Below are 245,370 nucleotides of genomic sequence, written 5' to 3'. Positions count from 1 at the left end.
CCATTCTCATATCTGTCCAATAAATGCTTTATATAGCTTTGGCCAGCAGCAAGTGAGATTAGCTTAGCACAAAGACTGGAAACGAGGGGAAAACAGCTAGCCTGGCTTTGTCCGAAGATAACAAAATCCACCTACCAGCAGCTCTAAGGCTCACTAATGAACATCATTATATCTTGTTTTTTTAATCCGTACAAAAATTAAAGTGTAAAAATAACAAGTTGCAGTTTTATGGGGGGTTAGGTGCCATACTAAGTCTGGATGGGGAACAGTAACTTCTTGGAGTGTCTAGCGAGATTTAGTGTGTCCAGATTTGTTACCTTTGGACAGAGCAAGGCTAGCTGATTTCCCCCATCTCCAGTCTTTGTGCTAAGCCAACTGACTGCCGGCCAAAGCCCTTTAGACCATGTTTACACCTGGCATTAACATCCATCTTGGGTGATCCGAACACTGTGTCAATCAGGCGTCTCCAAAGTGTCCAGCTGACCACTTGTGTTCGGATTTCATTACTGCCTACGTCACTTCCGTCTTCGTAAATGGCCAAATTACGATAGGAGTCATCTAGTTTTATTTGGACTGAATCTTCTGCCCAAATTGAGATTAGGCATCTGATTTCACTTGCACCCCAACCATGTACATCACTGCTACTCATTTTTTTTCAAGCGTTGGTGTGGCGTGTTGTCACCAAAACGACCACCACATCCCGTATTGATGACACGTCCCTGTCAGGGACGCATCAGGATGCATTAGTGTTTACACTACAAAAGATATGTGGTCAAGTTTGTTCATGACCATCTTGGTAAATAGTCTTGCTGGTCATTTACACTTGTATTTAGCGCTATCCACTTGTGATCCAATCACCTACATTTATGTTAGTGCCAGGTGTAAATGGAGTCATAGTTACTGGACAGATATGTTAAAGCTAACTTTGGCTATGTAGTAATAGCAAAAACTTACATTAGGCATCTTTAACCCTGCCTTTATATCTGATCAAACAGAATTGAGAGCTGTAGTAATATTTTCTTATTTTTCGGGTACCCTAATATCACTGCCTACTCCGCCAGATCTGCTATGTTTTAATCTGCTGGTTTCCAACAACAGGACTTCAAACCATGCAGTGTGAAACTCTTCTTTTTACTCTTGGCCAACATTTTTGTGAATAAAACTTGCTGAAAAAGAGAGGAATAGGTAACCTTATATAGAAATGTAAGAACGCCGATAATGCTGATGATCACATCTCAGAAACATGCACATTCTCATGAATAGGTGGTATTAATCAAGTTTAAATTATCTATTTATGATAGGTTTGTGTAGTCAAGAGAGTTCAACTTGAAAGACTCATATAAGAAAACCTCAGTAAAGAAGTAGGATTTAGGATAAGAATACCAAAATGTTCTTTCATCAGGTCCATTGCATCTCACACTATTAGAATCACCATTCTTAAGATTTCACATTCTTTGTGTCATATTTACCTTTCCATATTTGTAGAACCTAACTTTACCACATACCTACCACCTATAGAGTCCCGACACTGGACTTCCCATCCCCAGAAGTCTGCCCCTTCAATCCCAGAGGATCCTCAACCCCATCCAGTCCTTGGGTGCCCTGAATGCTCGCCAAACAGAGATAACACATTCCTCCTGTCCTTTGCCAAGTATAACAACATCAGAAACCAAGCACAGGTGCCCCTTGATCGAAAAGTCTTGGAGCTCTATAAGAAGTTCAAAGGCCACAACAAGAACCATGGAAAACTCTGCACCACTGCTGAGCGCTCTCCTGCTTCTAGGGCTATGCACTCCACTATTCAGACCAATATTAGGGGACTGAACAGTGGCCTGAGTAGCTCTCCTGCATTTAGGACTATGCTGTCCACCAGTAAAACGTGGCCCAACAGGATTATCCATCCTGAATGTCCCAGCCACCTACTTTGTACTGATAACCCTGCACAGTTTGCCCAAACTATTGACTCTATCAAAGGCCAAAGATGCCATAAGCCCATGCCTGAGTTGGGGAAGAGCCTTTACAAATCTATTTCTCTCCAAGGTTTCTGTTCACCACAGACAGCAAGGTTGGCCACTACAGCGCGTCCAGTGAAGATTTCCAATGCCAGACAACTTGCGACATCCATACCCTCGATCCAGCCTTGCCAGGTAGCAGCATATCAGAGGGTGGTGAAGAAAATTCAGATGAAAGACACCCTGGAGTTGACCTCCTCCCATTTCCGTCACGTGATCCCAATGGCCTCCCAACACAGCTTCTTTACTTTGGATCCCTCTGGGAAGACTCAGTATGGAAGGCTGCAGTTTGACTGGGTGAGGGGACATGAGGAGGACAAGCTGCTGAAAATATATACTAAGGATACTACTCATAAAGTTGTACGTGAAAACAGGGCTTTTGCATCTTAATGGGTCTGCTTAACAACTAGTTGGCTCTTGCAACATTTCAATATGTGGTAATTGGTCGAGCAATAAAATAATCTGCTGTGCATAATTTTTGTCAACAATGTGGTCACATAATAGAGTAATTTAGGTTCAGACTATCTTATTTGAAACCCAGCACCATCTAGGGATGGTGATGGCGCGTCTTGACGTGTCATCTTATAAGCCAATATAGATTATCCTTATGTTACTGTATCAATATTACTGTATCCTTTCTATCAGAGGTGTAGTGCTATTTGTTTAAGTGAAGGAGTGCACCTACGATGCGCTAATGTGTGCACTCGCACAGTTAAGTTGTGCCTCATTTTGAAGGTTATGTAACCACTGTTCTTACGGTGGCATATTTACATACAGTACCTTTGTCAACTATGTGAGCAGTCAAAAACTGACCTCCCAGAGACAGCCCTCTTCAGCCTTCACTCTTCTCAGGTGCGATGCACGTGCAGAGCGATGAACCCTAGAGCCTTTTTTTTTTTTTTTGCTATTTTGATAACTCACAAGGTGTTGTTCTCACTTCATTCCTCGTGACTCTATCCTTACAGACCCAGAGCATAAAATCAGATCACGTTGCTCAGAATTCCTGTATTAATAAACCTCCTTTGCTGTTACCTCCAGTAACTGCCGGTGTCGCCTAATTAATCAGGAATGAAATCTTTGAGATTGCCACTTTAAAGCCTGACTATTTTGGTTCAAGGAGAGTATTCTGTGAGAGAATTCTGAGACCTGTTTAAAAAGACGCCCTTTCAACAGCCTTAGATAAGAATGCAGAAAACGAAACTAGTTGATCGTACTCAATTTGAGCAGCGAAGACAATGAAGCATTTATCACGTGTGATTGCTGGCACAATGGTGGGATATATGGCTTGGAGGAGGTTGATAGGAATGGGCACCTTGCACCTTGCCCTCAGCTAGAGGGCTGAATGAGGGAGGTGATGTGCCACTGACCGGAGGGGGCACAAAAAGGCATGTAGTAGGATGCTACATGTTTGGCTTGCAGGAGCCCTGCCCTCAGTGAGAGGGCTGACAATGAAGAGTGATGTGCCCTTAACTGGGACACTGGTTGTCTCTAAATGGTTCAGGGAATTGGCTGGGGATGGTTGCCACCTTCCCTGTAAAAAAGGAGGCAAAGATATCAGTTGAGAGGTTTGTGTCCAGTGGAGGTTGTGGAGGACTGCGTAATGTCTTGAAGGTGGAAAATAATTTCCGAATGTCAGTGGTATTGTTGATCTTACCGTCGTAAAATGCAGTTTTGGCAGCACTGATGCTGGATGAGAAGGGAAGATAAGGTCAACTTGGGTTGCTGGATTTATGCTACTTTTTCTCAGCAGCTCAGTGATTGGTACACAACTTTCGGACGGTAATGGTCAGAGAGTGGGTTTGGTGGATAGAGGGCACAGGCTAATAAGACGTGAGCACAGTGTAGAGCAGAGAGACTCTTTGGCACCATTGACCAACAGTGAGGAAAATGTGCTTAGAGGAGGTGGAGCGGTGGCGATCACTGAGAAAAAGTGGGTGGGAGACAGAGTGCGGCAGAACAAGACCAGAGGCAGTGGAACAGAGGGCTGTTCCGGGAACCATAGAGGGAATCGAATGAAATAATGGTCAGAGAGGTGCAGAGGTGTGACCGGCGTGATGACTGTCTGTGGCACAGTTTCAAAGGAGAGTGAAGTCAAATTCTTTGCCAGCTTTGTGAGTTGGAGTGCTGCAAACCCGTTTTAGGTCAAATGAGTATATCCGGGACAGGAAGTCCGCAGAGCTCAGATTGTCTAAGTGTCTGTTCATGTTACCTAGGATGAGTAGCGGCAGCCATGTTCAGGAATCGAAGACAATAGTGTGTCTAGCTCAACCACAAACTCACCCATTTGTCCTGGTGGATGTTAAGTGAGAACCAGAGTTTTACTGAAGCAGACACCATAACAGCATGGTTCTCGAAAGAGGTGTTTTTTTTTTGAGGCAACAGCTGAGTGAATTTCCATTTGTTGGAAATTACGAGGCCAGTCCTATTTCCTCACCCAGATAGATGGAAGGTATGGGAGAATGTGTAGTTAGTGGAGAGCACAGCTGGGTTTGACCAAAGTCTCAGTGAGCCAGTAGCTCTAGGGATAGCTGGTTAGCATAGGCAGGAAAAAGATCAGCTTTGTCATCTGCAGACTGGCAGTTCCACAACCCAACAGAGAAGGCACATGTGGGTGAGGAATATTGCAATAATTGGAGATTAGACAACTTTCTTTGCCTTTTGGCATAGTGATATTTTGTTTGTTTACCAGAGACAACAGGAATGGAGTGGAAGCATATACTGTCACTATAGTGCCAAGTACAGAGTTTAAGTGCTCAGGGCAAATAGGGCAGTTTAGCTTGTTGATGGCCTTGCTCGATGCACAGGTATACTCGCTGGTCTTTTCTGCAGAGTTACACACGAGTGTAGGCACTGTACAGCGTCTAAAACTTTTCCACAGTGCTGTTTTTTGGTCTAAGTTAAAGTTCAACAACTAGTGTCTGAGCTGTTATCTGATATATGATTACTAACAACACAAAAACGGGACAGGTATAATCCATGTACCTTTATTGACAATTGTTTGTTGACATCATTGTTTCCAATATGTCATGATGGACACATAAGTGGCAAAATACTTTGTTACTGAGTACTGTAACAAAGAAGCTAAACAGAAACATTATATATTAACTTGTGCAGAAATTAAAGCTGAAAAACAAATATGGCTACTGTTACCTCACATTGTCTCAGGAGGCTTAAATTAAGTATATTATACAAAAAATACAATAACACACTGGCTGTACAGTGGGTTTACTGATACAGAGTGAAGATTTTCAAAGAAAAAATAGACATAGTTCTATGTAAGGCAGATATACAGTTTACTTAGGCAAATATGATACATGTACTGATGTGGCACTTTGATGGAAACTATAGAAAGAAAAGTGACATTTCAGACATGTTTATTTCATTAGGAAAGTTATTAAGGTCAGCAAGCTTGAATCTATCTATCTATCTATCTATCTATCTATCTATCTATCTAACTTTTGGAAACACTTCAATTTTGATATGGGAGTACAGCATTTTACATTACAGCAAATGCCATTGATTTTCGTTCATTTTTTCATTATACAGAAAACATGCAACCTGCTAAAATTTTGAATAGCTCTGGATTAACTGTACAGAAGTGCACTGCATTTACCAAAATATATAATTTCATAATTATTACTTCTATATGTTGTAATTAAGACTTAGCATCTCATAATTACAGGATAAAGATCTTAAATATCGAATCTGTATCTTCACAAGATAAAGATTGTGAAGATACAGATTCCATATTAATGAGTTTTATGATTATTAATTGTCTTATAATCATGAGATTCTATCTCAAGAAAAAATATAAATACAAGATCCATCTCACAATTATTAGTAATCATCTTATAAGTAGGAGATACGAATGTTGTATTTATGATACTAAGTCAAAATTACAAGATTAAGTCATAGTTATGTGACAATGATGCTATAATTTTGAAATACAGAGGTAATAATTATGAGCGAAGGTCTCTAATTTTTGTTTTGTTTGGTGAATGCAATGTGATTCCGCAGAACTACATAGTCCCATCAGCATGAATGAGCCCATAATGGCAATTTAATCAAGCTTTGAGCCAGCATACAGCGCGGGGCAATACAGCTGTAAAATACAGTGACGGTTTAAAGTAATAACCTGCATTATTTTCAGTTAAATAAGGTCTGGTTTGCTACTTTCTTTCTTTAACACAACAGTAATTTGCCCCATAGTAGGTTAAGAGTAGGTCAGCTTCTCTGCCCTTTACCTTTTAAAACAGTCAATTATACTACTGCATAACCACAACTGTAGAATTTACACCTTACTTAAAACTCATAAGCTAACAGTTGATGCCTAGTGTGGCAATGCAAGCCATTCTTTAGCGATATTACATCCATTTGTTGAAGATGCAATATCAGCAAAGCATAAACAGGACAGAACTGTTGCTATACAACAAGCCAACACAACAACACATTTAAAATCAGAGCAGAAAACTGAAAACGGATGCAGGGATTGTTGTATGCTGATAGCTCCAGTGTAAAACAGGTATTCTCCCGTCATTTATTGAAATTGAACATCAAATACTCTCAGTGCAAAGCTGTACAAACTTAACACCACTAGCTTTGCCATAGGTGGAGTAAAACAAAATGCTCCCTACAGCTTATCATCATGCATATCAAATAAATTCTCTTTGTAGAAGAAGTCGCTAGCACACTCTTAAAATGTAGTAAACCTCCATAGCAGAAAATGATGCATTCAACATTAGCTGAATAAAGATTATGCAGAGAAAATACTTTTGTTTTAGGAGGCCAACGTAATAAAACACTATACTATAAACACTAATTACTGCAATGGATGAGGTCTGATCAAATACCTGTGAACAGGAAGGTCAAGAAAGAAAGTCAACAATGACTCTTGGCCACAGAGTTTAGAGTTGATGAATGAATGACTGAATTTACATTTCTATTTACATTTCTCAACTTTCACACCTAAATGAGCCCCATTTCACTGCAGAATTGCCTGCACGGAACCGGAAAATGTGCCCACATGCTTGGAAACTCGTCTTTTGTATCATTAATAGTCAGCTTTTCCAAATGAGAACGCTGCTAAAAGCTAAGATAAGAACTCTGATATAACTTCTCTTTTTTTACCTGCTTGTGGCAAACATTACTGGACACTGATGAAACATCCTCTGGGAAACATATTTGAGAAAGCTGAATTTTAGTGGCACTCCATTTACTGAGACACTGATGCTATATTGAAAAAAGAAAAAAAAAAAAAAAGGCTTTCGCCATGAGGATATCAGCCAGAGAGGGTACTGTAAGTGCTGACGACGGTATTTGAAGGCAATTTTGTGTTTCCCCACTGATAATCCCAGCAAGGCAGTTTCTACGTGGCTCAGGAGATGGTTCCACGAGGCACTGCATGGAAGAGTAGGCTGGAGCCAAGACCAAGAGTGTTGCAGACTGCAGTGATTATGATAATGACAGTCAACTGAGCAGCTTTGTACCAGACTGAGCACAACATTGGTCCAAGTAGTGTTTGAAATCCTCAACAATTTCGTCTGCTGTTGACTGAGCTCACCTGGTGCAAAAAGAAGACACCGCGCCATTTGGTACTTTTCGCTCAAGTCAAATAAGTAACATAAAAAAAGGAATTCAAGTTTTTACTCGACACAAGGCTGTGACTGACTGTACTCAAGTACCCCGGTCACCTCTGTAGCCCTCCCCCTCAGCACAGCAGGATTATCTGGCGTCATTGAGCTGCCTGGCCACCGTCAGGATCTCCTTGGCTCCTTTGCTCAGCAGCAGGTTGGCCAGGTCGACCCCCAGCCGCTCGGCTCCGTCCTGGGCTTCACCCGAGATCTTGCTGGCTGTCACTCCCACTCGCTGGACCCGTTCATCCACCTCTTCTAAACTCTGTCATGCATAAACAAATTAACAATGTAAAGTTTGGGAGGTGGCATTAGGGCCAACACACCAATGAAAAACACACAATTTCCAACTTGTCGCATTTCCCGTCCAGTACCTTTATGTTGGTGATGTCAAACAAGTCATTTTTGAGGTTTTTAATGACGATTTTACCTTGTCAGCAGCAGCGATGCTAGTCTGCATGGTTTCCTTCAGACTGTCTGATCCGTCTAGGCTGTACACTGCCCCCGTCAGGTAGAGCTGGGAAAACACAACAACAAACAGTCATTCAACTTTTATACTTTTATAACTGAAGATGAATCTGTATCCACTATTATTTTTTACCCTGTCTGTTTCATTTTTCCTTGGTTCCAGACCTCTGGAACCAAGAGAAACCAAAATCTCAGACTTCTAGAGGCTATATTGGTACCATTCATCGGAATTCTGATATGCTGGAATGCAGTTATATGAATAACTGTTCTTCCAATTTTGTTTCTGAGATATTATTCATGACAAAAGGGATAAAAAGCAACCCATAGTTGCTACAGTGACTTACGCGTGTGTGTGTGTGTGTGTGTGTGTGTGCGCCTGTTTTTGCGTCTTTCTCTACCAAGCATTCTTACCTGGGAGTCTTTGACTTCGGTGTGTACAGCCACTGGAACGCTGCAACCACCCTCCTACAAATGACAAAATATTAAATTGAATACACTGGGTTCTCCATGATCATACAGTAGGAAAATGATTTGAGGATTGCGTGCTTGTGTGTGTTTGTGTGGTGTACCAGTTGTTTGAGGAAGGCTCTCTCAGCTATGCAGCGCAGCACAGTGTCAGAGTCATGGAGGACACACACCATTTCCAAGATGTCTGCATCTCTGGCCCGTACCTCAACTGCCAGAGCCCCCTGAAAAAGAGACACACATATGGATTTTTAACCCACCCATATGAATGTTTTGTGTTATTATTACCGTAATCAATGATCAATGATCCATCAATTATCCTCCTGTTCTATGTATGAGTCACGTTTTGCATCCCACTGTTCTTACCTGGCCCACAGCGTACATACAGTCTTCAGGCTCCAGGATCTACCAGAGGAAAAAAAAAATCAGACAGTTTGACCTTTAGATGGGAAGAGTCACTCAGAGATAAATCACACAGAGGACTTGATATGATCAGAACTGTACCTGGCTGATCCGGTTCTCCCAGCCCATTCTCTTGAGGCCGGCAGCAGCCAGGATGATGGCAGCAAAGTCCATCTTCTCATCCAGCTTCTTCAGACGTGTGTTCAGGTTGCCACGCTGAAGACTACAGCTAAGGACAGAAATGTTCTGGCGTGGCAACAACTTCCCTCATGAGAATAATTATTCTTAAACCTGGAAATCAAACAGACAAAGCATCTGTTTGATTTCCAGGTTTAAGAATGCAGTAAAGTCAAAAATAACTTCCGTCTTATTTACAGCTATTATCTTTCATACAGTGCCTTCCAAAAGGATACAATATCTTTGAACTCCAAGTGGGGGAATCTCTTCTTCAGCTGAGCAGCGCGGCGGAGTGAACTGGTGCCAATCACACTACACACACACACACACACAGTATGAAGTCAAGCTATCCATAACTCTGATATGAGTGAAAACAAATACAACTTGTTAGATTATCCATTGGACTATACCTGTTTTTTGGCAAAGTGTTAAGAGTTTTCCCGACATTTTTTGGATGTAAAACCACTGCATCATGGGGATTTTCTCTCCTAAAAGCATCAACAAAGCAAAGGACATTGAGTGGTTACGGCTGGTCAAAAGACAACCTCAGTGAGATTACACAACAATTCCTGTAGCGATCTGCAGAATGGACAATAAGCAACATTTGACTTGTACTGAGTGCCAACATGGGCCAATAGGAACTGTTCCAACAAAGGAAGAGCTTATGTCCACAGCCTCACCATCTCCTCTACTCCTCTTCAGTGACAGTGGCTTGTAATAAACAATGAAGGCCTTCTAATATGGTTTTACACTATACTCTCAACCAGACTGGGACTTTGTCATAAGTCATCCTCCCTTTCCTGTCCCTCAAATACTGTGCCTTTACCACCAACATTTACCTTCCAATACAAGGATAAAAGCAAAAATAAGTTTCTTAAAAGGACAAAATGGATGAAAAATCTGTTTAAAATACAGACAACTATATGAATGAAGGTTGAGTTTTTTCATACAGAGCTATGTTTGTATCCAGTGTGTGATTATCTACATCAGTTACTCCATGACGTGATTCACCTGGGAAACGTACAACCTTTTTGAAAAAAGGGAAAATTTGGTCAATAACTGAATACTGTCATTATAGTCTTCTAGCACAAGAATGTGAGGAGAATTAAAATTTCTGTCTGACTTTAAAGGAGAAATTCTGTAGCAGTATTAACCTTGGAGCTAAAACTACGTATATATGTAAATGGTGCCATGTCAGCCTGTGGCAATGTTAGTGGCTTCCGTTTTGCAACGTCCGCCATTTTTGACTATTTGAAAAATCTTAGCAAGTGAGGTGCCCGAGGCTATTGTGAAATTGTTGAAGAGTGAGTAGAGTTACTAATTCTCAGGGTACAGGCTGGAAAAGTAACTTTAAAACTCAGTGGCAGGTGAGGCAATTCACCCGTCAATCCACAACCAACATGACACATCGTAAATGTGTACGGACAGCCTACTGGTGTGGGCGCACTTACTTCAGCACAGCTCCAATGGTGAATCCGGGAGGCAGAGTGGTGGGAAGGTCTTTCAGTGAGTGAACAACCAGATCAACCCTGTGGGACACAGAGGAACACAGTCATGTAGCAAAGATGCTCCTTTTATGTTCCATGGTATAATACAGCCATTCATTGTTGTGCCATGTTTGATATCTTCAAGGCAGCTACAGAACAGAGACACCTTCAACATCTGAGGCTGGAGAGAAATAAAAGCGTTTCCCTCTTTAATCTGAAGCCTGCCATGGATGTTCTTACGGATTTTTTGAGAGGATACTGTAGGTAGGAAAAGTGGCCTGGTGAATAATGATGACTTGGGTTACTGGGGCTTACTGGGGCTGATATCAGTATTTTTTACAAGTCATACAGCAGTCATGGTTGTTATAGTGTTTTTTTCCTTTTTGCTATGACAAAATGCTGAAAATTCGTAACTTTATAATTGTAACTGGCAGCTACAATACAAAAGTATCAGTCTTCTAAAGTCAAACCCTTCCAGTTAAACCCTAACAGTTAGTGTCCGTTGGTGAAACAATGCTGTGAAGACAGTATGGTGTCAGCCAAAGATGACACCGGGCACACTCACTCATTCCTCTCAAGAGCATTCTCCAGCTCTTTGGTGAACAAACTCTTCTCCCCAATCTGCATTAAAAAAAAAAAAAAGAAAAAAAAAAGTGATTTTTTTTTTTGGTTACATTGTTTCTTTACATTCATCTTTTACAATATAGTAACAATAAGACATTTATAAGTTAGATGAATGTACCATATGTATATACTGTATCCCACCAGGTATGAAATCATAGATTATTCTGTTAACTGCAATGAGTAGTGAGTCTGAAGTGTACTTTAAAGCATTTGTGTTTTGGACTTAAAGAGCAGTAAACTTGAATTGTCTGTCTATTGCTGATGTTGCTCTGTTAACGCTCTGAAACGAATAGTCAAGAAATAGACAGTCGATTAACAGAAAATGAACTGGCAACTGTCTTGATAACCCTTTAACAGTTTGAGTCACTTTTCAACCAAAGAAGCCAAGCACTTGCTGGTTCCAGCTTAAATGTGAGTGTTTCATTGGAACATGTCACCTTGGGCTCTGGGACATTGTACTGGCTGTGTTTAACAATTTTCTGACATTTTGTAGACCAAACGTTTAATCCAATAATCAAGAAAATAATTGGCAGATTAATTGATAGTGCAAATAACTGTCAGTTATGGCCCTCAATGTGTGTATACTCATTTAAACAAACTTCACCTTTGACAGAGCTGTGTCAAGGATTTTGTCTCCTGTTGTTGACATGCCAACTGAAAAACAGAAGATAGAATGGTTCAATAATATGATTAACCCCAAAGAATAGTGAAAACAGTTGACAGAAGACAAACTGTTACATGCATCCCGAGTTCTGACACGGCGGACATTCAAGTGAAATAAGGCACATTGGAGGTATAATGCTTAAATTGTTTAAGTGGATCGTTAAGTCATTGATCAGTGTGTGTTAAAGACAAAAAAAACACCTGTGTAAATGCCATGACCATGAGCGCCTCAGTTAGTGTTTTTCCTGTGCAGAAATGGGGGTAATTTTACAGCGATTTTCGACATTTATGAAGTTAAAAAGGCCTCTGTGATTTTACCATGCGCTAAGAAATATGTAACACAGCTAAAGAGTCATACATTACATGCACAATGCATTTTTTTTGTAAGGATCTCTATCAAAAAGTGAAAGTTCTCACCTATTTCCAGGTGGATGTCAGGGTACAGTTCCTTCAACTTGTCCGCCACACTATCAGTCTGGATGCGAGCCAACTGGAATAGAAGAACACAGCAGCATGTGACTTTGGCTGGATGTATTGATACTTGTTTAAATTTAAACACCCATCCAAAGAGTCAATGACCATCAGATCAGTGAGACTTACTGGAGGAGGAACAGTTATCTTAAAAAGACATTGTCACGCAGGAACTACGTTATCTCTGCAAGAAGCGCTCCAGACATCTTGCTGTGCTGGAGGAATGGTGCATTAGATAGCTCAAAATTAACCGACACATTAAGCTCTGCATGAGTTATAACTCACATTCAAATTATAGATAAAAACTAAGTCAAAGTCAAAAATATAAAATGGACATGATCCAAAAGCCATCCGCTCTGAAATGCTTATAAAGTTAGTGAGCATAACTTAGGATTGAATAAAGATAGTTCTTTACCTGGCTTTTGCGGGTTCCGATCCGGATGACCCGACTAACCTTGCCATTCCCATCCTGCAGGGGCAAAAGAGAAGTTTAAATTCACTTTCTGCAGAACCTCTTCCCGATATTATAGCTGATGTCCTTTAGTCACTCCTGCACATTTACAACCACATCTAGATAATGCACTGAGACATTTTTTCTGCTCGCCCTCACCCTGATGTACTTGTAAGGTCCATCCTCCATAATTCAATGTCCGTACTGAGCGTCTGCACTGTAGAGGCTATTGTGTACGCTGTGTGGCTGGGACTGCCTGCAGTGTCTTGGTAAGGAGCTGTGCTGAGGTCATATAGCCTCTAGATAATGAACAGTGGTCTTTTTTACCAGACACCACCCCCTCCTACAGGACCTCCACCCCAAGATATCTCTGGTTCTAAAAGATAAGTGTGCCAATTCACTGAGTCCGTTATAGAAGGCAGGGAGGGGCAGCTAAAGAGGGTCCTGGGTATAAGGTGTGGTCATAAAACATATTGTGTGCGGAAACTTTCCTCCTCTGACACTTTTTATTTTCTGAATGGTCAGGAGCCAGCAGCATAGTTGCCACTGATGAAAATAGAAAAATACTCTGAAATTATGAAAATTTAAAATCACAATTCTCACTAATGTTATAAACGCACACTGAATAGCTGAAATATGAATGTCCATTCAAATATTTCTGTGTATAAAATGAGGTAACATACCTTTAACAATGTGCACTGACATTATCCATAAAAAAAAAAAAAAAACTGTCTACACGTATTATTTCCACGTTAAAAACTGGTGATGAAGAACTGATAATGCTCTATCAAAAATGTCATTGGCCACTTTATTTTGGCGGCTAAGCCTGGCAAGAGAAGGTGGAGGCATGCGACTGGCCGAGGGTTGAACAGGCAGGGATTGGTGACTACAACATTGTTATGATAAATTATTTTATGAAATAAACTATAGAAAGATGTCCTGGGAAATATACCAATGTGAAATAAAAGATCTTTAGAAAACCTGGTTTTAAAAATAGAGGAAGATTCCAATTAATCCCTGCTACTCTGAAAATACTGATAAAATTTCAAACCTAAGATCTGAGTTTTAATAGTTTATTAAGCTATTTTGCAATTTACTTTTTTCATGTATGTAATGTTCTGTAGTTATAAAACGTGATTATTTATGACAATATATCTAATGTCTTTCTTTTCTTCATGTGTTGCTATTATGAGTTTCCACTGACATAAATCCTCTTGTCAAAATAGACCTTTGAAGCTGCATTTTTTAAACAGTTCTGTCTCTTCTGCTTTTCAAGAAACTACACTCAAAAATCTACCACTTTAATAGTACCTAGATAACCGCCAGGTTACTATTTTGTAAAAATGACCAAATATGTTTTTAGAAAAGCTAATAATGGGCACACTTCCATTCGGCATCGGTGAAATAGAACAAATAGCACTTTATTGACTATGTTTGATAACAGCAAAACCTGTTTCCCATGTTACTATTAAATAAGAAACCCTGAAAAAAAGACATTACACACGTTAACGTCAGTCCATAGAACTAACATTAAAGGCTGTAAAAGTGCCTAAAATACCAAGTGTTTCTGCTTGGTTTCTTAGCCGAATGTCAATGTTACTTCATCTCTTCAAAAGTCAACCGCCATTATATTTTTCGAGGAGTCATTAGCTAACATATCTGCCAGGTCATCTACAAAGATTGATAAAACGGTAAAAACTAAAAGCCAACAATTTAGCCTGCTCATTTGCCTTTTCTAGCTCCTATCTGTCAATGTTTTACAGACCGCCCTCCTCTTACTTTTTATTGTCCAATGGAAAAAAGAATACTAAAAACAGACATAAACATTAGCCAGTCACCGCGCTCGAAATGACAGCGCCCCCCCCCCATACGGAAATGGCGCTCGCCATGGCAGCGGGCACTGAGTGCGTGCTTGGAGCATGGTGCAGACCACCGGCTCAATTGGATAAAAACCTACCGGAGAATTGTTCTCCTCCGACATGTCGGTGATCCGCTTCACTCTGTCGATGTTGTTCGAATCAGCAGGGCGTTTTTATAGACAGAGAATCCATTAAAAAAAACCATGAGATCCCTGGAAATAGCCAGAGCAGCTCGCTCATGCAGCGCCCCATGAATGAAAGCGGAAACGCTGGTGTCATTGGACTGGCTAGAGGTCATTTCCGTGTTCCGTGTACCAGTTTCCTCTTGTGGAGAATATGCAAGAAGTCCATGGATTAGGAAGCCACGGTCAAATAGAGGCATCGGTCTAATGTGTGTGTCGCGGGTGGGTCCTTTTTCTGCGTTAGCCGTGTAAAGTCCCAAAATCTTCATTCTATGTGAAGAGAAAGTGCAACAATTTACTGACGACTCCCGAGATCAGAGCCGCTGTTCTATACTTAGATCATCAGGGAGAACATTTTTTAAGTGTCACTGCTGTGACTTTTATTTTAATTCAAATGTGACGTGATGATGTGGCCATGATAAATACTACCGGTATTTTCAACTTTGAACTTGTACGTCAAGTGCCACGGCTAACTGTATCGATGAGAATATAATGCCATAAGAAAAGGTTCAGACAATCTTCGGGGAAGGAGTCAGAGAAATACTGAATACAGCTGGCCCCTTATACTTGTAGCTTTCTTGAATATATTAGGGAATGGACCATTTAAGTGTGTTTAAACCCCCACCTCTCAATGAATAAATAGAGCTGAGAGTGTGGGTCTACATTTTCCATACACAGTCTAAAATGATGACATCTGGTGGCCAAGTTAAGTTATTGCAACACTATGAGTTCTGTGGTATTGTGGTGGAGTATAATCTTCAGCTGAGAATGGCAACTTGTGCCACTATCAGAGTAGACATGTCCAAATTTGCTGTAATAGTTTTCAGTATCAAAAAGGCCACGGGTAGCTTAGCCAGCTACAGGGCCCCAGGGGCAGGCCCCCAAAGTATAGGTCTTTCTCACGGCAGACGATTTGTTTTGTCATAGTAGGAAAAGCACAGGCGTTACTAAAAACAATAACGATGGCTCTGTTCTTTTCAAGTGTTCCAGTAAGCCATGACAGTGTCACGGGTTTTCTATGCATTTTCTTTTAGACTATTACCTAATTTAATTAAAACACAATTTAATTAATAATTGAGATAATGAAGGTCTCAAGACTGACTTTTGTCACGCAGACCCTCTTCAAGACAGGGCCTAACAGTTAGTAAAGCAGAACTCACCTTAAAGCCCTCATGTCCGTTGATATTGTGCTTTAGTGGCACATATTGCCAAACAAACTTTTCGGTTAAGTTAGCACAAACCACTTACATAAGGCTAGAGGGTTTTTTTTTCCCAGTTGGTAATGTACTTTTAATAGGGGCGACTCAAGATCGCATAAAGCTACATATAACAAAATAACATCTGGCAATTCAGGAGACGAATTCTCTCTGACCTAGCAGCTTGTTCATCTTTGGAGTTTATAGAGCAATGAAATACTCAATAGCCCAGAAACTGAGTGGATCTTCGAAGAAGTTTTGATTTTTTTTTTTTAAAAAGAAGCATTTTATTATAATCGCTGAACATACAGTGGCGCTTTAGTCAGTGTGATTAGTGCAACATACTTTTGCATGAAAAACACACACAGGCTTATTATTGTTCTATGTTTTAGACTTTTACTTCTCATGTAACATACTACGTGTAATCCACCTGTTTTAACCAGTGTATTTATTGTTTTGCGTGTATATTATTTTGGTAATAGCAGTGCAGTCCACAAATTCCAGTATATAATAAACCCAAAATAATACATGAATCATCTTACATGTACACTTATTCATTTGGCAGAGACTTTTGTTCAAAGTCATGTAAAAATGAGGTACAATCCAAGCTGCAGTCAATCCAGGAGAAGTCATTTTAAAATTGCACCATGTGAAATATTATGTGAGCAGTGACTTCTACAAAGATGTATTCCAAAAAATAATGACTACGTGATAATCTATACTAAAGTGTACCCACCACCATGGACCCAGTGTTTCCATGTCACACACACACACGCCACATTGCAGTAGACGCATATTAAGTAACTTCATGTGATAAGATTATTAGTGTAGAAAGGCATTAAAAACACTCCGACCAAACAGCACAACGCTACATGATAATGTTTTAGTACATTTTTAGTAAAACGTCTGAAAGTTTAAATGATGTTGTATTAATAATGATCGCTGTCAACGATGATGGGATGCATCAGTGAGGCAGACCCTAAAATATTTCAGTACCTGACATATCAGGATCGCTAATTCGGCAAATACGAAAGAAATGAAAGGGAGACGTAGGGCGCTCGTAAATCGTTGGCACCATCTGGGAAATCTAAACAAGCGGAAGAAACGCCTGTGGAAGTAGCACCAGGAACTTATTTATGCAACAAGGCCAACATTTTGGGGCCCACGTCATTGGTTTCCACGGTGGGCTGATCTAGCGCTGCTCTTCCGGTGGAGACGTGGCTCTGTACTGCTGCCATATTGACGCTAGCTAGCTAACAATCATACAACTGGGAGTCAGCTGCATATTCGCACGTTGCTATTCCAGAGTGATTAGAAAGCCCCCAAAGCAAGAAACGCGAGAGACTGAAGATCGTCGTACCATAGAGAGAGACCAAAATGGTGAGTGACAGTCGAAAATCAGGATATTTTCCTGCCTTTTATCGGGCCTAGCAATTATCATAACATTGGCTAATCGGGCAAGTAGCTAAAGCTAGTTAGGTATCAGTTAGTTAGCTTCTCCAGAAGCGAAATAAGAGGAAATACAGACGTTTCTCTTTGTTGGTTTTAATGCGTCAACGTTATATTTACTTGTAAAAGTTAAGTAAATGAACCATCCTTTCGTCATACAGAGACAAATTTCAGGTGAATAGGCGGCACTGAGTGTGCAGACATTGCTGACGTTAACTAGCTTTACAAGCTAGCGCTACGGTTACCTCCTGTCACTAGCCGGATCCGAGCTAACGTTACCTGCTGTCAGATTGTCCTCAGCCAGACAACACTGGATACCGTGCTTAAAAAAACCGTTACCATATCTGTATTTGTATTATCATTGTGGTTAACCAGGTACGACAGGTTGTTTTTGTCTGGACTATTAACGTTAACCATAGTTGTTGCTTGTGCATATCAAGTTGAGATACATTGCGCTGGGGATCTTTCAATGCCAGCTTCAGCCATTGTCAACGTGGAATGATTGCTGTTCCTTGATTCATTTACTAGCGTGAAATAAATTGTTATTAATAGCGAGTTTACATATATTAAGCTAAATAGTTTTGTTTAAGTTAATTTAGTGTTATGGAAACGTCTCTGTCCACGATGGCTGTCGTTGTCTCTGGCGTGATGAGAACGTTTCACCAAGCATCATTAAAACTTTTGTGATTCAAAGTTTGCATTGCTTCTTTGCTGGCTTAAACACAACTTAAAAACTACCTAACGTCTGTTGAATCGTTACCCACCATTGTTAAATTCGGCGTACATGTTTTGTCTGCCGCAGGAATAATTCGAGTAAAATGTCAATTTATATTTTGAGATTGCCAGCTACTCTCATGACATTCATTACCCGAAGGTAAGCATAGTAGCTGTCTTCATTACTTCACAAGCTGCAGTATTATTGGAATATATATCTATATAGATCTATATATCTGTGTGTGTATGTGTGTATATATATATATTCATGTATGTATGTATGTATATAAAAAAATAAAATGAAATGGGTATATACAGATAGGTGACAAATTAAAGGAAAATCCTGAAAAATTAGTGGAGAAACGGGATAACTGTGCCCCAATCCACAGCGCACGAGGGGTCACTGAGTGGTTTGATGAGTACGAAAACGATGTGAATCATACACCATGGCCTTCACAGTCCCCAGATCTCAATCCAACTGAACACCTATGGGAGATTTTAGACTGACATGTTAGACAGCGCTCTCCACCACCATCATAAAAACACCAATTGAGAGATTATTTTAAGGAAGAATGGTCTTGAGTTCCAGAGACCTGTAGAATCAGTGCCAAGGCGCACTGAGGCTGTTCTGGCGTCTTGTGGTGGCTCAACACCTAACTAAGTTACATTATGCTGGTTTTTCCTTTGATATGTCACCTGTCTGCATGTGGTGACAATATGAAATTAGTCATGATGATGTTTAACTAGGGAAGGTTTACTCTCCCCTGAAGCAAACAACCATTTATTGGATGAATGTTGATTTGAAGTTAAAGTAAAAGGGGGAAATGTCACCTTTTTTGATTGTACATTTTCGTTACATTTGCATATTCAGACTGTGAATGTCCAATGTATTAGTACTAAAGGTCTCTAGGCACAATAACATTCATGTTTTCTCATCACGTACAGGTGCTGTTGGCAGCGGCGGTGTGCACCAAGGCCGGCAAGGCCATTGTATCGCGGCAGTTTGTGGAAATGACCCGGACGCGTATTGAGGGTCTCCTGGCTGCATTCCCCAAACTGATGAACACGGGCAAGCAGCACACCTTTGTGGAAACAGACAGTGTTCGCTATGTGTACCAGCCGCTTGAGAAACTCTACATGGTCCTCATCACCACCAAGAATAGCAACATCCTGGAGGACCTAGAGACACTCAGACTCTTCTCCCGTGTGGTAAGAAAAAATGGAGCTGACTTTCTTTTTCTGTCTATGCCTATACATTAAATCATGTCAATCATCAGGGAAATATAAAGTTGACTTTGTCACATGGCAATGTGTTTAACATGATGAAGAAATGAAAAATTCTATATTAGGAAGGTAACTGCAGGGACTTCAGATGAAAAATAGCTTTAAGCTAACTGGTACAATACAGAAAAGGGTAACATTTATGTTTAATACTGTACATTGTCTCATGAATAAAAACAAATTTTAAATGTAGGTTTATCTTAACTTTTTATAACTCAACATAAAGATCTGTACTTTTTAAGGATGTTCCTAATGACTAATTTCCCTGTTCATTGAACAGAAATATAAATTTGGACTATTCGATTAGGCAGGAGTGGGTGGGGTGGAGGTGATGCTCCCCAAAGTCCGCCGGCCCACCCCTGCAGTGGGATTTCTCCCGGTGGCCAGTCCAACTATGACACATGGTTTGTTGTCAATGTGTTTGTTTGAGAGAGAGAGAGAGAGAGAGACGGAGAGAGAGCAGGACGAAGAGGGGCTGAGTGAATCGTTGCGCTTAGCACAGCTCTACAGTGAACCAGCGGCACAAAACATTATGTTACAGGACTTTTTATGTTGAGAAGTGTAACCCTGCTTGTTTACAACATCCAGGCACCAGCATTGGAAGAGGGCGGCCGCCGTGTGCTGGGGCCTAGTGGTGGGCAGCTGCATAATATCTTAGTTGCCACAATTAACCAGCATTATACATGAATAAAATATCAATAATTAGTTTAACAGGCTAGTATTTCTGGTGCCGACTAGTGAGGGCAGCAGCGTTTAATTGTTTAGCCGACTAATCACGCTCATCCCTAGTACTTTTTCACATGTTGGAGACAGCAGCTGTGACCAGTCCCCAGGTTCACGATGACTCCTTTTGAGTTATTGTATCATGCACTGAACCAACCTCCAACATCTCACTGCATATGATGGCAAATCAGTGGCATGGTGGACTCTAGATATCCAACAGGTTTTACATTTGTAACCTAAAAACCTAAACCATGGATTATAGTCTGCTGCTGTAATTATCCGATTTAAGTGCATAGACACAACCATTTATGAGGAATTTGATTTTTTCCTGATCTTAATAATTGTCACTTTGATCATGACACTCACGCTGTCCTGTAGAGCTTGACAAGTAAAGATAACTGCCCTAACAAAATTTTAAAAAAGAAAAAACAATCTATGTCAGAGGAAATTGTACAACTACACCTTGTAAAACTGTTTAGCTCATTTAGCAAGCAGATTAGTTGTCAGATCAGTCTGTCAACAGTAGATCTGTTGACAGACTGAATTTATGATTTGCATGTATCAGAAAACTATTGAGCACTGCCTTCTTCCTTCATTTTCTGATAAACATCATTGCTGCACAAGTAAATTGACACCTTTTTTATGAGTTTTCAGACTATTTCAATTTAGTTGATAAACAGGGGTAGACAGAAAATTTAAATTGTGTGTAGAATTTGGATGTTTTGATTACTAAACTGATACACCTTAAACTAACAAAGTGTGGGGAAATACTAGCACTGAAATGGAGTCAGGGTTGATGTTTATTTCAGTATCTTTTCACTTTGTCTCAGAATTTAAATTACAATACAAAAAGGAGTAAGGATGTCGCAGTCAAGTTTTTTTGGCTTTGATCCTGATCCAAGTCTTTTTAATATTGGGTGTCTACTGATACTGTGTCCAATCTGATATTTATCTTTATCTTACTAAAATCTTGATTTTAATAGTCTGTGTATCTGACACATCGAAATAACACAGCAGTAGACTACTTAATCTCACACATCTTGTTTTTTATTAGCTTCTTAATCCAAATACCACAGGTCATGGTTCAAAAATCTAAAGTTAATAAAGTTAAATTATTGATGTGATGAAAATGTGAAAGTTGAATGAAAGAATGAAAGTGAGGTGATGTGATCTGCTAGAAAGAAGTCGTCTTACCTCTAAAAATGAGAAGTTTGTTCCTGAGAGTTTTCTAAATTGCTTTGCTGATGATTATTATCGTTAGAGCTTAGTGAGTCTGTGTATTTTTCCAAATTCAATGTCTGAACTCAGAGTCACTCACTGCTGTGCCCAAATAATGTTTCATATTCACACATGTAACTTTTCAATGGCTTGTGTAGTGGATGCTGCACTGTAGAGCCCAGCTGTTTTTAAAGGAGAGGAACTGCAACACTAGGAGGCTGAGGTGGACAAAACACAGCAGAGCACAGTAATGAAAGGATTGGGTATTAATCTGTGTTATTTTAGGCATACCAATCCACTAAATGTGCCCAGACTGGGCCCGATAACGATCTTCAGAATTGGCTCAGGACATCTCTAATTAAATGATAGGCTACAAGAAGTTACCTTATGTTATGTAATGTATGTAATGAGTGGTTGATAAAAGGATCTTCATTACAATGGCTCAGAGCCTGACATCTGTATTAATACAAAGAGCTTCAAACTTCAAGCTCTGCTATTAATACTGTACAGCAGCTGCCATTTCTTTGACATGTTTAAAGTTGTAGGCAAACGGCTTTTCAAAAATAGGTGAATGGGAAAATCGGAAAACTAGCCATGTTGATGAAGTTCAGCAAAAAGAACCATTCCTTAAATGATTTTAAAGTGTTATGTAGTATTTTTTTTATTTAGGTTCACTTAAATCAAGATCAGTCAAGCAGTCAAGCATTTAGCCTAGTCTGAAATCATTTTGCTTTTGCTTTTCTAAAATTTCACATCTCTTGCTCACTGCAGGTGTGCCAAATGTTAAAATATTTGCTCTGGTTCAAGTGGCTGATATTCATTTCTTTTCCTTACCTGTTCAGATCCCAGAATACTGTCGTGTGCTGGAGGAGAGCGAAATATCAGAGCACTGTTTTGACCTGATCTTTGCCTTTGATGAGATTGTGGCATTAGGCTACAGAGAGAACGTCAACCTGGCTCAGATCCGCACCTTCACAGAGATGGACTCCCACGAGGAGAAGGTTTTCCGTGCTGTCAGAGAGGTGAGATCACACTGTTATGACTGGCTTATTTATTGGATAAAATAAGATTTAACAATTACTGCGGGGAAATTGGGTCATTGAAGTGACAAAATAAGGGGATACTATAAAGAAGCAAAAAGAAGATACTGAATTTAGCGAATAGTTAAATACTGTTAGTTTTATGTATTTATTAGGTAGAAATATAATGTAAACTTAAAACACCAGTGAAAATGATGTAGTTCTCTCTGTGTATTATTACCATATACTTTAAATATTGTTTTTTTTAAATACACAGACCCAGGAAAGAGAGGCCAAGGCAGAGATGAGGAGGAAGGCCAAGGAGCTGCAGCAGGCTAGGAGGGACGCTGAGCGTTCTGGCAAGAAGGTGCCAGCTTTCGGCGGCTTTGGCAGCGCTGGCATGACCAGCGTCTCCTCAGGGTCCATCATCACAGACACCATTGTCGAGCCAGAGAAACCCAAGATCACACCTGCTCCAGTCAGGTACAACTCCAAGAAATACACAAATCAACTGCTTTTTGATTTGTACAGTGCTTGTTGCTGTTGTATTTGTTTGCATTACCATGCACATGGACTTTTCTGGCCAAATATTTTAGTTTTGCATAAACTGATGAAGCGTTGTGGGTTTTTGTTTTCAGACCAAGTGGACCCAGTAAGGCTCTGAAACTGGGTGCTAAAGGGAAAGAAGTGGACAACTTTGTTGACAAGCTCAAGTCTGAGGGCGAAACCATCATGCCCACCACAGGAAAGAGAGGCTCAGATGTATCTAAGGTTCTGCCACCACCAGTCAATGTGGAAAGGTACAGACACGACATGGTCTATATGATTAACTGATGTTCATTTTTCTAGTATCATTAGAGGTCAATACTTTCCAATGGTCCAAGTGACCATAGTTGGCCAGGTCAAAAATTCCTTAAATTAAGGGTGCTTCGCTGTTTGCATCCTGTCTGTAATTAAAAAGAAAAAAAAAACATAAGATACTGTAGATTTTATCCAACCATACAAGACTTAGCCCTGTTAAATTATGATCGATTAAGTGCAAAAGTCATGTAGATGTGTATTTTCTCTTCTGACTTTACTAACACTACATGCACTGATCATGATGGGGCTGGGAGAAAAATCTCAAACAACAAGTTGGCCAAATGTGATTGAGAGCTTGAGAGCTGATGAAGCATGATTGGTGACATAGTGCTGTGTAAGTCAAAACCAATAATTATGAGATAAATATTAAGTGGGTGTAGCATGATATGATGAACAGATATTTGAGAGTAATATGCAGCTGAACCTAAATTCAACAAATAAATTGTAAACTTGGCACAAACAAAAAAAAAATATATATATGGAATGTTACTTCATATTCTCTTCTGTAATTGTCCCTTTCCTGTATATACAATGAATTTCAGCAATTTAATACAGCACTTGCACCACATTCGAAAAGATGTGGACTTGAATGCAATAGTAGCTGCATTTAGTCCTACTCAAGTTTTTCATGAGGCAGTGTTAAATTCAGTGAAATAATAAGCATTAATGTTACATTTGATAAGAATAATACGTTTGTTTGACAGAATATGAAGAAGATATTTGGATTCTATATTAAAATCATATTGTATAGATATATATATTTAGTGTTATCTACCTCAAATATGTTTGTCTGATTGCAAAACCAATAAGTGAACCTCCCTCGTCTTGTACTAATTAGCTGCTCATTTCCATTAAGAAATAATTTACCCTTGCTTTTAATATAGAGTTTTGTCTTTCTGTGATGGCCCAAATGCTCTTTTACAGAGCATTTGGGCCATCACAGAAAATTAATCTACTTTGATTAATTTGTGGCATAAAGATTTTGAAAACTACCATCTCTTCAATATGAGTGTATCTGTTTTTGATGTCTCAAACTGGTCTAACCCCGGTGTGAAACGATACTAGGATTTCAAGTATATGCAGTAATTAAGCTGGATATCGGCACCGAGCATCACTCGTTGTGTTTTTTTGTTTCCTTGAATATGAAACTGTGTAAAGTGCACATTATAGGCTAAATTGTAAACACGTTTCCAAGTTATAAAACTGTGGGCCAAGGATTTATTTTTCAAAACGACTAAATATGATGCATCTATATTTTTTAGGCCTACATGTGCAAAACAGTCAAGCAAGAATAATAAAAAACCTGCACCATTTACAAGGGGATCATCATTATGGACATTAAAAACAAAATGCTACAGTTGCGCATGGACTGTCAGTAGCAGATGCTTCAACAGACACACTCTTCAGTTGTCAGTTTGAGCAGAGACAGGGCAGAAACTGACTGTCTGCTCACTCACTACTTCCTCTGCACTGTTAGTGCTGACAAGACATCGGCCTGATACCCGAAGATAGCTGTTAGCTAGTGTTAGCTCCTCGTAGGGACAGACTGAATAACGTAGAATCCACACACTGTTAAGTTGACTTCTACGGCTTTATATCTTGTACCCAGAGATAATGTTGCTTCAACAAACTGAGAGCTCAGATTAGTGTGCAGGTTTTTCCCCCCGTCTGTCCGTCTAGTAGATGCAATCTCCAGAGTCGCTACTAGATACTGATCCTGAGTTACAACAGTCCAGTAAACTACGGCGGGTCCTCATTGATGATGTAACTGTTTACATAACAGTTTATGAAGTGTTGTGAGTGAGGCGGCTAACATAGCCAGCTATCATCTACATTACTTTGTAACCTGGAATAACCTTTTCCTGCAAATTGTAATAACGCGTTTTCCACAAAGTCCACACTTAACACATCATTCAGGCTTTAGTCAACCACTTCCAAAAAGTAACAACTGAACGGAAAATCTTTTTTTTTTTTTTTTTTTTAAACAGTCCTATACAGTATATACATATACACATATATACTGTTTGGGTGTGATTTCTCCCCAGTGTACATCTGCGTGTGGAGGAGAAGATCTCGCTGACTTGTGGTCGTGACGGCGGCCTACAGAACATGGAGGTGCTGGGCATGGTGACGCTCCGAGTCACAGAAGACAGGAACGGACGCATTCGCCTTGTTATCAACAATAATGACAACAAAGGATTGCAGCTGCAAGTAGGTCAACACGTATCACATAGTGACAGTCATTGAAAAAGGGGGGAAATATCATAATAGTGGTGTATTAAAACACCTGCTAATAAAAGAGAATAATAACAAAAGTTAATAAAAGTTAAGGTGACAGTCAGGTTTCTGTCTGTCTTCTCTGCTCAGACACATCCCAATGTGGACAAGAAGTTGTTTACAGCAGATTCAGTGATTGGACTGAAGAATCCAGAGAAGTCCTTCCCTCTCAACAATGATGTTGGTGTGCTGAAGTGGAGACTACAGACCACAGACGAGTCCCTCATACCTCTAACCAGTAAGTTCTAATACACGTGCTTTATCTGGGGGGTCATGGACCAAGGCCATTTTAAAGTGATGCTGCTTCTCTATGTTTATTTCATTAGATAGTCTGAGCCATATGCTATACAGTTAATGTATTGTCACATTTTGACACCTTTACACAGTGGACACATGCATATGAAAAAGTTAGGGTGATAACATCATCATATGCTAACCTTATTAACTTAACATCTGTTTAGAGTCCCTCTATTTGCCCCGATTGTCCTAACCACAATCCAGTATAGTGCCTTTGATACTGGCATAATAAAAGCAGTATTACAGTACACCTGAACAGTGTCCTGCTGCAGTCTCAGCCCAACTTCTCTGCCCCCCTTCTCATCTATCTCACAGTAAACTGCTGGCCTTCAGAGAGTGGTACTGGCTGTGATGTCAACATTGAATATGAGCTGCAGGAGGAGAGCCTCGAGCTCAATGATGTGGTCATCAGCATCCCTGTACCGTAAGTACATTTATGTATGTATACGCTCTGACTGACTTTGGGTCATGGGCTGTTAATGGATTAAAAGTGACTGTTTGTAATTGTAGTAGATATATGGCATCACATGTGTCTTATTAACATGCATGCCAATTTCAAATGTTATGTATTGACCTGTTTCCGCTTTCCTTCTCCTCTGCAGATCTGGGGTGGGAGCTCCTGTGATTGGTGATTTGGATGGAGAGTACAAACATGACAGCAGGCGAAACGTCCTGGAGTGGTGCCTACCTGTCATTGATGCCAACAACAAGACCGGTAGCCTGGAGTTCAGCATCGCCGGACAGCCCAATGATTTCTTTCCTATCAGTGTGTCCTTTGTTTCCAAGCGCAACTACTGCGACATCCAGGTGGGTCACTGAACTGAAATACTACCTTTCATGGGTTTCTGTGTGTGGTTGAAACCTTGCTGGAGTGTCAGTTGTAGTGATGAAGGCAGTGTGTAACTGCGGAGCCACTGAGGCGAGATCACTTAAGTTTGCCACTTAAGATCCTCATTTCTGAACCTGAATCAGTTTTCCTACATTTTCCTGTTGATTGTACGTGTCCATTCTCTGTGTGTGTATTTAGTTCACTATAATTATTACAATAAGTTGACTAATTAGCTGATTTATTTAACTCCAAAATATGTATCGGCCACAAAAACCTAGAATCAGTGGAACTGTACTGTGAATTTCGGACAAGCTTTTTTCCGCTCTTTTTTGACAGTTCATTGACAAAATGATTAATCAAGATAATAGTCGTTAGCTGCAGCTCTATTACCATTTTGCACCTTTGAATTTTGTCTGACACACTCAGAAAGCCTATCAGGTCAGACTGCACCTACATGTTTACCAATGAGCATTTAATGATCAACGACAACCATCAAAGCCTCTTGGACACCCCCCCCCCCCCCCAACAGTGACCTGTGGCTCATTGGAGTTTTGCTGTCTGAATTGACATTCTCAACAATAATAGCAGACAGTTTTATTGCCATTTGGCAGAGAGAGGGAGGCAAAAAAAACACCCTTCGTTTAAACTGTCTTTAGTTGTTGAAGTAAACTACGCTGGTGCTCCTAAATTTTATGAATCTCCAGGAGCCCCAATCCTCTGACAAAAGTGAGAAAATGTGGGTAAAATGTTGACGAATTTTATGTAGAATAAGGTCAAGTCTGCTCAAATGCCCAAAACATGTCCAGTACAGAAGAAAGTATGGAGGGATGTTTTCTTTGACATTGCATGAAAGAAATGTTATGGATAGATACTGTATATAGTGTAGATTCAGTATGTGCAGATAAAAGTAGAACAGTTGTAGTCAGTGCTGATTGTGCTCAGTAACGTTCCTTATGATAAATTACTTACATTCTGGTAATTAACTTTTTTTTCTTCCCCCCCCCTTTTCCCAGGTTACCAAAGTGACTCACGTAGATGGCGACAGCTCCGTTAGATTCTCTTCAGAAACCTCCTTTGTTGTCGACAAATATGAAATCCTGTAAAAATATTCAGAAAACGACAAAATCAAAAAAATCACCAACAAAAAAAGTCCAAATCTATGCTACAGAGAAAGATTGAAGATTTCTTGCCTGCCCACCCTGTATACTATTTCAGAGACTGTGTACATCGACAGGACTACGTCAGCCCTCTGGCTAAGCCTCTTCCTGTGGTGGAGCAGAGCAGCGGTGGTGTATTTATATGTTTGTATGAGAGAGGATCATCTATATATAGAGTTAATTGATCAGGAAAAACCAACAAAACCACACAAAAACAAAACTACACTGATGATGTTGTGTTGGTCAAGCAGAACTGTAAAGAGAACTTCAGACAAAGTAGAGGATGACTGCAGGGGTGAGGCCAGCGTCCATCTCATCATCAGTCTTTCAGTAAAACGCTGCCAGGTGGTAGAGAGGGAGAACAGGGACCTGAGGCCACTGTATCAGTCTCCACTAGAATGAGCGCTGGTAGTTTAGCATCCTCCGCAAACTATCTCCTTCACACTCACATTGCAATTGTTCATCAGTTCTTGAATGGGGCTCTTGCTTTTTCTTTTCAGATTTTCTTATCCATAATAATTGAAGCCTTGTAGCTGTTTCAGTCTTTATAAGCCTGTTAAATCGTTAAACTATTGTGATTTGCTCTATTGGTATCTCACTTCAAATTCTTCTTTTTTTCCCTTTCTGGTGAGAACACTGATTTTTCGGTTTTTGTAGAGAGGTGACACATTGGTTCTTCGCTGCAAAGCATAATATGGCTCTGTGCTAAACATACTGTCTGTGCTGTCTGCGGTTATCAGTAAAATTGTGTCCTTTTATTTTTAACTTTGCAATTTTTTACTGTTTGCTGTATAATTTGTCATTGTTTACCACTAATCTGAATATTGAAATTTGACATTGAAGAGCGGGACTTTGTAAGGGATTCTCAGCTGCAGGGCAAAGTTAACCAGTAAATACATTTGACTTTTGCATCTGTTGAATTTTCTTATGATCTTTTTTTTTGCAACACCATTGCAACCACTCCTCACTTTGTCGAAAGGGAAAACCATGTTTCTGGTCCGTTTAAGTCCAACGATCAGCCCCTAGATATGACAGAATAAAAAGTACTTTGAACATGGCCCAGAAACAACATGCAAGCCCCTAATCTAACATCCCAGAAGGCGTTTTAGATCTGAGATGGCAGCGGAAGTGTGTTGGCATGATACTCGGAATTCATACACACTAGTAGAGCAGGGATCACAGACTGCCGGCCTGATATTCAACCCACTCCCCTTGCATCCAAGGTAAGCATAGAGACTCCTGGAGCCCTCACAGAGAACTCTGCCGACACCCCTGTTCTTCCACCCAGTCATCCTTTACTTACACTCTCACAGTACATCAACATTATTCAAAATATATTTGTCTTTCATGTTCTTGTTTTGTTTTTTTTGTTTGTTTTTTTTTGTACTCCCCAAATCTCAACTTAGCAATGGCTGTGTGGATATGGGGTTGAAAATGGCTATTTTGAGCATTTTTAACTAAATTACTGAAGGGGAATCTTAACATTCCAGTGTACAATTAGAAAAAAAGAATCTTTAAATGGAATAAAATGTATTATTGAAAATGTAAGTCGGCCTTGGGTTTTTTTTGTTGTTGGTATGGACCTAGATAGCTTTTTAATTGGCACCAGGAACTTAGTTGGAAATCATCAATCAAATATGTTGCTATATTATAGTACAGTGGTTTTGGCTCTCTGGCTCTGGGCATCTTATGACTGGTTCCATTAGATGTAGAGTCATTTAGTTCAGTTACTAGCATCTGAAGGAGTTTTAAGAATGACGTGTGTCCCTCTGTTGCTCGCAAGCCAGAGTTTCTTTACATTTTAATGGCATATAGCATTGGATCGAGGGCAAAGGAAAACTACACAGTACATTTAGTGTATGACTAAATGAGCCACCAAGCATACATACTCCTTGTTATTTCTTTAGCTATGCAAAACATGGGTTTCCTGGACTGATCTCCTCGATTGAAATTTGAAATCTTAATTTCGTTGTATCTCACGCACGTGATGACGACTCAGTCACCTTTGAAGCCCGCGGAGTGATTCATCCTGTCCGCACAACCTCATCCAGTAGCATTAGCGAGGAGGGTCACGGAGGCCGCACCAAACGTGGAGCTGGGAGCCACAGGTTGTCCTCCGCGTGCATGACTCACCGTCTGCCCATTGTAGCTTTTAAAGTGCGGGCTCCTTCAGTACGGTGGGGGGCAGCTGCTGACAGCGTGAATTGGTAGTGTAACCAGTGTAACCAAAACGAGAAATTCACAAGAAGACGACTAAGAGTCAACAGCCATGCTAGCAGCTCTGTGAGCTTTTAAGCTGAATGCTAATGTCAGCATGCTAACATGCTGTTGTTTAGCAGGATTAATGCTTTCACCATGTCAGTTTAGCACGTTAGCTCGCTAGAGTTCGCTAATTAGCAGTAAACAAAGTACAGATGGGGCCCATGGCAGGGTTTTTGGTCATAAACCAAAGTATGGAACAAATTACAATTTTGTCCTGATGGCAATGGATCAAAACTGAAGGGTTAAAAAAAAAAAATTTACAATTACAATTCATCATCCACAATCCGGTCGCTCTATTAAAAATAATAAGGATAATAGATAATGAATGTGTTGGGATATACGGCAGTTTGGGTGTTAAAAAAAATCACTCACTTCGTGCCATGTTCGAGAACCATGTGAGGGGACACCTACAAAGTATAAGTGATTTAAAAAAAAAACACACTGGTAAATTTCAGGACACTACATTTGAACATGTTAAAATGACATTAAATTAAAGGTGCATCCAGCCCAAAACGTTAAACCGTGCCTCTGTTGGGCACATTTTATGTGTTTGTGTTTTCAGTAGCTTAGGGTCTAAGGTCAAACCAACACGTCAGGTGTCAACACAGTCCCTCTCTTATTTCTTTAGTCACATTAGGTCTCGCTGTGTTAACTTCATAGAGGGTCAGAGTAATGGTCCCAAATCTCGGTGTAACTTCAGTTTAGTATAATTTTACCATGCAGCGATCATTCTTGCCGCATATGTGATTTAGGTTGAATTTAGGGGAGTATAGAAAATCTTTTTTTCACAGGTGGAAACAGCATCAGAGGAGGAGCTTCGATGTGTAGAAGCTGACTTGATTTTTATTTCATATTTTGTACATACAGATGGATTATGTGACAGAGGAAGTGGAACAGCCCTGAAGATGAGGACAGTCAGATGCTGAGCCGAGACGCTGTGGCCCAACAGATGGGTAAATGCTGGGAGGTGAATAGTTTGGAGGGGGTGAAAGGATGAGTATCTGTGTGTGTGTGTTTGGGGGGGGCTTTTAAAAGGGTCAGAGGGGGCGAGTTCAAGAGAGCTTACCAGCACCCATATTTGGACTGTGGGGTGTTGTTGGAGGAGGAGGGGGGGGTTAATAGCAGCCCTCCAGTCATAAAAAGAGGGTGTGTCTGTTTTACAAATGAATGAGCAAGCTGATAAGCTTTGCAAAGGGTCTCAGAGGAGGAAGAGAGAGAGGGGAGAGCAGGGCAACACTGGAGCAGACACTGTTGTCTTTGGCATGTTAAACACACAGTCTGCACGCAGACACCTCACACTGCCGAGCACACGGGGACTCAGTTTGGGTGTTTTGACTGAATTTGAATCAGAAGATCAACCGATTTCCTGAATGGAGCGTGGAGCTGGTAAAGTTTGGTAGCATCTCGTATTTGTTGCTGGATTCAAGGATTATGCTCAAGAAAGTGCGATTCAAGGTAGGAAAATGTGTGTCACAGCAAAGGTCATCATGTTTTTGTGCATCTATTTGTACTTTTGTGAATAAGCTGTCGTATGCTTGTAATAGACACATCCATCCTATAGAAATCCTGTGTAGAGTTATAATAAGCTTAACTTTAAAGCGTTTTCCTCACATGCTCCGTTCACAGACCTATTATGTGGCACTTTCATAGAAAAAACATCCATCTTGTTGCTCTCAACCTTGACATAACACAGTGATCCAACCAGTATCAGCTTCGTGAATCTTTTCCAGTGGCTATTCTAAACTCTTAATGGCTCTTTCCTGAGGAAACTCCTCTGTCTCACAGGAAGTGATGTGTACTTTTCCAAAATTAAATTTCACAAGTGGCGAAAACATCATAAGTGAACGGACAAATCGATCAGAGAAGTACAACACACAGCACAGACAAAAAAAAAACAGTCTTACATCAAAGATAGGGAAAAAAATTATGATGAAATACACGAAACTCTTACAGATAACTTATCCTATCTATCTGTATCCAATGGAACCATGTAACCACTCTTAATCCACCTGTAATCCACAAGATTTGTGTCTCATCCTTTTAACAAAAACCTACAGTATGTGACTGAACAAAGCTGTGCTGGGCCTCTGTTGGATCTGCATCAGCAGCCCTGCCCGCAGTTCAAAGGGGAAACCTGCTGCCTGCTGCTCAGCCTGCGTGGTCACACTGAGGCGATAATTACGGCACGGGGACAGCAACAAGAGGAGCTGTAGCTACCGGCTCTCACCAGCTTTAAATACCACTCTAAAAGATGTACTGTAGTCACCGATGTGGGCATGAAACAATGGAAGAGACAGCAGCAGCTGTCCTCCTATTATCTGACACGGTACATTAGTTTATTATTATTTCTTCATGGCAAGTGTGACGCATTCACACATTCCCTAATCCCTTTTTTTTTTTTTTTTTGTTAGATTGAGGGCATCTATGTTCATGTGTCTGTATTTTTACTTTACAAACCTTTGAACCCTTTACCTCTTAATCCACCATTGCACCTGTCAAAATAAAAGTCACAAAGTGCTATAGAGACATTCAAAACATCGGGGGGTATACATTAAAGAACACACACATATTCTTAAAACAGATCAAAATCAACAAATTCTCTTAATATTTTTATTTGGCGGTTTCTTTATGTATGCCCCGCTGGCTACACTTGCTTTTTTCTTATTTTCCCTGTGCTTTATTCTGTTGCACTGTTTCTCTCATTGAAGTTGCATTGTATTCTGTGCAGTTAGTGCATTTAGTCTCGAGACTTTACAAAGTAGAAACTGGCTACTAAGTCTAGTCTTGACTTGGGTTTTAGGAACAAAATCTATTGATGGATTCGTTACTGCCTTTGCAGGGGTCACATTGGCGACGTGTAACCCATCCTGTAGCTGTCGGTCATTCATTGCCGGTAACGTGGCAGCCATCATGCTCATGTGATCATATCATGACTGTCACAACTGACAGTATGTAGTTAATGAAGCACTGTAAATTTAGAGTTTAGTCAAATGGTACAGGACAGAGTGGATGGGAGTGAAAGAGATAACATGTTTTCCCATGTCATTTGCTACTAGTCTCACCTGTTACTGCCAGCTGTTCTTGCCATCCACTCAGAGGTGACACTTTTCCCAAGCGGTGTGTCAAAGGGATCCTGAAGCAGAGGGGCAGGTCCCCTAAAAGTGAGAGCGACCGCAGCCAAGTAAACAAAAACAGTGAAAGAAAGAAAGAAGCTTTCCAGAGGAAGTTACAAATGGACAATTCGGATTAAGATCCGGCAGTTCCTCCTGCACAGCAGTGAGTGAGCTTTTTTATCCGGATTAACATAAACTCATGAACATTTACTGGCCTTCACATCTGGAGACTCATGCAGTGGCAGTCAGCGTGCAGAAGTTCCCCGTTAGAGCTATAATACAAATACCGTATCTGTAGCATCACCTAGGTCTACATTTTAAAATGTTTTTGGAGCACCATAAGCATGTTTATGAGACCACTTAAGCATGGTTTATACAGTAAGTCTGTCTATAGATCTTTTGGTATAGCACCGGAGTGTGCCGGGAAAAAAAAGGCAGACTCAGAGAGGATATTGGATGAATTCTGTATCTGTATGTGGAATTTGCTCTCTGTGACCATTCACAGCAGCAGGTCAGCTGACCATCAAACTGTCCTCAGCTGCCTTTTGTTTGGATCTCTCGTCACACTGGTCTGCCACATTCTGTCTGTCACCATCTCCTAAACAACAGCATCTCTTTGACATCCAGATTCATTCAGTTGTTTTTTTTTTTTTCCCCCCTTTGGTTAATGGTTAGATTATTTTGTGCGAATACATTTTTTTCAGTCGTGAAAATTGAAAGTATTCGGTGAGTTTTTCTTTTAGTTGACTTGGAAAAAATCCTTTTGATTTAGGTTTTGGTGTACAAAAATCTTTCCTTTCCCCTCACTTTACTCAAAAAGGAACCACGTGTTGCAGCGGGTATTGAAATACAACAGACACGCAGGGCAAATTTTGAAAAGGTAGCCATCAACAAAGGCACAAGTTGAAGAAGTCTGGGATGGAAACATGTTGGCAGGCTGACATTAGCATTTAGCTCAAAGAGCCACTGTGCCTAAATATAGCCTCACAGAGCTGCTGGCACAGCTTTAGACTCCTAGTGTTGTTACATTTACAATTTAGCTCATTTAGAAATGTAATCGTGTGAAGCACAGAGGAGTTTCTTTATCTGTTGCTTTTTTTTCTTGGCTGCCAAGCCTGCATCTTGATGGTAAAACTGTACATTATTCTTATTTTTTTTCCAACGTTTGTCTGATCTTTACATTTTAAATACCACAAGTTCCAGAATAAAAGAAAAAGAGAGTATTAACTCAGTTAAGTCGCAGCTTCCCTGTTACCTGAAAAACATTCAATCTTTGCTGGAAATCAACTCTCTGGTGGCCCTTTCTCACGGAGTGATCACTGTCGGCATCAAAGCTTAGTTTATTATCATTATGCTATTACACTGAAACCCAGTAGGGGGAAGGAGAAGAAGCAGAGTAGGTATCGTTGCAACACTGATAAATTGAATCTCTTTGCTTCATATCTGTCATGAATAATAATAACCCAAATCGTCATCCTTCACGGTTAATATCTGTCCAGCTGCTGCCACTAATTGACAGCGATGAAGCAGTTTACATCAGCAGCACTAGATGGCACTAGTGTCCTGCTTTTCCCCCGCTCTCCGTCTCACACATTGGCATGAAGAAATGATGCCTGAAGCTAAACTCTCAGTAATCCTTCCGAACACCAGCACTCCCAGACATTTGTCTATATTAAACCGCTGCTGGCCATTGTCAAAAAGAGGAACAAGATTGTAGCGCTGAAAGACGGAGCATGACATGAAGATTGACATGGAAGACATTGTCGGAATACTCAATCACTCAGCAGTGGCGTTGTTCAATAACAGATTTTAAACAGCAGATCTGCAGCTTCCTTCAGTATGGCCCCGGGCTGCGGGGGCAACATGTGGGAGTGTGATCCACCACCCATCGACTAAGAAACATATCCTGGCAAAAAATGATGACCCATTTCCTTCAAATCTTTACAGTACATTCCTCCCCCTCTGCCGGCCCTGAATCGCTTGGTAATTGAATTTCCATCCCGGTCGACAGTATCAGAGGCGTGCAGAGACGTCCAAGCTTTTTGTTCACTGAGTGAGATACTCCAATCATCTCAAAGGATCAAGTCAGCGCCCATCTAGGCCTTTGATGTTCATAATGAGCGCTTCCCTCAGCTCAGCCCTGCAGCATTACTCTGTATGTTTCTATAAAGGCGTTAGGATTTGAATGGATGCGTGGGTGCTGTTGTGGCGCAGGGGGAGGAGGGGAGCCCAGCCAAATGTGCTTTTCATTAAAGATGAAAGGGGAGAGAGCTTTTACCGTCTCAGGCGTCTGTTTATGCTAAGTGTGAGGGTGTGTGTATGTGTGTATACACATGAAAAAGAAATTTACCTTTGACCCCCAGTGATTTGTGGTTACCTGGAGGCACTGCACAGATGAGAGGATGAGGCTCAGTGCCATATTGGCTAGCATTTTTCTATCCAGACAGATGCTAAGAGGGAAATATAAAAGACAATTGAAGGTCTTCCTTGCACTTGTCGCGTCTCTTTGTATATGCACTGCATGCATATTAAATCTGCTCGAGGCAATCTCGAACATATTCAGTTTTCATACCGTTGCTTCTGTAGGCGCAAATCCCATAATAAATGATGTGATGTCTGTACATTTTTCACCAGCCGCACAAGTCTGCAGTGCCTTAAAGCTTCAGTTATAAATATTTCCTGTATTACCAATGGATCGAATGTCTACATGTAATGCGAAAGATGTTGCTCGTAGTGACTCAGGTTGGTTACAGGTACGCTGTGGAGTTTTTGAGCTCTATGGGCGCCATGGAGCCATGTTTTCATCTGTGGGTCCCGGTTTTGTTGGTGTTGGACGGAGGAGGATGCACATGCATGAGCACACAAGCAATGTGATACGGATTCACGCCACTGGTTTCATGCTGGTCTGCTAATCGACAGTCGGTGGTGATAACACACAAAGAAGATTAGCAATATGCCCACAAAGGCAGGGACCAAGAAGAGTGCTGGCTAACAAACCTGGATGTTAACAATGAGGGATTTCAAATATATTAAAAAAAAACTGGCTTTGCAAATGTTGTGTGAGGAATGAAATGCTCTCAACATGTTTCTTATACTTCAAGGATATTTTTTGTTTGTTTACCTATAATATATCAGTATGCGTAAAATGAACGAGAGGCAAAAGTGTTTATACCGGTTTCCAATGGCCACGCTTGAAAGGTGAGTGAAAAGTGTAGAGGGGCGAAATGCAAAGAGCCAAACGAATGCGGATGATAGCGCACACTTTACACTTTTACATAGTCAAGCACTTTGTTCGAAGCACTCTGAGGTCCTTGTTGTTGTTGTTTTAGTAGCTATGGTTCAGTCTCACTGCTCTTATCAACCGTTTTTCCTCTGGGCAGCTTTTTTCAGCAAAATAGGTCGAATAAACCAGATGTAGGTCACTTGGCAAACAGCAGCTAGGACAATAATTCGGCGAATAGACTGTGAACATAGTGTAGCGTCTGGCTGAAAATAATGATTCTTTTTTCAGGTGTTGCTAAGACCAAAAGAGAACTTATAAACAGAGTAAATACTGGGCTCACGTTCATCAGTTCCTGACCTGTATCTAGATTATCTCATGCATCAGCTGCATGATTGGTTGATTGGATAATTGCATGAATAAGCAGGTGTACAGGTGTTCCTAATAAAGTGCTTGGTGAGTGTATGAAGCCAATGGAAAGATGCCACTAGGCAAGAATGGACACTTTGCTGGGGGCTGAGCAAACTGAGGTGAACAAGTGTCAGCCCGAATATAAAATGTTTAAACTTGAGTGAAAAAATTATCCCTTATCCTGGAGGTTTATGAATCTAGCATTACTTCATAAACATACAAAGACAAAAGGAGAAAGATAGTGGGACTGTAGTAAAATAACAGAAAGAACTGGAGTTCCTGGTGAGCTCTTAGAAATGCAAACACACACACGGACATACGCCAACCGCACACGGAGTCGGGTCATGCTAGCTAGCTTACAGCTAACATCTGCACACTGACTGTTTGGTCCGAATCCTAGTCTGAATAGACAATGTCTGCGCAAACTGTGAGGTCGACCTACTCAAGAGGTTGAAAAGATGCTGCATGGCACAAAAGGAATACATAAAACAAATAGAGAGGTGTGGTTGGCTAATTACAAACAGCACAGATTAAAGAAGGAATACAAAACCATGTTACTGGAAGGGGGAGGAGATATAACAGGCATTTTAGCTCAAGAACAGACAGCCACGCATTGTTGTAGCATTACTGAGCAGTTGAAAATGTGGGTAGGTGGTCACGGTGGGAGGCAGAACTCGTTTCCAAAGCGGAGAGTGAGCAAGGAAGGGAGTTTTGAATACAAGACCTCTCAGTAGTGATTAACACTCCCGTCAGCCCACATGGATATATTATAGCCTTTATACACTGTGCAGCTTTAAGTGTCTGCACCAGCTGCCATAACCACATCAGAATTAAATTTGGATAAACAGATTGAACACGTTGTGTCTCAGTCGGTTTTGGATGTTTTCCTCTGTAACAGCTGTGTGACTGAGGCGGACTGACGAGTGTACTTCATATAAATCATACAAATCCCATCCAGCCTTACAGGAATGTTAGGCATGTGCAGTTTGTCATGTTATTTAAAATAAAGCTTTCACAGATCCGGACATGCAGGCATTTGCTGTAAAGCGTATACACACACAAATGCATGCGGCAGTTTCAGCAGGAATTTGGGTTTAGTGTTATCACTGCGGAGAGCCTAGTTAAATCCAAATAACCAGTTTGGTCAGAGAGGGATCCCCAGCTATGCAATGTTGATGTTAGTCTGCAGCGGTTCTGCTCTCCACAGCTGCATAAATTACTGTAGACTGTAGAAACACAACATTACTTTTACTCTTTTAAGCTACATGCATGTGAATCAGTCTCGTCACAGAATGTATGTAAGTGTTATTTCACTTCCGTGCAGGCAAAACTCTTTGCCACAACAAACATAGCTCAGACACTAGTGTACGCTCCACAGCACGTTGTGGGTGTACATGTCCATATTTGTGTGACCTCAATCTTTTTTGTGAGTCTGTCTGGACATTTGTATTCTATTTATGTTGATCCTCTCTCGCACAGAGCCAACAGAGTGGTCAGTGTCACGGCAGGCTGGAGAAATTACAACATCGGAGAGCTACGGTTCAGTGTACCGCATTTCTGTCTCTGGACACCTCCATGCGCTTAGATCTGTAAATGTTCTCTATCAACAACACGTGGGAACAAGAACCAGAATTGATTTTTATGTATGACATGTTGTCAGTTTGCCAAGCCAGGATTTAGCCAGGTCATCATTTACCATAGCTGTTGTGAGAACACAGGTATGCCCTACGTTAAAGGGACAAGCAACATCCTGCCGTGTGTAGTCAGCACTCCTAAAGGAAAAAGCTGATTGAAAGAGGAAGATGATTTCATACAGGGCACCAGGGGTAAGTTAATGAGTTGAGGGGTATGAAAATGAATCATATGCGATGGCCTCACAGTCCATGGCCATGAGATTGGGTGGAGATTTAGGAGTGACGTGTTCTTAAACACGATCATAAAAGCAACAAATAGGGGGATATGTTTTGGAAGCATGCTGTTCATTACTCCAGAAGAGTTCCACATACGAGGAGAATCTACGACAAGGAGCACTGAAACCGTTCAGGAGGCCTGTGGTGGAAAAGCACTGTACTAAGACACTTAAGGGTGGTCTTGCCTTTAACTCATCTGTTGTCGCCGTCCTTTGAAAGCTGTGGCTCTCCAAAACCTTTCATAAACTAAGAAAAACACACAGCTTCATTTTTCAGATAATCCAGTGGGGTTTTAAATAGTTGTTTTAGTTTCAGAAGTAGGGAAATTTTCTCAGTAGAGGAACCGAATCCTTCAGCTTACACGAAATTTGGAGATACAAGTGGACAGTGTGTAAAAGATCAAACTGCTGTGTGTGAAAGTTAATTCTTGACCGTGGTAATACTAGTAGTTAAAAATAATCTCAACTCAATGCCCCCTGACTAGCTTTTTCTTCATGAGCAGCTGGAGTTGGCTCAGCTGGAACTTTGGCTGCTGTAAACCCCATGACGGAAGTTCCACATTTAGGTCACATGATGATGACTGAGCTATCTCAGTTGGCTGACCGAAGACAGAGAAATGCAGTTACTTTTACTTTTTTTTTTTTTTCTTTTATTTGTCTAATCTGGAGAACTGAACCTGGAAATGTTGTTGGTTCTATGTATGAAAAGGCCTTTTGACAAGCAGAGTCATAGTGGTTTTCGAAAAGTACACAACCAAGATTCCTGTGGATTTCTGTGAATATTTCACTCTAAAATACAGTAGTTCACAGAATTAGACTGATCCCTATTAAAAAATGTGTAGGAGGTGCCTCCCGGTGGCCTAGGGGTTTAAGACACTGACAATATATGGTATTTGCAAGGCCTATTTGAGTCCGCCGGTGCCCTCTGATGCATGTTGTCCCTCGCCTATCTCAACACTGTCTATGGCACCAGTATTGTCGCAATATTCTTTGCAAATGTGTTTGATTAATTATTAAACTGTATTTCAGTCTGTACGTGTTTACTCAGATTTGTGAATGCGTGCATAAATCTCTAAATGTATAAGATTTGTATCATACAGAAGCGCACTGTTTTTAAAACATGCAGTCATACAGATTTCTGTAGACCATGTACAGTACTAGATGTGAACATGTTGGAAAATGGGGCTCAGAATAAGTAGCTTCAGTGTGAGAGAACAAATGTCTGTTCTCCAGTGAAAAAGTTTCCCCTTCCCTGTATCCCACTCATGTTCAGCACCTTGTTTATATACGAGTCCAGTTTAAGGTTAACATTTCGGCAGGACTTCATGAACAACACAGGATTTCTTTATCCAGAAGAATGAGTGCCTTGTGTACCCATGTTGGGGCGAGGCTGACCGGAGAGAGAGAGAAGGTACGTGTGCTCAGGCAGTGTGTGTGTATATGCGAGTGTGTACATGTTTTTGTTACCTCTTTGGGACCTTTTCTGGTATAAACACCAACCTTGATGGGACCGGTACTCCTCATGGGGACCAAAGTCTGGACCTCATAAGACAAAATGTCATTTCTGAGGTCCTGGTTAAGGTTAGGGTTAGGGTGTGGGTTAGGCTGTCCACCGTGAATCTGAATCGAGGTCAATGTAATGTCCTAACGGGTAGCTGCGGAAACGTGTGTGTGTGTGTGTGTGTGTGTGTGTGTGTGTGTGTACTTGTACTTGTACTTGTACTTGTATAATATATATACCTTTATGGAGTGAGAACATTTTGGCTGGTCCTCACTTTCTGACACAGCTTCAAAGGGGTGTTTGAGAGTTAAGACTTGGTTTTAGGGATCAGGTTAGAATCAGGTTTAGGTTAGGGTCATGGTAAGGGACTAGGGAATGCATTATGTCAATGTGTGTCCTCACAAAGGTAGTAGTACAAACTGTGTTTGTGCGTGTGTGTGTGTGTGTGTGTGTGTGAGTGAGTTAGAGCGAGAGTGAGTAATGCCAAAGTAGAGAGAGGGAGTGAGTGAAAGACCATGCATGTGAGTCAACAGAGAGTGAGAGGGAGGGGACCAGCAGCCGCCAGACAGTGTGTGTCAGCAGTGTCGGCCACATGGCTTTAGCCAAGTGTGTGTTATGACCGTGACCGACAAGAGTGTGAGTCAAGAAGAGACAGTGAGTGAGAGACCCTCACGACAGAAGAGAGAGAGAGAGCAGACACAGAGAAAGCCACCTCTTTGGATACCGTTTGGTTTTGTCTCTTTTTGTGTTTTTGAATTGTGACACCAGCAGTCCCGTCCCGTTTTTATGAGCAGCAGTGGTGTATTTCTTTAGTCTTGTGCTGTTACTGGACCGTCCCACCACACAGACCCAGCCACACAGTCAGGTAAAGCCGAAGCTTCAAACATTTAAGATTAAAGGGGGAATTGCTGTTTTCAAACTGGCAGCTTGTTTTGAAGACGCGGGGGTTAAGTGTGTCTGTGCGCACATGTGAGTGTGTTCTTTCCTTTTTTGTGGTTAACAAAGTGCAATTAGAAAGAAGCGGAAGACTTGTCTTTTATGTCATGATTTGCAAATTATATTTCTTATATCATCATGTGATTATAATGATTTCCATGCACTCACAGTATAGAAGCTACTGAAAATGTAAGAAAGAACAAAAAAAAACAAACCTTGGTTTCAAACTTAATTATGGACCTGCTGCTCACTGTCTTCATCACAAATCATTCAACAGAAGATGAACTCTTGATTGTCTTTTTCCTGTGTGGGATCTTGGGGACGTTTTCTTCTTTAGAGGCCGAGTGTGTCCTTGGTTTATCTGCAGTGCAGACACAACAATTCAGGCTGAGTTTTTCAGGTGGAGTCTGCTCTCTTTAACGCTTGTGACAGTTAGGCTGGACTGCTCCGGATGTTGCATCACATACAGAGCTGAATAAGCTAGATTTAAAGCTGCACTAATCAGTATTTTCCTATTAACAACTAGCACGTGAACACAATGGAGAATTTAGCAGATAACGCCACAGACATTTTTCTCAGGAGTTGGTGGAGACCAAAGCAGAGGAAAAAAGAGAGGGAATATTGGACTTAGATTCACCAGATGGACAGAAACATGAAATGAACGCTGATGTGCTAATGCTGCGTGTCTGCTGGATGTGTAGGGCAGCTGTTTGTTAATACATTACCAGGACAACTGTACAAGGTGATAATATATCAGTCTTGTTCTTTCAGTTGGTTTTACTTCCTCCATATTACACACAGTTTTATCCAAGTACATTAGTTTGCCTTGAATGTAAATTTTTTTTGCAACACTGCTATCTGCAGATGGCACTATGGATAATGGTAATTGTAAATACTTAAACATAGTCTAACAGTAGAACGAGTAGAGAAGAGTCATTGCGTGAGCAAACTGACATAACATATAATGTCGGTTAAACAGCAGTTATCACTATTAGTTAGTTGGGCTTACTTTAAATAATCCAAAACAAAATCTTACGTTTTGTCAGAAGCACCCCACAAATAATTTTTTTTTAGCCCTAACCAGGAATAAGCACAGCTAAGCACAGATAGACAGCGTTGTTGTACCTAGAGGATAATAAAGGATAAATAAGTTATAGATGGCAAAGAAAAGTGCAAAGCATGGGTCTGTGAGAGGCAGCGCGCTCTCACTGCCACGTTAGTTTCTCCGTCCTCCCACCCTCCTGAAACACAGGCTGCTTTATAGGCCGAGGGGGAGAGAGACCCATACAGGGTTTGGTGTTGTTTGAACCCCCCGACCAAAGCAGAGCTGGGCCACATTTTTTGGGCGCCTGGCAGAGAAAACGCCTGTGCAGAGTTCCCAGACTGCAGCGACTCTCCAGCTAGTGATAATAAATCCTTTGTTATGTGAGCTCATTCTGTTAAGAGCGTAATCAGGCCAGCACAGAGGCACTCTATCTACTCCCCCCTCACCCTCAGCCCACACCCAACATCCATCCAGTCCCATTCCCTTACTGGCTCCCTTGTGTTGGGTCTTAATGCCTCCTCTGCATGTTCTGGGCACTCCACTTGTTCTATTAGCGATACTAGTGACCTTGAATGTGATCAGGCAGTTTATTTATTTTCCTTGAGAGAGCCAGCCTTGGCATATATTTCCACTAGAAGACTGTAATACGCTTATAATTTCAGTGTATCACGGCTGGTTAGTGTAAGACCCTTGGGAAATAAACTAATTTTTAGATGTAAAATTAGCAAATACTGGCATTTGTTGGTTGTACATTTGGAGTTGGAGTCAGAGCATCATTACATGCTGCCAGTTTTCTTCACAGCCCCACAATTACAACATCAGGGTCTTGGTGGTGAATTGTCGGTGGTGTCAAACAGTGTGAGTGGTAATTCACCACCGTCTGTAAAGTGGAGTGGGTGTGTACTAAAGATTATTTCACATGACACTAATTGACTGGTTTGATTAAAAAAACAAAAAAACAAAAGTTAATGCAGTCTTTTACATGATTTCTGTATTTTACTTGACATAGAATAACACCCAACTCATAATAAAGCAGAATTATCCTTTAAAGTGAAGTGGAAAGATTTAGATTGAATTTAGATGGATGTTGGATAGAATCTCTGACTAATCCAGAGAAGTGAGTTTGTAACGGGGGAAGAAGCAGTGAGGATGAGGTTACTGTAGGTCAGATTAGGGTTATACGCTATCCTGATTTACATCTCACTCCACTTTGTTACTCACACAAGCAGCTATGCAATCTACAGTCGGCTGCCTCTCTAACAGCTGCAGCATATGCTCTCTCTCTCTCTCTTCCTCACACACACACACACGTGCAAAAAACAGGCAGCCAATCATGCATGCATGTCATCTGCATAATGGGATATGACCTCTGCAGATTTCTCCCCCTAAATTTTTTTCCTCCCCCATCATTTCCTCCCTTCATTGTGTTTGTGTTTTATCTGCAGCATGCCTTCAGGCCCACGAGTCATCCCAAACCAAAGACATAATTGTTCTCAGACTGCTCACCTCACTTCACTTCACTTTGTTGTCTGACAGCGTTTTCCTCTGTTATACTCACAGACTTAGATTTAAAGACTTTTTGAGATTTTTTTGGTTTATATCACAATTACTTACAGCATCTAACCAACGGAAAGGAATGTGCTGCAGTTGTATACACGCACACTCACACGCATGCAAAAACAAATACACACACATCACAGTGTTCTTCCCAGGGGGTTGCCACGGTAACAAAGGATTTGGCAGAGGCAGCAGTCTGGTAAAGGATGATCTCATGGTATTTGGCTGCTGCTCCTCATCTTCACCTGGCCTATTGGAAAAACACAAACACACATGCGCGCGCGTGCACAAACACACTGTTTGATACAAAAATCCGTAAGCAACCTAGCACCCTAATGCACTGTAGTGTTACCAGGTGTGTCATAAACTAAAAGGAAACTTTAATGATTGCTGCAGGGATATTGCACAAAATAGTGCAAGACAGCCAAGAAAAAAATAGGATGTAACTAGCAAATGAAAGTGTATTGGGCAAATATGGGGTTCAACAACATATTTACTGTAAATATGTAAAAAATGAAAAATGTCTTTGAAAATGAAATATGATTTTATTAGTGCATATAAAATGAAAGCAGCAGCACATATTGAGACAAAGATACTTTAAAAAAATATGCCATAAAATCATTACTATTTAAAAAAAAAAAAAAAAAACACCCAACAGAGGAAAAAGAATTGAACTCATGCATCATATTCCAGTTTTTTTCATTCGCCAACTCACTTTTCTCTGCACTGACAAAAACTCTTCACGTAGTCCAATTTACCGACATGCAGCTTAGCACAACGTTTCATCTCATATCCAAAATGCATTAATGCCACCAAAACGCTTTCTCTTGATCAACTCTTGAGCCAGAAAACTGACATTTGCCTTCCAACAAGAAAACTTTGTCACTCAGAGCACACTGACCTAAAAACAGTAACATCAGGTGGCATTATAATACGTGCCACTGCTGTCTTTGAAGTAGCTTTTATTTATTAATTTATTTGGCATAAGTCAAGATTCATTACAAAAGCACAAAGAATGACATTTCTTTACTGCATAGGATGTGCTAACTTACATGCCACAGAAATGAATCAGAAATTGCACAAAAACAAAGAAAAGTAATTCACTAATTCCAGTAATGTAGTACAAAACTATATATATTCACTATGCATACTTTTATAGGATAGCTAAAGATATAGAGATATAGTTGTGTTGACTAGTCAGCCCGGTCTTCAGCATCTGGCTACAAGTTCTCATCAACATCCAACCTTACGTCCTCTCCTGCAATAAACCTGAGAGAGAATTTTTTTTTTTTTTTGCGTGTCTGATCCATCCCTGACACTCTTCTGCAAATTGTGCTCAACCATCCAGGGTTCACTGTTTTCAAAGAGGGGCATCTGATCTTAAACTCTCCACTTCCATGAGGGGAAGAATTCATCTGTGAGGTTGAGGAATGCAGAGTAAGGTGAAACGCCACAGTGTCCCACACAATAACAAAATGTCCTGGATTTCACCCCGCCTGCATTTTGTTTCAGAGCAACGAAATGTGGTCCATAGTTCAGTCCAAATTGACTGCTGTTGTGCTGACTGTGTAAAGAGTTTTGAAAACACGAATTCAATATTGAGCAATGACAGAGAGTGCTGAATACAGAGAATGTGTGTATTCACTAGTGATATTATGCATGTTTTCCGGAGACTAACCCATAAGGAAGTAAAGTAAGTGTTTCCAGCGGTTGCTGAATGTCCTCATTGTAATGAGGCTGAAGGACAGGACAAAACAAAGAGATACAGAGGACTGTTTGGCTGTCTGTAAGCATGTCTGCTCTTTGGATCAGTTTCCATGACTCAAAGGGATATCCCACACTGCCTCCAGCCTCCATCCATTTCCCTTCCCTCCCCACCCCTGCCTCCACCTACTCCCCGTCACTCCCTTCTTTCATAGTTTGCCACCAACAAAGCTCATTCTTCCATATGTCTAAGCTGGGTGGATTTTGGAAGTATGAAAATATTGTGAAGGAGAGCATCAAACTGCAGAGAGGAGAGAGGGGAGGGTGAGTGACAGTGAACGTATGTGTGTGTGGATGAGTGTTTGACTGTGTGTCATGTTAAAGTTAAAGCTACTCCTTTTCGGCTGCTAACGGGAGAGAAACATGCTGTTGTGTTTGTTCAGGGGCAAACAGGGTGATGTTGGGCTCATTAGTGAACTTGTTCTACCGAGATTCATACAGAAGTGTCTGCACTGAAGTAATGAAGTGAGTGCAGTAAGCTTTTATATTAGTTAGCCAATATACACCAGTCTAACCGGTAGCTGGTTTTAATGTTGTGGCTGATTGGTGTATAAAGCTATTTTAGCCCTTTATTAATGTTGGTCAAGTCAGATCTGGTCCAATCAGTTCAATTTATCTCCGATACAGTTGATTGATTATTTGAGAATTATTGAGTATTGGTTAAGTGTAATGCTCAAATGCCATGTTGTTTACATCCAGAATTTCAGTGATGGGACTAAATGTGTCAAGGACACTAATCATTACATTTTCTGATAATAAAAACTGTCCAGTTATAGAATATTGAACCGTTTTACAAAACAATTACAATTGTATGCAAAGGTTTGGGCACCACTGGGCAAATTATATTTTTTTGATTTTTGAAGTTGAAAGAATTAAATATAGTAAACTCTGTTTGCTGCACAGGTTGTATTTACTTTGTTTTACTTCAAAAATCAACAAAATATGTGATTTCAGTTTACAACTGTATATTACATTACTAACAGTAACTAAATACCAATGAAATGTACCAAATACAGTAGTTCTTAAGTTCAGTACAAACAATTTCCTGACTGGAAATTGACTGGAAATGTGCTGAGAATAAAATTTACCCTCAGACATAAAGTTTGATTGAGTGCAGATAAGGGAATCATCAAATCTATCCAAAAAGTTCTCCAACCTCATCGACCATGTAGGTCGTTGGTCCCTACCCTCTGATACGACCCATAGGAGTCTCTCCTGAAATAGTGCCCTTACAGCAGCAGGCATGCTGGACCTTCATAATTATGATTACAATAATAAACATAGGTTAAGCTTATGGAATGGCTATAGTTTGTTTAGGTTTGGGCACAAAAACTACTTGGTTCAGTTTAGGAAAAGACCATGGTTAGGGTTAGGTTCAGGTTTAACTAAATACGTCCTGAAGGTTAGAGGACCTTTTCTCATCATGGTTACAAACTCAGATAAGGTTGTGGAACGGTCACAAATAAAACAAACAGCGATGACTGTTGGTTTCAAAAGGGAAAAGAACAGCGGTCTACTGTGTCAGAGTCCTGCATTTTGTGGACCCAGCCTCGTGTATAGAGTGACGGGCAACGTCACTCTATACACTATATCCCCCGACTTCCTCCTTTCCCCTCGTCATAATTACTACAGCCGCTAGACTTCGCCTAACAATAAAACGTAACTATGGGTTCTAATAAGCTGCTCGAACAGACGACCTATGGAGGTTTCTACAGGAGGACAGTCTCAGTCTATCCCTTAAGTACTCTCTTCCTTTCTGAGCTTTCTGACTGACTCCAAACCGTCATGGTTTGGTAGCAGAGGTCGATTCGCTTTTATCGACAAACAACTGTGCTATCATGCTAAATGCTATCATGAAACAAATTAATTTTAGAAATTAGTAGCTTTGAACTTTTTGGCTTGTCACCCCTTAATATGAAGCACTGTATAGGTATGGCCCCTCATCACAAGTTATGGCCTGGATAAGGACATACACTGATCAGCCACAGTGGTAACTGGTTTGAATGTTGTGGCTGATCAGTGTACAGTTCAACCATTGAGTTATTTTATGGATATTTTACATTGAGGATTTTTTTCGAAGCTTGAGGATGTGAAGATGAAGCAAGAATTTGACAGGAAACATAAAAATGAAAATTATTTTGTGTAACATTGTTTAGCATCACCTTTTAATCATCATTGACCCCTCAGATTTATCTTGAGAAACCTTGAGGAGTCCTGACCCCTAGGTTGTGAACATTACATCAATGCTAACAGATAATTTTGCATAAAAAACTTCAAATGTTGCATATAATAAAAGTAATAATTTGTAACATGTTAATTTAAGTGATTAACTATTATGTTGGCTAGTCATTAAACAGTTATTAGCAGTTACAGCGAGTTATGATACAACTATAGCTTAATATAATAGTTAATGTAAAAATATAATATACTGTACTATTAATATAATAGTTTCATACTATGGTTAGTGTTTTAGCTTTTTGAGCCATTTGATATTTTCTGTAAAAATAGCATCTACTATACAAGTGTTGCATTTAAACATTAAAAACTGGGTAATATAAATGAGCAGTAATGGCAACCACAAGTGAACAGATAAACACAACAGAAACTGGGAAACTTGCCACGTCCTAACAAATCTTAACAAAGTTTTTTTTTCTTTTTTTTCAATGCAAAAAAAAAAAAGTAACATTCATCGTTTCTTCCAGACTTTTATTTGAGGCTGGGTTGAAATCTAGGCTATAAAACAAAATGTTCTTTCACACCTGGATGGAAATTTCACATTAGAATTTATTCAGGTTTGTGCTTCCTATTTACACCTTTAATGACTAATTATAAAACAAACAGGGATTCAATCTAAAACAACCTCTGATATTAAACACATATCCACTGTTTGATAAAAGCTCAGTACTGCCCCCTGATATGTTGGTCTAACCCTCACGCCCACACACACATGTCCCCTCTGGTGTGTTGTGGTCACGCAGTGTATTGTGAACCTTAGTGTGGGTCCTGTAGTCCAGTATGCAGCAGCAGGCCAGTAGCATTCCCACTCCTCCTCCAGAGGATTACTGCTGTTGAAAGAGCCTCTTTGTACCCGCAAGGCTGGAATGCCTGTCCAGCTCCACATCTTTGGGAAACACTGAGCCAAAAGTCAACGGAACCAATGAGCAATGGAATACCACATTCTCAATCCTCCATCCCACTGGTTTCCCTGTACAGTCCCCCTGCTCAAGAGGTATTGTAGAAGTGACTACTGACATTTACTCTTACTACTGTATTCCAGGTGTTTTCACGTTCATTTTTTGTTTGTGGTGGCTTAATGGCAAATCAGCCCAACCACCATTGAGCCTCTGGTGGTTGGTAATTAGTCACTGGGCAGATCTTGTTTCTATATTTGTCAAAAACTATAGAAAAAAATGGATGTAACATCTGTCAAATGAAACACTGGTCTCTAAAGGGATGCTTTGAAGTCTGGACTTTGGAGCTGATGTGCAACAGGCAAGCTGCAACCAACCACCACAGCTGATTGTGAAAGGCTGAGACAGCTGTCAATCAAGCAGACAGGCTCCAAAACATACTTATATTAAGGCCGTCATATTTATTTAATAGAACAATTATTCTTAAAATTGCTACCAAAACACATATCAGAAAATATTCAATCACTTGTTGGGGCATTGAAGCTGCATAAATCTATATCTTTGCCACTAAGATGTTAGCAAACAGTTGCCTATTTATGTATCCAGTAGACATGAGGCAACATTAGCATTCATTTCGAGTCATGTTTATGTCCAACTGATGGATGTAAGCCCAATGTTCAGACTCATTTTTAGCTTTCCTTTGGTCTTCATCAGCAGCTGAGGCAAATATCTGGCTCTTTACCTGCTAAATGCTTCACTACGTTCACCAGCTTGTCGCTAACTTTGGTTAAAGGCTATTTGGTGCTGGGGCTGAAAAAAAGGTTGGTGAAAGTTGTAGGGGTGAACCAAAACAGAAAAGTTGTGGGATGTACCAAAACCAAAACAATGAACCTAACATACTCAGTAGAGCTGAGGAGAACTGCAGTGTCTGGTGATAGTTTTGGATTCATCACCATAATCTTCCCCTTCACATTACATATAGCCATTTCATTGATTATTCATTGAAAATATTGATCAGTGTAGCTTTAGCATTTTGTACAAAAAAACTACTGACTTTGTACTTTGAGAGTGGTGGAAGTTGAGACTTTTTCAATGGACTTCCATATAAAAATTGTAAATTATTGAGTCCACTCCATTAGCAGTGGACTCAATAATTTAGCGGATCCTGGAAAAGCCTGAATCCCAGTGCATTTATTTATTACCAGCTTTATGGGGCTGAGCAAAGTTTTCATGCAAGGGTTCATATTTCAACTATTCTCTCCTGTTGATATGTGCATTCTGTGACTAACCATCTTGTGAAGCTGGTCATGTTTCTCATCACCTTCATTCTTATCACTATATTATTAGTCCTTGGCTCTGAGCATTTGTTGGCACAGCAGCACACTCTCCATCATTGTTAGTCTTGGACTGTGGCTAAGATTAGTCTCAGTAGATTGATTAGCTTGAAAACAGTGGAATTCAAGGAGCATGTCACGGAAAATCTAGGTTTTGAGTATGAAATACTCACCTTCTGTAGGATTGAAAAATGCACTGGAAAGTTTGTAGCTTGCCTACTCAAAAAGAACATCAGTTTGTTTTCATTATAGGGCTGAGAACTTGATACGCAGAGATGGAGTTATTATCAGCAACACAGCAAGTGGAAAAAGTGGGGGTGGGGTGTGTGTGTGTGTGTGTGTGTGTGTGTGTGTGTGTGTGTGTGTGTGTGTGTGTGTGTGTGTGTGTGTGTGTGAGTGTGTGTGTGTGTGTGTGTGTGTGTCTGTAAATTATATCTTATAACTGTTTCCACTACGACTCTTGAGTAATGAGGCACTCAGAGAAACACTGTGTCATCTCTGCCTGTGGCTCCAGCTTAGTGTCTTAGTAGAGTTGCCGTTTTGCTGTGCTGGATGAAAGTGGTTTGGATGTTGACAACAACTACTCCTCCGTGGAGGCTTTGAGGTGTAATTTCTACTGTCACTGGAGACAATAATCTGATAATGACAAGCCCTGTGATCCTCAGGACCGCTGAGCTGCAGTTTCACACATCTCTGCTGGCAATAATTTCATAGCTTTGATGAAAAACACACACTACAACAGACAGTCACTCAGGTTTTCATGTCCTGCTATTTGCTCTGTCTACCTACAGTATGTATATATAATTTTAACCCGTATTCACCTGTGGAAAGTTGCCTGAGCATCATGCCATTTTTCGGCTTTTTACAACGACACATTTCTACTTTTAGATAGTCAAACAGTCGTCCTGCTCAAGGGCATCTCAATAGTAGTCATTTAGGAAGGTGAGATTTAAATTCATTCAATTGACTCAGTTTTCTCCCATTCATTCCTGGGAGACCTCTAATTTCCTGCCACTCCAGTGTGCACACAGTATTTTTGTATAGAGATATGCATGTGTGTGTTCATACCAAATTGTGTGTGTGGAAGACACAGAGACAGGACAGCTGGTTTGTTTAGCCGCCTGCTGATAATGGCATATCTCCAACGCTCAGTGTTTCATGCCAAAATAAGGAATCTGTGTTTACTCATGCCATTGGGCTATGAGGGATATGCTGGTATCCCCCTGTGCATAGATTTGCATTTTAATGTGTAGTTCTTAGGCTAAGCTTTATCTGTGGAAAAATATTATTTTGCATAGACGTAATCATTCAGAACAAAATGTGATTCATTTTTCACACAAGTAAATATGAATGACCTTTCCATGGTGAAAAGTTCAGCACCGATACGAGTCTGGTTTAAGCATTTATATTGAACCCTGGAGCGTTTTCCTGTTTTATACAGTTTTGATGTCAGTACATAATTCACTGATTGGAACAAGAGTATGCTGACAGACCGTTTTTTTCAGTGCGCTTCCAAACCATATCTCATTAAAAGCTGAGCTTATCCCAAAAAGAAATACTCTTCTCTTCTGATCACCACATTGACACCTGATTTTCTAGCCAGATGAAGCTTGAGACAACTGAATCCGTTCATAAAAGCTCTGAAAATAGTAACTGGTGTCCTCATTCAAACCCAGGCAAATACGGTAACCTTAAAATTTTGCAGTAGTGACTATTGATAGTGGTGGTAGCAAACAGTTATAGAATTATTTTCAAAACTCTCACCAGAACACATATCAAGAAAATATTGAGACACTAAAGATGCATAATTAACTAGTTTTTTGTTTTGGTTCACTCTGGGACAGAGCTCCATCACAACCTGAAACAACTGTTTGACATATAGTGGCCTCAGAAACACGTTCAGGCTAACGTGCAAGCAAAGCCTTTGCTATTTACACATCCAGTGGACACACAGCAACAATAACATTCATTTGGAGTTGTGTTTCTGGCTACCTAATGAATGTCAGTCTTCTTTTAGCTTTGCTTTGGTCTCCACAAGCCCCTGAGAAAAATATCTGGCTTTTTAGAAGCTAAATGCTGCACTGTGTTCACCAGCTAGCTGTTCGCTAACTTTGTCTTTGCATAGTTGCTGGGAATAGTGAACAGTCGGTTTATCAGAGCTTTTAGCTGAAAACAGTTACATACCTGCTGTGGCAGGAAACACGGTTGATGAGAGTTGACCTATGGGCTGAAAATCCAAAACAAAAATCCAAAATAGACCTGTTAGCTTAGCTTAGCATAAAGACTGCAAGCAGGGGACAACAGCTAGTGTGGCTCTGTAACAAAATGCACCCACTAGTGAATTAACACATTATGTTGTTCTTTTAATCAATATGAAAAGTGCAAAAAAACAGGTTATAGTTTTACAGGGGTTACGTTCAGTTAAGCTAAAGAGCCGCTGACTTGTAGCTCCATATTTCTCTGTAAGATATCGGTTAGGTGGATTTTAAAAGATATTGAAGGAGCGCTTTGAATTCAGTTGGAATAGCTTTAACATGCCTATGTAGATGGACAAGATAAGAGGAAGAGTATAATTATGATCAGCAGATGGAGGTAATTTGTCCCAGTACCAGTTCCGCCACTTATCGCAAACATAACTCAAATAGTGAAACTCAAAGTTAGAAGCCTGAGCAGATGTGACAATGGCAAACGCCAGTGGTGTTCATGGTTGAGGTCCGTCCTGTCCTGCAACAAAGGCTAACCCTGACTCTGGCCTGTGTCACCAACAGGAAATGGTCCCTGGCTCAGCTCGCTGTACAGGAAGTCTACATATAGTGACACTCGGACTGCTGGATGAAGCTTCATCTTCTTCCTCTATCTGTCACACACTTCCTTTTGTCTGTTGCCGACACACTCTTTTTATGTCCCCCATTGAGTGTGGGAATGTGTATGACAACAAACGTATTCCCATATTGCGTTGTAATCTACATTTTTGCAACTATGCAAATGTATTACAGTAACCGTTTTTCTTCCTTAGAATCAGTTTGTTTGTTCTCGAACCAACCCTTATTCATTTTATTCTCCTTTTAGTCTGACATGAATTATGTTTTTTTTTCTTTCTGACACATTATTTGTGTCAATAAGCTGTCAAAGCTCACAAAAGAGAAAGTTGTTGCTGTTGTTTTTGTAGCAGTTGTTTCTTGACGCATGCATGCTCGGCCCATAAAGCTTGTAAATGCTATTTTTAGGTTTGAATGCCACCGCTCGCGTGAAGAGCAGTCATGCCTATGCAGTCTGCCACTGTATATTTTATGTTGTAAAAAAATAATGGTGAAAAGTTGGAGGACATTGTTTACCAAACTCCCAAAGATGGACTTCTTCCTGTGTCCCCCACCAAAAAGTTCACTGCTCCAGGGTTTCCAATGTCTTTTAATACTTTTAAGGCAGAATTCTTAAAAAGTAAATTAATTGAAAGTTCCTGTTAAGTTAATTTGTGTGCTGTGCATAGGTTACTGACATCACCTAACAGGAGACATTTTGACTCGCCATTGGAAAGGCACAGGTATTACTAACGGGGCGGCTCAGGTGGAGGAGCGGGTCGTGAACTCACCGGAATGTCAGCGGTTCAATCCCCGGCTCCTCCAGTCACACACCAACCCCAAATTGCCTCCGATGTATTATCGCTGTGTGGATGTGCATATAGAAAAGCGCTGTATGAATGTGTGTGTGAATGGGGGAATGTGGCATGTAGTGTAAAGCGCTTTAAGTGGTTGATAAGACTAGAAAAGCGCTATATAAGTGCAGTCCATTTAATAAATATAACATCCTCAGTGACAGGATGACAGTAGTTCCAAAGTTTCCGTCAACATTTTGCACAAATTTTAAACAAATTTCAAGAAATTAGGCAAATGAAAACATGAGAATCAACATGTGTTTCCATTCACTACTGTTATGTGAATTTCAGGAGCCGGGTGCATTGAGATGAACAGTTGGTGGCGCAATTTCTCCAGTCCAGGGCCATTAAGCCATTGCAGGAGGACAGCATGAAATGGGATGACATAATTGAAAGAATGCCAGTCATAGCTCAAATGAACAAAAAACATGATGGAAATTTGGCATTTATGTTTGCTTCATTTATTCATTTGAGGAAGGTCACAGTCTCCTCATCCATCCACACAGAGCCGATGTTTTCATCTGCCGCTATTTTTCGCCTCTTCAGTGGACATTTAAGCCACACGCTTTGCGTACGGTGCGATTTATTCGCTTAGTGCGTTTCCGTTTTGATTTTATAACTACACCAACTTTTCCACCTCAGCCGAGCATAAAAACTTTTTTTGGCGATATTTCAGTTTTCACTCGTTTTGTTTTTTTTGTAATGCACAAATTTAAAATGCACATAAAAGCAGGTGGCTAGAAACACACTTTAGTGGACCAGCATGCATAATATCAGGACCCTAAAACTGAAGCAGCTACATTTTTTTTTAATCAAAATGCTGTGGTTTGATTCATTGGTTCATGATATACACCTGTGTAAATAGAGTACACAAACGTGTATACACTGTATCTGACATTTTTACTGACCTGCATGTTTCTCTGATATCTGTTCCACATCTGCCCTGTTCTAGCAGAAAGCCTTTTCTTTTTTTTTTCATTTTGAGAAATATTTTGGCTAATGCTTCTTTTCTCCAACCCGACTTGGCAATATTTGCAAATGAATAAATAGCATGCATTGGGTGGAAGAGGTTTTAGGTCTCAGTATGACCAAACCATGAGGGTCTGTGGGTGTTCTAGATGAGAGCAGATGAAGGCTGACTGCTGGGTGTTGTCGGACTATGGTGTCATACTTTATATGATCTTTGTGAACTATTCTGCCTCCTCCTCGCTGCCATAAATCCGCTGAGAGCTGAATGTCAGCCTGTGCATTCCATAAAAGCAGACTTGTATAATTTATGTTAGGGTTTCAGATGTTTTGACTATCTTGTCATTGTTGTTATGATGTTGTATTCAAATCAGTTACGTCATCCCGTCCCATTAGTTTAGAACGCTCAGCTGAGCCGTGTAAATACAGCAGAAAGAAGCACTCATCTCTGAGAATTTTACAGCTTTTTATTTTCTGCCATCGAGAGCAACATTTTAGAATATTTACCTCTTTTGATTTGCAGATTTATATACAGCATATGGTGGGCGGTCTGAAAAAGGAACCTGTAGTGGATCCACCCTTCTTCCCACGGCACAAGTTTACTGCATTTCTGTGGTTTCTTTTAAAAATAGAATGTGTCCTTTGGCTTTGGCCACATTCAGCAGAGAAAACTAAGTATACACTGCAGCATACAGATACACGACTGCCTGAAATGGCAAGAATTTATCTCATAGACTCTTAGTTGGCTGAGTAGAGGACTCTGTGATGTTAATAATGGCCGCTAGATAAACCTGAAACTTGTCTCGGAGAGACTTCATACAGTATGTTTACCTGAATTGTAGCCAACAACTACATACAGCATGCATTCAAACTTGTCCTTCATGTTGTTTCTGATGTTGAAGATATTGAACTTTGCCAAATTTTGGTTCGTGTGTGTCTCTGTGAAAAGAAACCCCGAGGTCGGAGAGCATGCATCATGCAGAATGCCGCACGAGAGGGATCAAGTATGAAAATGATGAGAAGGGGAAATTATGAAAAGAGAGAAAATGAAGTATGATAAACAGACAGAGAGAAATGTAGAGGGATAAAGAAGATGGAAGTCCCTGCAGAAGGAGGATTATCCAGCAGGCTTCATTATCAGAGCTCTGGAGACGAGAGCAGAGCTGTGTGGTGGCAGCTGACTGGACAAGATAGTACCAAGAGAGAAAGTAGGCGCTCTTCCTCTGCGTCTGTCCTACTATTCCTCCTCCGTCATCCTGCCCACTGCTTCCCTCTTCACTGGCTCTCAGTCATGCTATAGTCACTGACACTCCTCTTCAGAGTTTTGAGGCTATGGGCTGCATCCTCTGGCGCTCAGGTTTGAGGCCTTTAGCCCTGGCAAAAATAGCTTGAAAATGGGTCAGCGCATTAGTCATTACTACTAACCAGAACCCTTGTTCTGGATATTAAAACCGGGTCTAGCTAACCTGGAGGTTTCCTTCTTGAGACACTGAACATTTCTCCCCCTTTGCTTGTGATTTTTGCAGTTCAGGGCGCAGAAACAACTTTTCATGATGATCTCCTCATAAGTGCTCAGACATTCTGCTTTGTTTTCTACCCCCCGCGTACATTACACTACTCCCCAACAATGTCGTTCAGAAACCCCTCTATTGTGCATATTGGCTCACTGTAATACTGCCATGGCTTACTGGGGCTGACTGGGACTATGGCATCAGTGATGTTAGTAATGTCACACCTGTGCTTTTCCTACCATGACAAGTCAACAATGTCTGCTGTGAAAAGGCCTTTTAGCTTAGAAAATAATCACTTTCTGTTGTCTTTTACATTGACTGCACGCTACTGAGCTAAGATGGTTGACAGATGTTTGTCAGAATTTGGAGCCTATGAACTCACTTGAGGGCAGACCAAATAAAAACAGGGAAAAGGACGCCCCCCGACATTTAGTTATTTGACATTTTTAAGGTATTTCTGCGGTGTTCAAGGCATCTGAACACATGATCAAAAGGCATCTCGTAAGCAGAATCTCCATCTGTTAAATTCAGAGAGGTGTTGCATCCATGATTGCTCTCAACACATCTTTTTTCATGTGACTCTATTGAATACACCATATATTGATTTTACAAAATGTGAATTGTAATTGTGTTTAGAATGTGTGGCAGAGACACATTTTGTCCCAATCACTGGAAAAAGGGCATAGATTAAGGAATACAATAAGTGTAGCTTTACGTTGTTACAAGTTCAGGTTAAACACATCTGAGTGATACTGTAGCTGCACAGTGAGCATTTTATGAGCAGAACGACACCAAACAACATATATGACCTATATAAAACAAGAGGTGGATGCATGCACTCCTCGGATGGTTAAGAAATGATCCATCCTTTTCTCTGTCTTCACATTCCTGATTATCTTCACATTCTTTTAGATGGCGTCCCGCCTGTTTAAAGGACCGGTTTATTTGTCCCAGAGTAGTGGCCGCTGCTGGAAGAGCGGCTGCACAGCATGGACACACTTCACCCCCAGCGCCTCCCTTTTACTTTTCTTTCCCCTGTTATTCCGCCGTGAAACCAGGCTATACTGTATTTTGAACAGTTCCTGTGACTTTGACTACAAGTTCCTGTTCCACTAGCAGCAGGGTCCAAGGAGGAAGATGTCGAATGGCGGTTGGTCTCAGACAATCAGAGCAAGATACGCCCAGGACTACAAACCTTAAGAGCCAGTTTCATTTGAATCATTTCATGGCCTTCCCATTCAGTGGGTTTCCGTCCTAATTTGGAGATAATGGGCAAAAGAAAATGCAAATGAATGCACGTTTCTATCCACCAGTGTTGTGTGAATATTAGTAGTTGGCTCATCAAGATAAACAGCTGGTAATTGTCTAGTCCAGTGCCAGTAAACCACTGCAGGAGAAGAGAACGCAACAAGATGACGTAATTAAAAGAGCGCCAGTCAAACCCCAAATGGTGAAAAACAATGTGGAAAACATGATGGAAACGTTGCATTTATGTTTGTTTCATGTATTCACTTGAGGAAAGTAACAGTCTCCTCATTGTTCCATGTCTCCATTGCATCTGCCGCAATTTTCCGTCTCTTTACATTTAACAGACATTTAAGTCACATGCTTTCATGATTAATTTGCTGAGTCTGTTTTGCTTTTATCGATACAACTTTTCCACCTCAGCCAAGAGTAAAAATGTGTTTTTGTGACATTTCAAGTTTTTTAAGAATTTCCAGTATTTAAACTCAGGTGTTTTTTTTTTGATGCACAAATTGAAAATACACATTGAAACTAGTGGATGGAAACACACCTACTAACAGGACAAACTTGGGACAAACACTCTTAATAGTAAGGCTCAAATAATCAGAATATGTTGTTGGATTTGTTAAACAAAAATCTCTACATGACGCGTGCCATTTTTCATTGCAGTATTAACGTACACTATATAATGATATAATACATTTTCAGGGAGGTATTTTAGAAATTCAAATAACAAAGTAACAAAGCATTAAAACATACTACTTACATGGATTTAAAAAGGAATTGCATTGGTGGTATTTTAAATACTCAAATGGGCTTATGAAGACATCTCAGTAAAAGTGAGAAATTGTTATTACATTCGATTGATTTGTTCACTGAATAAGATCAGCCTTTCAAAAAAAAACCCTGTCTTCAGCTGCGTTCGATCTCACCTTCTTTTTCTCTTTCCATCATCTATATTATTCATCTCATCTTACATTTTTATTCCAGTTGGCAAACTGTCCAGCTTCCCTCCCTTCCACATTTTGCATTCCGACTAGATGGTGAGCCTCCCTCGCTTTCATAACCCCGTCAAAAAAAGATTCCCTCATGTGTGAGAAGAGATCCGTGCCTGTTCCACACAAAACAATGCCAGCCTTTCTGTCCTGGCATGAGAGGAGAGAGGGAGGGAAAGGAGGAAAGAAACAGAGAGATGGAGACATCTTTGTGTGCCCAGTGAGAGTTAGTGGATCTGGGAGAAAGAAAAGCTGCTGATGCCCCCCCCCCACAGTCTGACAGAACTGGGCTTTGATGTGGTGAGAACAAACACCCATACTCAAAGTAGTTCAAAAGTTTGAGTTCTAGTTTAGAAAACTTGAATTAAACAGCAAAGAGGGAATTCTTTCCAGAATCCAAAGAGAAGCTGTAAATGGCAGGAACTTGCTCCTCTTCATCCTTCAATCCAAAAAGGAACAATGATAAAGAGAATTGCCCAAAACCAAAAACGGAGCATTTTTGGTTGGTTTTTTGTTTATTGATTCTGATTTTTCAAACAAATAACAGATTAATGGTATTTTCGTTTTTAAAGTACAAATGAATTATGGATTAAGCGATGACACAGTATTTATCCTTCCCTCTACTCTAGATTTTGAGAACTCTGAGAACCAGCAGGCTAGCTAACTGGCTCACTTAGAGAGCTACACAGTAGGCTAATGTGGCTACTTTGAGGTCAGAAGGTCAGTCAGGCTAACTGGCTAAGCTGCAGTACCTAATTGTTGTTTAATTTTCAAAAGCAAAACTGTTAGGTTTCATAATATTAACCACCTACTTGCTACTTCTTTTGCTTCTTTGTTTGACTAAACTTACTACTACTAGTACTTACTATTGGCCAATAAAAAGAACCGTTAAGCAATGGTTTCAGCTCTCTGTGTTAGCTCATTTAGCTCTGTATACTACCAATTATAGACATATATACTATATTATATACTTATTAGAAAAATCCTAGGGTGATACCCTATATATTGCTTATTGCCAACAAATCCTGTGAAAAGACCAAACCCAAAAATGAATTGATCGAACAAGCAGGTATTGTATTGTATTGTAGTGTATCGACAGCCTGACACATCTTGTTCTTCTGTGCCACAGAGCTCCATTGTTTTTTTTTGTTTTGTTTTTTTGTCCCTTCCTTATCATGAACATGGGCCTTGTAGTTTAGTCTGAGTCAATCCAACACGCATTACTGTCGTACTTTATTGTATGAGATTGCTAAGAACAAAAGCATATTTCTGCTGCATAAAATAGTTTTTTAAACCTTTATCTCTTTTTTTCCCTGTGGATAGTTTTAGCTCTCCAGGCCTCTAAAGTGATTAAAATTAAACAGCATGACAAGTTAAGAAGAAGAATTCCTCTTTGCTCGAGGGGCTCGCAGTTCTCAGAAATACAAAACTTTTGATGAGTTAAATGTGGTTTGCTTTAAAGGGTCACAAGCTCAAAAGTTGGGGATCCCCTCACTAGAGTGCCAAAAGTCTATCAATCCTCAGCCAACCCTGTCTCCTAGAAATTACCTTTCTGTACTGCTCAACTGCGACAGCAGAAACGTTTTCTGGGAAATGTAATCACCGGCTGGAACATGGTTTTTGAAAAAATGAAGCACTACATTTATTAACAGCATCGGAGGCTCCGGGAGGTGGCTGTGGTGGAGAGCAGGCGTACAAAGCGCATGACCGTCACACCACAGAATCATCTGTGAAAGTCCCGTGTGTGAAGTTAGGGGAAGGCCCGTGGTTTTGGTTAAATGTAAATAAACACATTGTGTGTGAAGTCGCTACGAACTCTTTCTGCTATAAACCAGATCACAATCCTTCCCTGACCTTAACCAAATGCTGTGAGAGACTAAACAGAACCATGAAAAAGTTTAATAATGCTGTAGTCACAACAAGTGGATATTGTCTGTGAACATTTTACTGCTTTGTTCAGTATCATCATTTTTCCGACTTGCAGAATTAACAAACAAAAATGAACAACATAACCTCATTCCATGTATAAAAAACATAATCGGGCAAACGTTTCGCTGTTGCAGTTTAGATGTATAGAAACATAATATCCAGGAGACAGCTGCCTCAGCTGACCTCTGTGACAGACTTGTCTGCTGGGTGAGGAAAAGGGGGCGGGTGAGGCTGAATCCAGAGGGTTTTATAATAATATGGGACGATGTAGTGTTTGACTGCTCTCCTCCAGTCGCAGAGCGGCCCATCCCAGGATGTTCTCACTTTTCCTTCCACCTTACTCTCCATTCCTCAACCCCCACAGAGGAATTGTTTTCCCCATGGAGGTGGAAAGTTTATGACCACCAGCCACATGATCAGATGTGGCTCTTGGACACCTGTTCTTTTCTTGATATTGGTATTCATGGTGACTGGTTCAATCAAGCCTTGTGGTACATTTGCATTGTGCATAACAGCTGAGCTCCACCTTCCTGCTTGAACATGTTCAGCACTATCACATTATTTCTGGCCTTTTTTTTTTATCAAACCATTTCACTCATCACTCTCTCTTCCTCCCTCTTTTTCTTCTCCTTGTCTCTATTGATCACTGCTTACACGTTCGCAAGCATGCACACACACACGCACACACACATACCTCTCTGTTATCCGGGACTTTGCTGCTGCCAGTCAGGAATGTAGGTCTTAGTTTAGAGGAGCAAGCAGCAACAGGTCCACCTCCTGAATGAGAGCTTGTGGAGGATACAGCACCGGTAGCTTGAGACAAAAGACGCAGATCAAGACAAAGAAACGATCTGTGTTTCATGGAAAGAAGCGGCATTGAGGAAATTGAACTGAATTCATTGTGCAGTGTTAGAGGTGTCAAATTCACGCTGCTAGGACTGAGTCAGGAGCCAGGAGCAGCTCTTTGCTATGGAGGCGATGCATTTGCCAGACAACTGGAGAAAGGTAATTTTCACATTTAGAGACAACAAAGGACAGGTCAGCATTAAAAGGTTGGATCAAAGTGTGAAAGACTGCATGAAACCTGAGTGGAAAAACTTCTTTCTTTCCTCTTTCTGGCTCAGAGAAGAGTTTCTTCTTACATGAAAGAGTTTTGCAGATGGAATTCTTAAACATGTATTTTTATTTTCTGGCTGTTTTGTGATTTACTAGTTGAGGCTTGCTTGAGGCTGACTCTGATGAATCTCATTTTGCGGGTCTGTCAGAAGAGCAAATATGATGATACTGCAGCAGTGTTATGTTATCCTGTGGGTAGAGTACATCAGGACCACATTTTCCATCCCTGCTGCACAACATTTTAGGCATGCAAACGACTGCGGGTACACTGGGATTCTCTATCATGCCTGTAATTATGTTGTTTTTTAACCTTTCCATGCACTTTTCTGTGCTTCCACACATCTGCAAGATAACGACTGCAAAAGTATTTCCTCACATACACCCTTGTACAGAATCCACTTAACACATGTACTAATATAGACATGGAATATATTTATAGACAGTTTTTTCTTTGCTAACTTGATGGAAATACCTAAAAATGACTGAGTAAGTAGGGAGGAATTTGTGAGATTTTGGCACTGTGTGTGTGTGTGTGTGCGCGCGCGCGCGCGCTTATGCGTGTGTTTTCATAGAGACTGAGAGACGAGGCAGCGGCCAAGGCGGCGGATTTCCAGCGAATGTGTCAACTAGCAAGAGATTTAAATGCGTTCATGTGCGCGTAATTGTGTGTGGTACTTCCACAGAGTGTGTTGCTAAATGCTGTCTGCCATCTGTTGTGTGTGTGTGTGTGTGTGTGTGTGTGTGTGTGTGTGTGTGTGTGTCTGTAGGCTGACAGTATGAATCACACCTTGACACAGTACTATCTAAGCTGAGTGGGGAGGGGGAATCCCAGTAAATATGGTTCACCTCTCTTAAATTCTTGTGGAAAAAGTGTGAGTTTTAGACATTTTTTTTTTTTTTTTTTTTTAAACCTTTATACTTCATTCAGATGTAACCAGAAACTGACCATGAGAACACAAAACCCACACAGTTTCAATCCTTTAACCATTAATTTCCTGCAGAGATGAAGTCACCCATTACAACATTTGTTACTAATTTTCTGGTTCATGCTGATGTGGTCATTCCCTCCCTCAGGATCTTCATGTGTCGCAGGGAGACGTGGACAGCTCAGTGGACATGGACCGCCTGAACAGGAACATGCCTGAGTGTGGACAGCAAACCCACCAGGTGTTACAGGTGAGTGCCTGCATGTGTGTGTGTGCGTGTGTGTGTGTATTAGGTAGGTCGGGAAAGGAGATGGCGAGTGAGCAAACAGAGAGAAAAGGACTGAGGCAGAAAGACAGAGCCAGAAGCCTTATTGTTCTCAACTTGGCAACCCTCACAGAAAAACCCCGTCATATGTCATCAGTGTGTCAGTCTTGTTGCACGTTTCCAGCATGTATCCATTCACACACACAGTGAGCACTCTCTTCTTCTGATAATTGTATCCATTGATGGTAAATGTCACCCCATCGGCCGCTCTGAAAGATTTTTGGCACTAAAACTCTCCGTGGATGATAAATACAGGGAGGAGAAGAGGCAGAAGGTGAGGTCAGGCAGTACAGCCACGGCAGCATATGTTCCGGACAGCATATGTCAGTATGTTGTAAAGCAGGAATCTTTAGCCAGAGTCAGTAATTAGACAGACCCGTAGATTGGATGTCTTGTTTCCCCCCTGCTGGGTCAGAAAATCCTATCAGGCATAAAGAGGTGGGCTGTGTGTGTGTGTGTGTGTGTGTGTGTGTGTGTGTGTGTGTGTGTGTGTGTGTGTGTGTGTGTGTGTGTGTGTGTGTGTGTGGCAGTTAGACAGGGCAAGAAATGGAACATAAAACAAGATGAGATTAAACTTTAATAAAGAAAAATGTAAACGGAAAAAATGCACAGTACATTAAACCGATAAAAAAATTAAACAAGAGAGGATAAATGTATGATTGAAAATTAAACAAAGATTTGTTAATTGTGACAAAGGATTTATTATTTCTAGCTAAATAATCAACCAGAATTAGCCAATAGAAGGCAAGGTTTAAAGCAAGTATGTACAGTACACTGAAAAATGTGATGGAAGGTAATGGACCTTTTTTTCTGAACAGCTGTACTCACGTGTCTTGCAGGACATGTGTCTCAGTAAAACTCCAAGAGATTATTATGTTAATGTCTTTAACCTGCAGACACACTGGTTGTACTTTTTGTATGCAGTTTTCAAGTATGTGTGTACATGCACGCACATTGTGTACAGTATGTACTGTAAATGTCAGAATGTGTTAGCATTGTCACGTGGAGCTCCTGCTGGGGGAAAGACCACTATCATTTGTATCAGAAAACTTTTGTTTTCAATTATCAATACTCTGTAAACTGTGCCAGCAGGGTCACGGAGGAGAATACACCAGTTCTGCTTTACAAATTGGTTGGTTCAGTTAAAGCAAGAAAGCTTCTAGGAGTGGCTTTTTATCCAGCAATGGGGTCAAGAGGTTTCGCATCTTTCCCCTGTATTTCTTTAATTGATCTGCAATTTTATCTTTCCTGCCTTTTTCAACTTAAGATGTCACTTTTTAAACAGTGGGTCTTGTTGTCAAGGAATGTTACTAATTATGTCTTGAATAATAAAATGAAGGGAAGAAATATAAAACATAAAGTATAAAATAACATAACATAAAATATGAAACAAAGGAATGATGCACAGCCATATGCAGAAGGCAGAAAAAATAAGAGACATACAGTGTTTTCTATGTGTGCAAATTAGGATCCATGCATTGCATTACAGTGCACAGTCTGTCTGTAAAGACTAGAGAAGCAAGCTGTTGATGTGTGCACCACATGGGAGCAGCAGCACACAGCAGATGAGGCCGTAGAAATCCTGCAGCATTGCCCCCCTGGCACCTCCCCTCTCCTCCCATCACTCCCAGTGAGCCTCCCAGTGCCTCTTAGGCAGGCTCTATCTCAGCAATCCTCTTAGTCCTGACCCCACTCCACCGACAGCTCCACCACAATCAGCTAATCCTATTAGGGCACACACGGCAAGCTAACCAGCCAAGAGGTTGAGTCAATGATCGCATACCGTCTGTAAATAAGACATGTGAGGGCTCAAAATTGGGACAAAAAGAGGCAGTCGCAGCTGGTTTTAAAAAGGCAAGTCCATGCCAGTGACATTACAGTTCATTCAAGACTTTCAACACTGTAAAATAAACAGCTTGTTAGTCAGTGCTTGTCAAATCAACATTAATGTAACTGAAAAACTGGTTGCTGTGATGTAAAACCAAATGGCTGTTCGTCAGTGAATGAATCATCAATGAATCGCCAGTGACTCGTCAAACCTATCAAAGCCTAAGGACATAGTGATCTGGATTTCCAGTGATGCTTAATCATGAATGCTGCCGCTTGGAGTGTTGTTGTTGTGACCCTATCTCGATTCAGTGGCTAGATTATAGACAGGGTCCTGGGAGACTGATATATTTATATTTTTGACGTACTTTTAATCAATCAAGCGGGTTTGAAATCAAACGTAAGTCAGTGATTCCCAACCTGGGGATCGGGGGCTCCTGAGGGGACGCAAAATAAATCTGAGCGGTCATGAGATGAGTACAAAGATAGGAAATATGAAAAAAAAGATGTTATTTTACTTTTCTGTAATCTTTTTTTTTCTTTTTCTTTACTCTAGATAGAAATACCGTTTCAGGCCTCTAACAACTATTCAAATAAGAACAATCTAACAAGGGAAAATCAGTCTGTTTGCAACTCATAGACGTATGCAGTCTGTGACAAGGGGTCGTGAACAGACATTGCGTCAATTTAAAGCCTCGTGAGCCAAAAAAGTTGGGAGCCAGAGCTGTAACTTCTGTATCACGGGCCATTTTCTCAGAAGACATTTTGACATGAGAAAAAAAAAAAAAAATCGCAGGTGTACGTAATCAAATGAATGATATCCAAATTCTATTTAGCTGCTTCAGTTGCAGGGTCTTGGTATTGTGCATTTGGAATAATGGATGTAACCCAACAGGAGAACGAATTCATGTTATTATGTCAAAACATAAGGCAAAACTACAGGGGCAGGGAGAAACACGGAGCAGTAGCATGTTTCGCATCATCTGTGTTGGGAGCAGATAGACAGTAAGGTGATAACTGAAAAGCGGCATTGTCTTTACGTGTAGGCATTGCTGTGCTGAAGAGAGCTCATCACAAGTTCGCTCGCTGAACACCCTCCAGGAGCTTCATGTTTCTTAATTGCAGAGTGCGGTTGCTATAGCGACGTCCCTTCCCCCTTGCTGAGCCCACAGCACATGGTGGTGCTTCAGGCAGAGCTACCGGGGGGGGGGGGCAACGACACACACACTTTCCTCAGTGTGTGGAGGAATATGTAAACAGCTAGAGCAGCCAGCTATGGAAATGGCCTCCCATACTTAAGACATTCAGACTCCTTTTCTTATCCTTAAAGTGGAGGATGAACCTCTTTCTGCTGGTCTGCTGCGTTAATGATTCGGTAAAACTCCAGTCAGTGCTGGACAGAAAGACGAGCGTCATTTCTGTGGCTCCTCTGTTCTACTGCATATTCACATTTTTTGTGTCATGCAGAGCCAATTAGTTCAGCTAATGGACAGGAAAGGGCTGCCGACTGGGTCCCATTCATGGTGAGCCATTTATAATGCAGACATAGCCGTGCTAATGGAGACAGAGGATGTGACCACTTGAGGTTTAGAGGTGTAGATCCTCTATCAGATTACATACAGTATGTTGCAATGTCTGCAAAGCTGTGACTGACGTTTTCAATTTTATTGGTCCCAGTCAGTCATTGAGAGCTTATTTTATCGCGCTTGTAGCTATAAATTAGTTGCATATGAGTTTTTAAAAATAGATATTTTGGCGCAAAACACTGGTATCAGAAAAGTGTACTTCAATTTCCTGTGAGTTTCAAGAGGAAAAAAGATTCAACAATAAGTGGTATTAAAATGCAAATAAAAACATACCAAAAAGCGGAATTTTTATAACCACCCTCATTCAGAACAGTCAAAATCCTGTTCTGTGAATATGAGCACATCACATATTCAACAAATGTTTTAATTTTTTGCCTAAAGAAAGGAAAACGACTAATCAGTCAGTCTGAACAGTACATTAACACAAAGGTGTTAAGAAAAAAAACTCCTGTCCAGACCAAAAACTCTGGTACAGGTACTGGTGTAGTTAATGTACATTTATGTTTCTGTGACCTTTTCTTTGACTTCCCCTGCAGAGCACCCCACTGGACCTGATTGAGACCAGAAAAGGGCTGAAGTTCCAGGCAGAGCGCCCCCACCTGGTCAGCCTGGGTAGTGGACGCCTGAGCACTGCCATCACCCTGCTGCCCCTGCCTGAGGGTGAGACAGTTGCTGTGACACCAACAGACCAGTTAGCTTCAGAGAGACGCTCATGCAACAACTGATGTCACTGTTGCATTATTCAGCCAGAAAAAAAATGGTTACTGAGCAGTCATAACTGTCATTAGTTATGACAACACTGGCAAAATTGTTATGACATTTTTTTGATACTTAATGATATTATTGGCTTTTCATTGGCTTTATTACATTATGTTTATTAAATAGTATTTTATGACATTTAGAATAAAATAAACACACTTGTATCTCTGCTGACTTGACCCCGTTATCACCTCTATATCTATCTTTCGTCCTTGTCTGATGGAACCTGCCTTGTTTAAGAACAAGGCAGGTTTCATCTCGTAAATCTGTCTGGTGACCTTTTGACCTTTTGGTCTGCCTGTCTGTATGATTCTCTTTTCTATCTGTCTGTCTGCATGTCTACTGCCCTTCCTGTCTCTGCCTGTGCTCCTGCAGTCTGGTATGCAGGGAGATTCCCCTGCATACCATCAGGGGTTATGTCCAGCCAATGAGAGTGTGTGTGAGTTTATGTGGTTGTTTCACTTTCCTGTGACATTTTCTTGGACCTTGGCCTCTCATCTCGAGGCTCCGTACAGATCAGGTGTGCGTTTGTGTCATTGTTTCCCCCAAATAGCGTCAAAATCATTTTGTAGTTCTAGGCTGAGTTGTTTGGCCTACTGAAGTCAAAATAAAACATCGTTCTCTAACTGTTCCTCTTACTTGCATGGTCCAGGTGAGAGAAGAGAGGAGTTTTATAAAAATCCGAGTTGCCTTCCGTTAGCACTGTGCGCGCAGAGTAATGACCTTAATGAGCAGCAGCCTGTGGTATGACAACGTGGCAGACATTGTTTGCCCTGGGTTTTGGCTCTCAGGGAAATTGTCAACATCATTGTTGCAATACAGAGGTCTGCATACCATGTTTTGTTTTTATATACTACCATTATTATGGAAAGCACCATAACCAATTTCATTATGATTTGTTGTTTGCTTTTTTTAAACTTCATTGTGTCCTACCCACTTCAGAAACCAAACCTAAGCTGTTACCACTACTACTACTAATTATGATTATAACTACACCTGAAAACAGGTATACTGAGGTCCAAGCACGCCACTAATAATGCTTCATTGTTAGTCTTGAACTTCAAGGTCCCCATAATTGACCAGTATAGTACTGATCAATTCCACAATGTACAGTGTCTTCAGGACGTATTCAGACCCCCTTTTGCACATTTAATTGTGTTGATGATTTAACTTCTAAATGGATAAAACAGACATTTATTTTGGACAAACTGGATTCTCTCATGTACAAAAGTATACACACCCTGTGCTGTGACACTCCAAAGTGTGGTCAGGTTCATCCTGTTTGCTTTAATCATCCTTGTGATGTGTCTAGAATTCGATTGGAGTCCACCTGTGGCAAAATGAATTGGTTAAACATAGTTTAGAAAGACACACATCTGTGTTTATAATATAAGGTCCCATAATTCACAGTGCGTGTGAGGGGGGGAAAAAAACCAAGCCATGAAGTCCAAGGAACTCTCTGTAGACCTCAAATTGTAGTGAGGCATAGATCAGGGCAAAAGCATGAAACCATTTGCTACCAGCCAAAGTTCAGAGTTAAACCCTAAAGAACATCTGTGGAGAGACCTGAAGATGGGAGTTCACAGACGCTTCCCATCCCGTCTGACGGAGCTTGAGAGGATCTGACAGGAAGAACGGGATAAAGTGCCCAATTCCAGGTGTGCAAAGCTTGTAGAGACTCATCAAAGAAGACTGGAAGCTGTAATTGCTGCCAAAGAGGCTTCCAAAGAGTACTGAATTATAGGTCTGAATACTTTCGTAAATGAGATATTTCAGTTTTGATTTTAAATAAATTTGCAGAAATTTGTGAAATTCTGCTTTCAGTTTGCCACGATGGGTTATGGAGTGTAGATTGATGGGCACAAATTGCAATTTTATCCATTTAAAATGAAATTTACAACACAAAGTGTGGAAAAAGGGAAGGGGTCTGAATACTTTCTAAAATGACTGTATACTGTATTTGATCTATCAATCTGAGGTTATATTATCAGAGGTGGACCATACTTACTGCACCACATCAAATTTTAGTCTAACTCTTCTTCTTTCCCCCAGGCCGGACCACTCTGGGTCATGGTCCCATGGACATCAACATCCAGGGCCCCGGGGTGACTGCCCAGCACTGCTACATAGAGAACAGGTCAGGGGTCATCACGCTGCACCCCTGTGGGAACCTCTGTGCTGTCGATGGGCTCCAGATCACGCAGCCTGTCCGCCTGTCACAAGGTAGAAATCAGCTCAAACATTTGTCCCATAATTCACTCTGCCGATTTGGAAGGGATTCTCGGTAGCACTTTACCTAACGTGCAGTGTGAATCAGTGCACCCAGATTGTCGGCGACACTGATAACACCATTGCCACTGCTTTGTATGGATTTCCATTTTCTCCACTGTAGAACAAACATTACAGGAAACCAGTGACCATACACTGTCATTTTGCTTGCCTACCAACGTGTATGATCCAGGCTAAGCCAGAGATCAATCCATCAGCTCCCTGCCTGGTCAATGGCAAATGCAGCACAAGAACAAGCAGGTCTGTTGATTAAAATGGACAGTCTGCGCTTTTAAATAGCCATCGAATGAAGAACAGCCTGAGGTTCCTATGTTAATCAGTTAACAGAGCGAGCTTTGCTGTGCTCAGGCATGCACATTCTGAAGAAACCAGAGCCGGAGATGAACTGATTTTCAATCGGCTGCAGCCTGGGCGGCTCTCAAGATTGGATGTATTGGAGAATTTTTGCTAAAATGATCCCCTAGGATTGTCATTTTAAACGTAAAGGATTGTTTTAACAGAAGGTAAGGCCTCCCGTGGAAGTAGGGAAGCTAGAGCTGAAGGTTAACCGGACACCCAGACAGGCTCATCTGTCTGCCAATAGCACAAAACCCACAAAGTACAAAGCTGTTTGGTCGTAGAACTGAAAGGACATCTGTGATTATGGAGTTTTCAGAGAGAAATGTGCTGCACTGAAAGAGGTCAAGAAATTTGATAAAACTTCTGAAGTCAGGGACTATCAAGAAATTTAGCTAAAGTATCCGTTTGCAGACGAATGTATACTCACCTTTGGTTCGTACACTCCTTGCATTAGATGGTGGTTTTCAGACCCGCAGTGGTAGAACCTGGATAGTTCAGCGCTTTACAACATATCTGAGCTGAAGGACAAAAATGAGACTGACTTGACATTTTCACACTTTCAGTAACTGCAGGAAATAACTTTTAATAGTTTTGGATATATCATTCTGAATCATTATTATCACTGGTAGAGTGTAACTTTGATCTACTTGTACTTTACTTGAGTATTTCCATTTTATGTTATTTATACTCACTTATACTCCACTACAGTTCAAGGGGCAAAATTTTTACTTTTTACTCCACTGCAGTTATTTCACATTTAAAGTTACTTGGTAAATTAAGATTAAACATATGATCAGTTTACAAAATATTCATTGCTATAGATTAAACTACCCAACAGCATATAGACTTGACTCCAACATGATGACATCAAGATGCTGCTTTCATGTTAATGAATCAGTAATAATATTTCAATAATATATTTATGATAAATTTCACACTCTCAAAGGGGCCATTCTAAATTATTAGTACTTTTACTTTTGATACTTTGACTACATTGTGCTGATATTTCTGTAATTGTACTCTAGCAAGATTTTGAATACAGAACTTTTACCTGTTGAGTATTTTTACATCGTGGTATTGATACTTTCAGTGAAGTATAACATCTCAATACTTCCACCACTGGCTATTATGACATTTTACTCCGCTATTTCGAAGCTGAGATCTGGAGACATGGTGCCACCTTTTATAATGGAATCCATTGGGGTAAGTAATTCAAGCAATCAGATAACCAGACAGCTTTCAACAAATCCCCAGTTTAGCCAAACTGAGTACAGCAGTTCAAACCTGAACCAGTATGGTTAGCTTAAAATCTGGTACTGGTTGATCGTTTTTATGTTGGCCTTTGTTTTCAATCGAAAGGACTCCATTCCATTGAACAATGTGTCAAGCGAAGTTGCCATATCCCTGTACAGGTAAAATGTGATCATAACTGACTGATGGCCAGAACTATGAAAGTAAGTTGGGAAAAAAAACGGAGCAAACCTTTTGACTGAAATCTTTTCACTAGTCCATCAAAATTAAACAAGTCGAAAAATTCTTCTCCAATAGACAGTGCTTCATTCCCCAATCAGTGTAGGAGTGAGCAGAGATTTCCTAATCCACCAACATCAGAAAAAAAAGTTTGCACAAATATATTATGAATCAGTTGGACAGGTGGCATCCCTGTCTGGTCTGCTGTCCTATGTCATTCAAACGGTCAAGACAGGTGTATTTTCGCATTGTAATCCTGCCCATTGCTGCTTCAACAAATCAGAGAGGAAGTTAAACTGTAAACCTCGCTACTGTTTCAGTTTAGTCATGGAAATTCATAGAAGTTTACATCAGAACCTCAGAGGGAGCACAGTGTGAATGAGAATGAGTTAAAGAGACACTACTCATCATTACTCACTTACAGGATGTGAACTTCCCTCTCTGCCGATGTGTAATCACACACCGTAGCGTTGTTTCTCATTCTCAAACGAATAGAACAAACAGTAAGTGCGACGTGGACTATTTTCATTCCTTTGTAAATGCTGTCTCCACATAGTTTGCAGTATCCCGCATGACTCTGAGATGTGGGTATGTGTAGAAGAACTGTTTGTTGTCTGTCAGTGTGTCCCTCTGTCGTCTGGTATTTCAACCTGGACTCTGGCTAGGTAACCTGAGAGGGGACACGGGGCTATTTATACTGCCCCTTCTACCCCAGACAGCTCTGATTTTAGCCCCGGGGGGGGGGGTCCAGGTTGAAGCATCAGTGTGAGGGTAAACCAGAGTTCACTGTCAGGGTCCTGTGAGAGTTGAAATGTACAGTGGGAAGAACTGAGGTAGCCATGAGAGGGATCGTTTGAGTTCTTTACACCTTGCTTCCTTCAGTGTTAATGGAGGCTGATGCAAATGAAAAAAGGAAGTAGATCAGACTTACTTGGTTACCTTCCACTCCCATGAATTATGTGTATTATGAGTAATACATTACAGGACACTTAAATTTCCCCTACAAGACCAGCGAGCTACTATAGGGTGTAGAGGATTAATCATAGTAAGATATGACTAGACACTGATGTGTAACACGGGTAATCTAATGCTGTCTGCTTTCTGTATTTTTTACACCTGGCAAATAAATAGTTTGCACCTTGGAATGGCTTTGATTTGTCAGCGTTACAAGTTATAGAGAATCAAGCAGCAACAAGTTGGTATTGTTACAAAATGAAAATGTGCTCAACATGCGTTTAGCGGTAATCCTCTTGGATTTACAATATAAATCAGAGGAGCTGCTGGAGGGAAATCCCAGCAATGAAAGGGCATGTGAAAACTAAGCCGGTTTGTTCAGAGCGGGATGAGCTGATGTTTTAAAGGGATAACGCTCGGTCGCCTTGATTCAGCCTATCAGGAAAAATACCGGGGGAAAAGTGGGCTCGGACGAAAAGCTCAGCATTAATTGAGGAAGAAGCAGACAAGCCAGTTTCTGGCTAAACATCTCATTTTTGACCTTTTTTTTTTTTTTTTTTTTTTTAAATCTGTCTCTTGTAAGTCCCATTAGGTTATGGAAGTTCAATATTAAATCACTGGAGTATCCCTTCAACAGTGTAGCCCTAAATAAGTTTGTACCAAGTTTTTTTCTAACGACAGTAATACTTCTTATACTGTGTTCCCAGTCTTTGGTTATATACTTTACTTAAGTGCAACTTTTCAGGCACCTGTGCTTTACTTATTTCCACTTAATACTGCTTTACATTTTTGCTAAATTACTGTGTATTTCAGAAGGAATACTGTAATTTTTACTGAACTACATTTATTCTGACAGCTACAATTATTTCGCTGATTTGGATTGTACCTATAAAAATATGGCATCTATGATGCATTATTATGGATTAAACTACCCAGTAGTCAAAACAGCTCTGCCATGACAAGCTGCAAAAATAGCATGCTGTTTACGCTTAAATGCATTACAGGAGCCATTTCCCCTGCATTCTAAGTACTTTCTGTACTTTTAGTACATTTGGCAAAAATACAATATTACTCCAGTAGTTTTACTGAAGTAATATTGTAAATGTATTTGTGAATATTTTTTTTACCTATTTTACATGTTCTATTGCCACTTTTAAGTTGTAAAATTTCATATCCCTGCCTTTTTGTCTACAGTATATGTTTGTTGTTTCAGTAGGAATAATCAAAAAAAAAAAAAATAAATACAGTGACTTTATAAAAAGTCAGTGGGACAGACAAATGAGCATACCATAACCAAGCAAATAATCTGATGCCACACACTATCACAACATTTATTACAGAGGCTAACGAGAATGAATGCTTCCTTTCATGTGTATTTTTTTTTTCTTTTTAATATAGCTTTCAAATAAATGTCAGGTGATACTTATGGCCTCGCCTTTGTTCTTGCACATAACGATAAGGGCTATGAGACGGTGACGCACAACTTGGCACAGGCCACTCTCTCCCCCTCCGGCCCTCTGTCAAATCCAAATCAGCCTTATTGACATGGCAGATTAAACACTGCTGCATGTTTTCAGAGCAAAACAGAATCGATAAATCGGTGAATGTCACTGATCGGTTAACTTCGTGTGCGCGTGTGTGTTCGCGCGCGCTCCGGTAAAAGCGAGTTCCCCCTCTCCCTCTCTCCCTCTTCCTCTCTGACTCCGGATCCCCACCCTCCTTTCCATCCTCCTGCTCCTCCTCCCGGGTTCCTCTCTGACAGCCCCGACTGCCCGCGGGCTGAGAGACGACTGTGAGCCAGCTGCCTCTTACAGGGAGCCCCGGCGGTATGAGACGGCGTCTTTGCTGCGCGAGTGGCCGCGAAGGAGACAATGGACAAAGATTACAATGACTGTAAACTCCCGCACTGGTTTGAATGAACTGGGATATACCAACGCACCAGTGGATGAAGCCGTGCTTTAACAAGTGGGCAGGCAGACAGCTCCCTTTGTGAACATTCAAATATCTGCCGAATACATTAGTCTATGGGGTTTTAGGATTATCATAACAAAAGCGCGTCGGGACAAAAAACCCCATAAACGCTCCCGTTGTTCCACAGTAAATCGCAGAAACGGGGAGAAAACACGTGGCTTTATTTAAAGGAGCAGAGGCGATGAAAACATCGGAGGGAGAGAGGAATTTCATTCAGTGGCGTTAAAGTAAGTTGGTCTGATTTTTTTTTTTCTTTTTTCTTTTGCTGTGTACAAGTTATAAGGTTTCCGGTGGTTTGAAGTCGGTCTTTGTGATGGTGTTTGCTCTCAGTACTTGCGGGGCTTGTAGCTTGTGAAGGCAGTGCTTGGCTAAATAAGAGCTGCGGATTGTAGGGAGCCAACTAACAGAGTAACAACTCGACCCCAAGCGCTTCGTGCAGGCTGCTTTAAGTGACTAGCTAGCATAATGTGGACACTACTTGCTAATGTGGAAAGTACATCATTTAGCTTTGCTTTTCGTCACCCCTGTAAAGGTCATTGCCGTCAAAATGCACACTTTCGCCAGACTCCGTTCAATAATCTCAAAGATGTGATATTGGTAAACTGCATACATGATAGAAGACTATTTATGTTTTTATTTAAATTAATATTAATCGCTATTCAATTCGGCATATATCCACCATTAGCATTACTTAACCTAACTTTGAAAATTCTACTATTATTGCGTTCTTTCTCAACTTGCTCGTCCCCCAAACTTTACCCTGGTGGGTGGTAGCTAGCCGTGTTAGCAAATTACGAAAGTTTTCGATTCCTTTTACAATTAAGAGCTGGTTCGGATTATTTTTAACGCCGATTTTTTTCTACTTATCCTTTTGACACGAACTCGTGTTCAGGTCCTACTTGAACGCAAGCACATTTAGCCTATGTGCGAGAGAGGTTAAAACCGCCAGATTCTTTGAACGGAGTTTGGTCTTTCAGTCCACACTTGCAACATGAACACCTGCTCTAACTTTGCTGTCTCCTGCCACTCAGTCCCCAGTAGTTAGTCCTAACTTTTCCCTTCCTCCATGTGAATTCTGTTTATAGACTACAAACATATACAAGACTGCCAGACCCCCCCCCCAAACATCCACCCTGGCATAACCAGACCCCAATGTGTCTGTCTACTGTTACACTGCTAGTCCTTCTTGCCAATGTGACCTAGGCAGGGCTGCTACCTGGAATAGAACAGAGCTTTCCTTTCGTGCAGTCTGCTTAATCAGAGGCCTGTGGGTGCATGGGTTCTGATTAAATTAGACTGTTCAAACCCAGGGCCTTCTTGGCGATCCCTTCTGCTGTACGCACCGCTTCAGAAGTGTGGGCATTCTGTATCCACCGCTGCACCTTCTCAACATCTGTCATCTCTGACACATTGTGTTGACTGCATTGTAAGGAGAGGATGTCACTAGTCAGAAAGAAGCCCCTCTGCAAATACTCATCAGGCTGCTGCAAATATGATGTGGTCTCCCAGTGGGCCTGGAGCACAGGTCAGACATGTGTGATGGACAACGGGGGCATCGCAGCACAGAGAGAGGGAGAGAGAGAGAATAAAGAGGCTGGTAGCAGCTGGTGTGCATACGCTGGGTCAATGTGGTTTCCTGCATGTTTTTGTTTATACAATCTTTGACCGTATATCCTCTGAATACACAGAGGTCGAGGCAACGAGTCCAAATGGGACGGTGGTTAAACACTACAAATATACCAGTGCCTTGAGTTGAGCAGGGTTGTGCTCACACTGGAAGTTTATGTAATGAATTCCACACCGTTCTTCATATGATCTTTTTTCTAAATGGTTAATATGTATTCATGAAAGGAATAAGGACAAGCATGTGTGGAGTACCAGTAACAAAAGGCTTCACATTATCTCTTCTATCTACCCCACTTGTTATTCAAATAAAAGTATGTGCCCTTGAGTTTTATTGAAATTATGCCCCACCCCCAAAATACCACTGCAGTTGACTTTTTTTTTTAACATTGTGTCTTATTCTCTGACAGAGCCAATTTAAGGCAGATGTAACTCAGTGCAATCTCTCACTAAGCATTTCTTTCATTGGTCTTTCTGAAAAAATGAAGCATGTTCCTGGGGTCTATGTTCTAAGAGAAACTGGCATCCGCTACAGCAGTTGCTATTTAGAAAAGGAAACCTTCTGGATTTTAACAAACAAGGATTACTTTGTGAGAACAGAAAAAACTACAGCTGCCATGAAATTTTAAAAGGGTTCTTGTTTCTTTGCAATTTTGTTTCATCCATATCCATAAGTCACCAGAGCTCCCTTCCTAAGTCATTTTTTCCCCCCAGTTTCTTTTCAGCTATCTGTAGCTGGAGATGGTCTACAGCTTATGGGAAATAATGTTTGTTAAAGGCTACTTAAAACAGGAATATTAAATAAACAATCGTGTATAATTTAAAAAAAAAATACCATGCTTATCTAAATATATGAAGCAAGCCATACAACATACTGTTGAGTGAGGCTCCATGACATGTACACTACTTTCTGCTAACAGTCCAACAATGCAATGTATTGCATTTTATTGATGCAAAAATTACTTTTGTGCAACTATACAACTTACAGTGATAATACAGAATGATTCATAAGTGTCTGGAATCTGAATTTATTGCTCACTTCAGAGTAAACGATTGCATGTCTATTACATAAGGAGTAATGAGTGAACAAGGGAATGATTTTGGACCCAGCTAATGTGTTGTATGTTACCAAATCAATTGGTCTTCATAAAATAAAAGTAGTATCCTTTGCTTGAATTTATTCTCAATAAATCAGGGCCTTCTTAGAGCCAAATAAAATTAGGCAGCAACACAGCTGGGAAACGGTGATTGCTAACCAAATAAAAACAAAAGCTAATTTGACTGGTGAGTATAGAAAGACTATACTTGAGAAAAAGGAGTACTTTGATTTGAAGCGCCAGAGCAGACAATTTACAGTGCATTCAGAAAGTATTCAGACCCCTTCACTTCTTCCACATTGTTATGTTGCAGCCTTATGCTGAAATCGTTTAAATTCATTTTTTCCCTCATCAATCTACACTCAATACCCCATGATGTCAAAGTCAAAGCAGAATTTTAGAAATTTTTGCAAACTTATTATTAAAAAAGAAAAACAGAAATATCACATTGACATAAGTATTCAGACCCTTTGCTATGACACTTGAAATGTAGCTAAGGTAATACTATGCTCTTGGGAACCTTCAATGCAGAAGAAATTTTTATGTAGCCTTCCCCAGATCAGTGCCTCGACGCAATCCTGTCTCTTAGCTCTGCAGACAGTTCCTTCTAATTCATGGCTTGGTTTTTGCTCTGATATGCATTGTCAGCTCTAAGACCTTATATAGACAGGTGTGTGTCTTTCCAAATCGAGCCCAATCAGTTGAATTTACCACAGGAGGACTCCAGTCAAGGTGTAGAAACATCTCAAAGATGATCAAGAGAAAATGAGGCACCGGAGCTAAATTTCGAGTCTCATAACAAATGGTCTGAATACTTATGTCAATGTGATATTGCAGTTTTTCCTTTTGTAATTAATTTGCAAAAATTTCATTGTCATTATGGGGTATTGCGTTTAGATTGATGAGAAAAAATGAATTTAAATGATTTCAGCATAAGGCTGCAACATAACCAACTGTGACAAAAGTGAAGTTGAGTACTTTCTGAATGAACTGTCATTGCATAGTATCAAGATCACAACTGATTAAGCTTAATTAATTGAAGAAGCCATGTTAATTATATGGGTAATTGTGCAGCAAGGTTACACTTTTCAATTCAAAGTCATTTTTTAAAACCTGGACATGCTTGAAGCCAGTAGGTGACACGTTTTGTTATGATTTTGCTCAGTTTTCTACAGCATCTTGTAATGTGACTTTTCACCTGAATTTGATGTAGACAAGAGACAATCCATACACAAATATGCATACAAGCAGTGCAAATTAAGGGAGAGTGGGAGAAAAGTAACACACCTTAATGCACAGATGCATCCAGCAACAAGAACAGACATGACAACTGATTCTTGCCACATTTAAAGAAAAAAATACAAATTAGGCTAATGTGAGCAACAACCCACCTCTGAGCCAGCTCACATAGTTTGGTTTGATACTGATTGATCATCAGGCCTGCAGCCATCTGCCTCTGGGAGCATGTTTAACAGCAGGGGATTGGCTTAAGAAGTTTTGTCAAAAGGAGAAGGAAGGGAGGGCATTGAATGGGGTGTGGAAGGGGGTGGGTGGGCAGGGAACATCTGTTTGGACAAGCAGTAACCAGCCTCTGACCGTTATTGTGATGAGCGTCCACTGGAGACAGTAGCTAACAGCTTGCTGGATACTGCATCTGGTCCGTTGGATGTGGATGCTGTGAGCAGCAGGGATGTGAATATGACAACATTTTTTAAAGAGGCACTCAACTTATAAAGTTCAGTTTACTAATCAGGAGGGATACTACTCAAACGGTGAAAACAGTTGAAATTTTGTATGTGGAACTACATTCTAATTGAATTTGCTGCAAAAAATAAACTTAAAAGAATGTGTGTGAAGCAGCTTCACGGGACCAACCACTGTTTCTGAGACTGTCCTGAGCCCAAAGGTGACTGTGCAAGCAACTTATTATGACCCATAGTTACAGTTTATTGTTAAGTGACCTCTAGCTGCAGTAGTAATTAAGACAGGCATAAAGGACGAAGTTAGATGACGTAGTACAAGGAGTGACAGTCAACATTAGGAGGAGGTTGGGTGAATGGATGGGTCCACAAAACACAAGACTTTGACGAGGGAGACCTACTGTTTTTTTTTTCTCGTCAGAAACCAATAGTCTTCATTGTTTGTTTTAACCATGATTGTATATTTATTATTGTAACCATGATGACGAAGGTCCTCTAACTTTCAGGAAGTACTTATTTTAACCCAAACCACGATCTTTTTCTAAACCTAACGAAGATGTTTTTTGCCTTAGCTTAACCAAACTTTGAACATTCCTCAAGCGTAACTGTGTGTTTGTTACTGTAATCATTACGATGAAGGTTTGATAGGCCTGTTGCTGTAGGGGCGCTATTTCAGGAGACACTCATGAGTTGTAACCGAGGGCAGGGACAAACGACCTATATGGTCTTTCAGGTTGGAAGCAACTCGCTGCTGTCAGACTAGTTCGAACGTGTGATCACTTCTTCCAAATCATTTCTTCCAATCTTTTATTTGTTCAGTGGGTTTTATCTACATGATGGGAATGCAGGGTTAGACCTTCCCTCCTCCTCCTCCTCCTTAGCCGCCGCCTCCTCCTCCTCCTCCTTGTCTTCCTCTTCCCTGTGTACTCCTTTCAAACCAGACCCATATCTTTCTCTGGTATGTGCATCTGTGTTTGATGGCCCCTGGCTCGGCGAAAGGCAGTCATTGATTAACGGGTGGGTTTGACTCTCTGGCCTTTGCTGAGGCTGTAAACCATCAGCTTGCCATAGCAACTGTCAGCCATATTTGTGGGCATCCCATTGTCTGCAGCTCCTCCGCCACTTTAGTGACATGGTTTTGTGAAAACGCTGTTGTTTGTTATGCACAAAAACAAAATCCAAAGAGGACCAAAGTTTGTCCTCATAGTTAACTAATAATGAATAAAAAGTTGCAGTTAGTACTTGGTGAGGAGAATGCATTTTGGCTGACAGGATGAGTATGGAGAAGTGTAGCGAGGATCCATAAATGTATAGCTTCCAGGTTTTATGGTGATTTTCTGCTATTTGAATTACAGTCAGGATTTAGGAAGGCAGATTTCCTCTGCTGCCTATATGTGTTGTCCTCTCATCATGGTATCAAGTGGAAAACTTACCAAATTGCAACTTTTTAGATTTTCTCTAACCTGTCGTAGAAGAGCAGGATATACTGTATGCTGTAAATAACTTTTGACTTACAGTATAAGCTCTTTTTAGATGTTACTAAGTCTGTTTACTCACTTTCCGATTCTTCTATACTTTTGCTACTGTTACATTGTGTTTTGGTATGTCACAAATAAACATCTAAATGGTTTTGTCTCAAACGTGAAACAAGAAGTTAACATCTAGCAGCCAATTCAATTTTCAGTCATACAGAGGTTTTTAGCTGTAGCAGTTGTTAGCTGCAGTTTAGTTCATGTTTGTCATGTCGATCAATCATTAGTTATTATTTTTGTAGGCCAACCTACAACAACCTGTACTGTAGAGTATAACTGCTTCAATCTCATCCATACTTATTTCCATTTTTCGTGGCTGTACAGTATTTCTTTTGCTATTTTTCTGGCAGTGCCATGGAATATGATGTTCCCATTGTCAATCCCACCAAGAAAAGCTCTAATTGGCTGTTTTTCAAAACAGCTGTCACTAAGCACAATACTAGACCTATTTGAAATGTTGAACAAAACAGAGATGTGGTCTGGAACCAGGCTACCTAAACTTTCCACTCTTTCAGAGATGGAAATGACAAATAGCAAATCACTGCACTACTTTCTCCAACAAAACTGATTCAAATGGTATCCCTTTGCTAGCCAGTTCCCTCATAATCTGGTCGGTCTTTTCTGGAAAAACTGGCAATAACCATCATACTTGAACAAAATATAAAAAGCTAAATAAATAAGATGACTCAAAGGAAAATCCAATAAAAAATGACTTCACAGTACTGGATATAATGCTTAACTAGCAGTATTTTTCCTATTTTTCTTTCTTTTCTGCGTGTTCTTTTTGCTCTGGTATCCGTTGCTCTGGTACATGACAGTGATACTGTGAATATGCTTGCATGCGATGAAAATATGCTTCCACAGCTTCTGACAGACAGGATGGTGCGGAGGGAATAACGTGACAGCAGTCATGAGCTGAATTGGAAACCACAGAGATGATGTGCTACTCCACAGAGCCAAGCCAGTGTTGCTAGCATTTACTGTATTTAATAGAACAGCATTTCTGTGTCCCATCATAAGTGTAACTAACCAAACCTCTCCTGACTATACATCAGCTCATTCTGGTAGAATGTGAAGCATTCTTGCTCTGACCACCTCTGGTTCCTCTGATCTAATCTTCGGGGAAATGCACTCTAGGCCAGGCAGACGCACTGGAAAGATTTAATGTGGCCATACCACAAATGATGGAATATTTGCTCCACAGACACATTTTAGATAGGTCAAATGGTCCCGGGCTGCCAACCATTTCTCTTGTTATTGCCACAACATGCCTCAAAGGTATTGCTGATTGGCCTGAATGGTCCCAAATGAAAACTCACAAATTATTATTCTTGACAGCTAAGTTAGTAATTTTAGTAGATGTTCCATTTTTTATGATTTTTCTGTTTATTTAATATAGACTACTGTGGATTGACTCAGGATTATTAGAATGTTCTCAGTGTAGTTTAAATAAAATTCATTCATTGAATTATAATTTTTTTTTTAAACTAAAATCCTTTATAGGCAGAACTGTCACAATACTGGACCCTGATTGGCTGAGAAAGGATGCTTCTTTAAATCGAATAAAATAAACGTACTGAATGGCTGTTTTCCAGTTCAAATACTCCAAACTGGGCTGATTGAATGGATTTTCAGTAATTCTTTAATTCGGGGATTCAGTAGAGTTGCAAAGTGGGAGGGGCTGCTGGTTCCAGAAGTGTTTTTCCCCATTCTCGGTTCCCATTTCAATTTTTTCTTTAAATTATATCCTCAGTTCACAGAATAGGACTCTCTTGGATAATGTAGTGGGTTTTGTCTGTAATTTTGGCATGGGAAACGGGTTTAAATACTACAATACCCATGAGCCCTTGCCACCATAAAGAAGGTTCCATGTTGTGATGCATTTCTTGGAATTCTTCAGTGCTGAAACCATAAATCAATAATTGATTGATCATTCGACAGATACTTAACCCCAACAGACTGATAATCGGTTAAGTGATTAAGTAATTCATCAAGCAAAACCAAACATTTGATGGTTCCAGCTTCTAGATTATGAGGATTTGTTGGTTCTCTCTGTTTTGTATCGTTGTGGGTCTACCAATAAGGATAATAATCATCTTTGATTAAGCAACGATTATGTTCTCGATAAATTGAGTAATCGTTTGGTCTATAAAATTTGAGGAAAGAGTGAAAAAGACATAATATCGTAATATACTGGAGACACAAGGTAATGTATCTAGATTGCGAGTTCTGGCCAACAAACAATCAAAATCCCAGAGACATCTGTTTTGTTTTCACATAAGACAGAAAAAAGCTGCAAAAATCCTCATATTTGAGAAGGTGGAATTAGAGAATGTTTAGCCCTTCAGCTTGAAAAATTACTTAAATGACTAATTGATTATCAAAATAGTTGCTAACTTATTTTCAGTTAATAAACTAATCATTTTATTGACATGGTTTCATCTTTACATCACAGCGAGTTGAATCTCTTTGGGTTTTGGATTGACAAAACTGAAAAAACAAAGCAATTTGAAGATGTCACCCTGGGCTCTGGGAAACCGTGACAGGCATTTGGAACTCTTTTGACATTTATTGATGAAACAATAATTGATTTTTAAATTTTTTTAATGTATTTCTTAAATTGACATTGAAAGCAATCATTAGTTGTAGCCCTATTATTCTTATATTGCCTGCATAGATCGGTGACTTTGAATGAAAACAAAGCAAATTTAAATATCTACATTTTACATACTGTCTGTATTGTGCAAAAGGTGTTAATAGGTAATTAATGGGTATTTCTTTAATAGTTCACCTCTAAGGATAAAGTGTTGCTCTACTTGATGCAAAAGAAAGGTCTTACAAGAACTATGCATAGATTGCCACCTTGACTCAATCTATACCAGTTGTTTGCATTACAGTATGTGCTCTATAATCCACTTAGGTTTTCCTCTAGTTTTATCAGAGAATGGGGTTATAGTGTCCTTGTGGGAGGGTAGTGATGATCTTTACAGTACAAAATGTATCCTCACTCCTGAAGATGTGCCTTATGGAAAGCTCTATACAGTCATTCCGTTTTGATTGCATAATATAATGAAATATAATAATGAAAACCCCTACTTTCTATGATACAGCACCTTTAACACATATTCCTTGTTAGTATTTGGTTGTTTTCTTGGTTAAAGTGGAGCCACTCTGGAGCACAGTGCAGGGCTGAAAAATGCTGTTCTTGCAGGAATACTCAGAATGCACTCTCTGTGATTGAAGGCTTTGATTAGACGACTAGCTCCTCAAGTGTTGAGGAAGAAATTGTTCTCTCATACACAGGTCAGAGAATCAATCTAACTGATTAACTGGGGGATTTCGCAACCCGCGCGCATGCATGTACACACACACACACACATGCACCACACAATTCCACTCGTCCTCCTCTCTCTTGAGTCCAATCCCTCTTACCAACATTGCCCGTCCTTTCCTATATGACCTCATGCATTGTAATTATGAAAATGGCGATGTGTCATTTTTTCCTGTTGGAAAGACTTTGAGACACAGCTGTTGATAAAACAGAGCTCAGTGTCTACCACAGCTCATTTCGCTTAGGTCAGCCTTTCAGAAAACTAATCCTTAGATATTTGCGAACCACTGGTTCTTGGAAGAATTCTGACATGCTTATCCTGGTTCAGAGAGTTCTTTATAAAGGAGTTAAAAGGGAAAAGAAGCGATACTACAACCTCTATGCAACAAAAGTGATCAGACCTGTGATCTCTAAGTAAGTCTAACTGAACGAGGTTATAAAAGAACCTGTGAAAAGCACAGCTTCCTCAGTTTTGACCTGGGTTGTGTTTAATGCAACATGGCTCCACATGGTAAGGAACTCCCAAAGAAACCAGATTGTGAGCCTTCATAAAAATGGGAGAGAGTACGAGAGCATCAGTGGGCTACGGAACATAAGCTGAAACATGGCTGCAGCAGTGGTTAGGAGGTATACGAAGAGCCTTACAAACAGTAATAGAAGGTGCAGTGGCCATACTCGAATGACAGCATGCGTAATTCGCTGTTTACGCAACCTTGCATTGAAAAACAGATGGATGAGTGGTTCTGACATGGTACCTTATTATCTGTGGAAACTGGTGTTTCAGTGAATGATCAGACAGTGTGAAGGACATTGCATGAAGTCAGCCTCTGAGAATAAAACTATTGCTCACAAAATTGCAAGATTACACTTTGCCAAAGAACGTGAGAAGAAGCCTGATGAATGTTGGCAGCTCATTCTTTGGTTAGATGAGACCAAAATTAATTTGTTTGAATCAGATGGGGTCACATGTCTGGAAAACTGGTCCCAACCGTTTAACATAGAGGTGGGAGCGTGCTGATATGGGCCTGCATGAGTGCAAAACATGTAGAGGAGATGATTTATAGATGGCACTATGAATGGAAGTTTTTTTATACCCAAATATTGAATGAAAAGATGACTCCCAGTCTCAAGACGCTTGGCAGGAGAGGAATTTTCCAGCATGACAATGATCCCAATCACACTGCAAAAATCATACAAAAGCTTTTAAAGGACAAAAAAAATGAAAGCTATGACCTGGCCAAGTGTGTCCCCTGACTTGAATTCGACAGAACACCTTTGGAGGATTTCAAAGCAGAAGGTGGAGCAACAAAACCGCTCCAGCAGGAGCAGCTGAAAAGAATCATGTGTGAAAAAGCAGAACATCTCTCCACAGATGTGTGTTAGACCGGTATCATCCATGCCCAGGAGGATCGAATCTGGCATCAAAAATAAAGGCAGACATGCAGAATGTAAAAAAAAAAGTACTGACTGTTGTTTGATTTGGTTCTTAAACATGGACCTTTCATTCTAGTGTAATCAATTGGCTAAATTAATTGGCTTCATTCTTCTTGGGCTTTGGCTAAAAACAAATAAAACTGTATTAAATTAACAGGATTTGTTATTAACATTTTACTGATATTGACCAGGGGTGTACTCACTTTTGTTGTATACAGTATGTCTTTAAAGTGAAGAATATTTAAATTATTTACAGTATAGTCACAATCTCCACATGACAATACAATTTTTCTGACTTAGTCATTGGCATGCTTTTCCCTTGCACAGTAAAAACCTTGAAATATATGTAGTACTCCCATTGTTTCCTGATGAAGGATAAGTCTGTCCACCTACAGTATAAAAGACAGACATTTAACACAAATGAGGTTGAGTTATGCTGTTAAAGTCGCACTAAAGCTGTATTTTTAGAACGTTTAGGCAACATAAAGGGACTGAATTCAAAGTAAAGGTGTCTAATTCTATCCAGGTTGAGTCTGGATCTTCGATGAACCTCTCTATTAACTAATTTTAACTGACCACTCAATGGATAACATTTAATGGACGGGCCAGTGTTCCTCTCATTTGGGTTGGAGAAGACAGGTAGCTATATCTAAACCTAGATCTTTTTTTTCCCCCTCAACACCACACATACCTGAATCTGATCTGATAGCTGCTGCTAGAGATTCAATGGCCATTGCAAATAAGAGGGGGGATAGGAGGCAAGCCTGTATAGTGCCTGTTCTTATATTTAATGGTAGAGATCGCTTGAGTTATCATGTGAAGAGATGATTCAAATGTGTAAACGATAGGGAGCGACATGCAGTAGTTTAAATTGACTCAGTAAATCTATAACGGTTTTATTGGGTGGGATTGCATTCATGCCTCCTGGTGCTGCATGTGGTAAGCATTAGATAGAAAACAGCATTTCTTCTTTCCAAACAGTAAAAATAATGGGATTTTGATGTAAAACAAATTTTGTAGATTCTTTGTAGATTAGTTATTGAGAAATAGTTGTACACATAATACCATGGTAAAGTAGCTTATGAAGTGACAAAAAGGAATGTTTTATTTCAGTGGGACTTAAAAACTGTTACATGGATGTCTACAATAATGCAATCAAGATGTGTGCTGTTGTGTAAGAGCTGGACTTTTTATGAAACTGTCAGTAGAGGAAACATCAGGAAGCAAGACATGATATAAACATAGTCATCCGTCAAACTGCAGCAAAAATGCAAGTTTTGAAACATTGAGCAGTGCAACAGGAGAGCTTCTTGTGAATTGAGGAAAAACCAGATGGTCTATCATTGAAAAAAATTTATTATTTTAACATTTTATCCTTTGGATTGACCTAAACAAAAAATCTATAACAACTTCTAAGGTGATGATATATCAGTGTTGTATTATCAACTTGTCCCTCTGCCCTCAAATGGCCAAAAAATCAATTAATGCTGTTTTAACTAAAGATGAAGAAAGACAAAAAACAAAACAAGATCCATCTCTTAATTTTTCATAGTACAGATAGGAAGAAGAAATAAGCCAGTGTTTTCAGTAAATCTTTTTACCCGCAAAGACCAAACAGCTTTAAATTCATATTTTAATCTTCGGACCGATTCAGATTCAGACATTTGTCCTTACCCCAAAATATAATGTTGCCATTCCTCATTGGAACTGAGGTTTACTGCTTTTTGAAGTTTTAAAACTTCATTACCAAATGTCAAAGAGACCACCCTCCCTGCTGTGGAGAAAGTCGATCACCAGAGGGCTTAACCCGCATGACCCCTGGGTTCACGTTTCTTGTCACTGCAGCTGATTAGTTCAGGCCACCCCGGGCAACATGTGATAGGGTATCAGAAACCATTTTGGAATGGGAGCTGAGGGCATTTTTAAAAAACAGAATGCATCTTGGTGTTTTTGTTATACAGTATTGGACATCATCACCAACTCATTGCTAAGTATGTGCTTTTTGGAGAAGCTAAGACGAACTGAATGTGAATTCCCGTTATGTAGTTGTGAGGAAGATAAAGTCATTGTTTGCTGAGCAGCATGCAGAGGTGCTAGAAAAATGGACTCATCCCAAACATGTTTCACTTTTCTAGTGTAAATAGAGGACTTAGTGGTTTGAGGTGTGGTTCATTTCTCTGCATGGTTAGGATTCAGCATCTCCCTGATCTCATTAACATCGGCTTATTTAATATGATAATGGCGTGTCTTTTCAGTGCTGGAGATTAAGTGAGAAAACCCCCATTATTTTGTTTGAGACAGGTGTTTGAGACCAGAAACAGATGCTGTTACATAAGCTTACAGTTGAGATAAGCTATTGATAAACTCCTGTTCTGTCTGCTCTTTCTAGAAGATTTTATTTTGGTGATCTTAAATGTTGTTCACGTCGGAAATGTCCCAGCAGACCTCTCTTCATACATTGGTAATACCCAGTTTATTGACTTTACATCAAGTGCTTCCATTAAATTACCTGTCATTACTGTAATTGCCAAATGAAGCACTGCAGTTTCTCTGTGTCAACACTGTGTGGGTGCTCTATAATGAATAACTGTATGATTTATGATCCTAAACATCCCCACCTCCTCCCCATTGAGTATTATACATGGCCTGTTTAGAGCATCTCCATATCCTGAACCATTCCAGGGGCCTGGATAAATGCTCCGTGACTCACAGGATCATAAACCACTGCTATTTTGTTGAGATCTATTGTCTGACGCTCCCTATAGTGTGGCTCCTCACTGCGGGAGGATCCATCAAGATAAGTAGCTGTGTGGTGTCGTAATGGTTGAATTGATGAGTGCTAATTGGTATCAAGAGACTGCCAGTAATGGTCTTCACATACAGCATTTGACTGCAAGCTTAGAGCAGATGAACTGATTAGGAAAATACTGTTTGTCCATCCTGACACTGGCTTTGCTTTGTGATTCAAACATAAATCAGTTTTTCAGTTTTATTACTGAACAAACTCCTTTTTAAAGGAGTGAGTTATTGCAAGTGTCAAATGGGCCAATATTTAAGAATGTTAAATGCTGAATATATATTTGGGATTGGAGATCACTACGAAAATAAAAATAGGACTAATTTAAATCCTGCCAAGTTCAAATGTATTTCATTTTAAAATTGTAATCCTTAAGATTCCAGTCCTGGTTGATTTGTCGAATGCTTTTAATGTGAAGCAGCTGCAGTAGGAAATGCTCCCATTCCTGCAGTAGGAAAGTTTGCATTAGCAGTAACTTAATACAGTGGTACTCTAGTGCTCACTCTCCTGACACTGTATTAAACATTAAGGCTGATATCAGTGACATAAATTTGTACATTAATGCTGGATTACATGCTCATCGCTTTACTATAAATCCCTTTGTGTAGATGGGACATTTGAATTTAATGCTGGAATGGCAGATTCTGCGACCAGCAATGAAACTACTAGCTGCTACTACTACTAGCCTGTATAGAGAGGTAATTACTGAATGTAAGTACATTGAATGGATACAGTAGAAAAAAAGCCGACTGTAAATAGTATCAAAAACAGTTCATGAAAATCTTCATATTTATAACTTTAAACTTGTGCCTTGTTTCCAATAAAAATCCTGCTTTAGACAGACATGGGATTCTAGTCAGCCAACACTGGTAAAGGGACCAATGTTCAAAGGGTTTTCACCCTCGTAAAGTTAATAGAGTTTACAGATATACTCGTGGTCAAGTGGGAGCTAATGCTTTTGAATATCCTGCAGGACATATTGGACAATTGTCAATGTTGAAGTCACTGTTACTGAATGGAGAGCTTGTTTGATTTCAGTTTAGGTGATGTACCGTATGGGAAAGCTATAATACAGCTTGGCGATAATTCAGTATTATCGCTCGTTCATTTTGACGGCAGCTTATGGTAATTATAAGATCATACTGTGTTATTATTCCACAAAATTCTGCTATTCAAATTAGTGTTAAAATGATCAGTCTGTGAATCAATAAGTTGACAACAATTTTGATAATCAGTTGATGTATGTTCTTTATCTAGCAAAAAATGCCAGATGTTTGCTAATTCTTCTACATCTTCTAAATGTGAGGATTTTTTGCTTTGGATTTTTTGATCTATTTGCGATACATATCTATAACAGAAAAATGTTCTTATCAGTACTGCAATATTGAATTCAACCACATTGCCCTGCCCTGACCTCAATTCAGAGATCATCTGAAGCCTAACAACTACATAGACATTAAGAATAAACAGAAATTTGTTACATCAGCATCAAAACATCCATCTAATGTTGTCGCTGTCCTGTGAAAACCATGTATCCCCATCACCATTACTTGTCATAAGTTAAGAAAAACAGTCCTGTTTGCTCGTGACGATCATTTTTTCAGCAAATCCAATGGGTTTTTAAATGGTTTCATTAAACTTAAGAGAATTTTCCCAACACATTAAGGGACACTTTATCTGAAAAATTTAAACATGTATGTAAGCCAAAAACCTACCTGATGATTTTACCCCCTAAAATGTAATGGAATCTATTCAGCAACTAAAAAAGGCAGTTGAGGTGTAGCCTTTGTTTCCAATGTATCTTGTTATTTTCTATCAGAGGACAATATAGTAGCACATTGCATATCGGTACACCCTTGCCACTGCTTCCGAATGAGCATGTGTTTGTGTAGACAGTATGTCTCTGCTCTCTGTTTTGCCGACTCATCCTTGTTAGCTTCTTTCCAGTCAGTGACCACACACAAGGCCTTGAGACTGCAGAGGTACAGGGGCAGGATCCCTCGGGGTCAGCAGAGGCACAGGGAGGGAGGGAGGGAGGGAGGGAGGGAGGGAGTGAGTGAGTGAGTGAGTGAGTGTTAGCTGCCAGCAGCAGTTTGTGCTGAGAGAACAGTGGAGAGGAGGCGAAGTGTCTTCCCTCATCCATCAGCCTGCAGCAGCCTCTGCACCACTGTGGCCGGCATGTTTATACCCTCAATATCACCCAGCTGAACAATGCTTTCTGTGCTCAGTGTGATTTACTCAAAGATACTTTGTGTCTGGAAGTTGTTAGTACAGTCTTTATTTGACACATATATGCACCTTCCAGAGCTTCAGCTGCCATAAATAAGTTCTCAGCCTGTGGGAAACTCTGCAAAATACATAGCATTAGAAAACAAATGTGTATGGTACCTTTTTGAAGTGTGTTAAATTTAAACATTAACAGGGTGTGGCAATTTTGATGTCTCCCAAGAATTCCGGAGTGTGATGAGCCAAGCTAATTTTGTGTTCAGAATTCAGAACTTGATGAAAATTAACAACTAAACAGCCATGAAATTAACTCTAACTAACCACTTAACTAATATGAATTTAAAAGGATATCACAGAAGAGGGTGATGTATGATTCCATTTCGATGAAAAGACATGATTTTATATCAAAAACAAGACAGGCCGAGCTTACCAACATGCTAACAGTGTCATTGCTACCATGCTAATGTTTAGCATGTATAATGTTTACCATGTTCAGCATCTCAGTTTAAGCATGTTAGCATACTAAGCTGTTGCGTTTCTCTGTTTTATATCTTTGCAACAAGACTTTTGAATTAATTTCATTTACTGCTCTTAACTATGAAATTAACTGGAACTAACTACTTAACTAATAGAATTCAAAAAGGGTGGTTTGATACTTCAAAGAGTGTGATATGTTATTCCAGTTTTAATGGAAAACCATGACATTGGATCGGAAAAGAACACCCAAAGTCAACAGCTATGCTAGCCGTTGTATGCGGTTGTACTTAGTGGTGCTTTGAGCTAAATGCTAACAGCAGCTTGCTAACATGCTAACAATATTAATGCTAACATGCTGATGTTAAGCAGGTATAAGATTAATGTTTGACATCTTCACAGCCTTAGTTTAAGCATGTTAGCATTCGAACTGGTTGTTGCTTTGGTTTTTTTTTATATTTTTGTTCTTTTAGTGTTTTGTTTTTTTTGGACTTTTAAACAAGAAATTTAGAGTCATTAAAAAGTTCATTTAAAGGTTTGATTATATTTTGCTTTTTGACATTTGATTGACTAAATGATTAATTGATTATTCAAAGAAAAATGATCAACACGCTAATCAATGATGAAAATAATTTAGATGTACCTCAATTATTTTCATTGGAAGTTCTAATTTTACGTATTTGTAAAGTTTTGTTGACGTAATGCATAAGTGAGACAAATTGTAGTTCATTTAATACTCCTGATTATGAAATCAACTGGAACTAGCTACTTAACCAATATGAATTTAAACGGAAGTTGAATGACACTGAAAAAGAGCATTATGTCTAATTCAAATATTAATAAGATTTTGAATCAGAAAACAAGAAAAAGTCTATAGTCATGTAGTTTTGTGAGTCTGCAGTGTGGTGCTTTGAGCTAAATTCTAACAGCAGCATGCTAATACTCTAACAATGACAATGTTAACATGCTATTTTGTAGCAGGTTTAATGTTCCTAATACTTAGGTTTTATCATGTTAACATGCAAATATTTTGCTCTTAAGCAAAGCTTAGCATGATGGGACATAAAACACATTTCTGCATGCTTATGTTAAATAACATAATTTTTTTAATTGATGGGTTTTTCCATGGACAACAATAGTTATACAACAAAATAATATCATAGTAGCTGATATATGATCTTTATTTGATTCTAATATCAATCCCTTATAGGCAGTAAGTATATCATAAAAAACGCTCTTGTTGGAGCTGCAGTTGTGAACCTCAATTTTTATTCTTCTCCCAAATCCTGTCATTGTTTTCACTGTGTAAAAATGACACTGTGTCACAGGGCCATCACCAAAAACCCCTCCAGCTCTGTCATGACTGTGTCAGATACATGCAGCTTCAAGCTACCTTCTTTCACCCAGTATTTTCTTTGGAAGTGCCTGAATTGATCTTCACCAGGAAACTCATGTTAGTGCTAGTCTGAGGTAGGAGAGTGCGTTTTGAGTCAGTGAGTTGGAGGGAGAAAAGTGCTGCTGGCAGAATCCAGATGAAACAGGAGCTAGGTGAGGGAGTCACATGACTGCTTAAGCGGAGAGCATGAAGACATGGAGGCTGAGCTGACGTGGCTCTGTAGACCGCAGATTTAACATCCCGAGGACTGCTCTCCAATGCTTTACTCAGCATCTTTTTCTTTTTCTTCTCCCTTTCATGACCAAACTGATGGCGAGATGGCGTGCTCTTTTTCCCGCTGATTAGACTGCCAAATATCGAGAGAAAAAACTTAAATTGTGGAAAATACTAACCAAAATCATATTGAGGAAAGCGTTGTAACCACTGCGCTGACGGAAACTTTAAAAACTGACCTCTGCACCACTTTATCCAGATATTGAAGGTGAAAAACAACACAAATGCAAATAAGCAAATGGACGGCTCACGCAGCATCTGGAATTTATGTACCAATAAAAAGTATCAATGTAAGCGGTATTTAGCGCCACCACTGTACTAATCAGCAATTCTTTACAAGCTGATGATTCTAACTTGTGTGCAAGATAGACTAAAGTGTGCACAGAATGTGAAAATGAAATTAGATAACACCTAGAAGACTGTCATACAATGATGATATGTTTGATTAACTTTTAATATCTTTGTAAGGGATTTTCTGCCACTGAGAGCTTCACATGGCAAGACTTTAGTTACCTGACAGATTGGTAACAGCTGATTAGGGAATGCTCAGATGATTATTTGCCACCAATAATTGCATCAAAACTAGACATTGTTCAAATGAAATGAAGTATGAACCGTACTGCTTGTGTTACATCTCAGTTATTCAGAAACTGATTTTTGGTGGATAGTTCAGGGAAATGCGACGTTTTTAGAACAGCTACCATGATTTACCATGATTCACGGGTGCGACTGTGACCAGAAGGTCGCTGGTTCAAACCCTCAGAATCAGCAGAATAAATCTGAGTGGAAAATGTGACAGACCAGCACTTTCTTCCCCCCTCATTACCATCACTGAGGTGCCCTTGAGCAAGGCCCTTAACCCCCAGTTTCTGTAATAGAGCTACTCAGTACTAACGCCACTTGTCAAAACATAAACATCTTTTTTCCATCATTGTGCGTCAGCGGTGTCCTTGCCCACAGCTTGTGATGTAATCAGGTGGTTTCTTCCCAAGCTGTCAGTGTGCCTCTGTGATGGGGATGTTTCCGTCTTCAGGCCTCATATTCCCCTGTGACGACAGGCAGGGATTTTATCTCTGCTTGGCCTGGAGGACGTTTCCCTCATAATCTCAGCAGGACAATGGTGCTATACTGAGAAAGCAATAAACGTGTGATTGCTTATCTGTTATCGGCCATGTGGCACATGAAGGGGCTGAATTAGTTATGTTCATTATGTGTTTTGACATTTCAAACCTGTAAGGAAAGTGGTAGCGATTGATATTACCATGGAGACTGGGCGTGTTTGTTGAGTCTGAGTTACGTCATGTAAGTAGATACAGGCCTGATCAGTGTGAGGACCAGCTCTGTCAGTTTGTTACTAATAGCTGTTGTAATATTGTGTGCCTGCTGCTTCAGACTAAAGACATTTGTCAAGCAAAAAAAAAAAAAAATGTTCTGCAGAGCGGAGGGGATTTTATCATAAAAATATTGATTAATGCAGCTTTAAAGAGTTCCAAGTGTTGAAGCCTGAATTGAGGCATCATCAGGTGCATCAGCTGCATTGTAAGAGCACTCCATGTATTTTTATATCAACTTCCAACATCTGACAACAAATGCAAGCGTGATGTGGCACGTTGGTCAACATATATCTGAAAATCAAAAATGAGTCAAAGGCTGTATGGTTTGGTACAATTGCCACAGTTATTGAACTTCTGACAAATTGAATATCCTTGAGTGTATCATTAGTTATTTAAATAGAAGATTCAGTCTCTTATCACTTTGTTTAGTGTGGACTTAAATCCCTACCAAAACAGCATTTTTGGAGCATCTTATCTTCTTAATTGGATGGATTTCCTGTGGAAACAGGATGTTGGGGCAGGGCACATCAGACAGTTTGATTGTGTAAACCGATGGGTTTAGTTTAGGGAGAGAGGACAGACTTATTTGATGTTGGGGGTATTTTACTAATTAAAAATGTAATTTACACTTCGATGCAGCTTCCTGCTTTCCAAAAAGGAGAAAAAAACATTTTGAGGTTTTGAAATGCAAATACAAACGTGTATTTTTGTGCAAATTATACATTTCCCATTTGATGATGCAAAGCCCAAAACTTGAATGATACTTAAAGGTGTTTACTCCACACTGTCTTTTATGTTAGCTGCAATTTTTCTCATCTCAGTTTATCAGCTCAAAGTGTCAACCATCATCACTTTTACATAGTGACAAAGGATTCTGTGGCTTCATTCTCTTTCACGAGTTTGTGTTGATGATGGTGAACACAATGTCATCTGAGTGAGCACAGCTTCTTTGTGCTGTTTGTTCCTGTGTGAGCATTTTGCACTGCTTTCTCCCCTGATGCTGTCGGAACAGCTCCGATGCCTGGTATTCACCTTACTTACCCCTGTTGGCTTTTACGACATTCCTCTGTGTCTGTGTCCAACCTGCAGGCGTGAAGAGTTATAAGTATAGTTTTGGGTGATTTTTCAATTGGTCAGCTTTAGGGATAGTTTGACATTTTGGGTAAAATGCTTATTTGATTCCTTTCCTAGAGTTAGATGAGAAGATTGATACCACTTTCACGTCTGTACGCTAAAGGTGAAGATAGAGCCAGCAGGTGATTAGCTTAACTTAGCACAAAGACTGGAAGCAGGGGGAAACAGCGAACCTCTAAAGTTTACTCATTAACATGTTGTATCTCGTTTGTTTAATCTGTACACAAGCAGTGGGAATATGGTTCCCTTTCAAGAGTTAAAAAAAAAAACTCGTGTTTTTGACATGCACATCAAACCATGTGCACTACTTTGTTTACTTGATTTAAAAATGAAAACTATTTTCTAAAACTGCCCCGGAACTATCACGTTGGCTTGCCTGTCAGTCAAACAAATAATACTGATAAACTGGAAACAATATAAACCAAACTAATTTAACCTTCAGAAGTGGCTGAAGGACTTCTTGGACTTGTTAGCAACGGAGAGAGCCGTACCAATACTCTAAGACCTTGTTTGTGGAATTAATGGACTCTGGGGCTTCATTAGGGCCTACATCGAAAATAACCATTGTTGTGTTGGTCACTATAACATTGTAATGATATATAGCTTTTAGTTTTGCTCTTTATATGGTTATTTGGCTCTTTTGTCAAACAATTGTCATTTTAAGATAACTTGACCCGTGTACTTTCAGTTAATCTCCTAAAACTAGGTAGATCCTCCTAAGATGTCCTTTTTTGTGGAAAAAATTAATACAAATGATGTACATGCTGTTTTCCAGGCTGTATGCTGTGTTTTGGCCAGTCAAACTTCTTCCGCTTCAACCACCCTGAAGAAGCCTTCAGGATGAAGAGCATGATGCCCCAGGGAGAAAGTGTCTCCACAGGGGACTACAGAATATGTGCAGGTACTGTATGACACTCACCTGCATCCTCATATTACACCCATTCATTTGTGTCTTACTGCGTTTCTTGCCTGTTTTCACTCAACAGTCCTACCCTGAACATCATGTCAGGGTTTCCTTCTTCCACAAACATAGGCCAAGTGCTGATAAAAATGCACTGACCTTTAGTAAAATGAATAAGAAAGCCTAGAAAGAGAATTCCCTCATCAAGTTCCAGTTTCAGCTTGGCCTGTATGGATGAATGGGCCAGATTGTTGCAGGGGCCGACAGGCTGTTGTTGAGGTGAAGCAGCAGGGTCATTAATTTTACAGGTGGCTGTTTGTGCTGCAGCAAACCCCCGGCTGTTTTCCTTTTTTTACAGCCTGGCAAGGGTGGAGGACCTGTAAACCCAGCTAAAGAGTGGACAGAGTTGGTTTTAGTGATTTTCCTACTCTGACAAAAGAAATATTCTGTGGAAAATAGAAAAATCTCATCATATTTAGGCTCTAGAATGCTCATATTTGAACATATGTACATTAAATAAAGACACAAATTGCCCCTTATTTCTGTTTGCAGCTCTGTTACAAGACCGTTTTTGTCTGTGTCAGCCTTTAAAATGCAGTACCCATTGAACTCAGAAGCCTGAATGGTGCCCAGCTGAGACCGGGTGCTGCAGTTTACACCATGTTTTATGAGCATCTCGTTCCTCTATGTCTCCAGGCAAAGTTTTTAGCTGCTTGCGTGTGTGTGTGTTTGTTTGTATTCAGAATGTTCCTCCTCGCAGGCTCCGGCTTTAAGTGTATTTTTTTCTTGGGCAGCTCTACTACCAGGGATCTGTTACAGCATCTTTTTATTTCCCTGCTTTTACTGATGACGCTGACTGCCACCAGGGGATAAGTATAGCACACAAGCAATGTGGGCTGCTGTGGACTTCCTGATCCAGTAATGAAAACCTTCCGTTGTTTAGAAACGTACCATTTTCCTCAATTATGCATTCCTGAGTTGCACTCAGATGAAGAATGCTTATACCACTCCCATCTTTAAGAGGGCATATCTGTCATATCTGCTTGGAGAGACTTTAAAATTGCACTTGTTATCTGTGTATGAATTCTAGAACTGGAACTGTTACAGAGGGCAAACCCAACTAAACCCAGCTGACCTGCATTTTTATGTAGGAATCATAAATTTTGCAGCTTTTCTGTCTGAAATAAAATGCTGATATTAATTTATAATACATGTACATACGGTATTATGGTCAGTTTGTGCTATAGGGCTGTAAAACCTTACTCATTGCCCCCATAAAATACCTGTAAAATACACGGGCCAGTGGCTACATTTTATCCAGTACGCAGCAGTCTAAGAAAGATTCTACGTTATTCTGTCTGTCCCTGCCATGTTGCCAGGTCACTGACGCGATCTAGCTAGCTGTCTGCTGACTGCTGTCTTGTCGGAGCACAAACCGCTAGAGTAGTAAAGTAGGGTTTGGACTTTTCTGCTCTACCTTTGCTGAAATTAGTTTCAAGAATCTAACACTTACAGTCCATAGGTGTGGCGATAAGCTTTTAGCCTTATTGTGTTTTGATCGGATTAAAATCATGAATCATCTCCAAGCTTGAAAAAACAACAACAACATTTTATGTGTTTTGGCTTTTCCTCTGCACCAGTGGCAGTGAGCTGCATTCACCATGTAACTTTAATTTTTTTTTTTTTTAAATGAGATATAGTATTAGGCTTATTAAGCATCAGTTAAAACAAGCATACATCACACAGAAAAGGCCAGCAGCACATTGCACTGTTTGAAAAATAATAACAAACAGTATGAATTCTTTTCAAGCTGGGAAATGAAGTGCCAAAAAGCCCTATCAGTTACATGTAGATGGTGAAGTGTGAGGAAGAAAACTCTCAGCTCCAACAGCAGGCTGAGGTTAGTTTGATAATCACCAGCTGGACACATGTTCTACCGAAGAGCACCCTGTTGAAGTTGGTTACAGAGTTTGTATTGACCAGCTGGGCTTGTATCATCAATGGCTTGATCAGCTGTAATGAGGTTGTGCGTCTTGACTGATATTATCAAAAGGTACACACACCTGCTCTGAAAGCCTATTATGTGCCTGATATTGTACATTTGTGCAAAATGTACTTTTCTGCTCTAAAAATGTCATCCTCCTGAGTGTGTTTTTTTTTTTTAAGCATGTGAAACCCAGCTCATCAGTGCTACTGTATTTTTGTGATGCCAGTCCCATTCACCTGTCTGTTGTTTAGTATTGGCGGGTTTTGCAAAGTCAGCGATGGTCTACTGACCAGCTGTCTTCAGCCAGCTGTCTTTCAGCTACCACCTCTTCACTGATTGGACGTTTCCTGTGCCTCTCTGCCAGGCCAGCAGACTGCTTTGTGGCCCTGAGCTGCTTACTTAATGTGGCCGACAGCTGGGGTTACAGTATCTTTTTCAGAAACTATTTATAAACCTCCAGTTTCATTCTACTGTCTGCCATCTCTCCATCCTCCCTCCCTGGGTTTCTCCTTCGGTCCCTTCCCGCACCCACCCACCTGCCTTCTGTGTGTTAGCCTTGCTTTTCAACAAAAGGCCTTTATCCTTCTTTGATTTGGCTGCTGTTTCTGTCGATGGCGGCTTGACAGTCTGCAAAAAGCAGAGCTAAAGACAGAGCTGAATGTTTGTGATACAGTTAATTGTTGTTTTTGGTTGCAGTGTGATATCATACTGCTGTTGAAATCTCTGATGTTCAAATGTTGGTTTTTTTTTTAAATTTTATTATGCAATAAAAACAAGTGTCCATCATTAAAATAGGATTGGACAATTTTGGAAACCAAATTGAGAATCTTTTTAAAGACGTCAGCATAATACTTTTATAATTGAATATTTTTTTTATTATTTCACCAGACATGATAAACCATGTCTCTTTTATTATTAGTTTTTTTTATTCCATTAGTACTTAATTTATTTTATTCCATTCAGTATTTTATATGAAAAAGTTCAGCCACAAGGTAAAACACACACAACCTATTAAATCACTGTAGTTTTTACTTCATTTCACAAAAGTTCTTTGTTTTGGTTACTTAAATGAACTTTTAGAAGGTTTTGAAACCTCCTAGGACTGACTCTGTGACAACTTCACAAATTTCTGTGTGTTTAAGCTGTATCATATTCTGAATGTATAGAGTCAGGTTTAAGCAGATGTGTTTTGAACAGTGGTAGAATGTAATTAAGTGCATTTACTCAAGTACTGTACATTTGAAGTACCTGTACTTGACCATGTCCATTTCATGGTACTTTATACCTAACTCTATATTAAAAAAAGTAAAAAAAAAATTGCTCCAGCTTGACCAACTACTGCAGTAAAATCCCACTTACACATACATAATAATCCAGTAATATAACATATAAAAGTATAACAGTCACAGGGGCAATTTTTCTGCTTTATGAATGCTTTTACTTTTGATACTTACTAAAGTAGTAAGTAAAAAGTATTTTCACCGCGTTTTCGCTGCAGGAATTTTACTTGTGATGTAGTATTTTTGTACTGCAGTATTGCTACTTCTACTTTAGTGAAGGATCTGAATACGTCTTCCATCACTAGTTTTAAAAGGCGTCATGTTGGATTTTGAATGCTGCAAGATCTTGTTTTCACGCAAATAAATTCAAAGAAGTTTATGGTCAAATAAAATATGGTTGTGGATTCAGTTGTTATTGTAGGCTATGGATGCATAGTGACAACTTGAAACAGACAGTTTATTTGAAGGAACCAACTTCCATTTAAAAAAAAAACAAAAAAAACCAAAACAAAAAAAAAAAAACCCTCCTTTTCAGCAGACAGAATAGTCACTTGGGGACTCTTAAGACCTTTTTCTCTCCTTGGAAGTTTTCCCATTGTGGCCTGTCATTGTCACAGGATGACAACAGTCTGTATCCACTTTAATCCAGAAACCTTATTTGTAATGCCAGTAAAATGTGACTATAGTAAAATTATTTGTAGTTGAGTAGGATTTGTTGATGCTTTCTCCCCTGTCTCATCTAAAACTCCTAAAATCTGCAATAGAGAGACAATAATAGTGACATGCCATAAAGTCCGCTGCTGTGACTCTTCAAATGAGAGCTGTAAAACTGGCCGCAGGTCACAGTTCCTTGGATGGGAAGAGCTACGTCAAGTTAGCCACGACACCGGAAGTTAGGCAATTGTACCTTCAAAATACAATACAACATTTCACCATTTGATGGGATCGGCCTATTTAGGACAGCTAGTCTTCTGAGCTGCCTGGTCTCTTGTTTGAACTTATGTGTCCTTTAAATGTCGGGCCTACAGTGAAAAAGCCAGTACACAATTACCTTTCAGAACATTAGGGACATTATTGGTATTTGTCATAATCAATTAAGGCCAACTTACTGTCACACTGAGAAGGACATTACAATATACCATTGGACTATTTGCTCGTTGCAGGCGATGGCAGCAAATTCCCAGTACTATTTCCCACGTGCACTTAAAACTAAGCTAGATCTTTAATTTGAAGGTCGTGGTCCGGAAAAGCTGTGTTACGTTTAAGGTAACTTGACCAGTGGTACCGTAGGCAGCCGCGGTGCCTAGCACCCCAACCCAAGGCTGAAATATCACCTCGGCGGTGAATCTCAAAATCTCCCTCGGTGTGCGTGGAGCCAGACGCGGCGGGGCTCCGTCACACCCGGTCTGTCACCGGTGTCCGGAAACTGTGGGCCTCACTGTCGTGTCATATGGCAAGTGAACCGCACTGACACTGACCGGGTCGCAGTTTTATTCCTTCATGTGAGTAACCCTGCTGCTTACTGCCTGAGCTTTGAGCGAGAGAAGTGATACGGATCGGCCACACGCCAAATTCAAGTCAGAATCTGTTGGTTTGATGTTCATTTGTTTTATCCAGGACGGTTCACACAACGAAGGACATCACATACTCTATGCGATTCATTGGAACTCATGCAGCGTACAGGTTATCAATATATATGTCCTTAATTCGAAAAACATTTTTTTTTTTGCTTGGGTCACAGTATCACAGTGTGTTCTCATGAGAGGGAAATGTAGGGGATGGAAGATGATCCTAGGGTATGTTTTATTGCAACTAGCGCTTACTGATGATGGCAGTGATGCCGAATTGTAGAGGTCCTCGTGTGTAATAAAATCTCTGAAGTCCTTTCGTATCAGACCCGCAGTTTTAGCGGTAGGTAAGCTAACATTAAATTGCAAGATTTGTAAACGAACTTTGGCACGGTGTACCCGAAGCGATAGTTTGTATCCCATGACATCATTGCATGGGCTTTCCCTCACCAAACGGTGAGGCATTTATTTTTGTCACCCCACCCCCTCGTTTTTGACCCCGTACGTTAGAATGTAGAGGGTGTGTTTTCTGTGAGAAACGATGTGACATTGACATTCACGCGGAACTCAACACATAAAATGTATTTATTGAGGCAGCCTGTAGAGCATACTGTTGTATAATTTCCACGAAAATGTATTCCGATTTACTTGTGGTCAGGCTGTCATGAAGGCAGAGCTTGATTGTATGTATGGCAGATGCATTATAGGTGAGCACGCAGGAAGCTGCTCTCATCTCTGCTGAACAAGCACAGCTAATGCATTATTCGTGAAGCTTCTGTATTTTAGAGCAGTTTTGCTGTTGGGACATCTCCCTTTGACATCATCTTTACAAAGAGACAAAATTGACTTTTTTATGTGTCGCTATTCTGTTCCACGTTTGAGTCAGCGTTTACTCAATTCCACAGTAATTTTTATGATTTATGATATTATTGCAACACTATTGAACATGACAGCTTTATTCTTCTGTTTTCTATTACCTCTGTGTTACCACTGATGACTCCATGCTGCAATTATCCTCATGTTTCCACTGAAACAGACAACAAGTCAATTTAACCAGATTTCATTATCAGTAATAAAACCTGATCCGTGCTCTGATCCTTGCCTTAAGGCCATGCTGGTGAATCTCCCACGTGGCCGTGTGTTTCTGTTGTAATGATCTACCATGCTGACATTAAAGAGAGACGGTTAAGATTAGATTTACCCAGCCTGTGTCCTACGTTGCTTTCGGGCCACACAGTAATTGGGTTATGTAGGCACATTTTCTCCTGATCCCTATCCAATGCACAGGCCTGTCTGTTCATCTCCTCGCCTGTGTCCTTCCTTCTCTCCTCGCCACTAATCCTTTCTCTACCCTCATGCTTGTCAGGCCTCTACACTGAGCCAGAAAACGTGGATTTGATGATGATTTTGAACATATCTCAGATAGTAGGGACAAGTTTAAGACTGAACATGGAGGTTCTGAATTATCATGAAATTTGTTAAAATCTCCGGAGAGGTCAGGGACTTTTGTGATGTATTTTCTGAATTGTCTTACAGATGCAAAATATATTATTGTTCAGTCCAGCTGGAGTTGAACCCAGACTGTTAATCTCTTTTAGATATTTTCTGCATGGAAACACAACCTAACCAAACCAGGAAAAAAAGAACATTTTGCTGTCATGAAAGCACCTCATGTTAGTTATGGAAAGTCACGAAAAAGTCATTAAGCCTACAGTGGGCACCCTGTGAGGAAAAATATGGGCTAATATGAAAATTTCTGAAAATGCATGGAATTTCTCTGATGTTTTGCTTGTTTTATCATCCTCTATTGCTCAGGGAAAGTTACAGTAGATAAGGTTAGGTCATGTGTCAGATTTTCATTAGACCTTATCATAGATAATTGCTAAACCATAGATAATGCAGTAGTACACTCTTAGAGTAAGAGTCATTGAAGGTACTTGTGTTGAGCTCAGGCCAGGGCTAAAAAGAACTGTGCAAAAGCTTTTAATTCTGATGACAGAGAATGACATTAGCTGTGTTGGTGTGGGCATGTTCTCAAGGTATTGGTGAGAAGGTGAGATGCGGTTAAGGCCAGTTTGAGTATTACAACCATGAGTTTGAAGGCTTAACAGACACCAAATTATTGAACAGTGGTTTATAATCCTTTGAGACAGGATTTTACAACACTGCAAAGTTACCAAGGCGTCAGTCAGTTTATCCTCTGACTCAACAACTTCTGGGTTAACAGTAGAATTATACTGTTAACTGTTACAGAGAAATGTACCAGGAATGTGGGCTTGCACTTATTTGACCAATGCAATGCCTCAAGGGATGACGTTACATGGCATTGCTAAGTTCAACTTACTTGTTGGAGAACTCTGCACTGTTTTTGGCAGAGCTCTTACCATCAGGTCTCCCACTGCCAATGGATTGCTCTTTTGAAGGAGGCTGCATTTTTTGACACACAGTTAATGTCAGCCTGAACATTGCCCAAGGACTTTTGTTGTATTATGTGCATTTTCTTTTTGTTTTCAAAGCCAAAGCATGATATTCAATTTCTGTCTTCTCCCCCATTAGACACAGAGAGCTTGGTCAATGGGAATCACCAGGCCAGTCCAGCCCAGTCTCCCCCCGCTCCTGGAGAGAGAATCCAGTCTGAGCACAGTGCAATCGTCAGCTCCATTGAGAAGGACCTCCAAGACATCATGGACTCCCTAGTCATGGATGATCCCCAGCCCTCTTCCTTGGAGGCCAAAAAGCCTCCCGGAAGCCAACCGATTCCCCACTCTCCCCTATCGCCCATGGTCAATGGAGGGGGCCGTTATATGCTGTCCCCTCCTACCAGCCCAGGGGCCATGTCTGTTGGGTCCAGCTATGAGAATACATCCCCTCCCTTTTCCCCCCTCTCCTCACCCTCAGCAGCCAGCAGTGGGAGCTTTACCAGCCCATCTCCTAGTGGAGGACCCCAGGACCAGAGTTCTTCTCTGCCGCCAGTGCCTGTACGCTCCTCTAGCTACAATTTCACCTCCCAGCCTCCACCTGTACCCCAACCACGGACAATACTGCCTAATTTCAGCAGTGGTGGGGTAGGCCAGAAGGTTCAGGAAAGCCCCAGACTTCAGAGGAAGGTCTTAACAGAGGCTCCTCCAAGCCCCAAGCCAAGCCGCAGAGGGCTAGGCCAAGATGGATCTGAGAGTCCTCGACAGACCCCCCTTGTCTCCTCTAATGAATCTCTCAGTAGTAGAAACATTGTGCCAGGTAGTCCTAGACTTGCTCCCAAATTCCCTACCTGTCCATCCCCGTCTCCCTCCAGTCCCAGGACCAAGACATCCATGGTGCTCCAGGAAAGGCCTGCCAGCCCATTCAGAGAACAGACCACTTTAGCCGATCGATCCCTCACCTCTAGCCCCTCCAGGCAGCTTTCCCAACCCACTAGAGCCTTCCAGCCTCCCTTGGACCCCATTGTCCACGTCATCCAGGGATCGCCACTTCAGCAGCATCCACGCTCACTGCAGCCCCCTGAAAGCCCTCGCATGGCCAGGAGGAACCTGGAGCTGAATGGAGGCAGTGGAGCTAGCAGCAATATGAGAGAGCTGCCCCCTCTTAGCCCCTCCATGGCTCGGAGAGGGGTCCCAGTACTCCCAGGAGCGCTACCAGGGACAGTCCCTACCTTGAGGACTCCAGATAGTCCCTCAAGTCTTGGCAAGCTTGTTCCAGAGAGTCCCAGGCTCAGACGAAAGACTGGATCCACATCTGAGGAGCCGATGTGCAGCAAGGGGATCAGAGCCCGCAGTCCGTCGCCTACATCTATGGTGATCGAGGGTGGCGGTGGTGGTGCAGGGGTACGGAAGGCAAGCTTTGGGAATTCTCTGTCTCCTGCTTACAGTCTGGGGTCCCTGCCTGGCTCCTCCCCTGTAGCCAGCCCCAGGACCCATAGGAAGATGTCTGCAGGGAGACCCCACCCTGGGATGAGGGAGAGGAAGAACAGCATCACAGAAATCAGTGACAACGAAGATGAGCTGCTGGAGTACCACCGACGACAGAGAGAAGAGAGGCTTCGAGAGCAGGAAATGGAGAGACTGGTGAGTCAGGAACATATGTCATCAGGAAATCACTTTAATTCAGTTCACATTTAAAACAAGCTTTTTTCATTCTTGTACTCACAACACCATTTTTAGTTAAAGGTTACAGCAGTGTAGCTTAATATATCAGAGGGTTTGTTGTGATTTCTTGAGCTAATTTGGGAGAGGCTTAAGTACTTTACTTTTTATGATTTTGGGTTAATTTTACATTTTAGTTGTAATTTGTCACACAGCATCTATTCCTGACTGTTATCTACTTGATATCTAACATTAATACACGATATCAAGGTAATACAGATGATGCAATGTCGATATTGTTTGTTTTTACTAAATGTGTTGGAGGTTTGTACCTGACCACACAGTTTCTAAAAAAATCTGTGGAATAGGGCTGCAACTAATGGTTATTTCCTTTACCAATTAATTTTTGAGTAATATTCAGTTAAAAAAGTTCCCAGAGCCCAGGATAAAATATTCAGATTTCTTGTTTTGTCCAACCGACGGTCCAAACTAGCAAATCCTCACACTTGACTAGCTGGAACCAGGGAATAATTTGGATATTTTTCTCGATAAATAACTTAAATTACTAATCTACTATCAAAATTCAGTCAGGACACTAATGTCAAGGCTTTAATTACTCTGCAGGCTGGCAGACAAACAAGGCAAGTTTTGTTAAGTCAAGTCAGTTGCATTTAGATGGAGGTGGAGTATTCCACTTGTGTGCTAGCAAGGTCGCTGGTATTTACATTTACAGTTTCCACTATCCCTCCAAAAGTGTAGCCATTTTTGTTGCTGTTAAATTCATCAGTGACCTGTTTTCACAGCAACCGAAGAAAAACTCCTGAAAAGGCACATGTTTGTGCTCCTTGGCCAACTTCATCCTGAACACGTTTCAGATTTTTCACTTGCTAAGAATGCTGCTCACAACTCCCATAATTTTGAAGAGCTGATTTACATAACAATATCTTATTGATAATACGTGTGTTTTGAGGAGTACTTAATATACTTCTACTGATGAGCCTTGGATTATGGCGCACAAGTATCTTGATAAGTTTGTGCACAGTTTTTGATCTTGTTAAATCGAGTTTCTTGAAATTATTTTGTTATAGAATTTTGATCAGAGGCAAAAGTAAGCATAAATGATTTTGTATTTGGTTTGGCGAAGAAAATCTTTCAAACGTCATGTGGGGGGATTTTATTCAAGATCTGAGGTTAGAAAAATGCTTCAAGCAAGCTTGAGGCAAGCTTCTAACTCATCTAAAAGAATCTAATTGGTATGATTATCACTGGAAGAGTTCTAGTTTGTGATGAAATGTTAAAAATACTCTTGCAGGGGCTTGGTCTAACTCTAATCTGTTTGACCTCCTGGAGGAAGGGAGTGTAACACTTGCAGTATCTCCATTGAGATTATTTACGGGCCTGGTTTTTCCTCCTTTTCCAAACAACTATGAACTGTCTGCAGTTTGTCTGTCGGCTGTCTCAAGTGCTGCTGACGCGCGGTCTCAGGGCGCCCAGATGAGTCCATAGCAACCACATTGTTTGTTGTTTCCTAAACTGAACAGAGGGGGGTAAGGGACCGGCGGTAGACATGTTGAACTTGTCTGCCAGTTTGAATGAAACTGGAGACAAAGTCCTTTTTTAAGAAGTCTTTATATGTGTTTGTGCTTGTGTGAGAAGGTGTCCCTCCGCCCTGCTTGTAATTACAGAGTGCATGTTTTGATGTTTTGATGTGCATGTTTTGTTCTCAAGCGTGAGACTGAGTGAAGCCAGCTCAGTTGCATAGACTGAGGCGACATGCCCTCTCTGTCTGTGTACCAGGTCATGTTCTGGTACCTCCTATGGAGGCATGGCAGTAAAACAGTCGGTGTGCAGCACTGCATCCATACACAGAAACTCTGTTTTAACCCTTGATAGTGAAGTGAGCTGAGCTAATTGCCACAAGGCCAGTGAGAGAGATCCAGTCTTGTTAGTTTTATTATCAAGACAGGCTGTCGGTGCCTGGCAATGCTTTCTCATTTGATAGCAGCAGTTGGCATATTGACATTTTGTGAATTATCAGATGCTAGTCACTATGTGTTAGATTTGGTCCTCGCCACAGATAGTCTTTTTTCCCCTTCAAATTCCTTTCCCTTTGAATGCTGTTTTCTCATTTGATCCCCATTCTTTAGTGGCTTTTAAAAAACATCATTTCCCACAAGCCTAAGACCATCAGGGGTCAGCCAGCCCCAGGTTTACAGACTGAGACCAGCTGAGAGACGACCCATGAGAATGAACAACGAGGGTCAAATGTGTAGACATTTTTTATGCCGCAGAGATTACATTAAAAAGTAATGTAGCGTAGGAAGATGACGTTAGGGGGAAGTGTTGATAAACTGTTGTTGTGTGTAATATGTGATGTGTAATATGCACACTGCTTTGCTGTAAAGATTTTCATGAGAGCTGTGGTGTTTTAATTGATGTGAAGCGTAATTAAAATTATGGAAGGTTCAGATGGTTCTGACAACAAGCACTGTAGTAGATAGTCAGCTTAGAATATCAGTAGCAAAAAGCTGAAACACATTTCACTTTTTCCAAAAAATAACCCTTAATGAGAGAGTCACAGAGGCTAGCAGAATAGAGGCTAGCCCATGACATCGGGACTTCAGTTCTCTAACTTCTAAAAGCCGTCCTTAAAACCTGTTTTACTTATGTTTTCTTTGCACATTCTTTGCACATTCCTTGCACATCAAACATGTAATTTATTCTAGAGCAACCAACTACTAAGCTGGTGTTTTGGGTTACAATGCCAACTAACCAAAAAGAATGTCATTAGTATGGGTTCAGAAAACAGTTTTAGTCTCTAGAATCTTTTTCACTCTTACAGATTTTCAGCGGGAATCACTGTCGTAATTTCTTGGAATGTTATACTGTATAATACAGGCCATTAGCATCTTTACTGCCCACATTAGCCTTCACATACCCCAGTCTTTCAGGCCTAAATCCTTTGTTCTCATTGTAAGGTCATTAGCAACGACAACTTTTGGGCCAGTGCAACAACAGGCATACAAAGAATAACTCACGGCATACAAGGTCATAAAGACATTTCTTCCAAGTAAATAAGGCATACAGGGACAAGCAAGGGCTGCCTGAGACGAAGAGGCAAGATTCCTCAGCCGCCTGTTATGTTATTGTATTTTTCGACTGCAGAAACTCGCAGCTCTTTGAGGAGGCAAGGCGTGGAGCTGCAGGGCCTGTAATTAGTCACAGCTGACTCACTGTCATGACAGATTTTTCTTGCCCCAGAGCGTCTGCATTTAAAGCATTTCACACTGCTACTCATTCACACAACTGATTACCAAAAAACAAAGTTATATGAACGGGGAGTTCGAAGAGTTTATTCAGGAGAGAGTCTTATTGTGAAATCAACAGGAGTACACAGCTCAGAGGCTGCAGGAGGCCACAGGGAGATACATCTACACTCTTACACTGATATACAGATTTATCAGCCTGATGTTGGAGTTTTAATGGGTTTTGGCCTGTAGGTGTTGTTTAAATGTAGTTTAATTACATTGTATAACTAAGTAATAACCCATACCTCAGTGAGGTAAAATCTTGGAGAAATACTGAATATTTTTTTAAATACCATTTCAAGATATTGAATATTAGCAAAGAAATGGATATTGGCAGACACAGTCCAGTAACATTGTGGGTCAAACATTGTATGTTTAAAATGGTATTTCTTAAGAAAAATTATTAAAATGTTGAAGTTGAAACTTCCCTCTTGATATTGGAAACAGAAGTTTTACAGAAACATCTTAGCTCAAGGTCCATTTAGCAGCTTTTTTCAGAACTTTCCCCTGCATCTCAGAATCTCAAGTCTAGAGCTTTGGTCACATGATAGCAGGGGGTTGCACAGGGAGAAGGCTGTAACCCCTGTCTCTTTTCAAGGATAGACTTTACTGTCGAATGTAATGAAGACTATGAGATGCAGTTGAAATTTCTTTAAAAAGTAAGTGGACCGATGCTGAATGTTTTAGCCTGATACTGATATTTGGAAAATTAAAAATTCTGATAACGATATATTGGACGATAGTATTTTTTTTAAACATAAACACAAGACATAAACAAACAATCCTGATACAGTTCCCTTAGATTTTTTTTTATAGTGAGGATACACACGAAGCTGGACATTTTACAGTGTAAAAAAATGGCTTGTCAGTGCTCTCTGGTGGACAAATTATGCAATGGAGAGACTGTTTTTAAACGGCCTCAAACCTATTTTGGCATTTCTGTACTGCAATTTCTTGTTAATTATCGGTCGACATACAGCTTTACTGATACACTGTATCTGCAATAAGCTAATCAAACTAGTAAAATAATATTTGAAAATGCTAATATTTTCTGCCTGTATTCATATTCAGTTTTAACCTAAAAACATTAGTTTGGTTTGGCTGGATCAAATGTAACACAGGGATGGCGAGGACTCTCCAGGGGTGTTGAAGTACAGCATGTTGGTATAATGCAGCTGTTTCTATAGAAAGTCCCCCGAACTCTTAACAGCGTAACAGCGTTGTCTCCGCTGAAGATGTGGTTGTAAGGGGTGAATTTGTGTGTACTGCCAAGTCAAGTGGCACATTTTAAATGATGTACTAATAAAAAGTGACTGTGGTACAACAGATATATCAGACAGATATTGCAGCTGAGGGGCCCCCTCACGCTTATCCGACTTCGCTCGTTGATAGAGGAAGCCCACACATTTTTAAACATTAAGGTCAGTTTACTCATCATTGAGATAAACCCGATGGTGTGATCAGTCAAGTATTTGACAGGAAAACCAGTGTTATACACTGGGAGCATGGAGCAAGGATAGTCTAAGGAACAGTTACATTGAGATGCATCATGGGAAATGTAGGATTCAGCGTTTTTGGAGCTTGACCTGTAATAGGGACTAAAAGTCAGAATATCTGGGCTTCTGCTGCTTCAGTCCTCCTCTCATAATTCCCCAGTTTTATGGAAGTGCCGCACTAAATTATTATAGTGCCCATTTCACCTGAAACGACTCTCGTACAACGTTGTGATTGGATTCATTGTATTATTGTCCATGTATATCCTGAGTGCCTAGTTCCCCATGGTGTTTCACAGGAGACTTTTCCACTCTGACAAGAAATAAGTAACAGGCAAAACACTTACTCCTTGTAAGTTTTTACAAAGAAAATGTTCACATTATAAAAAGGTGCGTCAGTCTGAAATATGGGCACGTGGGAATGTGTGCAGTATCATTTAAAAAGATCCCAACCCACCTGGATCACTTAAATGATATGGGTGTGTAACAACAGGGAAAACTCCTTAAACAGCATTTAATTCAGCTAAACTGTGTTTTCCGTTGGATCCTGGATGTAAACCCTCTCTAATGGCCGGTCTGCAGGGAGGACTGTTTTCCTGTGTCCATCTGATCCAAGCTGTCTAGCCTGGCACTTCTCTCTCTACTTGGCCATCTTACTGACACACTGTCTTGGCAAACGCACTTGGCATATGAAGCGAGTCGCAGCGTGCTTCATCTGTGGCAGACACCCCGCACCGTTCCTCTGTCCATTAAAGATGACCTCATCTTTCTTTCCTATGACGTTAGTTAAGATTACACCATTGTTTTTAAGGAGCGGTCACTTTTGGTAACATATTGGATCAGACCTGTACGTGTCCGCTGTTACTTTGAAGGGGCATTAAGTGAGTTTTTCTCTGGTGTTTAGCATAACATGACCGTGACAAACAGTGTTGCATGCAACCAGGACTGCTAGACATGTCAGTTACTAAAAAGCTATATGGCTTCTCTCTCAACCCAGAATAGCAAATGACAAAGAAGCTTGAATACCAGGTTGTCATTTGCTATTTTTGAGGACGAAGAACTCCCGATTGATATCCACTTGAATTAGCTAACCAGGGGTGGAACTGCCCTTGAAATATCAGCAATGGGGCTCCAGTTCAAAATATATTTCCTCAGGCAGAGATTTGATTTAATGGAAATTAGAAAGGAAGTTCAACTCTGGCCTTTATCATCATCATCATGGCAACCAACCACCTGAACCAGTCTGCCCTGTCCCCTCTACCTTTTTCTTTCCTCTCCTCCCTTGTGTTTCTTTTGTCTGCTCTGCTCTGTCATTTTCTAGCCCAACAGGATGTCACAAGCGTTGTCCGTGCGTGACGTGCAGAAAAAGTCTTTCCTGCACGGTTGGCATGTTACCGCTCCTGTCCATGAGGATTAGCAGACCAAATATACCCTCATACTTGGCGAACAGAACACCACACATGTATAGCTGCATCTTGTAGAACACGACCAAATATATCCAGCTACTGTGGGACACCAAACCTGCCCACCTAGAAAGCTAAATTTGTCCTGCACCTACACTGATACAAAGTGCTGCACAAACCCACTGACCAGCAGAAGTAACTTAATTCATGCTGAAGTGGAGTTTTTTGCAGAATTGCACACAGTCTTCTGTAATTCAAGGTAGAGGAAGAAGAGGAAGCAATAAATATTTAGACTACTGGATCGACCTGCCCATCTGCATGTTTGTGTTTAAATCAACAGTTTAGTGTCAAGAAGCCGATTACTATGATTTTGAGTGTTTTGACTGAAAACTAAACTGGACAGGGAAACAGGAAAAGAGAGGCAGGCATGGACAGATAAGACAGTCGAGTAGACTCTGTGGCTCTTTATCTGGGGCAGCAATAAATCTGTTTCTCTGCCCGTCCAAAGGAAAGCTGCAGTAATCCAGTCTTGAGACAGCACCAACAAATATGCTGCGTGTGGATTTTCTCTGAAAACAAGTGCCAGATCAGGACGTGTCACGTCACTTGATGAAGTGTTGCTTTTATTCTTTCTATACTGTTGCTTTTTAATTAATCATCAGGATTTAGATGATGTTGCATCATAGTTCTTAGAGGCTTTAGCTGCAAAGTTTTTTGCTAATGTGTCATATTTTTTAAAACCATAAACACTCTTGTAACTGCAGCAGTGTTTCCTGCTGTTTTATGTCCTCTCCACTAGAGGGGGTCATTTAACTGTGCAGTACTACAGTGCAGTCCTCTTTGTGACACATGTAATTCCTCACGGACCAATTTACGAGTCCTTTTAAGCTGTTTATGAATAATTGTGTTAATTCATCAAAGAAAATTTGAAATAATCCAATAAATCTTGGCTGCTGCCTTGGTCCGAAAGAGCAGCTGCATAACTGGCTCTACCATGTTTTTCTTGGCTGACAGGCAAAGACTTTGTGATTAAGTCACATTACATATAAAATGAAAAGTACAAAAAATGACGTGCACTTAAGTCTGTTACTGTTTTAAAAAAAAAAAAAAAAAAAAGACATTTCATAATAATGAGTGGAATTTTACAGCTATATGTTGGATATTATCAATTTCAGGGTTAAGCTATGAAATCTGTCTGAATGTTTTATTAGGATTATTAAAGATATAAGAACTGTTTTTGAGATATATCAAAAGTAGTTGCTTTCCAAAAATAAACAGTTGGGTACACTCTAAAAAAGCAGGTGCACATAGGAAAACTAGAAATTTTGAGCAGAAAATAATTTATGGCTGCCAGTGAAACTGGCACACTGGCATTTATTGATGATTTCACCACTGACGCAAGCAACATGATGAATGCGGAGGTATACAGGAGCATTCTGTGCTCAGATTCAGTCAAATGCATCAAAACTCATTGGGACAACGTTTCATCGTTCAGCAGGACGACGATCCTAAACACACGGCCACGGCAACCACAGAGCTTCTCAGGGTGAAGAGGGGAAGTATCCCGGACTGGCAGAGTCAGTCAGCTGATCTCAGTCTGACTGAGCAGGATTCCACCTGCTGAAGAGCAGACTAAAGGCAGAGAGACCCCACAACAAGCATTAGCTGAAGGAGGCTGCCGTGAAGCTCTGGGAGAGCGTCACCATGAAAGAGAAAAAGCGTCTGCTGATGTCTGCGGGTCAAAAACTTCAGGCAGACTACAGAGGATTTTCCACTAAATAATAAGCCTCAAATGAAGCTGAGACTTGGCACTTTAATGTAGTATCCACTATTTCATTTGAAAATTGAATGTGCTGAAGCTCAGAGCCTGAAGAACAAAAAATGTGTAAATGTCCAAATACTTACAGTCTGGACTGAATTTGCTGAATTATTAAAAAGCCAAGGGAGACATCATTAGAAGAACTTAGACTGTGAGCAAATATGCTTCAAACTTTTGAGTTTAACACTGCTTCAAATCATGTTTCATCCATGTTATCTACACCTAGAAGTTTTTTGTATTTAATATCTGAAACTGAAACTTTCATTACACTGTTTGCCTGGTTTAAATTTATCAGCCTATATCAAGTACGGAGCAGAGAGTGCATTCAGTATAAAGTTCTAGCTGGTGTATAAAGTTAGCCCCATTGCTTTTCTTAGAACCAGCCACCAAGCCACCTCCCGCTTGAAGAAGTCCTTACACATGTTGATCTCTAACTCCGCCCTTGTTCACACATATTCCTCACCACCTCTCACAAGACATGGGTTGGGGCTGAGGTGGGTTGGGGGTAGGGTGGGTGCGTGGTAAGCTGCTCTCCATCCGTCCCAAAGTAGCACAGTTGTGATATCACTTCACAGAACAGCAGGAGCTATAGGGAAGCACAGCTCTGAGGACTGAGACTCAGAAAGCAGCAACGTCTTCCAGTCCCGTTACAGAGCTGTAGCGTACGGATCCTGTGTGTGTGTGTGTGTGTGTGTGTGTGTGTGTGTGTGTGTGGTTATGTGTCATGGACCGGCATCATATGCTGGGTGGCAACAGGACTGTATCAGCACTGAGACAAGGTCAGAGCAGGGAGCAGGCCGTGGTGTATATGCTCGCTCTGGCTAAAGAGAAGCCGGTATTTCTCAACAGTGTTGCAGCGCTCATGAAGGTAACTGATGCCGCTGCTAATATTAACGAAGCTTTGCCAGTTGTTGACTGACTGGATTTTAAATAGATGGTGGATGTTCCTGTGGTGGGTCTTTGGTTCTGAATTGGATAATTGGATAATATGTGTACTGTTCAGGGCCTGTTGAATGCATGTGATACTGTGTGGTTACAAACTTTCAGCTGGTTCAGTCATTGAGCTGAAACTCAAAGGGAGCTTTCAGGCTCTCGGCTGCTTTGGTGGGCTTTTACGAGTTGAGCTTGAGAAATGTTAGATGTATTCACGTTATGGCAGGTGAAATGACATGGCCTGTAATTAATGGAAATTTCAGTTTCTAGTGAACCTGAAAGGCAGGTAGAAACTTGCAGTGTACAGTAGTTGCCTTCAAAAGTGACATAGCCAAGAGTCTATATAGTAAAAAAGATAACACAAAACTTGAATAAATAAACCCTAAGAGCTACTGCTTTAAGTACAGTTTGCATGTTAAGGATGTAAAGATTCTTTGCCAACCATGCAGTAATAGAGGGTCCTATTGTTTCAGTTGAAGTACAAAGGACATTTTACAGCTGTTTTTGAACTGAGGCTGTTGAAATTTTTGTGCACAATTTCAGTAGTTCTACATGTTTTTTTTGTTTTGTTTTTTTTTTTCCAGAAGAAAAAAAACTAAGGGGTTTTTCCCAGAATTGTATTCTTGTCAAGCTGAAAACTCCTCTGAGAGGGGAATAGACACTTGAAGGAATAGTTAAGCATTTGAGGGAAGACACTTATTCAATTTCTTGACCGGAGTTAGATGTGAAAAGCGATACCACTCTCATGTCTGTGTGTTAGGTGTGTTAAGCAGCACTGATGAATTGCCTTTGAATAAAGCCAGGGTAGCTGTTTCCCTCTGTTTCCAGTCTTTATCTTAAGCTAAGCTAACCAGCTGCTTGCTGTGGCTTCATATTTCATGTACACACATATGAGAGTGGTATCGATCTTCTCATCTAAGTCTTGGCAAAGAAAGCGAACCAATGAAGAAGTGAATACATCTTTGAGTTAATCTAGTAAAGTATTGGACACCTACACTGTACAAATATGTAATAAAGTGTTAGAATGCTTTATTAGGAGGCTCATATATTGTCCAAAGGCTAAGCTTATTGCAGAGAAGGGTGAAGAGGTCACCAAGTCATGCTGTGGCACTGACTTCTCTGATTTAGTAGATGGACATGGAGCAGAGGAATGGTATGTGGCTAGAATAATTGACGGATTCCAGAGATTGTTTGAGAGGAGACAGGGAAGCATATGTATGTTTGGGAGGGAGAGGATGTTGTTAAATAGAAAGGAGAAACCTTAGTCAGGGCATTGTTAACATCCATCTATAAAGCAAAGTTTCAAAATGCTGCAAATGGTATCAAAATCAGATGAGGTGCCATAAGCTGAAGTGAGGCAGGTAAATCAGCCTCCAGAATGTCAAAATAAAAACATGTCCCCTTGGAAAATGGAAAGTATTGTATAAGAGACAACCAGTGTTGTCCATTAAACATGAGAGAACAGTAAAGAGGCCATAAAGTAAAAAACAACATTTATGGTCCCTGGAGGATGAATCTTAAGACCTTGGTGATGCTTGGTGATCCTCTGACTATTCAACTACCATGAACTTGACATTTGGGCTTCTGACTGAAATGTCTCAAACATTAGTAGACATTATTAGAAAGAAAACTAAATCAAGTATAGTTTTTTCTACTAATAAAGATACAGTGGATTGTAATTTGGATTGACTCTTCAAATGGAAAGCAGGGTGTTGAGCTCTGGGTGACTGTGTGCATCCTCCAGTTTGACAGCTTAGCAACTGTTTGCTTGTACTGTTGTTTACTTTGGCTGGTATGCTCACCATAAATCTCCTAGCTGAACAGCTTGACATGGGTATTCAGTACAGCGGTTCACTACTCTACCAACCACATGCTATTGACTTACTGTTACAGAGGATATGGATATTTAATCTGACAATTTCATGTGCGCAGCAAATTATTTAACTCACCAAAACTGATTCGAACTGGCTACACATCTTACAGACTCAGATCTTATCTCTATCCCATAACAATAATCAAGCCATAAGCCTGTTTATGATCCCCAGCAATGTTTAGAGAATGTAAAAATAAGGCTCCCATGTAGCCCTTAATCACTGTATCTAGTCTTTGATGTTCTCATCTCTACACTGGAAGTGTTTGACATGATAACTGGAACCCGGTCTTCACTTTGAGAGATGCCTCTGGGGCTTGGATCCCAGTTGAAGATGAGGCTGCGGCGGTTTAAATGCCAGCCACCCCCACTGGGAGCAACAACTCCAGAATTTCATCTTGAAATCAGTGCCAGCAACAGCAACATGGAGGACCACCAGTTTATTATCCAGAGAGGTTGGCTGCTGCTGGGGAGCCTGCTTGTTTTATTCCCCCTGCCTGGCTTTGATGCCTATGTGGGAGAAAAAAAGCAGTAGCAGAAATTAACGTAGAAATATTATATTTCATGTTAGGATCATCTGTTTGTTCCTCCTCTGGGACCTGAACATGATGAACCCTCTGAGGATCAGAGTCTGATTGCGAAGGGGGTTTGTTTTACAGACTGTAAAAGGGGTTGCTCAGTGTGACTCGTCTCCCTTGCCTGTAGATGTATGTAGAGAATAAGGCTTTGTTGAACTTTCACGGCTTACTCTCGAAATACTATGCGCGTGAGATTTCTGTTTACACCTGTGACATAGGTGAACACAGCAAAGAAAAATACAGCTGTACACTTAAAAAGTAACTGCTCTGATCAAAGGTACACAGACGGAGAATAGCCCCGGGGTGCTCGGTGAGGAGGAGGGGAAGAGGAGGGAGAAACATTAAAGGGCTCTCAAGGGAGAGAGGGAGACACGAGGAAGAGATGCTGACTGCTGGGAGGATGAAAAAGCAAAGAGTAAAGTGAGGAGAGCGTACTGACTAAATGAGGGAAAACTGACAGAGTGAGATGTACGATGTCACATTATAAAACTGTCTGCACTCCGTAGGAGTGAAAAACTATGGGATTATTCCTAATTGCTGCACATTTAATGTAGAAAATGTTTTGTTGTTTAACATTACAACATTGTTGCATCCATTAAAATACTACAAAGAGGAGACAGCAGGTGACTTAATAATACTCCATGAGTTTAAAGCAACACTGTAACTTTTCAAAGACGAAATGTTGAATTCACATGCAGTTTAAATTACCCTTGTTCTGTTGAGGTTTTTGTACTACAAACTACTTGGTCTGATGTGACCAGATGCATATGGTGGCCAATATTAGCAAACTTTAGATAGACATTTTTTGTGTGAAGGGCATGACTATAGCATGGCTCTTCTCAACTTGTGTTAGGATTACATTGTGTATTAGTATGTCCCAGATGAAAATTTCAGTGGTTTTATTACAACAATAAAACAACAAGTAAACACATTGCACCTTAGCAGGAGACATGTTTATTGTTTCCTGTTTTTGATCCCATTACGCGCTGTCAGTTAGGTCAACTAATGATGGTGTAAAAGAGGGCTCTTATCCACAGGTGCCCGCATGTTTAGAATTCAGTTACAATTAAACCTAGCTCACAAAGCTTTTTATGTTTTTTTTTTTCCAATTAGTTTTCTCACCTTTAAAGCAACTCTCCTAAGAAAAAATTGGAAATTAAGGGAAATTTAGTGTGCAATTATCCTGTAATTGCCATGTGTTGCCACAGTGGGTGCTATTAAGTGGACACCACTTTAGATTCAACTTTTGCAAGGTTTCATTTCATATGTATTGACTATCTTAATGGTTCCATTTTTAAATGCCTCACTTTTGGTTGGCATTTTATTTGTTTTATTTTTTCACTTTTTAGCAGAAAATAGCAACATTTCAAAGATACATCAGCAGAAGCTTCAACCTCAAAATCTCTATCAAACCCAGTTGTCATGAGAGCCACCCACTAGGTGAGACGTGGAGGGCTATGGAATGTGTGAACTTGGAGAACTCTGAAAAACAGGCATTCCTCCCTAATCCCATGGTGGTTTGGTTCATAAAAACCCACGTATATGGGATTTAAACTAGCTGTACACCAGTCAAATTTTGCACCTCTAACAATCTACTGTTAGGTTTAATTGCTTTGTTTTTTAGGGATGTCGAAGTGTCTTAATGGGACGTTTGGGAATTTTGAAGAGCACTGAGTCAGATGGTGCTATTTAAAGTCTGCCCAGAATGCTGACATCAGTGATGAAGCAGTGAAGGAAAGTTTACGCCTTTGTCCATAGATGGATATTAAAATTAATACAGTGTTTAGAAAACACGGCTGAACTAAGCTGTGTGTTTGTGTGTATCACATTGTTGGTGGTTTCAGACTTGTGACCTGGCTTGTTCTGTATGCCCTGTTTTAACTCTTCAAAGATACACTGTTTTTGTCTAAGCTGATCTGTATTTGATGATAAGGTGTAATATGGTAATCTTGTGATACAGGGAAACTCAGTTCACATAACTCCAAAAAGGAGTTATGTAGTATCCCTACATGCATCTGGAGTTAAAAACAAAGAGTGCAACTATAACTATAAAAATATGCTAGAAAGCTAACTTCTTCAACGTAGGAAGTAGACTAGGGCTAATGACACAAAAATCTAGCTAGCATATTATACAGTACATCATACACTATTGTACATAATATTACTATCCAGACAACAACTCTATGTTTTAGATAACCCATATCTCTGTGTTTAGCTTTTAACATTGAACGTTATTATTGATACCTTTAATAAACTTACTGGTGTCCATTAGCTGCATTAATTGTGTCAAAAACAGCAGTACACTGTTTCCAACTTTTTCCAGAAGTTTTTTTTTTTCCTTTAGACTCACACAGACACCCCAACAAAAGCATAGAATAATTTTTACAAAAGGTTATGCATGCTAGCTGATTTTTTCCCCCTTTGTTGTACATTTGAATTCAGTTGGTTCAGCAAAAGTGGAGATAGCAGTTTCTCCTTTTGCACACCTGCCATCTGCTGACTTTGAAAACAGTTTAAATATGAATCGATATGAAGTCCTTGGCATGGAGTTGAGGCACTTCTCTAAACAGCAGATGACTGAATGTTGCCATGGAGCTCTGTCACTCTGTCAAACTTCCAAGAGGATGGGTGGGGATGGGAATTTGATGTTATGGTGGTGTCAGGGATTGTGGGTGTTGATAGCTTTCAAAGGCCAGTATTTGTTCATCTGTCTTTTGGCCAAACTGGCTCGGTTTGAATTTGCAACTCATCTCAAAGTTACAGCTGTTACTTCTCACAGTGATCATCATGAGAGTGAGTAAACCCAGATTTTCATTCTTCTTTTTTTTCTTTTTTTCTTTTAAATATCTATTGTTCAAGACAAAGCCTCTTTGTTTCCAAGTTGGACATGGGAGCTTCTCATCTGGTTAAAGGTTTTGGATTATCACACTGACCTGTTGTACCACCTTGTTCCTTCCGAGCCAGCTCTGAGAGCCCCGAGGGGCGTGCTAATGGTATCTACAGAGAGACCTAGAGACTTATAAACTAAAGTATTTTTTCGAGTCTGTGGTGTCGCCAACCTCTGAACATAAATATTCTTCACACAAATCTGTCAACATTCAGTTGAGTAGGAGCATAATATGAGCATATATGTCAGGCATCGAATTTGATGCTTCATCAAGTTGATTTATGTTGAGACCAAACATATTTAATGGTATAAATTCTGTCTGTGATCCTGCTACTCATCCACCATACAGGTTTGGTAGCCTGAAGGTTGTCTGGCAGTCACAATGATAGTGCTGGCTTTCAATCAACTTTCTTGACAAAGACGAGACAGGCATCAGAACGCTAAGTGGTCTAATCTATATTTACGTTCAAGCAGATGTTGAGTGGGAGGACTCATGAGTAGTTGTAGACTTGCCAGAAAGTGTTTGAAGTTTGACTCTTTTCTAGTGAATACAGAGCACTGATTTACAGCCTAAAGGGGTCTTTTACTCCCACCCACTCGCTTAAAAGCTAACTGGTCCCAGATTACAGGTTAAAACTAGCTCCTAATCATGCAGATGCTCCCCCAGTGGGAAAGCTATGCTCACTGCAGTCTGAGGGAGAAGATGCACCAGGGAGTTTATTTGTGGGTGAGAACAATTTGGCTTGCCAAGTGTTCCTACACAACAAGGAACAAACTGAGCCTGAACTAAATCACAAGAGCATAAAGGGACAAAGTGCTTCTTTGGCTCTAAAACCTTATTGATTGTTAACAACAAAAAGACAATTCATTTTTGTGGATATATGTTTCGATTTAGCTTTAGTTTGACTGATACGGGTTTTTAAAAGCCCCTTTCTGATACATTGTATTTGAATTGCCAGTTGTGTGAGCATTTAGTGTCTTTAATTTGACCATTTTACACCAGACAAGTTACTGAAATTCCTAACCTTAACTCATAAAAAAAACATAGTATACTTAACGGGTGTCTTCTCAACTTACTTAATTTATGTTTGTTTTGGCCTAAACACTACACAATTACTACTACTAAATTGACCTAGCTTTTCATTCAGCGGCGTCTTTATCAGCGGAATCTGCTGAGGAAGACCTTGAGCGGAAATATGCAAAAAAGCTAAGAAGTGTACCTTGAGTCCAGATCTTTGTTACTTGAAGACATTAACATTTAGGAGTACTCACTATTTAACTTTAATGTTGATACAAATTCTAATTTTTGTACTTTTTAAATATTACTGTTGGCCTATGAAATCAGCCTGAGCATGGAGTACAGGAGCCAGTTCTTTCTGAATTTGATGTCTGATGTCGTCTGGGTGGCTCTGCAGACCTCAGAGATGCTGTATCTGCAGCCGAACGGTTCACCAGCAGACAGCAGCTGACATTTAGAGTTCAGAGGTTACGCTGTTGACTGGGGCCTTCATAGGTGGGCTGACCCCTCGTAGTGACAGCTGGAGTCTGACTCCCAGGCAGCATCCAGGAGGGAACATTTTGCGAACCACTGTGTTGTTTCAGGCTTGAGAAGAGTCTCGACAGACTTCACGTCCGCTCTCCCTTTAACTTAAACTGAGGCCGGCTGGCAAATACAACCTGCAAATCTTACTTACTTTATTCTAGTGTTAGATCACCAGTTAAGGTTTCATTTTATTATCAGTAATACTGTATTTGACTGTAGTCAGCCAGTCGGTGGTTAAATGGAGGTTCTTTACACACTAGTTGGTAGCCTGTAGCATCTGCTGTTCAGTTCATTCTATTTTAGTGTAGTTGCTCTATAATATAATTGTAAATGAATCAGTCAGTACTATACAGTATGTCAGTGTTCACCTTTCAAGCGAGTTGGTGAAGTGGACCACTGACCAGCACTACAGTAATTTATTATTTTCAGAGTTTTATGATAAAATTCAAGGGATATTTATAATATTACCAAACATTAGCTTCTGTTCAAAAAATACCAGCTTTAATATTTAAATACCACACAGGAAATGAGAGCATTGATATATTCTCTACCACGGCTGGTTTGGATATAGGCTTGGACAGATAAATACTGATACTGGCCCTTCATTAAAATTATGATAGTCAGTCAGATTATTAGCATTTTAATTTGGGTAGTTTAGCAGCCACCTCCTCACAAACATGTATGTTATGTTCAAACCATAGGCTCAAGTTTTAATCCATTATAGGTTAAAGTATGTGTAAGAGTGTGGTGATGCAAATTCTGTTGCCAGGTTTAAAAAGCCAAAGTAAAGAGGTGAGAAACAGAGATTTGCAGTGCTGCTTGTTTTGACACTCCCACCTGTCCAGGCCTAACCTGATTCCCCGCTTGGTTGTGCTTGCATTTTGCCACAGGAGAGACAGCGACTAGAGACCATCCTAAACCTCTGTGCTGAATACAACAAAGGAGAGAGCGCCAGTCTGGACCCTCTGGGCTCAGGGAGGACGGGTTTCCCTGGGGGGCTGGCAGACGGCTCTGGGCGGAGGCCGTCCATGGAGAATGTCCTAGGAGGGACACCGTCCTCAGCTACGCTACGCCTCGCGCAGAGACTGAGGGAGAGCGACGAGGAGAATCTGAAGGAGGAGTGTAGCAGTACAGAGAGCACTCATCAGGAGGTGAGGACATCACCTGCTCCCAGCACAGCATCAGCACTGCACAATGGAGACAGACAGGTCAGAGGGAATGCTTGTTTTCGATCCAAGGTGCTCCCTCTGCATGCTGCTGTGGAACCAGCATGTGCAAGTAACGTGCTTGGCTCTTTCTAAATCACTGCTTCTAAAAGTGAGGTTTAGGGTACACCAGGGACCCGTGAGACGATTCAGAGGGATCCTGAGGAAAGCAAAAGTTTAAGATTATGAGAGCCTACCTGTTTACTAGTCACCACCCATATTAACAAATGCATGAGAACGTGTGTTCATATTATATTGGGTTTAACCTGTCACCAGATTTGGTTCTTTCAAGTCATGAAAAACACCAGAATGCACACAGTGACACAAAACAAGAAGTTTCTTTATGTAACTCATCCTACATAAAATCCTATCACACTAGGGGATGTTTGGAGAAATGTGTGTGTGTGTGTTTGGATTCTCTTCAGTGGCATGACAACTAATGACAACCCCTGAGTTTTACAGAGTAAAGAGACTGTACTTTTTCCAAAGGTTATTATCAGGGGCATAGGTTTGCTGTTATCGTGTTGAATATTGTTTCACATGGATGCATATGGGGTGAACATCGTGCATGTTATGTAAGGTTGAACTCGTATGTCCTACAAATCAATGACCATGCAAGACCAGAAAAAAAAACCAAGCGTTGCAGTGAAGAATGTAGTGTGCACTGTGTTTAATAGTACAGTAATGTCTAGCTAAAACATCAAAATGCACGACTGAACAAACGTAAATAATACTGTAAATATTTCTTGCATTTGTGAAGAAAGGTCCACAAAAGAAAACATTAGCTTCACAAACCCACAGTCAGCTACTTCCTGCAGTAGTAATCATAAAATAAAAAAATAAATTGGTGAATACTTGTGTGTAAACAGATGTGGTTGTCACAGTGCATCAAGGATAAAGCTCAGCCCTTCCTAGACTTTATCTTAGACACTGTACAACAGGCTGATAAAATATCTTACATCTACGAAAAGATGTATGCTTCTGTCTTTCTGTTCCCCCCTGACTTCACGTCCTTTCCTGAAAGCCTGACTTCCTCTGTTCTCTCTCCCCGCAGCATGAGGACTCGTCCAGTTCAGGCAGCGCAGGTCGTCTGGAGCTGGGTTACCTGGTGGACGAGCGGGTTCGCGTTCTTGCTCGGCTCGATGAGCTCAAAACCCGCCTGACTGAGCTAGAGCAACAACTCCAGGAGTCCAAACAAGAGGTAGTGTACTGAAAGTGGATGCTGATGGAATATTATTAGACTTCAGTCTAAACCCAGCGTAGACTCAGGTAAAACACCAGCTAAACCTACATTTTGATTGAACTAAATCGCCAGAGTAGAAGACAAGATTTTCCACAGCATCACACAGTACAAGCTGAGTACAGTTAATGGTCACGGCAATATAACCGTGCGGTTATATTACTCTGTGTGACTTTGTTTGGTGCACTCTTCCAGGCAGAGATGGAGCGTGCGTTGCTTCAGGGCGAGAGGCAGGCGGAGCTCGACCAGATAGACACTGAAACGGACATCATCACTCAGCTGCAGCACAAGCTGGATGAGCTGGAGAGCGCCATCCAGAGGGAAAAAGACAAGGTAGAGAGAGCAGTGCAGTGGACACATCTCACATTTGAAATGCTTTATTTGAATCCACTGATCACATTACAGGATTCAAATATTTGCTGAGGTTATGGACATTTTTTGGCACTTAGAAACAAGAGAAAACACATTCACTCACTGCCTGTGTTTTTACAATCTTCTAAACAGTCTTCTTTGGTCTCTTACATTCCCTACTGGTTCGTCAATGTTGGAATCCTTACATAAGTCAGCATTCCTCTCTGTTTCCTGGACTTGGAGATTTGAATGTACTGCACAGATGATTAGAGAATTTGAAGCCAAACAAAGGGCTAAACAAAGGACTGGATTTACCAGTTTGCTCTTGCATGTTTTCAACTTAGTGGTTTGTCAGTTCTCATCTGTTTTCTCCTCAGCTCGACTCCGCTAACTAACTGACATCCATTAACCTCTAATCCTTTCTCTGCCTCTTCAGCACTCAAGTTACTCGATCTCTGATCCACTTTGCTCGCCTTTTTCTTCACTGTCTGCATGAAAGACCCACTAGGCCAGGACAGATGCTTTCCAGTGGCTTTTTTGGGCTCTGTAGTCTTTGGTTCTGGCGTGCACGGGTTCTGCAAGACACTTTTATCGAGGTGTTCCAGTAGCCGATAGGTGCAACTACAAGCATGTCCTCTTTAGTTGTTTTAGGGAGTTCCTTTTTTCTTTTACCTACATCCAACACATTGTAACAGTCACAAGAATGAAAGGAGAAAGTACATTCACCCCAGTCACATTTTCTTGACTTTTTGTTGTCAAATTGTTGTTAAAATCCACTGTTGTAAAAGTTCCAAAGTCTAAAGTTTCTGTCTACATCTGCCAAGTGCCTCTGTGAGCATTCCATAGGGTTCACGACAAAAACTGAAGGTGTCATTCATGATTGTGTTATTGGAGGATAAGCCATTGTGTCAGTGAGCAGTAATGAGTGCTTTGGTCAAAGGTTTCACTGTTATCCTTCCTCTTACACTACAACCCTTTCATGAAATTTTGCATCGAATTATGACCAAGAACACAAGTCAGCATATGTGGAAACCCTTCTCAAGAAATTGGATCTGAGATTGGCATGAAAATATTGGGCAACGGAGGGTTTTAGTAGAAAAAGAGAGGATAAATTCTCCATGAAACTGTGGTTCGGCAACTGATAAAAAGATTTTAGGCATTATCTTGCTAAAAAGAAGTCAGTGGTGTCTCTTTGAACTGCTTTTTTGGAGTGAGACCCCTGTTAGTGCTGTCAGTCCTAGAGGACACGTCTACCTTTTCGGTTTTTCACATCAAAATACAGAGGGTGTAAGGCCAGATTTAATCCAACGCAGCCTATAACAGGACATTTAGTAGTTATTGATTGAGTCCCGAGAAACTAGCGCAGCACCCAGGAGAGATGATGTTTCTGTATTTTAACTGGAGAGCTGCTGTACTTCAACCGAGACAGTGTCACTAGAACCTGGAGTTATACCTGTTGGAACAGGATCTCTCAGGATATTTACTGCGCATAGCCTTTAGTTACATACAGAACGAATGGTTCATTTTAGCAAGTCCAAGTTTTTTTTCAGTTGGAGTATGGATATAGACTGGAGCCAAAAAAAAAGAAAATGACATTACAAAAATATGTCAAGTATAGGAAGATGAGAGCTTTGAATTGTTATAGGAGAAGCTTGGCAAATGTAGTTGTCTCTTCTGGCTCACAGTTTAGTTCTGAGCACCCAGGTGTCATTTGTCTTAAGTTCTAACATTCCAACGGTTTAGTACCTACTTCCCAGCCCAGCCCTAAAAATCTGTCACGACGTGTCTGTTGCTAACACCTTGCAGCTTTTTTTTTATTTGCATGGCGTGGATTTTGAGAAGTGTGTTTCTCTCTCTCTCTCTCTCTCTCTTTCTCTCCCCTCAACCATCCATCCTATGTGTGGGTGTGTGTTATGTCTTTCTAGGAGAGGGCTAATGTTGAGGCTGAGCGCCGGGCCCTGCAGAGCCTCCACGAGGGCTACGCTGAGCTGAAGAACCAGCTTCATAACTGTCCCGAGTCCCTGCGGGAACAGTTGCAGGAACAGCTCAAAAGGGTGGGTCGTCAGCCAAGCAGAAGCACCTAGACCGGCCCCTCACCTACCGACTCCAGTTGCATTAGCCTGCCCCTTTGAAACACCGAGTCAGCCACGGCGTTACCTTCCTTTAAGCAGAAAGTGAAGTGCATTGGCCTGGCTCAAAGAGGCAATATTTGGTGTTAAACACCCATTTTAAATTTAGAATTTGTAACGTCTGGTGTTTTAACAAATCGGAGCATCTATTTATCACATTATCCATCAGGTCCATAGTGTTTGTGTTTGTGTAAACCATGCGCTGTACACCGCACCTAGAAAGGCAAAACGCAGTAGTTACATAATTGGTCAGAAGTGAGTTAAAACCCTCGATCTGACTTTTCAGCATCTGTTTTGCTACATAAAATATATTGTGTCATAAAAATGAGTAATATCTGCGAAAACCGCAGTTTTAAATTTGCAGAGTAACAGCCCAATAGACAGCTAAAGCTAGAGAGCAATATCAGGTGAAAGCTAACTGGTGAGTAGCCAAAAGCTAGCCTCAGCTAAAGCTAAGAGGAAAATTTTCTCGCTGATTTTTCCTGAGCTGTTGTGCAAAATTGAATAATCTTAATTTTGATCAACTGACATCTGGGTTATTGAGTTTGTTATTTCACATAAACGGAATTAATGTGATTTTGGTGTGGTTAAACTACCTTTAAATGACATATTTAAAAGTGTTAAATTGTAAATTAATTATCATATTGCTTTTGATATCAATATTAATATTGGGAAGACATGCAGATACCTATCAAAACAGAGAAAATTGTGAAAAAGAAAAATTGAAAGCAACTTTTTTTTTTTTACACTCCCTACTTCTGTAGTTACTTCTCTCTGCCTCTGCGGGGCAGTATTTGTGCCACCACTCAGCACATACCAACACACACAGTGCTACTGGGACCTTTAACCCCTCAGCAGGGGCCTACTGCATGTGGTTTACACACACACATGCACGCACGCGCTCAGTGAATTTATGAGAAGCCTTCTCAGTGCCCCACACAGACGTGCTGTTGCCACAAGCTGCAGGAATTCTCCCTCCTCCACTCCGCACCTACATGCTACTGGAGCTTCCAGGTTGACGCAGGAGCACACAAATGGCCCCTGGTCACTTCAGCTGCTAGTGATGCATTTTTGTAAAATGTGGGTCATGTGATATGACCCCGCTGCACTGCATGTGTGAATTTGTATCTCTTCTATGATTTCTCATGGCTCGCATAATTTGTATAACTCCTCACTAATCAATTAACATAGGCTCTGACTAGATCCTTTCTTTGTCTTTCCTCGCTCTCATCCTGTGACATCTTTTATGTAAATTGAATGTTTGGTTTAGAGTCAGTCTGTACATTTTATCTTACCACTTATAAGGAAGGTTAACAAAAAGACAAGAGTCTTTACCAGCTAGAATAATAATTGTATTCTATGTGCATTTGTTGAAATAGCTCTTCCGTCGCTAGTGATACTACATCAACCATTCAGTAAAGCCCCATGTAAAGCAAGAGCCCTTTTTTTTAATTAAGCAATGTAAGTAATTTGTTTGGCTCATATTCAGAGAGTCCAGCGTGTGTGAAGTTTGAGATCTGATTTTACAGAGTTTTATAATGGTCAGGCAGGAATTTCGGGCTCAGTCAGGAGAGCAGATATACAGTTCAGTTTGTGTTGCAAAGCAGGATAAAGTCTAAAAAAAAAAAGACAAAAAGTTGCTCCCAAGGTGTATGACTTCTTTCTCAATGCTTACGTGTTTGACATTTTGGGTCTTTTGTTCCTGCGTTTCGATCACTGGGAAAAATAAGTAATTTCCACCTCGGACTGCATGTCAGTGACTCGACTTTGCAGGCTGTTGGGTCACAGGCTCTCAAGAGCCTTCAGCCTCAAACACTCTTCCCCCTGCTGCTGACAGAAGTGCTGGAAAACTCAAACTTTCAGCAACTACATAGCGACATTGCAACAAGAGCGGGGACAGGCTGATGCCCGAGATAAATCTCTGGAATACGCAGTAGGATATGTATTTACATCGAAGCCAGCACTGTTTTTATATCAATGTTTTCAATGAAGATATATTGATACATACGTTTGGTAATAGTTTTTTTTTCCATATAGTATTTGGATCATAACATTATTAGCCCATATTGTTGGTGTTTATTCTGTAGAAGTTTAAGTCGAAGAGTAGAGTGAAAGTGATGAAGGGAAGAATCAAATCAGATTTTGACCATAAATCTTCCAGTGTGAAATATGTTTTTTCAGGGTAAATGACCATCCGTTTCCTCCTGTACTTTACAGTACATCTAATTACCAAACCAGTAGCTATGCTGCAGTAGGAGCATGTTCTTCATGGCTGTCTGCTTGGCTGAGCATGCTGGGCTTTTGGTTGTCCCAAAAACAAGCTTCAGCCATCCCGGGAAAATGTTGTAAACAGTTTAAGATATAAATGTCAAGGTGTTTGTGCGTTGTTATTAGCAGTTACGCTAGTCTGGGAATAGTGGATGGCTTTAAAAACGAGCAGTGTATGTAGTACGTTTTCTGATTATGATGTAACCGCTGATAATGTGTGTCGGCCTCCATTAGGATGGAGAAGCGCTGGAAGCCGGAACCAAAAAGTTTGAGGACCTGGAGTTTCAGCAGCTAGAGAGAGAAAGCAGCCTAGAGGAGGAAAGAGAAACCATCAGCCAGCAGCTGCTCCAGGAGAGGGCAGAGTACCACAGCACTGTGGCCAAGAGGAAGGTGAGGAAACACCTGACCAACTGTGGAGGAGTAGGAATACAGGGAATATCTTGACTCTGGTTTGAATCATATGGGTTTTTGTGTAAGCTTCCAGTGAGAAATAATTTGCTCAGTTGTTCAGTGTCTATTTAGTCTGACCTTATTTTTAGAAAATTATACAGCACTGGCTATGTTGTTTTTGTAGTTTGCATTGAAGATTAAATTCATTCTGTGTTGTCTTCTGTAGGAGAAGGTGTCTGCTCTAGAGAACCAGGCCAACCAGCTCAGCCTACAGGCTTCTCAGGAGTGTGAGCGGCTGGGTAAAGACAGAACCCTGACACTGCAGATGCTCCAAAAGGTACACATCGACCTGTCCCAACTATTCTCACTGTCAGTGCTTTCAGTAATGTTTCATTCTAAGTGGGGTTTTTGAAAGTACAGTGGCAGAAAATTGCAGAGATCCTTTATGTTGTAAAAAATGAGCGATTTACAATAATGCTGATATCCAGGGCACTTTCTTTATTTGTCCTATATTTTAACAGTTGCTCCCGTTTATTTAAAAAAAAAAAAAAAAAAAAAAAAAAAAATCTATGTCTTTATGTTCCAGGAGAAGGAGAGACTGTTGGCCCTGGAGAAGAGATACCATACCCTGACTGGAGGAAAGAGCTTCCCCAAGTCCTCCACTGCAATGAGAGAGGTGAGAAAACCACCAGCTTCAGTGTTTGTCCAGTGAAAACAATCACACATTTGCACTCAGCGATCCTGGCCTGAAAACAAAACGGAGCTTTGATGACTCAGCTTATTCGTCACCACATTTGCTTCTTGAACTGGCAGTGATTTGTTGGTGTGCAGACTTGTTGATAATCTTTTGGGTCTAATTGGATCTACACATGGTGCAATCAGATCAAGATTTATGATGGAAAATGTACTTGACATGTTTCTTACTGGTTAGTGTGTAGAGTAAACTAATCTTTTATTGGTCACTGCTTTGCTAGAGTGTTTAACTTAGAACACATTGTCATTGGACAGCGCTGCCTGAAGCTTCAACAGAGGGAAGGCAAATGACAGAAGACCTGCATCACACATTCCCTTCAACTTTATGAACTTGTATCTCGTGTCCCGGAAGTTTTCTGTAGGCATTAAAAGCACTTATCCCCTACTGTTGAAACAGGAAATGCTCCATATCAGCGAGGCTGACCTGTTGTTGGAGGATGTCCACTCCTCCCAGCATTCCCTCTGTCAAGCCTCTCCTTCCTACTTACATCCCTCCCCTCCCTGTCAGTTGTACCCCAGCAGCCCTACGGAGGTAATTGGACTAATGATCCCTGCATGAAGCCCACCGCTTCCTCTCTGCTTTCGTGTGCAACTCACCCTAAAGGTCACTGAATGCGCTGTCAGTGTCCTGGTCGCACTATGGCTCTAATTACGCCTGTGATCTACTGTGCTGTACTATGGTGGCCCAGGTCACTTTTTCCAGTAGACCTTAATTAATGAGAAGAGGGGCCAGCACAGTAGCTTTCAGGTGAAGTTGGGTTTTTGTCCAGGGATGTAGTGGATTAACCCAAGATTAACCCACCTAAAATCTCCCTTTGCTCACTTTTTATGTTCAGAAGAGTTACCAGTGTGCCTCCACAGTTGTTTACTGCATTATGACAAAACACAGTTGACAGTTTTATAAGTTTTTTTTATTGACCACTACATCACTGGTTGTTGTGAAAGCAAAGTGCCTGTCTGTGAACTGATTGTGTGTCCGCCACTCGTGATGCTAAAGATAATGTACACTGTGTTTGCTGCTGAGTGTGTTCCTGCTTGTCTGTTTTCACACACACTATGCACTTTTTTAACCGCCCTAACAACAACCGGATAACCAGACAAATATGGGCCTGGTTGTTGGCTTGCAGAGAAGTCTCAAGACATAATCTGCAAACTAAAAAAGCTCAGTGCATTCATTGTGGGTTGGCTCTGGGCTTGGGCGGGCGTGTGTGTGTGTGTGTGTGAATGTGCGTGAATGTACCTTGCGTCAGAAGTGCAGTACTGCGTTGTCCTCATGGCTTCTCATCCTGTCTGACCGCTGTTGGCTGCTGGCTTCAGGAGTATATGAAGCTGTCGGACGTTTATAAGATGTACGGCGGTAGCGGCCACCGTGACAGCAGCAAGCCCGTCTCACACGGCCGCTCGTTTGCCATAGATGCTGCATTAGCTGGCGCCTGCGAGGTACCATCACTTCCTGTCTGTTTCTTTCCTGACTTGATCTGTATTTATTCACTTTCTCGCCTCTCTCTGTCTCCCCATCCTTCCATTCTCATGTCATGCTGCTCCCTCTGCTGGCTTGCAGTTAATCAAAGTGCCTGCGCTGTTGGCCTTGCTCTATGATACATGGGCCTTGGGTGTAAGCAGCTCGTACTCACCCTCTCCGTAGCTGTGTGACAGTCTTAATTTACAGTAGACACTGAGGATGTCTGGATCGCATTAGCAATACAGATGGTTTCATTAGGTCTGGACTTACAAATGTAGGTTTTTATTGAAGCAAACAAAAACTGGTATTTTTATTTATTACTGCAGGTGGTAAACTGTAAAACTGCATGCCATAAATATTCAGTGTAAAAACATTTCCTGTCTAACATGTAGGGACTGGGTGTAATATGAATTTTTATATTAATGTACACAGCTGAGTTTTGGTACTGGAAGCAAAATAAAGTATTTAATGAAGGTGTTTTGGGGGCATTTTATGCCTATATTTGATTGCTGAAAGTAGCAAGATGGCATGCATCTCTATTAAATTTTTCTAAACACCATAAAGATCTGAAACTAAACATAATACAGTCTAACACTGACCAAAATGATGATTTAAATGAGGAACTATTTGACCAGTTTTTGACTGATTCCCAGTGAGAGCCAGCTCTAGTTACATGTGAGTAAAACCCAGGATAAAAATGAATATATGAAAAGTGATTTATACCTGTCTGGATTTTGATCAAAATGTCACAAATTAAGAAATTAGAGACTTCCCGGAGACAAAAGTGTAATATTGATCTGTACAATATTATCAAAGTAACACTTGCAGCATGTTAGAGGTGAATGATATGACAAGAGGCCAGTGTTGGCTCCGATATAACCCTGTTGTCGATTGCGTGTATTGTGTTACCTTATGCTATGTGTTTTAATCCATTCAGTGTTTCCTTTCACACCCTCCTTCCCTCACACCTTCATGATGCAAAAGGTCACTAAGTGTACTCGATATGTTTCCCACCTGCTGCCTGTCTTGCTGATGTGTCTGTCTTCACTCCCGTCTCCCTCTCTCTCCTTCTCTACCGGTGTGTGTGTGTGTGTGTGTGTGTGTGTGTGTTTCCTCTGGGAAGGAGTATGTGACGGTGGGCCAGTTAAGTCAGATGTATGGGATGCCAAAAGTGGAATCGTCCCCTACCTCCCCGCTTCGCCAGCCCCTGCAATCTGGAGCAGTAGACCCTGCCTTCTCCTGCCACCCCTCACCTCATGGCTCCTCCCTATCTCTCTCTGTGGAGGTGTGTGCTGTCCTTCCCTATTCTCCTCCTGCTAAGAACCTGTGTGCTTGCACTTGTTTGAGGGCATAAGGCAGTAGTTTCTAAAACACAGCTATGTCTGCTTACAAGGCTGTGACCAAAGGATTTTTTTCATTGTTTTATTTGAGTATTTTCTGGAGGTAAATTATGCAGCAGCTCACACGAATTGAAGCAAAGATTAGTGGAAATTTTGAAAAATGGAACATAAAGTGGTGTAGCTGAAAAGAGATTGTTCATCATCTGACCCCTCAGACAGATCTGAGGGGTCGCAAGATGTGTGTGGGTCCCGACCCCTAGGTTGGGAGTTGTAAGGTACCCAGATATTTTTGACTTATCAAAGCTGGAAAAACCACAGTCGCAACCTGTAATATCAGTGATGGCTCTGTTCCACCAAATGTCCGACGAATACCAAACCCCCGGACCTGGCTCACATAGATGGAATGCAGCCTTCATTAATATTATTAATTAAACCTGTGCCTTCCCTGCTTTGACATGACACAGTGTCTGCTGTGAAGAAGGTCTGTTCTAGTACCTCATCAAGATGGTGTTCCCGGACAAATTGAAATGAAGAATGCAAATGCCTTAAACTAAATACAATGAAAATTACAGCATCTGTGTTTCCCAAATTCATACTACCAATCATTTCTATACAGGGTGTACTGCATACTTATTGTCATATTATACGTTGTAGCAGTTAGTATACAAAGACTCTGCGTACTTAACAGCTTTATACTAACAGAAAATGATAAGAAGCAGGCATCATGAGGCGTCAGTCAAACTGACTTTGGAAAGTCAATTAAACTTCACAAAGCTAAGACAAAATATTTGTCTAAAGATTTTAGACTTATTCTATGTTTTCCAAAATCTCTCTGGGGCTGTTTCACCATTGACAACAAATTCTTTTAATGTTTGCAGTTGTTGAGAATAGTTTGCATTAAAAATTGACTGTACTTGGTATGCTAACTGTCTGCTTTAAGTATAGTTTATTTCGTCATTTGTTCATTATGAACGCACCACACACTCAAAACGTGCTCAGAATTAGTACTGTATGTCGTATGAATTTGGGACACCACTAAAGTCAGCATACCTTGGCCTGGAAACATAGCGTCCCCTCTTTGGGCCAGTCAGCGGAGTTTTGAAAAGGCAGCATCAGACGGATACAGAATTCATGGAAACCTTGCTGTAATCCATTCACACTATCTGAGGGATTAGATGAAAGAATGGATCGGTCCTACATTTCTTAACTTCATCCCTTAGTTCTGAATAGGTTTGCCTAAATCCTATTCTGTACATCCCGACAGAAAATACCCCAGATCCCAACAGATTTTTTTGTTGGGCTGTTGTTGTTGTTTCCAGGAGAGTAAACTAACGCTTAAATGAGACAACCCTCCCCCTTTTTTCTTCTAATTGTCGCCATCCTTTGTATAACTGTCCCTTGCTTCACTGTCCATTTACTCCTCCCACCCTCATACAAAAAAGGAAATTTATTTACCTGCAGATGAAGTCAGTGTGTATTGCTTTAAGTGTTACAGGTTAACATTAGGCTTTTTACTGTCATCACTGAAGCCCATGAAGACTCTAAACCCTGCGATGGTTCTGGATTTGTCATAGTCTGGATCTGTTACTGTCTGTCATACAACAGGTTGGCCTGAAGTCCCAGACCCCCATTGTTTTCAAAGATCTGCTCAAAGTCGCTCACATTCATACTCCTGATTTTACTTATGTAGACCATCATATGAAATATCATGTGTATTTCCCCACTCACTGCCTCTGTATCTTAAAATTAGCTTGTTGTGCCCGAACTGAGTTTGAATAAATCACTTTTACCTCCTCATTTCCACTTGCAGCAATGGAAAAAATGAGGACGGTTTTATTTAACATGGCGATTAAGCTGCTCGTGTCAGCAACTGCTGTATTATGAAGGCAGCATGGCTCAGTCTGCTGTTAAAATGTGATTTTTCATAACAGTTGAGATGTAACAGACAGTGGGTGCCTGTGACTGTGGTTAAAAACCGCAGCAATAATGGCAGCAAGAGAACAAGAATAAATATAGTGTTATTCTTTAAGAGCCTGTCAATTCTAAACCATAGAGATTCTGTAGGTATTGGGGTCAAAGGAAAGCTGAAGTGAAGTAAAACATAAAATTAGCGGAAAACTTTAATGTTGCTGTGAGAAATTGGGTCATTGCAGCAGAATCACAGAATTAAAATACAGACGTGGAAAATAGAGATCTAGCAGCTGGAGGGTAAAAAGCATAATGCAGCTGACAACAATAATGTGTTGCAGATATTTAATTTCCAAAGTATAAAAAAACCTTAATTACAGTTTTTGAGAGTGTATAAAACAAATGTTTCTACCCTCTTCCTACTGTCTTTGAATGCTTTCTAATCTTTTCTTGTCTTCTCTTCTTTTTTCCTTTCTCTCCTCCCCTCCACCCTCTCTTCTGTGCTGCCGCTCCCCCTGTGTGCTCTCCAGTACCAGTCTGAGGGCAGCAGGTCTCACCTGCGCAAGCTAGATTTAGAGCAGTGGTACCAGGAGCTGATGGCTGACTCCAGCCAGCTATGTCCTCCCCCTCTGCCAGCCAAGTCTCTCTCAGGCCGCAGGCCCGTGCTGCAGGTAGAGGGCCTCCCTTCTTCTTTCCCCTTCTTTTTTTCCACTCACCCTTTTGCTGTTTCTGTGTGCTGTAATGCCCGTGCCAACCTTCGGCCTGCTGCTTATTGACTCACATCCAGAGAAGATGGTTCTGTGTTTGTATGTGGTTGTGTCAAAGGGAGAGAGGAAAACAGCACTTTTTCATGCCAGGGGTTTAATCATGCTGCATTCACATCAGATGAAAAAGTTTGCATTGACAGCGTTTCCCCTTAAAGATTCCTGAAAACTGCTAGAAAACACAGTTAACCTCACCTTTCAAATAGTGTACATAATGACTAACTGTCATTATGTACAAAGAGAGTTTCAGTCTGACTAATGAAAACAAGCTGAATTCATATATTACTTTATGAACACAGTTTAACACACTTTATAGTGAAATTATAGGTCACAGTTGTGTGCTGGAGCTTTTTGATAGTGACTTGAATTTCAGTGTTTGCATTGGAGTAAAACATGGAGCCATTTTATTCGCTTAAGGTTGGAATAAAGCTGAGAGTAACAGTCTGCAGCAGAAGTCCACAAAATACTTCAATCACTGCTTTAAATGAATTAAAATGTGTGAACGCTTTGAAGACAATCCTTTAAACTCCACAAAAAGTCCACACAGAACTTATAGTACATGAATACAGCATTAGCTTCTGTGGCCTGATCAGAGATATTCAGTGAAAGGGACTGGGATGCTATTCCACGTGTGTGTGTGTGTTGTGTTGTGTTGTGTTGTGTTGTGTTGTGTTGTGTTGTGTATATTAACCCACATTTTAACTCATGTATTGTCTGTTGGCACTGATATTTTTCATACAGGCTTTGATACTGAAATAAATGATTTTTTTTTTTTTTTTTTTTTTTTTTGTCATTCCAGCATTTTATTTACTGTGACTACATCAGTGATCAGAAGTACTCGCAGCATAACGCAAATCCTGCTTTTAACCATGATTTTCCCTCAGGTGCTTGCAACTCATCCATGGTGGATTTCAGTTGTACTTCTAACATCGTTCTAACATCACATGGGTTGGTCTCAACACACATTATCAGCAGTTCCTAATCTCGACACCTTCATCCTGTCTGCTTCCTCCCTCAGGTGTTCCGCTCCAAGCTGGACACTGATCCAGGTCTTTCTCTTCATCAGCCTAAATCGGGCTCTGCATCTCCTCATCAGCACGGAGCAGCAACACTTGGACGCAACACAAGCTCCAAGGTAGACCGGCTGTTCATTTTCAACAGCTGTAGTGGTGGGGCCATCAACCTCTAATCAAGTCTTAAACCTTCATCTTCTTTGAGAATGTCAGCCGCAGTTCTACAATCCAGATTATAATTTAAACCCAATATGAACCTGTTTTTGACATTAAGTTCAGATACTCTCTCTGCTCCCTCTGACCCAGCAGAGCCCCCTGCTGGTGGCCAACAGCACTGGCAGCCTGCCCAGGAACCTTGCTGCAACCCTGCAGGACATCGAGACCAAGAGACAGCTGGCTCTGCAGCAGAAAGGTAACTGAGCTGACCTGCTCTGCCACTGAGTTTCACTTTACAGAAAATCAACGCTCCTTAGCACTGAAACATTCACGAAGCAGTCTTCATACTCATGTAATAATTCAGTAGCAACTATCTGAACACTACACCGATGTCCTACATTGTTTACTCATTAATGGTAAATGATTTGTTACAAATAATTACAGCATGAATTTAATGAGGATAAATCAGTCATTGATACAGCGACATAGTGGTTCCCAACCAGGGGGTTAGGACCTCCCAAGGGGTTGCACGAAAAGTCTGAGGTGTCGCAAGACAACAGGATAGGAAAGTGGAGAAAAAAGAAACCATTTCCTGCAGTTTTTTTTTTTTTTTTTTTTCAGCTGGTCTTTAATCTCTCTGGGTTTTTTTTTCTTGGTCAATTTTACATCTTCGAGCCTGTAAAGAATACTCAGTCACTTTTGGACTTAGTGGTAAAAGTATGCAATGTGTGCACACGCAGTTGCTGAAAATTTGACGGACAGAGACATCGCTTCATTTTAAGGTCGTCACAAGCCGAAAAGGTTTTGAACAACGGATCTACGTTAAGCATGGGTTAAAATACTAACTATTCCTTAGAGCTTAACACGTATTAATTTTATTGATACAGCACAATACACACAATGTAACTTAATGTGCATTACATAAAGAAGAAGACAGAGAAAACAAACAACAGCCTCAACAGCAGATGTTCACAAGACTTAAGAGCACATATAAAAGTTCTATTTGCATGTGAGAAGTGATTAGACTTTTAGTAAAGCACTAAAGATAAAACAGTGCTATAACACTTTCTAATAAAGAGTAAATGCTGTAATAGACAAAGTAATCATCCGTTAATAGACATTCAGTAGTGATTAGTGCCACACCATGTTCTCATTAACTTGTTGGTTATTGTTGAGTGTTACGCTTCTCGTCTTCACTGAGCTGTTTTGTATGTGTGTGTGACATTAGTGCAGTTGTAGAGAGGACGGCGTTCCTCCTGCGTCAGTGCCGTTTGACTACATGGATCCGAGCAAAGCAGTCTGGTGTTTTAGCTCAGCTGGCGGCCACCCACGGGTGCTGGGCTAGAAATAGGAGCTGGTCACACTTGTCAGCGTCTGCAGTTCGGGTTTTCCTCACGTCTGTGAATTTGTCTCTTTCTGTGCTGTTGCACCACAGAGCCCCAGGCCTCCAGACAGAACACCGTTGAGGAAAGCTCAGCAGGTAGATGGATCACCGTGTCCAGGAGCTGATAATTTTCTTATGTTTTTCTTCATTTTGTCCAGCGGGAGCCATCCTGTTTTTTCATCTACTGTCTCTTCATAAGTCACGTGCAGTGTCTGAAACTAACCGTTTTGTCTCCTGCCAAGGCTCAACAAACAAAATTGCCGTGAATAATCTCTTGTTCAGCCTGCCTGTTTTATTGCTTGAATCACTGAAAAATGGGCAAATTCACTTGCAGAGTTTTAATTCATTCATTCAAATGTAATTAAAGATAGCACGTGGAAAGGTTTACCATTCAAACAGCAGAGAAGCAGAGATTGAGATGCCATCACTTTGCACAGAGCAGCGTAACAGACAGCCACTCAGCAGCCTGTCTTTACATTTCAATATAAAGACCAAAGACTGTATAAATCTAAAAAAAAAAATCAAGTGTTATCCAAAAGCTAAATCAGTCTGGCAGGTTACTTCTGTGGATTTCTCCATCAAAGGTAGCATTTACCAGAACCTGACACTTGGCGGCTGTTAATTTCAGACCCTGTCTCCACGTAACCCTCCTCTCTTTATCCTCATCCCTCCGTCTCTTCCATCTGTGGTGTGATTAATTCTTCTCCCCAGAAGATTTCTTTTCATGTTTTCTTTTATCTATAACATTGAACACTCTTTCTTCATCCATCAATCTTCTATGAATGTTCCTGCTAGTGGAGAATAAATCTTGCATGTTCAGTGTTCGCTGCGTTCCTCCGTTTGGAGTTCCCTACCTGGGCACCTCTTTCCAAATGTATCCACCAAATATCAGGTGCACAGCAGCATGGATTTGATCTGTGAGAAGTTCGATAGATACCTGTACTTAACTTTCGCTCCAACTTTGTGGTGGTAGGACTTTTTTGGTTTTGAAAATGATCTTCAAGCTTGTGATTCTAAGAGAGCACATACTTGTATGTGTGGTGCATGGTTTATGGTCTTGTAGTTTGTGGGCTGGTGCTGGCGATGGTTGTACATTTCGTAGGTCTTCAGCTTTAGACGCTTGGGATACTCTACAGCCAGCTTGTTGGTTTCTGTCGGAAACAAATGGGCCTCTGCTGACTCGTTGATGGTGTTGCTTGCGGGGTTCAAGTTCAGTCACTGAACCATCTGCTATCTCAGATCATAATCAGAAAAATCCACTGATCAGATCCCACCCTCCTCCCTCCAGGTCAGCAGGTGATCGAAGAGCAGCGTCGTCGTCTGGCCGAGCTCAAACAGAGAGCGGCAGCCGAGGCTCAGTGCCAGTGGGAAGCACTCCACGGCTCTCAGCCCCACCTCCTGACTGCGTCTTCCTCATCGCCCTCCTACTCCCCCGTCATGGCCTACAGCCCCACACTGAGCCACAGCTCTGTAGGCCCCCCTCCGCTGGTTCACCACTCCATCCTGCACCACCAGCCACCTTCAGCCGGAGAGCAGCCCTACGACACACTGAGCCTGGAGAGCTCCGACAGCATGGACACCAGTGTGTCCACGGGGAACAACTCGGCCTGCTCGCCAGATAACATGTCCAGGTACGACACAGGAAAAGACAAACGCAGTCGTGGCCAAAGTATACTGACAAAGACAGGCTACTATTGACCATTTTTCCAGAGAACTCATTGTCATCCTTTGATAACATGAATCTGATTTAATATGGCTGATTACATAAGCATCATAGAGTTGATCAGTACTACTCAGACGGTATAAAAGAATATGTTATAGAGGAGTGACATGGGTAAAGGTGCCAGGTGTTTGGAAATCAACCTATGATAAAGACAAAACAGCTGCACATTGACTGAAACTCAAAGATTTACTGTGTGAATATTTACTGGTTTTCTTTTTCTTCTGTGACAGTTAACTGAATATCTTTAGGTTTTGGTTCTGTTAGTTGAGCACAACGAGACGTTTGAAGATGTTGCTTTGGGCTCTGGGAACTTATTATGGATATTTTTCATTACTTTTTGAAATCTTAGAGAGTAAACTATTTATAAGCATCCTATTAGTTGCTAATATATTTACAAAATTTGACTGTTAGCACCTTCATATCAAGCTACTGAATGAAGAACTAAAATCAGAGCCAGACAAGCGCGCGCACACACACACACACACACACACACACACACACACACACACACACACACACACACACACACACACACACACACACACACACACACACACACACACACACACAGACAAATGCAATCACAAGAGACACACAGCTAACCCCCAGACTCCCAGGCTGCTCTCCACCAGTTAAAGTCTTTATCCACAGGTTGGCTAATTTGGAGACCATCTGTTCATGTGACTTATTGCAACAATGTTCAACACAGCAGGTTCTCAGCAGCACGCGTTTTTCCGATTTCCTTTATAGCTCTCAAGAGTCAAATTCCAAAAACTATTAATACTACGGTTTTTTTGTTTTTTTTGTTCTATAATGAACAGTGGAGACAGGAGGGGAGGAGGAAATGGTAAAGGTTTTGGCAAAGACACACTGACTGTTTCATAGCAGTATATCAGTAACTTGAGGTGGATTTTGGTATTATTTTTTAATATAGCGGTTGTTGTTCTACTTCTTAACAATAGATATCAATATTCACCCTCTCTACCTCATCCCCTAACTTTTCCCTCTTTACTTGGGTATGTTAAAATGTTTCCGTCTGTGAAATGAATTATAGCTACATGTGAGTGGCTTACAAATTTAGATCATGTAATGTACACGTTATGAGCTGTTAGGAAATACTACATATTTACAAATGGGATTTAAAGCCATAGGACCCGTCATTAAAGAGCTCCTGTGTTATAATGAGAATTAGGGACTTGGGAAAATACACGAGACATCGTTATGTTGATGAACAGAGACGGACAGAAGATGTCTATATTTCATCATATTTCCACATGTAGATCCTCACAGCACAATAACTTTTTCTTTTTTTTTTCCCAACCATTTAGCAGCTAGAAGTACTTATCCACTGCAGCTACACAAACTCCGTTATAACTTTGAAAGTAGGATCAGACTCACGGAAGCAAACCAACACATCAGGCTGATGTTGGCCTTCTTTCTAAGATCTGGTCTAATCAGTGTCAGACACCACTGATGCACAGCACATGACAAAGGTAGAGAGGACCCATGTTGTACAACTGAACAACACTGCACCTGATGTTGACGGGAAGCTTCAAATGTTAGTATCTTAGAATCAGTTTGAATGCAGATGAACGTTTTGTGGTAACTGTTGTTGTTGTTGTCTGACATCAGTGTCGGAGGAGTGGACACGCTGAAGATTGAGGAGATGGAGAAAATGCTGAAGGAGGCACAGCTGGAGAAAGCCAGACTTATTGAATCGCGGGTAAGACACAACGTCAGAAGACATGCGCTACGGCATCAGACTGTGATTATCCTGAATCCATACATAGTTACCGATGAGAGGTCTTGCAGTGTTCCTGTCAATAGTTTTGAACTGAGTAGCATGTTGAAAAATAAAGGTTCATGACAGCAACTCAGTCCTTTCATTCATTTTTATTGGCCTCTTTGTTTCAAATGTCTTCATCTCTTTGTGCCTTGATGAAGAGGTTTAGTGCGAAGTACAAAGGCCAATAAAGACGATCCAATCAATATTCTGGTCTGAAACTTTGTCTCCCACATTTCTTGTGTTAACTTTTATCTCTTCTTTTTTTATCTTCTCTCCTTACCATCCATCCACGGGGTTGCTCTTTTTCAGTTTTTCCACTATATGTATACAGCTTCTTTTTAAAAGTTATATTTATGAAGACAATGTGGGAGATTTAAGCCAGAATGCCACTGTTTTGGCCTGGTTTGAGAGCATGTATTAACACACTTGTCTCCCTTGATAAATACTCTCAAACAGGAGTAAATGCTCCAGGATTGTATTTGATTATCACAAAGCTCATGCACACCAAAAAGTCTTATTTAAAGGATGTCAGTGTCAAGATTTCCTTTACCTGAACAACGTCTGTGGACAGTGTGAGTTTATAGGCAGGTCTTGGCTGAAAAAAAAATTACATAAATGCATGAATGAGAGTCTGAGTTCTGGTTGGAAAAAAAATAGCATGCCTGCCCTGCAAACTCCTTCCATAGATCAAAAAAATATTTAATGAAAGCACTCTCCTCCAGGAACGAGAGAGCCTGGCTCGCCGTCAGATGCTGGAGGAGGAGAGGAGGAGAAGGGAGGAGGCGGAGAAAAGACTGCAGGATGAAACTTTCCACCGGCAGCAGCTAGTGGAGAAAGAGGTCAAGATGAGGTCCAAGAACTTCTCTCAGGTCAGTAAAATGAGACATAATTGAGTCTGCATGGTAGAAAGGTATAAAATTACTCCACCTGCCTGCTGAAAACATGGCAGGGCTTCACAGATGTGGGCTCCTGAAGGCAGATACCTTGGTGTTTTTAGACTGGCATATGGCATAGGTTGTGCCAGTGTTCAATATAATTACTTTCCAAAATTCCAATATTTTTAGTATTCAGAATTGAAAAACATAAGAATCAGCCGTCAGACCATTCCAGGACACTAAACCTTTGCATAGAGACAAGGTTGCAAAAGTACAACATATACGTTAATGTTGATCATTTCACTGAATTAGTAACCATTCAAACTGTGTCATCCTATTAGAGGTGTACTGGCTCACATCTGAACCAATGCTGCCCCGTCTCATCATGACAGTGGACCCTCCTTGCTGTACTTGCCGTTTATCCTCCTGTGTTTTTCGTCTGATTTTTTTTTTTTTTTTTCTCTCTTCGATCCAGGCCCGTCCTATGACTCGCTACCTGCCCATTAGGAAGGAGGAGTTCGACCTGCGCTCGCACGTCGAGTCGTCGGGCCACAGTGTGGATACCTGCTACCACGTCATCCTCACTGAGAAGATGTGCAAGGGCTACCTGGTCAAGATGGGAGGCAAGATCAAGTCCTGGAAGAAACGCTGGTTCGTCTTCGACCGCCTCAAAAGGACCCTGTCCTACTATGTTGGTAAGCTGAGTTAAGACACGAGACTTTTGTTTTTATTTGGTTTCCGCGCTAGCGTGGTGTTCCTGCTCTGTACGCCTCAGAGTAGGCACATGCTCAGATGCACCATCAGGCTCTTGAAGCAGTCCGATAGATTTTCCCTGGCTGCTAGCATTCTTTTGACAGTCTCTGAGATCCTCATCATGACATTCTGTGACAACGGGTAATTCGACCATTTGATAGATGATTCCGTCTGTGGTTAGTCTCTCCGACAAATTTTTACTGGTCAGGAATTTTGTCTGTGGCAGAAAAATACATTACATGGACTTTTTGGGTAGACTAACTCCAAAACACAGACTGTCAGATTTGAAGAAACTTAGCAATACTAAGGCTACAAACAACCCATAATGCAGCACTCTCTGGGAGCTGATGTTAAACCACTACTCCCTCTATTATAAAAACAAAAACATAAATTACTAATTTTGATATTAATCAAATATTAGCTAACCCTACCTTTTCAAGTGTGATTTCAAGAAAATTATGTTGTCTTACATTCAGGCCAGTATGATAAATGTTGCACGTGATTGGGTGCGAGTTTGAAAACACACACACACACACACACACACACACACGGTAATGGCTCTTCTGCTTTGTAACTCAGACTTTTTATCTGAGTGGAGACACATTTTCCTCTGCCAGTGTAGCTAGACAAACTACGAATTCAACGAATGTAATGAGTTTTTACCAGCAGGCTAAGTCTAGTTTATCAAACCTGGCTGCTGGTCTCTGTGTTTCATATGAGGGAGAATATTTAGCAGTAACAGTTTACTACATGTTAGTGAGATGGAGATGGGATGTGGCAGCTGTATAGGTATTATACTCCGATCAGCCACAACATTAAAACTAGCTACTGGTTTGGGAGAGAGAGAGAGATATATATCCACAAACACACACACATATTATATATATATATACACACACACACACACACATAATACAGTACATGTGTACATGTGTATACATGTACACATGTACTGGGTGTATATACATATATATAAAAATATACTTATAGTGTTAAAAGTAAATGCTCCTATGAGTGTTTTATTATATTATATATTATATTATATTATTGGATTGTTAATACTGATGCTGTAACATGTAAATAGCATTTTATTGTTATAGTTGGTTGAGTCGCTGGAGCTGATACTAACTACTTTATGTCCTCTGAGGTGCTTCAATCTACCACATTGCATCATATTGTATAAGATCATCATCTGTTTTGTATGTAAAATCTTAATCTGTAACGTAACTAGTAACTAAAGCCATCAGGTAAACGTAATGGAGTAAAAAGTTCGATGTTTCTCTCTGAACTGTAGTGGAGTTGAAGTAGAAAGTAGCATGAAATGGAAATATTCAAATTTGGAATGAGGAACTTCATTTCCGTGAATCAAATTGGTTTTACATTCCACCACTGACGACATTAGATTGTAAGGTGTTCCTGGTCATCTGTCCACCCTGTGTTACTAGCGGTAATGCAACACAATGCGATGCATCGAGTTCCTGTATGTTAGAAGATTTTGTCGGGGGGAAACCCCCCGGGGTTATTTTGTATGGCAGCAGTCAGCCACATACCGAGACAAAACATTATACCCACTATATGGAAAGATCAGAGGTTACAAATGGAAAATGGTTGCAATACACCCAGCATTTAGTATGCAAAGTGGCAGAAATTTCCTGCCATGGTTGAGTGACAGTCGGAACGTGCGCTCTCCGGACCTGGAGCGGGTGTAGTATCTAGTGCGCGCGGTCGTCTCATTTGATCTTGCGCTGCGAGCTCTGGGACACTTGTTTGCTCTCAAGCCTTTGAAGTCCTCAGGAGGCTCCACTTAAAGCTGCTTAAAGCATACCTTGCTGAAAGCGAGCCGGGGTGAAGAGGCGCACTGAGATTGCTTCGGCAGTAGTTGAAATGCGCACGGCGCAGTGCTCTCTGAGGACGCCGGGTGAGATGCATTGCTTGCCCTTGTCTCTTGACCTTGAACAGTGAGTAACAAGAGGTGACGAGCATAAGTCATGAGTGCCGCTAATTCAAGTAAATCAACCCCAACTGCAACAAGCAGAATTTTTGGTCATTTAGATGCCAGCCAAATGAGATGCAAATGCAGGGTTATTTGAATGCTAAAGAGGTCATTAGCAGATAATAGCTGCGTATTAAAAGGAAAGCGTTATTCCTCGAAATGAAGCGCTGCGCTTCTACCTACTACTCTTAAGTTGGCTTGTGGAGTGTTTGTGCCTGGAGGTAGAGAGGGGTGTTGAGTTCCCTACCGGTTCCTTACTGCAGTTCTGCAGTGGCTGATGAAACAAACTGCAATGATGTACCAGAGTAGCGTAAGAATGCAGTCAAGTCTGAAAATACAATGAGAGCACCATTGGTTTGAAAAAAGGGAAAAAGTGCTGTGCTTGTCGTTTTCCATCCATCATCACAAACCATAAATTGCTCATGATCAAAGTTTGATTTCTTTTTTTTTTTTTGTAATGACCGTATCGCATGTCTTCCCTGCCGTTGCTCTAGGTGATATGGAAGTGAAGCGCTTATGGCTTGTCTAGCCAAGGAAATCAGTTGTCAATATATTCTAGTCTTTGACTACGTTATCTACCACATTATTTTTCTTCCCACAGATAAACATGAGACCAAACTGAAGGGTGTGATCTACTTCCAGGCAATTGAAGAGGTCTATTATGATCACCTTCGCAGTGCCACAAAGGTATGTTTTGAATGAAGTCTGAAAAGAATGATTGGTTCTCAGCTGTTTCACAGTTTCTTTATTTTCATCCTACAGTTTTTTTATTCTTTATTTTGCTTTCTTTTCTCCCTGTTTGTGCCTTTACTTTGGCCGGCTGCTGTCACAGAAGGGATTTTTCAACTTGAATATGACCAGTGTATGTATCCATGCTCTCCATTCACCCGTCTAACCCCACTGCTCCACGTTTATCCAGACTGTTTGTGGTCATTAGAGAAGTAGAAGGTCAAGGGCTAACGATGTGTGGTTATGAAATGCATTTAGGGAGCAGAAATCTGAAATAAACAGAAACTACACTGGTTTGATTCATGTTATATTCATTGCTAATCCTGCTTGATCCCTCTGTCTATCCCAGTGATCCCAGTCCAAACCAGTGGAGTGGTTAGAAAAGCTTGAGCTTCCTTATTCATACGCTTCTAGTCTGGCAGAGGAAAATATCCTTACTCTGTTTTTAATAACCGTTCATTTTTGAATGAAAATCAAGATAAGGTCGATACTTCCCTACTTTTTGTCCAAATGTCAGCTCCTTCAGGGGTGCTCCCTGCTAGACTTGAGCCCGACAAATCTTGTCTTTTTTTTTTTTTACTTTCTCCAACATAAGGCTGAGGTGCCTGCCTGCGTGTGTGTGTGTGTGTTTGATGATCTGCCGTAATGCAGATCACTCTGACTAACTGCTTGGCTCTGATCCACTCTGAAACTTTGATTTTCCTTGCCACTTCCAATGTCACATTACAGAGAGAAAAAAACTTGAAAGTCTGGTGCACTTAGCACAGACAGAAATACAATGGTTTAGAAAAAGTAGAGGTGATGAACGCGGCGAACGTGTGTGTGTAAGGATGAAATACATTGTGCAGTCGTCTGGCTGGTTGTTCTTCCGAAAACACATCAACAACTTCATGGGGAAAAACCCGTTTTCCCAAGCTGTGCCTCTGTTTCCTAGCATGCTAACCAGAGATGATACTTCCCCATGCTTATCGTGCGTGACACAAGAAAAGTATGAACCCATTTTGTATGAAAATATAAAACGACAGAAAGTGACATCAACATAGACAAATAAAGTAGAGACTGAAAGTTAGGCCATTTGTAGCAGAGTCGTAATTTGGTGAACATTTTAAAAATGTTTTTTTGTCATGCAGTTTGCAGAGCGTTGTTCATCCAGGTTTTGTAAAGTTGCATTAGTTCATAAATCTTCTTGGCCACTTGAGGGCAGCACAACAAGCTGAGAGCACAAACACATGAACACAGTTTATGGTTGTTAGCAAACAGTTGCTATACTTCCTCACCGTTTTTTTGACTGAAAGCAACTGTCCACGGAAGCAGGAAGTTGCAGGCCAGAGATAATAAGATGCTGAAGATGCCTCGGTGCCAAAATGCCTCACAGGAGTGAGAGGAGTTGTAGAGTTGGGGGAAAATTCTGTGTTGGCTTGTCACTGTGAGCAACATCTTTCAACTTATCCTTTAGCTTGTCATTTGTGTTCGTAGAAATATTGATTAGTGAAGCTTAAAGGATTCTGGAAATACCTTCAGAAGAGCAGCAGAAGTTGTTTATCGACCTGGGTTTTTCATTCTGATTTTATGTATTTATTTATTTTAGAAGATTGATGGACAACTCTTGTATCTTGACTTTAATTTAATGGATTACTATTACTTTATAAGGGGCATAGTCAGGGAAGAAGAGCTTCTAAAACAGCATTTACTCCACTGCGAACCAAAGTTCTCCATTTTAACGCAGGCTGATACTGCACTTATTAAACATGAATGAGCGACTGCTATCAATAACATCTCATTAGAGTCAGTTAAAATGAAGGTCTCCCCATTGACAACTAGTGTAGTTCCCATCACTACACAGTAATACACAGCAGCTTTCATTCACTTGTTGAACACATTCCTTTCTCATTTTAAATTGATAAAACTGCCATTTGGCCTCACCAGTCTACACTCAATAACCAATAATGACAAAGTGAAAACATGTTTTCAGAAATGTTTGCAAATTTATGAAAAATCAAAAACCCAAATCTTTCATTTACAAAAGTATTCAGACATTTAATTCAGCACTTTGTGGAAGCCCCTTTGGCAGCAATTGCAGCCTCTAGTCTTCTTGGGTTGGTCTCTACAAGCTTTACACACCTGGATTTGGGCACTTTATCCCATTATTCCTGGCAGATCCTCTCAAGCTCCGTCATTATGGGGTATTGAGTGTAGATTAATGGATAAAAATGGCAGTTTTATCCATTTACGATTAAATCTACAACACAATAAAGTGTGCATGAAATGAAGGGGTGTGAACACTTTCTGAAACCACTGTATACCTGAGTTTGTAAAAGGTTGAAATGAACCTCGTATAACTCAGTACCTGATGAATTTAAGATTAGGGATCAATGAAAGAGTCGTCGAGGTCTGTGAGCGCAGTGGTGGGACTGGAGTTTTACACGAAAGTTTCATCCTAGTTTTCTTTGTTTGTCCCTCCCTCAGAGCCCCAACCCCTCGCTGACCTTCTGCGTGAAGACCCACGACCGGCTCTACTACATGGTGGCCCCGTCCGCGGAGGCCATGAGGATCTGGATGGATGTTATTGTCACAGGAGCAGAGGGATACACACAGTTCATGAACTAAGAGACACATACCGCATACAGTGGTGAGAGTGCAGTTGATGAGCAAATAGTTTCGGCAGGGACTCTCCCATCACAGACTCTACAGGCCCTTCCTGTTTCCAGTCCACAGCAGACACAACGCCTTTTTTGTCACTCATTTTTAATCTCACAGTTTGATTTTACTATGTAGATGTTCACCTCCACGTTTTCTACGTGATTCTGTTTTGGATTTAAAAAGGGAGCCCTTGAAGGACACACACACTTACACACACTTCTGTATATAAACCAAAATGCATACCTGTCAAGAGACTTTTAAAAAGCCTTTCTATATTGCCAAATGGAGATCTTGTAGTTGCTATTTGTTGAACCTTTTGTATTATTTGTTTCCTTTCTTTCTATCTTTTTTTTTTTTTTTTTTTTTTTACTTACGGAGAAATTTGCCAAATGAAATAATGCCAATGTTTTGTTTGAGTGTTCCATCATGACTATGCTCAGTCTAGACAGAGAGTTTAAAAGAATCTTCAAAGAGTGTAATCATTTTAGAAATATATTAGAAGAGAATCTTATTCAAAATGTTGTACAAATCTATTAGATATAATAGAAACCAGTCAGTCAGCAAGGACTGGAGACGAACTAAGAGTCCAGCACATTTGTCTGTAACAGTGACACAAGTAAAGCACTGCATCCTCCATGTCCACAACAGTCCCCTCACCTCAGTGCTGCTCTTAGACGCAATATTAACACGGAATCAAGGGCAGCATGTACAGCCGGAGCTACATCCTAGTCATGTTATCTCACAGAGGCTGATCCAAGTTATTGGAGGTATTTTTTTTAGACTCGGACCCTCTACTAGCTCAGGAGTTCACTCTGCAGTTCGCGCTACGGTTTGTCCAACATGGAGTTTGGAGAGCCTGTACTGATCTTTAGCATTGAAACTGCTAATAAGCATTATTTTTCTGCTGAACTGAGTATATTCCAATAACTAATATGCTCCAGTAAACCCGGAAAAATGAAAAAAACATTCAGGATTAGCAAGCTTCGAAGGGACAGTTTGACATTTTGGGAAATGCAGTGTGCTCGTTCGCTTTCTAGAGGCGTAGGCCGGTTGGCGTGGCATAGCATAGCGACTGGCCGCAAGGGGAAACAGCTGGCCCGCTTCCGTTTCTAAAACTCGCCGATTAACACGTCATCTCTCGCCTCGCGGACATCTTTATCTTTGGACAGATCCGGTTTGGGCTTTCCCCCGTTTTCAGTTTTATGCTGCTGGCTCGAGCCCCACGTTTAGTGTACAGACACAAGCGTTATCAACACTATTATCTTGCTCTAAGGAAAGTGAATAAGCAGGTTTCACAAAATGTCAAACTACTGTAAGAAACCCACTTCCTTTGTCACGTCTCTGACAGATTCGGAGCTGGATCTGTCTCTCTTGGCGGGATGGCTTCCGCCGGCTTCCGGTTTTTGTGCTAAACCAGGCTGAACATGCCCTTAAATCTCCAAACTGTTAACAATTTACTGTGTAATAAAAAAAAAAAAAAGTGGTCAAGCCATGTAACAGTTGGAGGACTCGCCGGACGACGTCCAGCAGTCGGAGGTCGACTCCCTTTAAAAAAAAAATCCTGTACATTGGTGGAACCATAACGGCCACATTCTTAGTGTACTCGTGAAACGTTGAACGGGATCATCTCGCCGTGTCTGTGCGACGCCGTCATGTTGCCGCCTCACGGCGCAAGCTGCACGCGCAGCCGGCTGAAGCTTGACCCATTTGCCGAGTAGCCTTTGGCTAACCTCGACGACGAGACGACACGGCCGGGAAGCCGCCGTCACCACTGCCAGCCTGAAGCCACCAACCACTGGAGGGCGCTCACGAGGGGCCGCGCCGACGCGGGACCGCGCAGGACCAACAATACGGACTAATGCAATTCAGAACTGTGCCTTGACTATGTGCGATGCCGCGTCTGTGAGTCCGGCGCAGCCTCGCCGGGAGGCTACAATCATATGAATGCATCTTGATGCAATTCGGAGCTGTAACGGATTTGCCTGAGGTTTCCTCCTTTAAAACTGGGACGCCTGCCTGCAGCATCACTGCAGACAGAGACGTCAGAGGCCGCGATCAAACTGGGGATCCACCAGTTCACATCCATGTACCAAACTCTGAATATACAAAATATTAAAAATAGATCCATTTATCTTATTTATCTGGCATTTGCTCAGTTGAATTGATCATAATCACGAGGAGTACTCCTCAGTCTGTTCAGTCGTCTCATGTCTTCTGTGGCCCCAAAGGAGCATTGTCAGAAAACAGCGTCGTCTCAGCCCGAGCTTGGAGACTACAGTTTTTTTTTTTTTTTAAATAGGAAGCCGGCGCTTGAAAAGTTGTGGGCATTTACCAGTCAAGGAGGAGCTAATGAAAAACGCTGCGGAGTTACATTGTGGAAGGTGTAGTACTTAGTGTCCTTGACCCATACCAAAGACTGAAAGTCGTATCTCGGTTTCTGCTGAAACCCCGGCTAGAGTTTGGATTGTGCAAAAGCAGCTTAAACTAAGGAAAAAATGTTCCTAATATTTTGTACATTTAGTGGTGCGAGATGAACTCGTCCCAACTTTTTATTTGCAAAAGACTGTTTGCTGTATTGAGACCACACTGTACAGTATATTGTTCTAAGTCATTTCAAAATGTGGATGCGATTTTTGGTTACAAAAAAAAAATCAATATCAGACTCACTTGCCTCAGAAACAAAACAAACAAAAAAAAAATCTACTTTTACTTTGCTGCCACATCATTAAATTCCATCATCAGTGATTAAATCAACCAAACTCAGAGAACCTCACTTCCTGCTTTGAATCCCCACTGTGAGCTGAGGCCCGCCTGCAGGGAGGGTGGATCGAGAAATCTCTAATCTTCAGCTTTAACAGACCCCCTTGAGTGGCCGGGCTCGCCTGGCGTCTTCGTTGTCGCGTGGATTGTGAATCTATCGACGGGGCCGGTTCGTAGCGAACAGATCCCCGACGCCGTTTCCTGTGTCGTAGACGCAGGGGACAGACTAACGCTGTGAGTCTTGGGGCACGTGGAACCGGATCGTGTAGTTTCATGTGTCGGTACAGTAATAATTTATGATTGTGGTGCCTGAGATAGTGACGTGTTTACTTCTAAAACATAATTTAGAAGCGAGAACGGTGAAGAGACCTTAATATATTCTGTCCCCCTTGCCTTTTAACGTGCAAACCAAACTATTCAACACTGGCAAGGCTGTTAAATCATGTCTGTTGATAGTAGCTGGTATATACATTACTGTTGTTATCTATGTTGAAAAGAAAGGAAACTAAATATAGAGGATGCCTGAATGAAAAAAATAATCTTACTATTGAAATGAAACAGTATTGTATGAAAATAAGTACAATTTTTACTTATTTTTGTCATTTTAGAATATTTTTTTGTCAGTTACATTTTAAAATTGTATGGTAGTGATGTATCAATCTACCTTTTTTTTTTTTTTAATTACTGGTACAGCAGAACACAGAATAACTCACTTAGCACTCACGTGACTACGTTTTTTTTCTAGAAGGTAGTTTCTCTCTCACACACACACACACACACAAAATCAATACTTGGACCATACTGTGTTACTGGTACCCTGTACGTCTCATGCGTCACTTTCAGGTATGAATAATATGGATTTTGTCAAAGCTATTAAAAACAAAAACTGTTACAGAGCGTCGTCTGCTTTTCTTGAATTCACCGGGTTATAATGTGAAGGGTCCAGTGTTGAGGAGAGAGCGAGCAGTAATTAGTGTTTGGATTCTCGTGCAGACTTTGATGGTTAGACCCTTTATTGTTCATTAGTAACACCCATTTGATGACATGGACAAGCCTAACATGTAACAGGAAGTAGAACAAAAACAAAACACATTTTTTCCCTAAAATTACACAAAAACGGATTCACACAATGAACCCGCTAAAAAAGTTTAAAAAGGAGTAAAAAAAAAAAAAAAATTAAAAAATTAATAAGTCTAAGAAAAAAATAAACACCTAAAAGTTTCTTTCTTTAAGTGATTCTTCTAACTGACAGAAGTCATGTTGGGACTTTGCAGGATTTCCAGATGGATCTTTACAGCTCGTTGCTGCTGTCACCTGGAAAGAAGACAAATTGTTATTCACTTGTAAACTACACGGATGCATCCGCATCCAAAGCCACTGTTTTCAGATAAGACTCGAGACTTTTCACTCTCACGGGTCGACCAGTTTTAAGAAAGACATTTGTGCGGATTTAGTGTTAACTTAAATTCCATATGAAGCATCTAGTGGCTAGCTAATGTAAGTGGGACGAGTTGGACCAAGTGAGTTTAGGAAAAGTCAAACTATATGACAATGCTACAGGGACCAAATGTTCATCTGTCCATCTGATTACGATTAATTATTGAGAAGTTTGAGTTGCATCCTTGAAGCATATCCATACATTTGTTTCAAGTCTATCCTAACAAATCACGAACCCATATATGCATTGGAGGAGTTTTTTGATTGATGTAGTGGCTGGGAAAAAAAATTCCTTTCCTAACATGAATGTGATAAGGAACCAAATCCGCAGCCCTCATTCTGTGTAGCGATCTTATTTTGCAAAGTTAGTGTTAGTGCAAAGTGTCCTCTTTTCATTTCCCTAGACAGCATTTTACTTCGGTAGAGGGTCAGTAAATAAGACGGGAGTTCGGCGCTTTGGAAGATACTCACTAGATGTGACTAACTCAGACCGCTGACACCTCACATTAGCCTCAGCTGAACTGAAGACTAATAACTCTTTCAACATATGGGCATGTGTGCACAGTTATAAAGACAAATTTTAAAAGTATGAACACTCTCCTTTGAGGCCATAGTTTGAACTTTAGACTAGAGATTCAAGTGTTTTAAAGCCATGCTCAATTTATAGATTTCAGCTGAAAGATTCGGAGAACTTTGTGTATAAATCCCTTTTCAGAAAAAAACTAATAAATAAGTCCTTTTTCAAAATATCTGCTGTGCTGAAAAGCGCAGGTGTAACTAAATAACAATAACGATGGCTCAGTCCTGTTCAAGTTTCCCAGGAAGCCGTGACAGTGAGTCAGCATGAACAAAACCAGGAGCCTCAAACTGGAGCAGCTAAATGGAATTCAACCATCACTCATTTTATTTGCACCTGTGTTTTTGCTAGTCTGACACGTCAAGTCTGCTAATTTGCATGATATTTCTTTTCATACTCTTCTCCATAATTGATGGTTCAGATAGACTGTAATGAAACACACGTGCTTAATAAGAGGGTTACTTTTTTCTATCAAATATGGCAGTTAAATGATAAGATAGCTGAAAGACATTCAAACTATTTCACCAGGAATTGTGAGAAATTTACATACTCTCTGCGCAGGGGGATGTGTAGTCAGTTACCGCCTCATCACCTGCAAATGACACCAAAAGAAAAAAAAAAATCATTAGAAATACAGAAGTGTGATCGTGAGTTACATGAGAGGGGAACATGAGAAGAGCCAGATACAACCGTGTCACTGTCAAAAAGGAGTCAAACATTACCGCTGGCTTCAAAAAGAATTCAAACCTGTTCCCTTTTTACACACACTGTGTCAATTTAATTTTAAAATTAAAAATCGACACAATGTGAAAATTTGCTGAAAGGTGAACCGTCTGCATTCTGCAGCAGGTTCTCTTCAAGGATCTCTCTGTATTTCGCTGCATTCATCCCTCCCTCAATTCTGACCCTGTCTCTCCCTGCTGCTGAGAAAGACCCCCATAGCATGATGATGCCATCAGCATGTTTCACCATAGGGTTGGTATTAGCCAGGTGACGAGCAGTGCCTGGTGTTCACCAGAGACAGTGTTTGGAGTTCTGCCCAAAAAGTTCAATATATTTCTCATCAGACCAGAGAATCCTCTTCCTCATACTATCAGTCTCCTTTAAATGCTGTTTGGCAAATTACTCAGAGTGACTCCTGTCTGGCAGCTCTACCATAAAGGCCTGATTGATGGAGCGCTGCTGAGTTGGTCGTCCTTCTAGCAGGTTCTCCCATCTCTGCAGAGGATTTCTGAAGCTCTGTTAGAGTGACCGTTGGGTTCTTGGTCACCCCCCTGACCAAGAACAATCTTGCCCGGTTACTCAGTTTGGTCGGACAGCCAACTCTAGGAAGAGTCCTGGTGGTGTCAAACTTCTTCCATTTCACAATCAATCATTGAGGCCACTGTGCTCCTTGGAACACTCAAAGCTTTAGAAATTGTTTCATACTCTTGCCATGATCTGCGCCTCACCACAATTTTATTATGGAGGTCTGCAGAGAGTTCCTTAGACGTCACCGCTTGGTTTTTGTTCTGACATGCAGTATAAATTATGGCGACCCTACATAAACAGGTGTGAGTCTGTCTAAACTATGTTCAACCAATTCAGTTTGCCACAGGTGGTTTCTAAACAAGTTCTAGACACATCACAAGGATAATTTAATTGATGAATGGGATGATACATGTTTTCACTTAGTCATGTCAGGTTATTGAGTTATTGGGGCACAAATGTCAATTTTATCCATTTAAAACTAAATCTTCAACACAAAGTGAGCTAAAAGTGAAGAGGTCTGAATATTCTCTGAAGCCACTGTACTTTGTATTTATAGTAAAGAAAACTGAATATCAGACAGACATTGTGAGAAAAGTGCAAGAGAAAAAGAGGTTGATGAGGTTCTTACTTGTCTGGTAGTAATCGTAGACTCTGACCACAGCTGGTTTCAGGTTTCTGACGGGCAGATCCTCCTCCAGTGTCACACTGTATATCTTCGGCTCGTCTTTCTTCAGCTGCAACCACACACACACACACACACACACACAAGGCTTGTGAAATTCACTACACTTTACTATTTACTTACTGAATCAAATACAGAGATACAATGAAGATTTACTCGTTTAGGTATACTAATATTACCCCCCCCATTCAGCCAGTCAGGCAGTGTTTCCTACCCCATCTAAGTAGATATTAATGTATCCTTCCTCCACGTCCACACGTTTCACCGAAGAGTCGCTCCTCAGCTACAACGGCAAAGAAGCACAGACTGCAATCAGTATACTCAAATATAAAAAATAAATAAATAAACACTGCAGTGCGTAGTGGAATTATCAAGCAGAGGCCGCAGGGCGACAGGCGGCCGCCACAGACAGAATGTGAAAGAGGAAAGCATGTGGTAACTGGGTCACAAAATTTCTGCTCGTGCTGAATGACTGACCAGCTTCAGGGAGCTCTTATCCAGGATGTAGCCAGACAGCAGTTTGATGTTGACGATCACCATGTTGGTTTCCTCTCTCCTGCCCTGGTACCTGCAGACACACATCACACGCTAGAGACACTCACACACTGTGGACTCGACTCGCTTGAGCCGATGTGGTTTTCAGCCGTTCCTTTGCGTTTGCACCCCCCTTTCACAGTTTAAGGAACAGATGAGCAATATGTTATGGCAATATTCAATATCTTTAAATTACACTAATCTCTCAAAAGTTTACACCTATACACAGTGGTCCTGACAATTTTATCCCTGGTACACTGGAGCCTTCCAAGAACTAGACTGTTAGTGTAGATTAACATGTCTTTGTCTGCACGGTACAGTGTGTTCTAATGCGGTTAAACATAGTGCAGGCTGGAAATGTTAGGGGCAGTTACACATTTTTTGTTCTTCAAGCTGAGAGTTTCAGCACATTCAATGACACTGACATTCAATGATGGATTCTACATTAAAGTGCCAAGTCTCAGCTTTAATTTGAGTAGGTTTACGTCAATATAGGAAGAACTGTGTGGGAGATATAGCCCCTTAAACGCATACACTGCTCAGTCGCTACATTACAACTGGTAACTGGTTTTAATGTTGCGGCTGATTGGTGCAGTGCTGAAATTGCACGGTTTCAAAAGTAACTGGACACGTGGCTAAATGTTCTCTGGGCAGCGTCTGTGTGTCGTTTCAACGTTAGCTCATGCACAAAAAAAATAAAAAATAAAAAACACGTTATGACTGCATAGCAAGTCAGGAATGGTCTCCAGGACGTAGGTGGATGTGTTTCCTTGTTAGCAATCAAGGCAAAACTTCATAACCAAAAACGCAGAGGATTCACTACAAGATGCCAACCCCCGGTTAACCTGAAGAACAGAAAGACCAGGCTGCAGTTCACAAAAAGTAAGCGTTGGAGTTCTGGAAAAAAGTTCTATGGACGGATGAAATTAAAAAAATCGACCTGTGTTAAAATGAGGGAGAGAGCAAAGTGTGGAGTAAAAAGGAACAGCTCATGACCCAAAGCCACCACCTCATCTGACAAACATGGTGGTGGTTCTGTTATGGCCTGGTCATGTATGGCTGCCAATGGAATTGGCATTTATTGATGATTTCACCACTGACGCAGGCAACATAATGAATGCGGAGGTATACAGGAGCATTCTGTGCTCAGATTCAGTCAAATGCATCAAAACTCATTGGGACAACGTTTCATCGTTCAGCAGGACGACGATCCTAAACACACGGCCACGGCAACCACAGAGCTTCTCAGGGTGAAGAGGGGAAGTATCCCGGACTGGCAGAGTCAGTCAGCTGATCTCAGTCTGACTGAGCAGGATTCCACCTGCTGAAGAGCAGACTAAAGGCAGAGAAACAAGCATTAGCTGAAGGAGGCTGCCGTGAAGCTCTGGGAGAGCGTCACCATGAAAGAGAAAAAGCGTCTGCTGATGTCTGCGGGTCAAAAACTTCAGGCAGACTACAAAGGATTTTCCACTAAATATTAAATATGTTGATGTTGTTTGACTTCATGTGCATCAGTCCAGTTACTTTGGAACCCCTAAACTTTGTGCATTGTGTGTTAAAAGGGCAATATCTCGCACACAGTTCTTCCTATAATGACGTAAACCTACTCAAATGAAGCTGAGACTTGGCACTTTAATATAGTATCCACTATTTTATTTCAAATTGAATGTGCTGAAGCTCAGAGCCTGAAGAACAAAAAATGTGTAAATGTCCAAATACTTACAGTCTGGACTGTACCTTAAAGAGTATCTGAAACAGTATCTGAAAACTAAACCAAAATCTGAGTTAACAGACCTGATATCTAACGCTCAGAAATGTTTATAAAGTTTAAGTTTATTAAAAAAAAAAAATAAAAATAAAAAAAAAGGAATCAATTGTTTATGGTAAGAAGTTCGTAATGAGTGGTAGCTGGTGCAAACATTACACTAACAAAAATCTGTGATGGCTGGTTTATGTGAAAGTCATTTCAAATTTTACAGCCAGTATTTTAGCCTAAGGATTTCTGTCTCTTTTTTTCCTCATAATTAACTGTTCCAGCCACCATGTTGTTGATGCGGCCTCTTTTTGCTTTGCGTTGTATCATGGCATTGTTTGCTGATGCGGCTGGAGCAGGACTAGTTCATCTGCTGAAAGTCTCCACTGAATGCAACCTATGTATCTATGCTTGCGTTGAAGTCAACTAAAATGTCTCAATAAAATGAGTTCTAGTCAACAATGTAGCACAATCAACCAGCATGTATCGTCAGTTTTACACAAAATATGCCATAAAGCGTCAGTCATCGCGCCCCCACACACACACACACACACACACACACACACAAATACCTGACATGCACAAAGAGGATGAGTTGAGGCCTGCTGATTTTACACTTGGCCATGATGTTACTAGTGAGGTTGAAGGCAGAGAAGTCCGGGGGAGGGGGGATGTTGTAATGCATGGAAATCTGTGGAGAGACAGAACATCACAAACATCTGTTCCCATTGCACACACTCACCAGCATATCGGTGTGAAGTGACATAGTACCGATTAAGACAAGTGTCTAACTTGCTGCAGAAAGTACTCAAGCAAGCGGCGAGATAAACTGAGTTTACGCTCTCTCTGTGGCCTCTGTCGAACACGCAGATGACCTTTATTGTCAGGGCACCCGGCTGAAACGCACAGGGTCACGGTTCTGCGTGGGTTTCTTTGAATTCAAACTCCCCTCCAAATGAGCGGGAACTGAAATGTCAGGAGTTGTTCTGCTGAAGCTAAGGAATCTTCAAAGAACCGCTTGCACTCCCGTCTACCTGCAGCAGGTACAGGTTGTGTGGTTGAATTATTAACAAACTTTAATAAGTATACCACACAAAAGCACAAACCTTTCTGTTTGCCACAGCTTTTTATTCATATCTTACACTACTGTATTTTTTTTATTCTTATTCTTTTTCACCTTATTTTATCTACTATTCTATGTTATTTCTTTAAAACCTTTTTATGCATCTTTTTATACTTATGTTTATTTTATATCTTGTCTTAATGCCCCTTTATGTCTTATGTAAAGCACTTTAAACTGAGTTGTTGAAAGGTGACCTACAAATACACTTGTCTGCCTTCATAGTTGAGAATTACAAAAATTCAGTGGCATTACCATTATATATAACCAATAATATGGTTTACGTTTTACCGCTTTGTTTCTACGTGGATAAACACATTACATGAACATTTTGTGATAACGTATGTCAGAGTTAAAATATTTCACAGTTGAATTAAACATTAATATTATTAAGAGAACAGTAAAGTTTGAATAGTGACTGAAACTTAAATTTCAAAACAACCATAAATAAAATTACATTATACAAAACTATGTCAGACTTGAATTGAGAAAATTTGAAGTCAAATGTACATAGAATGCTGCCATAAAATATAATTCTGCAGTTTACCGCGGAAAATTGTTTTTATACAAAACTATCTGACACACTGTTATGCCGTAACCTCATTTCAGGCAGTAATATTAGTCCACGGACGTATCGTTAAGGCCTTCGATTACAGCAAAACTCTATGGGGCAGCTGCTAAAATGTCACTTGTCTGTGCCACTCAAGGTGGCAAAAAAAATCTTTTCGCACAGCTGTTTTTGAAATGTTCACTGTTGAAAAGGTAAATGTCTCCTCTTAATCTTTTTGTATGATAGCCACTGGTGAGTGGTAGCTATAAAGCATAACCTTGATGTCTCTGCGCATATACAAACATATATATAAAAATAAAAAAAAACATCTGTATAACGGTTTATTCATGCAATTATCCAGTCAGCCAATCATGTGGCAGCTGTACATATGCGGTTTTAGGATAAGAAGGGGACAATGAGGAGGACAAGGAAGGCCATCTCGTCTGGTCTGAACAGACAGAACGGCTACTGTGGCACAAATCACAGATAATTGTAGTAATGGTTATGGGAGGACTGTGTCACACCGAACTGTGCATCCCACCCTGTTGTGTAGCTGCAGACCAAGTGCCCATCCTGTCATTATGTTTTGGCTGTGTGTGTATTTTCCCGCTCATTTCAATAGTTTTTCTTTGTAAGTTCTCCTCCTGCTACGTTTCACCCCTTAACTTCCCTTTTAATTTTACTCTCCTACTACATATATTGGAGTGTTGACCTCTTCTTGGGCTCATCCAATGACTGTTTGTACCTGTGCCAGAACACAGCTCTGTCCCTGAGCTCTGATTGTGTACTCTCCCGGGACCTCACTCAGCTTCTCCTCCTGGTACAGCAGCCTGTTGCTCTGATCCACCGTAAACTCTTTGTTCAGGCCTCCTAATGATGTCACTGTCACTGTGGTGCTGCCCTCTGCACTGTAGGTGGCAGCGCCGTACTTAGCCAGTGCCTGGAGGGCCACCACCGTGTCCTGAGGGAGAGCGAGGTTCAATGTGTTGACCGAGTCAATTCAGGGTTAAAGGTTTCACATAAACTACCTGTGTGTGTGTGGCCTGTCCTACCTGTGTGGAAGAGAAGCCGCCGTATGGGTTCTGCTGCTGAGCGAGCCAGCGGACGATGCCAGAGGCGTAGTCCAAGCCAAAGTCTGGCATGGCTGGACCGGAGAGCAGAGCCAGCAGCACGTAGGCGGTCATCTCCACCTCCAGAGAGTCCAGGCCTTTCTCAGAAGCCCCTGCTCTGTCCCAGTGACGGGTGCCCCCTGCCAGTCAGGAGAGTGGAATCATCCATTAGTAGGTCAATAACGACCTATGCACTGCAGTTAATGTAATGTGTACATGTAGATATCCACCGTACAGGTTTTCACAGTGTAAAAGAATTTCACAGGTTGTTTTAATGTTTCAGTAGATTTCCCTAGATAAAATCATTTCCTTCATCGTGGAAATGACTATATCCTCCGTTTGTTCCACTGTCATAATACCAACAACCAAGCCACAGCTGTTACAAACCTTTTGTTTCTTTTTTTTTTTTTTAATCATCATCTTGAAAAAATAAATAAAATAGAACAACATTTGTGACACTGAGGGCAAATTAAGCTCACTTCCTTTAAATATTACATTAAAAAAATATATTAAAATAAAAAGAAAGCACAGGCAAGACGATATAAACAATATAAAAACAACAGACAACAACATTAAAAAATATTGGTGTGATTCACTCAGCTTTTAGCTTCACAGGATAACCACTCTGTCGTCTCATGAGGTTAACCTTTTACTGACACTTCAACTGCTTTCATCCATTACATAAATCGACTGATGAAAAGATTTTTATTCTTCAAAAAAAAAAAAAGAGTTCAACTGCTTTCAGATCTTGCACTGCAGCTGGCATTTTAACTCTCCTCTTCAAATGAAAAACTGTTTTACCACTTACACATCAACTGACATTCAAAGCTTCCATCGTTCATACACAATTTACTATGCTTGCTTTCAGTGCTTACATTCAACTAACATGTTTTAAGCACAATTTGTCATCAATTCTTAAGACTGCCACTTCAACTCCTTTCAGTGCTTAAACTTCAACTGAAACTTAGGCTTGTTTCAATAATTCAATTTAGACGTCTACGTCAGCTTCGTCCAGGGTTTGTAATTCGACTAGTTTCAACTACATCGTCAACTGTTTCAGTATTTCAACTATTTCATCTGTTGAAAAAAAATCTGTAAATTTTCTCCGTGAAATTCTTTTTCTGTGTCTATGAAAAAAACAAAAAAAACAACAACTGAAAAGCCAGAAGTGCATATGTTGCTGATGGTTTCACTGTCTTACCTTGTGTGTTGGACTTCTGGTGCAGGTATGTGATGAGTTTGCTCCTCATCTCCTGGTCTCCCGCCAGAGTGAAGGTGTATGACAGCAGGGCAGTGGTGTACAGGTTGTCCAGCTGGCCGGCCACTGCTTCCTTCAGACAGCTCAGACAGTTCTGTACTGTGGGATCCTGTGAGAAACCAGGCAAAGACAAAGATGAGACTGTTGTGTGCAGGAGCATGTGTGAAAGGGAGAGAACTCTAACAATCGAAACAATGGATGAGCCGGTTTCTCTGGAGGCTTCAGGGATGTTTGCTAGGCAACTTTTTTAGCATTTGTCTCTTTGAACACAAATGCAGCCACCGAGACAGACTGTTTGAAAGTACACAGACAAAAAGAAACACACGGTGTGAGAAAACACGCGTTTTGACCTCCTGTCTACAATAAAAGAATTTCTAGAAAATGAGGCATTCTAAAAATAATTCTTAACATACTGTAAATACAGGTGGCAGAAAGTTGCCTGCACAGGCAGTAAGCAGGACACAAAAATCTACCAGTGTTGGCAGACCAAGGATTTAAAAATGAACATCATTTAAGATGACTTTAAAAGAATTAACAATTAAAGTGAGGCCAGACCAATGAGTTCAACCTGTGAACACCTCACAGTTCCAGCAAGGAGAGGTCATCTACGGTGAACAGGGAAGGCTGAAAATGAGGAGAGCGACGTCCGACTCACCATGACGTTGGCATCCAGCTCCAGCATGGCGCCGGCGATGTAGGCTGTCAGGGACACATCGTCGCTCACTCCTCCCTTGTGAAAACACAGGCGCATGGCAGGAAGGGTCAGCAAAAACACAGCATGGCGTCACACTTTCAGCTCAACCTAATTTTCTTCTTTTCACTCAGTGTCATTACACTGGAAACCTGAAGATTGTTACGGTCAGTGATGACAACACACGTGCGAACGTGCAAGCTGTCTATGATTTGTTAGATTTGAATAATATTTTGGGGTGTGAGAGTTTACTTTTCTTTTGGTTGTTTTTTTCCCCCCATTTGTTACAGCAACAAAAGAGTTTCAGACTTTACAAAGCTGAACAAAGTCTATAACAATACTAATACAATATACATTTTCAAAATGTAATGATAACACGTTAAACCTCCTTGCGTTCAACTGCCTTACCCCTTTCTTACAGTCCTCCCCACATCATGACATCTGAGTACAATAATAACTAAAAAAAAAAGGTGGCATTTATTGCCTTTCTTAGTGAGAGGCCAGGAAATGAGGAGTATGATGGGGAATGACATGTTACAAAGATCCCTGTCTGGACTCAAAGCGAAGACACTGTAGTTCAAGAGTTTTCATCAACCGATTAGTTACGTCTCACACTGCAATGTGTTTGAGGTCACGTTATCCTGGAACGATGTGTGAAAATCATTAGTGTCACCGAGCACTAAATGTGCATGTTTGTTTCACTTGGTATCTAAACCGATTCAGTTACTGCTGATTGGAAGCCTTGTTTCTTTATTGCACGTATAAGCACCTGCACGATTAAGCTCTTGATTAAAATGAACTGAACGAAACCTGTGCACAGTTCAGCTCTTCTCTTCTTTCCTTGTCTGACAATAAACACAGTGATGAAACACACACTCATCTACTCTCCAATATGAAATGTAAGCGTCTTTTAAAAAGTTGTCTTCAGCTTTTATATTGCTACTGAGCCAATAGTAGGGACTGTTACTCTTCATTTTAAAAAATAAATAAATAAGATTGTTGATATAATCAAGATACAAGGAGAAGTTGTGCAATTAACCATTTAAATAGACGCATTTGCTTTAGACTGTCTTGCTCATCACACAGTTTGTGTGTTTTACCAATTACAGATAATAATCCTCAGTACTTGGCCAGTACTTGTGCCTGCAGAAAGCTTTTTATCCACAACTACTAATAAGAAACACAGGTACCTGGCCTCCCCCAGGGAAACGCCCTGTGGATACAATTGCCCTGTTCCTTACACACACTTGTGGGTTTTTGGCTGGCAATTATTTGTTTGGGATATTTCCTCTGCTGTGTGGGTGTGTGCTGCTAGCCCGCAGGCCCGGGGCAATCTCCAATCTCAGCACGCATCCACAGCTCCATGAAAAACTCTTCTCTATTCTAAGTGAACCTCACATCACATCAATTCTGTGATTATGTTTTATATAGGAAATATCCACCCAAGCAGGGATTTGTAGCCATATGTAATCATGTAAAATGTCTGCGTTCAAACTGAAGTCCTTACCTTCATGCCATTATGGAAGAGTTTTCCAACAGATCTGATGCAGCCATCAGGGCGCTGGTGTTCTGACAGCCACCTCCTTGCATCTTTAATGTGGTTGGGATGCACAAAAATGTATGGTCTTGCCCCACCAAAGGACTTCATCACAAAAGAGGTCAGCCTAGAAGGTAACACGCATGTCAACACACACACACACACACACACACACACACACACACGTTTTTTTAGAAAATAAATCTAACCATGTGTGCCTGTGTTGGTAACCCCTAAATGAACCCAGCGTCAGGACAATTGCATAACAGCCTCCTGTCTCACTCTAACACAGAGCGCTTGGCCCGAGCTGCATTTGCAACAACACAATCATATTCCTCTGAGCCGCATGCAAGCCCAGCAGTATAAAGACAGCTGGAGCAGACAGAGCAGCAAAGGCCTCTGGAAATTTAAATATCCACATCCCCTATACAGTATGTGGACAGTGTATTCACAATTTCTCATTATTCGGACATAATGCTTCTGAAGGAACACAGTTATAGACATACTACATTACTCTACCCATATTGCATTGTGCTAAAATAAAGGATAAAAATATCTTAAACTGCATTAATTTCTTTTGCCACTTGGGGACAGCAGAATAAGCTGTAAACACAACCTATCATCAGAACAATTCCTTGTTCGCACAGCCAGCAGATACAGAGCAAGAGCAAGCACGTTTCGTCTTCACTCTCCTTTTAGCTCTAGTTTGGTCTCTATCAACTCCAGAAAAAAAAATAAATTTGGCTCTTTAGCTGCTAAATGCTCCACTATGTTCACCGGCGAGTTGCTGACGCTGTCTGTCTGCTTATTGGTGCTGAGCAGGTAGTGTAGAGTGGGTTTAATAGCTTTTTTTTTTTTTTTTTTTAACTGAAAAAAGCTGGCTACCGTGACTGAACACCAGGTTGCTAAAAGCAGTGAGACTTAACCAGAACAGCTACTGGATGTTTTACCAAAACAATAAGCTAAAAAGACAAATACTCAATAGAGATGAGGGGAAGAGTAAAGTTGAGTCATTTTTCCTTCTTATTTTTTGTTTTATTATCAAAAATCTTATTGGCGCAGCTTCTAAGCTGCCTTAATTATTTTTGGCTACTTAGGAGCAGCATGAACAAGCTAACCAAAAAAAAAAAAACAACCTGGAAGATTCAGTCACTTTTTAGCTCCATCTTATTTTGTTCTCCACCAGAGCCTGAGAAAAATATCTGGCTCTATAGCTGCTAAAAGCTCCAGCAGCTAGTCGCAAACTTTGTCTGCAGCTTGGTAACAGCGAGGGGAGCCGCAGAGTTGGCTGATAAAAGTCTGGGTTTGCCTCTATAAGCAACTCCTTTCATGTTACACATAGTCCTCTGACCAATTGTTTATATAGAAAATGTCGATCAGTGAAGCTTAAATATCCATATATTTTCTCACACTGTAGTGAAAGTTGCAAAGTTCTACATCAGTGTGTTCATTGATTTTTATCCAATATCCTGATGGAATTCTAATGTAGCTGAACACTTGGGAGCCCTAGTTTCTCCAAACCACAAACACACTCCCACACACCAACTGCCAAACTGCCCAGCACCCTTTCAAAACAGCAGAGGCTTTGTTAAATCCCCTGAGGCACTGAGCTTTAAGCCCATTAAATGAAAATATTAATATTTTCTGGCAGGTTCCTCATAAAGTAAATCATTAGGAGGTGGGGGTGGTGCCAAGCAGCAGAGAGGACACAATATGTGTGTGACTCCCACTATGTCTTCCTGCCATTTTTATTCTCTCGTCAAATGAAGTGTGAGATTTGAACTGAAAATATTCAGTTTATCAGCAAAGCTCTAGATAAATGTTTTTAAAGTGTTCTGTAACTATTAATGCAACTGCAATGTTGCCATGCGTTTTACATTCATTACCTTAATATTTATTATTTTGCTATTTATATATGTCTTCAAAAAAAGATGTTGATGGGTGTAACCGCAGTGGACACAGACATGGGGCGGGATATGTGGTTCCTTTTTTGTTTACACAAAACCTATACTGTATATCTAAATTTTAAATGTATTTTGGCTTTTTATGAAACTTAAATATTTTATATAATTCCACATATGAACTATAATATAGAAACTAGTATTTCAAAATCACAAAAAATGTAATAAATACCTGACTAATATATAACTGTATAATGCACTATAATAACTTTGTTAATACTGTTGTTAAATGTTAAAAAATGTAATTATAATTTATTAACGTGCGTTAATGTTATGACGTGTGTTGCCACTGGTGTAAAAATTACAATATCATGCACAAACCAAACAAATAAAACTCTTGTATTAGTTAAATTGTTGTAATGGGTTTGATTACAACTGACCGAGAACCAACTGCTGTATGTTCATAGAAAATGTTATGACTATTATGCAGTCTCTTTAAAGTTCATTCATAGTTCAAGGTTTAGTCCCACTAGGGGAAATTTGTTATGCAGCAAGGGTTCACATAGGGAGAGAATACAAAGGACAACATCAATAGTAAATCACAAAACCAGTGCTGGGAAATGAAAATTCCTACCAAGTGAAAATGTGCAAGTGTGCAAATGTGGCAGGGTAGTGTAAGGAATGCAGCCAGAGTGCTAATTGCCCTTAAGCCTATCAATAGCACTTCGGATGAAGAGACATGGAGTCCTCCAAACCGGCACCCTGGCATGACAGCCTGAGGGCAACAGCTCAAACTCCCTCTGGCATGGATGGTCTTGGCAGTCTGATATAGAATACGCCCTCCTGAGGACCTGCCTGTTATAAATGACCAAAAGCTTGACCTGACTTTTCCCTGAGAGCTTACCGGCCACATTCGCTAGACTTCCAAGTCTATTCTTAGTCGAAAAATTTAGCTCTCCAAACCAAGCAGTACTGCAAAAGATTGAAATAGATTCAAAGAAACTTCTATTAAAAAAAAAAAAAAAAAAAAGAAAAGAAAAAAACCCTTGCTGAACCTTTTTGGGAGGTAGCATCAATATGGGATTTCAAAACAGTTGGTTATCAAGAACTGTACCCAAATATTTTCAGCTCTCCACCAGGCCAACACTTTTTATAATATAAAGTCTTTTGTTTCTGACATTTCGATGGAGGAAAGACTGATCACACTAAGCCACAAAGTCATCCACCATGGGCCCACGATCCTGTTCCTCCCCTTCGAGAAGGCTGACAATAAGAATCGTCAGCAAACTTTAAGATGTATCTGTTCTTATAGTTGCTGTGACACTGATTAGTGTACGTACTGAGGGGCGGTTTGAGGGGAACCGGTGGATTAGCTGAAGAGAATATTGGATAACTGTCACACATTGTGACCTATCAGTTAAAAAGTCCATTATCCAACCGATCAGGTTAGGATTAAATCTGAATTGGCAAATGAGCCTCTCTACGAGCAGGAATGGCTGGATTGGTACTGAATGCAGAAGAGAAATCAATAAATAAGAGTCTGGCATGAGTTTTGAGGTCCTCAAAATGCTGATACAGAAAGTGTAACAGTGTGACGACGGCATCCTCCACACTTCTGCCATGCCTGTACACAAATTATAAACGGATCTAGTCATTCCGCTATTGGCAATAAAACCTCATTCTTGTTAAGCTTCTCAAATGACATCGGGAGAGATTATTTGCAATTTCTGTGTCCCTTTATCTAGTGTATGTATCATATATCCATTCGTTCATGTTACCGAGGCAGTGTCTGAATTTTTACTGACCAGGTGTTTCCGGAGTCATCATGCTTCCCAAAGGCACTGTAGGAACCGTCATCGTGCTTGTAGGTGAGCTCTCTCTGATATCCTACAACACACAGAGCCACATGAACAAAACTATCATTTTCACCCTTCACTCCCAGAAGAAAAGGCCCCATCAGCATTAAACTAGTTATTCTCAGTTGCCATAAATGGTTAAAATTATTTAAGATTTTTTTTTGGTTTGAATTATATTTTCAACTCATTGAAGCCATTGAGTTGAATGCAGCTGTAATGCCTTTACTTGTTGATTAAAGTTTATTCAAGGTTTAATACTCAGGTGTTGACCTATACCAATGGTAATATGTAGACCCTGGGAACCAAAATCCACTATCCAGTGTCAGATAATGGACCCTATTCAGACAGACACAGTGAAGTGGGTTAAACAAATATCGGGGGGCGTCTATCTGTATGGGTCAGCTGACACTCTTTCACAACCCTCTTCTGGTCGGAGAAATTTCCCAAATCCATCCAAGTCCATCTCTCAGTTGTTTGTTTTGGGATTCATACTTTCAGCTGTTATTACATCAGACCCATCCTGCATGGGAGGGGAACACATAACTGATCTAGGGACAGTCCGACGGGCTCACCGCTCTCCAGGAAGCGCGTTGCCCTGTCCTGAATCTCCTGGGTCAGCTGACCGGTGCTATTCAGGTAGTTGAGGATGAAGATGTTGGGGGCAAAGAGCACCATGTTCTGCTCCCCACAGCCGTGCGGCATGGCCAGGAGCTTGTCCAGGTTCTTCATGGCCCGGCCCATCAGATCACCTGCAGAAGCAAACGGAGAAAGGTAAAAGAGACCAAGATTCTGCCCTGCAAACATTTTCTACTTTGCAGGGTGGAAGTATATGACAAGCTCCACGTGTCGACATGTTATGATACTAACCCAGTACAGAGACAGAGGCCCTGGCTGATCCAACCACAAACATCTCAGGCATCAGAAGAGAGATTTTCTTCTCCACCGGCCCCTCTGGCAACAGAGAAAGCACAAGAGATGACGCACAGTTAAAAAGAAATGGGCTCAGGTTAAATTTCTCTTGTTCTCTGGTAGACGTCCACAGAATAGAATACTTCCATGTCTAATGTAAGATACAACACCGGGGTTTTATTAGCAATCAACTTGTCATGCTGGAGTATGTCTGTGTCATCCTTTACTTTGCACAAGTTACGAGTACTTACTGTTGTTCTACTTTATAAAACATTTTAGCAAAGTAACAAAGGTTTTACTTCAGTACAATGTCATGTCATTTCACTCACAAAAGAAAGCATGAAGACTAAGATTGACTAAAATTACTTATTGCTACCAGTTACCAACATTCAATTTAATATATTTATATTATTCTTATTGCATTTAGGTAAGAAAAAAGCAAGGTGCAAATTAAGATACAAATAGAGTAATTTAATTAAACAGTACTGTGGGGAAATTTCAGTATAAACACTAACAAAATAAAGTTTTTTTTTTTCTTGAATAAAAATCATTACCTAAAATTCAATATGTCACTTAACAGATATGGCAACCAAATTGCACCCTCCATTTAATACGGCTAAACAAAAGTGTAGCTCAACAATAAAGAGCAGCCGATAAGAATCGATCAGTATTGAACATCTGAGAACTTCAACCTTTGACCCAGACACAGGTCTCCATGACAGAATGGCGTTTAAAAAAAACCAAAAAAAACTTATTCATCAAGTGACCTGGTTTTCAGTCTGCATTGAATTCCCACTGGGGCTTTCAGATAACGGTCACTGATACTCAGGTTGTTTGTGAACGCTCACCTGCAGGACAGAGGAGAGCATTGTGACTGACCATCTGTGGTGTTCCTTCAGCCTTGTGGAGAGAGACAAAGGAAATGTTGATGTTAGTGAATAAGATGACTTCATTAAAAAACACACACACACACACACACACACACACACACACACACACACACACACACACACACACACACACACACACACAACAAACCCTGCTGACAAGCATTGTGCCTCTATCAAAGCCTGAGATCTCAGTAGTTTATTTTGACTCAAACCCACATACAAATCGAACTGCCAGAAATACTCAGTGGAGCACCAAATGTGGATTAATCCAGAAAATAGTCCAAAGCAAATGCACCATTTGCACGTGTTTGAATAAAGTTAGCAAAAAAGTACAGCACCCACTTGTTTGAGGAATTCAGAGTCTTTTTTAAAATGAAAGAATACATTTGTGACCTGTTTTTAAAGATTTGCATTTTCGGTACGAACAGATGAGCTTGAGTCAGACCGGAAGCAGACCAACAAATTGTTTGTTTCCATCAAATGTGGCCACAATGTTCTCAAATGTAGACTAACGACAGCCTCAAAAGATTTGCCACAATCCAGTAAGTCAACAAATAACAGGAGGACATAACTGTGTGACACATTTTGTCTGACATTACAGTAGTATTAATTGACTTTTTGGCCCTTTGGGGGCGGCAGGACAAGCTGTAAACAAAACAAAGACATGTCATCATCTTGTAAAGTTGATATTGCAAATGTGTTGTTAAACTGGAGTTTTCTTTCACGGTTTGACATCAAAATGCAATTTTTGTGTATCACTGAGGTCTAATAAATACGTTAAATGCATTTCCTTCCTGAAACAGTTGCAAACCAATTTTCTTAAATTTTCATGCATTGTTTACACCCGTCTTGCTTGCAGTGCTCTTGGTACGTTACTAGCACCAACTCTCAATCAGCGAAATAGTGGGATACTGGCAGGAATGTGTAGTGCATTGTTCCCGTGTGCATCCACAGTACAAACAAAATGGAGGAAAAAAAAAAAAAATTTCATAAAAATATTGTGCCTATGCCAGTAGTGAGCAGCACAGCAAAATGGAATCTGTGCCTTTTGGACCAGCTCCAGAAATAAAAATGTGTAAAGGTTCATCACAAATGGGGTTTAAAAAAAAAAAAAAAAAAAAAAAATTTAATAAAAGTTTCCAATGTATTTTAAATACATAAAGCGGCCTACTAATAAGAACTGATGGAACTGGTGTAATTAAACATTTTTAAATGATGATGAATTTGATGATGTTTGATGATGAACTGATGTAAGATATGATGATTTTAGTTTTTTTATTTATCAAGTAAAATACTGAATATATTACATTTACAGACTGTCAAATATTAGGATTTTTATACTTTCTATTTGAGTGAATATTTTCACTCTCGGCAGGACAATATTTGCAATTCTGAGCTGTCACTTTGTGTTCTGATAAGCTTCTATAAAAGAAGAAGATATCAGTTGATCAAAAAAAGTCATAGAAAATCAAATACTGAAAACAAAACATCTCTTAGTGGCAGACCTAACAGTTTTTTGGGGCAAAGCTCTGTTTATTGGGTGAGAAATTATATATCCCGTGTTGTCAGTATTAGTGTCCCAAAAACAGATGTCTTAACATGTAATTTTCACCATTTAAAGCCAGGAGGAGGACAGAAAGAAATACAAAATTCAACAAGCAAAGTGAACACTGAATTGGAACAATACCACTAAAAAATCATGACACATGCAAAAAACACCTAACCTGGCATACAGGAGAGATGTTATTGTTGAATCTATGTAGTCTGAGACATGAATAGTACGTCCTATGTAATATTTTGAATTGAATTAGGGAGTTAAGAAGGTATTAACTTGTTTCAATTGATTATTCCACTTTGCATCATCATAGAAGCAGTGTAAATCCAGCTCCCATTTATGTTTTATAAAAGGTTGTTCATAATCAAGGCAGTTATTTCTAAGGTTGGGGAATATGAATATATCAGGCCGCTAGTATTGTTATGGATACTGATACTGATACTTAGGAATATCTGGGAATGTTTCTACAGACTTTGATCTTATCCAGTGTCTGATTTGAAGGTATTTAAAAAAATTCTTTGTTGGGAGATTGTACTTTTGGGAGAAAACTAGCAAACATATCATTTATCTGATGATTCTCAATTTTAAAAACCTTTGTCAGTCCATTTTTAAGTGTTTTGTCCACATTATGGGGTTGTTCCATAAAAAGGCATATTTCTAAGAAAGTGCCCTTTTAATCCAATGACTGAGTTGGCCTCTTGCAACAGTGTAAGGATGCTGATTGGTGATAGTAGCTACTTTTAGTTGTTAGTGATAGTAGTGATCCTCCCTCTCCCAGGAATGGTCCAGCATTCAATGGAATGGCAGTCACTTCATGTTGTTCAATTGAGATCCATTTGATTTTATTATGTTCAGAATGCAGCCAAATCCATATTGGTCTGAAATGGGATGTGAGGTAATACAATTGAAAGTTTTGGAAGTTTAGTCCACCTTTGGAATAGGAGGCCTGTAGTGTGGTATGTCTGAGTTTGGGAGTTTTCTTATGCCATGAAAAGGAGATAAGGGTTTTATTCACTCTACTCTTTGAAAAAGCAGCTTTTAGAATTGTTAAAAGGGATGCATAGGAAGAGATACATGAATGTGGGTAATATATTTTATTGTGTTTATTCTGCCAGTTAGGGATAAGGGTAAGTCCAACCACCTATTAAGGCCCAGTTTGATTCTCATAATTGTCATGGTATACCCTGTCAATTGTATTTCTAATCTGGATGCCCAGGTATTTAAACCCATAATGGTTAAGGGACCACTTTAGAGGAGATGTAATAGTATAATTATCCTGTACATCAAATGAGAGGATATTGTGCAGGTATAAAAAGGTCATCGGCATACCAAGACACTTTGTGTTCACTCAATCTAAACTTAACTTCTGTAATATTAGGGTTATATGGGATGGCAAGAGCCAGTGGCTCGGTGGCTAGGTTGAAAAGGAGGGCAGATGCTGGACATCCTTGTCTGCAGACTGTCAAGAGATATGAGGTCAAAAGTTATAATATATTGAATGATGGGATTTCTGAAGTTCATTGCTTCAAGGGTTTCAAGTAGGAGGGTTGGCTCAATCCTGTCAAGGGCTTTAAAAGCATCTATTGACACTATCAACATTGGGTGATTTTGTTTGTGCTGAGTTGATTATATGAATTAACCACCATACATTGTCAGCACCCTGTCTCTTTCTAATAAACCCTGTTTGGTCTGCATGTATGCACTTTAGAATAATATTGCCTACTCTAAGTACGATAAATTTTGCTAGTACCTTGCAGTCAGCGTTTAATAAACTAAGGGGTCCATATAGGAATTACATTTTTGTTTGTCTTTACCAGGTTTCAGAAGCAACATCAACTGTTGCCATCTCTAAAGTACTCGGGATTTCTTTTTATTCAGTGATTCTATAAATCATATTTGTGATGGGAGTGGCCAGTTTAAGAAAGTTTTATTATACTCAGCATCCAGCACCCAAACTATCCAAAAGGTCATGGGAGCAGAGCCTGACTCCGAAGTCCAGAAGTCATTAATTTTTTCCCCGCAACATCTCAGCTAGTGGGAGGCCTTGGTTTGGACCCTTGGGTCTTGACAACTCTAGCTGTCTTGTGTACATCTTCGGTATGAAACTGAGGCATGCTGAGTGTAGATTCCTTGTGACTTTGTTGGCACGAGTCATCCAACTGTTACATGCCATCTCTGGTGGTCAAAAAGAATGCAATAGAACAAGAGCTGCGACTGTAACTACGGTTTCATGAATTCTGGATGAAGTTGATTGTCACTCAATCTTGATGAAAAGATTCTTTCGGAAACTACTGCTGGGTGCCAGGCTCATTTATCAGGTCACTGACTTCACCCAGGTCTCACAGGACTTTATTACAAAAAGGTCTCGATGTCCTGCACATGCACTGATGATATCCAGGTATTATGCATTGTTCCTGCCGGTCATCCAAAATTCATTGAACCGCAGTGGCATTCGTAACTCTTGTTTTGTGACAAACCACTCTGATGTTTTGCATCATGTCTGACAGTTACTGACCTCCACCAGCAGGGTGCGGATCACTGTGTCGATTCTGCCCATTTCAGGGACAGTGGCCACCTCGTTGCCACATAGTATATCAGTCTTCAGGGCCTCAGCGCTGACCTTCAGATTCACCTCACCTGTGTGCACACAAACATGCTCTTATTCTGAAAGCAGGGGCATATTGATTACTGCTCCCTTGTCTTGTCACACAATCACATTTTGCATACGGAGGCAAAATAGCTTCACATCAGCTTTTCAATCCAACTCATTATCCTCCCTCTTCCTCCATCCCCCGTTTCTCTGTTTTACTTCCTCCCCCTGTTTCCTATTTTATTTGGCCTCATTAATCCCTATTTGTTGCTTTATTATACTGCCTCTCTCCCATACAGCTCCTTCTCCCACATCCTCCTTTCTTTCCTTCACAGCCCACAATCCTTCACACAGAGGACAAGTACAGATCACCCCCCAAGGGAGAGGTTTCTGAGCGTTTCGTCAGAGATACTACCTGACTTGTTAGTACAAGTGATTGTCAGCATTCCTCTAAGGGGGAATTAGAGGAGTGCAATTTGACATTCATAGGAGCCTAATCTCCATCCCTGCTGATGGAGGCTGATGGAAATCCTCTGCTTTCAAACCAGGCAACGTTACAGTAACAGCTGCCTTTCTTTGCTTCCAGCAGTGCAGACAAAACAGCTGTCACTGCCCTTAATAGGGATTAATTAGCTTGTTCTGTACTATCTTTGTCACTGAAAGTATATAAGATTGTATTAGATGGAACAAACAACATCATTATTTAATCTTAAAGATGTAAAAACTGCATTATATTATTGGTGACAGTTAATTGGAAAATTTCTCTGAAGTAATGAGAAGGCTGGGAGACCAGAGCTATGACTGGTTGAAACTGTTTGAGACAGTGTTCAATCACTTTTTAAAAAGGACTAATAGTCATATTAGCTAATAGGTAATATTTAACAAAAGATAAAATGATAATATGATAAAATTAGACAATTCAAAAAATGTGAGAATGAATTTATGTTTACCATTTTCCTTTGAATTGTCTTAGCTCAGGTTGAAAAGCCTCTAAAAAGAGCGTTCGTACATTAAAAGGGCCCTACTAGTGTTTTGCATGTATACTTCACATTACTGCTGGTCAAATTCCAAGGTACACCACAGTGTTTTAGATTTCTAAATGTGTTTTTCATACCTTTCAGGTAGCCACCCACTACCATTCAATTTACCTCAATATGAAAACTAATAAATCACAGTAGGGCAGCAAATAATGATGATTAATCTGCTGTTTATCCTCTTGATGTATAAAATGTCTGAGAATTGGGATAAATCTCAATTAAATTTTTCAAGAGCGTAAGTTTAGTATACTATGAAAACCCGCAAATATTTCATATCTAAGAAGACAGAACCAGAGAATTCCTGGCATATGGTTAAAAAACAGATCTAACAGAATTAAATACCAGAACTGTTGTCAAAGTTTTCCATATTTTTTCGATCAACTAATCAATGAATTGACTAATCATTTCAGCTCTAAAGCACAGGGATTATGTCTGCTCTGATTTTTGCCAAAGGAATAAAGTACTCATATAGGTTAGTGCCTCCACTATGAAGGTTCTGTTTTCAGTTACCTTTGATTATTTTTTTGAATTATTAGTTAAACAAAATATAAACAAATTATATTATATTATATATATATTATATATAAATAAAATATAAAGTAAAAGTAGCAGTAAGACAAGGTAGAAGTCCTCCATTACAAGTAATGCCATGTATTTAAAATCATGACTTTACATAGTAGTAGTTTTATCTACTGCTTTTATTTTAACAATGCATCATACTTTATTAACTCATTGTATTATCTGTGTAAAATTTTAATCTAGTCAAGTAGCTAGTGACTACAGCTGTCAAATAAATATAGCGGAGTAAAAAGTAATGTATTTTACTCTGAATTGTAGTGAAGTAGAAGTATAGAGAGGCATAACTTGGAAATATGAAGTAGTGGAAGTATAAGTACTTAAAATTGTACTTTGACAGTATTTGAGTAAATGATTTGAAAACCGCCAGTGGTGGAAAGTACAATCTGCACTCACAACTGCATTGCAGCACAGCAATAACATCACTTTAGACAAAAATATTATGTTAGTTGTATTGAATTACCTATTTAGAGTCTCTAAATGTTTGATTTTGATAAAAAACCATCCTGTGTCTTTGAAAAGACACAGGATGGTTTGGAAAATGGTCTCCAGTGACATAAAGAATACATGATTTGTAGTAAATGGGCTGGAAAATATAAAAACAATGGCATCCATGACAAATTCCTATTGAAACTGTAAAGTAGTGATTATTTTAAGTCATATTTATGTTCTCATGTTCATTTTTTTTTCCACAGACTACCAAAGGAACATATAACAGTTCTGTTATATTGTGTAATATGAAAAGGTGAATAATGCTGACTGGCATATATAATTTGCAACAAAATGTATTAAAAAAATAAAAATAAAAAAAACAAAAACAACAAAGACAACAAAAAAATATTTCTAAATTGAATGGAATTGAATCTCCATTATTTCTGGTCAGCTATCTATAAATACCGAGGGCAGTTGGAGTCACAATCCATGAGAAGGTCCTGCTCTCTTCTCCGCACAAACACACACTGTACTGGCAGCCATCGCAGTTTCTGAAGAGGTATTGGTCTGAATCAGCCAGTGTTACATTCACCTGCAGACAGGAGGGGAAAAAAAAATATATATATATATATATATATATATAATAATAATAATAATAATAATAATAATAATAATACACAAAACTCCTCAGCCTCAGAAATAAATAAATTCCAAATATGTGAAGCATATATGACAAAGTATATGTGAAAATTTCTCATTTAATTTATCTCATCTTTAATTATTATATTTCATATCATTTCATCTTGATGAGCTGACATCCACAACAAGTCAAATTAAATGTACCCACAGACTACTTTTTCAAACTTTTGAATCCATTAAAATTAATTCTATCTGTCATCTTGATTTAAATATTTACCATAATGCATTTGGAGAGATAGTTGAAGACGGTGGCTTTGAGTGTAAAGACCTCCCCTCGGATGACAGAGTAGGGCAAGGTTAGACTGACAAAGAATGGCTGGAAGGCAGTCAGTCCAATTTCAGGCGACAAGCCAAAGCCAACAGATGAGACGCAGAAAGCTCCAGCTGCCCATTTAGTGATGGTGTCAGGGACTATCTTCTCCACATTCACTGACCCACTGTCTCTGTACAAACATACAAGCAGTCATATTAAAAACTTCAAGTAGCATGGAGTTCCCCTCAAAAGTGTAATCACTGGAAAGATAAATATGTTCATCAAATTTCATGGCAATGTGTGGTAATACGTGATAAGATATCTTGTGTTTTGGCCTGTGGGGGTAAAGGGAAAGCGCCATCCTTTAGTGAGAGACTGCTTGGCAAATATCATCGTAATGTGCCCATTCCTAATTCATTTATTGACATGGCTAACTCTGGTTGTCAGAGAGCATGACAAAACCGTGTCTTAAGTGGTGGACAGGAACTTTACTCCTGCACCACCTGGGCAGCCAAAAATAACCCACACCAAGACGGAGACTCTACAGTCATGTTAGAAGCTTTGTGGGGCTGTACGTTTCAAGTCAAACAACCCCTAATGCTAACATCAGCATACTAACGTGCTCAAAATTTCAAAGCTAACATGCTGATGTTACGCAGATATAATGTTTACCATGTTCACAATCATAGTTTAGCATGTCAGCACACTGGAACAATAACATTATTGCAAATCCCTCAGAGGGACATGCCTGTCTGTACCAAATTTCCTGAAAAGACATCCAGTAGCTGTCGAGACATTCAGTCATAACCACAAATGTTAACCTCATCCTTGTGCTAAAGGACAATTCAAGGGATCACCAAAGTCATTTGGATGCTTCGTTTGGGAACCATGAATGTCTTTAAGAAATTTTGTGCCAATCCATCCTACAGTTTTTAACAACATTTTATTAAACAAGACTCAAGAGTCTAAATCCATGCTTTGCGGCACTTTGAGGCCCTGCTTTGAGCTACATGCTAATGTCAGAATGCCAGCATGCTCACAATGGCAATGCTAACATGCTGACCCTGGTATAATGTTAATACAATGTTCACCATCTTAGTTTAGCATGCTAACATTTGCTAATTAGCAGTAAACACAAAGTACAGGGGAGGCTGATGGAAATGTCATTAGTATTCCAGATATTTGGTCAAAATAATTTGGATCTTGATAGTGGCGCTGACTGAAAAGTCAGAGGATCACTGAACTAATTACAATTTATCTGGAAGGGGACTTGCATGTGAGTAGTGGATATACTTGTGGAGACATTTCACTCAAACCACAAATGTCAACCTCATGGTGGCGCTAGAAGAAAGTCAAAGGATCACCAAAGTCAGCAGTATTGGGAACCATGAATGTCTGTGCCAAATTTTGTGTCAATCCATCAATAATAATAGACAATAATATTTCACAGAATAAGTGAAAGTTTGACTTGCTGGTGATGTTAGAGGAAAGCACAGATGATCACCAAAGTCATATGGATTCATCTGCTAGACACCATGAATATCTATACCAAATTTCATAGCAATCAATTCGAGAGTTGTCAAGATATTTCAGTAAAAGCCAAAAATGTCAGCCTACTTCTGTCCCTAGAGGAAAAGTCAGAGGATTTCCAAACTAATCAGGATTCATTCTCTGGAGACCATGAATGTCTGTACAAAATTTCAGGCATCCAATCCATCCATTCATTCAAAAGTTGTATTATATTTTAGTCTGGACCAAACTGGTGGACCAACTGCCAAACCAACCTTGCAATCTTATAACAAAAATGTGAACCTAAATGGCACCAGAGAAAAATCAGAGGGAGTCAATAGTCGGCAGCCTATGAAGACCATGAATGTCTTCTCCAGACCGAAATATCTCAGCAACTATTGGGTTGACTGCCATGACATTTTGTACTGTGCCAAATTTAAGTGCTGTACTAACAACATTGCCATCCCTAAAGCCATGCTGCTACAGTTCATCTCATGGTACATTATGTGGCAAAAACATGACAAATGTATTACTAGTGGGGTCCTATACCAGACAGAAGTTTCTGCCAAAGTTAGAACTCTTTTGGCTATTGCACACAGAGATTTCTGTATTTCTTTTTTTTTCTCTGCTCTTCTCACTGGTTTCACATGGATGGGACTCAGTTGAAAATTTGTGATGCTACATAATTCCATAAACCAATCTGGATTTAACATTTGAATCAAATCTGATGACAGTTGTTGGGTCATATGGCCACTGTCAATCAAATCTATTCAAATCACATGTCTAACATTAACTTGTTACTGTTTCTCTTATGTAAATGTTCTGTTGTACTCTGGTTAATATCATTGCAAGTCGATTATCTTTGGTTCTTGGACTGTTGGTCTGACAAAACAAGGTGTCATACAGTTTATGAATGTCACTTAGGCCTCTGGAAAACTGAAAGGAACGTTTTCACTATTTTCTAAACGGTTAATCAATTCAAAAACAAACCAAGAGATGTATGAAAACATTCTAACGCACACTCTGCCAGTGTTCAAAATGCACACATGTCTGAAAATAGGAAAGATTAATGTTTTTGATCCTTTTCATAGGATATATCATTATTACCCCACAGTAACTAGGTCCCAGATCCAGGTCTCAGGGAAGAATGTCCTGACGGTTTCCTTCTTCTCCTCATCTTTACCTTTCAGCACACCACCTGAACTCTGTGGCATCATGTTGAAGGCCATGGGAACAGGAGAGTCTACGAAATCTAGGAACACATGAATAAAAAAAAAAAAAAATAAAAATTTAATTACACAACTAAACTTACCCAAGAGAAACCAGCTCCCAGATCCAGGTCTCAGGGAAGTATGTTCTAATAGTCTCCTTGGTCTTTCCAGCTCGATCTTCAACAGGGAGAATCTCAGGATCACTGGCGAGTTGCTTATCTTCCTCTACCTCTATTAGTAAAGTTCACAGTACAATGGTAGTTTCTTGTTGTGGGGCCAGTATCAATGGACAGTGGAATGGACATTCAAAGGAAAATATAAGTGGCATACCATAAAACATACCCATATCATAATACATATATGTATTATAAGTCCTTTCATGGCAGTTATAAGGTTTTTTCACATCAGAGTTGGTCACAATTTTGATTCCAATTTCCTAGAAGAGGGAGAGAGAAAGAGACAAAGAGATGATAAAACAAAATGAGAGATTGTTAAGCCATACATTATATATGATTTGATCACTTGTGATGAACACACAATATGACACAGAAGACAATGCTTTACCGCATGTAAACTGTTTTAAATTAAGATGTAATTACCAAAAAAAACAAAGACAGATAAAGATGAAAATGAAAAGATGGATAATAGAGAGAATGAGATAGAGACAGACAGAGGTAGATGCATAGAAATAGGTTTAAATTAACAAAAGAGAGAGAAAGACATACAGATGAAATAGAGATTGAAATATTTTGTAGACAGATGAGACGAGGAAGATCAAAAAACAGACTAGATATATAGATCTATCTATAGATATATATACACATCTATCTATCATCTATCTATCTATCTATCTATCGAGAGAGAGATTCTCATAAATATATATCCAACTAAATATCATTAATCAATGCCAATATCCCACATAGCCTTTTCTTTAATAGCCAATCAAAATGACCCACTTTAAAAATGCTGTAGACATCATTCTTCTGATTGGGCAGTCCAAAGTAGACTGAGCGACTTGATCGACGGGCTGCCTGCACGTCAACCACAATCTCCGGTTCTGGTTCTGGTTCTGGTTCGAGTTCTGGCTCTGGCATTGGAACAGGGAAGCAGGGGTATGGCTCAAAGTCTTCAACCTCATAGGTGTATCCTGACAACTTCTGTAAGGGCAGCTGACTGTATACCTGCACAAAAACACCCGTGTACATAAGGGGAGGTCAGCAGACTGAATGATGGAGGTCCACACGATGATGATCTGAATACTCAAAAACGTTTCAACACCAGCAGCATCTCAGAGTTTTGCCTACTGTTGAACAAATTAGCTGTAATAAAATTTTTGATTTCATATTGATTTAGTCTCTGAAATCAAAGCATTATGCTATTTACATTATAAACACCATGTTACAGTGTTGGTACAGGTAGATAGGTAAAAGTAGCATTGAGGATTGGTGTCGTACGTAGTCGACAGTTAGTTCCTGCTCTGGCTGCAACAGGAGGACGCTCTGATCGATTGCTCTGACAGAACACATGGAGCCTGGGTGAGCCTGGAGAGTAAGCGTGGTCTTCTCTGCTGGAAGCTTTTGGAGAGAGGAGAACTTCAGAGACACCTGCAAAGGAAATACAGTGGAGTCATTACTTTGGGAGCAGATTAGATGACATTTGTGTTTATCCTTCTGCTAAGTCTCAAATAAAAGACTAAAAATAGGCTAAAATGCATATAGGGGTCCATAAGTCTGAGACCACTTTACCATTGGGAAGACTTTCAAAAAGGTATTTTGACGTCTTGGATTCATTTAATAAGCTACCTTGTTATTGAGGCAGAGCTGAATGGGGAAGTCTTGGCTGTCGGCCACAGTCTCTCCACTGGGCATCACAGTGTAAACTACCACCTGGGCAAATGGTGACAGGTTTGTCACCTGTTGGAGTGGTATGGAGAACTCCCCGTTGTTGACTAAGGCACAAAACACAGAGACAAAGAAATGTGACATGTGACACGATGACATAACTGTCAAAATACATTAAAACAAAAATATATTTTCTCATGTTACCACACATACGCAAATACTAAGCTGCTAGGTTAGCCTAAAGATGACCTAAAAAAATTACTTAGTTGTGGTTAACCTCAACCACTTGAACCCAAGACAGTAAAGGATAAGGGACTGTATATTCAATGTTTGTTATTGACAACAACACCCAAGATAAGACTAACACCAACAAAATCTCAATACACTCCATCTTTCCCAGCCTGTCTGTGGTTCTGAACACAAAGCCAATTCGTCATCTTTTAAGTTGATACGGTGAATTTGATCACAAACAGTTGCCTGTGTACAAAACACTAATTTTTGCCAGTGGCTGTGTTCATGATAATGAAGGTACATGTCACCCAGTGCAATGTGTCCCATTGATGTGTTTTTAATATTTTTTGGAATTGAGCACCATGGCAAAAAGGAATAATATATAATCACAATTTGGATAAAGATAGAGCAATTGTTAGTAGGATACTTCCATTGTTGCTTGTGGTCTTTTCATGGGCTTTGTTGACATTAAAGAGAAATACAGAATATCACCAGAGTTATGTTTTAAGATAAGCCTTCTCAGTTCAAATAACATTAGTTTGTACCAGTTCCCGTTTTAACAGCCACTGGAACACGGCCGTGCTGCACAATTCCACCTCTGGACATCACCTACGAAGAAGGACAATGCAGGAACAGAAATGTATTAATGTGTGTTTCACATTAAAAAGGGAAAAGTATTTTGGAATCCATTTTAAACACTTAGTGTTAAGTTTACATTATTAGGTCCACCTCTCTTCTGCAAAAGCCTTTAAGCCTAGCCTAGTAATTGGATTGGTTTAATTACTGCTCAAATAAACAATAGCATAATGTAGGTGAGATGTATGATCTAAGTGATTTCAAAAAAAGTGATGGATGTCACCAACATCAGTTCCAACTACTCATAAGTGTCTCTGTGATGTGATTTTTAACAACCATGTTAGTACAAATAAAGCGTACTTTAAACATCACAGCATTTACAAAAATTGTAGATGACCAGCTATATTTCTTAAAAATGTAAACACTCACATTGTCTCCCTCACCAATGTAGTGAGGGTCCCCTACATAGTACCAGATGGATATTACAATATTGAGAGTAGCTCATAACCCATACCAGGTAAAAGAAGTCAAGGACTTCCTGTCCCTTCTTTAGCTCCTCCCCCTGGATGATGTACTGAGTGCGCACAGTTGCATCTTTGTCACAGGAGATCTTCCCGCTGACCTGCATGAGCTTCAAAAAACTACTGCTCTTGGAGTAAAATGCGGCAACGTGGTGGTGGGCCGACCTGTACTCTGGTCTACGCACATTGGGCACAAATGGTTCATCCTCTTTTGGGTTTTTAGAACTTGCCTGTTGACATAAGTGACAGGTCAAAGGTCAAATTCACACTCCGTTATCAACCTCCATTTCTCAACCATGAAACAACACTAAACCAACTTGTTTAATTAGAATAAAGACCTATGAGGGCCACCTTCAACAAGAAGAAAGTTTCTTTAATTAGATATTTATTGTAAAATTGATGAATACTGAACTCGTTAATGAAAGCCCTTAAACTGAATTGACAAATAGCCACAATAACGCTGTAACCAACCCTGAGATTCACAGAGTCATTCCAGAGGGAGGTGCCCAGAGAAAACGAAGCCATGCCTTTCTTGTCTGTAGTGAGGGTTATGTTGTGCGAGTCATTGACAAACAGGTACACTGGCTCATTGGTGACAGGTTTATTGTCTGGACCGATCACTTTGACCTGCAAACAAGTCAGAAAGTAGAAGGTAACCCACAGCACACTTATCAAGACACAGACACTTATCAAGACTAAAAATTCCTTATTCGCCAGCATACTAATGATCTTGCCATTCCCCAGCATTTCCATAAAGGGCTAAAAATGTAAACTTTGTGGTGCTGGTCATTAGGTTTAAGGCTAAAGGGTTTGTTGGGAACTTGAATGTGCTCAGAAATATTCATGGCAATCTGCCTTTTACAGTATGAGACATCTTATCTACAAAGGTGATATAGGCCTGAAGGTGGTCCAAGAGGAAATATAATAAAGTGTCCAAAATTCAGTGGGTTCATCCTTTGGTAAGCATGAAAGTGATCAGTATTGTGCTGTCTGCCTATTAGTAATATTGATAAATACTGATATTTGTATTTCATATGTACTACTTGAAATTAGCCTGGTAGTAGCACTTGAAGAAGGGTCGTTTAAATTATTTTTAATCAAACTATGGGGACCAAGATTATTGACAACAAATTTCATGGTTACCTGTCTGTTAATTGTCAAGCTACCATGTTATGGAAGTGGTTAAGTATAAATTTTGATGTGCTGGTATCACTAGAGTTAAATGTTAGGGGTCACCAAAAACACAAGGATTCACCTTCGGGGGACCCTAAATAACTACATCTATTCTCAATATTTCTATCACGGTGGACGGTTGAGTTATTTTGAACATCTGCATAATAATGTTAAGTGACTGGCCTGGATGGCCATGAAACTCTCCCACTGAACAATCATTACAAAAGTTGAGCAACTGCATTTGAACGTATTTGGTTTTTTTTGATAGTAAAAGCCTATGCACATAAAAAGTGTTAGGAAATAAGACAACTATAACTCCGAAGGATCATTTCAATAAAAACATTCAATCACCAAGCTTAAAATTCTGTTACACTGCTAACTGTGGTCAGAGGCTTAAAAATGTCTATCTCACGGTGACGCTCGAGGAACAGTCAGCTGATCACAATGGTCAACATGATTCATCCTGTCACACTGCCATCTCTTGAACCACGCCACTAGCCCGGAGAGCAATAAATATGTATCTTTGTGCTTTGTTGACAGCGGACTATCGCTCCCAGACTGCTTACCTTTCCTTCAAATGGGATGCCAGGTTTGTACGCTGCAGGTACATCCTCAAAAGTGACAGTTCTGATGTGACTGCTGAAGCTGGTCCGCCCAGTGCCTTTAAGAATGACCCCTAAATGGTAATAAACAGAGATCACAGCTCACCAGGAACTGCTGCTGATCACTTAATGAACAGTATCTGGCATCTAGTAAACCTACCTGTGCCATACTCTTCTATTTCAGCATTCACCTCAAAACTGTCATCGTACATGCTCTTTTCGAGGGAAAACTCTGCCATATTTACAGTTTGTATAGCACAACCACTTTTATCCGTCTAGAAGATAACAAAAAGGATGAATTTCAAATTTAAAAACAAAATTTGTGAAAGACAACTGTGATTACAGCAAGTCACATTTTTTTTCTCATCTAGAATACTCACAGTCAGTTCATAAGTCTTGCAGAGATCCCTCTCTTGGGTACCTGAATACCAGTAAAACCGGATGGCATTTCTACAAAACACTGCCTTAACTGATCCAACAACTGGTTTCCCATAGGTGTATCTGCAGGAAACAGCACAAGGACACAGATTTTTTTTTTTTTTAAATTGATCCCAATTTTAGTCGCATTCACAGAAGGGGGCAGGTGTTTACAGTAACCATTTTAGGTTAATATGTTCCTATAGCAAGTGAAGTATGGAATGAAACAGCAACAAACAGCATAATATACATCATGTCCGATGTTGAAGACACTAAATGGCTATTTCTTAAGGTCCAACTGAAATTAAAATTTATTTTTGCTGTGAAATCTGTATATTATATATCTATCTATATCGCTATCTCGATACTGCGCTTTCGCTCGTTTTGACTTTTGTATTTTCTTTTTGTCTTTGTTGTGACCACAAAAAGGAAATTTAAAAATTGTATTCATTTTTTTGCAGTGTTATACATTAATTTTCTCCAGGCTGCATGAATTTTTCAATTCTGACTATGTCTATGTCTTTTCTATGCCTTTTTGTCTCAGTAAATTTGATTGATGCAATATCTATATGGGCGGGCACTAGGAATAATTTGTGATCTCACTTAAATTCCAACACCCACAAACACCGTTAACCAGCTGTGGGACCGATGGCTCATGTTTCTTAGTCTCTTCGTACATTAGTCTGTTTTTTTACTTTGTATATTACTCTATGTTACAAAAGTTCCACGTTGCCCATTTTGTGAGTCTTAACAGTCTGGTTATTTGTTGTTACCACAAATGGACCCATAAAAGAGACAGCTAATGCTAGCAAGACCCCTCTTTTGTATAACATTGGATAAACACAACACTGAGTATACTAGAGCAGCAGATGACTCAGCAGGTTTTAACGTCAACAAAAAAACATCTGGTGGGACTCAATGTTTACATTAGGAAGCTAGTGAAATCTAGTTAGCCTAGTTTGCTAATTTTATATTTCCAAGTAGATTACAAACTTGACAGCACAATGGGTTTCCCAAATGTTAAATGCTGCAAAGGGACAGTTTAAATCAACAGCTGAAAGCTAATGCTATTTGGGCTTGTTGAAAAACGGAATAAAAAACATCTTCTATCAACAATTGTACTATTTAACAGGATGACATTCTCAGTAATTAGCACACCACGGAAACTGGCAACACGCCTCTTAGCACTGTTGCCGCTGAACCACTGCCATGGGAAACAGCCGCTACAGAGACTCAAAGCTGTTTTGGAAGATTTTCTACAAGAAGGACTTTAAACACAAAACACAGAGGGTTAACTTGAAATATATTGTAATTTACAATATATAGGAGACAAACCAACCTTATCACAAAAAGTTAAAGGAGAGTCACTGAATAGAAAGGCTCTTACAATCATCTTTCATAGTGTTTCTTGATAAAAAGAACATAGTTGCATTGGTTGTCTTTACTTCTACCCAAACACATCATCCAATAGGATATAAATGTATATGGTGTTCAAGCACTGTCCATACACTGGCCATAAATTGAAACCTGAAACAAGCAAAGCTTGGCTTATTTACATTTATGGTAAGGCGGAAGGCTGCTCCATATGTAGGCCCCCCTGAACTCAAAACATCTGTCTAAGGCCCGTGGGAGAGACCTTGGAGCATCACCAAAAGTGAATAAATTATAAACCAACTTTTCTTTCACAAAGCTTAGACACAGTTTCCTAAAATGATTTTATCTTCTTCAGAAAATAGACAAAGATGCAAAGTGGCTGCAGTATTCTAATTTATGTTTCCTCATCCAAAAAGTGAGCAGAATTAAATTTTCCATTTGACTCTAATAAATGGTTACTTTTGATATCTGATGGATGTGTATCCCAAACATCAGCGCTACTGTTAATCTCAGTCTGTTCTTTGTAAGTGGGACACTCACTTTCCACAAATCTTTAGTGTTGCCTCTCGATCCAGGATGGTTATCACACTGGGCAGGTGAACCTTTACCTCGTACTTTGGCAAAACTAAAAGCAAAAAGGAAACAGAATCAAAAATCAGAATCATTCAAACAATTACAGCAGAAAATTTACACAAATAAAACTCATTATTTTGGTAAATGTGAGAGTTTTATTCTTTTAGGATGTAACTGCAGATGACCGTATTCCTTGATGTCAAAGCTGTGGGATATTTGTTCTCCTTTGTCTGTTGAGGCAGTGATCCTATAGTTTCCTTGTACTGCCTCAGGAATCATAGGGTGGGAAAGATCAAGGATGCCGCCATCAATTGGCTTATCCAACCACTGGGCAATGCGATTTGAATTGGGATCCTAAAAATGTTAAAGAAAGACGCACATTTATTGAAGGTGGCTCCATTCTGCATTATATTAAAGCCCCTAGGTGTAGTATTGTGATGTGATTATCATATCAAATTATGCTGATGACATAAGATTTTTTTTTAGAAAAATGACAATCATGTTGAAAAGTGTTGCAGTCTAGTAATAGCTTTCAGCCCGTTCATCTCTTTGTCCCTTGATTGGCTGATATTAATGTCTATTTTTGGTACTACCACTAGGAGTCACCAAAGTCAAAAATTTTAAAATCCAACACATAGGGGGTTTAAAAAAGGGTGTCAAACTAACACTACAAATAATACGATTATACAACATTGCAGTTATGTATTTAATTACCTGTGTTTATCATATTCATTTTTAAATAAATCTAATACCTCTCCAGCTGATACAACCCACACACATACTGTTCCACTTGGAAATGCATCACATTACAGAAGCTAAACATGCTTCGACTGCTAACTTAGGTGCGTACCACATAATGTGGCTGGTTCGATCCCAGTTGGACCTATATTGTATGTCACAATACCCCCTCCCTCTCCCCCTCATTTCCTGCCTGCCTCTATACTGTCTACAATCAAATAAAATGCAAAAATGCCATAAAATATATATTTTTTTAAAAAAAAGAAAAAAAAAAAAAGAAAAGCCACTAGTCAGTTGGCAGAATAGTTACTTGTGTCTCAGAGTGTGATTCAGTTGAAAAATGTTCCTTACCTGGAGCTCCACCACTTTGTACTGAAAAAACAAAAACAATAAAACATTTATGTAAAAGCTGCTTAGCAACACACAGAATTTGCACGATATACACAACTGGAATATGTTTGTGAAGCTTTCCTGTAAATGTGTCAATGTTCTACTCTGTTTTTTAAGAGTAGAAAATGTATTTTCACACTTTGATAGTGTAGTATAGTGATTCTGATCTACAGCTAGCTCGCAGAAGAATCATGATCTGGTCAGTTTTTCCATAAACTTTTGATGCACAGAAAGTTTTTTTTTTTTTTTTTTTTTTTTTAAATAAAACAGAAGGAGAACTGCGTAGTTAGCCATTTACAGAAACAGAACTAGTTCATTAGTGAGCATCTATGCTAGGCAAAAATCTGGGGTAAAAGTGTATGAAATAATACACAAGACTTGATACAGACTTACAGTGTGTAAAGACATTTAGATTTTATATATTACAACTTTAATTTTGAGACCACTTGAAATCTACTGTATACCTGATGGGATTTACCATCAGGTATAAAGCTACCTTCATCATGTGATATATTTGAATGGATTTAACAGTCACTGCAAGCAGTTGTATTCTCAGGCTCTCATCACAAACGGAAAAGGCCTAGAGCCCATATTGATTCAGATGTTTGGGTCAAATGTAGTGTGTGCCAAATGAACTCTGACAGCATGTTTATCACACTACTCCACACAGCGCTTCACACCCACGCTGTCTTCAAAATCAACAAACAGCCCTCCTTTCACCTCCCACTCTCCTGAACCAAAATAGACCTCACTCTTCATTCTCACTGACAGATTACAAAGTTCACTGGTTGGAGTTATTACACACATCACTCAACATCATCTGATTTTGACGGAAGTAAATAAAACTTACCACTCGAGCTACAGGGATGAAGTTGGCATCCATGGAGACAATTCGGAATTGCACTTTAAAAGGAGGAGGGGAAAAAAAACAAACACTTTTACCATCAATTTATTCTCTTAATATAATGTAATACCTGTACAGAAATATGTAATAGTGTAAGGAACACAGCAAACAAAAGAAGTCAATACATAGAATGAAATCCTACAGCATACTGCACTTTCCATTGAGTGGTAAAAGACAGGATTATGAGAGAAATCTGCTGGTTAGCTATATGGCAAAAAACAGAGGGCTATCTGGTGATTCTAAACGGTGTAAGGAATGAAACAAAGCTTTTTTAAATTTGTTTATTTATTATTTTTTTAAAGATGGCATTCATCAAAAGTTTTGGGTGAATGTACTTACATAAACGATAAAGAATAGTTAAAACTGAAGCAGCAGAGGCCTAGATATCCTGACTTTAGTCCCCAATATGGGTAACACAATTTCTATAGAAGGTGTAGCGTGAGCAGCACATTAGCAGAGCAGCAGCGGTAGCTCAGGTGCTCCATGTGGGTCAACGCAGGAGGCATTCAGGTACAATATTGAGTTGCAGGTCACCCGCGTTTATTACACAGACATTGTGGTTATGCGTGTAAAACGCAGCGTAAACATTTCTTCAGGTCGCGTTTAGGGGGGTATAGCGTGAGTAAAATGCAAGCTGTTACACAGCTTTTGTGGACACCTGAATTGATAAAAATATGGTATCTGTTCAGTCAGACGCATGCGAGACGGAGGAATGAAAAACATGACTGAAATGCTTTCTCTGTAGACACCCATTAATCCTCAAAAAACACTGGACAATGGAATTTCTCATACTTTCCCATAATGGAAGTCAACAGCATATTAGATTCCTGGTGAACACCCACGTCTTTGAAACTCCATGTCCCCAGTTTGAACCACAGGCTTGCTCATCTCCAAGCCGAAGCCAAGTCAACCCTACTGACATCACTATGACATTATTGAGGTTTTTTTCTGGGGCTCCACAAAGTTCCTTCAGAGCCACAGAAGACATTGTAACCAACGGTTTTTAAAGGTTTAGTCGTAATAAATATGTCAAGTTTAATTGGGAAAAGGGAATTCCATCGAGTTTTAAAGTGGAATTCCATCGAGTTTACACATGAATATTACTTTGATTGTCATAAATAACCCCTGACGACCTCAGTGGGGTTATCTCAGATGGGGCTCTAAAATTTTTGACAGATAGCCCATGTTCCAAACTGGGGGCATGGAGTTTGCAAGATGTGGGTGTTGACCTGGCAGGAAGGGTCTAATCACAAATGCTATTGAGATTGAAGATACCAGTGCTAATAATAAAGGTTTGCTGAACCAGTGTCTCAAATTTTTACATGAAGTATGACATGGTTATATTAATTTAGCAATAACATATTGATGGTTCCAAACTTTACAAACAGCACAATTAAGAAGAAAAAACACCCACACAACTATAAATCTGCACTGTATTATTATTATTATTATTTTTTTTAAAGATAAATGTGGCTTACAAACAACCTCACGAAAAACTCTTGAGGCACCGCCATTCTTCTGTGTGCTGAATATAGACATAATTCCTACAGCTGTCAAGCAGTGGTACAGCGTTATGCAGATATTATGAACTAGTCCAAAGATGTGCAAGTACAGCTGAATTGGTAGGCAGCGGAGAGAGGATAATGTGGGCCAGAAGAACAGTGCAGCTACAGCAGAGTATTGGGAATTCTAATACACAGCATACCCTGATACTTTTAACGTCTTCCTAGCGGACAGTGCCAGAGTATTAATGATTAGGATTCTGATTCATAAACATTAGCCACCTACCAGTCTGTCCAGGTTTGTAGATCGGTTTATCAGTCTGGATGATATGAATAAAAGCAGGAGGCTCAATGAGAATTTTGGTCTTCTTGCTCATCAAGGCGCTCTCACCCTGAATAGTGACATTAATGCTCGCCACGATCCTGCTGCGGACCGTAGGGACCTGCAATATCCGAAAACACACATCTGTCAGACAGGACCATGGGTTATTTGAATGTTCAGGAGGAGAGGAAGGAAGGAAGGGAGGACTTTTAAATTTTGTTTCATGCAGAACCACAGTTGTGCCCAGTTGACACTTTCTCATTTTCCTTCTTTTGAGTGTGTTTGCTGTGAAACATCGGTCAACTATAATGCTATAGAATAACTGCTTGGAAACAAATCCATCTGCGGTGTTCTGATATTGAGCAATAACTGACCTGTTCCACTACACAAGGATAATCATGAAATGCCGTCATACTTGTATAGCATATGTTTTCACTTACTACTGGAGTTGCTATTACATAACAGAGACTGGAATCCCTTCCAAAATTTGTGAGGGGCGTTTTTTTTGTATGCATGTGTGTGTGTGTGTGTGTGTGTGTGTGTGGTGAGACTATAGCTAGCCTCTGGCAGAATGCAGCCTTTGTTTAGTTGCAGATAAACAAATTCCAGACCAGTCCTGCAGCAGGGCCAGACACTGGGGAACGAAGTGAAATTAAGTGCCATTGTCACAGAGCTGATTGGGGTTGGCGGGTCGTTTTGCATCAATATGAAACAAGGCCTGTAAGTTGCATAACAGCAACCAGCGGTGTGACAGAAACCAGAGCAGTCATTTACTTAGAACCATTGGCGCTGACAGCCTCAGTCATTGTGCCGGCTGGATAATTAGGTACAGAGTGACGCCAGGATTTGTGCCATTAGTTTAATGGAGGGGGGACAAGGAGAGGAAAGTACACTGTGCCTGGAAACCCCATGGATACATTTAACCACTACAAACATTAAACATCTTGCTCTGCTCTATTCTACCTTGCTGCCATTGGAAAACCATGCGCAAATAATACTTATTTCCATATGGTTATTAACTGTGTGTGTATATGTTGAGTCAGACCTGGAAGTTTAAGCAGCGGTAAAAGTCCTGTTTGACAGCCTCCTCTAGGATGACGGTGCTGCCAGAGTCCATGTCAAGGGAGACAGTAAGAGAGACGGGCTCTGTGGGGCCGTGGATCTGGGCACACAGGGTCTCCTCTTTACCCCCGGTCACATGGGAGCTCACAGTCACTGCAAAAACACTGCAGGTAGAGAAAGGACATTACATTAGCGTGTAAACATAATGGAGCATTTAACATGTAGAGAGCCAGATATTTTTCTGAGGAATTGGTGGAGACCAAAAGGAGAGTGAATATTGGACTTTCATTAATCAAGTGACTGGAAACACGACTCCACATAAATAATGCTGCTCTCTGTCTGTTGGATGTGCAAATAGAGAGCTGTATATATCAACTTGAAAAGTGAAAATATGTCAAAATTGTTGCTTCTGCTGTCCCAAAGTGGCCAATAAAAATCAGTAACTGCAGGTTTAAAATGTGCAGAAAGACCAGTGGTGGGAAGTACAATTTTGATGCATTTGTACTTTAGTTGGGCATTTCCATTCTATGCTACTTTATACTTCTACTGCACTACATTTCAGAGTAATGAAATACTTTTCACTCCACGAAATTTGTAAAAATATCAGCCACAGAACTTCACTTTTGATCTAAAAGTGCAGTTTGATAATAATACTCATGTAGGATTTTGATTGATGGCAACATGATACTGGTACATTTTTACTTGAGTAAAAAGATCAGTGTACTTGTTGCACCACTGAAAAAGACATATGCAAATCAGTACTTGGTTGGCACACAGGGACCTGCTGCTGGCAATGAGGAATAAAAGGACACATTTAATTGAGTTTTGGGTGGTGCTGTTGAGCATATTGATGCTATTTTTGCCAGAGAGGAAGTTGCATGATGAGTAAGTCTCTGGACTCTGATACTAAACATTGAAAAACCATTTGAGTCATGATGACCAAAGTGCAGATAACACACAGGACTGCAGAACAAAGATCAGGACGGGAATCAGTGTGCAGACATATTGAGTTTTTTTGTCTTTAAACTAAGAGCCAGGATCTCGATAAGAAGCCAGACATCTGTAAGGCCCTATAGCTTAAAAACAGCATCATGAAGAAAGAAAGCAGTGAGCCCTTTAAGATGATCTTTGGTCACCACAGCACATTAACCAAATGGGCTCTCATCAATCATCTCTCATTGTTCCTCTTTGTCCAGATAATTTTTAGCGGATAGGAGAAGATTATTAATCAGAGGTGCTAAGTGGTAGCAGATGGAGGGACTTGGCCGCACGCACGCGCGCGCACACACACACACACACACACACACACACACTGGTAGGACATCTTATCTACTGATTGCGTAACAGTATCCCGAGGCCAAACTGGACTTTTTGGGCTCACCAGTGAAGCGATGTCATTGGCGATACCAAACATGCTACACTTGCCTACAACATGAAAACGAACAACACACACACATTGAAACTTTTTGTTCAATTAATCCCGTGCAGCTGCTTCTCCTGCAAAAAAAAAAACAAAAAAACTGTGCGCGTGCACTTCGCGGCGTCCCCCGGCGTGACGCACAGAACCAAACTTCCGAGGACGACGTGAAGAAGCATCAGCTCGACCAGAAGCGTGTTTTACTTACGTGTCATTGAGGTGGGCTGATGTCGCAGTTCGCAACAGCGCTGATGCGAAGAGGACAGCGCACATTCGGAGGACAGGTGTCATGTCTGCAGAGCAGAGTCGGCGCTCGGCGAGCGGCGGGACAACACGGGCGAACCGGACCGCACCGGAGCAGAGGGACGCACTTCCAGCCTGCTAAAGCCCAACTGCGGGCCGGACTCAAGAGACACGGGAGTGTGCAGGGCACAAAGTTGCTCACACGGAGGGGGCGGTGGTTGGCTTTTTATACCCCCAGACCACCGCCACCCCCCCTCCATCCGAGTCACTCCCCTTAAGTTCGTTGGACCCTCGCAGCCTCCTCCTCATTCCCAAAGGAGTTTCACTTCCCAAAAGTTGAATCACCCGGTCCTACCAGCTGCCAGCAGTCCTCTCCCCCGGTTTCTAAAGAATTTAACAGCAGCGGGCGAGGGGTGCAAAACAGGGTGGGTCGGTGGGAAGTTTCAGATACAGTTTCAGTATCTGAAAGGCGTGGTGGCCTGGCAGCTTTAGCGCAGTTGAGCAACAACAGTCCCGCCTGCAGCAGGCACCTCGCGTACTGGAGGCAACAGAGATAACACTTCTCCTGAGGCCGCATTCCGACGAACATTTTTCTGTCCGGATGTCAGTGTCTCACAGGTACATGGAGCAACATGCCCCCACAAACACGTCCCCCTGCACTGTTCATAGCAGGGCGTTTTACAGCGTGAACCAGATGGGCCCCGAGGGGCTTCACGGAGGCCACCTGTGATCACTTCTTGAAATTAGAGAAGGAATAATAATGAACTACCGGATTTTTAAAATTTTTGCGGCCCAAACTCTGTCTATATGCACAGTGTTCTCTATTTCGCTTCTAAATCATCCGAAAAACATTCCATTGCTGCGTTTCTTAGTGCATTACCGGCACCTGTAGATCAGTGAAATGGTGTGAAAACAGCGTGTGTGTGTGTGTGTGTGTGTGTGTGTGTGTGTGTGTGTGTGTGTGTGTGTTGAAGTGCTCGTACATCCTTGTGAACACATGTATGAGACCTAAACAGGGACCTACTCCAAAAAGAAAACACATCTCCATTGCACTGGTAATGGTCAAAACCGTACTTTAAGAAAGATTTGAATCTCAAACCAACGTTAGGGTTCTGTTCCAGGAGTATGAAAACCTCCTTCAAAGGCCCACTGACACACGTAACTACACTAATAACTAAAAATCCAGCCACTGAACAGAGATTTTCTCAACAGTATGTTGTGTGGCTCGCTCCATATGTTTCGATGAGGACAGTCGGTTTTTTGGAAAAAAGTAAACAAACAAAAAACAGTGTAACATTGCTGTTAACTCAGTATTTATTTCCTTAGCTGCCTTTAACAAACACCATTTCCCATAAGCCCTAAACATTTGGGGGGGCTAAATGTCACAGCTTGGCAAAGGAGGCAAGAAGTAATAATGTGTGTACTAAGAGCAGCTGTAGAAGTTTTTATAGAGCAGAGATTACAACTAGGGAGTTGAAAAAAATGACTTTAAAAGAGAGTGTTTATGAGGTTTATGGATATGGACGCTTCCATGCTTCTGGTTTTGTTACAAGCCAAAGAAACTTATTTTCTCAGAGGACACTGGATGATTATGCAACTGTTTTGAAAGGCTGAGTGGTATTTCTTGTGACAAATAAACTTATCTTGGTGAGTAAAACTGGTGGAGTGCCCCTTTAATGTGGCTTAGTTTGAGGGTTGTTGATAAGGATTCAAGTGAAACAGCACTGGGCTCACAACGTTCGCTTGTTGGCAGCATGGACGTAGTGGACCTCCTCCTCCCTCCAGCGACATAGGGATCCTGTAGGTAGATGGGCTGAAGTGGTCGTACCCGTGTTTTTGGCAACCAAGATTCAACCAGTAACCAGGCAGAGGTTAGCAACTGAAACACACAGCTGAGGGAATCCGGCACGTGACACTGTGTACCGAGGGCAACTCAGACGAGGCCCGTCGTCCTGTGAGGAGAGAGTAAACATGAGGAGAATTCCTCTCAGGATATTAAAAATCGTCTATCCAACAAGCCACACTCCCTGCTATGAACTCCCTTTGCTCATTCCTGTGTGAGGACAAGAAGCAGAATAGGGATCAGGAGACACCTTAATTTCCACAACACAGACATGGTGTGGTCTGACTTTTCCAGTCTGCAAATATCTACATTAGCCAGATAAAGTGTAGGACATTGGCATGCCATTGGCCTTAGCATAACAATTTGAATGGCGAGATTTTCATTAAATTGAGGTATGCTTGGGGACCTGTTTGTCTCGACTGGAGGTGACAAGTCGACAGTTTTTAGGATGTCTTTTCTCCAGCTCTTCCTTTGTCTCCTCCTGCCTTTGATCTCTGCTGCTGAGAAAAAGCAATCAAATATACAATAGGAATGAATGGCACAGAAACGGGAATAATGTACGGTACTTCAGCCCAACTGTGTGCAGCCCTGCTCTTATTCGCTCCGTAAAATGTACCAGATTTATCCACAGGGCTGCACTTCTAGTTCTGTCTGAGAGTTTGTAGCTACAGACTGTTCTGTAAGTCCTGCAGGGAAATTTGTTTGCGACATAATGGAGCAGAGAAAAGAAAAGAGCATTTAGCCTATATAGCACACATTTAGAGAAATCAAACTGATCTTTCTTTCTTTCTTTCTTTCTTTCAGAGTGATTTCACAGCCTAAAAACCCCCAATACTGGAGATGCACAGTTTGGTCACACAGCAACAATCAAGCCTATTCTTCTTCACTCTGAATGTGTTTACTTTGTATGCTTGAGAAAATTTTACTAATACATGTTTACCTTTACTTGGGTAAAGAGGACAAAATGAATGCAGATTTTTTTTCTTCTTGTAATTCAGTATTTTTCCACTTGCTGTTTCCTCCAACTTCAATTTGAACAGTTTAAGGTTTGGCATGCTTCAGGAGGAACACTCACATTGGATATTTTCTTTTCTTGTTTACTTAAATTGAAGTTGTATACACTTTGCTCAACATGCATACTCTACTTCCAAATAACTTGCTGCACAAAACAATCATCATTATGGTCATTTCTGGAGTTAACACCCAAAAACATTATTTTTAGAATGAAGTGAAAAGCAGTCTGGTAGTTAAATGAGTCTCAAGACTTTTCTAGAAATCAGTGTCTCTGTCTTAAAACAAGAATGAAGAATGCAGGCCACAGCATTGAAATAAAGAAAATGACTGGATTTTAAAAAATACTGGGAACCAATTTTTTTTCCAATTAGACACAAAATGAAATACTTTTACTGCATTTGCAGATTTTGGCAAAAACACTTCATACGGAGGAGATTTCTGCAGAACTTTTGCATTACTTTTCCCAGAATTCCCCAAAGAAAATGGATGGAATCACAAATGGACACAGTTTGAATGCTACACAATATCAATTTATTGTCAAAGTGCATTTTAAGCAGGCTATACTGTATATACTGTACACATTGGTTTTTGACACTGTGTGTAAGTACACTGGGAGCTACTGGAAACCATCAAACCTTTTGTGAGCTTAAATATGCTCGGACAATAAAGCTGATTTAGATTCAAATCTGAATCCATTGGGATTTTACCATAGCCAGATTAATCTGTTAGGGGGCCCCAGGGCAAAAATCAGCTGTGGGGCCCTCTACTGACCCCACCGCCACCCATCACCTAATGCCTCCTCGATATTGCGTATTTACCCTGCTCCCATGACAGCTTAATTAGGCCCAGAGAGCAACCAGTACTCTTATGCTAGAATGGTACAGCAGAGTAGCAGTTTGTGGCAATTTGATTAAACACAGCTTTAATTTAGAAAATGCACCATGTAAGCATAATATCAATTTTGAAAATAAAGGTAATAAAACTAGATTGGAACACAGGGCTGCAATACAAGTATGTTAGGGCCACAACATTAGATATATATATATATATATATATATATATATATATATGATAAAATTGGTTCATATTGAACATTAGTCATACAAATTCCCTAAAAAATCTGCAACCGATAAAATTACCAAAACCAACTGACATACTTCACCGTATGTCAGTTGGTTTTGGTCATTTTTATACCTATGGACTTTAGGAGCAGGCCAGTTACACACTTTGCCTGGTTGGTAATCCATCCTTGAATTTTACAATCTTGATGCCATGCCTGGGTATGTTTCGAAATCAATTCAGATTAAATGTAGACATTCTGATCAACAATATGTAATTTGTTACTAAAACACTTTCACTACACTGGTTTTTTAAGGCAACACAACTGCTATGCTAGGCATTTGTGTGATTTGTGTGTGTTCACAGCAGCAGACAGGGGAGGGCAGCAGACATTAGGGCTGAAAGCAGACTGTTCCATGTCTTTCATCCTCATTTCAGGGAAGGGCTCATTAAATCTGGCTCCCTATCACTGGCTGATGAATTCTTTATTAAACCAATATGCTCACCCTGTGCTCCTACAAGGATATCATATAAAAGTTCAATTAACTGGGGCTTGATGATCTCAATGAGATGATCTTTTACAGCTAAAATCTCCCTCTACACAGTCCACTGGAGCCTTTCCAGAGTGATAGCACACACGGAAAAACAGAGGAGGAACATCCACCAGTGAATAACAAAGGGAAGTCAGACGCTGCATGGGGATTTAAATGTTCAAAGGAGCAGCTTACGCCTCTGGGCCATGTAGGGCCCTCATGAGTCTGAGAATGAAATCTGTTGTTTAACAAGCCTTTATTGGAATCCACACTTCTACCAAAATGTTGAAGATCAGGGACAAACAGAAGCCCACAGCGGTGGTACATGAGCCAGCGATGAACACAATCCCAGAGAATATTTTTCAGTGAGGCCATATCAGACTGTATGATTCCCATATTGATATAAGAAAATCCACGGGTTGTGTGTGTTTGTCTGTGTGTGTGTGTCTAAAGAGCTTGAGCAGGGATATGTTGAGCTTCAGGTGGTGGATATAGCAGAGAGCTGGCTGCCTTTGGTTTCTTCAGTTCTTTTGGCTGTGTAGTTTCTAGAGGTTTATTAAGCACTGCCTTGGTTTGTTTCAGGAGTCCCATGGGTGCTCCAGAGACACGGACACTGCCTTTTAGCTTTAGTATGCTTTGTACTGTATGACTCAAGATTTAATAGGAACTTCTTCCTCAGATACACACTGTTAGATATCATCATTTTGTGACATCAAAAACATTACAGTTAGTTTTTGATGACTTATTTGTTTTACATTTAAGGAGCAGCCAAAACTGAATCATCTACAGCCTCTATACTCACTGTGAAAAATATCTGCAATTTCTCTCCATAATTAAATCCCAAAATAGACTAAGAGTCTACAGCCATGCTAGCAGCTCTGTGAGGCTGTACTTAGGCACGATGTGGCTTTGAGCTAAATGCTAACATTAGCATGCTAACAAGACCGCCAGTGACAATGCTCACATTACAATACTGTATTTAGGAGCTAATGTAGCAGCTTGGTGCCATGGTCACCAAGCAGAGGTGCTTTGAGCGAAATGCTCATGTAAGCATGCTAACATGCTTACAATGATAATCTCTCGTGTACGTTTGGCAGGTATAATGTTTTCCATGTTTGCCTTAGTTTAGTGTGTTAGTGTGGCAACATTTAATATATATATATAAAAACAGATAAATAGCAGTAAAACAAAGTAGTGCTGCGGCTGATGGTAATGTCATTAGCTTCTCAGGTACTACCAAACGATTGGACAAATCAAAACCATGACCTGATGGTGGTGCAAGATTAAAAGTTAAGGGATCCCCAAAATTATTATTTTTGCATTTACTTCTGGGGAACATGAATGTCTGAAACCAAATGTCATGGTGATCCATCCAGTAGTTCCAGTCCCAACAGACAGAGAGACCGGATTGCCATCCTCAGAGCCGCTCCACTTGTTTGGCTTCTTAAAACAAGTAAATACAAGTCTTCATCCCGTGTCAAATAGAAACAACTTTTGTCAAGAAAATTTTTCTCTAAATGAGTGTGGCTGTTCTTGAAACAAGAATGAATAAGATAGTGTTTCACTTCTAGAATTAAAAAAAATACAAAATGACAAGTTTAAAATGAGCTGAACTATGTTTTTAAAGCCCTAGATGTAAGCTTTTAAGAAAATCGGGGGGGGGGGGGGGGGCATTTCTGTGGTCCTTACACCTTACATTTCCCAGAATGCCTTTTAACAGCTCTCGAGAAAGTTGTGTAAACCCTTTCTGACCTAAGTCAGAGGTTCACTTATAAACATCACATGAGATGCAAAATATACATGTTTTTTGTTTTTTTCTTGTAACAATTCTTGTTTTATTTCTGTCTATGACATAAGCATGCATGGTGAAAGCCCAGTGGAGCAATGTTATATAGAAACACTACAGTGCTTATTATAACTGAGGTTCAGCCATAATCAATATTTTTGTGTTAACAATGGATCACATGACTACTTGTATATGAAAAGTATCATCGTGACAGTGACAAATCCGCACCACTCAATCTCTTCAGCTTAGCTTTGACTGCAGAAGGCGACTGTCCTGATATTGCTGTCATGTCAGTTTTCATATGTCAGGTCAATATGAAGCTACCGTCAGCAGCCAGTTAGCTTAGCTTAGCAGAAAGACCGGAAACAAGGGGACACAGCTAACACCTACCAGCACCTCTAAAGCTTACTAAGTAACATGTTATATCTTATTTCATCCATACAAAAAAAAATGAAAAAAACAAAAACCTAACCATTAAAAAAATTTGTGGACCACAAATCATCAAAAACTTTTCTTATCTTTCCTTTTTCTTGACTTAACTGGTTGCCTCAACCTCAAAATAACAAGACTTCTGATATAACATTTTAATTAATGAGCTTTAGAGTTGCTGTCATGCAATTTTTTTAACCTTTGGAAAGAGCCGGGCAAGGTGTTTCCCCCCTTTTTTTCTGCTAAGCTAAGCTAAGTTAACCATCGTATTTCCTGAAGTGTTGAAATATTTCTTTAAATGGCGTGACCTTTGTCAGTACATGCAGTATACCATTTATTAAACTTTTGATGTTGTCTGAGAACCCAAATGATGCATAGCGATGTTCAGTGCACTACTTTTCCTGTTTAATAAACTTTCTATATGTTAAGGTTGTACACGACCCTTTCAGCGAGCAAGGCATTTTTGGTATGTGTCCACACCCGTGGCCCTACCTGTCACTCAAGGCCCCATTTACATCTGTAATTACCATAAGATCTGTATCTAGGTAATAGTCATGTCTGACAATGTGTTCATCTCGACTGTGAAAGCATTGTGATCAGATCCCAACACGCAAATTAGTTATTGTGCTCCACCTAACTAATTTGTGTGTCCCCGTGTGTCCCGGTTCAAGACAAGCAACGTATGGGTCCAATTTCTTACTTCTTATGGAGCTAACATTACTGCATTTAGCCTTTACCAGGCTTGATTAAGGCAGCAGGAAGAGGTGGAATAATGTGACCTTTCAACTTGTGCAGATTTTTTTTCCCTTAGAATGTGGTCATGCTGTGCAGGTCGCATTCACACCCGGCTGAGATCTGATCATAATGCGAGACTCTCCACCCCCAAATGTTGTCTGGGTGATCTGAATCCTCATTTTGATCCAACTGAGATCTGCATGCATTAACATACACAACAGATTTTAATGGCAGTATGGGGGAGAAGACACCAGCAAACAGTAAAATGCTTTAGGATGGCATTTTTCGTTTGACATTATTGTATTGTTTTAAAAACTGAGAGTGAAGATGACATCATTGTGACTCCTTTTTGTTCAGGCAAGCTTGGGGTTGACAATAGAATCCTGACAATGTTGCATTTTCGGACTCTTTTATTGAAAATATTCCAACCTTTTCATTCATTTGTATGTTTGTTGGTTTACACCCCCAACAGAAATCAATTCTAAAGAAGTCCCTTTAAGAAAAATGTCTGTTTTCAACTACACTTAACATGTTCACAATGAGTCTTTAATATTAAACTACTGATATGCTTTTAAAGCTACACTGTATAAAACAAACACAAGTAGGTCTGGTTTTATTATGTGAGTCTACAAGCTATGGTATAGATGGCCATTTCATACCCAGTATGTAAATCGATGAATGCACTTTTTGTATAATGATGAAGCTGTTGATTCATGGTTTGTCTTCTGCGTTGGCTTTTGTGTATGAATGGTATTCTTGTGCTCTCGTCTCCCACTATTTGTGGACTTGCCTGCTTTGAATCATCCCTTAAGGCATGAATAAAACATTCTGACTTGACTTGTACTGAAAGCACGCTCCATCTGATCCCATTGTTGTAGCGCCCAGTGGAGTGAATTTCCTTCTGGTTACTCTCAGATTGACTTATGCACCACCAACAAATCTTCCTCCATGTTTCTGTCTCACCTGCATTCCACTGAAAAACAAGCCAACCCCCAACTTTCCATTTCTCATCGTCAGGCTGTGGCTCCTCTGTTACCACAGGGCTCCTGGTGGAGGTGCTGAGGGAGCATGGAGAACATTGTTTGAACTACAGTAAAATGCAGCTCCCTTTAGCTCCCAGATCAAAGGCAGAGGATTACCAACAGCCTGCTGTAATGAGACCACGATGACTTGAAATAGTTGGGATGGCTTGGTACATTTTCCCCCAACCACAACATCATTATGAGAGACTGCAGTGGAAAACCCTGAGAAACACAACAGTAATCTAGTAATGTGGGTTTCTCTGGATGTAAACTCATGTGCTCAGCTTTGGGAACCTGCTAGAAAACTGAAATGAAAATCTGAGATTTAATAAATATCTGGCTTTATAATGGTAGAACCAGCATTTCTGCCATGAAAGAGGTAATGTGCATAGAAATAATGTTATTTGTCCATCACACCTTTTCCCCCTCATGGTGGATGGCTTGTCTCGTTACATTAACCCCACTCGTCTTCTGTTTGTTGTAATTTAATATAAAGTATAAGACACTGTGTGTTTGTGTTCCTTTCAGCCATTCAAGTCTGTGTCAGAATTTATACATTTTTTTAGAGATTTCTTTTTAGACATTTTAGAGATTTAAAGATGATTATTTTTATTATTAATTTTATGGATCTTTTTCTCTTCCTTTTCTTCCTTTTTCCCCCATTAGAGGCTATTTTTCCACATACAGATTGTAAAGCCCTTAATGCAAATTTGTGATTTTAGGCTATATAAATAAAATAAACTTGACTTTACTTGGTTGTGAGCTTCTTAATACAAAGAACATGTATTTATGACTTTTGTCAAAGAGTGCATGTCCTTAAGTTGTGAGCAGCTGAATCAAAACTTTTTTTTCATTTCATTTTAATTCTTTTTTTGAGGTCTGAAGAAAAGAAGAAAAAAGAAAAGATCCAGAAAATGTACAAAAAATACACATTTTTTTAAATGTAGCAACATTTATTTTTCCTATCTCCTCTCCCAGTATTCATCTCACGACCCATTGTGGGGGGTCCTGACCTTTAGTTTGGGGTCCTGAACCCTACGATAGGGATTTCTTCAATAGACTAACAGTAATGGTAAATAGTCTGCACTTATCAAGTCTTATCAACCACTCAAAGCGCTTTACACTACTGCCACATTCACTCATTCGAACAAACATTTATACAGTGCTTTTCTGTACAAACAGCACCCTCTAGACACACACATTCACACATCGATGACACATCGCGGGCAATTTGGGGTTCAGTATCTTGCCCGAGGACACTTTGACATGCGGACTGGAGGAGCTGGGGATCAAACCACCGATCCTCTGGTTAGTGGACGACCCGCTCCACGTCCTGAGCCACAGGCGCCCAATGGTCACACCTGTGGGTTAAATGATATTGCTATAGTGGTCAGGGCCTCTTCCTCCAGTTGTCTTGAGTGGCTGTTTAAATCTGTGGTGAAAAAGCTTGCTTTGAGTACATTGTGTGTCATTTACTGTTACTCTAAATATCACAGACAAGCTGTTAAAATATAAAACTATTTCACTGCAGCTGCACATAAGGGAGAACAACATATAAGATTAGGTTGCTTGATTTTGCTAGATTCTTTTTAAAACACAAAAAGGTGTGTGCTGTTTCAAGTAGGCTATGTGTCTGTTTTAGAGGTAATATAGTGTGTGTGAAATTTTGCTGGCAATATTAAATATACAAATCTATGAAACGAGTCAAATAGTCATGATAAACAGCTTGAATAATGAGACCTCCCATAATCATCATTTTCATCATCTAAAAGATGTTCATGGCCAAAGTAATGGGTCAATTGATTCATGATTATTCATGTTGCTTTTGTAATTTGAATTTTTAAGCAATGTAACATTAATTAAAGTTTCAGCCTCACAGAAAAACAAATATGGAAATTTGCAGTGTATTTGACATCGTGTTTTGTCTCATAACAAGCACTTACAGTAACTGATAATATCACAATGAACAGTGATGAAAGCAGATGTGCGTATCATGGGGATTGATTTACATCGTCTACATTTAATATTCTTTTATATTCTTCCTTGCTCCCTGTGCACCAGTATTATTATCACCATCTCAGGGTCTAACATGTTAATTTAATTTCATATTTAAAGCAAATTAATTAATTTGCATTTTACATTTGGGCTGCTGTGTTAGTGTGAGCAAACTGCTCTGCAGGATTGTTGTGTGAACGCTGTAATTATGGCTGGTTTTGGCATCCCCCTCGGTGCCCGGCTCCCTTTCGCAGAGATGAGAGGAGAAAGTGACATGCTGCCTCACATAGTCTCCTCAGGGAACACTTATCAAAACAATACGCCAGCCGTCACTCAAACACAGCCCTGCACACTTTGCCACTTTGAAGTCTCCCCATCCTCTTGTTTTTTTAATCCTCCTCGCCTTTTCTCTCAATGTAATCCCACTGTAACTGCAGGGATTATTCACAATTCAGACCATTTGCTCATACAAATACAACACTTCATCAACAAATAACAATATGTTGAGACCAACTATCGAATAGGAAGCTACATCTAAATGGGTTCAAGTGCTGGCACTGCCATGCATCCCTGCCTCTGTGTTGCCAATCCCTGTAAAAAGTTAATGTAATCAGGATTCACAGAGAGCTGCTGGTGATGAAATTATGGTGTAACTGGTACCAATGTGCCATAGTAGAAGAGTGCATGGCCGCCTGCGTCTTTGAGGGAGGCTCTTCCCATCTCACGAAGCTGTGCTGGAGAGGGCTCCTGTATGGATGTACAGTACAAAAGGACAGATGGAGGGCAATACTGCACAAAAGCAGGCAATCGTTTTGCCGCAATAGAGAAAAAGCCTGCAAGTTAAGGAATTCATTGTAGATTCACTATTGCACACAACACTGAAATCTGTGGACTGTAAATATATGCAGTATAAAATTTATACACTGTAAATTTTTTTCAAATGCAAATATCAATATTTTCTTTCTTTAAATCTGAAATAATACAAATAATAATATGATTTTAAACATATAGTAAAAAAAAATACTGACATTTGCAGTTACTTTGAAATATAATTGAGTTAATCATTTTTAATGAATGTTTTCTATTTCCTTGTGGAAAGATTACTAACTACTTATTAAACCTAACATTTTCTTTTGAACATTGTTGGGAAAACACTGGAATGTCACATAAAAATGCTGTTGTTGTTGTTCAATAATTGATCTTGACAAATAATTTGTTAGAGAACAGATTAAATATAAAATTCCTGCAGGGGCATTGCACATACCACCACAATTTATCCTGATCTCCGCAACCCAGGATGATTACAAATTCATGCGCAGCCACAGAGGTGCATCATGCATAATAAAAAACTGCACTTGATGCAAAAAAGCAAGACCAACAGTGTAAACAATGGGAGTGGATGAGCTTTGAGGGGGAGGCCGTAAAAACCACGACTACAGCGATGCCAAAAACATGTTTTTCAGAAGGGTGAGCCAGTGTTGCCTAGTACTATAGCAACAGGAGGCACTGGCTGCTTCAATCAGCTTTTGGTTTGCTGGGGAGGCCAAGGATAGGCAGAGGAGCTCCAACAAGGGGGGCCATGCAGAGCCATCCTGGTTTTACTAATGAGGGCAGCGGGACGTGCTGGGTGTCAGCCAGCCTGTCCGACCTCCACGCGTCCTACCTGTCCCACTGCCCGTCATGCCACACAAGCGGCCTGGAGGTCAGGTACGAGAAACGTAAACAGAGTGACAGCCTGGTGGGAGAGAGCGTAAATACATCTGATCACAGAATAAAGTGTGACTATTACCTGCCGTGGTATGAAGCAGACTCATTATCACATTACAGATAGACTTCAGGCATGAGAGTGTTTACCGATGGTTTATCAGACACATTTTAGAGGTAAAAAGTGGTTTACATACTCACATTTCATTTCGTTTCAATCGCTGTCACCAGAGAACAACAGTTTTATTGCCACTGTCTATAAACTTCACTACATCATCTGTCCCTTGCACTCTATTTGGGATCTGAGACCAATCAACTTGGGATCAAAGTCTGTCCTTCAGCAACTTGAAGTGACAGTCAGCCACATTTTGAAGACTGTAAAAACATCCACATCTTGTGCGTAATTGATTTACAAGTCTTTACATTTTTTATGCTTGCAGTCACTGCAGTTATAGTAGATTAATTGTCTTTTTTTCTGGTTCATTAAGCCTCATGACTAAATAAATATCCTGTTTTGAGAGGCGTGTTAAATAATAATACTGTTATTGTGTTGCTGTGACAGTGATGAGAGTTATAAAGGCGTCAGAGTGTGAAGTTGCAGGTGGAATTGAATAGGAATTGTGTGTGTTTGTTTGCATACAAATTCACTTACGAAAGGGCGTTTTATATTATTACCACTGTGTGTTGTCATTCATTGTCTGTTGATACACCCTGCTCCACTTCTGGGTGCCCACAGGAAGAGATAAAGTGTGTGTGTGTGTTTGTGTGTGTGTGTGTGTGTGTGGGGGGGGGGGGGGGATTACACGTTTGTTATACTGTATAGGAAAATGTGTGTTAGGTAAAAATATGCTAGGATGGGTCAATGCAGAGGGAGTATTTACTCGTGGCCAATCGTAAAGTCTATCTTAAATTACTATTATTCAACCAGTTTGTTTTTTATTAATATGATATGTGTCTGAAACAAAGTGTGATAGTTATAACACCTAATAAAATAAAAAACCGTGTGCTCCAGTTTTCTTCTTCACACCAAGGTCTACATCTCTATATATCTCTTCTTAAAACTATATAAAATTTGCTTATACTTTCACAAAATAGTTTTGCAAAGCATTTGTAGCCTACTGCTTAAAAGATCTTAATCCATGTATTTTTCATGATACTGCTCACTATGTACTGTAAACTGTGTATTTATATCTGAAATATTAATAGAAGCCTCACAAGGTGCAGCAGTAGTACGGTGGTAAACTATTAGTGACATATAAAAAGTCTGATAAAAGGAATTTAGGTGGGTTTAGCTTGCAAAGTATTTATGTTAGTAAAAGATTTGCTAACATGAATGATATATTGCATACTGGGTGTATTTCGGGAGAAAACTCCCATAGGAGGACAGACAAAGAGGTACATACTGATGGAAGTGATGCAGAAACAGTGTGCCATGGAGAAAATAAACATGTGCCGAACTGTAACTGATTTGAAGTTGCCCCTCGTCTTATTTTGGTCTCGAGCTGCAGGTCTGGGTCTCTCTGTACCACACCACCGCTGGTTATAACGTACAGTAAACCAGTCCCAGGTTGGCGCTAATGTGTAATGATCAGCAATCAGAGTAGGACTGATAGCAGGCCAATAGAAATAGAAAAGTTCCCCCAGATAAACCAATGGTGTGTCCACATTGTTGTAGCGCTCAGCGAATCCCCAGCGGATCTGATGCAACAGGGCTGCAACTTAAGTTACATCTTCGAACTGCAACACGATGTCCTTCCGCCGCGGCGCACCGAGAACTAGTGCCGGCTGTGCCGTCTCCTCAGCATATCCCTCGATCCGCCACGCCATCCCCGTCGAAAGGCGAGTTTAGGGTTTCAGAAATGTCTCTAGCGTATCGATGTATCACTTTGACTAGACTGGATGAGATGAACAGGGCGCTCACAGACTTTAAAGACTGCCGTGTCTCAGGAGGAAAAGTTCTTGTTCATGTTTTTGTGTTTGGGACTTTTTTTCCACGGGGCACTATTTTATGATAAAACAGCAACACTCGTTTACGTTGTAGTTTTAATAATAAAGATATTTTTGAGAACGCGACAAAAAAAAATATGTATTGTGATTTTGACATTAGTTCTACAAAAAATAATATAATTTTATTGAAATAAAGGTAAACCTAGAATAAAACAAGAGGAATTAGAGTAAGGTAGAATAAAGCAGGACTTGTTAGATCAGTGTGTGTGATGGTTACACAAACAGACTGTGGCCTCTGGATAACGGGAAAGTCCCCAGGTTCATGACGTAACGGCCGGGAGAACGCTGCAAACCGCGCATTGATCCCGTCTCGTGTGATCAGGTCCGGGCATTAGGAGTTGGAGAAGTAGCGGATTTAAAAACTTTCTGTCCGCAAGTCTTTTCGTCGATATAGCACTTCATGAAGAGTCTCTGACTTCCAAAAGGGGAAAATGGCTTTTTAAACCGCGACCGTCTTCATCCTCACCGTAAAGCTTCGTGTGCTTTGCTTCTGCAACGCACTTCACAAGACTATTCAGAAACTATGGGGTAAGTCAAACTGTTTTCTACCTTTGGCAGATCAGAGGAAAGTTCGGGGGAGGATTTAGCTAACAAACCAGCTCAGACATTGTTTAAACTAACGTTATGTTACTTCAGTTATTAACTGACGTCATTTACATGGCTATTTTAGCCATTATTACAATTTCAAAGAGACAATATTAAAGTTACTTTTTCATGTGTAAAAATAGTGAGTTTATTTGATTTCTGATTCATGATACAGTTGTAAGTGCGCCACAGATGTTTCTACAACTTTTATTATTATGTAAAACAACTTTCAAATAGGATGTATGTTAAAAAGTCTGCAATTGTGTTATTCAAGTATTTTAATAGTCTTGTTCATGTTTTTATTATTTTTTTATTTTTTTCATTATTAATAGTGTTATTTGCCATTTTATATTGTTTCTCAAAGTATGTCAGCTTACCTGTTTTGCACGTTGCTTGATAATTAAATTGTTATGACATACATCTCCACAGTGTAAGGTGGCAGGTGAATAGAAAAGTGAAGAGTCAATTTGAACTCAATTAACCTTTAAAATAAAGTTAGTTTATAGTGTTATTTTTAAATGTTAATGACATTAATAAAAAAAAACATTTTGGGGAATTATTAACTGCTTTAGAGCTTGGAATGGTGGATTTAAAGGGCTGAATAAAAATTTGTGACATTTGTTTATCTCCTTAATTTTTCCCACAGGTCTTCCACTACTCTTTCATCAACCCAGTGCACGGTTTGTGCTTTTGAACAATTCGATCGAAGCAGACGACACAATGGCGGCATTGATCCTTCGCAGGAAAATTCCTCCCATTTCCACAGGCGAGCTCGGTGCTCCCCTTCTCCAACAGGCTAGCCACAGCCAATCACGGCCCAGGACGGGGGCGGAGCCTGTGGAGAGGCAGCACTTAATTGGTGAGTTTTGCCAAGACGCTTTTTTATTTTTCCACATCCCGAGGTCGGAGCCGCAGTGCAGCACGGGGCTAATGTCGTACAGTGAGTACAGCTAAGTGGATGTATATCGAATGCAGACGATGCTGTTCAATCATTTTCAGATGATCGGTTAGTTGTTCACTTGGACTTTTCGGATGTATTGCCTGATTTTAACTTAAGCTTTTATCCTCTCAACCTTGCGTGATTTAAGAATTTTTTTCCTGAATTTGTAGTTTTTATTTCAGTTATTTTATAACAAACAGCTGAATGAAAAAAATGGATTGTTTTATTGACTACATGGTTATTATTTTTAATTTTTATAGGTGATGGTCACTCAGATTGGATGACGGAAAAAGTTGATTTGTCTTCATTTGTGTCGACGACCGAGTCTTCTCCAAGCTCTTCCCTTCCACCCTCGCCATTAGAACAAGATGTCAAGGTGCCCTCAGATCTGGAGGTCATGACCTCTCTACTGCAGGAGGAGCTGGCTCAGCTGGAGGACTACTTCCGCTCCGAGTCCACATCCACGACAAGCAAGTTGGAGAAATCCTCAAAATGTGACAAGGGTGCTCAAGCCATGGGCTCCCAGTCTTATTATCAGTTACCCTATGGGTCGTATGGGTCCAGCCAATCAGAAACCAGCCCTGTGGTTGTTACCTTGGCAACAGGGGAATTGGACCTGGCCAGCTTCTGTGGCGGTCCCATTGGCAGAACCAAAATCGCTCGACCTGCTCCGTACAACTACCATCACCGCTACCACCACAACAATGGGCGAAGAATAATCAGTGAGGCTGTGAAAGTCGGGGAGGAAGTTGGACTTGATTCATGGGGCTCCAGGGGAAGTTACTCAGGAAGCACAGAGTTGTCTGTGAACCACTACTCCACACTGAAGACAGTGAGCAAGAACAGCCTCGGCAGTGTCAAGAAGGTGAGAGAATGTGCTTTATCGTTGAAGGAAGAGGAGAGTTATTGTTTTTCAGAAGGAATGTTTTGCAGCGAAGAGATTGCTCGAGGTTTTTGTCTGGGTGGCTCATACGAGAGCCACCACAAGCGAGAGGGACAGTTGATGCACAATGTGAAGGTCAATGTAAGTTACGACAGCACGGGGCTTGATGTTTTGCACTGCAGCAAAGATGGAGGACTTTCTGGAAGTATTCCCCAAGAGACAATGGTCGCCAGTGACGGCTACTTCCACCAGTCCATGGCCAGCACAGAGCCTTACCATAGCTTTATAGGTGACCTAGATCAGCCGTCACAAGCACAGGCTGTAGAGCCCCAACATGGCCACTACCTCTATCCAGAATGCCTTGCAGACCAAAGCTATGAATGTCTGTCCAGAGGGGAGGGCGAGGGGCCACTGATGGGTGCCCCCATCCACCGCCCCACCCAGAGGCTAAAGGATGAGCACTGCTCCATCAAACCATCTCTGGTGATGGGCACCGCTTCTCTGGATGCCAGCAGTGGAGAGAGGAAACAGAAGAAGAGAGATCAGAACAAAACTGCTGCGCACAGGTAAGCATTTTACTTTTTCCTCTTTTCCTCTTCTGAAAAACAGGCTTCAACCTTTATAAACATCTAAAAATAGGTTTGTGATCATAAGTCTGATAGGACGGTAATGAAAATGTGGTTCATAACAATAACAAGTATAAAATATAGTGCTCACAATCACAACTAAGTGAAGTCATTTTTAATTAAGCCAATGTTGGAATGGGTCATTACTGATCATATACTTGCTGTTTTAGCTTATTTGTCAATTGATGATACCTGAATATTTGTTGCTTTGCTTTACACTTTAACATGGCTGGAGTGTTACATAGACCAGATACCCCAGTACTTTAAATGTCCTACAGAGTGTAGGAGGGAAACGGAAAGTCCCTCATTGCCTGCCAAATTCAGCCCCACCTAACATGTCTATAAGTCTTTTTTTGTGTTTGTAAGTTTCATTTATTCACGTCTGTGTAAAATGAGATACACATGGAAAAAGGTAATATAATGTTAGAAGGGGGAAAAGACAGAAGTTTTGAAGAGGTAGATATTGATCAGTCATGAACCCTGCAGTAGGTGGAATAAACAGCACGTCATTTTGTCTAAGGGAAGGGATGTCTGAGCTGTGCGAGTAATCCCCTCAATGTAGTTTAAAGGTCTTGCCCACTTGACTCATTAAGAAAGATGCAAGGCAGCAAAAACCTGTCAAAACCAACCAAATGCATTCTTTCCTGTTACAGGTACAGACTGCGTAAGAGGGCGGAGCTGGACTCTCTGGAGGAGGAGCTGCATGGCCTCGAGGGGCAGAACCGGGAACTTCGTGACAAGGCGGAGTCAGTGGAACGAGAAATCCAGTACGTGAAAGATTTACTGATCGAGGTCTACAAGGCTCGCAGTCAGCGGCTTAAACAGGATGGCAGTGCCTAAAACGCCCACGCTGACCTCACCTCCAAATCTCCCAACCAGCAGCAAGAGAAAAATCAAGTCAAGATCACCAACTGGTTTTTGTCTGACAAAAATGAAATGGTAGTTGCATGATTTTCGTAGTTCTTTTCTAAAAAAAAATATAATTGTTCCAAGAGGATGGCGAAACAAAAACACACCTTTCCTAAGAAAAAAAAAGAAAAGGAGAAGTTTCCAAATGGGTGACTAAACTATTAAAAGCCTTAGTGAGGTGGCTTCTAGAGGAGATGCTGAACTTGTCCGTGACCACTGTGATCCGAACTGCACTCACAGCCTTGTGATGACTGAGTTTGCGCTTGCAACGACTGATCGTTTACAAAATGCTCTTTGAATTAGTAGTAGTGATTGAATTTGCTTGTGGTTTTTGTGACACATCGGCGGCATCAAGGCAGATCCATACTAAATATATATTTTATTTTATATTTTATTTTTACTTAATAATGTTCATTTATCATTTGCTTAAACAATTAAGTGAATAAAGGGATTGCTGGAAAAAGTGTGTAACATGCTCTACAAATATTCTTTATCGGAAACGTTTCGAATTTGTATTGCTAAAATGTTGAGTATTTACACTTCTTTACCCCACTGAAATACCCAATGCATGTTTGATTTTGGAAAAGCATGTGCGAGTGTTATTTGAAGGCAATATTCTGTTAACTGCATGGCTTCAAGATCTCCACCACGTCAGTTTAACTGAGTTGACTTTACTCTTCTCATCAGCTGGCGACTTTTCTCCCGAGTTTATTTCCCTGCCAGTGTGATTCATGCTCAGGTTTTGGTTTTCAGCTCTGAGAAACGCAGAAACATTCACTGGCTTTTTTCCTTTCTCTTCTCTCTAGGCTGTATTTTGCGAACAAACAATCACCTGTTGATGCAACAATAAATTGTTGTTGGGTAATCGTACAACTTCATGGGAATTTTGTTTTCAATTGATCAATTTGATGTATCTGAAATTCAGGTTCTTTTAATAGTCAATGTCAATGTCAGGAAATTATACATCAGGTAAATTGCAGCCAAATAAAAATAAGTTACGTAGTATCACTCATCACTGCCTTTGGACTGTTTTTCCATGCATTCATTCATTCTGTTGTCATTAAAATGCCTTGCTACACCTGTCCAAAGTGCATGAATTGCACCCAGAACAGCACACACACTGAATAAGAAGAGATATAGAGGTGTAGAACAAGCCCACTCTGCCCCTCCCATCTTTTCTCTGCCCAGCCCCATAACTGCTGGTTCCAGCCCTCGTTTTTGGCTGCAATGCAGTTAAGAGTCCCAAGTTATTTCCCAGGCTTCACCGCTGGACGGCAGCACATCAAGACAAGCTTTGAATGACACCTGACTATTCTGCAACAAAACAACCTGCTTTCTTTAGATTTAAGAGCTGGGGGTGAGTCAGCTTGTCCAAACAGCCACACGGTGAGAGAGATATGTTTGGAGAAATATTAATAGGCACCCCTTATGTTATTTTTTCAAATATTTCAGAGCTTTGTTCCTGCACTATGATGGATCTGCAGGGCTGAGTTGAGTGATATCAAGCTCCAGCAGTCAACAGACAACCTAAATTGCCTATCTCATCTCCCAGCTCATGGAGGGTGTGTGAAAGCATGTACTGTGTGTGTGTGTGTGTGTGTGTGTGTGAGAGAGAGAGAGTGTGAAATCTCTTGGTATCTCTCCTAGCAGTCGTAGGCCTTTCAAGTGCATGAGGCAATATCACACAATACTTGCACAAGGAGGAGAGAGATACAAGTGAACTATCAGAATAAAAAAGTACTGGGTTGACAGAGAATGCCATTAAATCTGTTGATTCAGTTTTCTTTCTGGTTGTTGATTGTTTGATACCGATAAAATGTCAAAACGGATTGTACTGCTGATATGAAATGTATAATCTGTTTTTGCAGTGTGTTAAATAAAATTCTTCACTACATTAACCCATTAAAAATTTTAGGTGCAATGATAATCCATCTATCCATTTTTTGTTGCTTATTTTGCATTTTGTAAATGATACAATTATATGAATACAATGCTAAATGTAGATGTAAAAAAAAAAAAAATCTAAATAAAAAAACTGCAAAAATAGTGTACACATAACATATAAATGATATGCACAAATGCAACATTGCATTTAACAACACATAATATATAGTTAATGTGAGAATAACAGAGATATCAAGAGTAATACAATTTATAAAGGCACATGAAAGAATGACAGAATATGTGGAGAACTATATTTTAATTTACAATATGTATAATAGAATAAAATATACTGGATATGCAAATGTGGGTAAATGTGTTTACAGGGAGAAATTAATCAATGTCTTGTGAGTGCATGCAGAATATTCCAGGAAGAATTACTGTATATAGGGCTCCTTCACCACCAGGTGTCCCTCTATGCTTAGAAAAAGACTTGCGCCTTTGCTGTTTTAAAAATATGATTTCTACAGCAACCCTGAAACATTACAATACAGTGTGAATACACTATATTGCAGTCTGGATGGCTCACGTGGCGAGCAAGTACAGGAATAGATGCATAAAGATAAGAAACTAGAAGAGCAGTGGTGGAAGAAGTATTCAGATCTCTTACTTAAGTAAAAGAAGTAATACCACAGTATAGAAATGATCCAATAAAAGTAAAATTCTTGCATTCAGAATCTTAATCAAGTAAAAGTACATAAGTATGATAAACAAATGCAAGAATGCAAAAACTTTATAGGTAACTACTTTATATTACTGGATGGTTTCATATCTAGCAATGGATTGTATTTTATATTCCTGCCATGTGTTTTGTATGTAAAATCTTAATCAGTAAAGTGACAAGTATTTACAGCTGCCAAATAAATGTAGTGGAGTAAAAACTTTTAATTCACTTAAAGTAATATTTTCCTCTGAAATATAGTGAACATATAAAGGAGCAAGTACTCATACATATTATGTACACGTAAAATCTAGTACCCACTAAGTGTATTCAGGCTCATAAATATCACAAATAAATGACAAAAACACAAAATTTACACTTGAAGGAATGGAATTCGGTGGAGGGAAAGGTGTCTCTAGCAGTACTGGAATAGGATGGAATATAGCTGTTGCACTTGCTGCACAGCAGCAAAAACTAAGTGAGTGAAGTGTGTGTCTCATAATGGAACACAGTAGTGCAGAAGAGTGGGAAGAGTGAGTGTAGTGTAAGATTTCTGCTTTGATTTCAGTAGAACCTGCCCACTCAATATACATATGTACAACTACATGTTGATATGTTGCATAAAAAGAAGGTATTTGACTTTTTATTCTACACCTAAGGTGGTTTCAACTGTTTGCCTTTTGGATATAGGTAATGACCAAGTGAGGAAATACTTGTAGAAAGGGTAAGAAAACCATCTAACGTTATGATGCTGTAATAAAATCACATCTACAACAGGCTAATTTAGGGTTACAACACAGGTCTAGAGAGTTGGAGAATTACTGTTTTATTTAAACAAATATATAATATTGGCAACACTAATTTCTCAATTCTAAATTACTTTCTCAGATCCTGTGATGCTCTACCAACATGCAGTTTGGCATTACAGTTAATCTCAGACTGCATTAAAACCTCCAAAAACACTTGATAAATGTCTCAAAATCATCGTAACATGAATTAATTGGTCCAAATGGTAGTTATGGTACAATATTTCTCCCAAAAAGAAATTGTTTTCGCTCATAATACAATAACTGAAAAAATACTAAGAACAGGATACATTTTATGATGCTGTATCTTTGATTTTTTACATGTATCATTTACAACACACAAATGACACCTGTTTACACGTCACACAATAGATATTAGATGTATACATACATGCACATAGAGTTTGCTGGTAGTTAAGTGTGAAAAGATTTCATTAACTTTGATAGTGTGATCACTGAATGCAGTGTGTGACAAACCAGTATAACAGGATCCACTGTTAAATCCACATAGATTAAAGCCATGGAAAAGCAAACAAGTATGAATGTGTTTGTGTGATTTGTCCATGCGTAAGCCAGTGTGTGATTATGTAAATAAACCTAATCTTCTACACTGTACTTGACTGTGTTTGTTGGCACGTCAGAGTGTCTTCCAATGACCTCTTTAGATGTTTCTGTTGTCTACGCCTCAGTGTGGGTGTTCAGAAGCCGGCTATTTCTTTCTATTGGGCAACATACAGTGAAGTTATAAATACTCTCCTCTTAGATTCTAATCATGGTACAAAGTCTAAAAACCCTGGCCACAAGAAGCTCCAGTGTTCATTACATCCCAGAGACCAATGTGCTGGATAGGACAACCAACATACCGATGATTTAGCTGTTTTCAGACCCATGCTGCTAGGAATAAAAATGTAAAATGTGTCCTGAGGGTGGCAAGAGAAGGAAATGCCAGAGAGCCTATAAGATCAAAATGTTATATATCCATGGGAGCAAAAATGTGCCCAGCAAAGTTCATGGCAGTGAACCCATTACATAATAAGATGTTTTGTGTGAAATGTCAGAAATATCAGGTAAACCAATAGTTCTGTTTTTCATTATTTTGGTCCTATTCTCTGTCTGTGGATGTTGGTTCCTTACTGCCTTTGGATGGGTGGGTAAGTGGCCATACACTTTAATTTAGGCACGTTGAGTATACTTGCAATGAAAGGTCCTATAATACAACTAAGTCTGAAGCCATGCCAGCATGTTAACATTCTAACAATGACAATGCTAACATGTTGACATTTAGTAGGACTGCTTACAATGGTCACTATCTTAGTTTAGCATGTTAGCATACTAACATTTGCTGATTCACAATAAACACAGAATACAGCTGAGGCTGATAGGAATGTCATTAATTTTGCAGTTATTTAGTCATAGACTGAAGTATTGGACAAATTAAAATTTGACCTGATGATGGCGCTAAATGAAAAGTCAGGGGATAAAAGACGTTATAAGTCATTCTTCGGGGACCATGTACATACCAAATTTCTCTTCGATCTATCCAATAGTTATTCAGTTACTCCAATAAAATCAAGCAACGTAAACCTCATGTTTGTGCTATAGGAAAAGTCAGGAGATCACCAAAATCAATCAGATTGATCCTGTTGGGGCTTTGAATATCTGTAGCAAATTTATGGCAATCCATCCAATAGTAGTAAACCAGTCAACATCATTGTGGCAATAGAGGAAAGTGAAGGTATCACCTCAATCAGCTGGATTCATCCTCTGGGCACTGTGAATGTCTGCACAAAAGTTCACGGCAATCCATCCAATAGTTGCTGAGATATTTCAGTCTGGACCAAAGTGGTGGCCCGACAGACAGACTGACATTGCCATCCCTAGAGCTATGCATCTAGCATGGCTAAATAAAATTGTTTTACCGTGCCAATGTTGAGAAATCTCCATAAGTTGAGAGCTCGGACTGGAAAGGGACAATGCTCAAGTGAGCGTGAAAGTGGACAGTATATTTCAAGCCGAACGATGGGTTAAATTTGATATTTCCTCTTTAGGAGTGAAGGTTTTGGGCTAATTATCAGAGTAAAGGTAAGATCATGGGATCGCCAAAACTATAGGAGTCATCCTCTAGAGGCTAAAATCTTAAACAGTACATTTCATGGAAGTATAGCCATCACTTTTTGATATTTCATGGATCAAAGTATTGATCAAAGGGAAATTCTGACCTGATGGCCGCACGCGACTAAAGGGTAAAAAACATTAAAAACCATTTAAATGACCAAAATCATTAGAGCATTTCCTTTGGGGTCTATGTCAATCCAAACAGAACTGACCCGTCATTAAGTCCCGCTCCTTGAATGCAGACTGGCCAATCATATTGTAGCATGGCCAGCTTGGACCATGGTGCGACAACTACACTGCTGTACTCCATAGACTCTCATGCAGTTTTCCTTCCGGTTTTGTGGATTTCGAGATAGTCAGGGTTAAACGCTGTGCCTGGGGCAGGGGTAACAGTGGTAGCGATCAAAGTCAGTCCGATCAGATGGGCGCAAAAACCCGTGGAGCTAACATCAGCAGAGTATAGCACCGCAATCATTTACCAGCACATCTATGCTATGTTAGCTACTGAAGGTATACTGAATGTATACACATGCTGCTTTTGCTTTTTTAATGATTTTAACCGTGAAACTACCCTGCTTTACAGGAACTGGGTTGCTCCTTAATCATGTAATGGTTCACTTTTACATTGTGATCTGCAGGCTTTAGCTTCTATCTTTAACTTTTTAATGTGTTTTTGATGCTGAGTCAGTTACAGTCAGATGTATCCTGGATATATCAATTTAACGCACACTGTAGAACCCTCTGTCCGCTTCTTTCTGAAATAGCTTTTTTGTTTTTCCAAACTTGGATAATATTTCTTCCGGGAGTGCAGTTACAGTGTGGGCACCAAAGGCTTTGACGGAACAGCAGCAGCTAACAACAAATCCCTTGGCAACCTTGGGGGCAGTTCACGAATAATTTCCATTAAAGGCCCCCTTACTTGTTCTTACTTACTTGAGCTTTCCACCATATTTCCCTATTTTCATCAGCAGATGGAGTTTGCTTAAGTTTCGTGGAACTGTAGTGGTTGAAAATTTCCATTATTCTGAGCACTTTTCAGACCCCTTGTTGATGTTGGCTTGACAGTTCTCTCATGATCTTGGAAACAGCAGTTGACAAAACAATCTCACCTCAAGGTAGACTTCTTGTCTTTTACCACCCACAATTTCAATTTCTTTTGTGAGTTGCATTGTGGTCAATAGTGTCCATTGAGAGCACACTTAGAAAAACAAGGGGGTTTATGTAGTCTGCACATTGATATCTTTGAGTATACTGAACTTTGGCCCTTTTCCAGTGTGAATGCAGATGACAAATCTGCATAGAATTAATATTTAGTATAGACCTGGGGCACAGCACCAATGAATGACTAATAACATGAGACTTTCCAGTCAAAAAATGAAGATATGACAAATAACATCACCAGTAACACACAGCAACTGCAAATTTAAATACCCGATAAGGTATTGATATTCCTGTGAGGGGCTGAAAGAAATAAGAAGTAAGACGAATGCAACACAGGATCAGGGGGGGGGGGGGGGGGTGATGCAAGAAGAAGTGAAATGGAGAAGGGGGGTGGAGGGACCACAGCGTGCATCCAGCGTTGGTGGAGAGTAGAGGATGAGCTGGAGCTCAGTGTTACAGAATGGCCTGCAGCTCTCGTTGAGGCTGTGTGTATACCAGCAAGCAGGTTTTAAATTCATTATGAGCAGCCATATGCAGCCATTGGAGGAGCTAAGAGGGTGGGGGCTGAGGTTAAAGAGACACTGTGACTTGGTGGGGGTGAAGGGGGGCTTTCAGCAAACTAGCCTGGCTAAAGATGCAGAAGACCAGACTAGTGGTACATCTCTTTGATTTCTAGCATTAGTTTAACCTTTCATTATGCCACATTATACAAATGTGGCAGTCATTCATTTTTTTCACTTCCTGTAGATTAATCTGGTGCTGGTGAAGCTAGCATCAAGCTGGTAGTTGTACTTTACTAGAGTATTTCAGTTTTTAAGGTACTTTATACTTTTACCGCACAACAGTTTAGAGGCAAATATTGTGCATTTTACTCCTTCACATTTATGTGACAGCTTTAGTTACTAGTTACTCTGCAGGTTCAAATCTCAGAATTCAATATAAACAACAAATAAATTATGATTTATTATTATAGATTAAGCTACCTGGCAGTAAAAAGGGCAATTTAAATTACCACCTCCTTTACCAGCTGAAAAATTAAAGTGATGTACACATTATTTGAACAATAATTATAATCTGATATTATAAAATACTGTTCTGCAGGATTTACTTGTAAGAGAAAATTTTGACACTGTGGTATTGCTATTTTTACTTAAGTGGAAGATCTTTGCACTTCCTCCCCAACCGGCATAAATTTATTTTAAATTTATATCATAGACCAAACTTTTGGACAAATTGACCTGATTGTGGCGCTGAAAGAAAAGTCACCAAATCCCATGACAATCCATCCGGCATTTGTTGAGACATTTTACCGCCACACATATATACCTCATGGCGGTGCAGTTAAAGCACTCATGCTTTAACTCTAGGTTAAAGGGTCACTCATGTCATTGGGATTCATCCTCGGGGGACTATTGAGATATTTCAGTCTGGACCAAAGCAGTAGGATCGACCGACCTTGCAATCCCTGGACCCTTGTTGCTGGCTGGTTGATAACGAATATAATTTGGTGAAAGGAAGTGGAATCAATGCGAACCATCAGATCCCAATGTCAGAATATCACATTGGAACTGAGGAAGTGACTCTGTTATGGTTAACAACTCAGCACAAGTCCAGCTGAGAGGTGACCAGAGCTCCTTAGTCCATTCGGTCTGGTGTTTTAGAGAGGGAAAAGCCTTGTCACATCTCTTTCCTCAACACAATATTCTTTCCATGTGTAAATAAATCCATAATTTTTGGTTGAGTTAATAACGTCATACTTACATAACCCACACTGAGCCAGACTCTGGATCACTCACTACCATTTCTCCAGCAAATACAGAAGATCTTTTGTTGTTTAACAGTCATTGCTGTTCATCTCGAGCATGATGACACAACATTTAATCATCAACTTTCAAGTCGGCCAAACCCTCAATAAAAATACTGTCATTATGCTTTGAAACAAAATTCAGTAGCATTTTCGTAAAATACATGTGGTGTACTTTCCTCTGTGTAATTACAATGAGGAAATACTGTAGTTTTGCTGAGAACATGGCTGAATAAAAGATAATTGCATCCCCTGTGCCACCAGAGGTGGACAGGTAATACTGCAGGATACGCAGGGTATGCAAATGTTTTCTAATGTTTTACTGTCAGTCTAGAGTAGTCTTGTTCAGAGCCCAATAAAGCAGCTATTTCGTATGCCAGAGCATTTTTAGTAGAACATTAAAATAAAGATAACATCTGTGTGTGCTGGCTTCAAAGGATAACAGCCTTAGGAGAAAACGTACATTGGCACCTTCCCAAAGTGTTAGTGTGTGCGCATCAGGTAGAGGTGGAGTCAAAATGGACTCTGTGATAACAGTGAAAGGTCATTTGTTTGGAAGAAATGCAGAGAAAGTGTGCTTCTCTTATATTTGTCATGCCCCGCTCTGCTCTTTAGTACATCTTTTTCTTAGTTCTGTCATTTGTTGTAGTTTTTCCTCTTTTATTTTGGTGTCACTAACTCTTCCTTTGGTTTCAGATCCCGACTTCCTGCCCTCGAGTGTTTCCTGCCTTTGGGATTGTCTGCCCCGCCCCTGAGTTGTGTCACCTGTGTCCAATTCTCTCCTTTCTCCTAGTGTATTCCCTTCCCTCTGTGTCAGTTTGTCTTCGTTCTCTTGTGACAGTGCTCCAGGCTCCTCCTAGTGTTGGTGTTCCTGGTTTTCGTTCGTTCATAGCCTAGTCTTGACCTCGTCTTTTGCCCAGCCCCTTTTGGTTTTGTTGCCTGATCTGTTCTGCCTGCCAGTGTACTGACCTTTTTCCCAAGTAAAGATTATAATTTTTGTGGAATCCTGAACATTTCCTCTTTTGTAAAATAAACGATAAAGCAGATTTTTTTTTTTTTTTTTTTTTTTAAATTGGAACCTAATTTGTTACATTCATGTCTCCTATAAAGCAGGCTTCTTCTCTGCCTTTTTCTTTCTCATCGCTGTGTTTCTTGGCATAATTTTGACACCTGTTCATCAGTGGGACAGTGTGAAACCTTCATCAGTTTCCCAAATTACAAAAAGCTCCACATATTATCACTTACCCCTGATGTTATCTAGTCATTATTTGCCCAGGTTTTGAGAGATTTCTAGCTCCATCCACTTCAATGTTGTCGGATAAAAACTCTTTCCGGTGTATTTTGTGGGTTATCAAAACAGTAACAGCAGCACTGTTTCTGGAAAGAGTTTCTGATCTGTTGAACTTAAACTTTAAAACTGCTTCAATCTACATATTATGTTTTTAATAATAACATCATATCAAATGTCAGTGTGAAAACAGTGTGACAATGTGAAGGTGTCTCTGGTAGTGAGGAACCTACAGAGAATTATCACTTGAACCTGCAGGTCCTTTCCTGTTTTGGTTCACCCTCACCCCTTTGCCTGTCCAGGGATAGGTTAGCCGTCCACATGGCTAGTCTGGATGGTGCAAAGATAGCCAGGATAGGATCAGCACTGTCTGTGGTCAGGACAGACAGTGGCTGCAGTTCTCATGAGTGCGTAAGGCCTCCTGCACATGTTTGAATGATGGGAAATTACTGCCGTGCAGCTCGCAACTCCAAATAAATAATAACAGGCCTGTTTTGATCATATCTGTGGGCCTGTGGGTGTGGGGAGCGTGTATTTATTATTGCACACTGAATCCCCTGTTTTACGTTTAAAGCATTACGTACATACGGTTGAACAAAAGAACTGCAAAAAATGAAACACTACATTGTCTGAAACCTAATTTTTAAGAGTGTAGAATATAGTACATACTGTAGATGGAGATGTAACTGAGAATTGACAAGTACGTATATATATATAGTAAAACAATAGAAATATAAATGAACTGTTTTGTAAAGCATCATAAAAATATAACAAAGTTTGATCAATAGCTCAATATAGATAAAGACTTTTTTTTGTTAAATTTAGCTCGGCCTTTGTTTCATTAACATTTGTTGATGGTAGTGTTAATTCAACTTTCTACACTTACATTTTAAATTTAATGTTATATCATATATAATGTGAGTTTTCCTTCCAACTAACAAGAGCTTCATGCAGTTATGTTCTTCATCAAAAAACGATTTTTCCCCTCAGGTGAACATTCTTTCTGCCCCTCCTGTTGTCTTTCTCTGTCTTTGAACATGCAGACAAACACGCATGGGCACAGGCAAACTCCTTCTCCTTGATTAGATCTGTTTTACCCTCTGTTGCTATTGTTTGTCGATTTTCTTTGCTTAAACCTCAACCAAACCTTTCCCCCTCAGTCTCTCATTTGTTGTTCTTTATAATCAGATAAGTTATCAGAGGCCTGAAAAAGAGGAGATACCTTCGAAGAGCTTATTTCTGTGTAAACTGTTGAATACGCCTCGTCTCAGATAAAGTCACTCACTTTGGCAAATGCTCGTGTTACAGTTAAGTCGTATTATGTTATAGGTTAAAAAAAATTGGGTTTGAGTAGTGTCTTTCCCAGGCAAAGGCTGTTTACCATCAAACCTGGGCACTAAGAACCAAACTGTTCCTAGTCATCTACCCAAGCCAACCCAGCCAACCCCTGACAAATCTAGGCGATATATGAGCCTGACAGCCTGAGGAGTCTGCTGTTCAACTGCTTTAAGGGCATTGTTGTCTCAGCTGAACATTTCAAGTTGTATGTTCATGTTCACTGAGTTCTTTTGTTATAGAATTTACCATAGTAGTATTGATGAAGGCAAATTTTGGGGTTTGCCAGTGCTTGCAGCTATTAGTTTTAATGTCTCTTTGGTTTTTACCTCCAGTTACTGTCAGCAGCACAGGAACTATGAATCCTGCTACAATGGGAAAACAAACACACCATAAAACAAACTGAAGAAAACCTGAAACTTGCTTGATACCTTTCACTAGACAGCATGTCTTTTATTGTTCGTTTTGTCCATGTTAGGTTTTTGTTGTGATTAAAGCAGGGGCTCGTGTTTTCCATGGGCTTGTGTACCAGGGCTTGTGTAACAGTGGAAAAATCTTTTTTTTTCTTTAGAGATTTCCACTTTCAAGTCAAGCAATAAAAATAATTTGAAAAGCAGTGTTTACTGAACCCGGACCTTTATTTAACTCTTTTAGATGGAAATGGACATATTGTTACAGAAGCATTAATTGTGACAGCGACAGCCATTACCCACCACCCATGTCAACCAGTACATATTACAAAAAATGCAGACACCAACTGCTTCACACTACAGATTTTTGTGATGATGATCAATTGTTAACAGCAGAGCAAAAATTTAGATTCGATTAGTACAGTTTCAGAGACCAATACTTAGCTTTAGCTTAGCTTAGCTAGCTTGCTAGCTGAATAAAAAAAAAAAAAAATTAAAACTTAGTTCTTATTTATTTGATCAAATGTCTCAATCGTGCTGTTTACATTTAAACAAACTGTTGGTTGAAACTATGACATCATGTCTTTCTGGAGAACAGTTCTGCCTCATCCATTATAATCTGCATGATTCATCAAACATCACACTGTTTATAACACAATTCAAAAAACCCCCAAACATGCAGGTAAAATCAGTAAAGCGGAAAACTGACACGGACAATGACTCTTTCTGAGATTTCCACAGTAAACCCACACTCTTCTAATACTTTCAGCTTAAAAAATAGATAAGTCTACTACGAACAGGAAACAGATTCCCAACCCAATCTGTGTACATTAAAACAAAACACACACACACACACACACACACACACACACACACACACACACACACACACACACACAAACAAAAAAACAAAATTCAAACTCCAATTAGTTTCTTTCTTTCCCTCTGTAAAAGTTTTTCAATAGTAGTTCATTTTTAACTATGAGGTGTAAAACAAACACCTAAGTGATAAATTACATTTCAGAATTTTTTTTTTTTAACGTGACCTTACATTAAAATCTACATAGCAAGATGCCATATATTAATATGTAAGATAGTGTAAATGAAAATTATGTCTTTCAAGCGTGAATTAGTCCTTGATTACTTTTTGTTAGGCTACTCTCACTATTTAATGCCTCTGTTAAATAAAACCCGTCCTGTTGATTATTGTTGCGGAAATTGCATGAATATCATCAATAACCAACACTATAGTAGGTGAGCATACAAATATACTTTATATTGTACAATATAGTGGTATGTTCATCTACACAAACAGCGGAGGCTCCCCTGAACAACAGTGAAACTCCTTTTTAATACCATTCAAGAGAGAAAGAAGTAAATGGTGGCTGGATCTCTGCCCAACAAGAATCCAATCTCAACACCCAAGCATCCAGATGACCAGAAGCCATGAGCTGTTCACGCGCTAACATAAACTAAACGCGTGCACCGGACGCCTTCTTGTTATGAAAACACGGAGCTTCTGGTTACATTTAACGTGACTATGGTTTTGTTATTCATGTGCCTGCATGAAAAAAAACAAAAAAAACAAAAAACAAAACTTCCGAAATCTGTATATTTTACTAAATTATCTATGTTGTATTAATCCTCTAAGGCTTTTGCATAATACCATTATGCTTTATTTTACAAGCAATTGTATGCATCCTAAATTATTTGTGTAATCCTAAAGAGAATCCCCTGCTATATTTTATCCTCTTTCAAAGGTTCACACATTGTACTGAAGCTAAGGCACTTTGTGCCTTTGGTTTTGCTTGTTTTTGTTTTGGCTCTGAAAAAAGTGCTTAAACGCTAACATGAAAGTCCACAAAAAATATTATGTAAGTAATAGTATGATGATACTTATCTTTGACTACTCTTGACCACTCAATGGTAAATGAATTACGTTGTCTATTATAGACTAACTATGTCAACAATAAATTAGTAAATTTCATATTATCTATGGTCTACCACTAAGTGACCATCTATCACCTCACAATACTCAGACCGTAATGTGAGTACTAAACATGACTATGGTTTTGTTATCCATCTAATAATAATACTAATAATAATATATTAAAGCGACTATATTGACCAAAAATGCCCAAGTATTCCTTTGAGCACGATAATGAGACAGACCATATGACATTACATTACCTACTACCAGACAAACTTAACTACATACTCAACAAGCATTTTATCAGGAACACCACACCATTACTGGATAGGACCTCCCTTTGCCCTTTGTCATGCCTTTCTGCTCACCACAGTTATAAAGAGCAGCTGTTTACCACTAAAATCCCAGGAGATCAGCAGTTTCAGAAATTCTCCCGTCTGGCACCAACGATCATGCCACGGTCAAAGTCACTGAGATCACATTTTTTCCCAATTCTGATCTTTGATGTGAACATTAGCTGAAGCTCCTGACCTGTATCTGCATGATTTTACGCATTGTCCTGCTGCCATGTGATTGGCTGATTGGATAATTGCATGAATAAGCTGGTGTGCAGGTGTTCCTAACAAAGTGTTTGGTAACTGTATGCTAAGAGGTAATGCATAAACAAAAGCAAAACTCCCTGCACGACAGGCCTAAAACTGTGTTTTTAAATTGTGCTCAGTCATGTGAAAACAGTCAAATGAAACTAGATTTACTGCCCATCACCATACAATAATTACTAAAACTTGTCACGTCCTCTCGTACAAAAGTAATTTAGAAGTTCCGATATATAAATTCTATGGCTCCAAGTCTCTTTGAATACAAGTCAAGGTGGGCTCCAGTGGAAAGGCTAATAGAATAATCTTTATTGACAAATATATTGTCCAACTCTTATGTCAGCCCAGTCACTGGAATCAAAGGTGTTTTGGACTATATACAGCAACAAACTGTGGTGCTGCTTCTTAAATATCGCAATATAAGCTACAAACACTTTCTTAAGGGAACTAACAGTTTCCCTCCTTGCTGGAAACTCTTGTATTTATGGGCCAGGCTTTTAAAACACAATTGGAACCTTAAAAATGGCATGAAAAAGCCAACAGTTTCTATTTATACTATCATATTTCTAAATTACTCTCATAAGATTTTACATCTGGGTCTCCACAGACACACTAACTGAGGAAAACTTGTTACTCCAATGTAACAAACAATGGAAGTTTCACAGAAACCAGCTAATGGGCACCTAACATTTCTGTGCAGGTTACAATAAATACCTGATTGCAAGTCAGGCATTTTACCGCACACAAAACATCAAATGCTTTACGTAACAGGCCCGAACTCATTCTCAGAGAGAAAAGAACCCCACTAATTATGGTCTCTTCATGACTAATTCAAGCCTGAACAAACGCAGAACATTACTGTTGGTTCTCCAAAACGCCCTGCCGGGCAGTTGTGCCACAAGGTCAACCAATTCTAGGTTGCATGCTCCAGCTTCCCTGAGAGAGAGAGAAGAAAAATGAGTTAGTGATCAAGAGTCTGTGGATAATCACCTACCATATCGAAGCCTAAATACAATGAATATATTCCTCTATAACAGATGTTATTATTGAACTACTGATTCATCAGGTGTCTTTTAGTGTCCTGAGATAACTTCAGTAATGATTTTGCTCTATATCAATAAAATTTACTTGACTTTGAGTGCAACAAAAGCTTGTTAGCCCCAGTGTTTATGGGAATAAACTCCAAACTTATAATAATAATACTTAAATAAAAAGTGATCAAGAGTAAGCATTTGCTAGCAGCTCAGTCATTTTTTTAATGCTCTTTACGCACTAGAAAGAATTGCTGGACGGATGAAAAAGCGAAAGACAACTTTTCTCAGATCCTTACCAAAACATGGGTTTTGGGCTAAAAAGTCAAGCTTCTCGTGAGCCAGAGGCCAGAGGCGAGGCTACGTTGTTGCCTCAATCAAAGGAGTTTAACCTCGGTGCAGTGGCCATTTTAGCATGCCAGACCCATCCTGTGTGGCTCAGCTCTACGTTGTCACACGTGGCTCAGCTTTCAGTCTAGGCTGTGCTTTGTCAGGCTCAGCTGTACTTTAACTCAGCTCTGCTTTGGGTTTAATGCTAACACCAGCATGCTAATGTCGACACGCTTAGAGTTAGTATGCTATATGAGCAAAAATTCGTATGAAAAAGTACAGTTGAAGCTGAGGCAAATTATTATGAGATGTGACGGACAAATGGAAATGTTGACGTGGGGCCATCAGTTATCAGTCTAATGACATGTTATCCTGCTGTTGTCGCGACTTGTCACTCTGCAACAAAGTGTTCCTCTGGAGGAAAGAGAGTAAATACATCTAAACATAGACCAGTCAGTTCAAAAACAAGCTCTACTGTTCAACCAGCCTGTTAGCCTACTTATCTTCATTATGCAGAACTTGGCAACCACTGCTAGCACAATTTTCTTCACTACCCAGCGCTGCCATGCCAACAAGCTGAAATACAAACACGGGACAACTGTACTTGATGTCTTTGACGCTGTTTAATCTGTTTGAATGTCCTCTGGCTACAACTGTTAGTGGGCTGTGAGCAAGCAGCCAGGAAACAGAGCTGTTCTGCTGGTCTGAGCGAACAGAAGTTACGGTGTAGCAGCTGGTTAGTGGTTACTGCTTCAGTAAGAAGTGTAGCTTTCCAAGAAGAAATGAACACATGGTCACATATTATTTTCTGAAATGGTATTTAAAATGTGACTCTGTGTCACATGGTAAGAGTACTTAGTTTTCAATCATAACAGTGTAATGATCTGAAATTTCTGATTGGATCATTTTTTTTCTGCATGCAACGTGAAAAGAGTCCATAATGTTAGGCATTGCAGAGTGACATACCATGGTATGAAGGTAGCTGCCCATGTGCAGCAGACACTCCAGGGTCTCCATCATCTGCTCTTGGCGGAGCATGTGGAGCCTGGGCTGACTGGAGGATTCACTGCTTTCTAGCTCACATACTGTGGCCTTCAGGGCCACCGAAGCACATTGCAGGACACTCATTCCTGAGAACACAAAGGCATTTGGATGACTGGGCTTCATTCTCTCTATCCACACTTTACTCTTTTACTTTAACATTTAGCCACACATAAACCTACCTGTAAAATGGGAACTGACGAAGAAAAACATCAAATGATCTCAACTGAAACCTCAGTCAAACAGTCTAAACTTATTCAAGACAGAGAGTAGACTTTCAATGCAGCTTTTTTACTCTGCTGTAAATGATTGTTATTTTAAGTCAGTTCACTACATACAGATGCCACTTTTTTCCGCCACCCTTGTTCCCCTTCCCTACACATTATGTGATACCACACAATGTTTAGAATATTCTAAAAATTTGTTGCTACTACTGACTTTGACAAACATGCATTACTGTCAACATGTGACGATAAAGTGATTGTCAAGCTTACCATATTTTGTTAGAACAGCTGATTAATTTAATATTTATAAATCTCACCTGAATACTCTTTTATAGTTTGGCCTTTTTCTCAGTCATTTATTTTCACCGTAATTACTGCGTCCATTTTGTATCTAACTTATATCCTTGCCTATGGACCCCTTTTTTCTATTGTAATGTCTTAAATGTGTTTTAACTTCATTATTTTACTGCTATTTCACTTAGAACCTTACTAACTGTTAAGTACTTTGAAAAACTCCAATTTGGAAAAGAGCTATATAAATGAAGTTCATTAAGTTAATTCATTATTATAATTTTGAAGCCTCAAGGTTTTGAAAGGTTACAGTACGTACCACAGTTATCAGTGGCTTCAACGTCAACATACACACCATCCATCATTGTGTGTTTCAGAACCTAAAACAAAACATATATACAAGTTAAAGATATAAATTCAAAGACATATGTATGAGCCAAGATTCCAAGGAATAATGTGTCCCTATAACGTCGCAATCTCCTACACTGATGATGAGTTGAACCATATCAACTAGAAAGCTCTGGAGTTTGACGTGAGCAAGCACACAGGTGATTGTGTTGTCGGTTTAGATATATCTAATATATTGCTGAAACTAATGATTATTTTAAATGAATTAATAATTCATTAATTCTTTATCAATTAATCTGATGATTTCTTTATTGGTTAATTGATTAATTTTATAGTCTATAAATAATCAGAAAATACCGATTAAAGTCCCTCACAATTTTCCAGATCCTAAAGTGACGTCTTCAAAATGCCTGTTTGGACCAACCAACAGTCCAAAATCCAAAAAATACTCAGTTTTAAAACAAGTGAGTCCTCACATTTGAGAAGCTGGAATTGACAAATTTTTGGCCTTTTTCTAGTTGAAAATGACTAAGGCGATTAATCGGTTATCAAAATAGCAGCAGATCAAATTTTTTTTGATTGATTAATTGATTAAACAGCTAATCGTAGCAGTTCTAGTCTAAAATGAGAAAAATAGCAAAGAAAATGACAGGTTCTTGCACACATGGTTCAATAAGATAGAACGCAGATGGTGTGAAAAATCTCGACCACAATTAAAGCGCACTGCTTGACTGCCTTTGACTTCATCCCCATACTGTGCTTGCACTCCACTGTGACACATGTCAATTCCCCAAAATACATAAGGTGCAGATGAGGGGGAAAAAGATCCCACTGTGCCTTCACTGGTGCAGTGTTTCTGCAAGTAAACAAGGTCTGTGGGTGTGTTGACCTCAGATGTGTTCTCCATAGACAGTCCACAGTGGAAAAACACTTATGCCTTGTCCAACAACATCTGCTGCATGTATTTGAGCTGTGCTATAAAAGTGAACACAGATCGGAGAAACATTAGCTTGGAAGCATAATGACAGGTTAGCCAAATTGCTACTTCGCCTCACTTATGAAAACCTGAAATAACTGCTCTGTGTCTGTACACAACTACAGTATGAACCTCAATACACAGGAGCATCACATGCCCTTTAACACTATCCCGTGGTAGCTATTATTTGATAGACTGATCCTCATTGTTCGCTACAGCACACAGAGCATGAGCCATCCATCATACAAACCTGAAACAAGTTCCCTCAACGTGACACTAGTGAAATATTTTAAACGCAGAGCACACTGAAGAACCAAGATGACCCGACGTGAGACGCTGTGTGCAGCTGGTGTGTCGTAAAAAAGAGGCGCGTTCGTTTTTGTCGGATTGTTTTTCATCTGAGCCGTTTAAAGACTTTATTTACTGACTCCAACACAGATGAAACCTTTATGATATGAAAACAAACACACATGTACCCGAATGACCTGTTAGTCTGGATCTGAGGCAACCATACAGTATCTGTGGAATCCAATAACAAAAGGGATCATGTTTCACGTTACAAGAAAATATGATTTCATATGTGAGTAGTGTGACCTATGAGCTGTGTAAAGCATTTCTGTAACAAGGACAAAAGAAACAAACAGTAAACTGGTCTTCTCCCACACAATCATTCTCTTGGCCAACTGACAAGTCGAATTCAAATTTCACGTGTGTATTGTTGAGGACCAAAGGAAGTGCAGTGTCGACTGTGAAGGTTTTTGGATGAGCGGTTCTCGAGAAACATAAGAAGAGAAGCATTGAACGACAGTCGGCTAGGGCTGGGGCAACAAATCCGTGCAGCCGGCGTCATCGATTAGGACAACGGCACGCTGCGGAGATGAAACAAAACCTCGCACAGTATCATCTAAAGTGTGGGACTGTTTTAGACACAGACCCAAGCTCTGCAAACAGGAAATGGCTCATCACAGCAGTAGAACTGCTTTGCAAGGTCACTCGAAGCGAAAGCATTAAGTGGAGCGCTTTAAGACGCAGCGACAACAAGACAGTACTTTACTTTTTTACCCCACCCAGGCATGATATATTAGGATTATTCACAGGAAGAAGACGTTGTTTATGTACTGCTGCTGTTATGGTAACTTTACACCATGCGTCATCTAACGTTATATTTTCGGTTTCCTTTTAACGTCCATGTATGAATCAGGAAATGTTTCAGGTATTTTCCTTGCTGATGCAATATTACATTTGCCAGTTTTGGAGGCTGTAATTTGTTCTGCTGTTGAACTGTACTGGGTTATACCTAGTGGTGTTCCTAATATTTTGTCAAACCTAATACATATAAATGGGATTGACAAAATATCAGGTACCTGACGAATAGGGTCTGCTATTATTATTATTATTATTTTTATTATAACAATTGAAATAGCAGTGATATGGAAATTAGATGATGATTGATTAGATGAACAAGCACTTTTTGAATGGGCACTACACTAGTCTCGTCTGAAATACCATGTGCCAAATGCAACGACAAACAACAGAGGCCCTGTCCCAAACACATTTTGAGCAGTAGAGTCGAAAACAAGGCTCTAACCTCCAGGACTCGGATGTAGCCTTTCTCAGCGCTGAGGTGGAGGCATGACTTTCCTGAGTTGTTCGTCTCATTGACATTGGCCCCCAAACAGATCAGATCCGCCACAATAAGATGATGGTTGTGATTCGCCGCATGCAGGAGGGCGGTCTGGGAAGAGAAGGCCATTAACATTAAGCTACACATTTTCCAATAATGAGACAACAACATCATGAACACTCACTTGCTAACACTCTCACTCTCTATCTGTGGCTAGCGCAGCTAACAGCTTTATCCGTCAGACATTTAAACATTGAATAGTAATTGATATAATAAAACTGTAAAGTTATTTTCCATACACACTTTCCATACTGTTCAGTGGGAAACTTTATTATGCCTTAATATACGGTGTACACTGACTGAAGACGGACTTAATTAAACCAGACTTTGCAGTTTTGCTAAATTCCTACCTGATTGTACATATTAATTAAGGAGATACAATATGACATAACAAATGTGAACAAATCTTCTGTTGCAAAGATTCACTGAGAGGCAGATTAAGGGAGTCTGCACAACAGATAGGAGAAGGTGGATTTACTTTGTTTCTAATGCAATCTATATTATTATATTATTATCTTAGTGCTCTTGTTTGCACACTACTTAATCCAAAATATAATTTTTTACAAATTTCACGAAAAAGGTTGCGCATTTAAGTACTGTGTGTCCAGAATTTCCTCTAATATGCTTTGTAAAATCACAGGAAGTCAGTGTATACTGTAGACTTTCCTCCATGGAGGGACACATTTATATAAAATCTGCTTGGTGACAGTAATCACAGCAAAAGAATAATGAGAAGACAGATTTATGTACAAAAACTAGAGATATAAATCTGAAATGTCTTGAAATGAAATGTACTGTACCATTCCATCAGAGTCTTTAAGGTCCAAGCTGTTGAGTGTGGCCATCCTTTTAGCGATGGCGTAGCTCTGAGCCCTCTTTCCAACACAAGCCACATTATGGAGAGCTCTGGAGGGACGAGCACAATCCTACATATTTAACATTACAGGTATTAACTGAGACAAAGGGGCAGCATATAATCTAGTAAGGAGGTAACAGGTCTGAACCTGGGTTATATGTATAGTTTGAGCTGTTAAAGTAAGCTTAGAGACTGGGACTTAACTGCAAGAACCCTGCGGGCTTGACTGAGCTCAATGAACTGAGCCACAATAGGCCTTTTCTGCAGCAGGCATTTTGACTTGTCAAAGCAGGACAAAGAAATGTGTTACCAATAACATTAACGATGGCTCAGTCCTGTACAAGTTTCCCAGGAAGCCATGACAGTGTGACAGGGAGTCAGCATGAACAAAACCAGGAGCCTGAAACTGGAGCAGCTAAATGGAATTCAACCATCATTCATTCTACTATCCACACCTGTACATCTTTCTCCTGTGAAAGGGCCTATCAAGATGTTTTATACAGGAACTAAGCTAACAGGATTAGACTACTTCAAGCCTGGTTTTAGAACTGTTCATGTTATCATGTTACATTATATTCATTATGAAGGCGGTGGAGATTCAAAGAGAAAGCACTGAGCAGCGCAAATTAAACTTATCATATAAAGAATAACATATTACAGAGAATACAGACAAAACCACTATCATAAACAAAGCTAGAGAGATACTTGGCAGCATGCTGACTCGGGCATAAATTCAGCCTGTTAGCACAGTTTATTGCACTGCTCTGGGTTTTTGGGGTCTGTTTGTTTTATTTCCTTATTTTTTACATTTTTTACTGTACTTGTTAAGTTCTGGAATCCATTGCAGTCTGCCAAACTCTAAATTACCACAATATGTAGTCCTTTAAAATGCAGCCTTACTTAAAGGAATATTCTTCACTTCTGTAACATTGTCAGACTTATGATCAAAATCAATGCAGCAGAACCAGAGATATTGTCTTTTTTAGTTCACACATTCTTCTCTTTTGCCAAAATCTGGTGCCTACATTACCAACAATGCAACTCAACTAGTGACAGACTGGTCGTAGATTCATATTTGCTGTGTTAGTATTGGCTGATATAGACTCGAGGTGCTAGCCCCAAGCAGAGATGAGGAGTGAGCTACAGAGGTCTGTAAGCTCACATTTTTCTAACTTGTAGTCTTCAGCCCCAACCAACGCTGACTCAAGTGACATCACTTGAGGCAATTTATCAGATTTAACACACGCTTTATACAACTTTTCGCGGATACAATAGAACTTCCCAATACCTGTAAACAGATTTTGATGTGTGTAAATCAGTGGAGTTGCTCTTTAATAGATGGATGTACTGCATAATTTCCACACATGCAAAGATACACTTGCACCAAACTTACGTTCTGCCATGTCCATCGGTGGCCAGCAGTACTGCATCAGAGATGTCCCTCAACTGGCTCTCCTCTTTCTGGAGTTGGGTCCAGAAGAAAGCAGAACTATCCAGGTTCCAGTCGTGGTTCTGGGGATCAAACCACTCCCCCCCTCTTCCACCACCTCTTCCCACGTTTGCAGCGCTGGAAGGCTGAACGCTGTTGTACATGAAGCCAGGAGGTGACGGGGCCTGGTGGTACGCTGCTGTGCCTGGTGAGTAGGTCATGTAGGACATGGGGCTGGGGGTCATTTCATCGGACTCATCACTGTTGTATCCTGTACGTTGAAGTGAGGATATGGCATGTTAGGAGTGGTAGAAGTTGCTGTAATATTTTAAGAGTAACTACATAAAAGTGGATCTGCTCCCCATGAATTACCAGTTGGAGACCACTCAGGGGATACTGGAGGGAAAGAGGAGGACAAAGTTTGGGAAGGGGAGTGGTCAGTGTTATTGGTCCTAAGATCCTCTTCCAGCACCTCGATGATAGTTGCAAGCTCTTCCAGGCTTTTTGTGAGGTGTGTTCTCTGAAAAACCAGAGAGCCAAGGTATTTGGTGTTATCTGAACTGCTCCTCAAATCTGAGATGATTTACAGCCCTTTACCTGACTTTTACAGAAAGCTTGAGGAACCTTCTGGGAGGAGCTGGGATCTGTGTTTTTCAACACTCACCTTGATAGTTTGCCGTCCTGTGCGAGTTTTGACTCGTTTCTTGTCCCCTGTGGAAGAAAGAGTAACTTTTAAGTCTCTGAGTTCTATACAGTATGTTTGCCAAAAGTTTAGCTGGCATATTGCTGGTGTCTTTTAGGTTTTGTTGCTTAATGGTGGTGTTCTAGGCCAATCACCTATGTATCTAACTGACAGGATAACACATTAACTGTTAAAGGGGAAGCAAAAATCCGTGTTTTACTGACCTTTTACTGTTTTGCCGCATGTCTCCTGCATTCACACATTAGTGTGATGTAAAAAGGAAAAAAAAACAACAGTTGCATCAGTGCAAGTTGTTTTCCATATACTTTTCAGACACAAACACAAACATAAAAGTGTGGGCTCATATCTAGGGCAAGCAGTATAGATTTTATGTCTAACAGACAAAGAAAAACTGCTGCTGGTCTGGAGTCAGTGGTTTTTTAGCATGATTCAGAATTTGCTGTTGGGTGGTGGAATCTGGCACTTAACCCTCACATGAAGACGTTAAAAAAATGTTTATTTAAATTCAAATGGTTCTTCTAGTGCCGCTATCAAGGAGATTATTCCAACAATTCTGCCGAGTTAGGTGGATATTCCCTCAAGGAGAACCACAATTCTTTTAAAAAATGTTCCATAATTTATCGAAAAAAGAAATCAGGATTGTATGAATAAATCTGAAAAAAATGCTCTCATGTTGAAATAATTCTGTTTGATTTGTTGTGAAATTTCCTGCTGAGTAAAAATGAGTCATTACTCAATACCACAAGTCATCAACATGACATCTTTGTGCCAAATACAATCATAGGGAAAATCATTACTTTTATTAACAGACTCATCAGTTGGTGAACTGAGCACTAAACCTTCAGCACCTATGGCTGATTTTTTAACAAATTTTGAAATTTAGATGGTTACCATAATGCAGGTGTCATCATCTTTTACGGCATATTGTTGCTCAAAAATGCACAAAAGACATAGAGGAAAGGGAGCTGAGCACCTGAAAAGTCCATTAATTTTGCTTAAGTTATAGGCTCTGTATTAGTTTTTCCTTGCTGCAACAATTGTTAACCAAGCCAGATACTTAAAGAAAAACCAAGAACTGCTTCAAATAAGATTTATTTAAGCTATTTGTGAGCCTATGTGGCTTTTCTTTGGACTGTCTTTCTGTTTTTTAGACATGCAGCAACCGAACAGGAAACCAACTGTCAAAATAAAATTAACTTATTCATCAGGGTTTGTGTGAAAGAAAACCCAGCCAAAACCAAGCAAACTAAACTTTATTCTGACTGTGTCTATATTTTGACCGAAGATTCCCACACTGGTAAATATCTTTGCCGTTATCACACATTATTTTTTGTCACTGAGTGAGAACAGTCTTACCTGGTTGTGTTGAGGTTCCCAGCCCTGGGCTAGACGGATGTTTCTCAGTAGATCCCTTACGGGCATTTTGACACGTACTCCAAGGTAGACCTTCTCACACCCGTAAATGGAACATCTTGAACCTGGAAAAGAAACTCTGGCTGATCAAGCCTCGTGGCAGGATCAAACTGCACAGCGTTGTCACAGGGAAGCAGAATCGGGGGTTCTTTAGTGTGACACACAACATTAGGGCAAAACCTGATATGTTTTTCAAATCAGATCTTTAGGACAGACTGTTCACGCTGTTATCTGCAAGTACCAAATTTGGGTTTGGTACTTGCAGGTACTCTCGTTGTCTTTTTCCATTTTATGCAACTTTGTCCACTATATTTCGTAGGAAAGTGTTTCCACTACATCTGCTTGACAGGTATAGTTACCTCACTGTAATTGATTTCACATAACATAACACACACTCAGTTAGCAGTGTATCAGGTACAACCAGGCTAAAAAATGAACATGCCAGTGAGTTATGTTTGTCGGACAACTAACAGGAATTGTTCTCCTTATGGGGCGGGTATCCCCGCTGAGTCCCCAGTCCAAAACACACGATACCACTTCCACTGAAATCGTAAGTTTGTTTTACTGTAACAGAACAAGTTTTCAAACCTTGTTTACTACCACCCACATCCTGGACGGTGAAAACGGGAAGAGGTGTGTCAGGCTCGTCCAAGCCCCCCGAGGGTTCCCCCGGGCGAGGGGAGAGCCCGGCGCCGGTGCCGGTCGGTTCATCCCTTCTTTCTTTCGGGTCCTTTCTTTTGTATCGTCCTCTCATTTTGTAACACCACTGCAAGAGAAAACGTGAACACGACCTATGACCGAGTGGGAGCTTCGACCCCCTAAACCCCAAAGGGCTCGGAAATCAAATCCTGACCGAACGCCTGTGGCTGGGCGAAGCTGGAGCCGCTCTCCTTCGGGGCTGAGCCAGCGCTCGGAGACTCGCAGCACCTGTTTGACCGTCTGGGTCAGGTCTGTGCTTGATACCTGGCTGCACCGTAGGCGGGGGGGGGGCACGCCTTCTGCCTGGGGACTAGACAGTATGGCGTCCACGCCCACACCGCCGCGTAAGACAGCGTGATGTGCAGTGAGACACTTTCAACGCTCCGGTGCGGGGAAGACGGTGCCTGGGAACGTGGAGCACAGCCCCGCTTCAGTCCACGTGTTAACCCACTGGGACAGTCTTAAATATTTTCAACTCACTACATATCCAGACCAGGCACCAGGCCTATGTACAGTGTAGGAATGGCAGTCCATCTCTCAAGCCATTGAAACTGCATCTAAATAGAAACTCTCATCAGAGGAAGTTCATGAGATAATTCTGTTGATGTGTATGTGGTTTTATAACATTATATATTTTCTAATCTGATCAGCATTGGTGGGAAGTTTATTTACTCAAGGACTGTACTTCAGTACAATGTTCAGGTACGTATACTTTCCTTGAGTAATTCCATGTTATAATTCACTACATTCTGAGGCAAATATTGGGCTTATTCACTCACATACTCCACCAAAGTGATTTGAAAGATGTAGTTACTAGTTCATTTCTACAGATTATTTTTTTTATAGATTGAACTACCCAACAGGATATAGCATAGTTATATTAAAATGTTGTTATACATGTCATTATATATGTTAATGAATCATTAATCATTATCAAATAATATACACTAACAAGGGCTATTCAGCTGCATAATGAGTACTTTTACTTCTGATAGTATGAGAAACTTTTGCTGATAATACTTTATTTAAGTATATGCAGTAAATAAGAAAATACAAGACGTTTACTTTTCAGCCTATTGATAGCGTCCTTCATTTGCAGCTACACCTCTCTGGACCACATATTGAGAGTTCCCATGAACAGCTACCAAACACTCGGGATCAACTCCAGACCTTTTATCTGCTTAATTTGTCATGAAATAACAGGCCGCACCTGGCCATGAAACTGATGGTCAGTCAATTGTCCAATTACTTTTGAGCCTCTAAAAAAGAGGGACTATGTATAAAAATGGCTGTAAATCCTAAACGGTAAATGCGATATTTTTGTTAAACCCTCTTGAATTAAAGATAAGAGTCTACACTTCAATCACATCTTGACATGGAAGCTATTATAATGTGTATGAAAAAAATATGAATCATAAATAGACAAAGTACTAACATACGATGTGAAGGGCTGTGCCCTCTGTGGGCCATGTAGGCACACATTTCAGAATGGATTTTGACAGACGAAAATATTTTGAGAATGGGGATAAAAATGGGCAAAATGTTCGCCCTTAGACTGAAGCACATGGAGAATAAGTCCTCGATTCTTGCCTTTCCTGATGCCAAGAACTGAACTTAGTCAAATCAATTTGACTTTTCAAAAATACTATTCCAAACTATATGAGTCTGAGTGTAAATGCAGCTCAAAGGAAGATGATGATGTTTTCAACAGGTTGACATTAAAAGAAACTGAGACAGAATATTTAGAAAGAAGTGTCTTAGAGTCAGAGGTCAAGGCTACAATCAAGATGTTGGCTTCTGGTAAAGCCCTGGGGGAAGATGGTTACAGTACTGAGTTTCATCATCTTTATGGTCATGAATTTAAAGTGGATCTTTATGTTGATGACATTTTGTTAACAATCTCTAACCCAGGTAACTTAATTCCACAACTGTTAAAGCCCCTTAATGACTTTGGCCAACTCTCTGGTTGTAAGGTTAACTGGTCTAAGTGAAGCCATCCCGCTTAACCATCTTAGAATAGTGCATCACATAGCTTCTACCCTCATTTTCAGGAAAACACAAGGGATGACATATTTAGGGGATGCAATGAAATCTCCAATTGACAACATTTATGAGTTAAATGGCTCTAAGTTTCTGAAAACCTTAAAGGAAGACCTCAAAACATGGATAAATTTGCCATTATCATTATGGGGGAGAGCAGAAGTGATTAAAAGGAATGTACTCCCCAGATTATCCTTCCCTATATCTGCTATTCCTGTAAAGTTTCACCATCAGTGATTTAAGGAAAGTAACAAATTGTTCAGTGTTTTTGTGGAAAGAAAAAATACCCACGTAAAATCACCATCCCCAGAAACTGGAGTGCTTTGGGTATTCCAGCTGTTTGTACATATTATTTAGCTGATAATGGCAGATTACCACCGTTGCAGCCATATAAAGAACAATATGAAGCTGGTAGTTGGAGCTGGTTGGCGCAAAAGATCATTTTTGAAATTAAGAAATACATTTCAACTGGCTCGCTGTGGTGCCACCCTAAATGTAATAGAAATATTAGTAGCCCCTGAATTCTCCATTCATGTGACATAGAAAAAGAACTTCGTAGTCTTTCTATTTCTTGTCTTCTTGTGCAATTTGGAAACGCGCACTATATACAGCTGGAGGGGAAACCAATTTTAATAGGGTTTGGCAGCAGAAAAAAAAACAAAAGAAAAAAATAAAAAAAATAAAAAATATATATAATATATAAATTAAAAAATATTGCTAAATTGTGTCAGTTGCTTTCTGATGGCAGTATTACTGATTTTAATGAACTGAAGATGTAGTATAATTTAAATGAGGCCAACCTCTTTCTGGATACAGTTAAAAACTATTTGGCATCATGCTAAGTCATAATGACACAAAAGAACAGAGGAGCAGAATTGCTGCTTGAGTGGTGCGGAGAAATGCACTTCTGGCCATTGGGCTTATTGGGGCAATTTCCGGTTGGCCTCCGCATCGGTGGGCTGGTGGACTGACTGTTTGAACTGGCAGATCTCTCACTAAAGAGGACCATACTTATTTATTGGAAACTGAGAAAACCAAAATGTTTCAATATGGAGAACTTGCTTAAAGATCATTTGGATTTGATAATGATATGTTAATGTGTAGTTTTAACGTAAAGGGTATTACTCTGCATTCTCTGACCTTTTGTGAGGGTCCTGGGCCATTGTTGGTGGGATTGGGCTGGCAGTTTCTCCACCTTGACACCCTCTGGTCCCCTGTCCTCCCTCCCATGAATTTTGACTCTGTACAGTTTTGTGTATTTCTCAGATATTGCTTTTGTCTTTTTTTAAAAACAAAACAAAACAAAAAAAAGTAGTGGAGATGGAGGAAACTGGGTGGGGCAAGTAAAAGCAGCACCAAAACTAACAGTTGTAATGTCTTTCAACAAGATGATACCGTATGCTAACAGTGCTGTAGCTTGTGTCAAAATTAAATTGTTTGCAGAGAATAGTGAGGACGGCCAAAGTTAGCTGATTTGATCTAAAGCACAGGGGAAATGCATAAGAATGTATTAATGAGCATCATGCATGACAAGTAGTAGATTAAATTTAGCTGCTGTTTGGTAAGGAGTCGATCCTTATCAGCTGCAGATTCAGGCTGTACATTGTTCATGAAAGCTTTTACATGTATAGTTGTAAACACTTGGGTGCGTCCCAAAAGCTTTTCCACCCCATTTCTTCTCCAACCTTGCTAGAGCTTGTCTCTTAAAAGGAAAAGATTTAAAGCGGAGAAAAAGCAAAGAACGGCTGGAAAAAGAGAGTAAGTAGAAGCCATCTTAGACAGTTACTTTGTCTACTATTGACAAAGTGACCATATTGTAAGATCACACTTCACCTCAACCACATGTAATCTGATGTAAAAAGAACTGAAAAATAGCTCTGATTATAATGGCAACTCTTATGTTGTTGAAATCAAATTTAAGAGCCAGTTCTCTCCTGTGTATTTTTAGGGTGAGGTGTCACAGACTTTGATGTTTCATAATAAAGTTGATCCTGTGATTAAAAGAACTTTTGTGTTTTACCTCAAAGAGTGTGTGTACTAAAATGGAGGGATGTCTGACATCGAGCTTGGAGGCACTGAGGTATGCTAGAACTACAGGATAATTAGTATCAGAATAATATTTATTGGCCCAGTCTGTTAGCACACAAAAGGAATTTAGTTTTAAGCAGTTGGTGGCTCTCCAGCAATACACTATACAGACAATGTACATATTATTTACAGACAATACACAATATACAAGCTATGTACAGATTATATAAAAAGCAAACAATATACATAAAGTGTGTCATAGTGCGTAACGTAAGGGAATGAAATTATGATGTATGAGTATTTGTACAATACAGTATTTGTAGATGTGAAGCGGGGTGTAATAAATATGTAGAAACAAGAGTAGCAATTGCATAACAGATAATACTGGTCAGCTATTTATGAGGATGATGGTATGAGGAAACAAACTGCTCCTGTGTCTGGTATTTTGGTATACAGGTTTCTGAAGCACCTGTCGGAGGAGAGGAGTTGAAAAAGGCTGTGTCCAGGGTGTGAGGAATCTGTAACGTTTTCCTTGCCCATTTACTGGTTATTGAAGAGGACAAGCCCCGGAGGGTGGGCAGGGAAGCGTTGATGAGTTTTTGTTCTGTCCTTACTGTTTGCGGCAGTCTGTTCCCGTCCTGTTTTGTGGCTGCTCCGAACCAGTCCGTGATGGATGTGGGCAGAAATTTGGCAACTACCATCTTTGATGAGTTCGATGACTGTAGTGTCCTTTGCAAACTTCAGGAGTTCGACAGCTGGGTCCTTGGAGGTGCAGTTGCTGGTATAGAGGGAGAAGAGCAGTGAGGAGAGGACACATCCCTGGGGTGCACCAGTGTTGACCATCTTTATACCAGAAGTGCTGTCAGAGGGCAGGGGATAGAGTGAGCTGGGAGAGTTTGGAGGAGAGGATTTCTGGAATGATGGTGTTGAACGCTTGACTTATGTCCACAAACAGGATCCTTGCACACATCCCTGGGAAGTCAAGGTGTTCCTGTAGTTTGTGATGTCTTGATGCAGAGTCGTTGGCTGAACACCTGTTTTTCAGCTTTTCAGTGTAGCTTCTTTTGCCACTCTGATCTCCTTTGTCACAGAGTTTCTGGCCTGCTAGTACAGGGCTATATCCCCACTTCTGCAGGCTTCCTGACATGGCCTGATGAACTCTTTGTCTCGTCTTTGTCTTTGTTGTTGTTGAACCATGGCTTGTAATTGTTGTATGTACAGAAGGTCCTGGTTGACACACATCTCAACAAAAGCTGATGTGACGTGTCATAGTGTGAGTCAGTTCGTCCAGGTTGCCAGTTGCAGCTTCAGAAACACTCCAATCGGTGCAATCAAAACAGCCTTGCAGTTTCTGCTTTGCCTCACTGGTCCATTTCTTCACTGTTTTCACCACAGGCTTTGCAGGTTTTAGTTACTGTCTGTAGGTTAGAATAAGGTGAACCAAGCAGTGATCAGAGTGCCCCAAAGCTGCCAGGGGAACCATGGTGTGGATCAGCTGAGAGATCCACCATTCACTGTCTTGTGTTGTACATACTTGCTGTGATGGCGGGAAGGGTTGTATAATTTGTGCATACAACAAGCATTTCCTTAACAAAGCCCAAACCTGCCTTCATCCATATTTTAGTGAACATGGAATCAATTGTCTCTGACTCTTTTGGATTTATGGCCCTTGTCTTAACTTATTTTTGAGTCTGACTGCTCTCATCGACTTACATAATAGACAGCCTTTTAATGGCAAGAAAGGTTTAGTTTGATATGACAAACTTGTTTGCAAACTTGTTAGCCTATTTACACATATTGCAGATAACATTAGAATTCATTTTGAGTCATACTTCTTCTTTTCACTATAGTTTGGTCTCCACCAACTCCTGAGCCAAATACCTGGCTCTTTAGCTGCTAAATGCTCCACTATGTTCACCTTTGTCTGTCTGCCATTTTGTGCCGGGCAGGTTGCACCAGATGAGTTTATTAGAGCTTGTTTGCTGAAAATTGCTGCTTGCTGTGTATGAAAATGATGCTGACAAGAGTGGGAGAGTAATTGAAAACAGTTAAGTTGCAGGCTATAAAACCAAAACAATGTGTTAAAAGATGCTGAAAAACTCCATACAAAAACAGATCGAAACTGCTGTGCTGAGCAATAATTATCTGGAGGCTAGTCTCTACAAGTGAAACCTTACTCATACATGTAGTCATATGATAAAGTACAGGGACAACCACATAGGCTATTGTGCATTCTCCAAGGTCAAACAGGTCAGCTGTCAGCAAGCCAAAGAAACGTGCAAAAATCATGTGACCGTGTCTTAGTGCAGCTCCCTGCTGGATGTCAAATTGACTTGCATGTTGAGGACACCAGGAAACTGCTGAGCCCTCAGGGGACAAAGATAATGATAAAGCCTGAGGGGCCTAAGACATTCCTGTTTGTTCAAGTAGTGAACAACCGCAGTGCTTACGTCAACATTATACACTGTGCTTCTTGCAGGGGTCAGACACAAAATGGCTGAGAGAATTCCATGAGTTCCAGACAGTTGATGTTTGTAGCATGTGGAGGAGGACCAAACCCTCTGTTGTATGTTGAAATCCTGTTCAGATTGTCTCCTCAGGATGTCAGGCAGGTGTCTGTTAACACCTGAGAGACACTACCTACCTCTTCAGAGGCCAAAATCAACTATTGCCTATCTGAGGTCAAAATTCTTTCTTCTTTCTCTCTGAGTGGGCTCAGCACTGTCTGCTCACAGTCTCGTATGGAAGGACACACTGCAACAGTTGTCTCACTGTCAGCATGTTCATTTTCTTAATGAGACAAACAATTAACAATTATAATTGTATAAATATAACATGCACGCACCCTGACTTTGTTAGTACCAGGGAAATAGGGAGAATGGAACCTTGCTTGTGGCCATATTCATAAGCCATACTCAATGGAGAGAAATGGGAAATGGGTGAGACAGTGAAAAAAACACTGATCTGAAACACTGATCCTGCATGGTATTCTCACATCACCCCAGTTTTAGCCTCTGCAGTGGTTTCAAATTTCTTTTAGAATCAATTTATAAATACCATGGCCAGGCACCAGAGTACATTAGTGAACTTCTTACCCTTTACTTTCCCAAAGGCTTCCTAGATCTGGTGGATTAGGCCTTTTAGTAGTTCCAGAGTCAAGCTTAAGGTCAGAGAGTGATTGAGTGTTTACTCCTGGGCTTTGGAACAGTCCTCCTGTTAGTATTCGGTCTGCTTACACTGTCTCAGCTTTTAAATCCAATATTAAAACACATTTTTATAGACTCACCTTCTTGTCTGACACCTAGACTTTTTTGTGTCCGTAACACAGCTCTCCTGTGTTACCAAGATATTCCAATACCGGCTGTATTTTGCCCCATTGTGTGCCTGACATTTTGCACGTGCAGGGAGCAGTACTTCTTTCAGCAAAACGTAAACAGATGGCTCACTGTGTGATGTTTGGCGGAGGACAAAGTTGGAGAAGCTGAAGAAAGACAGACAGACATCAGGCTCTGCTTTCCCCATATTAACCACATATGCATGAGAGAGAGGAGGCTGCCTTGTTTCAGGTGGAGTGCCTTTTACCATCACACATCTCCATATATCCACACTGAAACAACCTGTCTGGTGTCAAGATGGTGGTGAGAGGAGATATTCATGGCAGGGGAAAATAATGAGTAGGCCAACGCCCTTTTTAAGTAACTTAGCTGGCCTATTGCCAGAGGCCAAAGGATAGGCTCGGTACTTTCTCACCTACATGGGCTCATTTTTGTACAGTGGAGGAAGACCAGGGGAATACAGTTACAGTTTGTTGTTTGCTGTTCAGCCTACAACTTTACTGTTTGGGTTCACTTTCAATGCTCTGATACTGTCGTTTTCTGCTGCATTAGGCTGTTTACTGTGAAAAGGCCCTAAAAATCCACTTCACACTACCTGCTCAACCCCAAAGAGCGGAGAGAGAAAGTTAGCTACTAGGTAGTCAAAACAATGGAGCATTTAGCAGCTGGTGAATGCTTCAATTCATCAGGTTTCCAGATGCATGACTCCAAATTATTGATGTCATCTGCTATACTGTGTGTGTAATTAGGCAAGTGTTTGCTAACAAGTTCGCCATATCAACTTTATGATATGTGATGATGTGGCAACGTGTTTTTTGTATGCATAAAACTGAAACAAAATGCAGGGAAAAAAAGTAAGACATTCCGAAACATCAGCAATAGCAGCAGTAGCCCAGGGTGACTGGCCAACTTCTTTCTCTGCCTCCCCCTTCACCAACTTGCTTACACCGATTAGCCACAGCATTAAAACCACTTTTTACCACCAGTTTTAATGTTGTGGTCGAATGGTGTAAATCTCCAGAAAGCCAAGGGAAGCTGTAGATCCAGGTGGTAGTTGTCTGTAGATTGATCACTATGAAGGACCCCTTTCACTTTGTCACCTTGTTTCACGTCGTTAATTGACACACTGTTATTGTTAAAAATATTGATTATAGCTGCTTTAAATAAATGAAAACGTGGCAGGGAAACAACCACTAGTAGTAGGTCCAAATATTTTGCAACATAATACGTACTGCAAACCCTGCACGTATATGGACAAACACTTGTAAAACATATGTAGGAAACATAATCACTGGGAACAATAAGCACGGCAGGATGAAGCAAATTGTGGTGAGTGCTACCCTGCCAAAGATGGACAAGAAATCAGTGGTGTGCAGTGACTTTACAGATAGGCAAGCAGAGCTGAACAACCAACACACATTCACCGTAGTTACGTTCGTAAAATGCAGGAAAATAAAGCTGGGTTTTGAAAATACCCTTTATGTGTGTATAGCGGGAGTAAAAAATGCAGGCCATTACGTGGCCTGTGTAGACAGCTGGATTGATTAATATAGGAGCATATCTTTTCCACTGGACGTGCATGAGATGGGCGAATGAAAAATGCGGCTGAAGCACTTCCTGTGTAGACGTGCTGTTACAGCAATTAAAATGTAAGTGATGCGGGACAGAGTCCAATGTCCTCATTCTGTGCGAAAATACATGGCAAAGTTCAGCCAAGGCTAATTTGAGGCCCTTTCAAAATACATACAGTGTGGGCGTGTGGACGCTGTTCAGATCTTAAAAAATGTGACCCCATCCTTTAAATCAGCAGAAAGTCAGATGATATTGTAACCTGTTAGTGTAGTATCAATGTGTTTGTATAAAAATACATGTTACACGTTGACATATTTGGTTTCCAATTGACATATGACACACTGTAGCTACTGTATACTGTATGTGCAGCCAGTAGGATAAACAACTATTAAATCTGTCTTTACATCTTCAGAACTAACATTTAGGTATCATATTCTTCTATTTACGTGTCCTATGCTTCCAATTGGGTTGTAGATGTGTTAAGGATCACAGAAATATTTCAGACATGAACAATAATGTATACTTTTTTGCCAGATTTTTTTTCTTTTTTTCGCTCTCTCTTTTTTTTAACCATTGACACCATTTCGGCGACCCTGTCCCCAGTGTAGTGCCAGAGGGACGGCTCAGCGAGCTTATTCAATGCAAGACTCAAAATACTGTATGTTTAAAAATTGCTTACCGAGAGAGCCTTCCTTTGTTGGAAGAGTTGCATTGACAAAAGCAGAGCACTTATCATGACTAACATAGCTCAGCATTGTGCTTGCAGTACCTGACAGGCTGACAGAGAAAATTACTTCTATTATCTTTGAGTTCATCTGAAAAAAATGAATTCCTTCACATCTGACAACATAATTAACATGACAGTGAAGTCCTTCAGAGGAGACATAATTGGACTCCATGTTGCAACACTGAGCAGAGAAGGCTAATGAAGTTGGAATTGTTAGAGACTCCAATTTAGAATAATAGGTACATGTTGTTTAAGAGACATTGATTGTAATGACTGTTACTTGTAATGGAAAATTTTTACATCGTAGTATGTAAAAAAAAATTCTACTTGAGTAGAGTACAGAAGAAGTAAAATAGTATTTCTAAACTGTATGCAGTTACTCGAGTAAATATATTAACTTACATTTCACCGAGGGAAATGCATTTGAAATTTGTGTCAGCCTAAAAGACTTCATTTCATGGACTCAAAATGTAACTTTATAGTGGCAGTAATGAAACAATGTTTCTCGGTCTGCCAAAAGATGTAGCAGGGGAGCTCTCTAGGGTCAAAACAAATGACTTAAAATTCCCCTTAAATTCTTAAAATTGAAGACTCTGTATCTTACATACTGATGAAAGGAGTTTTTTCAGATCCCAGTAGGCCCAAGGATCATATTATTCTTACTACTGACAATAAAAATGCCAGAGTCTAAAAATACCCCATTACCAGTAAAATTCCTGCAGTGAAAATGTTACTCCAGTAAAAGTAGAAAAGTAAGCCTGTAACAATTAAGTAAGTACCTGTAAACTGAATTTTGTAAGCTTGTATGTTCAAGTTCTCATCTGCAACTGGGTTTTACAGGTTTGTGCATTCAGTTACTTTCACGTGCTGTGGGGCAAGAAAAAAAAACTTGTGCAGCTGTGTGCGCGTGCCCTAAGGCTTTTGACACTTTCACCACGTGGTCACGTTTATCACCAGAGTCTCGTGAAAGAATCACGTGGTTTGTAAGAAGGAGAGGGCTTGGATGGTGGATTTGGAGCCACTACATCCGCCACAGCTGGCTAAGTTATTCAGCCAATCAAGTGGCAGTCGACAGGTACACAGCTGCTGCTAATTTGGAGATCCCAGCCAGTTCACAGACTTCACACATCCAGGTAAAACGACCAC

General features: G+C 40.2%; 6 protein-coding genes across 28 annotated transcripts; 3 read left to right on the top strand and 3 right to left on the bottom strand.

Annotated features, from left to right (window-relative positions):
* Positions 1–4,980: 4,980 nt before the first annotated feature.
* LOC120791673 (porphobilinogen deaminase-like) lies at positions 4,981–15,058 on the bottom strand. Its single transcript, XM_040130223.1, has 14 exons — positions 14,808–15,058; positions 12,815–12,868; positions 12,346–12,418; positions 11,870–11,919; positions 11,207–11,262; positions 10,606–10,683; positions 9,565–9,642; positions 9,391–9,466; positions 9,080–9,193; positions 8,942–8,980; positions 8,680–8,799; positions 8,522–8,575; positions 8,073–8,159; positions 4,981–7,907 (listed from the first exon to the last, which is right to left on the bottom strand). Exons 1-14 carry the CDS (start codon positions 14,829–14,831, stop codon positions 7,734–7,736), a joined length of 1,077 nt encoding a protein of 358 aa, XP_039986157.1. The 5' UTR covers positions 14,832–15,058; the 3' UTR covers positions 4,981–7,733.
* Positions 15,059–17,235: 2,177 nt separating this feature from the next.
* Positions 17,236–29,460, top strand: LOC120791672 (coatomer subunit delta). The gene is made up of 10 exons (XM_040130221.1): positions 17,236–17,467; positions 19,196–19,459; positions 22,315–22,494; positions 22,769–22,974; positions 23,130–23,291; positions 25,398–25,563; positions 25,720–25,867; positions 26,242–26,350; positions 26,529–26,733; positions 27,769–29,460. The coding sequence occupies exons 1-10, from the start codon at positions 17,465–17,467 to the stop codon at positions 27,856–27,858; spliced, it is 1,533 nt and encodes a 510-aa protein (XP_039986155.1). The 5' UTR covers positions 17,236–17,464; the 3' UTR covers positions 27,859–29,460.
* Positions 29,461–31,115: 1,655 nt separating this feature from the next.
* Positions 31,116–147,125, top strand: phldb1b (pleckstrin homology-like domain, family B, member 1b). 21 transcript variants are annotated; one of them, XM_040130837.1, is made up of 26 exons: positions 31,116–31,127; positions 62,584–62,685; positions 66,710–66,833; positions 68,985–69,155; positions 95,082–95,207; positions 102,599–104,103; positions 120,846–121,163; positions 122,215–122,361; positions 122,596–122,733; positions 124,677–124,805; positions 127,383–127,538; positions 127,765–127,875; positions 128,125–128,214; positions 128,689–128,823; positions 129,609–129,731; positions 130,877–131,038; positions 133,532–133,672; positions 134,784–134,900; positions 135,085–135,190; positions 136,370–136,414; positions 137,607–137,949; positions 139,674–139,764; positions 140,550–140,696; positions 141,178–141,397; positions 144,050–144,135; positions 146,644–147,125. In XM_040130837.1, exons 2-26 carry the CDS (start codon positions 62,626–62,628, stop codon positions 146,782–146,784), a joined length of 4,932 nt encoding a protein of 1,643 aa, XP_039986771.1. In that variant the 5' UTR covers positions 31,116–31,127; positions 62,584–62,625; the 3' UTR covers positions 146,785–147,125. The 21 variants fall into 21 exon arrangements, with proteins under 21 accessions (XP_039986771.1, XP_039986766.1, XP_039986769.1 ...); XM_040130832.1 differs by lacking the exon at positions 31,116–31,127 and adding an exon at positions 31,595–31,629; XM_040130835.1 differs by lacking the exon at positions 31,116–31,127 and adding an exon at positions 40,932–41,193.
* Positions 147,126–150,567: 3,442 nt separating this feature from the next.
* Positions 150,568–191,571, bottom strand: LOC120791489 (alpha-2-macroglobulin). 3 transcript variants are annotated; one of them, XM_040129881.1, is made up of 36 exons: positions 191,346–191,571; positions 189,704–189,884; positions 188,623–188,779; positions 186,781–186,833; positions 185,892–185,912; positions 184,988–185,156; positions 184,770–184,854; positions 182,819–182,939; positions 182,599–182,713; positions 182,403–182,512; positions 181,135–181,290; positions 180,657–180,893; positions 180,112–180,175; positions 179,297–179,442; positions 178,949–179,098; positions 178,451–178,675; positions 177,825–177,930; positions 177,596–177,725; positions 174,739–174,964; positions 174,288–174,414; positions 171,703–171,824; positions 167,591–167,642; positions 166,701–166,784; positions 166,406–166,582; positions 165,783–165,864; positions 162,047–162,203; positions 160,504–160,578; positions 159,792–159,957; positions 158,534–158,730; positions 158,227–158,442; positions 156,384–156,502; positions 154,002–154,092; positions 153,739–153,807; positions 153,471–153,576; positions 152,142–152,183; positions 150,568–150,891 (listed from the first exon to the last, which is right to left on the bottom strand). In XM_040129881.1, the coding sequence occupies exons 1-36, from the start codon at positions 191,426–191,428 to the stop codon at positions 150,869–150,871; spliced, it is 4,440 nt and encodes a 1,479-aa protein (XP_039985815.1). In that variant the 5' UTR covers positions 191,429–191,571; the 3' UTR covers positions 150,568–150,868. The 3 variants fall into 3 exon arrangements, with proteins under 3 accessions (XP_039985815.1, XP_039985816.1, XP_039985814.1); XM_040129882.1 differs by having other exon boundaries at positions 177,837–177,930; XM_040129880.1 differs by lacking the exon at positions 177,596–177,725 and adding an exon at positions 177,391–177,535 and having other exon boundaries at positions 177,837–177,930.
* A 13,739-nt stretch (positions 191,572–205,310) lies between these two features.
* Positions 205,311–211,356, top strand: atf5b (activating transcription factor 5b). The gene is made up of 4 exons (XM_040131637.1): positions 205,311–206,035; positions 206,739–206,951; positions 207,293–208,481; positions 209,195–211,356. The coding sequence occupies exons 2-4, from the start codon at positions 206,813–206,815 to the stop codon at positions 209,379–209,381; spliced, it is 1,515 nt and encodes a 504-aa protein (XP_039987571.1). The 5' UTR covers positions 205,311–206,035; positions 206,739–206,812; the 3' UTR covers positions 209,382–211,356.
* Positions 211,357–223,525: 12,169 nt separating this feature from the next.
* zgc:113279 (uncharacterized protein LOC553749 homolog) lies at positions 223,526–234,781 on the bottom strand. The gene is made up of 11 exons (XM_040131245.1): positions 234,412–234,781; positions 233,767–233,888; positions 232,614–232,638; positions 232,372–232,418; positions 232,080–232,227; positions 231,672–231,978; positions 230,223–230,328; positions 229,327–229,473; positions 226,734–226,794; positions 225,825–225,988; positions 223,526–224,433 (listed from the first exon to the last, which is right to left on the bottom strand). The coding sequence occupies exons 1-11, from the start codon at positions 234,575–234,577 to the stop codon at positions 224,401–224,403; spliced, it is 1,326 nt and encodes a 441-aa protein (XP_039987179.1). The 5' UTR covers positions 234,578–234,781; the 3' UTR covers positions 223,526–224,400.
* Between the last annotated feature and the right edge of the window lie 10,589 nt (positions 234,782–245,370).

The sequence above is a fragment of the Xiphias gladius genome, chromosome 7, assembly GCF_016859285.1.
Source record: "Xiphias gladius isolate SHS-SW01 ecotype Sanya breed wild chromosome 7, ASM1685928v1, whole genome shotgun sequence".
NCBI classification, from domain to species: domain Eukaryota; kingdom Metazoa; phylum Chordata; class Actinopteri; order Istiophoriformes; family Xiphiidae; genus Xiphias; species Xiphias gladius.
Note: the sequence above shows the minus strand (reverse complement) of the source record. Positions and strands in the feature narration are given on the sequence as shown.

Bases quoted from the DNA above. Each gene is read 5' to 3' on its own strand.
- LOC120791673 (XM_040130223.1), bottom strand. From the start codon at position 14,831: ATGTCGGAGGAGAACAATTCTCCG. The intron at 12,869-14,807 runs GTAGGTTTTTAT...TTGCCCCTGCAG, and splicing joins CGGAGGAGAACAATTCTCCG to GATGGGAATGGCAAGGTTAG. The intron at 11,263-11,869 runs GTGAAGTTTGTT...TTTTTAATGCAG, and splicing joins TTGACACAGCTCTGTCAAAG to ATTGGGGAGAAGAGTTTGTT.
- LOC120791672 (XM_040130221.1), top strand. The intron at 19,460-22,314 runs GTAAGAAAAAAT...TTACCTGTTCAG, and splicing joins TCAGACTCTTCTCCCGTGTG to ATCCCAGAATACTGTCGTGT. The intron at 22,975-23,129 runs GTACAACTCCAA...TTTTGTTTTCAG, and splicing joins ATCACACCTGCTCCAGTCAG to ACCAAGTGGACCCAGTAAGG.
- phldb1b (XM_040130828.1), top strand. From the start codon at position 48,788: ATGAGCAATGGAATACCACATTCTCAATCCTCCATCCCACTGGTTTCC. The intron at 66,834-68,984 runs GTGAGACAGTTG...TCTTTCCCCCAG, and splicing joins CCTGCTGCCCCTGCCTGAGG to GCCGGACCACTCTGGGTCAT. The intron at 139,765-140,549 runs GTAAGACACAAC...ACTCTCCTCCAG, and splicing joins CCAGACTTATTGAATCGCGG to GAACGAGAGAGCCTGGCTCG.
- LOC120791489 (XM_040129880.1), bottom strand. From the start codon at position 191,428: ATGACACCTGTCCTCCGAATGTGCGCTGTCCTCTTCGCATCAGCGCTG. The intron at 185,157-185,891 runs GTAAGGAACATT...TAACATTTTTAG, and splicing joins ACAAAGTGGTGGAGCTCCAG to GATCCCAATTCAAATCGCAT. The intron at 153,808-154,001 runs GTCAGTCATTCA...TTGCCGTTGTAG, and splicing joins ATAAGAGCTCCCTGAAGCTG to CTGAGGAGCGACTCTTCGGT.
- atf5b (XM_040131637.1), top strand. From the start codon at position 206,813: ATGGCGGCATTGATCCTTCGCAGGAAAATTCCTCCCATTTCCACAGGC. The intron at 206,952-207,292 runs GTGAGTTTTGCC...TAATTTTTATAG, and splicing joins GGAGAGGCAGCACTTAATTG to GTGATGGTCACTCAGATTGG. The intron at 208,482-209,194 runs GTAAGCATTTTA...TTCCTGTTACAG, and splicing joins AACAAAACTGCTGCGCACAG to GTACAGACTGCGTAAGAGGG.
- zgc:113279 (XM_040131245.1), bottom strand. From the start codon at position 234,577: ATGAGAGGACGATACAAAAGAAAGGACCCGAAAGAAAGAAGGGATGAA. The intron at 232,419-232,613 runs GTCAGTAAAACA...TTTCTTCCACAG, and splicing joins ATGCGGCAAAACAGTAAAAG to GGGACAAGAAACGAGTCAAA. The intron at 231,979-232,079 runs GTAATTCATGGG...TTCAACGTACAG, and splicing joins CCCTGAGTGGTCTCCAACTG to GATACAACAGTGATGAGTCC.